Source organism: Sorex fumeus, unplaced genomic scaffold, assembly GCF_029834395.1.
Source record: "Sorex fumeus unplaced genomic scaffold, SorFum_2.1 ptg000007l, whole genome shotgun sequence".
Lineage (NCBI taxonomy): Eukaryota > Metazoa > Chordata > Mammalia > Eulipotyphla > Soricidae > Sorex > Sorex fumeus.
The window spans coordinates 22,436,830-22,681,590 of NW_026606064.1; the positions used below are offsets into that span (position 1 = coordinate 22,436,830).

Genomic DNA, 244,761 nt, shown 5'->3' on the forward strand with positions numbered 1-244,761 from the left:
CTATTGCTCTTGCTCCTATTTTAAACAAACTTTAGTTAGGCATTTGTTATCTGCAGATGGAAATGTTTACCTGACATACTTCCACACTATTAAAACATTATCCTATTTTTACATAATAACACGTGTCCAGAGTACAAAATATTGAATGGCTGCCATTTAACGCTATCAACTTCTTCATGTTCCCCTCAAAAATTTGCTTAAAATGGCTGAGAAACTTCTGTGGATTGAATAGAATTATACGTGAATGGTCTCCAAAATAAACATGTACATACCACCAAAATGTACTTCATGTTCATATTCAAATGTACTTTACAAAAACATTCATTTTTTTAGATGTCACTAAAGTGAGAAAGACATTTTGTTCCCAGTCCTGCTAAACATATGATCAGATCTTTTTGTCCTCAGAACTCTGACTTTAGAAAATAAGACTGCTTTAAGAAGCGAAATCTTGTTTATCCTCCTAAAGTCATTCATTTGATTTAGAGAATACATTTACTGTCTAAAATGTTTTGTTTTTATTTGTTTATAAAACTCTTTGCGAATATCCCATGGACATTCTTATTGCCAAAGGTATTTCGATAGAGAAATACACAGAGAAAAACATACAAATCACTCTTCATCTGTCTTCAGATTCCTCTCTCTTCTCCAGAAGATAAAAAACCTCTCTCAATAGCTAATTTGGTGTGAATTTTGTGTATGAATCTATTTATATAGACCCATAAAATATTTTTTCTTTTTTAATAATTTTCTTTTCAGGTCTTCCAGATTTTTGTTGTTGTTTTGTTTTGTTTTTGGTGGGGAAGGGGTTGGGCTATACCCAGCTATGCTGGGCTATTCCTAGTTGTGGGCTCAGGAGTGACCCCTGGCCCTGCTCAGGGAAATGTATGTGGTACTCGAAATTCAAACTGGGGTCAGCAGGATGCAAGACAAGCACTTTAATACCTGTATTATCTCTTTGGTATCTAAGATTTTTGTTGTTGTTGTTGTGAGGGGCCACATCAGGCAGTGCTCTGAGAGTCACTGTGGTACCAGGGATTGAACCTAGGGCTCCATATAAGTCAGATGTGTTCTCTACCACTTAAATCATATTCCCCAACCTCTCTTCATAAGTTCCTTACAGGCTATTACATAAAGGCACAATGGACTAATTTGATATATATATTTTTTTGCTTTTTGGGTCACACCTGGTGATGCTCAGGGGTTACTCCTGGCTTTGCACTCAGGAATCCCTCCCTGACAGTGCTCAGGGGACCATACGGGATGCTGGGAATTGAACCCGGGTCGGCCACATGCAAGGCAAACGCCCTACCTGCTGTGCTATCACCCCAGCCCCATGACGGACTCATTTGAAACTACAGCACACTGTAACAAAGTGCAGAAAACCATTATTTATTTCTCTATCCAGAGACATTGAAATTATTGTGGGTTGGGTTTTTTTGTTGTTGCTATTAATTCAAAATGGTATCAAGAAATAAACATCTCACATCACATCTTTTTACTTTGAGTATTTTTAAGAATATATTCTTAGAAATAGATTTTTCTGATTAAAGTATATATGAATTTTAAGTTTAATAGAAAATTTTTTTATTTTCAAATGTTCTTGTTGGGGCCTAAGATGTGTCTCACGAGACTCCATGTCTTTCAAGACCAAGACCCTGGGTTTTATTCCCAACACCGAACAATTTGATAAATTTTTTTCACTATTGTGCACGCTGGAGCGATAGCACAGCGGGTAGGGCGTTCGCCTTACACGCGGCCAACGTGGCCGACCCGAGTTCGATTCCTCCACCCCTCTCGGAGAGCCCGGCAAGCTACCGAGAGTATTCGATATGCCAGACACAGTAACAACAAAGTCTCCAATGGAGACGTTACTGGGCCTGCTTGAGCAAATCGACGATCAATGGGAGGGCCTTTACTTTACTTACTTTACTGTGCATGCACACCAATAGTTTAAAATAGTTCGGGGCTGGAGTTATAGCACAGCGGGTAGGGCATTTGCCTTGCATGCGGCCGACCCAGGTTCAATTCCCTACATCCCATATGGTCCCCTGAGCACTGCCAGGAGTAATTCTTGAGTGCATGAGCCAGGAGTAACCCCTGTGTATCACCAGGTGTAAACCAAAAACCAAAAAAAAAAAAAATAGTTCAAAGCTGATACTATAAATCATTTTGATTTTTGTCAATTAAATGGATCAAAATACTTTATTTTTGTAATTTACATTCCCTTGATTGTAACTAAGAATAAACTTCTATTAATCAACCTATCTTTATCTCTTTTGAGAGAGTTAACTATATATAGCTACAAAGTCTCTTTTAGGAATTTTATTTTATTTTATTTTTCTATTGATTTATAGTAGCATATTGTGTTTAGTGGATATTAATATTTTTGCTATACACATTCCTTAACTTATTACTAACATCCCATTATCTCAACTATTTTTAAAATTTTATCATGAGTTTTATCACACAAGTGTTTAAATTTTCAGAGTACTCTATTTTAATTTGAGAGACAAATAAATAAAACAATCTCATTGTATGAAGTTTAAAAATATAGAAAAAGTATAATGAGCAAAATAAAAATCATTCTTTTTCTTTTTTTTTTCTGTCCCATCCTGGTGATCAAACCCAAAGCTTCATACATTCAGGGAAGTACACTAGTGCTGAGCCAGATCCCAAGTCTTTTTGTTTTGTTTTATTTTTGCTTTTGGCCCACACATGGCTGTTGGAGTGGGGGCCAGCACTTACAGTGGTCGTCAGGGGACCACATGGTGCCAAAGATAAAAACTGGGACTCCAGCATACAAAGCTTGCTCCAACGCTTTGAGTTACCTACTCAGTTACTAAAAGCATTTTTAACTCAGTTGACTACACACACACACACACACACACACACACACACACACACACAGAACCCAGGGCCTCAAACCTTAAAAGCAAGTACTGTGATCCGTGGCAGTGGGAAATGGGAGCTGGTGGAGGGATGGGTATTTGATCAGTGTATAATTGAAACCCAAGCACAAAAATTTGTAAGTCTACAACTGTACCTCATGGTGTCTCACTAATAAAAATTAAAAAAAAAAACAAGTACTGTACCACTGAGCTTGTCATAGGCTTCTTATTCCTCAACGAGAGGTCTTATCTAAGGATTAATAGCTTGATTTAAGAATACTGATGTCACCTCCAAAGAAACAGTGACCAAAATACAAAGACAGTCTACAGAATGGGAAAGGATATTCACCGAATACACATCTGACAAGGGGTTGATATCAAGGATATACAAAATACTGGTTAAACTCCACAAGAAGAAAACATGCAACCCCATCCAAAAATGGGGCAATGAAATGAACAGAAACTTTCTCAAAGAAGAAATCCGAATGGCAAAAAAGCACATGAGAAAATGCTCTACATCATTAATCATCAGGGAGATGCAGATCAAAACCACAATGAGATACCCATCTCACACCTCAGAGACTGGCCCACATTCAAAAGAGCAAAAGCAACCGATGCTGGCGTGGATGTGGCGAGAAAGGGACACTCCTTCGCTGTTGGTGGGAATGTCGACTGGTTCAGCCCTTCTGGAAAACAGTATGGACGATTCTCAAAAAATTAGAAATTGAGCTCCCATTTGACCCAGCAATACCACTCCTGGGAATATATCCAAGAGAGGGAAAAATGTATAGTCGAAGTGACATCTGCACTTGTTTGTTCATTGCAGCACTCTTTACAATAGCCAGAAACTGGAAGAAACCTGAATGCCCAAGAACAGATGACTGGTTAAAGAAACTTTGGTACATCTACACAATGGAGTACTATGTAGCTGTTAGAAAAGATGAAGTCATGAAATTTACATACAAGTGGTACAATATGGAAAGTATCATGCTAAGTGAAATGAGTCAGAAAGAGAGGGATAGACATAGAAAGACTGCACTCATCTGGGGGATATAAAGTAACAAAGTATGAGATTAATACCCAAGAATAGCTGAGATCAGCACCAGTAGGATTACTCCATAACTTAGAGGCCAGCCGGGTATCCTAGAGGAAAGGGCAGTTCAGATAGAGAAGGGAGCACCAAATAAAGGGTGTTTGGAGGATCCTCCCAGGAGGGGAGATGCATGTCGAAAGTAGACTATGGACTGAACATGTTTGCCACTCAATGCCTCTTTTGCAGACCACAACACCCAAAAGGAAAGAGAGAACACAGGGGATTGCCCTGCCACAGAGGCCGGGGGGATGGGGGGATGGGGGTGGGGGGGATATTATCCATGGTGGTGGAAAATGGGCACTGGTGGAGGGATGGGTATCTGATAATTGTATAATCGAAACCCAAGCACAAAAAATTGTAAATCTACAACTGTACCTCATGGTGTTTCACTAATAAAAAAAAAAAAAAGGAAAAAAAAAAGAATACTGATGTTCGGGGCTGGAGTGATAGCACAGCAGGTAGGGTGTTTGCCTTGCATGGGGTTGACCCGGGTTCAATTCCCAGCATCCCATATGGTACCCTGAACACCGCCAGGAGTAATTCCTGAGTGCAGAGCCAGGAATAACCACTGTGCATCACTGGGTGATCTTGTCTTGCATACAACAAGTTTGATCAGGAGAAATCTCTGAACACAGAGGCAGAGGTAAGCCCTGAGTACCACCAAGTGTGCCCCCCAAGCTCCATCCCTCTCAAAAATTAAAAAATAAAAAAGCGGAAAAGTAAATGAATACCAATGTTAAGCCCTTGATGTACTTCTTTGTTCTATTGAGATTAATAATTGTGGGTCAGAAGGCCAGAGAGTCACTTGCCTTTCCGGAAACCAATCCTGGTTTCAGTCCTGCATCTTATATGATCTCCTAAGGACTGCCATGAGTGATTCCTGAAGTACCGCAGGTGTGGCCCCAAATGCACAGCTATTTGGTAGGGCATTTGCCTTGCACGTGGTCGACCCCGGTTCAATTCTTCTGTCCATCTCAGAGAGCCCGGCAAGCTACCGAGAGTATCCCACCTGCACGAGAGAGCCTGGCAAGCTACTCGTGGCATATTTGATATGCCAAAAACAGTAACAACAAGTCTCACAATGGAGACGTTACTGGTGCCTGCTCAAGCAAATCGATGAACAGCGGGAGGGCAGTGCAATAATAATTGTGGGTCAGACCGCCAGGCTGTTTCATTCAGGGAAACCCAGACGGGGTTGGGTGAGGCCCTTCTCCGCCTCACTGGAGCCAGCCCCAGCAGCTGAAAAGCTCCAGAACTCAACCGCTGCCATGCTCACAGCTGCTCTCCACATGCTCAGAAGAGCTTCACCCATGAATGAACCTATTCCTGGACATCTCATACTTTACACCACCAATATACCAAGAGTAGAACACCACATTTGAAGGGGTTTAAAGTAGAAGGCAACCAATTTGGGGGGAAATATGTTTATACAGATATAGATATAAGCACACAAGTCGCAACCTTTAACAGCATGTTAGTAATCTCTTATAAAAGGACTTACAGGCTCCTGGGTGAAACAGAACAGTCTTCACACTGTTTCCTCTAAGAAACATTTTTTGTCTTATTTTTAGTGTATTATTCATAACAAGCAATGCAAAATAAATTATTTCGGTTCTGCTTTGGGGCCAGGGTTTGGGGATCGGGACAGAAATATGGTGGTGGGAAGGTATAATAGTGGTGGAATTGTTGTTCGAATATTAAACATAATCAAATATGGTGAGCAACTTTATAAAAATAAAATTAAAAATTAAAAAAAAAATAATTGTGGGTCAGAGAGATAATTCAGCCATGACAGACTCCACTTGGATCACAGGTACCACATGGTCCCTCAGGCATTGCAGGGTACATCCCAAATATCCTTGAGCATTTTTGGGTATGACATTGGAGACCCCCAGATACCACCAGGGCAGGACCCAAGCAGCACCTAATTGTGGAGGCCCATGGGCCTTCTGCACACTGCTTAGGAGCCCTCATCTTCCAAATATAATTCTTGTGTTTGTGATTTCACAAGCACATATGTGTACCACCATTACAATAAAATATTGGCCTTACTGCTGGCACAGGGTTTACCATTGATTATGGGCCTAAGTTAATCCTGTTTGAAAGAGAAAAGTTACTCATGCACTTACTTAGGTAAAAAGAATCTAGCTGTTTTGTTGTTTCTTTGGAATTTTGTAAGAATTTTTTTAACCATTTTAAGAAAAAAAATTCATAAACAGTTCTCATAACACTCAGAGTCCAACATGACTATTGCAGTCTGCATTTGACTTTGTCTGCCTTTGGCCTGCACTGAGTACTTCTGGTCTCAATTCCCAGAAGCAGTCAGGGACAGGCAGCCTCCTGCCTCATCGTCTAGCACTGTAGTCAGGCCTGAGCCTGGTTATATTGAAATACATATTTTATTATGAAATATTTCCCCTCATTTTTCTTTCATATTCAATTAGGGCTTCATTGTTTTTTAATGGAGAATGGATTATTGTGCCAATAAATCTTATTTTGAGAAAATAAGGGACATATTATAAAGTAATTGTATTTGTCAAATTTGTATCTGTCAAAAATGAAGGATATCCTCCTCGAACTACTGCCTTCAATGAAAAACTGTCTCCCTAACAACAGCATGTTTGGGAGATTCAAGGCACAAACGAGTGAGCTTCCGTTTTATGGAATCAAGTATGCATTCTCTGTGATGCCATCCTGAATACCTTTAAACTTTAAGTAAATCCCGATGGGGTTTACTGGTCAGGGCTATTCAAAGTGTTTCTTTGAATTTTTCATTTTCCAATCAATGTTTAAAAGTTTTTGTTGTTTTTTTGGACCACATCCAGCAGTGCTTAGGTCTTACTCCTGACTCTGTGCTCAGGGATCACTCCTGATGGGGCTGAGGGAACCATCTGAGGTGTCTGGGATCAAATCCCGGTTGACCAAGTGCAAGGCATGTGCCCTACCTTCTGTCTGTACTATCCCTCCAGCCCCCCAGTATTTGAACTCGTCATTAAATTAAAATGAACTTTCAGGAATCATGAGTCTTCAAGGCTAATATTAAGATAAAGAAAAGAGGAGCTGGAGAGATAATAATACAGTGGATAAAGTACTGGCCTTGAATGTAGCCTACTCAGGCTTGATCCCCAGCACCACATATGGTCTCCCAGGCACTACCCGTGAGCACAGAGACAGAGTAATCCCTGAGCATAGTGAGGTGGGACACAAACATCTCCCTACCCCAAACCAAATAGAAAATAGACAGTGCAAAGAAAGATGGAGATGTTGAGCTTTCCAAAAACTAGGCAGAAGAATGAGAATGCTTCTTTTACTGGTGAATTGGGGAACGCCACATCCAGTGGTCTCTCCGGGTGGTACTCAGGGGATCATATGTTGATGCCGGGGTCAACTACATGCAAGACAAGGCCTTTTCCCCTGAACTTTTCTCTGATTCCAAGAATATGTCAGTATTATTGAGGCTTGTATATACCAGAGCTTTACCCTGAATATTAAATGTCAGGTTATCTAGTTTTTACAGCATCCATATAAAACAGGTACTGTTATAGTTATTATTATTACTTGCTTAGGAATACCTGAGGAGTGTAAGTAATACTCTCTATGATATTAGGTGCTATTAAGTACTAGAGAAGCAGGTCTAGCTGACACCATAACTCACAATGTACTTTACTTTGGGGACACATTCTTAAACAGAGAATAAGAACATTACCCAGAAATTGGGAAATGCAGTAAAAGAAGAAAGAGAAATTGAAAGAGTACTAAACTGGTATTTAGGACATCCAAATTTCAGGTTTGTTTCTGCCCTTGACTTGACTTTGAACTAGAGAGGCAATAGCACATTATGATTTAATAATGTGCTCTGGAGAGCAGACATTCAGGGCTCAGAGCCCAGCTCTGTCACTCACTATTAGTCACTGTCACTGTCCTCCTGTTGTTCATCGATTTGCTCGAGCGGGCCCAGTAACATTGTGAGACTTGTTTTAACTGTGTTTGGCATATTGAATACATCACGGGTAGCTTGCCAGGCTTTGCTGTGTGGTTGTAGCTTGCCGTGCTCTCCGAGAGGGGTAGAGGAATCGAACTCGAGTTGGCCATGTTGGCTGCGTGCAAGGCAAATGCCCTACCAGCTGTGCTATTGCTCCAGCACACTCACTATTGGTAGTTTAGTAAAGTTACTAACCATTTTGAGCCTTAGTGTCCTCTTTTATGCATACCAAGCATAAGTTTTCAGTGAGTTCAAAGTTCAGAGTTAATTACAGTTGGCTAACTTTTTACAATAGCAGGTCCCATGCCACCAGTTGGCTTTTGGGAATCCAACACTGAGATGGACTTGTGTCTTTTACACTGCAGAGGTTCTCCCAGTATACCCCAAGCTACCTGGACCCCAGAAAGGTAGTGTTATGGAAGAAGTGAGTAGGGAGAGATTAGAAAGAAGACGGAGGGGACCTACCTTTGAGAGATGATATTGCACACCCTAATTTATATATGTGATTCAAGTGGCCAACCTCTCAATCTTCTTTGCATAGCATTGTCCACTATAGCACTGTCCTCCCATTGTTCATCGATTTGCTCAAGCGGGCCCAGTAACATCTCCATTGTGAGACTTGTTGTTACTATTTTTGTCATATCGAATACATCACGGCTTTGCCACGCTGGTGAGATACTCTTGGTATCTTGCCAGGCTCTCCGAGAGGGGTGGAGGAATCGAACCCGGGTCGGCCAAGCCAGCTGCATGCAAGGCAAATGCCCTACCACTGTGCTATCACTCCAGCCCTTCTTTGCATAAGGGCACACTATAGCATCTCACATATACGGCCATGTACAATCTAATTGGCCATCCCATAATCAACCAACATCTTTATTTACATATGTAACTAAATTGGTTGTTCCAATCAGATGAATCATAGGTCATAACTGTTCAGCAGAAACAACTAAAGGTGGGGAACATGTGATGAATAAACTTAGGTCGCTATGTAGAAAAAGACCCTTTTCTGCCACCTTTTCTCCTCTCCTGACCGTGCTGCCTGCCTTGCCTGTAACAATTTGAACTGCTAAATAAAAGAGTTGTAAAAGAGAAACCCTGTGGTGGTTGGTGTGCTAATCTTACATACCATCCACAGGAACCCAAGCAGATAGCTGTATGCTATAGCAAAAACTTTATGGTTTGAGGTCAAGAGATAAGTATATAAGATAAAGTGCTTATCTCATATTCATTCACCACAGTGCCACATATAGTCCCTTGAGCACCTCCAGGCACTACTCTTTAGCACAGAACTAGGAATAGTCCCTGAGCACTGCTGGATGTGATGCAAATTCCACCCCTCAAAAAAAAAAAGTTTTGATGTATAAAGTCACTGTATCTTCACCAACACCAATCTGCCACTGTTTTTCCTCATCCAAATTAAATTATTATGATGAACAATAAAATGGAATGATACGATTTAATGGTAAATGTCCGTGTGACCCAAAACTCTTTATAATAAGGATGGAAAATATGGGGCCAGAGTGATAGTATAGTGTAAAATCTTATTACGCTGAAGGTTGTGTGTTCACGGGCTCTCTGGAGGGCTCTGTCTCACTGCCCGTGTTTGGTGCTCTTGAGCCGCTGTGTGTGGCCTGGATCAGGATGGCTGTTCTCTCTCTCAAGCTTGAGCCCCTCTCGCTCTGACTCTGGATCTCTCAAGCCCGAGCTCTTTCACTTCTGACTCTGCCCTCTTCGAGTTTACATTCTTAGTTTATATAGCAATCACGTAGGGTGGTGACACAAAGGTGGGTTGAACATTAACAAATCAACAGAGAGAGGTAAGACCACTCCTCCAGGAGATTAACTCAAGGATAAAATCTCATCTAAAGAGATTACTCCAGATTACTAGGAGATCCACTCAAGGGTGGGATCCTAACAAGGGTGTGTTCTTTCCTCAGCTAGTAATCTACTTAAATAGTTGTAGTAAATCCACTTCTAATATTTCTAGCAATGTCAATCTGTATGAGCACAGTAAGAGATATAAACATCTCACTATACATTCCACAGTTCCTCAGGCCAGGTTAGTCTTCCTAGCCCCAGCAGGGTCCTAGTCTCGTCGTTGTTACTTATTTTTGGATCATGACAGCATTTGTCCATGATCATGCCCTCAACTTATAGTTTAGTATCATGGCGCTTTGGCCTGGCCCATTTCGATGCCAGGGTAGCTCACAGGTTGCCCTGGGTCCATTCAGTCCCTCATCGGGACCTCTGCTTTTGGGGTGCTAGGAACTAAAGGGTAACTGAGTCAAGAAAGCAGTTGCCCAGGAGTAAATATTATTTGGAGTCAATCAACTCCCAAGTTACAAAGCATAATATTAACCGTTTTCCTGTGTCCATACAGAAAGGACATTGCTTTAAGGTAAACTATTCAAAAGACATAAGGAGAGGAGAAAGGCAATATTAACTTATAAGTTCAGTGTCCTGGGAAGGGTGGGTGTGACCCGATAAACCTAAGCACCTGAGGAAGTATAATCCTACAGTATAGCAGGTAGGGCAATTGCCTGGCCCCCAAACAAAACCAAACCCAAAAAAGGATAGAAAATATTTAGCATAATAGGGGCTAGACTGTAAATATACACAAACTTATTCTTATAATCTTGGAACAGAAATTATTCTCCAGATCAATGGTTGCATCATATATCTTAGGAGATTTAATTTTCTCTAGAAAAAAAATAGCATTTTGTACAGCAAGTGAAGTTGAGTTATTGCTGATTTGCTTTTGTGGTTGTTCTAGTGTCATCCTCAGGATCCAACTGACTTTGGGTTTTTGTTTTTGTTGTTGCTATTTTTGGTTTTGGATCACAACCAGCAGTGCACACGGGCTACTACTGCCTCTGTTCTCAGGGTTCACTCCCAGTAGTGCTCAAAGACAATGTGGTGCCAGGAGGAGAGAGAGAGAGAGAGAGAGAGACAGAGAGACAGAGAGACAGAGAGACAGAGAGAGAGAAAGGGGGAGGGGAGGGAGAAGGAAAAGGAGGAGACAGAGAGAGAGAGAGAGAGAGAGAGAGAGAGAGAGATGTTCAAGAGAGAACACCAGCTTTTCCGGAGAGAAAAAAAATCCCAGAAGTATCAGTTCTTGCAATATGAGAAGAAAGGGAAACAAAGAACCAGAGACAGTATAGGGGTTAAGGCCCTTGCATTGCATGTGGTTGATCTCTAGCATCCCATAGAGTCCCCTTAGCACAGCCACTAGTAATTCCTAAGTACAGAGCCAGTAGTCACCTCTGAGCATCACCAGGTGAGGCCTAAAACAACAAAATTAAATAAAAGTAAATAAAAGGGAAATCTATTGGGGAAAAAAGAAACAAAACCATCTTTGTTAAAAGACATGATACTCTGTGTTAAATATCCCAAAGAATTAACAACAACAAAAAGTACTGGAAGCAAATATAAAAAGGTCACAAGAATAATACACAAAGGTTCATTGCTTTTCTATATACAAGCAATGAACAATGGGTATTTGAAATTTGGGAAACAACATTGTATTACTGGGGGTTGTAGCTCATCAGTAGAGCATTTGCCTTGCATGTGTGAGACCCTGGAACCGCAAATTTAGAAAATAAGAAACCATATTGTTTTACTAGCACTCAACATGTAAATAGTTGAGCAGAAATCTAATAAAATATGTTCAGAATTTATGTGGGATAAAAGCACAAGGCTTAGATAAAAGATGTGGGGAAAGGATCATAGACTAGGAATGGAGCTCAGTGGTAGTGTTCTTGTGTATGTGAGGCCCTGGGTTCAATTCCCAGCACTGCACGAAGGAAGGAAGGAAGGAAGGAAGGAAGGAAGGAAGGAAGGAAGGAAGGAAGGGAGGGAGGGAGGGAGGGAGGGAGGGAGGGAGGGGAGAAAATTCTGGAGGAACAATTCTGTGTTCTGGTTCGAAACATAATAATTATTCCTAACTTGTTGTAGGATTATAATCAAAACCCCAGCAATCTTATTTGCATACATTGACAAAATGATTCTAAAGTTTGTATGTATTGGCAAAGTATCTAAAATACCCAAGACAAAACTGGAAGAACAGAAAAAAAATTGAAGGCCTGCAGATAACTCAAAACCTAGAGTCTATGCTTTGCACATAGAATCTCTCCTAGGTTCCTCCCCAGCACTGCTTGGTTCCCCTCAGCATCAACAGGAGTGACTCCACAGTGCCATACCAGGAGTGACCCCAAGTATTGCCAGGCATGCTGTCCCATCTCTGAAAAAAAAAGTAAAGAAAAATTAAAGGAAGTTGGAAAGATTATTACAGGAGTTAAGGTGCTTACCTTGCAAATGACTGACCTTAGTTTGATCCCCAGTATTACATATGGTCCCCTGAACACTGCCAGCAGTGATCCCTGAGCACAGAGTCAGATGTAAGTCCTGAGTACCACTGGATGTGATCCCCCATCCTCCAAAATGTAGGTGGGTCCCAGAGAAACTGAAAGAGAGGTTGCCAAGAACTGGGGAAGGAGAGATTGAGAAGGTGTTTAATTGGAAAATGGTTTTCATTTTGCAAGATTAAAAGAGTTCTGGAGATGAATGATGCTGAAGGCTACACAACAGTGCGTATATCCTTCAGACCAAACTGCACACCCAGAAATGGTTATGAGGGTCTGTGCATTTCATCACAATATAAAATGGGAAGAGGAGTTAAGTAGATCTGCTCATGATAGTCAGGGACCCTGATGACTTTCATCTAAGGATCATCATTAAGTAATTTTTTTTCCAAATTTCCAATTTTAATGAAAATATGACTCACATTTCAGTCAGACTGAATAAGGGTACTTGTGGTGGAACCTATTCTGAAAGGTTCTTTCTTTTCTTTTCTTTTTTTGTTTTTAGTGCCACATCTGGCAGTGCTCAGGGCTTACTTCCGGCTCCACACTCAGAAATTACCCCTGGAATTGCTGGGGTGGGGGTGGGGGCACATATGGAACGCCAGGGATCAAACCAGGGTCAGCTGTGTGCAAGGCAAGTGCCCTACCCTCTGTACTATCTCTCTGACCCCCTGAGAAGTTTTCTTAGAGGTTCTAATACTAATGCTACTTCCAGCTCATGAACTATACTTAGAGTAGCAAGATCCTGGGGTACTCCTTTGTCTCAAAGGAGTTGTCACAATCATGCTATGAGTTGTCACAATCATGCCGAATTTCCTACTTTGAGAGAAGAGGGAAAAAGAAGTTAAGAGCAAATTTTTTGGAAGCATCACAGATCACCTCTTTGCTTGTTCCATTGGTTAAGAATGTAGGCCTGTGGCTATACTGAGCTATAAATCTATTTCTGTGGGAGAAAAGGAAGCAGATTTTGGAGGATAGCGAATAGTTTTCCATGAACCTTGCTCTAGGACTCAACTTCTTCATCTATTATATCAGCCCCTTAACCCCTCTGATATCTGGGAGTTCGTAACGCTGAATTTCAGTCATATCAAATTGGATTCTGTTTATTTGTTTCCACTTTGTTATAATTTGATAGGGAAAAAATGGTTGTGACTCAGGATTTAAAAATTTTTACCACTTGCTTCCTTTTAGTAGAGATACATTGTTATTTGAATGATATTTCATAGGTGAAGATGCAAAATTGAAGAAAGCAAGAGAGAGCTCAAGTGCTCTGCAGGAGAACAAAAGACACATTTAGGAGTTTGGGGGCGGGGGGAATTCTTATCAGTTGCCAGGGACTTAAAACTGATGGCAGCCATATCTGACAAGGCTGCATGAATAAAAGTTTAGTAGGGAAAAGAGGCATGTGGTGTCTGGGGATGAATTTAGCCAAGAACTGGTTAATGGAAGATTTTTTATTAAATTTTACTCTGTGTTATATGACATAATCCTCCCATCAATCGTCTCTACAAAATCTTCCCTCTGGTGCCATGTAGATTTTCTTTTTGGTTACAAGACAAACTACTGAATTGTACCCTGAGGGTAGTGCAAGACAGAAATAATAACTGTCACTAGGTTATATAATATAGTAGACACTGATGTATCTTCAATACTTGTTTTACTTTTTCCCCTTTCTTTCTTTCATTTGTTTTTGTTTTGGGGGCCACATCTGGCTCTGCTCAGGACCTGCTCAGAAGTCACTCCTGGCAGTGTTCAGGGACTCACATTCAGTGCCTGGGGTAGAACTCAGGTGGGCAGTTAGCAAGAAATAGAACTCTCTCTCCACTCCCCGAGCCCACCTTTTTTTAACTTCTTTCTTTTGGGTAACACTCAGAGGTTACTCAAGGGGCTGTTCAACACTCAGGGGTTCCCAGCAGTGTTGGAGGGATCATGTGACACTTGGGGGAGCCAGATAGTTCTGGGGATAAAATGCAGGCCTCCTGCTACTCAGCCCTTGGAGCTATCTCTCCAACCTATCTTTAATATTTTTTAATTCTCCTCCCTTCCTTCCTCTTAGTTATTGTTGATATGTTATTACTGTAACAGAACTTGCACACACCTGGATTTGGTTCTTGCACATTTTATCTGTGGTTCTTCCCAGGGCTCACACATGCTCCCTTAGCTTTGCACTCCTTTAATTATTTGCACACGTGTTCGTCGCTGGTCACACTCTTATGGTTGTGGTGCTTGCCAGGGATCACAATTCCTTAGAAGTTGTGGGGAGTGCACATCTTCTAAGCTGTGGTACTCACAGGGGTTGCCACCATTTTCGTGGTGTTCACACACACCTGGTTACAAGGTAAGAGGAAATGGCTTGTGGCATCAGCCTAGCTGTCACGTTGCAACAATGCAGTTGCTCGGTCACACCCAGTGTGTGCGACAGTAGAGATTTGAACTCATGACCTTACTCTTGCAAGGCAAGAACTCTTATAGTCAGTGCACTATTTCTTTAGGCACCACTATTTTGAAAATTGAAAAGAGGGGCTTGAAAAAATAGACCAGAGTTAAGATCGTGCCATGACTGGAGTGATAGCACAGTGGTAGGGTGTTTGCCTTGCACATAGCCAGCCTGGCCGAGCCGGGTTCGATTCCTCCACCCCTCTCAGAGAGCCTGGCCAGCTACTGAGAGTATTCAGTATGCCAAACACAATAACAAGAAGTCTCACAATGGGATGTTACTGGGCCCACTCGAGCAAATCGATGAACAACTGGAGGACAGTCTTACTCAGGTCTTGCCATGCATGCGGCCGATCCTGGTTTAATCCCCAGGCACTGCATGTAGTTAATTCCCTGTGCACTACCAGGAGTGATCCCTGAGTACAGATCCAGTAGTAAGCCCTGAGCATCACCTGACATAGCCCCTAAACTAAAAAAAGTAATAAAAATAAAATTTAAATATATATAGAAATGCTAGAGAAGTAGAATAAGGGTAAAGGCACTTTCTTTGCATGTATCTGACCCCAGTTTGTCCTGGGCACAGCATATAGTCCACTGAGCACTGACAGGAGTGCCCCCTGAGCATAGTACTAAGAGTCAGCCCTGAGCACTGCTTGACTGCTTTGTGTGGCCCAAACAAGCAAACAAAAAAATGTAACAATAGTAAAATAACAAAGAAGGTCATGGAAGTGGCTCAAAGAGCATACGCTTTTCACACAGTAACCCCAGGTTCCATCACTGGTACCTCATGCTCCACTGCCAGGACTTACCCCTGAGTGACCAATCTGGAAGCAGGCACCACCAGGTTTCACGCTCAAAACAAAAATAAATCAATAAAATAAAAAAGAAGAGCTAGGAATGTAGCTCAGTGTTAAAACATTTGCTTTGCACATGAGGCCCTGGGTTTCATCCCCAACACTGCCTTTTAAAAAGGCGAGGACTGGGGGTGTGGTGAGGGAGTTAGTTCAAAGGACTGAAGCACATTCTTGGCATGTGAGAAGACTGGGTTTGATCCCTGGCACCACATGGTCCCTCAAGTCCCACCAGATGTGTCTCCAAAACCAAAGAGGAAAGAAAGAAAATCCGACTCAAAACCATATGTTAAAATAGAATTTAAGTAAAAACAAGTCAGTCAGCCATAACTGATCAGTTTGGGTATACTGAGAAGGCAGAAATGCAGTGAAGAATTGAGACAACATAATTTAGTCCAAACAAAACAAAATAAAATCCAGAAGTAAGACATGAGGAGGATTAAAGATAAAGTCCTTTTCTTGGCTGGAAAATATACATATGATTGCATCAATTCTTCACTCTGTGCCTTAAGCTATAATTTTGCTTTTGAAAAACAGTAACAGAGAAGACTATTAAGACAAGATTGTTAAGTGTAAAGATCAGGTAATATGAACATATATAGTACAAAGTGTAAAAGGTATAAGTAACTAAATAAAAATGTCAATTCCACTGTAAATACATTAGCTTAATTAAACAAAATATTAAGGGAGTTCAATAATGAGATGTCTCCTTGATATCCTTCACTCTTTGCCCACCTTCCCCTTAGAGGCAACGAGGCACCTGCCCCTTGGGTATTCCTGAAAAGAGTATTCTCTGATAGGTACATTAGAGAATGCCATAAAGAGACCATTACGAATGTCATACTGAAACCTATGTCTTAGTTTCAGTTGCAACCTCGAAAGTTGGAAGCAAATGGTAGAAGAAAAATCTCACATTCCAAAGTGAGTGGCAACCTTATAAACAAGATTCACAAAGACATTGACTTTGTGAACTAGAGTCAATTAGGATATGAAAGGCTTGAAGCTCAGGTGCCCAGAAGTGGATAATTTCTTGTTTTTTTTTTTTCATCATCATTTCATTTCATCATCATTTCATTTCATCATCCTGTTATTCGTCGATTGCCTCGAGCAGGCCCCAGTAACGTCTCTTTCATCCTAGCCCTGAGATTATATTCAAGGCTATTTAGGAGAATGAGACCCATCATTGTTACTGGTATTTGGCATATTTGGTATGCCACGGGGAGTTTGCCAGACTCTGCCCTGTGGGCAGGCTACATTCGATAGCCTGCAAGTTTGTCCAAAGTAGGAATGAGACAATAAGATGTCTTTTTTTTTAAATAAGATTTTTTTTTAAAGTTTATTAAAGAACTGTGATTTACAAAGTTATTGGTGCTTGCCCAAGAGTGGCTGAGATTAGTACCAGGAACTTTGCTCCATGACTTGGAGGCCAGCCACACATGCTAGGGGAAAAGGGAGCTCAGATAGAGAAGGGAGCATCAAATAAAGGGTGTTGGGAAGATCCTCCCAGGATGAGAGAAGCATGCTGAAAGTAGACTATAGACCAAACATGATTGCCACTCAATGCCTCTTTTGTAAACCACAACACCCAAAAGGAGAGAGAGAACAAAAGGGAATGCCTTGCCACAGAGGCAGGGTGGGATGGGGGGATGGGGGGGAGGGATACTGGGACCCGTGGTGGTGGAAAGTGGGCACTGGTGGAGGGATGAGTACTTGATCATTGTATAACTGAAACCCAAGCATAAAAGTTTGTAAGTCTACAACTCTACCTCATGGTGTTTCACTATTAAAAAAAAAAAACCCTCAGGTCTGGCACAAATGGAGACGTTACTGGTGCCCGCTCAAGAAAATCGATGAACAATGGGATGACAGTGATACAGTGATTAATGTACAAGAGAATACATAAGTGTATTTATATACATAATGTTATAAAGACAATTATGTTTTTGTTGTTGTTGTTGTTTATTTGCTTTTGGATTACACACAATAAATTACCTGGACCAGAATAAAAAACAGTTATTGGTGCTTGAGTTTTAGATAGACAATACTCTATTACCAATCCCTCCACCAGTGTTAACTTCCTTCCACCAGTGTTCCAGGTTCCTTTCCACCACTACACCCAAAACACACACATGTGCACCCACTACCTCGACAGGCACATTTTCTTTCTTTCTTTTTTTCTTTTGCTTTTTGGGTCACACCCAGCAATGCTCAGAGGTTACTCCTGGCTCTGCACCCAGGAATCACTCCTGAAGGTGCTTGGGGGACCATATGAAATGCTGGGAATCAAACCCGAGTCGGCCATGTGCAAGGCAAAAGCCCTACCCGCTGTGCTATCGCGCCAGCCCCTCAACAGGCACATTTTTAAGTTTGTTTGTTTTGGTTTGAGTCTTGTGTTTTTGGTGTTGTTGGCTCTGTGGTTCGGATATATAGCTTTATCTCTCCGCTACACCATGGATATTCCCGAGGCCCTTGATTCCTTCTGGTTGAGAAGCAGAAAGCTACTTTGCAAGGGACTGTGTTATTTCTGTGTGTTTCTCTATGCTTATGTGAATCAGAAAGATGGCATTTTCCCTAACCTTAAACCCAAAAGAAGTCTGCTTGTATTAGGCTGAATTTCAACACTAGCATTTGGAGACACGGTGGAATGACTTATTATACACTCTTAAGAAATGTAGGTTGACAATCTGAAAATGGCCGAAATTAAGGCCAACTTTCCTTTGGTGCTTTATTTGCATAAGGGTCACATAAATTCATGGGAGAAACTGATTGATTTTGGCTTAAAAAACATTGTCCTGCACAGAGAGAGATTGCTCAATGGATGGAGTGGATAATTTTCATGCAAAAGTGTGGATCTCATCTACAGCAGCACCCATTTCTCTGAGCAGTGCTTTGAGTGTCAGGATTAGCTCCTGAGCACTGCCAGGAGTGACCCCCACCTCCAAAAGAAAAAAACCCAAGAATCATTGCCAGCCTATTGGAGTAGAGTAGCACAGTGCCTTGTACTACCTATCTGGAAAGTTCGTGGTTACAAGTTCAAATCCTGGGTGTCTCACATGTGCCAAGCGTGTTCCAGACAATTTTGCTCTGTTCGATCCCTGGTGTCTCAAATGATTTCCAGTCACACTACCACCAGATGTGTGGAAGCACCATGAAAAGGATGGCGCTGCAAATGAAAAGTTATGTGCGTGCCACATCCGGGAAGTGAGACCTCTGTCTAGCACATGTCTGAGCATTGCAAGGACCCCCACAGAGTCACAGCCCTCACTTATGAGCCTCAGTGGAGCAAGCTCATGTGCAAGTACCACAGTGTAAGGAGAGCCAACATCAATGAGCACATGGTCAAGCATACAAGCACCAACCTGGTGACCAACCCCTGGCAAGCATCACAGTTAAAGGTGTGTGAGCACCACAGCCAGATGAATGTGCCAGCTCTGCTTATGACAACGACATCAGCAACCATAATGAAGGGAAGTGGGAAAAGGAATTCTAAAGAATATGAGTTGGGCCAGAAAAATGGCTAAAGGAGCTGGAGCACATGCTTTGAGTGCAGGAGCCCTGGGTTTGATCCCCAGCACTGCATGGTTCCCTCAGTACTACCATGAGTAGATCCCCTTAGTACCATAGAAGTAGTAACTTTCAATACTACCAGGTATGACCCTCCGACCGCAAAATGTCAGGAGTTGGAGCGATAGTATAGCACATAGGGTGTGTGTTCGGTAAAATGTAGGCTCTTACCAGTGACACGCGTTAGATGGCCATGAACCACTTCCCCAACTGGGCTTAAGCCACCGCAACAAACGCATGAAGGAAGAAATAGGGCTGTGAAACTGATTGGTGATCAGTTGTCATTTATTTCAATCTCTGTCCTGCAGTTTACTCCATTCTCTCCACACTCCTATTCCAATTTCACTGAGCACCTCATTCCAGTCTCACATTGTCCCTCATTCCTGTCTCCTACTTTCCCCATGCTAGTCTCCTCGTGCCTTAGTCAAAAGCCCAACCTCCAAGGTTGAGGGTAGCAACTACACCCAGGTCAGATAGCACAGTCAGCATATGTAAAGCCCTTCCCTTGGGGAAACTCTTCTAAGACAAAGATCTCATCCTACTAGGAGATCTGTTTAAGGGTGGAATTTCATCTAAGGGTGTATTTCTCCTTTCCTTAGTCCGTAACCATTTAAACAGTCACCTTAAATTTGCTTCTTAATAATCTTTCTAGTCAATTTGTATGGACACAGTAAGAGATATGTTAAGCTTAAGTGGTGGCTCTCCTGGGAACATCTTGCCATAGATCCCAGACTACAGTCCTCAGGCCAGAATAGTCCTTCTTAACCCTAGCAGGGTCCTTGTCCAGTCACTTCTCTTTGGGTCATGACAGAATTTGTCCATGACTATGCTCTAAACTTATAAGTTTTATGGCGCTTAGCCTGTTCCGTTTCAATGCCAGGGTAGCTTACACCTTGCCCTGGGTCCATCCAGTCCCTTTGTGGGGACTCTGCTTTTGGGGTGCAAGGAACTAAGGGCAACTGAGGCTTAAATTGAATAAAGATGACAGATGCCCAGGAGTAAATATTATTCGGAATCATTTACTCCCAAGTTATGAAAGCATAGCATTAACTTTCTTCTGGTGTCTATACAAAAAAGAGCATTGCTCTAAGTTAAATTGCAAAGGATATAAAGGAAAGAGAAAAGCAGTATTTCACTTACAAAAACAAATCCAGAGATCTCGGAAGAATTTGACTTTATAAGTCACAGGTTCTGGTTAGGGGAAATGAATGATGAACAGATAGGGAAATCACAAAGGAGAAGTTAAAGATGAATATCGAGGAAATGGGAGTGTTTGGGGAACATTGTGATGGGTGTTATTCAGTGTAGGATAACATTGTTTTGTCCTTCCTGCATAGCCTCAGGTAGTTTAGGTTTATTGGGTTGCTCCCATCCCAGTGCTCCCATTCTTCTGTCTTTCTTTGTCTCTGTTGACTTGTAAAATATTGTTTTTCTCTTCTCCTTCAGTCCTTTGCATAGTTAGTTCAAAGCAATGTCCTTTTGTATGGACACAAGAAGACAGTAAATGCTATGCTTTTATAACTTGGAAGTTAATTGACTCCGAATAATATTGACTCCTGGGCATCTGTCATATTTATTCATCTTAAGCCTCAGTTGCCCTTAGTTCCTAGCACCCCAAAAGCAGAGTCCCAACAAAGGGACTGGATGTACCCAGGGCAAGGTGTAAGCTTGTAAACTATGGGAGTTTATTGGCTCTCAGTGATATTTTCCTCCTGGGCATCTGTTCTCTCAACCTAAGCCTCAGCTGCCCTTACTTCCTAGCACTTCCCAAAACAGGATCCCAACAAAGTACTGGATGGAACCAGGGTAAGCAGTAAGCTATGTGCTACTCTGTCATTGAAATGGGCCTGGCCAAAGTGCCATAATGCTTAACTAACCATAAGTTAAGAGTTTGGTCATCAACACATGCTGTCATGATCCAACAAGGAATAACTAGATTCGGACCCTGCTAGGGTTAGGAAGGATTAATCTGGCCTGAGCTCTGTAGTCTGACTCTGTGGCAAGATGTTCCCAGGAGAGCTGTCCTACAAGCCTCAGTGTGTCTCTTACTGTGTCCAGACAGAAATAACTAGAATTAAGATGTTGATAGAGCTGTTGGACTGAGGAAAGGAGAAAAACACCTTAGAGGTATTTTGCCTGCAGATAGTAAGGAAAGGCTTTAGTGTTTCAGCCCAGGCCGCGTTTTCCCCCTTGAGCCTGGCAGTCAGGAAGGGCTTCCTTATGTTGTTTTGACACTGGGTGCAGTGTCGGCCTAGAGGCAGAATCCAGAGAGCTGGGACCCAGGAATGAGGGGCTAGGAAGGAAGAGTGTGAGTGAGAGAGAGATGAGAGAGTTAGAGGAGAGAACAGAGCAGCAAGATGGAGTGTGGAGAGACTAGCTAGGGGGACAAAGGGAGAAAAATGTAGAATACAGGAGCAGGCAGGTGGAGAGAGAGAGCCCAGGCTGTGAGATGTAGTGCAGAGAGATGAGCCAAAGAGACAAGAGGAGACAGGAATGAGGGGCAGCGTGAAACTAGAATGGGAGGTTCAGAGAGACTGGAACAGGCGTGTGGGGAGGATGGAATAAATAGCATTTGATCATCCGGCTTGACCCTCGCTTCCTCCACCGGTTGACCCATGGCCCGGGCCGTCCTGGCTGGGGTAGCGGCCCAGGCCCACCCAAATGCAGGCGGCTAAGGGAAGAGCCATCGGGGTCTCCCCCTGGCCACCCCCAGAGATATTATACAATTCAGTAAACCTAAGTTCCTTGCAGCAGAGGAGAAAGGGTAGAGGAGAAAGGATGAGCCAATGTTACCCTACACCTTGTACCAGGCAAAGCAGGTTCAATTCCTGGCACCCCATATGGTCCGATAAGCCTTGTCAGGACTGATACCAGCCAGGAGGAAGCACTGAGCAGAGCTGGGTGTGGCCCCAAAACAAACAAACATTTTTGAAAAAAAATTAACTAAGTTTTCAAAAATCAAATAAGTTTTCAAGTTTTCAACCACTCCAACAAAGTGGCTGTACGTGTATGCATATGTGTGTGTACTACTCACCAACCAGACACCCAAGACTGAGATGGAGGCAGGAGTGGCTTGCCAGGAAAAAGTATCAACCCCATTACTGAGATTTCTTTGGAGGTGCCCAGTTTGGGAATCTCTGAGAAAACCAAAGAAGAATCAGACACAGGACAGAGAGATCGTACAATGGACTAGTGCAAAGAAAAGGCATGCAGGAGGCCTGGCTTTGATTCCCAGCATCGCATGCATGGTACCTAAGCATCACTGGGAGTAGCACCTGAGCTAAGTCTAGCCCAGAAACAAAGAAAAAAAATTAAAATCAGAGAGACTGGGACTGTGGCTGAGTGGTAGAGCATCTGCCACTCAGGTGAGTGAGGCCTCAGGTTTGATCTCTAAGATCACCAGGAGTGACACCCTTCCTCCCCACCAGCACCAGGCTGAGAACAGCATCCCAAGCACAAATGGTTGTGGTCCAAAAAGTAAAACTGAAACAAAACCAAAAATGAATTAGAACCAGAACCTGCCACTCCTAGAAACCTCCAACTCAGGTTACTTAGTTTGCCAGTCAAGAGTGGCCTCCCGTCTTTTTCTTTTTCCCTCTTCTTATAACCCTGAAGGAGCCAGAGTTGCTTAGAGAAGCAGGACAGAGGCAGAAGACTAAAACTGAGAAATGGAGCAGTCAGCCAGCCTGTCCCTTCCCTCGCATTGAAAATGGAGCTGAGCTGGGGGAAGGTTAAGCTCTAAATTAGATCGAGGTTTAGAGTTTCAGTTATTTCAGCAGACTGGCCACTTTAATTACAGAAATGAAACTGTTATTGGAAACAAAAGTGCTCAGGGGACTTTTCATTTTCTACCAGTGATAAAAAAATTATGATCTTGCACCAGATTGCCTCCAAGGTTTAAAGGACTGTGAAGGGAAAAAATAAAGTTGGTTTTAACTTTTTTCTTATTTTGAGCACGGCCCTTGTAACAGGTTTGTTTAAAAGCATCCATCTGTGTGCATGCCAGACATACTGTTCTACACTTTCCTTATTTTAAAATCATGCTAATGCTGGGCAACAATTACATGTTAGTAGATATAAATTTGCCACATTCTTTTAAACAGCTGCATAGCAGACCATGGTAAGGATGCACAGTGATTCATTTTAATCATTCTCTTTTAGGGTGTTGTCTACATATTGGTCTTAATCTGTAAAAACAAGATGCAGGAACCTCTAAAACACTTTGGTGCTTCTACTGTACTTAAACATATACTTCCCTGGTATCACTTTATTTTATGTGAAATATATTTCTATTTTACCTTTGGTTTTATTTTGGTGGAGGAGGGTTTTCCTATATTGAGGGCCATGCAGTGCTGGGGATTGAATTCAGGACTCTCACATGCAAAGCACTCATTCTGACCTTTAGAATCATCTCCCTGAATTAAGATATTTCTAGTTTATTGGTTTATTTCTTTGGGACCACTCCCAGCAGTACTCATGGACTACTACTGACTCTGTGCTCAAGTTATCACTCATGGCAGTGCTCTGGGGATTATATGTGGTGCTGATAATCAAAACTGGGTCAACCATGTCCAAGATAAATACCTTAACTCTTGTAAAATATCTCCTGCCTGATATTTCTGGTTAGAGAAACTTTGTGAAAGTTCCTCTAGGGTACTGGAGCTATTAATGAATAGCACAGCGGGTAGGGTGTTTGCCTTGCATGTGGCCTACCCAGGTTCGATTCCCAGCATCCCATCTGGTCCCCCGAGCACCGCCAGGAGTGATTCCTGAGTGCATGAACCAGGAATAACTCCTGTGCATTGCTGGGTGTGACCCAAGAAAAGCAAAAATAAATAAATAATAAAAGTTCCTCTGCGCCAAAGAGATAGTACAGTGGGTTGGGGGAATGCCTTGTCCACAGCTGATTGAGTTCGATTGCTGGCACCCACATGGTTCTCTGAGTCCTGCCAGGAGTGAACCTTGAGCACAGAGTTAGGAGAAAGCCTTAAGCATCTCTGCGTGTGCACCCACACATACACACAAATACCTCATTGCTAAGCTTGATAGTGGGAGTAACAGGATAGAGTGTAGAATGCTTGCCTTGCACCCAGCAGACCTGGGTTCCACCCCATAGCGTCCCCTGAGCACACCCAGGAGTAATCTCTAAGTACAGAGCCAGGAGTAAGTCCTAAGTACTGCTAGGTATGATCAAAGAAGCAAAAAAACAAACAAGAAAAAAAAAACCAAAAAAATCCAGTGTAATCCATATCATATTTAACTATCTATGGGATGATTGGCATTAGTGATTGTTTGCTGAAACTGAAGCAGTCAATTTTAAGCAAGGTGATTATAATTTAATTCATTCTGAAACTTGGCTAAGCTGCATAAAAATATTTTCTGTCTATTCCAAATTATATCCTAATACTACTTAGGAGAGTAGAGGAAAATCACTTAATTTGAAAAATCACTGTTTTAATTGGGCCTGGAGCGATAGCACAGCGGTAGGGCGTTTGCCTTGCACGTGGCTGGCCCAGCCGATCCGGGTTCAATTCCTCTGCCCCTCTCGGAGAGCCTGGCAAGCTACAGAAAGTATTTCGCCTGCATGGCAAAGTCTGGGAAGCTACCTGTGGCGTATTTGATATGCCAAAAACAGTAACAAGTCTCATGATAGAGACGTTACTGGGCCCTCTCAAGCATATCGATGAACAATGGGAGGACAGTGCTACAGTGCTACTTTTTTAATCATTTTGACACTTGCATGTTTATGTGTTGGACACTGTTCTCAATTCATTACAGCTGCTAAGTCACTTAATCCTATCTTATTTGATCCATGACAACTATACTAAGTATTGTTATTGTCCCCAGTTTATAGATAAAGAAACTGAGACCAAGAGAAGCTAATTAATTGGCCAAGGTCACAGAATGTTAAAGTGATAAAACATGACCTGAGTTTGGCTCAGAGACTATAAAACCCAGCTCCCGGAAGAGAACAGTGCAGTCTCCTGCCCCCGTGCCTGGCTGTCCTCGCCAGGGCCCCTTGGAGGGGAGCGGGTTGAGTTTCCCTCCCCACCCCGACCAGGGCTCCAGCAGCCAAAGACCTCCAGAACCAGCCACCACCATACTGAGACCACTTTCCACACGCATGAAGGTACCAGCAGAGGAACAAAGGCATGCGGGTCCCAGGACTGAGATCTCCAAGCCTACTCAGATCGGGGCTGAGCATCCTCCACTCAGATCCTCCATATTCCAGTAGGCAGGGGTCACACCCACCAACTGACTCCCTGGCGCCATGGAATCCCATTAACGGCCAAGACCCAGAGACTATAAAACTCAGCTCCTGGAAGCACAAGGCCGCAAATGCGGTCGCGCGACATCTTATTATCTCATTCTTACTTTGGAAAAAATGGCAGGCTACCGAATGTAACCTGCCCACACGGCAGAGTCTGGCAAACTCCCCATGGTGTACCCAATATGCCAAATACCAGTAACAATGATGAGTCTCATTCTCCTAACCCTGAAAGAGCCTTTAATATGGCACTTTTTAAAAAATCTCAGGGCTAGGACGAAGGAGACGTTACTGGGGCCTGCTCGAGGCAACTGACGAACAACAGGATGGTCATGATCGTGATTGTGCTCGTGAGGTTGGCTTCAGGCTCCCTATTGTAGTCTCTACAGGCATCACATTCTTTTTTCCCTTTCCTTGTTTTTGTTTTTGTATTTAGGTCACACTCAGCCATAGTCAGGAGCTACTTTCTCCTCTATGTTTGGATGTCACATCTGGCAGTGCTGGGAAACCACGCAGAGCTGGTGATCAAATCAGAGCTTCCCACATGCAATGCATGTGGTCCAGCCCTCTGAGCTCCCTCTCTAGGACCAGAGCGCTTTCTCCAAGCAGAATTAGTCACTGTGCCATAATCTTCAACACCATGCGGTTAAGGACAATGAATGAATGAATCCTCACTGCACAAAGAATATCACTTTCTTGTTTGGGTTTTGTTTATTTTTGCGATGCTGGGAATCAAATCCACAGCTTCACACAGGCAAAGATGAGTCCTCCGCTGCTGAATTCCACTGGAAGAGGAAATCCTTCTGGTCCTGTGGGTAAAAGAGACAGAATAGGGCCCCAGTTCTTGAAGAGATTTAAGGTTTTAACCTAATTTCCCAAAGGGTCAAAGGAACTTGCCAGAGGCAGCATTCTATGGAGTTACCAGGTCAATTCCCAGGGGGGGAAAGAATCTGAAGCCTGCTAATTAAATCCAAATGAGGGCTGTAAGTCAAGATACAAATTCAATCTGCTTGGAACTAGAAGAGAGTAAAAATGGGAGGTGGTTCAAAATAGAGAGACCTTGAATACTTGAATACAGGAGGGTAAAGGTGGGGCCCAGTTTGTTACTATAGTCCCTCAGTGTGTGCAGTGAGAAAGAACAAAATAAAAGAATTAGGGCCCAGGGAGATGGTTCAGGGTTCAGGAACACATGCCAGCCCTCCAGAAAGTCTCCTGATCAGGCATGGCCCCTGGTGGCCCTAGCATTACTAGATACTCAGCATCAAATCACTCGACCCTAACATTGAACCATTGACTAAGCAGCTCCTAATCTGTTACTGCCTGCAAGGAGTCTTCCCATAGAAGTTAAAGTTAACTTAAAGAGGAGAAGTTCTTGATTACATGTGGAAAATCCAGACTCTGACATATTACTTCGAATTTCTGGACTCTTCTCACAGCAATACATGATCAATGTATCGGCATGATGGGCTGATCTGTTCAAACGTTCAGCTGAGAAAGACCCACTGCAGAAAGAAGAAACACTGACTGGAACAGCCAAAATAGACAGGCCACCAGAGGGTGGCGAGCCAATAAAGAGTGTGGCTTCCTCCTGACACCACACTCAACAGCCCCTGACACCATTTGATGCTATTGTTTTACCAGGTCATGCTAATCATTGTGTTTGGAGTAAGCAGCCATTCTAGGCAAAGCAGGGCAAGCTGAAAAGACAAATCATTTATAAAGAAACACACTTTTTTTTTTTCCTACTGCGGATCTTATGGGAGTGGCAGGCCCTTGGGGTGATGGGTTGGCAAAGGATTTGTATATAACAGAGGCAGAGATAGCTGAGCATTTTCATCCCTGTGCTTTGTTCCCTTGGTATGTCAATAGACTTTAGACTTATTTTCAGAGTCAGAGGAATTGAGGAAGCTGAAGAAAGTGGGTCAGACCACAGCTAGCTAGAGGTGGGTGGGGTGGGCAGGGGGAGAGACTGCAGGAAGTAAGAGCAGTGGGGTGGAAGGGAGGGGGGAGGAGAGGAATGCTGACCGTATCCCTCCAGAGCCCGCTGAACAAACCAAGAGACTGAGAGAGGAGGCCGACACCGGGAATGGAGCCGGCACTTCTTTCTGTTTGTTGCTTGTTTTTGTCTTTTCATTTTTATTTGTTTCTTTCTTGGGGCAAGAGATGGAACCCATGGCCTCACACTTGCAAGGCATATACAACACTACCATTGCTGAGCTACAAAAAGGATCTCTGCTCTGTTTAATTTTGCTTTTTAGATTGGGCACTTCCTAACTGCCTTGCTCATGGGGTCCTGGGATAGGGCCCAATGATAATATTTTTAAAGGAACCAAACTGGAGAAACTATGACATTCTGCCTCATTACAAAAAAAATTTTTTTAATAATAATTACAATAATATGGCTAATGTAAATGTTCCAGTTATTTGGTTTGGTTTGCCCAATCTCGTTTTCTAAAGATGCCCACCCTTTTGAAATGAGCATTTGAAATGAAATTGTATTCCACTTTTCTTTGGGAGTACAATAGTAGCAAAGTAAGATGATGTACTGGAATACCTCGACTGTTATTTTATCTATTTAAGAGGTAGTTTGTCCTAAATTGATTTTCTTCCTCTACTTCATACCTAACATTTTTTTCCTTTCATCTTTGCAGGACAAAAATAAGCTTCTAAAAATAAAGTAGTGAAAAATCTTAGGGAGGAAAGAAAGAAGGTGGTAAAATTTGTGAGCTTCAAAGAAGAGGTCTGGAAACCAATCTTCTAAAAAGTTTGGATCAGAGAATTTAGTTTAGTGGTGGAGAACATGCTTTATATGTTTAAGGCTTTGACTCTGATTCCTGGCTTGCTTGCACACACTCATACACACACACACACACACACACACACACACACACACACACACATTTAGCCCTTGGAGCCAGAGAATAATACAGCAGGTGGAGCACTTGCCTTGCATGCATCTGACCAGGGTTCAGTTCCCAGGACTCTATATGGTCCCCAAGGCCCCACCATGGGTGATCCCTGAGTGCAGAGATAGGAGTAAATAAAACCTGAATACAGCCAGATATAGTGACCCCCCCAAAAAAAATAAAAAATAAAGCAAAATGGTTTTAAACCTTTGCATTCAACATTTTATTTTTATTTCATACGTTTTAGTTTCAAAGATTCTACACACGAGGGTTCAAAGTGATAGTACAATGCGTAAGGAACTTGCCTTGCATGCAACCAATCTGGGTTTGATCCCCAGCCTCCCATATGGTCCCCTGAGCCTGTCAGGAGTGATTCCTGAGTGCAGAGCCAGGAGTTACCCATGAGTACTGCTGAATATGGTACCCCTCTCCCCAAAATTCTACACATTGGGGGCCAGAGAGATAGTATAGCCAGTAGGGTGCTTGCCTTGCACACAGTCAACTTGGGTTCAATCCCTGACAACACATATGGTCCCCCAGGCAGCACCAGAGATGATCCTTGAGCCCAGAGTCATTTTGGCCTCCAAACAGAAAAGACAAAAATTCTACATATTGATCCAAAAAATAGCTAAAAGGGGTGGGGTGCATGCTTTGCATGAAGGAGCCCTAATTTTGATCCTGATATCACATGATCCCCAAGCAACTCGGGGTATGGCCCTGGTGGCCCCCAGCACAGCAGATATAGCAGGACTCTACTTCCACTGCACGCCAGAGCACCTGGTAGAGCTGCAAGTGTCGGGCTGAGTTTCTTCAGGAGTAGTCCCTTCCCGGGCACTGATGAGGAAGCCTCCATTAAAATAAGAATAAGAAAGAAGGAAAGGAAGAAAGAAAGAAAGAAAGAAAGAAAGAAAGAAAGAAAGAAAGAAAGAAAGAAAGAGGAAGAAAGACATTTTAAGTCTGGAGACACTGTACAGGGCCCACGAGTTTGCCATGGTTATGTTAGATACCAGGCATCCTGTATAGTCCATGTCCTCCCTTGAGCACATACCTCGCTTTCTTGTCTCTTGCTTCTTTTCTTGCTTTTACCTCTTGGGAGAAGCCTGTGTTCTCTCTTGAACACCTATTTCCCCTCTTTTTCTCCTCTCATATCTTTTTAAAAACTGTTTTGGGTCCCTTGCCACAAATGTGGAGGTGACATCACTGACAGGAGTGGTCCCTGAGCACAGAGTCAGGAGTAAGCCCTGAGCTCAGCTGGGTGTGCCCCCACCCCTATTCTATACATTTATTTTGTATAGAATTATTTTGTTTCTTACCCCAGAGTTATTTTGCTTTATACTTCCAAATTTTGAAATATCGTTTCTTTTCAGAGGCAGTTCAGAAAGAGCTTCAGGCAGTCAATGATGTCAGAAACATAGTTCTTTATTTTGGAAATATGTTAACTAAATCTATCATGGCTCTGGCAAATTCCAATGACTGATATCTACTGTAGCAAAGCATTCTAGTAGGAAGGAAGATATTTTCTTGTTCCACCAATGACACAAATACATCAGGCATCCACATAGGAGTTAATTGCTTATAAGGAGATTTGCTACTAAATCCTCTGCCTCCAAATTATCTAGAACAAATTATCCAAATGCTTTGATAGGTCATTCAAGCACAGTATGGTTTAATAGGTAACACTCATTTTCTTTGCTTTGAATTTTTGGGTCATACCAGGCAATACTCAGGGATCATCCTTGTGGGGCTTAGGGAACCATGTGGGATCAAACCATTGTCTGTGTGAGCAAGATAAATACATAGTACTATCTCTCAGTCCCAGTTTTCTTTCTTTCTTCTTTTTTTTAAAGTAAATATACTTTAATATATTATGCTTTTCAAGCCCATGTCCTCCCTTGAGCACATGCCTCGCTTTCTTGTCTCTTGCTTCTTTGCTTGCTTTTACCTCTTGGGAGAAGCCTGTGTTCTCTCTTGAACACCTATTTCCCCCTCTTTCTCTTCTCTCATATCTTTTTAAAAACTGTTTTGGGCTCTTGCCACAAATGTGGAGGTGACAAAGGGCAACTAAGATAGAGAAGGGACCAGTATGACAGTTATAGTTAGAAATGATCACTCTGGACGGGAGATGAGTGTTGAGAATAGGTAAAGGGATATAACATGCTAATCTTCTGCATCTTTATTGCAAGGGGGGAGGAAGAGAGAGAAAGACTGAGAGAGAGAGAGGGAGAGGGGAGAGAGAGAGAGAGAGAGAGAGAGAGAGAGAGAGAGAGAGAGAGAGAAAGGAAACGTGCTGCCATAGAGGTAGGGGAGGAAAACTGGAGATACTGGTATTGGTGGTGGGAAATTTACACTGATGAAGGGACAGGTGTTGGAATATTATTTGACTAAAACCCAGTTACAAACAACTTTGTAACTATATCTCACTGTGATTCAATTACAAAATAAAATAAAATAAAATGTTTGGGGCCACATGTGCTAAAGGGCTACTTATGGCTCTGCACTCAGAAGTTACTTCTAGCAGTGCTCAGGGGACTATACGGGATGTCAGGGATTGAACCCAGGTCAGCTGTGTGCAAGGCAAGCTCCTTACCTACTGTACTATTGCTCTGGCCCCTCTCATATTTTTTGAAGAAATTTTTGTTCAGTGAAAACTGTGTTGCTTTACTAATATATATATGTGCATGTGTGTATACATATTAATGTGCTGTAAATTATTCAATAAGCATGAAACTATTTTTTAAAAATGTTTCTGTTGAAAGGATTCAAATACTATTTGTTATCAAAAGCCTTTCTGACTATAACTAAAATTAACAGTGGGTCAGGAACATAAATTCCAAGAACTGGAGTGAATCATACTTGCAAAGGTGGGGTTTGATCCCCCCAGCACCTCAAGGTCCCCAGAGCACTACTAGGAATAATGTCCCCCCTTGCCACTCCCCCAAGCACTGAGCTAGGAGTAGTTCCTGAGCACCACTGGGTGTGGGTTTACAATAATTTTTTTTAAGTTTTATTTTTGGACCACACTCAGTAATTCTTGGGGCTTACTTCTGGCTCTGTGCTCAGGATCACTCCTGGGGACCATATGCAGAGCCAAGGTTCAGAATGGGGTTGGCTGCATGCAAGACAAGCACTGTAATCCCTGTACTATCTCTGGCCCCATTATAACTTAAAAACAAAACAAAACAAAACAAAAAACTGGGGATACTGAATAGATAACTCAGGGGGTTAAATCACTTGCCTTGCACTTGGCCACCCTGGGTTTAATTCCCCGGCACCTTATAGGGTTCCTTGAACGCTGCCAGGTCTCATCCTGGTCAGGAGTGAGCAGAGTGCCAGGTGTAGGCCCAAAGCACTGTCGGATGTAGTCCACCCCCAGGAAGCAAGAAATCTATAATGAATAAAATAAAACTTTAAAAGATACTATTGAAGGGGCTGGAGCGATAGCACAGCAGGTAGGGCATTTGCCTTGCACGCAGCCAACATGGCCGACACAGGTTCAATTCCCAGCATCCCATATGGTCCCCCAGCACCGCCAGGAGCGATTCCTGAGTGCACGAGCCAGGAGTAACCCCTGAGCATCGCCGGGTGTGACCCAAAAAAAGCAAAAAAAAAAAAAAAAAAAAAAAGATGCTATTGAAGTAATTCCCTCTTGAAAATAAACATAAACAATAGTAGTTTGACAAAATACGATTTCTTACAAATTAATGATGCTCAGCATAATCAATGAACTTAATTTTAATACAAGTTTGTTGGATTAAGATGTAGATATTTAAAAACCTTTGCTTCTCCTTGATACATTTACTCTCTCGGAGCAAAAGATTCCAGAATGCGACAAGTGGGTGGTGCTAAAAACCTTAAGACCTCCTAACAAAGCAAACTTAGGAACAGATTTTAAAAAATAGATTAGATGTTTTCTAAGCTACTGCTTGCCTACACTAGCCAGCTGAAGGCTTTAAATAATCTAATCCCTGCAACAACTGCCCGCTCCAGCTGGAAGCCCTAGACAAGGACGGGCTTACAGGGACAAACAGGTGCGGACCAATAGTGCGCCTCTAAATCTACACTGTCTATGTTTGTGCGTGTGTGGGACACGGTATTCTTAAATTCAACAAGACACTAATTAAATCAACCCAAATGCCTCTTGTTCTGTCCCATCTTCCGCTATCATATTACCTAAGACATTTCTCGATTTTTTTTTTCTCCAGAGAAATGCTTAGCACAACGTGGGATTTACAAGCTTGTTTTCAATGTTCATTTTCTAAGCACGATGTAGTCCTTACTGTTATTATGGAAAGCAAATGGGTAAACAAATTGTTTGCTTGCTTGCTCTTGTGTCGAAAAACAGATTTGGGGAACAGAAGAGGTGAGAGTATGTCTCACAAAGTAAATGGAGAGAGAAACCATGCACCCCAAGTTGGGATGTGGGCAATCCCAGGATTGGGTGTGTGCAGATGGCTTTTTTTTTTTTGTCTCAGAATTGTTCTTTCTATCCAGCTGGCTCTGTTGAAGTCAGAGAATGATCACGGGGCACTGGCAGGTGTGCCCTCCCCTCAAAACAAAACAAAGTCAAATCTCAAAAAAAGCCTTACATGTGAAAAGACCCTAACTTTACTAATCATATCACTAACACTATCACTATCACCCCGTTGTTCATCGATTTGCTCGAGCGGGCACCTGTAACGTCTCCATTCGTCCCTGTCACATGCAAGTGTAGCCCGATGACATATTGGGGGCTCTTTCAGGGTCAGGAGAATGAGGACCGTCATTGTTACTGTTTTTGGCATATTGAGTATGCCACAGGTAGTTTGCCAGGCTCTGCCGTGTGAGCAGGACATACTCAGTAGCTTGCTGGGCTCTCATAGAGGCATGCAAATCAAAACTGTATCTTGAGCCCTGGGGTTGTCATCTTGGGATGTGGCTTGTTGGTAAATCACTTGCCTTATATGTGTGAGGCACCACAAAGTGATCCCCAGCACCACCCCACATCTCCTGTTGTAACCCAACCAAACAACAAAGAGACGGGAAGAAAAACACACACGGGTGTGATCACATTAGGTGATCATTATTTAAAGAGCAAAAAAGAAAATGTTGGTGAAGATGCAGAGAAATTAGAACCCTTGTGTACAATTAGTGGGAATATAAAAAGGCATTAAAAATAAAATAAATAGCCATTATAAAAGACAAAGAACAATGGAAAAGCCACAAAAACTTGAAAAGAATGACCAGGGACAGAGAGAAAGACAATGGACTGAGCGTTTGCTTTGCAAGCATGAGATGTAGGTTGGATCTCTGGTATCACCTGACCACCAGAGCTCCACTATCAGTGACTTTTTTTTTGGGGGGGCGTCACACCCAGCAATAGACAGGGGTTACTCCTGGCTCATGAAGTCCTGGAGGAATTACTCCTGGAGGTGTTTGGGGTAGCATATGGGATGCTGAGAATCGAACCTGGGTTGTCCACGTGCAAGGCAATTGCCCAACCTGCTGTGCTATTGCTCCAGCCCACGAGTGACTCTTGATCATAGCTCTGGAAATAAGCCCTGACCTCTGAGCACTGCTGGCTGTGAAAGAAAGAGAAAGAGAGAAAGAAAGAAAGAAATCTTTCTATTTTATGCTGTTACATGTATGAACCTCAAAGACATTAGGCTCACTGAAATAAGTGTAATGTTTGTCACAAAACACAAATATGGAATGATTCCACTAAGAGGAGAGATCTAAGCATTCAAAGTCACAGAAACAGAGAGTAGAAAGGTGGTTGTTGAGGGGAGAGGGGAGAGAAAAGATTAGGGGGAACTCAAGTGGTTTCTAAGCGTAAAAATGGGTAAGATGGCATATATGACTCAATGGACTGGAATGCTCACTGGTTTGACCTCCTTGATTTGACCTCCTGGTTTGACGTCCAGCCCTGAATGTCCTGCATCCCACAGGACAAAGCCTATAAAGGAGACCCTCAGCACTTCCATGTATGGCCCAAAATAAAAATATAAGATGACTAAATTAATATGCCTTTTAAAAATATTTGAAATTCTTTCTCTCTCCTTTTAAAATTTTTAAAAATTTTTCAGCCACATCTAATGGTTTTCAGGATTTACTCCTGGTCTACACTCAGAGATCACTCCTGGTGGGGCTCAGGCGACATTATGTGGAGCCAGAAATCAAACCTGGGTCAGCCATGTGTAAGGAGAGATGGTTAGAAAAATCAACTTGACAAAAATGTGTGCTGAAGACCAGCTGGGTAATACAGTAAAGAATATCAAGGACTTGGGATTTGATATCAAGAGTTAACTGTTCCCCATAGTGAGAGATTTTCCCATGAATTTACTCAGTAGGAATCTTGCTAAAACTGGACTAAATACTGTAAGGTCATAGTCCAAAATCAGGGTCATAATCAGTAAAATGACAAAAGAGTCTAACTCATGTCTCATTTTCATCAAAGGAAATGGTGGTTTTGTCTTTGGGGTAAAATTAATGTTGATTCAAAATGTGATAATATTATAAGTAAAGTAAAGTAAAGGCCCTCCCGTTGATCGTCGATTTGCTCGAGCGGGCCCAGTAACGTCTCCATTGGAGACTTTTGTTGTTACTGTGTCTGGCATATCGAATACTCTCGGTAGCTTGCCGGGCTCTCCGAGAGGGGCGGAGGAATCGAACTCGGGTCGGCCATGTTGGCCGCGTGTAAGGCGAACGCCCTACCCGCTGTGCTATCGCTCCAGCCCTGATAATATTACTGACTGAATATGCTATACTGTTCATGTTCAAATGCCCACGATTATACCAATACTATCTTTGTAGCTGTTGTATTTTATTTTGTCATCATTAGGAACATGTTTCCTGTTAATTGCACTTGTTTTATTTTGAGTTTCACTTTTTATTGAACATAGTACAGAAGAGAATTAGTCCAAGGAATCAGAATTGATTTCATCACCGGACTCCCAAAATTCCTTTCTTGGCTTCTACTTTTTTTTTTCTGGGAGGGGCAGGTAGCCACACAGGCAGGTGTTTACTTGGGATCTCTCTTCTCTCTCTCTCTCTCTCTCTCTCTCTCTCTCTCTCTGGGGGGTTGTACCATGGGGGGCTGTTTGGCCTATACCCAATGGATCTCAGGGGCTTACTCCTGGCTCTTCTCTCAGGGATCACTCCTGACAGAGCTCAAAGAACCATATGGGATGGAACCCTGGCATCCCCAGTCGGCTGTATGCAAGTCATCATCTCTCCAGCCCAAATGCCTATTTTTATGTGCTCTGGGCTTTGAACAGAGTCAGATTGCTTTGGTACTGGGAGTACTCTGCACATTGGGTGGTTAAGATCAGTCCCATGATACTAATGCCCATGGGATTGGTCCCTAGATTCTGAGTCTTGGGGCAGCTTTTTTCTTTACACATGTAAACATTATGTGTAAAGTTTCGCACCACTTTTTTTTTTTTTGGCTTTTTAGGTCACACCTGGTGATGCACAGGGGTTACTCCTGGCTCATGCACTCAGGAATTACTCCTGGCGGTGCTTGGGGGACAATATAGGATGCTGGAATCGAACCTGGATTGGCCATGTGGAAGGCAAATGCCCTACCCACTGTGCTATTGCTTCAGCCCCAGTTTGGCTCACTTTACATGTAATTTCCAACATAGTTACAAGGAGAAATTGTGTGTGTGTGTGTGTGTGTTATGGGTGAGGGGAAGGGTGTTATGGGCCACACTGGTGGTACTCAGTGACTACTCCCAGTTCTGTGCTTTGGGGCTTGTTCCCAGTAATACTGGGGGAACAGAGATCCCCAGGAACGAACCAAGAATCCAGGTCTCCTACATGCAAAGCATGTGCTCTCTTCACTGATGCCTCTCACATTCCTGAGGCTCCACAGCACATGGACTGTGGAAACTTTCCTTCTGGCTTCTCCTTACTCCTTTTCACTTGGTTGAAGTAAATTAATATCATCTTGGTATACTAAAATGTGAGTATAACAACTTTGGGGATTGTGTGAGTTCTTTTGGTGAATTGCTGAATGTGAAGTCCTAATGTTGGTTTGCTTCCTCCTGGTGTTCACTTTGTTCATTTTTGCTAAGTTGTTCCTGAATGTCCCTAACATAAATATATCTTTTCCCTTTACAATCACACTGTGGAATGTAAAAATGTCTATATAAGGCTGGGGAGACAGCTCAAGGGACTTGAACGCATGTTTCGCATACCAGAGTATTCAATCCCTGAGAGGACCTCGTCTCCCTGAGCACCCATAGGTAAGGACCCCAAACAACAAAGTAGGGTCATTTCTGTATCACATTTCCCAATCTTTATTCATGTTAGTATTTTCAGTGTCTGTTGATGGTTCTTGTATGTATGACACCATTATTGCTATGGGTGCTAGAAAATTTTATTCTATATTGTGAACTCAGCAATTTATTTTTTGTGAAGCAATGAATTATAATTCACTCCTACTCTTATGTATTTTGATGTTTAAGGCCACAACATTTGGCAAGCAGAACCACTTCTAAGCAGAACCACTTCTAAGTAGCTTCCCTATTCCTCTTTGGGCCACACTGGGTGGTGTTCAGGGCTTACTCCTGGCCCTGTGCCCAGAGATCATGTCTGGTGGGCTTGGAGAACTATATAGGGCGCTGGGGGTTGAACCTGGGTTAACTGTGTGCAAGGCAAGTGTCCTACACACTGTACTATCACTCTAACCCATTCTCCTCAACCTTTGGAATTTTTTTTTATTTTCTTTTCTTTTCTTTTTCTTTTTTTGCTGGGTGTTGCCTCCCAACTCTCAAGCAGTGCTCAGGAGTCTGCAGGTTTCACTGACAGTTCTCAGCCACCCGGGCAGTCTGTTCAGTGCAAATCCCCAGCATGCAGTGCTGCTTGGGTCCATTGAGCCAGGGCCACACCAGCGGTGCTGGGGATCTTCAGATGCATTTCCAACAGGACTGCATGGTTTCAGAAATCAACCCAGACCAGGCACTTAGTAGGTATGCGCCCTAATCCCTCCTGTCTCACAGCCCCTACTTCCTGACTTTTTGATATTAAATGATCCAAACCCAGCTGTAACCTTGGACTCTGCTGTAACCATTTCACCCAGAACCCTTATTCCTTTTGCTTTTTTTTCCCAACATCGAGCCTAGCATGAGTCATCTATAACTTCCAGAATAATCAAAAACTCAAATTTATTAGGAGGCAAGGAGAAAAATTCCAATCTATTTACAGTCCTAACAGCGCCTGGTTGTAAATGAATCTCTGGCTGTTTGTTCAAGAAAACCTCAAGTATGCATAGTTTCGCCTTCTCTCATTGGAAAAGTAAATGTATTACATGTTGCTGCAGTCCCCTTTGGGTCCTGTGACCTAATACTCTGAGCAAATGGTCTAACACTGTAACCAGGATATTTTGGTCAAGATCCAAAAACGTCAAAATGTATTTTTTCTAAGAATTCCAAATCTTCTGACCTTCCAACTGTTTCTAAATCCAGTCAGAGCCAACTGCCAGGTCACGCCACCCTCATATCCGCCCCAAATGTTTCAGCATTTGGACTGAGAACCTATTTCTCTCCCTCCTGTGTAGAGTGGGGAGGCTTAGTTCTGAATTGGGTGAGAAGTGATCAGAGGCTTTTGAGCAACAGAGTGACATGATCTGATGATAGTTCATTATTTTTTCTAAGATTTTGCTTATTTATTTTTATGTTTCAGGGGCCTCAACCGGGGTCACCCCAACAATGCGGGGATCAAAACAGAGTCAGCTGTATACAAGGCAGATGATTTGGCTGGACTGTCTTTGGGCTGTGATCTGACTACACTGCAGCATAGCTGCTCTAAAAACTGTACAGAAAAATAGACTAAAGGGACGATGGCTCTGCTGGATGCTTAGTGTCCCTCTGCAGGAAACAACACTGAGGACCTAGTTGTGGCATTTGGGGCCAAGCTTTCCACAAGGTGCTGTCAACCAATGATTGAGCACCGCAAAAATACTGAGGCAGGATGCCTTTGACAATTAATTTTGACTCCCCTCCCTGACCACATCCCACCCTGTCCCTTCCCTTTGTTGTTGTTGTGATATTGATGGTAGTGGTGCTCACACATACTTGGTTGTGTGTGTCAGGGATTCCAGAAAGCATTGCCACCAGGATGACATTGAACAGGTGTGGAAGTGTAGGGGTTTGAATTCATGGCCTTATGCCTAGAAGTCAGGTGCTTAGTACTGAACCTTCCCCTGCCCTCAAAAACTTTTCTTTTGGGGGCTGGAGCAATAGCACAGAGGGTAGGGCATTTGCCTTGCATGCAGCCGAACCAAGTTCAATTCCCAGCATCATCCCATATGGTCCCCTGAGCACCGCCAGGAGTAATTCCTGAGTGCAGAGCCAGGAGTAACCCCTGTGCATTACCAGGTGTGACCCAAAAAGCAAAGCAAAACAAACAAACAAAAACCCAACAAAAAACATTTCTTTTGGGGGTGAATTTGGAGGGAACACACCCAGCAGTGCTCCGGCGGTTTCTCCTGGCTCTGAGCCCAGAGGTTACTCCTGGCATGGCTCAGGGGACCATATGGGGTATAAGGGATCGAAATCAGGTCAGCCTTATGCAAGGCAAGCACCCTCTCTACTCTGGCCTTCTCAAGAACTTTTCTTTCCTGCGCAACACCCTAGACTATACTTCCCAACCTTCCTGTTCTCCTTTTGAGGTCAATCTTGGGTTACTGATGGCTCTCCAAGAATTTTCTAATTCCCTTCTCCTTTTTTTCCATAGGGGTTCCCATAATACATTTCTTGTACACTTCGCCCTCAGTTGGCATCTCTTTTATTGGAACTTGAACTAACATGGGCAGCAAGGCAGAAGCAGGGAGACCAGTGTGAAGATAATCACAGGAATGCAGATGAGAAAGCACTGTCGCTGGAAACAGGATGGTAGAAGTAGGGGTGGAGAGAAGTGAATCGATTTTAGTTTTGTTTTTCCAAGACAGCATGTACTCAGGATCATCCTGAAGGGTTCCAGAGTTGCTCCCAGCAAGTAGGGCCAGGATGAGAGTGCTGTGCCCTCTGGCGCCTTCAGGGCTGCATCCAGCAGTGTCTGGAAGTCTCCAGGGCCCCACTAGTGATGCTCTGAGAACTATGTAGTATTGAGGGTTGAGCAGGGGTCGGTGTCATGCAAGGCCATCTCCTCAACACCTGTACCATCTCTCTGGTGCCTTTTGCTTTTGCTTTTGTTCTAGAGCTATTCGCAGTGGAGCTTAGGAGCTATGCTAGTTCTGTGTCCGAAGATGCTCAGGGGACTGTCTCATAACAGGAAGCGAAGCCAGGCTTTCCGCATGCAAAGCCTGTGCTGAGCCCATTGAGATTTCTTCCAGATTGACTATACAACCTCACTCTTCATTTGATTTCTGATCTTTCTGCCATTTTTTTTTTAGGTATGACCCTTCATAGAAATGGATGTATTTTTGATTTTGTTGTTTTTTTTTGGGGGGGGACCACATCCAACAGAGCCCAGGGCTTCTTCTGTGCTCAGGGCTTCCTCCTGGCTCTGTGCACAAGGATTACTCCTGGAGAGGCCTCAGGAGGAGCTGTAGGCCCCACTTACCACATTCTGGAGCACTCAGGAGCCAGGCGTTTCTCTCAGCTCATCACAACGGGGTCACTTCCGGTGGTGGTCAGGAAATCATGTGGTGCTGGGACTCAAACCCAGGATTCGTGTATGCAAAGCATGTGCTCCAGCCCAGTGAGGTAATGTTGGTTTACAACATTGTATGTGTTTTAGCAATACAGGGTCACACTTTCTTAAATGTATGTTATTGGGCCAGAGAGGTAATACAGGGGTTAAGGCACTTGCCTCGCGTGAAGCTGACCCAGGCTTGATCCCCACTACTGCATAGGGGCCCCTGAGCATTATTAAAAGTAAGCCCTGAGCATAGAGCTAGGAATAATCCTTGAGCACTGTTGGGTCAGGTCCCCAAAACAAAAAAATCAAAATAAACAAATATATGCTATCACACACCCTCCAAAAGTGTTAATGGTGCTTTTGTAATACCAGAGTAATATAATTAATATACACAATTATATGATATTAATATATAATTTATTGTAGTATATTTTATATGATCAATATATAATACAATACCAGTTCTTTTTGGGGGGTGGGGTCTTTGGGCCACACTGGACGGTACTTAGGGGCTACTCCTTTCTCTGCACTCATGAATTATTCCTGGTGGTACTCAGGGGATCATACAGGATGCCAGGAATGGAACAAAGGTAGGCCACATGCAAGGCAAATGCCCTATCTGCTGTACTATCACTCAGGCCTCCATATATGTGAGGTCTTAAGTTTGATTCCCAAAACCACTGGGTGTGATCCCGAGGCCCTCAGCACTGTTGGGAGTACTCTATCTTAAACATGAGAACAAAATACCATGGTGCTAAAGATATAGCTGGAACACTTACCTTGCATGTGTGATAGGCCTTGGGATCCATCCCCAGCACCATCTTGCCCCCAGAGCACTTCCAGTATTAGTCCTATTTTTATTTAAATTTAGTTTCTTTTAAAAAAAATTATTTATTTATTCTTTATTGAAGCACCATGAGATACAGTTACAAAGCTGTTCATAATTGGATTTCAGTCATACAATGATCCAACACCCATCCCTCCACAAGTGTCCATTTCCCACGACCAATGACCTTAGTTTCCCTCCTGCCATCCTCGCCTCCTCCAGCCTGGCTCTCTGGCAGTCACTTTCCTTCTTTCCCTCCTTTTGGGCATTATAGTTTGCATTACAGATATTGAGAGGTCCTCATGTTTGTTCCTTTACCTACTTTCAGCACTCAATTCTTATCCAGTTATCATTTCCAACCATCTTTGTCATAATGGTCCCTTCTCTATCCCAATTGCCTTCTCCCTCAGCACTTGAGGCAAGCTTCCAACCATGGGCTAATCCCCTTGTTTCTACTGTCCTTGGGTTAAATTTAGTTTCTTATCAAATAATGCTTTACATAACTGTAGTTCAAAGGTAGATGTAAGGATGTGTCACATCCTTTCTGGTATACAGAGGGCACCAAATTCTAATAGCTGTTGACCATGGAAGCCCAAGAGGTTAAGAAACTCATTGTTTTTTTTTCTCTACTATTGTTTGATTTGAGGGGCCAGTACTATAGAGGGAATTGAACTTTGCCATGCATGTGGCTGACAGGTTTGATTCCTGGCAGTCCATATGGTCCTCTGAGCTCACCAGGAGTAATTACTGAGTGCAGAGTCAGGAGCAAGCCCTGAGCACTGCTGAGCGTTGCCCAAAACCAAAAAACAACCAAAAAAATTTTTAAAAAATACATAGTTCTATTTGGTGTGCTTCAAATGCATGATTTGATATTTTTTTTAAAAAATCTTATTGAGGAGGTTCTGTTATTTACAATACTGTTAATGATAATTCCTCATGTATATAATTCCAACACCACACCCATCACCAGAGTACTCACCTCCCTCCCGCAAAGACCCTGTCATCTATGCCCCTTCCTTTCAACCTCTCCCCACCAGTTCGTGTGTGTGGATCAGTTTTCTCTTTCGTGTTGCCTTTGATCCTTTGCTGCTACCTTGCTGTGTATCTTTTAGTCCTACAGATGAGAGAGATCACTCTGTTACCTATCCCTTTCTCACTTACTATACTCATGATGTCCTCTAGTTGCAGCAAAGTCACTGTAAATTGCATGATTTTGATCTTTCTTAGAGCTGTATAGTTTTCCATTGTATAGATCTACCATAATTTCTTGATCCATTCATCTGTATTTGGTCATTTGGGTTGTTTCTATATCTTGACTTTTGTACTAAGTGTTGATAATAAGGTGTGCACATATATTTCTAATTAATATTTTTGTATTTTGGGGATAGAGGCTAATTTAATTTCTTATCAAATAACTTTGGCAATCACATAGCTGTAGTTCAAAGGTAGACGTAAGGGATGTGTTATATCCTTTCTGATTTACAGAGGGTACCAAATTCTTCTACTAATAGTCTCTGACCAAGAAAACACAAGAGGTCTACAACTGTACCTCATGGTGTTTCACTAATAAAAATTTTTTTAAAAAATCTTGAAATAGAAAAAAAAAGAAAAGCCAAGAGGTAAAGAAGGACATTGTTTTTTTTTTCTGAAAAAATATAACTGAAAAATATCTCTGGGTCATCTGGAAGTTTTATTTCTAATTTTGACAGATCTCCATATTCAAATGCATAATTTTGATGTGAAACTAGTATTACAATTGTAGATGGCTAAAAACCTTTCAGTTCCTTCACATTAATAGTATGGTTATCTGTACATTTATTGACACAGTGAAACACATTTGGGAAATACTATAGTCATTAAGGTGGATTGATTAACTGCTCATTCATGATCACTTAAGCATTGTTTGTGTATTTATACTCAGTGTTTCTCTGTATGATTACTAACAAGCATCTAAATTAAAATAGCTTTAATACACAGTCAACTGAACAAGTTTGAAAATTGTTTTGCCAATTACAGTGGTATATTTGCACAGAATATTTTGTTCTTTTTCACCCTTTTGGAGGAAAAAGAGACATCAGTCAAACTGTTGACTGGGCCTGGGGGGGGGGGGGATGAATACTATAATTAAGGAGCTAGCAAAGATAAAATGAGCCACATTGAGATCAAAACTATGATCTCATAGACCAACTAACCTGCAAAGAAATATAAATACATAATTCCTGTATCTTTGCTTTCTATATTTTCCACAAGTGTTTTCTCCATAGTCACTGAAATATGAAGACATTTTATTCTCTTCCATTTCTAGCGGAACTCTTAGTACCAAAGATAGCACATTCCATGCTTCTCTGTACTATTACTAGTAAACTATTAAATGACCATTATAAAATCTAAGTATCTGCTGCCTCGAAAGGAATTTTGCAGTCCTTGGAGGAAAATCACCACAGAGTATAGTGGTAGTATTGTACTATTATACCAGAATATTATTATGCCAAAAATTATGAAGCATACATACTTTACTGGGAGTCTTTTGTGAATCAAATTCATGTCCCCAAAACAGAGGTGGCATTTTAAATAATGCAAATTTATGGAAATTGTAAGTTTTCCTTTCCTAGAAAATGAATACATCTTTTATTTAATTTGCAGTACAAAGGATTATAAAGAAACTGTGGAAGCAAAGTTCTAAAATATTCATTAATTTTACACAACATCAAATTGTTTTCAGAGTTGGTGACATCTGTTTTAAGAAGTCATTTGTAGAGCTCGGAACAATGGTACAGTGCACAGGGTGCTTGCCTTGCACATGGCTGCCCTGGGTTTGGTCCCATATGGTATCCCATATGGTCCCAAGCCCCACCAAGAGTGATCTCTGAGCACAGAGTCAGGAGTAAGCACTGAGCACAGCCAAATGTGGCTCAAAAACAAACCAAAAAATCATTTCTATTTCAAATGAATCACTCCATGAGCAAACTCACTTAAAAAAAGAGGAGTCACAGGCTAAGGATGCAGTTCAGTGGTGGAGCGCATGCTATGTATGTGGGAGCTCCTAGGTCCATCCCTCCCGTGGCATGGCCCCAGCCCTGCAGAGATGAACCCCTAATCAAAGACCTTGGAGGGAACATAAAGTCTATGTCATATCACTCAGAATAGGCCTCACACTTTTTAGTTTTGTTTTGTTTTGAGGCCATGTCTGGTGTGGCTCAGGGGCTAAATCTGACCGTGCTCAGGGGACCATATGTGGTACAGGGACTGGAGTGGGGTCATGGCTATGGTACATGCAAGGCAGTACCTTAACCTCTCTATCTCTCCAGACTTGAATAGGTCCCATATTTGAACAAAACAAAATGTTCAACAAAAATGACAAGGATAGGCCCACATTAAAATAAAAATAGCAAAAAGCATAAAGCAAAATTATATCTACCCAATGTTTACTACAGTGGAAAAAATTAGATGCCTATGACTGAAAACAAAATATGGAATTTTTCTCTATTTCTCCACACACCTGGCAATGCTCAGGAGTTACTCTAACTCTGCACTCAGGAATCTGTCTTGATGGTACTCAGGGAAACAAATGGGATGCTAGGAATTGAACCTGGCTTGGTCACATGCAAGACAAACTCCCTACCCACTGTACTATCTCCCTGCTCCAAAATATTTTTAATTAAAATGCTTCTCCAGGTGGTGAGGTAGTGCTATTCTAGTCCTTTGGCTAAGTTAAGCGTTGATCTAGTCCTTTCACTAATTTAAGAAAGCTATTAAGAGGCGCCTGAGAAATAGTACAGCATGTAGGTTGCTTGCCTTGCACGTGGCTGACCTGGGTTTGATCCCTGGCATCCCTTGAGCCCTGCAAGGAATGATTTCTGAGTGCATATACAAGAGTAACCTCTGAGCACAGCTGGTATGGCCTAAATAAACAAAACCAACACACACACACACACACACACACACACACACACACACACACGCTTACCTTTGGGCCAGAGTGTTAGTACAGTGGGTAGGGCACTTGCTTTGCACGTGGCCAACCAGGGTTTGATCACCACCATTCCATATGGTCCCCTGAGCCTGACCAGGAGTGATTCCTAAGTACAAAGCCAGGAATAACCACTGAATATTGCTGGATGTGGCCCCGAAACAAAAATAAAAACAAACAAATAAAGCTATAAGAATAGTTGAAACAATTAATGTAATTTAGAATGTTGAATCATTTTTTTTTAATTGATCGTCTCTGGGATTTGTTTTTTTAAATAATTTAAATTCAATCTGGAGAATCAAACTAGGAAGATCAGTCAATTTAGGAACTATGCAAAATGTATTTAATTACCATTCTAATTCAAGCTGTTGCTGTCTAAAGTCATTCTAGTCAGTTTTCTCTTATGGAGAAGTCATTACCTAGAATGGTTATTTATACTTAAAAACAATAAAATCTCCATCTATCCATGTCCTCACACAGTTTTTATGTTTATATTTACCTTTTACTTCCAGTGCCAACAATGGAACCCAGGATCTCACATGCAAGACAGGTGCTTTACTGCTATGCTACAACCCCAGCTCAAGCCTTTAAAATATGTTCCCATTCGTGGGGCTGGAGAGATAATACAGCAGGTAAGGCATTCACCTTGCACGCAGCTGACCTGGGTTCTATCTTTGTCACCCCATATGGTCTTCAGGTTATCCATGATTACTAGGAATGATTCCTGAGTCTGCCTTGAGCACTGACAGGTCTGGTCCCCCAGTTTCTAAAAAATAAATATTTTCCCATTCCTCTACATAGCTGAAGTAACATACCCAAATAAGTTTTTTTTTTTTAGCGATATAGATCAGAATACAAAAAGCAGTCTGAAGTACTAGAAAAATATACTTGTGCGATTGGAAATGAGGTGCAGGTATATCTTTATGGGAATGTTACAATATACACTCAGCATCTATGGATGTTTGTTTTGTTTGGAGTCACATCCAGTGATGCTCAGGGGTTACTATGGTTGGGTGCTTGGAGCTTCTCTGGCAGTGTTAGGGTACTATGCAGTGCCAGGATAGAACCTGACCGTCCTGCCATGGAATCCATGCACTCAATCCACTGGGGTTTCTTTCTGCTTTTAAACCCCCCTAACCCCCACCCCAACATCTGATGAACATTTTTTTTGCAGCATCAGAAATCAGAGTCTCCCAGTGGATGGTTCCACAACAAAATTGATCACATCATATTCAATCAACGCTTTTGCCTGATTGATGTCACTGTTGTCCCAAAATTCCAAATGGGATCGGACCACCATCTCCTTCGTGCAAAATTCTACTTCACAGAGCAGGGAGAAAGGGCTAAAAACTTTAAGAAGAGAACTCCCAGAACGACCACCAACTGGGAGCTCTTTGGCACTATTGCGGCAACATGGGAAGATGCCATTGTTGACAACATTGACGAGGAATATGATCGACTGGTTCAGCACCTCCATGATAGTGCGAGGAACGCCAAGAGAGAGACAGCCACACACACACACACACACACACACACACACACACAAAAAACACCTGTCTTCGAAAACTCTTGAGCTTATTTGCCAACATGTCTTGGCGCAAGCCTCAGGCAACCGCAAGTGAGTGTCTGAGCTTGCAAAGCAGTGCAGAGAAGCAATAAAGGAAGACCTCAAAGAGAGAAGAGCAGCAGTGCTGGCAAATGCGGCAGAAGCCGGGAAAAGCATTGCAATGCCTACCTGTCCTTTGCCAACTACAAGACCAAGATGACTGCCCTCCAACATCCTGATGGATCTATCACTTCTTCCAGAAGGGCAATGGAGAAGGTTATCCATGACTTCTACTTGGATCTCTTCTATAGCCACGTCCACCTTCCCTCATACCAAATTCCGCAGCATGGACATGTTGTTCCCAACGTTCTCCCTTCTGAAATCCGACACACCATTTCGTCGGTAAAGAAGTGAACAGCACCTGGCCCAGACAAGGTAAGGCCCGAACACTTGAAGAATCTGCCGTCGGTACTCATCAATACACTGGCTCGGCTCTTCACACATTACCTGTCTCAATGCAAGGTTCCGTCCCAGTGGAAAACCAGCAGGACTGTACTACTGTACAAGAAGGGAGACATCCACGACATTAGCAACTATCGCCTCATCTGCCTATTGTCTGTCATCTACAAGCTGTTCACTTGAGTTATACTGAATAGGATTGGCAGAACACTAGATGAAGGACAACCATGCAAGCAAGCCGGGTTCCGCAAAGGATTCAGCACCATCGACCATATCCACACGATAACCAAACTCATTGAGGTTTCTCGGGAGTTCAAGATGCTGCTCTAATGTTCATTGATTTAAAGAAGGCCTGTGATTCTGTTGAGATGGAAGCGGTCTTTGAAGCCCTACCCAATCAAGGCATTCAAACTCAATACATCAGGATCCTCCGTGAGCTGTATTACGGATTCACTACTTGGATCTCACCATTCTACAAAGAAGTGATCATCGATGTCAAGAGAGGGGTTCGGCAGGGTGATACCATTTCACTGAAACTCTTCAGTGCCACCCTTGAGAATGTCATGTGACTACTGGAATGGGAAGGAATGGGAGTGAAGAGAGACGGTTGGCAACTTTACCACCTTTGCTTTGCTGATGACATCGTTCTAATAACACCAAATATTAGCCAAGCGGCACAAATGCTGGCCAACTTCGACCGTGAGTGTGGAAAGGTTGGACTACAGCTGAATCTCATGAAGACAATGTTTATGAGAAACAGTCTTGTTCCTGACGTTCCATTTGCTCTCAACAGAATGGACATCTCTGAATGGAACAGTTATGTGTACCTAGGTTGAAAAGTCAACATGACAAATGACTTGGCACCTGAGTTGCACGGGAGGAAGAGAGTGGCTTGGAACGCCTTCAAGAGCGGCAAAGAAACAGCTAAGAGGACGAAGAACCTCCAGCTCTGGCACATCTCTTCGATTCCACTGTTCTTCCTGCATTAACATACGCCTCAGAGACCTGGGCCCTACGAAAACAGGATGAGAACTGTATTTGGGTCTCCCAAAGAGAAATCGAAAGAGCTATGCTTGGAGTATCAGGCTTCACTCAAATGAGGGAAAGAATCTGGAGTTCTGACCTCCATCATGGTCAAGAATCAGGGACGCTGTCTCGTTTGCCAAGGCATCGAAAATCAGATGGGTTGGACTCGTAATGTGATTTGGAGATGACCATTGGACTAGAGCCGTTACCGACTGGATTCCACGGGATGTCAAAAGACTGCATGGCTGCCCACCTACGAGATGGTCAGACTTCTTCGTCAGGACCCTGAACGATCGGTTTGAGGCTCTTCGTGTTCCTAGAACGAGAAGACACCATTGGGCTACACTAGCACGCAGCAGGGGCAAATGGAGACGTTACTGGTACCTGTTCAAGCAAATTGATGAGTAATGGGATGTCAAGTGATCAGAAATCAAACCCAGGTCTTCACCCATGCATGTGCTCTGTCACTGAACCTCTATCACCATTTTTTTGGTGCCCCACCCAGTGGTGCTTAGGGGCTACTCCCAGCATGGTGCTTGGGGTTCACTCCTGGTATTGAACACATGGTACCAGGGATCAAACATGGGCCTCCTGTATGCAAAGCATGTGCTCCAGTCTCTTGAGAGCTGTCTTTCTGGTCCTCTTATGTGCAATTTTTATTGAAGTTAAATTTTGAAATAACTGGGAATCTTAAAAACAATATTTTAATACAACTAGTTGATTAATAGAGACTTAGATTTACCATCAGTAAGATTTAATTTATTTTGCATATTCCAAAGAACGACCAACAGATACATTTCCAAGTGTTCGGTATAATAAAGTAAATGGAATGTATGATAGCATTTATTAGAGTGTCTAATGAGTATCTACATTTGCAAAGCAATTTATAATTACCGTGTGTGTTGTGAATAAGTTACTGATATGTTATGTATTTTCTTAACAGATGGTAAATATCCTTAAGCTGCATTTTAGAATTTTGGTTAATATTTCGAATTCATTTGCTTTAAGGCACTGGTGCTTTTACCGTCAGGTTGAAAGTGTATTTGTCTGCCACCTGGGGGATTTATGTAAGTATTGCAAGTGGAAAATTCAGAAGAATTTGTCTCATAAATGAGATAAGCGTAAGCGTATCTTCATCTACATATTTACATAATAATTTTAACAATGGTTTCATGAAAAAAAAAACCAGGAAACCTTCCAAAAGAAGTGAAACACAAGCCTCTTATTTGAGACTCTGGGTTTAATTCTTATTTGAGACTCTGGGTTTAATTCCTGACACCGGAAAAAAAAAGTGGAGTGGGGAAATAAAGTAATAAACTTTATTATACACTTCTGATAATTGATCAAATAAGATGAAGAGAATTGAAGACTGGCCGCTGTATTTAGCAACTGGGAGACCAGGACAGGAGCAGGATATTGCCTGCTTCTCAGTTTTGTTTTTGAGGTACAAGACCCTGCTGTGCTGGGGATTGAACCGACTTCCTGCATACGAAGCATGTTCAATCCTTTGAGCTCTCTGTGGCAATCTTCCTTAAACCTGTTATGTCGGAGTTGGGAGAGCAGGAGTAGCTCAGTGGCTGCAGTTCCTTATAATGAGGTCCCTAGTTCAATCCACAGTGTTGCCACATGCACCCAGGTGACCCTGACAGCTTTGTTATTTGTGCCTGGAGGTTCTGCTGCCTGTGTTCCCTGGTGCCACCTCAAGCAACTTCCAGCCACACTGAAGCCAGGTGTGCGTGCTTCACACTACAATTAGAGGGCGTGGCCCCCAGTGAGCACACAACAAGGTGTGTCTGTGTCATGCCAGGTCATCAAAACAATCATCTAAACAGAGGGAAGGGAAGGGGGAAATTTGCACTTGATTTGGGCTTGCTCTATGCTTCAAAATTACTGTGGTCAGGGGCCTGGAGAGATAGTATAGTAGGTAGGCTTTTACTTGCATGCAACCAACCCAGGTACCATCACCGGCATCACTTAACGTTCCTAGAGTACCACCAGGAGTGACCCATGAGTTCAGAGGCAGGGGTAATCCCTGAGTATTGCTAGTAATACCTAAAAACAAAACCCAGAACAAAATACTTGGAACCACATAAGGTCCTCTGTATAATACTCTGGGGTGGCCAGGGGGAGGCCCCGACGGCTCTTCCCCTAGTTGCCCGGGTTCTGGGTGACCCCAGGCTGCTCGTCCAACTGGGGCGTCCCGGGTCATGGGGGCAACGGTGGACAAAACGAGGGCTAAGCTGGTTGATTGATCAGATGCCGTTTATTCCATTCTCCCCGTGAGCCTGCCCCAGTCTCTCTGAGCCCCCATTCTACTCAGTCTCACACAGTCCCTCATTCCCACCTCCTCCCGTCTCTTCCGCTCATCTCTTCGTGCTCCGTGTCACAGCCTGGGCTCTCCCTCTCCACGTGCCTGCTCCTGTATTCTTCTTTTACATTCCTCTCCCTCTGTCCCTCTTGCTAATCTCTCCACACTCCAACTTGCTGCCCTGCTCTTTCTCCCTCATCTCTCTCCAGCTCCTGTCTCTCTCCCACTCCTCTTCTCTCTAACTCCCCCACACTCTGCGCCAGAGTGCAGACTGGGCACCCAGTCTGGTAGCAAAATCAACATAAGAAAGCCCTTCCTGACTGCCAGGCTCAGGGGCAAAAACACCACCTGGGGTATTCCAAAGTCCTTCCTGACTGCCCGCAGGCAAAATACCTCTTAAGGTGTTTTTCTCCTTTCCTCAGTCCAATAACTCAATCAACATCTTAATACTAATTATTTCTGTATGGACACAGTAAGAGATACATTGAGGCTTGTAGGGCAGCTCTCCTGGGCACATCTTGCCACAGACTCAGACTATAGCACTCAGGCCAGATTAATTTTTTCTAATCCTAGCAGGGTCTGAATCTAGTTATTACTTTTTGGATCATGTCAGCATTTGTCCATGACCAAGCTCTTAACTTATAGTTAAGCATTATGGCTCTTTGGCCAGGCCCATTTCGATGCCACGGTAGCACATAGCTTACTGCTTGCCCTGGTTCCATCCAGTCCGTTGTCAAGACCCTGCTTTTGGGGGTGCTAGGAAGTAAGGGCAGCTGAGGCTTAGGTTGAGAGAACAGATGCCCAGGAGAAAAATATCACTGAGAGCCAATAAACTCTCACAATACAAAAACATAGCATTTAGTGTCTTCTTGTGTCCATACAAAAGGACATTGCTTTAAACTAACTATGCAAAGGACTGAAGAAGAGAAAAACAATGTTTACAAGTCAACAGAGCACAAAAAAAGAAGTTACAAATAAACAGAGGAATGGGAGCACTGTGATGGGAGCAGCCCAATAAACCTAAACTACCTGAGGCTATGTAGGTAGGACAGATCAATGTTATCCTATAGTCCTCCAGCTCCACAGGCAGTGATCCCAGAGCAGAGCCAGGAGTCAGCCTTGAGCACTCTTAAGTTTGGACCAAACCTTCCACCCTCACCCCCCAAAAAAACAAAGAAAACACCCCCCACACACACTAGCTGCAAAACAAAACACCTTTCTCTTTTTCTCTGTGTTGCTAGAGATTGAACCTAGGTGTCACACAGATGAGGCATGCCCTCTCACATCCCCCAGTGCAGAAGTACACTTTTATCAAAGAAGCCTATCTGCATGGCATGCAAAACTTATTTTCGTTCATTTATTTGAAGATATTTTAGAAATTTGGGACCTTAAAGTGGGTAAGGCTATTCTTCTGCTTGCAGCTGACCTAAGTTTGATCCCCAGAATCCCATATAGTCCCCTGATCATTACCAGGAGTAAAATTCCTGAGTCCAGCAGGGTATGATCCAAAAACAAACAAAAAGAGTTTAGAAATTCAATTATTATGGTTTAGGTCACAAGGTTACAAAGTGTTGAAGGTGCAAGAAGTGGGTCCCACCAAAAGAAGTAGGTCTTCTGGGTGGCTGGGGAAATTTTGTTCTAATTCTTCATTTGGGCTGATTCGCCAATTATGTTGCAGGTCACCCTACTGTTGGCTACCCCACCAAGTATTACAGGTGACTTACATGAAGCAGGGAGTGAGGGAGCTGGCCGGAGAAAGTGCTATCCCCTCCCTGACTGACCAGTCTCAGTCACCCAGAGGTGACTCTCCTAAATGGGAGAGTTAGGATTGGTAAAGTCATCCAGACCTGCACTGTTGGACACCAGCCCCACTGGGGAGTCAGTAGTACACTTTTATCAAAGAAGCTTATCTGCATGCAAAACTTATTTTTGTTTATTTAAAAATTTTAAAAATTTGGGACCTTACAGTGGGTAAGGCTATTCTTTTTTTCTTTTTTGCTTTTTGGGTCACACCCAGCGATGCGCAGGGGTTATTCCTCGCTCTAGCACTCAGGAATTATTCCTGGTGGTGCTTGGGGGACCACATGGGATGCCAGGGGTCAAATGCAAACGCCCTTCCCGATGTGCTATCGCTCCAGCCCTGGGTAAGGCTATTCTTAAGCCTTACCCACTGCCCTAAGTCTACCTTGTCTACATGGTGTGGGAACTGGTCCCCACTGATACAGTGGGAGTGAAAGGGTGGAATGATGGATAAATTAATTAACCTAAGGTTAATCTAATTGGTCATTTTAATCTTACCCAGCCTGAAAAGGTATCCAATCAAGAATATAATGGGGTAAGTTGTGGTGGGAAATAACAGAAGATAAAAGAGAGAGAGAGGGAGAGGAGGAGGAGGAGGAGGAGGAGGAAGAGGAGGAGGAGGCAGAGGAAAGGGTTCCTCCTCTCCTTTCTTCCTCCCTCCCTTTCTTTATGTCTCTTTCTTGGTCTCTGTCTATGGGTCTCTCTCCAGGGCTCTTCACCCAGACAGAAGAACAGCATGTGACTCTGGTTGGATACTAATGAAAGATGAAAGTCAGGTCAAAAAGCAGGAGAATCACTTATTTGCAGGAGAATCACTTATTTGCTTTGCAAAGGTGCTTTAATATTAGGGCTTTTCTCAAACTGCTCCACCTGGGACTTTGCTGCTAGGGTGTGACCAAGGGGAAGAGCTTTGTACTGTCCTTCCTTATCATAACCTTTTGTTCTTGAAGCTAGTGCTCCAGAGGGACACACCCTTCTCTGGGTGGTTCCCTTCATCCCCTGAAGCTACTTTAGGGCTGAGGACTTAGCAACTTCTTTAAATCACACCTCTACCTCCCCTGGAAATTGCCTAAGCCAGGGGCTGTAGACCATAGAGACCAGCCTCAAACAGCAGAACTACCAGGCACTGCTACATGTGCATCACTGGAGACCTGAATTCATACCGAGGGTGCAAGGCAGGGTCTATGCCTGACCACCATTCCTCTAGGTCCTGAATGTTTTTTTTTTTTTTTGACCATACCTGGCAGTGCTCAGGGAATCTATGCAGTGCCAAGGTAACCAACATGGACCTGTAATGTGCAAAGCAAGCACAGTAGCTCTTGGAGTTATTTCCCTGGCTCCTAAGTATAATTATTCTTTTTTTAAAGGTTAAAGTGGAGAAGGAACAAAGATATCTGTAATTAGGCTGTGATTAATTGTATAAACACCACTGTACTCAGACCAGCACTGAGTATTCTTAAAAACTGTTGTCATTGTAGATAAAATGAAAAACAAACAAAATAGTTAAGAGAAAATGTGATTCACAATCTAATAAAACTACCTTTGGGTGTGCGTGAGAGTGTGTGTGCCCGCGCCGCGCTCAGGGCGTCTGTCTCTGTCTCTGCAGGGATCACTCCTGGCGGGGCTCTAACTTACGTCAGCCATAAGGCAAAATTCCTACCGGCCCTATTATCTCTCCAGCCCCTAAAGTAAATTACTTTTAGGGGCTGGAGAGATAGTATAAGGGGTAAGGCACTGTGACCAACCCGGGTTCTATTCCCGGAGCCCAGCCAGGAGTGATCTCTGAGCACAGAGCCAGGAATAAGCTCTGATCAGTCTGGCTCCAGAACCTGCGTGCTGTGCTGTAATCAACACGTTGCAGATGAAAAACCTTAATGAACGGTGAGCTTGAATTCCAACTCACTGATTTCAGTAGTAGATGGCACGAATATAAATTAATAAGCGCTTGCTCTGCCTCTCATGCCCACAATAAGCGTTGAAAGGCATTAGGTTATGACGAAGGAGATAGCACAGAGCTAAGTGGCATACGCGTGGGAGACCTGGCAGGGCATGATCCCCCAAGTACCGCCAGGGAACCATCCCTCAGCACATAGCTAGGAGTAGCCCTTAAACGCCACCACGTATGATCCTTAAACCCAATCTCCCCCTCCCTCTGTCCCAAAGGTATATAATCTGAGACTATTAAAAAAAAAAACCTTCGATTTATTTCTCATCTAAATACACGCTATTTGACACTTAGCATTGCTTGAGCAGAAATGATTGGCAGTCAGGCCTCAATGGAGAAGAACTGACGTCCGTAGGCTGAGAATTGAATTCCAAAAGGCGCGAGACTACCGGCAAAACAGCTTCCCGCCTCCAGGAAGTCTGCTGTAGACAATCAACAGTTTCTCCAGCCCAGAGCCGTGACGTCGACGCTGGCCGAGGTGCCTCTCCCGGAGAGCGCTCTGCGTCTGCGCAAGCGCAGTAACAACCATTATTCGCGTGGCTCCGCCCACTACCCCGGAAGTTAATGCAGAAGCCACACCTCCGTCCTCGTCCGGCAGGGGCGCAGCCATTTTAATTCATATCTGAGTGGGCGGTGGCGAGTCTTGTCGGCGGTCTGGCTCCGCTGGGCCGGGGGTGGCCTGACTTGGTGTGCGAGTGCTTTTTAGTTTAATTTTTCTTTTTCCAGCTTCTCCTCGCGGCCCATTTTCCCACCTTGTAACCCGCGGAGGCCATGTCAGGAGACGGAGCCGCTGAGCAGGTGAGGAAGGAGGGTGATGGGGCCTCGTGGCTACCTCTCTCCGCGTCTGTTGTCGGGGAACTCGGGCCATGTTTGCTGAGGGAAACCCCTTGGTGTGTGTCTGGGGTCGGGGGGGGGGGGTGTCTACTGAAATCGGACGCCAGGTTTTAGAGGAGTGGGGGAAGCAAGATCTTGACTGATACTTCAAAATTGTGGGATTTTCTTTTTTTTGCTCACTGACGTTCATGAGAACAAATAAACCAGGTTCGGATAATCGTGGCGGAAGCGGCTTTGACCCTGTTGAGGTGCTTGGGGCTGTTTTCTGAGGAAATGTCTTTGAAAGATGATGCTCGGGGGAGCCGATCGTTTCATCGTGCGCTCGCTGTTTTCGAATACCTCGAAAACGTTCCGGTCGCCCCCGTCTCCGAATTACCCTCTCCCTCAGTAATAGGTTCCTAGCCTTAGAAATACTTTGAGGTGTAATAGATGCTTGCCAGAGCGAGTGTGACGAAACCAGCTTCTCGAGACCGAGATTTCGCGGCTTTCCCTGCTGCTTTATTCCATCTACATGTCTATCTATATTTCATACATTTCATTTCCCCACCCCCCCCCCCGCCCCTCCTCCGGCGACACATGTATCGCAGAATTGGGAAACGAGAAGTTGTTTTTGGTCACAGTAAATAAAAGCCATCCTTTGGTATGTTTTGTTTTGTTTCTTTGTGTTTGTTTTTTTTGTTTTTGTTTTTAAATGTGACTCTTACGTTAAACTTCAGCTCGTTAGGTCATTCCGGCTTTTGTAAGATCGTAGTTTTATCTTTCAGTTGGAAAGAGGGATGATAATTGCGTTCGCTTTTCAGTCTTAATTCCTGTTCCGTGTTCAGGTGAATAAAATCGTTTCAGAAATGGAGGCTGCCTAGCATGCGGTCCCCGTTTTCCTGGAATTTCCCATTTCCATGGCAACGAGATACGCAGAGGTTTTCGTTTTCTTTTTCCTTTTCTTTTTTTTTTTAAATCCAAGTCTCGGGTTTTAAACGAGAAAGCTGTTGCTGGAGTCTGGCAGAGAACAGGGATAATCGAAGCGTTGCTGTTGAGCCCGGGTTTTCGTTAGGTCGGGAAAGTGCGTGGCCTTGCATTTCATATTCGCCCGTCGTCTGATTTAAGGGGCCTTAGGGTGCCCCAAAATGCGAAATACTGCGTGCAATGACACCAAAACTGCATATGTGTGCCTGCCCTTTTCCGGACTGGCTCTCGGAACAAGTAAAGAGTCAGGTTCTGAGGTTTCACTGAAAGCTTTTGAAATGCTGCTTATCTAAAATTGTAAGGACTCTGAAACGTTGTCGTGGCCTTGATGTCTCCTAACTGGTATTTTATTTCTTTGTTGTGTGTGTTGATGGTGAAAATTGACGTAATTTTGTCCCAGGAGTTGAGTTGTTCAAAACTGAGAACATTTAGAGGAAGTTGAAATTGGGACTAGGGCACAGTACTGCGGGTAGGGCATTTGCCTTTCACGTGCCCACCTTGGTTCAGTGACCAGCACTCCATCTGGGTCCCCGAAACCCCACCAGGAGTGATCCCTGAGCACCAATGCTGTGGTTCAGAAATGGGGGTGGGGGTGGTGCTGAAGCAGAAGAGAATTATCGACTAAAATCAAGCCATTGTTTGCTCCAGCTGTTTGTCAATACATATTTATTTGAAAGCCAGTCTGATCTCCCTCCCAGAGATTATTGCTATCTTTTTAGGCTTTTTTAAAAAGAGGATTTATTTATTTTGTGTAGTGCAGTAGATGGGATGTAGATCCTCAAACAAGAAAAGCAAGGACTAACCTGTGAGAGCACATCCTCCATCCCTTCCTTAATTTTTTTAATTCCTCAAATTTGAGTATCTTGACATGGAACACGATCTCCTTAGCCAGTTCTTTCTTTGGATCTGGCTGTGAAACAAAACATCTTTTCAGACCTCTATATTGCATCATACCTTTTAAGATATTTAATGTTGTTAGATGACCATTACGACCATTTTTCACCTGTGAAAATTGATATTGGGCATGTATCTTTTTTTTTTTTTTTAAGCTACAGGGATGAACATTCAGGGCCTCAAAATACTGTGATCTTGGGCCTGAGAGATAGCATAGCGGGTAGGGCGTTTGCCTTGCACGCAGCCGACCTGGGTTTGATCCCCGGCATCCTATATGGTCCCCCAAGCACCACTAGGAGTAATTCCTGAGCACATAAGCCAGGAGTGATCCCTGAGCATCGCTGGGTGTGACCCAAAAAGCAAAAAAAATACTGTGATCTGCTCTCTCTACCACTGAGCTTCACCTTGTCTCCCTTTACCTTATTTCCAAAATCCAGTCCATATTGAGATTTTTTAATCTCAAAAAATGATTCCTAGGTTTATTTTACATCAGAATCTTTTCTAGGTTCTCCTGTGAAGTTGGGGTTATGTTTCTTGTGTGGTCTCCTAATTTTTTTCTCCCCTAATTTTAAGGAGTCCTCACCTTTGTTGTCTTGCAAAATTTAATGTTTTCTGGGGTTGGAGAGATAGTACATTTACTAGGGCATTTGCCTTGCAACTGGTGGACCCAGGTTTGGTCCTTGGCACCCCTTATGGTCTCCCAAATCCTGCCAAGGGTGAAGGGTGTGATCCAAAGACAAAAAAAAAAAAAACCCAAAACTACCAATGCTTTCTGTATTTAGTGGATTTTTGTATGGTGCAGGGCTGGAGCGATAGCACAGCGGTAGGGCGTTCGCCTTACAAGCGGCCAACATAGCCCACCCGAGTTCGATTCCTCCGCCCCTCTCGGAGAGCCTGGCAAGCTACCGAGAGTATTCGATATGCCAGACACAGTAACAACAAAGTCTCCAATGGAGACGTTATTGGGCCCGCTCGAGCAAATCGACGATCAACGGGAGGACCTTTACCTTTACCTTTGTATGGTGCATTTAACTTGTTCTTTCATCACCTGTATATCCTGAAAACTTGTATGATCACTTCTAAACTCAGAGCTTTGATAATGCCTTAAAACTGTTTTAGACTGCTTATAAGCATTATTTCCCCCTTTTTGGTTTGATTTTTGGGCCACACCTGGTAGTGCTCAGGGCTTTCTTCTGGCTGTGCTCAGGAATCGCCTGGTGGGGCTTGGGGGATCTAACCCAGATCAGTCTGGTGCAAGGTAAGCACCCTACTGGTTATACTATACTCCACTCCTGTGCTTGTAGCGTTTCATCAAAAAACACTTAATACTATTTTGTTCAGTTATCAGTGATAAGTGATTGTTTAGGCTAGCGTGATGACTACTAAATCTTTTTATTGTAAAACAGGTTCATAGTGTTCTTCAACTTTTTACCTAATTAATCACTTGAATAAATCTGTCATTCTAGACTCTTATTTACTGGTTGACACTTTTCTATGGAGAATACATTTCTTCTTGTTTGAAAGTTAACACTGTGGAAACACGAAACACTCGTTTTCTGTTTAGTTTAACATCAGCTATAGCCTTTTTTTTTATAGCCATTTTCTTTAAAAAAAATTTTTTTTTTTTTTTGCTTTTTGGGTCACACCTGACAATCAATGCTCAGGGATTACTCCCAGCTCAAGCACTCAGGAATTACCCCTGGTGGTGCTTGGGGGACCATATGGTATGCTGAGGATCGAACTCCGAACTCGGTCAACCACATGCAAGGCAAAGCCCTACCCGCTGTGCTATCGCTCCAGCCCCTTGCTTTGTATTTTTGGACTGCACAGTGGTGCTCAGTTCTTACTGCTGGTTCTGTGCTTAGGGATCAAACCCAGGTGGGCCATGTGCAAGACAACCACACTACCCACTGTACTATCACTCTGATCCCTCATTTTCATTTGGTTTGGTTTTGTGACTCTGGTGGGGGACCATGCAGGTGGGGATCTAACTGGGCCTTCTGAATGCAAAAACCTGTCTCTTATCAGCCCACTGAGTTCTCTGTCCCAGAAATCTCTCTCCTCTCCATCTCCATCTCCTTCTCCTCCATCTCCATCTCCATCTCTCTCTTTCCCTCCCTACATCAAACCCACATAGGGTCTCGAAGGCAAGGTGTCTAATCTTCTGTGGAGCCCCATCACTGGCCTCTAAGTTTATTGTTTGTTTTTGGATCACCTCCAACAAAGCTCAGGGGCTATTCCTGACTCTTAAACTCAAGCAGTCACTTTATGCCTGCTTTGGAAACCATATGTGGTGCTCAGGATATTGAAGCTGAGTTTGTTTCTTACCTTTCACACACCTTTCTTATACTCGCTCCTCTAGCTTTTTGGTTGGTTGGTTGGTTGTGGGAGAGAGGGGTGGTAGTTGGGTCACACCAGTCAGTGCTAAAGGACTGCTAACTCTGCTCAGAGGGCCATATGTGGCACTAGGTATCGACCTGGATTGGCTTTGTGCAAGGCAGGTGCCCTACTCACCTAGTCTCTGGTTGGTTTATTTAATTCTTGTAAGGAAGAAGTTTCATTTTGGAGTTAGGGAACTATTTAAATCACCTTCCAGTGTTCATAATTTTTTTTTCTGTTACTCCATTTACTGTTTTTGCCAGTTTAATGGTGACAAAACTGGGGCTGGAGTGATAGCACAGCAGGTAGGGCATTTGCCTTGCACGCAGTTGACCTGGGTTCGATTCCCAGCATCCCATATGGTCCCCTGAGCACTGCCAGGAGTAATTCCTGAATGCAAAGCCAGGAGTAACCCCTGTGCATTGCTGGGTGTGACCCAAAAGGCCAAAAAAAAAAATGGTGACAAAACTGTGTATAGGGTCATAGGGTCAGTGACTGCCCCCCTCCTAGGCGGGGTCCCTCACATGCACTCGGGAATTATCCTGACGATGTTTGAGGGGCTATCTGGGGTGTCAAGGATTGAACCCAGGTTGGCCATGTTCCAAAGCAAGTGCCTTTCCTGCTGTACTATCACTAAGCCTCCCCTCTCCCCCTTTTTTAATAACTGGTTTAGCTTTTTTTGAGGAGGGTAGTTACACTCAGTGGTACTAAGGGCTTCTTGCTCTGCATGGAGGGATCACTCCTGGTGATGTTGGCGGGGGTACTGTATGATGTGCCAGGGATAGAGCCGAGTCTACCAGCGTAAGGCAAGTGCTCTACCCACTATACTGTCTCGCCAACCCCCTCTAGGTTCAACTTTTGATTTCAATCTTAGCTCCATTTCACCTTATACAATATCAGTAGGTATTGGAGGTGTGTTTGTGTGTGTGTGTGTGTGTGTGTGTGTGTGGTGGTGGTGGTGGTGGAGGTGGTGGTGCTGGGGCCAGAATCCAGGAATCATCCCCGGACATGCCACCATGTTACTGAGCCACATCTATGGCCAATAGGCTGTTTTGACTTTTTACTGGGTTTGAACTTGAGTTGAACGGGCTGCCTTATTCATAACAATACCTTCTTTAAAAACTAGGTATTAGGAGCTAGAAAGATAGCTCAAAGGGCTCGAGAGGAGGTTTTATATATGGGGTCCCTGGGCTTGATCCCTGGTGCTGCATGGTCTAGGTATAACTAGAGTGACTTCTGAGCACCAGACTGTAATGATTTGAGCACTGGCTGGTGTACTACTTCAGGCAAAACAAAAAAGAACCTGAAAACCTAGGTGTTCTGAAACTAAGGACTTCAGTACAAGACTATATTTAGTACACTTAAAATTCTCAAATAATTTAAATTTTTCCAGGTTTTTTTTTTGGGGGGGGGTGGGGCTGAGGGAGAAGAGGTTTGATGCTACCCCTATTGAAAATTGAGCAATTCATGGCTCTGCTCTGGAATGGCTCCTAGTGATGCTCAGGACCATATGTAGTACCAGGTCTTTCAGTTAGGTTGCAGCCAAAGCCTGGCAAGTGCCTTACTTTCAGTACTGTCTCTGGCCCAAAGAATTGAACTTTTTTAGGAAGATAGGTGTATTAAAAATAATATAAAGTAAAATGTTTTGACCATGAGTAAATAGTTTTTAAAGTTTTGTTGAACAAGAGGAGGAGAAATGTGTTCAGCCTAGTTAACTCACACGAGCCTTTAAACTTCTAAAATTTGCTTTCATCTATACTTTCTTTTAAAAATACTTCACTTAGGGGGCTGGAGCAATAGCACAGTGGGTAGGGTGTTTGCCTTGCACTCGGCCAATCTGGGTTCGATTCCCAGCATCCCATATGGTCCCCTGAGTACTGCCTGAGTAATTCCTGAGTGCAGAGCCAGGAGTAACCCCTGTGCATTGCCAGGTGTGACCTAAAAAGAAAAGAAAAAAAAACTTATAAAATAAGCCACATGCCCTAGAAATGGAACTTAAAAATAAAAAATAAAACGGTGGTCACTTTGGGAAGCTTGCTTGATGTTAGCTGAATGAATTAATTGCCAGTAGTTTTGAACAAAAAGGGTTTTTCTGTGAAAAATGTTTGGGAAGTTGTAAGAAAATACAAAAAAGTATGTTCTGTTATATACTTAATAATTAAAAAAAATACCCACATTGTTGAAAGCTGCTTTGTTTTGTTGGGTGACCATTAGTGTCTACTCCCTATTAAGAGAAAACAGTATCAATTTAAGATTGACTTTTGTTTGGGACCATAACCAGTAAAGCTCAAACTGCTCCCTGCCTTTAAGCACTAAACTTTCTTCAGTCTGGACAATATTAAGCAAGGGAGGAAAGGTATTAAGTATATATTCTTTGACCCAATTGTTTTTAATTTTTAACAAAATTTTGCTCCAGATCTGGAGGCCATGGAAGTTCATGGCCTCACATGGTCATGTGATCCATGGCCTCACATGGTCCTGAACCTTTCTGGATGTGGCCCAAAACCAAAACAGTCACCACAACAAAATCTTTAATAATCATTTGCATGCAGCGATAGCACAGCAGGTAGGGCATTTGCCTTGCATGCAACCAACCCGGGTTCGATTCCTCCGCCCCTCTTGGAGAGCCCAGCAAGCTACCGAGAGTATCCTGCCTGCACGGCAAAGCCTGGCAAGCTACCTGTGACGCATTCGATATGCCAAACACAGTAAGAACAGATCTCTCAATGGAGACATCACTGGTGCCCGCTCAAGCAAATCGATGAACAGCGGGAGGATAGTGCTGCAGTGCTACAACAATCGCTTACTCTCCCATATTCTAATCCTTATTTTAACAGTTTTGGACAAATTAGTTTGGGTCTCTGTTGTAAATTTTCTTGAGAAAATTAGTGTAGAATTTGGCAGTTGTTCCTCAGAGACTTTGGTCTGTGTTTACAGACTAAGACTATTGTTATTTTGGAGGTAGAGCAGAAAGATGCTGTATTGGGAGAACTTGTGTTTCTTTAGCATTAGGAGTAAAGGAATCTCAGGAAATACTGAACTTCATGTTTAATGTAGACTATTTGGCATGGCAAGAGGTATTTACATGTTTGTTTTTACTGTGCAGGTGACTGCCCAGCACAGTGGGGTTGGGGATTGAGGGCTGGAGTGGGCCACATCCAATAGTGTTCCTGGGCTGTTGTGGCTCTGTATTTAGGAATGATTGCTGTGCTCAGAACCACATAAAAACAGGTGCTTTGCTTCCTGTACTGTATCTCAGCCCCCTCAACACAATTTTTTAAATTTATTTAGTTTTGAGGGCTGGAGTGATAGCACAGCTGGTAGGGCATTTGCCTTGCATGCCGCCTGCCCAGGTTCCATGCCTCCACCCCTCTCGGAGAGCCCAGCAAGCTACCGAGAGTATCTTGCCCGCACGGCAAGCATGGCAAGCTACCTGTGACGTATTTGATCTACCAAAAGCACAATTTGTTGTGAGACGTTACTGGTGCCGCTCGAGCAAATCTATGAACAATGGGAGGACAGTGCTACAGTGCTATTTATTTTTGTGTGTGGGGAGGTGAGCCACACACAGCGAGCTTAGGGGCAATTTAGTTCAGTGTTCGGGCTTTATTCCTGGCAGTGGTCAGGGATCCTGCAGCGCCAGATATAGAGCTGAAACCTCCTGGCATGCAAAACATGTGCTCATACCTTTGACGTAATTCTCTGGTCTTAACAATTCATAGATTAAAGATTATTTGCCATTGTCTAGCAATTTTAATTTGTTTTCAGGTGCATAGGACTGTAAAACATACCTAGATACTTTATTTATGGGAGCCCTAAAGGTTCAGCACTATAGGGAATCTCTGGGGAATGATCCCTTCTCTTCTCCCCGCCTCTCCTCCCCCTCAGCCTGAACATCATCAGTGTGACCCAAAAACAAAAAATTATTTTCTTTGGACAAACCCTACCTATAAATTTTCATCCTTTTTTTTTAATTTTTAAATCTTTTTTTGCTGTACAGTTGGTAGTGGTGAGAGTTGGTTTAAATAAAAATAAGTTTAGTTGGACAAATGTGTACATTTTGATACTGAACAGCTTTTTTGCTCTCTTGGGTTTTGGGTCACTCTGGGTGCTGCCTGGGGGCTACTCCCAGGGTTTTCCTTCAGGGTTGCTTCCAGCAGTGCTTTGGGGGCACATGTGATTCTGTAGATTGCGCTAAGGATGTAAAGGATGCAAGACTTTGAGCTATCTCCCAGACCAGTTTGAATGGTTTCTGATTTTCAGGTTTGGTTGGGCTTTTGAAAGGGAAATTCCTGGTGCCTATTCCAAGTTTGCTCAGGATCATGCAGTGCCAGAGATCAAACCTGGGCTTCTTTTATGCATGCATTCAGTTGAACTCTGAACAGTTTATGATAGGCAGTGAATATTATAGTATAATTATATATTATAATATAATATAGGCGGTAAAGTCAGAAGGGTAAAACTGTCTTACTGATTAATCAGTATAAAGAAGCCCCCACTTTTACTTGGAACTGGAGAGATGGGGGTCAGTCTTAGAGCGTATGTCCTGCATGTGTGAGACCCTAAATTTACTCCTCAGCATGTCTTTACCTCCTTCCAGCACTCTAGAGTGTGGCCTGCCTACCCCCGCCCCCCCCACCCCATCTTTTCCAACAGTACTACTGTAGCGTCAAGCCAGAATCCTTTCCAGCAGCCCCCCTGTGTGATTCTTATTTTTAAAATGGCCCCAGTTTTTCATGTTTTATGTTTATTTATTTACTGCTTTTGGATCACACTTGGCGATCCAAAGGGGTTACTCTTGGCTCTGCACTCAGGAATTATTCCTGGTGGGTCTTGAGGGAACTGTGGATGCTGGGGATTGAACCCAGGTGCAAGACAGGCACTCTACCCCACTGTACTATTGCTCTAACCCTATTTTTCACGTTTTAATTTAGAAAGGAAAAATTAGTTTTGTGTCACACCTGGCTGTGGTCAGGGCTTATTCCTGGCTTTACTCCCAGTGTGCTCTGGAGATATTTCCAGGGGATGCCACAGATTGAAACTGAATAAGCCATGCTTGATATCCCTCTGGCTCCACATTTTAAACATTTATTTTGCCATGGGTTGTTGCTCTTTGTTTCGTAGGTGGTCACTATCACTGTCCTCTCATTGTTCATGATTTGCTCGAGCGGGCCCAGTAATGTCTCCATTGTGACACTTGTTACTGTGTCATGTTTGACATATTTGTGATATCAAATATGTCGTAGGTAGTTTGCCAGGCTTTGCCTTGTGGGCGAGATAATCTCGGTAGCTTGCCGGGCTCTCCAAGAGGGGCGGAGGAATTGAACCTGGGTTGGCCAAGTCGGTTGCTTGCAAGGCAAACTCCCTACCCACTGTGCTATTGCTCCAGCCCCTCCTAGGTGATAAAGCAATTTAATAAGCAAATGAAAGTGTTTGGATTAGTAATATTAAGCCTATTTTTACTTAGATTTTTTGGGAGGGGAGGCCAAACTGGGAGTGTTTAAGGCTTTTGGTTCTGCAATCAAAGATCACTCCTGACATGTAAGATAAGCACCCTACTTACAGTATTATCTCTCCGACCCCTTATAACTTTTTTAGTTGTTCGAAGTTTTGGTGGGTTTCTAGTGTTGGGAAAGGTTGATGGGATTATTGCATGTACAGGTTTTGCATGAAACTTTCACCAAAGACCTTGTCAAGTTCTGTTGTACTGGTAAAAATACACAAAAGTGGGCCAAGGAGATAGTTCCAAGTGCTGGAGTGTATGCTTTGTATACTGGAATCTTGAGCTTGATCCCTGGCATACATGGTCCTTGAGAAACTGGAAGTAACCCTAAGTCAGTCCCCTCCTAACCCATAAAAGGAATACAGCTAAACTGACATCTGATTCTAATACCTGTCACATTATAAGTAGGTTATTCTCTTGGTTTTTTGTTGTTGTTGTTGTTGTTGTTTTGAGGCCACATCCGCAGTACATGGGGTTACTTCTTACAGTGCTCAGGGGACCATATAAGATCCTGGGGATCGAACCTGGGTCCAGTGTGGACATGTGCAAGGCAAATGCTCTATCTGCTGTACTATCTCTCTAGCTCCTAAGTCTGTTATTTTCCAGGTATATAAACTAGCTCAGTTTCTACTACCACATAGTAAATGCTTTTAATTTTGTAAATTGCAAAAATAATGGAAAGACTTGGATCTGAAATTATGTGGGAGATAAACACTGCTCAGTGGTTGCTCCCATTTGTGCTCCGGGGACCATAGACTGCTGGGGGATTTAATCCAGTTTCCTCTGCCCTTTGTCTGTCTCCCCAACTCCTGAAGCTCCTTTAAAGGTGACCGAACATTTGGGAAATATTTATTTACAGCATAGATAAACTAGGTCATGGTTCTCAAAATGGAGCTCATTGCCTTATACTCACTTGGGTATTTTTAAGAGATAGTAGACAGACTATCAGATTTTTCTTGTTGTTGTTGTTGTTGTTTTGGTCACAATCAGCCATGCTCAGAGGTTACTCCTGGCACTACACTCAGGAATTACTCCAGGTGGTGCTCAGGCCCATATGGGTTGCTGGGGATTGGACCAGATTATCTGTGTGCAGGGCAACCTTCTTATCTGCCACTAGACTATACTATCTCTATCCCAGATCTGATCTGATCTTCCCTTCCCTTCCCTTCCCCTCCCCTCCCCTCCCCTCCCCTCCCCCCTCCCTCCCCCTCCCTCCCCCTCCCTTCCCCCTCACCTCCCCCATCTCCTCCCTTCCCTCTTCCCCCTCCCCTCTTCCCCCTCCCCTCCCCCTTCTCCCTCCTCCCTTCCCTCTTCCCCCTTCCCTTCCCTTGTCACACCTAGCAATGCACAGGGATTACTCCTGCCTCTGCACTCCGGAATTACCCCTGGCAGTGCTCAGGACCATATGGGATGCTGGGAATCGAACCCGGGTCTGCCGCATGCAAGACAAACGCCCTACCTGTTGTGCTATCGCTCCTGCCCCTCTATTCCACATCTTCAAATAAATTCTTTAAACAGTTTATTCATCCATGGTCTTCTTTTTCTGGAACAAAAAAACTTTGTTAAGTCATTAGTATAGTTATAGACATTCAGTATTCCAACACCATTTCCACCACCATTGTACCTTCCTACCACCATTATTTCCAATTTTCCCAATTACCCCTTGAGCTTGCCTCCACAGCAGGCCCTTGAGCACCGCCAGAAGTAATTTCTGAGCATCACTGGGTATGAGTTAAAGAAAAAAAAAGATTTTAAAATGTTTTAGGTACCTTGGTTTACTTTATTATTATTGGTAGGGTCTCTTGCATAAATCATTCAAACTGAGTTCTGAGTTGGCTATATGTAAAATATTCTACTTGCTATGTAATCATTATGGGCTCTTAAATTTTACTTATTTATTCATTTATACCCGGCAGTGCTCAGAGTTTACTCCTGGTTCTTCACTCAGGAATTACTCCTGGCAGTGCTCAGGGTACCGTATGGGATGTTGGGGATCAAACCTGGGTTGATCATGTGCAAGGTATACGCCCTACCCATATTACTATGCTGCAGCCCCTGGCCTCTTAGAATTTTTAAAAATTTGTTTGGAATTTTAGTGGACTTTAAAGTTCACCAATTTTTTGTTTCCCTCCATCATTTCCCCAGTGTTTTCCTCACCCCACCCCATCAAATTCTTTGCATGTGTATTTTTTGTTTTTGTTTTGGGGTTACACCTATCAGTGCTCAAGAGTTACTCTTGGTGGTGCTCAGGGTACTGGGGTGCAGAGAATGGAACCTGGGTCAAACGAGTGCAAGGCATGTGCCTTGATTGTTCTGACTCTACAGCTCTCCCATCAGGTTCTTTAAGGGTGTGTTGTGTTGGTTCAGTGCCAGGAATCAGTCCTGGTCTCCTGCCTGCAATCATCCCCACATAACGATTTTTATATCGGCATGCAAAGTACTGAGTTAGAGGTTGAAGATATGTGGATCTTAAGTTCTTAAATAATTTAACTCATTTCTGTGTGACATATAACAATACCTTCTGAATTTATGACAAAATTTTTTTCCAATTTTATTTCCCTTTGGAAATGGGACTAAGAAATTAGATTTTATTCTTTCAGTGATTAATATTGATAGTTTGTCACTTTTCCACTCCTTCACTAGTTAATTCCCTATTTAGAAACAGTTTAAGTTTGGTAAGTATAAATTAATTTTCAGACAGTCCTCAGTTAAATGAAGATTTGCTCCTCTGCTCCCAGCTGCATACCTTTGAGGCCTCATCTGTTCATCCAAAATACATTGCAGTAGACTGAGGAATGAACCTGAGTGCTCGAGAGAGCTCACTGAGCTGACCCTGACGTGTTTATGGTCCCTTGAGTGGTGTGATCGATGCTGTGAGCAGTCACCACCTAATACAGATGTGACAGTATTTCCCCAGAGACCCCCTCCTCCCGCCCACAACACAGTGGCCCCAAAATATAATAGCCAACATTCAAAGTAAAATATTTATTTTATTGTTTTGTTTTTATTTTGGAAAACATTTTGATTAGGGGTAGAGGGAGAACTTGGAAGCCATACCTGTTGGGGCTCGGGGACAATACTACTGACTCTGCTTGGGGGAACCACATATGGTGGCAAGGATGGAATCAGAGTTGGCTGATTGTAGGACAAACTCCTTAATCTGCGTGTGCCTAGGGATTACTCTCGGCTCTGTGCTCAGGGATCATACTTGGCAGGTTTAGGGGACCTAATAGATTAACTTTGTAAGGCAAAGAGCCTTATCTGCTGGACCATATCTGGCTCTGGAAAATAATTTTAAAGGGATTTTATTTCATTTGTTTTAGGTTTTTGGGACACATCTCATAATGCTTAGGGTTTACACTTGACTATGAGTTCAGCGATCAGTCCTGGTGGGGCTTAGGTGACTAACCATTTGGGGTGCTTTGGGACTAAACCTAGGTCAGTCATGAGCAAGGCAAGCTTCTTCTTGCTGTATTGCTACTCTAGGCCCCTAAAGGAGTTAATCTTTTTAAGAATTTTAAAATGAGCTAGGGAATGTGACTTAATGGTAGAGGATACGTGAGGTGCTGGGTTCTGTTCCCAGCAGTGTCCTCTGAGAGCCAGGTCAGGAATGTCCCCCACTAACACCACCAGGGCAGCTGGGTGTGGCCTAGAAACAAATACTAGGTTAGTAGGTACTGAAATCTTTTTTTTTTCCTTTTTGGGTCACACCCAGCGATTCACAGGGGTTTCTTCTGGGTCTGCACTCAGGAGTTACTCCTGGTCGTGCTTGGGAGGACCATCTGGGATGGTGGAAATAGAGCCCGGGTCAGCTGCACTCAGGAATTACTCCTCACATTGCTGGAGGGTGTATACAGGATGCCAGGGATCGAACCCAGGTCTGTCACGTGCAAGGCAAAATGCCCTATTCACTGTACTAGCTCTCCTTGATACTGAAATATTACTAATTTTGATTGCTGATAACAATATTCATAGGTACATTTTATTTATTTGGTTTTGGGGACATAACTGGTGGTGCTCAGGGGTTACTCCTGGCTTTGCATCATTCCTTGTGGAGCTCAGAGAACCACATAGAATGCTGGGGATCAAACTTGGGTTGGTTGCATGCAAAGTTTTAAGAATTTTAATTGATCTATGAAAAGTTTGAGATTTTTGTTTTGTGCGGGGGGATCACAGTTTGTGATGCTGAGGGCTTACTCTCGACTCTGCGCTCAGAAATTACTCCTGTCGGTGCTTGGGGGAACCATATGGGATACTGGGGGTTGAACTCGGGTCGGTCGAGTGCAAGGCAAACACCCTACCCACTCCACTATCACTCTGGCCTAAGTTTGAGAATTTAAGGAACTTAGGTCATGTTCTGTTTCTCTCCTAAGGTCCCTTATCTGATGAGAGTTTGTACCTATAATACTTAAGGGCTCTTGCAATTTAGTAATTGGAACCAAGTTAAAATGGGCAAAGAAATTGTGCAAACATTACTTCAAATGTATCTACATAGCCAAAATAAATAACATCAACGGGAATAAAAATTATCAACTTCATTAGCTTTCAGGGAAATGTAGATCGATCTATAGTGAGAGATCCTGCTTCTCACTCACCCATTATAATTTTCAAAAAGACATATGTCCATGGTAACTCAGTGGTAGACTGCTTACTTCACATCCATACATGTGGCCTTGGGTCAGTCCTCACCATCACAAAAAAATAAGAATATTGTTGTTAAAAAGATAGATAATAATGTTACTGAGGTTGTGGAGAGATTTGAATCCTCAACAACACAGGTAGCAACATGTATTGTTGCAAGTTGGAAAGCTAGCAGCTGACTTGCCTAGGTGTAGTAGTACATCACTTGCCCTACCTGCATGAGACTCTGGATCCAGTCCCTGCCATGACCACCCAAAATCGTTCAGCTGTTAAGATATAACCTAGTAGCTTCACTTACAGATATAAGCCAAAGAAAAAAACACAAGAGGAACTCTAAAATGGGAGTAGTCCAAATATATGTCAAGTACTGATTTAATCTGAGGTGGAATATTTATACAATAGAGTATTATTTAGCAATAGGAAAGAAAAGTATGGCAATGATAAAACATGAACTTTGAGAGTATGCAAAGTAGTAAAAGCTTGAAAGAAAAGAATTAAGTCAATTAATACTCAGCAGTATACTATCCCTTGGGAAAAAATTTTATAGAACAGATTTTAGCTTTGTGTTTCTTCAGTGACATTTTTCTGTTTAAAAAAAGTATATTGTCTAGTTCATGATTTTTAGATTTTTTTAAAAAATGCATACCACTTAAGTATATAATATCTTAAAAATATATACCACTTGAAGTAGTATATATTTATATCTCTAGTTACTCCATCCAGTCGCGTTGTTTTTCTGATGTGGTGTTCTTTGTTTGCTCTTTGGTTTTCGGATCATCTGGCAGTGCTCGGGGTTTACTCCTGGCTTTGCTCTCAGGGCTTATTCGTGGTGAGCTCCAGGGACAATGTGGGGTGTTGGTGGTAGAGCCTATGTTGCCGAAGGCCAGTGCCCTACCCACTGTACTGTTTTTTTTCTGGCCCTTATCTATTCTTTTTTATACATTATGCAGTGCCTGGAAAACTAGTCCAACTTTGGCTGGCTTACTTCATTTGTGGAGAAACCTGCTCTTCTTTAACATTCCCAGAAAGAAAAATGGTTATATTCTAATAGCAGAATCTGAAATCTGATAGTTTCTTACAACAAGAACTTAAAATAATAACTGATTGGCACATGTCTGGATAGGACAGTTATTTTGGTTGATATAAATGAAATTGATCTCAGTCCTTTACAAATGGGTGATAAAAACTTGGCAAAATTGTCTATTCAGACAAGAGATTTAAGAACTATTAATAAAGCCCCATTTCTTAAAATGCTCACATCTCTTTAGGGGTAGTAGAAAACTGTACTTTCTTTGACCACCCTACCTTTTCTTTATAGCATATGGAAACCAAGCAAGGAAACAAAAATGAGAGTGTTTTCTACCATAGCTGTGTTGGATAAATGCCTTTTGTGTGAATCACAACTACCAAAAAATTTGTGGCCATTTGGGTTAGCTTTCATTGTTAATTACCACACTGATTGAAGTGTGTGTGGGTAGTGAATTAGACACATACATATACATATACCCCTTCTTCCTCTCTGACCCCCTCCCACATATTCATATTTAGAGAGAGAATTTCATGGATATTGAGTGGTGTGCTGAGTGGGCCTCATTCAGCAGTGCTGTGTGTGGAGGGATAATTTCTTGTGGTGCTGTGGATCAAACTTGGAATTTTTGCATAGAATGCCTATAAAGCAGCCCTTTGAGCTATAAGATGTGAGCCATTATTCTGCCAGAATGTAACTACTTTGGGAAGATGATATAACTTAATTCTTGTGAAATAACAACTTAAACTCTATCAATCCCTCTGGATTCTTCTGTGGGCTTGGCAGTTTGATTTTTGGGCCAGATCAGGTGCTGCTCAAGGGTCAGTCACTTCGGATTACTGCTTGGGGAACCGTGCTGTGCCAGAGATCGGCCTCAGGCACTGTGCATGCCAGGCATGTGTTCCAGCTCTTTGAGCCCCATCCTTGGCCTGCATTTACATCTGATAGTTAACATTCTTGCAAAGATTCTTAGATACATGGAACCATTTCCCCCAAATGTCCAGATAGAAAGATAGAATGTAGGGCTTATAGGGCTTGCCTCCCTTTTAAACAATTAAACTTTTTTTTTTCTTAACCTTCGATTGTACCTGTTGCCGGGCCCAGGAGCTACTACTATGAGTTTAGTGTTCGGGAATTGCTTCTGATGGTGGGTGATGGAATCTGGGCCTCTTTTAGGTAGAATATATACCCTTTGTGCTATCTCTTTGACTCTGCCCATTTATTATTTTCTTTCTGATTTTTGGGCCACACTTCTCTTTGCGCAGGATTCACTCCTTGTGGTGCTTGGGTGCCAAGGATCGAACTTGGTCGGCCTTGTATAAGACAAACATCCTAATCCACGGTGCTGTTTCTCTGGCTCCTCTCAATTTTTAGTGATTGGAAAAAATGGGGCCTGGAGCGATAGCACAGCGGGTAGGGGATTTGCCTTGCATGCGACCGACCCGGGTTCAATTCCCAGCATCCCATATGGTACCCTGAGCACCACCAGGAGTAATTCCTGAGTGCAGAGCCAGGAGTAATTCCTGTGCAGAGCTAGGTGTGACCCAAAAAGAAAAAAAAAGTGTCAGTGGTTTATGCCCATTCCTAGAAGAATTCTGATTTATTTTTATTTTAAATTTATTTAACTTTTATGTTTTTTGACTACACCTGGCATTGCTCAGGGATCATTCCTGGTGAGCTCAGGGTACTATATGGCGTGCTAGGAATCAAACCTGGGTAGACTATGTAGATCGAGCACCTTGCTCCCAGTATTATTGCTCCAGTCCCCCGAAGGATTCTGATTTAATTGGTCTGGATTGGCACTTGATCATCTTTTAATTCCCCAGTTCCCAGTGATTCAAATATGTTGTTACCACATTGGCAAATCATGTAAAGAGGTGTTTTGTTTAGTAAAGAGACAGTTCTACTTGGTTATAATCATACTTAGTTATATTTTAGGTGCTATTTTCTGAATTTCTCTGTTTTATAAATCATGGCATATATTATTACCTAATTTGTCAGGTTAATTTTCAGCAGGTGGATATTGAATGATTCGTCCTTTTATTCAGGCTGCTTTGAAGACACTGTTAGCATTGGTTAAATAAGACAGTTGATAATTGATAATTGCTTTTAGTTCTGGTTTAAAGTTTCTGTGTTTACAGTGATAGAAATTATTTATTCTATCTTATTCTATCATTCAAGTTTTGGAATTTGTTTTGGGTGCATAGTCTGCGGAGCTAGAGAATAGCTTCCAGTGGTGCTGGGGTCCAAACCTGGAGAGCAGCGTATGCCAGGAATGCACTCCAGCCCCATGAACTAACTCCTGACCCTTACTATTAACATTCTATAGTTAATACCTTAATACCAAAGTTCCTAATTTAAAGGTTTTTGTTTGTGTTTGTTTGGGGGCCACACCTGGAAGTGCTCAGGGGACCAGGTAGTGCTCCAGCATTTTCAGCTATTTCTCTGACCTCAAAGATTTGCTTGAGGTGAGTAGGTGGGTGGGCAGGCAGATTTTGGGGAACTCTGTACAGTGCTCTAGGGCTACTCCTAACTCTGGTGTCTCTTGATGCTCAGGGGATGGTGCGATGCCAAGGATCAGCTGCAATTCAGTACCTAATCCCCTGATTTTGGGGAACTCTGTACAGTGCTCTAGGGCTACTCCTAACTCTGGTGTCTCTCTTTGCTCAGGGGATGGTGCAATGCTAGGGATCAGCTGCAATTCAGTACCTAATTCCCTGTATTATCTTCCCAATCTTCCAATGATTGTTTCATGAAGTAATTATCTTTTATTTTGTTGTATCCCAAGTGGTATCTCAGCAATGTTGGCTACACACTAGCCACTGGGCAGTTATTTCTCAGTTGAATAGTGAAAATCCAGACCAGAGGAATATACAATATAAACTTAAAATATGTATCTTGTGTGTGTGTCTAGCCAAACCTCTCCCCCATTTTAAAACCTACTCTGAAAATTGTTTCCATTTAGAGACCTGCCTTGCCTTTTTCTTTTTGGTAACTGAAAATTATGATTATTTAAATTAAATCTGTTCTGCAATTACAAATGGCTTAACAGCTGAATATTCTTCATAGCTTTTTTTTATTTATTTCACTTTTCATTTCTAGAACATTAAGTTGCTCTTAGTGGAATTAAGGATTAGATTTTCATGATAATTTTTTTTTGTTTTTTTTTGTACCTCACCCAGCTGTGTTCAGGGATTGCTCTTAGCTCTCGAACACAGGACTTACTCTTTTTTTTTTCCTTTTTGCTTGTTTTTGTTTTGGGGCCATACCCATCTGTGCTCAGGGATCATTCCAAGCTCTGGAGGACCATATGTGATGCCATGGATTGGACGTGGGTTAGCTGTGTGCAAGGCACACACCTTACTACTCATTGTATTGTCTCTCCAGTCTCCATATTAAATTTGGGTTGCTATCACTGCTTTTCCCTCTCAGTAATATACAAATGTCTTCTGCATACCTTGCTACTGGGCTGGAGCGATAGCACAGCGGGTAGGGCGTCTGCCTTGCACGCAGCCAACATGGCCGACCCGAGTTCGATTCCTCCGCCCCTCTCGGAGAGCCCGGCAAGCTACCGAGAGTATTCGATATGCCAGACACAGTAACAACAAAGTCTCCAATGGAGACGTTACTGGGCCCGCTCGAGCAAATCGATGATCAATGGGAGGGCCTTTACTTACTTACTTACTTACCTTGCTACTGCTTTGTTAATTTTGATCCGTCCCTTTTTTAGATTTTTGGGCCACACCTGGTGATGATGCTCAGGGGTTATTTCTGACTCTGCATTCAGTAGTTACTCCTGGTGGTGCTCATGGGGACATTATGGGAATGGGGACTATATAGGATTAATTCTGGGGATCATATGGGATGCTGGCCATCGAACCTCAGTCGGCAACATGCAAGGCAAGTGCCCTACCAGTTGTAGTGTCCCTCAGCACCTCATTTTTAAGGCTTATATTTATTTCATTTTTGTAGTTAATTTTAATTTTTCTAGGAATCGTTTATATAAACTAATTTTCCCTTGAATTTTTTACTGACTGGACCTTATGCTGATAAACATTTTCTTGAAATTGTTCATATACTTTGCTCATTTTCTTATTTTGAATTGGTTTCTTTCATTGCTAGATCCACATGCTAAATAAGTTTAACACTTTGTTATGGTTTTGGGGGTGTTTTTTTAAAAATTTTTTAAATTTTTATTAGTGAGACACCATGAGGTACAGTTGTAGACTTACTTGTGCTTGGGTTTCAATTATACAGTGATCAAATACCCATACCTCCACCAGTGCCCATTTCCCACCACTACGGATCCCAGTATCCCTCCCACCCCCCATCCCCCCCCTACCCCACCCCACCTCTGTGGCAGGGCATTCCCTTTTGTTCTCTCTCTCCTTTAGGGTGTTGCGGTTTGCAAAAGAGGCATTGAGTGGCAATCATGTTTCCTCTATAGTCTACTTTCAGCATGCTTCTCCCATCGGGGGTGTTTTAAAGTTTGACTTTGATTATTCTTTTCTTATGAGTAAACTTGGGCTGGAGCGATAGCACAGCGGGTAGGGCGTTTGCCTTACAAGCGGCCAACATGGCCGACCCGAGTTCGATTCCTCCGCCCCTCTCGGAGAGCCCGGCAAGCTACTGAGAGTATTCGATATGCCAGACACAGTAACAACAAGGTCTCCAATGGAGACGTTACTGGGCCCGCTCGAGCAAATCGACGATCAACGGGAGGGCCTTTTTTTTTAAACTTAATCTTTTTGTAATTAAGTTTACTCTTTCATGGTTGGTAGGGTTTAGGCATCCTGTGGTTTTCAGGCTGCTTTATATACAGTTCTCAGTGGACAAGATGATGCTAGGGATCAAGCATTTCACCATGCCAGGTGTGAAACCTAGGCATCCCCCATATAAAATCCATTCACTGTAATTTAGATATTAAAATCCTTTATCTCATCCAGAGAGGTAGTATAGTGGCTAAGGCACTTGCTTTGCATGCAGCTGACCTAGGTGTGATTCCCCAATACCACACACAGTCCTCTGAGCATAGAGCCCAGAGTAAGCCCTGGGTACTACTGGGTATGACCCAGAAGCCACCCCCACCCCACCCCGTAAATTAATTACCACTCCCCCTACCCCCAGTTTAGCTGAAAGTTACTCTCACAGAAAGGTAAATAGGAATTTAGTTTTATTTTTGAGAAAGTTACCTATAGTTATTGACATAGCTAAAAGTCTACTGCCGTTTATTGACTAATCTGCCAGTCTGATTTGAAATGCCATATCCTTGCTAATTTTCAACTTTCTTTTGTTTGTAAACCCTTCTAATCCAGTAATTGGTTTGTCAGTTATATTTAGTTCCTGCACTGTAGCACTGTCCTCCTGTTGTTCATCGATTTGCTGGAGCGGGCCCAGTAACGTCTCCATTGTGAGACTTATTGTTACTGTGTTTGGCATATTGACCATGTTATGGATAGCTTGCCAGGCTTTGCCATGTGGGCTAAATACTCTTGGTAGCTTGCCGGGCTCTCTGAGAGGGGCAGAGGAATCGAACACCAGTTGCCTCTGTGCGAGGCAAACGCCCTACCCGCTGTGCTTTTGCTCCAGCCCATTTAATTCCTAGTTCTTTAAAAATACATAGATGACTCTAGCCTTTACTATAGGCTTCTTAAGGTCTTTTTTTTGTGTGTGTGTGTGAAAGCTAATTTTTAAAATTTATTGTTTGTTTGGGGGCCATACCCGGGGATGCTCAGGGGTTACTCTTGAATGATTCCTGACGGTGCTTTATGGGATGCTGGGCATTGAACCCTGGTCAGCTGAGTGGAAGGCAAACACTGTTCTATCTCTCAGGCCTGATTTTTATTGTTTTGGTCTGTGTGTATGTGAAAGTTATTCTAAAAGTTCTTTTGTAATTTAAAATTACAGTAGCTAGCAATAACAGTAGGCCAGCAAAAGGGCTGGAGTGCATGCTTCCATGCCTGTGCACCATGGTTCTACCCTGGTACCACGTTTTTCCCGGATTACTCCTGGATTTAGCTCCAAAACAAAAAATTAAAAAAATAAAACTTCCTCCTTAGGTTCTTGGAAAAGGTTGGTACAGGGTAGAGCACATGCCTTGCATGTGTAGGCCTGTGGTTCTATTCCTAGCACCACAATTTTGATTTTCTCCTAAATGTATTCTCACAGTGATGTGAACTAATTTAGTCCAAAGAAGGGTACGTTTCTCTCGAGTTATAAATAGAGAACTCGAAAATAATTTCTCTAATTGCATTTGGGGCAGAATTATTTTATGAGATTTTATTAGATGTGACTGCGGGGGATAAATAGAATGATTTCAGGGGCAGTGCTTTCATCTGTTCCTTTTAAACTATATTACTGTATTGGCAGATTTATATTTCAACAAGTCTTATAAAATGTAAGAGAAAAAACTGAATAAATTAAGTTTGTGTCTATACATGGTAGTATTAGGAACCTAACTGAAGTAGTAGTTATTTTTTGCTTACTAGTTAATGGTTGAGGGTATTGTCTTAAATATTTTATTTATATAATAGTAATGACAACCTTTTTAAAGGAGAGTATTGAAAACATTCTCTTGTATTGACATTAAGATTCAGCAAGTTCTACCAAAAAACGCTAGACTTTGAATAATTCTATATGACCAAACATTGTATTCTGCGATATTTCGTTTCTTGTTTTTATTGGGAGTGCTTTGGGGCTACTTCTGGCTCCTTGCCTCTTGCTCCTGGGTTGCTCCCTAGGTGCTCTGGGAACCACATGGTGCTGGTAATATATCTTGCAGCTCCACGCCTTTGGCTTTAGGCTGTACCTGCCTGTGCTCAGGGCGTACTTCTGGTTTTGGGTTCATTGGGCGGAACCAATGGGGAACCATAGGGGGAACCTCGGGGAACCATGTGGGGTGCTGGGGATAGAACCCAGGTTAGTTGTGTACAATGTACTGCCCTCCTTGCTATACTATGACTTTGGCCCACAAAGTAGTATTCTGATCACAACGTAGAGGATTATGTATATTTATGCCTTACCTGCTAGTTAAATATTTTAGGGTTCTAGCTCATAAAATAAGACTACCATTTGAAGTATTTAGAAAATACCAGAAGACAATTTTTTTGTATGAGAATATATTTTGCAGGGCTGGAGAAGATAGTAAAGTGGGTAGGGCGCTTGCCTTGCACACGACTGACCCTGGTTTGATCTTTGTCATCCCATATGGTCCCCCAAGCACCACCAGGAGTAGCCCCTGAACATCTGCTGGGTATGGCCCCAAAATCTAACATACAGGGTCTGGAGCGATAGCACAGCGGGTAGGGTGTTTGCCTTGCAACGCAGCCAACATGGCCAACACAGGTTCAATTCCCAGCACCCCATATGGTCCCCTGAGCATCACCGGGTGTGACCCAAAAAGCAAAAAAAAAAAAATCTAACATACATACACACGCAGACACGTTTTTGGTCAACCCCCTGAACATCTGCCGGATATGGCCCTAAAGTCAATCAGTCAATCAATATCTCTCCCCCTCTCTCCCCCTCTCTCCTACTCTCCTTTCTTCCCTCCCTCCCTCTCTCTCTCCCTCTTTGTCCCTCTCACATTTTTGGACAAACCCAGCTTTGTGATCAGAGCTGGAGTGGCAGTACATTGTGTAAGGCACTTGATGTGCCCAGAGCTGACCTAGGTTGGACGTCTCACACCATATATGGTCCCAGAACTGTGTCAGGAGTGATACTTGAGTACAGAGAGAGGAATAAGTATGACTTGAGCATTACTGGGTGTGGCCCCAAAATCAAAGAACCAGCCAAAGCATGCTCTCTAGACAGTTTAGCTGTCTCTCTAGCCTCTATTATTTTTCTACTTTGTGTATACAGCTTGTGAGTTTTAAAACTCCTTACATAAAACTTTTTGTGTTGGTCATGTCATGATTTGATTCTGTGGCAGTTTCTTCCCAGGACTGGGGGATTTGTGCCTTTTTCACTCAATTTCTGAGTGTATAGTGGAATTGTGAAATGATGTGATAATGCCACAGATTGAGTGCTGAAAGTCCAGATGCATTTAAGTCAGTCCTTTATTAAATTTGCAAATCTGTGAAATTATATTCTAACTGAATTTTAAGTGGTTTTTCATAAAAGTAGCATGCAAGTGCTTGTAAGTGAACAGATGTTTTGTATATTTATACATTTTAATTTATAAATTATAAACATTGAAATTATATAGGCAGATATTCTTAAGTATGCTCAATTGTCAAGTGGGGGGATAGATGCTGGGGAGTAAACCTTGGCCCTCATGCATGCAAGGTAAAGGCGTGCACTCTACAGTTGAACCACATTTCTGAACCTGCACTCATTTTGTTGGACTGGGAATCAGGAAGGGTCAGCAGCATGCATGGCAAGCATTCTGGCCTTGTGTATACAATTTTCAGAGCTTTAAAGGGAAGTATCTTTTGGCGGGGGGGGGGGGGGGGGGGTATCACACCCAGCAATGCACAGGGATTACTCCTGGCTCATGCACTGAGGAATTTCTCCTGGCAGTGCTCAGTGACCATGTGAGATGCTGGGAATCGAACCCAGTTCTGCCGCATGCAAGGCAAATGCCCTACTGTTCCCCGATCTCTCTCTCTCTCTCTCTCTCTCTCTCTGTGTGTGTGTGTGTGTGTGTGTGTGTGTGTGTGTGTGTGTCTGTCTGTCTTTCTTTCTGTCTCTCTTGCTCTCGCTTTTTGGGTCACATCTGGCAGTACTTAGGAATTTCTCCTGGTGGTACTCGGGGTACTCGGGGATCATATGCCATGCTGAGAATAGAACATGGATCGGCTGTGTGCAGGACGAATGCCTTACATCTTTCCAGGATGTCTTGTATAAGAAAACGTTTTTATTCATTGTATGGTATATCTGAGGGCAATTGTGTGATGTATTTGTTTTAAATTAGGCACTAAATTTTTAAAATATTAACTTCATTATTTTTCCCCCCACCAGGCAGCTGAGTATGTCCCAGAGAAAGTGAAGAAAGCTGAAAAGAAATTAGAAGAAAATCCATATGACCTTGACGCTTGGAGCATTCTCATTCGAGAGGCACAGGTTTAGTGATAATAGGATTACATTTCCTTCTCTATGGGTCCAATCACACTACTTGGTTCTACAGTAAATAATATTTTCATGATCCTAACATTGTAAATGCTGTTTATTGGTTTTCAATTTTAGAATCAACCTATAGACAAAGCACGGAAGACTTATGAACGCCTTGTTTCCCAGTTCCCCAGTTCTGGCAGATTCTGGAAACTATACATTGAAGCTGAGGTTAATATTTTATTTTATTTTTTCTTATATAGCATCTTATGGGAATTGCAGCTTATACATTATAGTGATAGTAAATCAGTTAGGAACGTAGATAGCATACCTAGGACAAGGAGGATTTAAATGTCTCTTGCCTTTATTTTGTAAAATAGGTATGAAGTAGTAATTAAAATGCATTTTTGAAATTTGGGTCTTGATAAATTGATGATTGTTGCATTTTGCAGTTGCAACAACATTAAAACAGTTTCAATGGTATTGGAGTGCTTTAGCCTTTTATTTACTTGTCGTGTCAATTTATTGCCTCCTGTGTCATTTATTTAGATCTCATTTTTCTTTTTATTCCTACTTACAAATGAATATGAATGGTATGAGAAAATACAGAAATGTTTTAGTTTTGTAGAGTATTTTGAGTGTCTGTTGTAAAGTGAAACATCTAGGCAAAAATTATTTCAGATTTAATGTGAAATTGCATGGTTTTATCAATACATGTGTGCACTTCAGTAGTTTAAAGAAAAGTTTTGTAGGATAAAGTTACATTATACAGAATACGCTAATGTGACTCAAACCTATGTAATCATGCTTCACCCAGTGATACTTAATTGATTTTATCTTGAAATTTGAAGCCAGGCATTCTGTTTTAAGATTAAGGTCCCTATTAATTTTTATTAGAAGGAAAATGTTCATTTTTGCAAACTAGAGTTAGCAATCAACATGAAAATAAAGTGTTAACGTGTTGATAACAGTGGCACCATGTAATCATGTTTCAGGTTCTAGTTAATGGGATGAGGTGGGCATAATAGCCACATTAAGCTGAAAATGATACTCATTTTTATAACTGATGACATTTTCTTATCTTGGAGTATTTTATAAAACAAATTAGGTAGTCAAGTACACTGCAGCCTCCTCATAGCATTTTTCACTGTAGCTGAAATTTGATATGTCGGTCATTTTGGACCTTTCCAAAGGGCTTCAGTATCAGCAGTGTTGAACATTTTTCTATGCAACACAATGTTATAACAGACCCGACTAACAGCAGATTGAAATTGAGGCTACAGTGTACTCATTTTATTTGTGCTGTAGTTTTGTTGTATTTGTTGGGAGGGAGGGTACGAAGTAACTGACAAGACCAGGAACATTGTGTGTGTTCATTCTTTGTGTGTTGTGGTAGTGTGTGGTTTGTGTACTTGTATGTGTGAGAGAGGTTGTGTCTTATGTGGCGTCTGGTTGTGGTTTTGGCCCAGGACCATCTGTCTCCTTAAGATTTCATCACTTATTCTTTGGAATCATTTCTTTCCTTAATATATTTGGAATCTTAAAAAGTATACTAGCACAGAATTCACTGAGTGAGTGAGTTGGCATGCTTGAAGTGTGCTAAAGGCAGTGCTGCTTTATATTTTTCATTAATGCAACGATCCTGGGTCACCACACTTGGTCTGCATTCAGTCTATAAACACATTGCATATGTGCTAATTCATCATAAATTAACATGCTTGGTACGTGATACTTTTTGCATAATGTTGTAGTACTTTCTCAGTTAGAAATTTGTTTCTCAAATATTCAGAGAGCATTTTATTACAGCATAAGTTAAACTGAAATTGGCGCTTAAATGCTCCATTTTTTAAGTGTAAACACAATTAGTCTGTCCCATTCCCTAGCTAAGTATATAATCTTTTTAAAACAACAACAATAACAATCAGTCATATGACAGACTACATGAGGGCTGGGGATATGACTCCAGTGTATAGAGCTTGCCTCAAATGTGGGAGTCCCGGGTTGTGATTCATATTACTACCGAAAGGAGGGAGTGGCAGGTGTTATTCCAAAGGCTTTGAAATTTGTCCAGATGATAAGCACATCTCATATATTTGCTTTTTTGGGGGGTGCGGGGGCCACTCCCTGAGTGACCTGGTTCAGTGGCTGTTTCTGGTTCAGTGCTGGGGTGGGGGAGGAGGATTGGGGATTAAACCCAACTTCTAACATGCAAAGCATGTGCTCAACTTTTTAAGCTGTCTCTTCAGCCCATGTCATATATTTTAGAGCTGCTAAGAGCTATTTATCAGTAGGTAATGTTTACAGTTACTTCACATACAGATACATATGTATGAAACATCTGTTGGAAAATGGTAAAGAGGAATTTTGTAAACTTTCTATTTCCAGTTTAGGAATTAAGGTGTTAGTTTTATGCCCATTTCAGAACTGTGGTTTTCTTTCTGATTTACTTACATTTTCAAATACGTATTTGTTTAGATGTGACAGACTAAAGTTTTCTTTGGTCCTCGGACCCAGTGTGACCTCTGATATATCTGGATAAGACCCACCATCTATTTATAATATATTAAATCCGAAATGATAATAAGAATGTAATTACATTAAAGGTGATATTAAAGTATTCACGTAACATCCTGTATGCACTCTCAAGAAAATAAAGTTTTGTTACTACATTTGTTGTAATCAGTACTTTGTGGTGGGATGATTGCAGTGTTTCATTTCTTTCACCTTCAGCTAAATCAACATGTGTGCGTCCAAAGACATTTTGCTCTTATCTAATAGAAAATACATCTTTAATAAAAATATAATTTTCTTCTTCAAATATCTTAAATCTTTCTTAACAGTGTGGCAAAAGAGGGTTATTTTTCATTTTAAACTTGAAAAATTAATTTCCAACCAAATGAGCATAATGTAATTTTTTCTTAGAGGATTTAATTCTTGTCAAAATGTCTGCTTTTTTTATGAGTGAGCATTTAATGGTACCTTGCTACTTGTGTGAAATTTGAGCTTTAAAATGTCATAGTTAATCATTCACTTTACTTTTTTTGCATAGGAATTTTTTTAAGTTAAACTATTGAATTGACATTTAATACCTATTTATAGTCAGTATAGTTACATAATCTCAAGATTGAGCTAAATTACTTAAGTTTTTATATATTTTTATACATTACATAGGAGATATGTCTCAAGTGTTAGATATATTTGTTCTTGAATTTCAAAACTGCTGCCTTATTTTCTTTTTCCTTTTTTCTTTTTGAGACTACACCCTCAGTTCTCAGGGGCCACTGTTGGCTCTGTTCTTGAGTTTCACAGTTCCTGGCAGTACTCAGGGGATTATGCAGTAGCCTGCAATTGAACCCAGCCCTCCAGTATGCACTGTATGTGCTTGAACCTCTTAAACTCTCTGCAGGTCAAAACAGCTATGTTAGTATTGAAGTAATAAACAGTTAAATGATGATGCTTAGTTACAGTAAAGTATCTAAATCAGAAACTTCTGCTTAATTATAAAAGGAAGTGCTTTACTCTATCTTCCATTTAGTCAGTTATTTGGACACTTATCATGTTGCAGTGTATTTTTGAGTTTTGGAAACCGGAGATTTTAGCGGCTAGAGAGATAATCTGTGGGTTAGAATGCTTACCTTGCACTGACCTGGGTTTAATTCCTGGCACTGCAATCCCCTCCAGGAGTGATCTCTGAGAACAAGCTAGGAGTGGACCTTGAGCACTGCCATATGTGGCTCCTAAGCAAAGTGAAGTACCAAACCAGAGTCTCCGTGCTCTTAGTTTTGCCTAATTGTTTTAGCTTATTGGCCCCTCCACCTTTTGGTTTCTGTAACCTTTTATGTAGCAATACACTCAATGTAAGCTATATTTTATTGCTACAGATAACTTTTGAATTGGCCATGTTCCTAAGAAATTTCCCTAAGATCAGGTGATTTTTACCAGCTGAAGGAGAAATGAAAGCAATGCTGTTGGTAATAGAAACAATGTATCTTGCTATCTGTGAAAATTGTATTTCTAATAAAATATATAGAGAATTGATTGCTTTTTATTTTAAAAGTGTAAAAAAGTGAATCTTATACATAATGGGTTATGAAGTAAATCATTTTTAAAAAGCCTTTCTGCTTCGGAAACATGACTTTAAATAATTTTCTTCTTGGAATATGGAACTGAACTCAGGATGGAACATGAGTGACCTAAATTGAAATGAACTTCTCCACTGTCAATGGTTTCATGCCTCCAAATAGCAGTACTGTATTGCAGTATTTTGTGTATTTTAAGTAATGTGATTTTTAAATACAGATAAAATTATTGAATTAACATAGTTTATAATTTCTTTTCTTAAGCTTAAAACCTTTTTGAAAAGTCTGTACTCTTTTCTTATAAATCTGCTCTTTTCCTGTTTGTAATAAATGTTGGTCCATGTCTGTGTGATTATTCAAATGTTACTCTAAAATACAATATACCTTTTAATCTTCAATTTAAATGCATATATAATGTAGACTAGGTATAAAAACATGAAGAATTATTTGAAGACACAAAACTGATCAAAAGTATTTTGATTGCATACTATTTTAAAACAGGAAATAGTTGATTTGTTATTGTTACAAATAGTCAGGTTCTATTTTTAGTTTTTGAAATATCGCATCTTTATCTTTTAAAAATCTTTGTGTCTTACTCTTTTATGACAATAGAGCCATTTTCACTCATTACTGTTGTTTGGGTTTTTTGGGAGTTGACCTTTTTGTTTGTTTTGGGCCATACCCTGTGGTGCTCAGGTTCTGCTGGGGGATATGGCTATGCAGTGCGTTGGTCTCCACTAAATAAAACGTGATCAGCCCATTGAGCTATCTTTCCAATCTCCAGAATATATTCTTTAAAGCAAAACCTTGTGTTAACCTAATGCTTTTTTTTGTTTATATTTCCAAATTTATAAAGCAAAGATAACATTTTGTTACTGATGAACATAAAAATATGTAATCTCCTCCCCCCCCCCCCCCCCCCCCACACACACACACACACACACACGGTTCCAGGTATAAACCCAGGGCATCACTCAAGCAAGGCAAGTGCTTGAGCTACACTTGAGCTGCATCCCTGGTCCTCTTCTACAAAGTTTCATAACATATTTAAACCCAGCTTTTTTATGTTCGATTTTTGTGTTTTCAAAATAAGATTTCGTGGTATAATATGAAAATGTGGAAAAGCATCTTCAACCAGATTTATGACAAGAATATTTGTTCTTTTTTTAAAATGCCCTTAGATCATGCAACTTGAAATTTCCCTGTGGTTAGTGTTTCTGTTGAATTTCTTTAATTTATGAATTAAAACATTTATGGAAAAATGCACAATTCTAATAGTTTTTTTTGTAAATTATTGGCATAGTCAGTAAGATCATAGGAAATTATTTTGGTATATCCTTCCTTTCTCAAGAGGTGTTAATTAAAGATAGACTCCAAAATGGCTTTTATGAATAAGCACAAACACATTTTTAAGCTTTTTATACAGAATTGGAAATCTCATTATTTGGAGAGGGAGCTAATCCAGTCTGGTTCCTTATGTTCAAAGAACCAAGGATGCAGAGTACTCTTAGAGAACCAGATCAAAATGGACCTTTTCTCTAGAAAACATCTTAAAGTCAAATATTCAGATGATTTCTAATGAGTTCATTATTTTTGTTCTGTATGTTCTTTTCAACTTGCAAAGAACTATTTCTGATTGAATCTGATTCAGATCACTTCTTAGAAATGAAGATGTCTCAAGTACATAGTGATATCTGTAAATATGTGTGCTTCTAAATGTGGATAAGAATGCACCTATTTGCTTAGAGAAAATTTTTTTAAGTTTTATTTTTTGGTGCCCAAGAGACTGTATGTGGTGCTTGTAATTCAAAACAGAATCATTCCTGTGCAAAGCAAACAGGCACCATACCCCTGTTGACCCATTTGGCAGTTTAGGAACAGAAAACTGCGTGTCAGAGTACCACTATACCACTGTCCTGTTGTTCACCGGTTTGCTCGAGCGGGCACCAGTGAAGTCTCCATTGTGAGACTTGTTACTGTGTTTGGCATATCAAATATGTAATGGGGAACTTGCCAGGCTCTGCCATGCAGGCGGCTACTCAGTAGCTCGCCGGGCTCTCTCTGAGAGGGACGAAGGAATCTAACCAGGGTCGGCCACATGCAAGGCAAACGCCCCACCTGCTGTGCTATCGCTCCAGTTCAAAGTATCAAGCTCAAATAAATATACTCTTCGTGTAGTGTTTTGGGACCACACCTCAAGGTGCTCCAGATTTACTCCTTGCTCTGTGCTCAGTAATCTCTCCTGGCAGACTTGGGGGACCATTATGGGATGCCAGGGATCCAACTTGGGTCAGCTGCACGTTACCTTCCCAGTGCTGTATTACCTCTTGGCCCCTCTCTGCATATTTAAAGTCCACTTCACTTTTGTTTTGTTTTGGGCTCCATCTGACTGTACTTGGGGTATTGTTCCCTGCAGTGATCACAGGGCTATATCTTGCCTCAGCCCTTTTTGAGTTTTATCTCCAGCCTCCACAGTCAATTTATTTGTATATCTTTTTGTTTGGGGGCCACCTATACCAGTGCTCAGGGATTACTCCTGGCTCTGTGCTCAGGGATCATTATAATAGTCTGTAGGGGGACCATTTGCTACCGTAGCACTAGCTCAGTTGTGGAGCACTTGCCTTGTATGTGTGAGGCTCTGACTTGAGTCCTTGGCACCCTCCCCTCAATTGTTGGAATTGATGTATGATAATTGAAATTAGGGATAATACTTGGAATAAGATCTGATGATAACTAAGTTATAAGTTAGATTTTTAAAAATGAGCACAATTTTAACCCAAGTATAGGTGATATGTAAGCCTGAAAATTGCCATATGGTATGGTACTTTTTTCTTTCTAATGGCATAATTTTAAAATTTACAGCAAAAGATAATTGTATTTTTCAGATTATTATGGTACACTACTTAACACCTCTGACTTCCATAATAATTGATTTTGGGGGTGGCATTTTCTGGAAGAAAAAACGGAAGGAAAATGTATTGTCTGAGCCAGGGAGGTTGCTCAGAGGGCTGAAGTGCATGCTTTGCATTGGAGAGTTCTGAATTCTGTATCTTCCACTCTTCCCCCCGCCCCCCGACCCCATGCCAGAGCACAACTGGGCATGATTCCCACATGCAAAGAATATGCTGTATAGCTGAGCTACACCTCCAGCCTCAGTGATTGTTTTCTTAAAATTATTTTTACTCAACTGAATATTAAAACTATTAGCGTTTTTGGTTTGGGGCTACACCTGTCAGTGCTTCAGGCTTACTCCGAACTTTGTACTCAGTCATCAGCTCCTGGCAAGGATCAGGGCACTATATGTATTTGGGTGCCAGGGATTGACCCTGGATAAGCCTTGTGCAAGGCAGAAAGACTAGGTGTTTAAAAGTTTAGAATTGGAAGATGAATTGATTTTTTTAACATTCATTTTGGCTTCATGATTTTACAGTATGTAATTTTCAGGCAGATAGTGTTCATGTACCATGCTTTCCATTGCAGAGTCACGATTGCTCCTGACTCTTGGACCCTTCTTCATTTGTTTATTTGTACGCCTTCAGCTCATTTGGTCTCTAGTTTATTTGTTTTTGGGTTTTGGGCCACACCTAGCAGTGCACAGGGCTTACATCTGCCTCTGCACTCTGATTACTCCTGCCAGTGCTCAGAGACCATATGGGGTGTTGGTGATTGAAGCTGGGTCGGCCACATGCAAGACAAATATCCTACCTGCTGTACTACTCAGTTCCGATCCTTGTTATCTCTTAATAGTTTACATACTTGACTGCTTTGGAGTTGATCACCTTGGAAACTTTAAACCTTCATATTATCAAATTGCTACTGTTGACTCAATTTCCAAAGGGTAGACATGAAATATTTTGGGGTGAGTCTGATGGTCATTTTTGGGAATTGAAACCTGAAGGCAGTAGTTAAGTCTTAATGATGTGTGTATATTTCATACTATACAGAATACTGCCTATACCCATGTGGACAATAAAGTGATTATTCTCTTGGCTTGTTCATTTTACTATATTGTGTTTATCAGTCAGTATTAAGCATTAATCTTTGAGCATTTACTGAGTTTCCTAGTATTCTTGACAGTGTGCTGACTGTTACATTTGTAATCATGATTAGAGTTGTATTTATGGACTTTGACAATGTTCTTGATCTTTTGATATCAAAACTTTGTTTTGGGCTCCAAAAACTTTTTTTTTTTTACTTTTAGGTCAAACACTTATGTTCAGGGTACATTTCTGGCTGGGCTCGGGGACCATTTGGAAATCTGGGGATCAAACCCAGGTCAGCTTTGTGCTTGGCAAATTCCTACCCACTATACTGTCTCCTCCAGAAACATTTTTTAATGAATGCATAATAATTGCAGTACCAGGTTCTTTGGGAATTAGACTACAAAGGAAGTTCTCAAAGTATTAAGGTAGCCACACAGGCTAGATAGCATAGCTGAAAAAAGTTTCTATGTCATTTTCGTAATGTTTGAGTACCACAGCTTTTCAGATTATTAGCTACCATCCATTCATTTAGTTACTGCTTCAGTCTTTATATGTAAACTAATCATGGGTGGAGGGAGGTTTGTTGAATTTCTTACAAAGAACTAGTCTTTTCTAGCTACTAGTGAGATGATGCACACCACACTGTGCTGGGGGATCATGCAGTGACAGGAATTGAACCACGGTCAAAGAATGTACTTTAATCCTTTGGGCCATCTCCCCTGGACTTTGTTTCTGAATTCTCCAAAAATCAAGTCAACTCTTTCCAATCATTTTTATATTAATGTACCTCCCTCAATTTATTCCCCCTTTTGTCTTTATAGTTTCAGAATTAAGTAGATTTTTTTTTTAAGTTCAGTTAATATTAAGAGATTGGGCTCTTTTCAATTACACGTGATAATTTTATCACCCATAACTATTTCAGTAATACCAGAGTTTTGTAAAACAAATGCCAAGAATGGTACTACCTTATAGAGTATAGAATGTAGGCTATATGAATATTCCAACAAACAACTTTTTATGTACACATTACCTCAATCACCACTTCCTTGATAAACAATTTTGACTTGTGTAATTGAATTTTTAAGTTTGTGGTTCTCAGGATTTGTTACGTGAGGTAATGCCAAGAAAGTTGTTAGATTATTGTTTAGAGATGAAAATTCAAGTTATATGCCAGTCATTGGGAATCCATGATGTAATTTGTTGGATATTAAACAGCAGGTTAATATTTTTAATACTTACAAAGCTGACATTTTAATAAAGCAGTTTTTATCATGTATCTTGTTGTTTTGAATCTGGACAAAAACATTGCTGGAACAATGCATGGAATTCCAAAATACATACACCTTTCTCATAGTTTAACATTGTACATATTCTTATCTGTGTGTGTGTTTTTTTCTGTGAACCATAGGGTATTAGATTTCATTCACTGTGATCTTAATACTAAGGCTGTATTTCTCAATAAAAATAGTTTCATGAATAAATTCTTTTGAAAACAGAGGATATTTTACATTAACAATGTTAACCTAATTCTATGTTCTTCTAATATTTTCCTGTATATACCAATTTTCTTCTAAATCATCTGTTCCATGATCATTGTATACATAATGATAGGGTTGTAGATTTTTAGAAACTGCACCTGCAGGTTACCTAATAATGTTCTGTGTTGTCTTGAATTTTTTTCCACAGCAATGTTAGCATGTAAGAATGAATGAAATGAAATTATTTAAGGGTCTGCTATAGTTGTCATTACTTCTTAGTCTAATGTTGAACATTTCCTCTGCTTAAATTTTCCCTTTTTTTTTTTTAGGAGTGGGGGGATCGGTTTTGGACTACATCCAGAGGTGCTCAGGGGCTATTCCTGTTTAAACTCGGGGTCTCCTGGCTATTTCTTCACAGATACAGATTTTAGTTTTACATTATTTTATATTTTAACTGAAAAACTACAAATGATGTTCTGTGATCAGAGACAGCATACTGATATTTATTCACTACATAATATTTATGATGTCATTGTTGACCATTTGCTTTGTTGATACTATTTTTTTCTTTTGTGATTAATAAAAAGGAGATCTTTGATTCTCTAAATATCCTATTTTTTTTCCAACTGCTCCATTTGATTCTTGCCTGGATTAATGGGTAGCTTTTATATACTTTTTGACATATGTTTTTATTGTTCGTTGAGTATGATTGCTATTAATGACTGAAATTTTATTTTAAATTAGCTTAGAATAAACTAATTTATATTAGAAAATATTAGCTGCTTCTTATGCCATCACTTTTCTCCCTTTAAAGAACTTGCCTAATGAGTGGTTAGAAAAGGTAATGTACAGGATTTTGATTGGTTTATAATGTTTTCAAAATATAAAATTAGGTTCTGTCAGTAATGTCTTTAAATACTATCATGCTGTCTGGAGAAGATAAAAATTTTCTCCAAGGTTGGAGCGATAATACAGCAGGTAGGATGCTTGTCTTGCATGTAACTGACCTCAGTTTTGGTTTTCAGCATCTCATATTCCCCCTGAGTAGCTCCAGGAGGAATTCCTGAGTGCAGAGCCAAGAGGAGACCCTGAACACTGCTAGGTGTGGCCCTAATCCCCTCTTTTTTTTCTCCTTCTCATTAGAAACCTAATGTGTTACACATGTAATTACCCTCATGGATGCAATTGACTAAATAATATCCTTATTTTTTACTAAATAATTTCCTTATTTTGGGTTTTGGTTTTTGCTTTATTTTTGGGCCATACAGAATGCCAAAGATTGAACCCTCGTTAGGCATGTGCAAGGCAAGTGCACTACATACTACTGCTCCAGTTGATTTTATTTCAAATACAGATTACATAGTGTGGCTACCACCAGCTTGGAGGTCACTCCTGGTGGTGCCTGGTGGATCATGCATTGCTGGGGATCAAACTCAGTCCTCCTACCTGCATAGCCTGAGGTCCAGCTCACTAAGCTCACTAAGCTATCTCTTACGGCTCAAGAGTTCAACTTTTGATTTAACTTCATGTTGTGTGTGGGTTGTTGTTGGTTTTTTGGATTTTTTTTTCCCCACACCAAAATTTCTTACTCCTGATTCTGCTCAGAGATCACTGCTGGCATGGTGGGGGAGACCATTTGGGATACTGGGATTTGAACCTGGGTTAGCAACGCAAGGTAGTTAGAAAAAAATGCAAATCATCAAATCCTGTCAATCATTTTTCTAACTACGTTCTGTATTATATCTGGCCACATATATTTTATTTGGTTTTGGGTCATAGCCAGCAATGCTCAGGGGTTATTCCTGGCTCTGCACTCAGGAATTACTCCTGGCAGTGCTTGGGGGACCATATGGATGCTGGGTACAAAAGCCAGGTCAGACACATGCAAAGCCTTACCTGCCTATTGCCTCAGTCCCCATACACATACACATACACACACACACACACACACACACGTGTTTTTTTAATAGTCATATTAGAAAGTTCAAGTGAATATGGAAGGGGTTAAGTGCATGCCTAATAGGGAGTCAACCCCCGTTTGATCTGTGGTACTGCATGGACACCATAGTACAAGTAGGCATAGCCCAGACTTCACCTACTTCCCCCCAAAGTTCAAGTTATTATATATTAATGTGTTTACAAATACCATACTTTAGGTTACTTATTTAAATAGCTTTTCAGTCTTATTGGTTTGTTTTTGTGTTACTCTGGCACATTCTGATGATATACCATTTTTGATGCTTATGTTTTATCCAGAGTTATTTTATATTTGTATTTTATGCAAGGCAAGCATGTTAACCATTTATTGTCTCTGACCCAATTTCTTAACTTTTGAAACACAAATTAGGAAGTTAGAAATGTAAAGGATTAAAAAGATTTAGGCATTAGAGAAATAGTACAGTGGGTGCTTTATTTGCACAGCAGTTGACCCAGGTTTGATCCCCAAAACTCTATATGGTCCCTTGAACAACACCAGAAGTGATCCAGAGTAAGCATGGAGCAGTCAGGTGTGCCTCCCCACCCAAAACGAAACAATGGGGAGGGGGATTAAAATGATAAAGCATAGAAATACTGTTTCCTGTGATGTCCACTATATTTCAATTTGAACAAAAGTAAAAAACCATTTTTGTATAGTTAAGTAGGATGGATGGACTGGAGTGGTAGCACAGCGGATTGGGTATTTGCCTTGCATGCAGCTGGCCTGGGTTTGATTCCTCCGTCCCTCTAGGAGAGCCCGACAAGCTACCAAGAGTATCCCACCCGCATGGCAGAGCCTGGCAAGCTCCCCTTGGTGTATTCAATATGCCAAAAACAGTAACAACACATCTCACAGTGAAGACGTTACTGGTGCCTGCTCCAGCAAATCGATGAACAATGGGAGGACAATGCTAAGAAGGATGGATATTTCCTTCAGGTTTAGAGTTCTTCCCTACTATCTATACAATACCTTATACAATTCTTCAAGCGTGCTTAAAGAATTGTTTACAGAATTCATGGGATGGTACAAATTACTCCAAAGTGTAGACAGACAATAGGATTTGTCTTTTTTTGGAGTAGATATACTAGAGTAGATAGGCTGGAATGATATGATTTGGGATGATGCACTATGAATTTACACTTTTTTTGTTCTTTTCTCTCCTGAATATTATAAAAATTTAGAAATGTTGAATGGTATAGCAAAAATATATTTTCCCCTTAACTGTTTGCCACCTCTACTTTATATTCGAACATGTACTGAACCACAGTGCAGTATTACCATGCTGAAAAGTAGTATTCTAAGTTGTTTATAAGTAATTCATACTTTCACTTTTTCAGCTGTCCCAGGTTTGTTTTCTAAAGCTCCCTATTTCTTTGATCAGTGCAGTTGCAGTTGGTTTGTGTTTTTTTTTTTTTTTTGTTTTTGTTTTTGCTTTTTGGGTCACACCTGGTGATGCACAGAGGTTACTCCTGGCAGTGCTCAGGGGACCATATGGGATGCTGGGAATCAAACTCAGGTTGGCCGCGTGCAAGGAAAACGCCCTACCCGCTGTGCTATCTCTCCAGCCCCTGCAATTGTATTTAATGTTTTTGTTTGTTTTTTAGCCATACACAGCTGTGCTCAGGGCTTACTCTTAGCTCTGCATTCTTGGGGGACCATAAGGGGTGCTGGGGATTGAACCTGGGTCAGCCATGTGCAAGGCCAAGGGGCCCTACCTACTATACTATATCTGCGGCCCCTATTTTATGTTCCAATGGTTCCTTTTGCTATGATTTTTGTTTAAGTAGCATACATACTTAATACTCTTGCTCTCTTTGGGGACCTCTCCTAGTGATTCTCAACTAGCCAGGCTAGGTGTTCAGTGTGTGGGCCCTGTTGTGCCAGGACCTATCTGGGAAATCCCAACTGTATGACCTCAGGACTATTCCCGGAGATGCTCAAGGAGCCTTGTTGAAGGTCAAGCCAGTGTTGGCCACATGCAAGGCATGCACCTTAACTTCTGTAATATCTCTTCACACCCTTTTATTCTCACTTTCATCTGCATGGAAAAACTAATGTGAATTTCAATGTTAAAATAATTTGCTTATATGTATTTCAGTGATCTGTAAGTAAAAAGTCCTATTTAGTACCGTAAAGGATAATTGACTTTTAGGATTGCCATGATATTCAGTATGGAAGGACTTTATAAATTTTCTGACTCAACTTGTTTTGTTCAGAATTTAAATACATTCGCAATGGGGGATTTTTTTTTCTTTTTGCAGGGGGAGTCATTTATAGATTAAGGGATTGTACTCTAATTTTTCAAAGTAATTAATTTTTATTTACATTTTCTGTGTAGAGCCATAAAACAACATTCTGTAGAAATTGGACATTTATAAGGAAAATGATGTGAGGAAGGCACTTTTGAAAGTGTTTTCTTCTAGAATTTCGTTTATAAAAACAATTTAGGGGCCAAATCCACCTGTAGTCAGGGTTTATGCCTGGCTCTGCACAGGGATCACTTCTCATTCAGGGGACAATATGAGGTGCCAGGGATCAAACCCAAGTTGGCCACATACAAAGCAAACGCTATCAGCTGTATTATTTCCAACTCATTTGGTGTAACCCAGAAACCTACGTAGAATTTCAAAAGTGAAAAAAATATTGTTTCAAAGCCTGTTACTGATTTTCACTTGTATTTAAATAATTTATTCCTCAGTACTACCTCAGTAATAGCTAAAATTTATTAGGCTTTTGTTATATTTTGGGTACCATGTTTTACCTTTTGAGATAGGTACATATATTCCCTACTTTTTCAGATGCTCAGCCTTCCTTACATTTAATCAAAATGCATCTTGATTTTGTCAAAAAATAGAAATATCTTATTGGACAAAAGGAGGTGCTGAACCTTACCAAGCTGTGCTCAGCATTCACTCCCAGCATTATAGGCCAGGTGGTACAGCCAGGTGCTTGCTTCAAGGTAAGGCTACACCTATTTGGGGGTGAAGTAAGGGATGTAATACTGATGATTGAATTTGGGTTTCAATCATATAAGACCAGCACTCTCCACTTTTGAGTTACTGTCTTGGCCCCCTCCTTTTTTAGATTTAAATGATTCAAATAAGATAGCAAAACCGGGGCTGGAGTGAGAGCACAGAGGGTAGGGCATTTGCCTTGCATTTTGGCTGATCCGGGTTTGATTCCCAGCATCCCACATGGTCCCATAAGCACCGCCAGGGTTGATAACTGAATGCAGAGTGAGGAGTAACCCCTATGTGTCGCCGGGTGTGACCCAAAAAGCAAAAAGCAAAAAAAAAAAGGCAATGCCACATTAAGCTGTTGGGAAGTGGAAAAATTTGGGTCATCTATTTTAATGCTTGAGTTACCCTGGTACTAACTTACGGGACCTAAAATACAGAATATAAAATGTAGTATAAATGGCTATTAGTAGGTTCATACCTGACTTTTTATCTTGGTTTATAAGGTGGGGGTGGAATTTGTGCTTTGGAGCTTCAGGGGACACAAATATGTGCCAGGGATCAAACCCAGGCCTCATGCATTGTACCCTTTGGAGTTAATTCTCTGGCCTCCAAGAGCCAATAAGTAAGAGGTTCTGGCTATTCTTTATATTTTTAGCCATTGTACTTTGGTCTGATTTCAAATAATAGAAGTGAATTCTTTCACAGAGGCAACAACTTTAATTCTAGACTTTCATTAGAACATATCCTTTAATAGTTCCAAACATTTATATTCAACATTAATGGGTGAACAACAGATTTTACCTGTTTTTTGAGTTTTATTAGGATATTAAAACCTTTGTAATTTATAACTGGCAATTTGAACTTATAACACTTATGATTTAGGTAACTGTTAGACTTTGAATATATGCTTATTAAACAGTTGTCTTTATTTTCATTGCTGTATAGGAAACAAGCAGAATAAGTTATTTGATTGGATAAAGCAGGGTGGATTTTTTTGGGTGGGGGAGGTGAGGGGTTGGGGAGAAGTGCTTTAAAACGTGAAAGTATGAAGCAACTTAATTTTAAAAAGTGCAAATGAGAATATAAGTCACAGGCACAATCTTTACTTATTGTGGGGAAAATACTGAAACTGGATCATCATTTCTACTTGTAATTTGTGGTCTGTCAGACTTAGAAATTAATGAACTACTGTTAAAACGTCTCAAATCTGTCACGAAAATTGAAATTTCATGAAACTTCTGATACTTCTGATACAGCTCAACTGATACTAAGTGTCATTACAACGGTATGTCAAAATTTGAATTATTTATCTATAAAACAGTTCTTTGATTCTAAGTTCTTCACATAATTTCTTTGACTTGTATATTTGTGAAATAAATTGGTGGTGTAGCATGTATCTATGCTTTTAATTTTTTTTTTATTTTTTGCTTTTTGGGTCGCACTCGGGGATGCACAGGGATTAGTCCTCACTCTGCATTCAGGAATTACTCCTGGCGGTGCTCAGAGGTCCATACGGGGTGCTGGGAATCAAATCCAGGTCGGGCCACGTGCAAGGCAAACGCCCTACCCACAGTGCTATAGCTCCGGCACCCTATGCTTTAAAATTTTTTTATCTTTGCCTGTGATTGGCATTGAACCCTGGATCTTTTTTTTTTCTTTTTGGGTCACACTCAGGGTTGCACAGGGGTTACTCCTGGCTCTGCACTCAGGAATTACTCCTGGCAGTGCTCGGGAAGACCATATGGGATGTTGGGAATTGAACCCAGGTTGGCCTCGTGCTAGGCAAATGCCCTACCCACACTGCTATTGCTCCAGCCCTGAACCCAGGATCTTACACATGTGAGGCATACAGTCTGCCACTAACGTACATTTCTTACACATGTGAGGCATACAGTCTGCCACTAACGTACATTTCTGGACGCTTTTTTTTTTTTTTTAGGTAAAGTTGATTTATTACATGTTTAGGGGTATAGTGTCACACCTTGACATGTATATAATACACAGTGTTTATCACTAGAAGTCTAGTTCTTCTCTCCCATTCAGTCTTTACCCATTTCGTTGTATGTCTTGTGAGCACTGAATTTTTTTTAATTATAGAAACATGGTTAATAGAGCACAGTACTGAATCTCAAATTGCAGTTAAGCTATTGGGAAATAGAGCTGGTGAAAACACAAACAGGTCAGGGATGGGACTCAGCAGTATTGCCTGCCTCATGTGGGAGCATGGGTTTAACCTATTTTTTCTCATCTGTGTGCCCCTGCCCCCCGAGAAAACATACATGTGAAATTTTAAAATAATTAGTGTTTTTACCTGCTCTAGAACAGATGTGTGAAGTCTTTATTCTACCATAAGCCATTTCAGTATTTATAACATCATTCAGGGTCCATCTAATGTGGGCAGATGGGCCAGGGGTAGCTGACAAGAATCATGTCTGTTCCAGGCTAGGACATGGACCAGGCCAGACCACAGGATTTCTTGATCCACAGGCATGATCTTCCCACCCCTTGCTCTAGGAAAACCTTAAGTTGAGAAGCTGAGATACTTCTCAACTTTTTTTTCCTTTTTGGCTCACACCCAGTGATGCTCAGGGGTTACTCCTTGCTCTGCACTTAGGAGTTACTCCTGGTGCTGCTCGGAAGCCATATGGGATGTTGGGGATTTAACCTGTTTCAGCTGCATGCAAGGCGAACACCCTAGCTGCTGTACTACAGTTCTGGCCCGATATGTAATTCTCGATCTTTCGTGTTTTTTTTTTCTCATTTTTTGGCTTTTTGCGTTATACCCAGCAGTGCTCAGGGTTACTCCTTGCTCTGCACTCAGGAATTACTCCTGACAGTGCTGGAGGGGCCATATGCGATGCTGGGGATCAAACCCAGCTTGGCCGTGTGCAAGGCAAATTCCCTACCTGCAGTACTATTGCTACGGTCCCTGATTGTTGTTTTAAATCAAGTGTCTATTACATAATTTAAACATTGACTGAAAGTTTTTCCTCACTTTTCAAAGGAAAAAACGGTTATAAATTATCTTGATTTCATTTTCTGAGTAATAAGATTGTAGAATGAAGCCATGAAATATTTTGTTGCCTTGAATAATATTAACTCTCAGCCTCTCCTGGTTTTGGGTCATACCCAACAGTGCTCAGACCTTACTCCTGTCTCTGAGCTCAGAGAGCACTCCTACAGATCTCAGGTGACCAGTTGGGGCACCAAGGATCAAGCCTGGGTTAGCCTTGTGCAAGGCAAGTGCCTATTTGTTGTACGCTAAAGTCCCAGTATTCACTTTTGGAAGAGAGAAGTTATTTTTCACAAGTAGATAAAGTGAGCATAAATACTTTTTCTTTTAAAAGTGAATATTTTTTAAAAATAAATGTAATAGGGTACTTCATTACCAGTTTCTAATAAAATAATCATTTTGAGCTTGGCTTTTTTGTACAGGAAGAAAGTAACTGGGCCAGGACAGAGCACAAGCAGTAAAGCTTATGCCTTATATCATCCAGGCACTGTGTGCCCCCAACAGCATTAAGTAGAGCACCAAACACAGCACATTAGCCACCCACTACCAAGCTGAGAATTTTCTCTGTCTTCCCTTAGCACCACTAGGGGTGTCCCTATGAAAATTCAACATTTGCTGCATGAATTTTATTAACCAAAAGTTAAGTAAGATTTGTAACTACCCTCTTATTTTAGTTAAATACAACTGTTAAAGTGCAAATGTGTATTAAAAGGATAGTTAAATCTACCAGAGGGAGGGACCAAAAAAATAATGGGGGTGGGGTTTGTTACCATATATTGCTGTCCTCAGGGTATCTGGTATGGTTCCCAGGATTGAACCTGACTTGGCTGCAAACAAGATGAGTGCCTTAATAGCTCTGCTATCTCTCTCTGACCTCAGTAACCACGATTCTTAAGTGTCACTTTTTCCACCTTGCCAGAGATCCCAAGGAGGAACCTGGGACTCAGGATTATCACTGGGGTTTGAACTCAACCCTTATGCCTGCAGTTTAAGATCTTTGATCCACTGAGCCATCTTCAGGTGCCATAATGTTACCTTCATTAATCAAAGATTGAAACAATTTTGAACAAAACCCTGAAGATAAGTTTCTGATGTCCTCTTCATAATTTTGGAATTAAGACTGCCTAATTTATTGAGGAGTGAAAGCAAAAGAACTGGCTTCCAAATGGGTTTGATTAGAAATCTATGTCAGTCTTTATATTCTAATTAAAGTTACATATGTTAATACAAGGAGGAAGTATAAGATTGTATTGATGTGATAACATATAAAACTTTCATGATAATTATCATGTGAAATAAAATGTTCTTAACAGTTGTATGTGGGGATTATGATGAGATTTTCATCTGAAATTTTGTGTTCTCATTCTTGATGTTTGGCTACATCCTGAAATTTTCAAAAACATTACTAGGATCTGTAGCTAGTGGAAATTTTGATATATAGCAACAATATATAATAAACATCTTTTGGGTAGTTAAATTTGAAGTCTAAATATTTAAGAACTCTTCATATAAGAGAATAGACAACTGCCTAATGAGAACAACCCCTTACACTGAGAATAGAACTGAGGTTCCTGTTGGGAACAGGAGAATAGAGTTCGTAGAAGGGAAGGTTATTGGTGGTAAGTGCATAGTATGCAGAGTAGTAATACTGTACTAGAATAAAAACATTAACAGTCTGACCAACTAGTGTTATCTCAGTTCTTGATCAGAAATTCATATAAGTTGGTTAATAAGGCAATTTTTTAGTAGAAAACATAAGTAATAACTATAGACTTTTTAATTGTTTTGACCTTTGAGATCTACACCTGGCTATGCTCAGGGGGTTACTCCTGGCTCTGCATTCAGGAATTATTTCTCATGATGCTCAGGAGACCATATCGGGTGCCGGGGATTGAACCCAGGTTGGCCTCGTGCCAGGCAAGTGCCCTACCTCCTGTATTAAGGCTCCAGCCCTACTTTTTTTTTTTTAATGAAGCAAGATAGTTTTTATTGAACGAAATTTATTTAGACATGAGGGGAGAGAAAGCAATACATATTCAGAAGAAAATAGGGGCTTTTCCAGAGTATAAAAAACTAGAGATCCATGTTCATGGGAAACATGGGCTTGAGAGAGCAAACCTCTATACCAGTTTAGGGATAAAAATGTGTGCTTGATATGGTTTATTGGGGCAGGGGGAAACACAGGACAGTACTTTGTGTGTTACTCTGACCAGTCTTGGTGCTTGAAGTCACTCCATGGCGTTGCTCCAGGGACCCAGGGGTACCAAGGATCAAAACTGGGCCTCCCTAATACAAAGCTTGTGCGCCAACCTTTGGATTTCTTTCCCAGACCCCTGTGTTTGAATGTAATACACATACTATTGAAATATAGCATAGTATGATAATGTACATCTATGCATTTGGCAGGTCTGTATATATATTTGTTGGATCAAAATCACAGTGGGAGATAAAGTTTTTTTCTTACTAATTTGCAGTACGTTTAAAATTTTTTTTTTGTTTTTTTTTTTGTTTTTTTGAGTTACACCCAGAGGTGTAACTTATTCCTGGCTCTATGCTCAGGGATCACTCCTAGTGAGGTCAGGGGAACCATATGTAATGCTGAGGATTGAATTTGTGTTGGCTGTCCACAAGGCAAACATCCTACTCACTGTACTAGTGCTCTGGTCCCTACAATAAATTTAAATTTTGGTTATTTTTGGGGTTTTTTTTTTTTTTTTTGGGGTGTGTGTGTATTTGTTTTTGGTACCTGACTGTAGTCAGGGCTTACTCCTGGCTCTGCTCAGGGATGATTTCTGGATGTGAAATCACATCTTTTTATTTTATTTTAGTTTTTGCTTTTTGGGTCATACCCGGCAATGCCTGGGGGTTACTTCTGGCTTTGCACTCAGGAATCACTCCTGGTGGTACTTGGGGGACCATATGGGATACTGGGAATTGAACCCGGGTGGGCTGTGTGCAAGACAAATGCCCTACCCTCCATACTATATCTCCAACCCCCTGAAATCACTTCTTTATTTGTTGACACGCATTTAAATTGCTGCCATAATTTTTGCTAATGTAAGTAATATAGCAGTAAACACTGGATGAATTTAAATATTTTTGTTAATGTTTATGTATTTAGATAGTCCAAATGGGATTGTTGGTTCATATGGTAGCTGTAGTTCAATCTTTGGCATCTTGAGGAAGCTTCATACTGTTTTCCAAAAATGGCTAATACCATTTTACGTTCCCAACAGTACACTAAACCTGGTGTATTTTTTCTGCATTTACTTTGCACTTTTGATACAGGTGTTTTCACAGATAAGCGATAGTATCTCATTGTATTTCCCTGAGTCAATGATGGTAAGCATACTTTCCTGTATCTGTTGGTCTCGTCTTTTGGATGTCTTCAGATCTTTTGCCTTTTTTCCCACAGACATGCTGTGTTGGGGAATTGAACGTAGGGTTTCATGCATGCAAGGCAAATGCTGCACTACTGAGCTGCATCACCGGCTGTTGTTTGTTTCTAGTCATACACAGCAGTGCTCAGGGCTTACTCCTGGCTCTGTGCTCAATGGTCACTCATCACAAACTCGGGGGTCCATTGCGGGGGGATGTTGGAGATTGAACTTGGGTCAATCATGTGCAAAGCAAGCAGCCTACCCACTCTACTATCTTTCTAACCATCCCCAGACTTACTTTGCTCATGGGGAAGGGGGAGGCTTTTGAAGCCACACCAAGTTCTGCTCAGAGATTACTCCTGCTGGTCCCATAGGACTGTTATGCGGTGCTGGTGATCTAATCCAGATTGGTTCCATGCAGTGCAAGCACCCTCCCACAGTACTGACTCCCGCTTCTGTTCTTTTTCAGTTCAGTTATTTTAATGTGGTTTTGCCAAGAATGAATAGTTAATTAGTCTCAATGCATTACAAACTTATCTGGCATTAGAAAGTTCTTGTTATTTACGTCTTAGCATTGCTGTACCATTGAAATTGTATCCCCAGCTTCTAGAAGCATCTTTTTTGCCCCTCTTTCTGTGTGTGTGTATATATATATATATATATACATATATATATTAAGTATTTTTTAAAAGAGTTTATGTGATCATCAATTACTTGAACATGTTGACACTGGTATGTACCACTGGTGCTTCACACTTGAATGTAGCTTAACACAAATTGTTGTGTTTGGCATCAGTGTGTTAATAAACACCTTGAATCCTCATTGGGGGACCAGAGAGCGACAACTCAATGAATCAGAGCACATGTGTTATATCCAGGAGTTCCAGTTTCAAGCATGGAGATAATTATAGCCCCTGATCACTACCCTATGGCCAGAATCAAAATACTGATAGAGAAGAATAATATTCAACTCTTAAAAAATAGAAGTCTAAGGTGTATTTCTAGAGACATTTGTATCTATAAATATTGTAAATTTAGTTCTCATATACAAATATCCTTTTTCAGTGCTTCACTAATTCCAATATCTAATTGATGATTGGAAATTTATTAAGACATCTAGATACTGTAGAATTTATAAGTTCTTCAGTTTAACTTAAGCCAAAATGTCATACATTTTTATTTTTGAACACATAAGCAGTGTTTTATATCACTGTCTTTAAAAAAAAATTGTGGTTGGTTTTTATCTTTTAAAAAAAAAATTCCCTTCCTTTCCCCCCCAGAAGCCTTTGTTTTCTCTTGAATATGTAAAAGTCACTATGTTTATCTTTAAAAAAGAATTCTGGTTTTGTTTTTGTTTGCTTTTTCGACGGAAGAATCCCATGTTCTCTTGAGTATGTCTCTTTCCTTCACACATCTCTAGGTAATTATTTTTAATAAAATACATTGTGCTTCACTTTAAAAAATTAATTTTGTGTTAAATATTTGTTATTAAGGGTGATTTACAAAGCCACTGATTTATATAGCATTTTAACACTGATCTCACCATCAGCGTTCCCATATTAAATATTATTACTAATTTTACTTTTGTTATTGTGCCAATATTCACTTGTAGACATCACAGACATTCAAGGAAATTTAAATATTTGGATTTTTAAAGATGTTTCAGAGGATTATGAGAATTCTCTGTTAAAAGCCAGGGGAATATATTTGGTAACTTCTATAACTTTTTTTGTCTTTGTGGGGACATTCTGCGATGCCTAGGAGTTACTCCTGGCTTGGCACTCAGGAATTACTCCTGGCGGTGCTCGAGGGATTATATGGGATGCTGGGAATCAAACCCTGGTCAGCCATGTGCAAGGCAAACGCCCTACTCGCTGTGCTCCAGCCCCTGTAACTTTTTATTTTAACTTTTGAAATTTAGTGTTTTAAGACTTTTAGTTGCTTTCCAAGACAGTTTGCATATAATTTTTAAATTTTTTATTAAAACACAATGATTTACAAATTTACTCAGACACCAGTCTCATCAAGTTTCCTTTACCAATGTCCATGCAGTTTTTCTGAAAGCTCAAAGTTAAATATTTTTAAGATTATGGTAATATGCTGAGCTCAGATATCTTCTAATTGAAAACTATTCAGACTACTGGACAAATTTTGAAAACATTGAACTGAGAACATGGAAAATAACAACCATGCCATTATGTATTAGAAAACAAACACATGCACATGTACAAATAAAACTAAAAGATAAGCATAGTTTCTAAACTGTCTTACCCCAAATTGGGAGAACTTGAGCTGCAGTCTTTTTATTATTTGATAAAAATAATAAAATCTCCCAGCTGCTGGGGCATCTCTCTTTAAAGTTATAATTAGGCAGTAGAGTGAGAGTGAGCCAGATAGACTACCATTCTAATATTCGGAGACCAAGAGAGTTATACACTCATGAATAAGCAGGATGGGAAAATAGTGGTTACAATAAGCATCAGTTGAGTAATCAAAAACCTGAATTAGGCTCTTTGATGTTTGCTAGACGTTTTCTGAAGTGATACACCTTTATGCTAAGCCACAAAAGAATCCCCATAAGGAAAGAGTTAAGTTGCTCAAAACTAAACATGCGACGAATCCACATATTCTTCAAAGACTTCAGAAACTAGACGTAAGATTGAATTAGGTTCACAGTACATTAAGAATTGGTTAAATAACTGGAGAACTGAAAAAATCCAAATGAAACAAAGAGAATGAGATGCTAAGTCTGGAGTGAAAAATGTATCTGATTAAAGTTTCAGAAGTAGATGAGGTATTGGGCAGTAGAACAAAATGAAGTACTAAAAGTTTTAGAAATTCTAAAACGTTTCCAGAATGAGGGATCCCATTGATAGTGCAGCAGATGTTTGCCTTGCATTGCTAACCTGGGCTTGATCCTTGGCATCCCATATCGTCCCAAGAGTGATGACTGAGTGAGGAGCCAGGAGTAAGCCTGGACATTGCCATGCGTGGCCCAGAAACAAAAATATGTAAAGAATTTTTATTCTTGCAGGATGATTCAAAAGATCTACAACAGATTTGGGATGTATAATGAATTTGAAGGATTTTTATTTATTTTTTTAAATAAACTTTTGATTACTCGACAGTGCTCAGGGATCACTCCTGGCATGCTTGGGATAATTTGGAGTGCTGGGAGTTGAATCGAGGCCTGCTGCTTGCAAGGCTAATACTCTACCCACTATACTAACTCTCCAGCCCCGGAAGTAGGGTTTTGAAGTGAAAAATTTCCCACTCAGACATTTCTGAATGAGATTGCTGGAGGTAAAGGATCAATTCAACTTCAAAGAAATGACAGATTGACAAAAGTGGGAGCTAGAGACAGTGAAATTGAGTTTAATTTGCTGAAGAAAATAGCTGTCAAATTTTTTTTGAGGATGAAAGATATTTAGACAAAATAATAATCATCAAGTACTGTGCTTTGGGGCATTTCCAATTATAGTATGTAACTTTAAAGCATACTATTTATGTGAACTATTACTCTTTTTTAGTATCCATTAAGTCAATATTAATTTTCTTTGTCAAAGTTAATTCTGTTCTAAAAAAAGTTTTTAAGTGAAAAGATTTAAGCATATAATTGGCATGTTTTAGGTTAAGAAAATGGTTATGACTGTTTGTTTTAAATTTGATAAATTTTACTGGTTTGGAACCAGAAATTTTTATATTGACTTTCATACTTTTCCTATGCATCTATTTTTAATGACCTTAAGTTTTATAAGTTTTGTTACTCTTTAGTTGATACTAGTGAATTAGTTGGTGTTTAGGATTGAGATTGACTAAATGAATTAATTTATGGGAGTGGTCATGAAGGGCACACTCAGCAGTGTTCGGGGCTTACTCCTAGCTCCTCTTGGAGAACACTCCTGCTGATGGGCATGGGCGACCATATAGGGTGCTGGGGATTAGCCATGTGCATAGCAAGTGCCCTACCCTATATACTATCTCTCCAACCCCAAATGAATTCAAATAATGATTTGGATCTATGTACTTTTATTTGTTGTAAGGTGTTTTTTTTAAAACTTTAAAATTGACTGGATAATACAGGAGGTAAGGTGCTTCTCTTGCATGCATTATTTCTAAAAATAGCATTTTATTTTATTTTGGTTTTACAACCACACCTAACAATGCTCAGGGGATCGTTCCTGGCAGTTTTCAAGGCATTGTTTGGGGTCAGCCATGTACAATGCAAGTATCCCTGTATTGTATCTCTAAGGCCTCCAAGAATTTTTTTTTTAAACTATACAAAATTGTTTCCCATGCATAGGTTTAACAGTTTATAACTCCGTTGGTCCCTTAGAGAGCCTATTTGCTCACATCCTAATTCATTATATTTCAATGGAGTTTTATCTCATGAAAGAGGTTGAACATATTTTCATATTTAAAGATTCAAGTTTCTTTTTCTAAAACCCAGTTTTTCTGTGTTTTTTTTCCCCTGTCCCCTTTTTTGCAGGAACATTGTACTTAAGTCAAGGGAAGCTTTTTATTTTTATTTTCTTGTTTTTTGGGTCACACCTGGCGATGCTCAGGGTTTATTCCTGGCTCTGCACTCAGGAATTACTCCTGGCTGTGCTCAGGGGACCATATGGGATGCTGGGATTCGAACCCAGGTCGGCCCACATGCAAGGCAAGTGCCATCGTTCCAGCCCCAAGGGAAACTTTTACCCTTAGCATAATTCGCTTTTAGAAATTCAAGTAACTTAACTAGTATGTTGCCTTAATTATCATACTGTTTTCTCATTGTCAGATTGGAAATAATGATAAATGTGTGCTAAGATGAAAGACCAATAATTTCCTGCTATTTTTGGTGTTCTGTTTATTTTTTAATTGAGTGCACACACCGACAATGTCCAGCAGGTACTCAGTTTAGTGCTCTACCTGTGATTCTGGGAGACTTAAGAGGACATTTTAATTTTGCTTTTAACAGTTTTTATTCCACTTAAACTTAATTGCTTGTCTAAGATCGTAAAGACGTATGGGTGTGGGTGGGCGTGGATGTGGTGGTATTGGTGTGGTGTGGATGTAGTGGTGTGGTGTGGATGTAGTGGTGTGGTGTGGATGTAGTGGTATGGTGTGGATGTAGTGGTGTGGTGTGTTGTATATTTAGGGCCTCACACAAGAAAGATATTTTCTCTCTTGCCTGAGACACGTCCTTAGCATTCTTAAAAACTCATTTGCAGTACAGATTTTCTTTCCTTTTTTTTCTTCAATAAGGTCATTAAAACTCACAGGTATTTTTAAAGAATAATAGATATTTCTTTGACATGTGTCCTGAATATTAAGAACTGTTATTCTTTAAACATTACACATTTTATTTAATTATTTTTTGACTTTTGGGCCACACCCGAAGTGCTCAGGACTTACACCTGTTGCAGCACCTAGGAATTAAACCTGGGTCAGTCACTTGCAAAGCAAGTACCTTACCCACTGTATTTTCTCTCTGGCCCCTCATTAAGCATTTAAAACTAATTTTCCTACTGGTGAGTTCACCAGACACTTCACTATCTGGTTTCTAACAGGTGCATCTTTTTACCCATCACTATATCTCAGGTAGGAGCAATTTGAAACCTGATTCCTTGTTTGTTTTATGCCTTGTCTCTGTATTTATTGGGGAACGGTGGGAGGATGTGGGTAGGGGAACAAAACACTGGTTACCTAAACCTTTAGATAATTACGAAAGACTTTTACGGAACTCAGATTTCTTTAAGAAACTGAGGTAGAAAACAGAAAACTTTTTAAAAAATATTATTTATTTATTTTGGCTTTTTGGGTCACACCTGGCTCATGCACTCAGGAACTCCTCATGGCGGTGCTCAGGGGACCATATGGGATGCTGGGAATCGAACCCGGGTCCACCGTGTGCAAGGCAAATGCCCTGTCCTCTGTGCTATGGCTTCAGCCCTGGTAGAAAACATTTTTTAACAAAATATATGTCATCACGTTTGAAAATTTGACAGCTTCAGTAAGTTGTTGGTTACATAAGACAAAGACAAAAATTGAGCCTTTATTTTAGACACAAGAAATGAGAGGAAATACAATCTTCCTTTGTGATATAATGTTTCAAAATGGATTTTTTGGGTTGAAACTTTTTGAACTAAGTTCTGCTTTTAAATTTTAAATACTTTGGGCTGGAGCGATAGCCCCAGTATGGCTTTTGCCTTGCACGCGGCCAACCCAGGTTCGATTCCCAGCATCCCATATGGTCCCTTGAGCCCTGCAGGAGTAATTCCTAAGTGTAGAGCGAGGAGTAACCCCCGTGCATTGCTGGATGTGACCCAAAAAGCAAAAAAATAATAATTTTAAATACTTATCTCTAGAATGCTGATAAAGTAATTTAGGGCCCAGGAGATGGCCCTAGATAATAAAAAGTATTAGATTGAGTCTCCATCTAGATTATATTTTCAGGCTCAAGTATCATTATCTTGACCCAGATTTTGGTGTTTAGACTTTTTTACTTCAACTTTTCCCTCTCACATTTTTATGATCGTATATTAAGGATCTCTTAATTTTATAGCAAGATTTTAAATTATAATCGTCATTCTTGTTTACTAAAATTTTGATAGCAATTCATAGACTTTGAAGCTAATGTTTTACTTCTGGTAGTGTCATTTTGGAAAATGTCATCACCAACTTATTTTTGATGAGATAAACTATAAAACACAAACCAAATGTTTAAAGCTATGTAAATCAAATTCAAGAAGGACATATTTGGCATGTTTTTAAAAGACTTTTAACTATGGCCTGGTTTAGAGAAAGGCAGTCAGGAACTTAGGAAGCAAGGGGAAACTTTTTTTTAATTTTGTATTAGATTGATTTATTTAAAGTTTTTTGTTTGCTTTTCTGGGGGCCCATACCCAGCAGAGATTGGGAGCTGATGGGGCTGGGTGTGGGGGTTTGGGGGAGATTTTGGGTACTGGCAGGTTTCCTGTGGTTGCTGCTTGGGAAAACCGTGTGGTGCTGTGGATCCTGCTTGCAAGCATGAACTCCAGCCCTGTGAGCCATCTCCTGGGCCCTAGAGTACTTTATCAGCGTTCCAGAGATGATAAGTACTTAAAATTTCAAAGTAGAACTTAGCTCATAAAGCTTGAACCCAAAAAAAACATTTTCAAACATTTTATCGCAAAGGAAGATTATTTTTCTTCTCATTTCTTGATTGTTGTAAAATTTACTGTTTTACCTGTGGTTTCCTCACCCCACTCCCATTGAATGTTCTCAAAGATAATTTGTTTTACTTTTTTAAAACTCCATTCTCAAAATTCAAGTATTCATGGCTTTTGAGTCGTTACTTGGAACATCGTTCAATGGGAGATAAAAAAACATGTTTATCGTCAAGAGAATAAAGTTAATTTGAGTGTTCGTACGAAATTGTCTAAGCCATGTGAAATTCTACTAACCCTAAAACTCTTATTTTTTCTTTGTCTTTGAGCCACACCAGATGGTATTCAGGGTTTACTCCTGGCTCTGCGCTCAGGGATCACCCCTGGTGGGGCTCAGGAGACCATGTGGAGTGCTGGGAATCAAACCCAGGTTGGCTCATACAAGTCAAGTATCCTATCCACTGTACTATCTTTCCAGCCCATCAAAACTCACTAAACTTTTAAGCTGTTCTTAGTTTTTTTGTTTAATCTTAATTAATTGGAAGTAAAATATTTAGTATTTTTTCTAAATCCTGAAGTGAGTTTTAGTTTGTATTTTTAGCAAGTTCTACAGAACTAATATATTTTCCACAATAGCTTATTCATTTGAGGCCAGAGAGATAGATCAGTTGGATCAGTGGGCTGAGTGCATGGTACTCCAAGCACAGTCCAAAGTAGCTCCTAAATATTGCCATGAATAGTCCAGAAAAATATTTTTTAAAAAGTTTTTACATTTTTTGGTTAGCGAACGCTCAATGGGCTGAGCTCATGCTTAAAGTTTAAGAGCCCCATGTTTGATCCCCCTGCTCTGTATGGTACTTCAAGTGCTACCTGGTATGACCAAAAAAAAAACCCAAGCAAACATTTATACGTTTCTATTTTGGGGTGGGGATAATCCATAGCCAGAAAGCACCTTATCTGCTTTACTATCTCTGGCCCCAATTTCTACTTCTATTGACATTTGATACAGTGTCACTGTCACTGTCTTCCTTGTTCATCAGTTTGCTCGAGCGGGCCCAGTAACATCTCTATTGTGAGATTTGTTGTTACTGTGTTTGGCATATCAAATACATCATGGGTAGCTTGCCAGCCTTTGCCGTGCGGGCAAGATACTCTCAGTATGAATTCCAAAAGTTTTGGTTTGTTTGGGGGGCCACACCCGGTGTTGCTCAGGGCTTACTCCTGGCTTTGTGCTCATAGATCACTCCTAGTGGGCTTAGGGGACCTATGGGGTGCCAGGGTTTGAACACAGGACATGTATGTGCAAGGCAAGCACCTTACCACTGTACTATCTGATCCCTCCAGAAGAAAGACTTGCTCCTGGCTCTCTGCTAAGAGATCACTCCTGGAAGTCTTGAGGGACATATGGGATGCCAGGGATCAAGCCAGGTTAGCCACATGCAAGATAAACACTTTAGCTGATGTACTATCCTTCCAGCCCTCCAGAAGAAACTTTGAATGAATATAAGCAGGGATAGATTGGAGGTGGGATATTGACTGAGGATGTAACACAGGGCCTCATACACATGAGGAATAGACTTTACCACTGAACAGCAGCCCCAACCCCTTGTTAAGATTTTTTTTTTTTTAATAGAGACTACCTGGGGTATGGGTTGAGGCATGTGCTGTTGAACTCTGGATCTTGCATATGCCAGGAATGTGCTCTACCTCTTGAACTACCTCTACAGCCTTTTTGTTTGCTTATTTTTTATGTTGGCTTATTTTGAAAGGCAGTGGAATAATACTTGGAGTACTGAAAAAATACATTTATTAGAGTAAACATTAAGCATAAAGGCGTACCAAATTAATAAAAAAGATGGAGGAAGAGAGGAACTTTTCATGATTGTATAACCATCAAACCTGGGAGCGCCCAACCTGCCATACTATTGCTCTTCTCCTTTCTACACATTTGTTATGAGTTTTTAGATCCACCTTTAAAGCTTGTGTTAGTTACTGTCAAAGATTCCTAGCATGATCTTTAAAATTGAGCCGTGTGTGTGTGTGTGTGTGTGTGTGTGTGTATGCTTCAGAATTCAGTAAAAATAGGAGCCAGAGAGTTAGTATGGGGGGGTGGGGGGTTGGCACTTGTTTTGCATGTAGCCACCCAGGTTCAATCCCCAACACCACGTATGGTCCCCTGAGTACCACCACATGTGGCAAAAAAAAAAGCCCTCAATTTTAGTAAAAGACAATAGGTATTGAAAAGTAGAGCAAGCGACTACTAAATAAGTGATTTTGCTTATGAAGAGATTATCTACTAAATTCTTTTTGTTTTTGTACTGTGATATATGCTGTCAGAAATTGAATTTGCAACTCCCGTACGCAAAGCAAGCACTCAAGCTTTTTTGTTTTATAGCTATTTTCTTGGCTTTGTTATGTTTTTATATATACATACATATGTATATATACACAAACATACATATTTATTTTTTGTCATGGTGCTGGGAATTAAACCCAGTGGCTTACATATGAAAGGCCAGTATATTACTGTTGAGCTATATACCTCACCCCTGGTAAAGATTTTTTAAAGAAACATCAAAGTAATTTCAGTAACAACACACATAAACTATGCTTGTTGTATTGAGAAAACTAGAATTGAGTTATAGTATATTTGTATTAGAAATAGTTATTTTTTAAAAAATATCAAGACAGTCGCTCAAATAATAAAAAATTTCTGATCTAAACTGGAGAGATTATACAGCAGGTAAGGCACTTGCCTTGCATGCAGTTGATGCTGTGTTAAACCCTGGAACCATATATGATTCTCCAGAAGTGATCCCTGAGCACAGAGCCAGGAGTAAGCCCAGAATACAGGTGGGTGTGCCCAAAACATCAATTTAGGTGGGGAGTTGGAAGGAGGTCGTTTGGGGCCACACCTGGCTGTGCTCAATGCATACTCTTTGTTTTGCTCTTGGTTACTCCATACAATCTCTCTGTCCTATACCATTGATTTAGAGAGGATGATATGGTAGCCTACCAGTAGTTGTGTCAAAACTAGGCCATATATACAAAATTGTAAAGTTTGAAACAGAACCAAGTTATTTGAAGTGGAGATGTTCATAACTAGAAAAATACAAAGGAATTACAGAGGAGAAACTTTATGGAAACAGTTTTTTCTTTGTCTCTTATGAAACAAGACCTGGACAGGAGAGCATAGGGGTCAAAGTGCTCGGCTTTAACTCCATATGGTCCTAGCACCACCAGGAGTGACACGAGCACAGAGCCACAGTAAGATCTGGGCACTTATGGGTGTACCTCCCCACCCCCAGCCAAAATCAAATAAAACCCCACATTCTTGACTGCCATGATATTGTTAGAGAAATAAAATGCATTGGGACTTACAGGAACCAAATGCATGCTTCACTGGAGCTTGGGTTCCATTCTTGTCCTCGTTTCCTGAACACTATTACATGTAATCAGAAAACAAAAAAAATAAATAATGATAGTGTGTAGTTTAGACAGTGACCGATGTAATAAGTTTTGTATGTATTCTGAGCTTGTATCTCTTGCTCAGAAGATCATGATCACGACCATCCTGTTATTCGTCGATTGCCTCGAGCAGGCCCCAGTAACGTCTCCTTCGTTCTATCCCTGAGATTTTTTTTTAAAAAGTGCCATATTAAAGGCTCTCTCAGGGTTAGGAGAATGAGACCCATCATTGTTACTGGTATTTGGCATATTGGGTACGCCACGGGGAGTTTGCCAGACTCTGCCGTGTGGGCAGGTTAATTTTGGTAGCTTGCCAGTTTGTCCAAAGTAGGAATGAGATAATAAGATGTCACGCGGCCGCGAATCAGAAGATAAGTATATCAATTGTTTCTATTTTTTAATTCTTTAAGTGTGGACCTATTTCCACTCAGTTTTATAAATATACATCCTTGCTTGTAAAATTAAATATGTTTAGACCAATCCGTTGTGTGGACCAAACCAATCAGTATATGTAGTCAAGGCTTTTGTTTATTTAGGCTTCCAAATATATTGTTATGCACTTTAAATGAACATCTTCGTACTATAGCAAAAAAAATTTTTTTTTGTTTGATCTGCTCTAAGTTTCCACTGCTAGGAAGAGAGCCTGTCACATAGATACGCAATCATTTTTTGAATAAAAATAAACTACTTTGTAGACCCTCCTTTCCTGATAGATTTTTCTTAAAATTGGGATTGTGTGGTGGGAGGGAGAATATTCTGTTGCTCTGCTCCAGCAACTGAAAAATCTGTTAGTAAATCTTTAATATTTTCCAGTTCATTAAAACTTACATTCTGTAATCTTCTAAGATAAATTTTTAAAAGCAATAGAAGGAAATGTGTTATACATTAGAAAACATGAAGAGAACAAATTACAAATGTGGATTTGCAGTGCACTCATTTATTTACTCATGACACTTGAAGCAGCTGCCTTGAGTTTGGGCCTTAGTTCTATCTCTGTTGTTAAGTAATGTTTTAAAACACAAATATTGACATCCTTATGTCTATATAAGTCTAAGCAAAATACATCAAACTTCTTTCTCTAGATTTTCAGTAACAGCAAGTCTCACAATGGAGATGTTACTAGGCCCGCTGGAGCAAATCAATGAACAACAGGAGTACAGTGCTACAGAGTTCTATTGTTCGGTTTACTTGTTACATGTTTTTAACCACTTACATTTATTGTATTGTTACTTATATTTGCAATTTATGATAGATTGTGGGGAGAGGTCAGATACTTCCAGCATTTCTTGAGGGTTACTTCCAGCTTGGTGCTTGGGGACCTGTCCTGGCAGTGCTAGGAGACTGTGTGATGCCTGGTATAGGACTCATCTCCTTCATGCTAGACATTTCCCCCAGCCCTTTGAGCTACACCCCTAACTCCTGTAATACAGTCTTGTTCTATGTTTAAATTTCTTATATTCTGACACTTAGACTTTTTCCTCCAAAGTATAGAAAACAAATTGAGGCACTAATGATATGGCTGTTAAAAAATACACATTACCAAGTGAGGCATGTGACAATGGTAGTAGAATGCATACCTTGCTGTGTAAGGCCTGAAATATCTCTAGCACTGCAAAAGAATTTTTTTGAAGTAAAGATTTTAAAATGAGTAGCATGAGAGATAGTATAAAGGATAGTGCACTTGCCTCGCAAATAGCTGACCTGCGTTAGAACCCCGGGACTCCAAGCCCTGCCAGGAGTAAACCCTGAGCACTGCCTGGTTTGACACTCCCCCCTAAAAAAAAAACAGAATTTTTATTTATTTTTTGCATTTTATTTTTAAAAAATTTTTAGTCATACCCGGTGATGCTCAGTAGTTATTTCTGGCTCTGTACTCAGGAATTACTCCTGGCAGTGATCAGGGGACCAAATGGGATGGTGGGGATCAAACCCAGGTCTGGCATGTGCATGCAAACACCATACCAGCTGTAGTATCGCTCCAGCCCCCAAACAACAAAATTTTTTTTTCTTTTTGGTTCATACCCGGCTATACACAGGGGTTACTCCTGGCTTTGCACTCAGGAATTACTCCTGGCGGTGCTCGGGGGACCATATGGGTTACTGGGAATCGAACCTGGGTCAACCGTGTGTGAGGCAAATGCCCTACCTGCTGTACTATCGCTCCAGCCCCACAACAGAATTTTTAAATGGACATTATCAGTTTGTCAAAGGCTGCTTGTCATTTTTTCTTCTAACAAGATGTACATTTTACAAAATAACATCTAAATTTGGTTTTGGTTTTGGGTCACACTTGGTGATGCTCAGGTGTTACTCCTAGCTCTCCACTCAGGAATTACTCCTGACAGTGCTTTTGGGACCATATGGGATGCCAGGGATCAAACCTGGTTGGCCCGTGCAAGGCAAAGTATCTCCAACCCTGATAGTTTTAGATTGTAAAGAGTGTTCAGTTAATACTTGTGGAAGTTACAAAAAAACTGAAACTGGGAATTCTTCAAAAGTATCAGACTTTTTTAATGGCCACACCCAGTGGCTCTCAAGGGCCACTCCCAGCAGTGCTCCGGGTACCTCGAGGTGCCAGGTATGAACCCAGGGCTCCTGTATGAGCTCCAACCCTTTCAGCTTTTGCTGTGAGGAGAAGAGTTTTGCTTATGAATACTTTTACTCTTTACCAATTACTCATTTAAAGTTAAAAGCATATCTTGATAGCTAAGAAACTTCAACTATAGAGCACTAACTGTGCATTTGTGAGATTCTTTTATTAATCCACGGAATCACAAAAAACAATGAAAACAAGTCAGTCTTAGCAGGGAATGTGACTGATAGAGATTATACTGCACAGCAATGAGACTCAGTTTGATTGCAAACAAAAGCAAAAGAAAAAGTAAACCTTGGCAATATTCCAATTATCTTCCCCATTATAAAATAATATTGACAATTCAAAATTTTTTAAAGTATACTTCTAAAAATAATATTTAGATAATTAAAAGTTTGGGGCTGGAGGAATAGTACAGCCAGGAAATTGTTTACCTTGCATGCAGCCAACCCAATTTGATTGCTGGCACTGCATATGAAAATGTTAGCCATGTGAAAAGTATACGCCTTAATCCCGTTACTATCTCAGGTCTCAATTTTCATTGAATTGATGAATAACAGTCATCAGCCACATATTTAAAGCAAAGAGTTTCTATATTAGTAATGTCTTTTTATGTGTGTATTGAACTAATACCAAGGAAATACCACCACTAATACCACCAGGAGTTATCCCTAAGCAAAGAGCCAGAAGTAAACTGAGCTTACTTTTGAATACCACTTGGTATGCCCCCAAAAGAATAACTTTAATTTTGCTTTGGTTTTGGGTCACATGCCCAGCAGGTAGGGCCTTTGCCTTGCACGCAGTCGACCCGGCAGACCCTGGTTCAATTCCTCCGCCTCCTTGGAGAGCCTGGCAAGCTCCCCGTTATGTATTCGAAATGCCAAACACAGTAACAACAGGTCTCACAATGGAGGTGTTACTGGGCCCGCTCGAGCAAATCAATGAACAACGGGAGGACAGTGCTACAGTGCCATGGTATTCAGAGCTTACTCCTAACTCTGCACTCAGGTATTACTCCTGGTAGGCTCAGGGCACCGTATGGAGTGCCAGGGATTAAACCCGGTCTACCACATACAAGACGAGTCATTCTTTCAATTCCTGGTGTCCCGTATGGTCCCTCTAGCACTGCCAGGAGAAATTCCTGAGTGCAGAGCCAAGAGTAACCCCTGAGCATTGCCAAGTGTGAGCCTCCCTCCCCCAAAAAAACACCAACAAAAAGATGAGCCCTTCCACTTTACTGTCTCGCCAGGCCCTAACCTTAATTTTTTAAAGTCCTAACTACACTACAGAAATTTGAAGACTTCTATCATACATAAACATTCATATTTTAATATTTCTAATCTATTCAAAGACTGCATTAGTTTAATGGTAGATCTGAGAGTCACTACAAAAATAGAACAAGATTGAAAGCATTAATCATTTTCTTTAAAAAATTAAAGCTGGCTTTTTCAGGTCTATTTCTGTACAAATGTATATAACTGCAGATTATTTTAAGAATATTCAATCTGGACCTGGAACAATAGTGCAGTGGGTGGGCATTTGCTTTGCATGAGGCCATCCTGGGTTTGATCCCTAGCATCCCATATGGTCCCAGGAGTAATCCCTGAGTGCATGTCCCAGAGTAAAACTTGAGTACAGTTGAGTTTCGCTCAAAAGCCAAAACTAAAAAATTTTTAATTTTAAAACTGTGAGTAACTTATAGGTAAGACTATATATTGACTAGTATCTATTACCTAGGATAATAACCTTATAAAAGGAACTAGTAGTTGGATGAGTAATGAATGTTATGTTTTCATGTGCTAGTTTTAACAGTAATGGAATCTGAATATGTCTTGCAGAATATCTTTGCTTTTCTTTCCTTTGGGACCAGTATAATGATTACTTTTCATGGGTATATAGTTTACAGAGCTCTTTAAGGAAGATAAAATTAAATTTTATATTCACTTGGCTCATAATTATATTAGAGCATATGATATATATTGCATAGAATATTTGAGTGTTTTATTTTCTTCCAATTCTTGGAAGCCCTGTATAGTAGAGGGTATTATTACCATTCCACTTTTATAAATGGGAATGCTCATTATGGGAGAGATTCTTTTCATTTTATCATACTGTCTTCAAAGCTGGTTGGTACATAAGTTTTGTTTGATTTTGGGCCACACCCAGCTGCGCACAGTGCTTTCTCCTGACTCTACCCTCAGGGTTCACTCCTGGCAGACTCAGGAGACCATATGGGGTGCCTGGGATCGAACCTGAGTCAGTCACATACAAGACAAACACCATATCCACTATGCTATCTCTACAGCTATTGGGTGTGTGTGTGTGTGTGTGTGTGTGTGTGTGTGTGTGTGTATACACACATATGTATATTTAAATTAAAAAAAAATTCAGGTGAGGGGTCACACCTGATGTTGCTCAGGCCTTATTCCTTGTTCTTATTCCTTGTTCTGACCTCAAGAATCACTCCAGTTGGTTCTCAGGGGACCATATGGAATGCCAGGAATAGATCCCGGGTTGGCTGCATGCCAGCCAAGCACCCTGCTATACTGTTTCTCCAGCCCCTGAAATACATGTTTTGATGAGTAACAGTTTGAGAAATCAGAGTATATGGACCAGGGTGTGGATCAGTGGTAAAATGTATATTGTGGCATAAATGAGGTCATGTCTTTAATCTCTGGCACCACAAAAATCTAAGTACCACCACCATCATATTTGTCATGATAATGCTAGTGTAGGCTCTATGGGAGGAAATTGGGTAGGGGGGCCTCCCAAACAATGCTCAGGGGACCACCATGGTTGTATCCACCAGTGCTTGGGAAATTTGTTGGCGAATGAATTGGGGTTAGCCATGTGAAAAGTATACGCCTTAATCCCGTTACTATCTCAGGTCTCAATTTTTATTCATGGAATTGATGAATAACATTCATCAGCCATATATTTAAAGCAGAGAGTTTCTATATTAGTAATGTCTTTTTATGTGTGGATTGAACTAATACTAAGGAAATAATTGATGAAAATAAGAAACTATTTAAGAAAAACCTTGCTTTACTTAAATTCAAAGATCATAAAAGACTGAATAAACTCACCTGAGGGCTTGGGTTCTGTGTCACATTGTGGGCCATTCTGTGCCACTTTGCCTCTTGTAATGTCTATCTGAAGGGAGGTGAGGGTTAAGGTTCTTGCCTTTCATGTGGCTCATCCTGGTCAGATTCCCAGCACCACATACATTCTGAGTTTCTTCAGTGGTGGCTTCTGAACACAGAGCAGGAGTAGCCTGTGAGTACTGGCTATGTGCCCACCTCCAAAACAGAAAAACTGACCCAGAGAAATGCTTGGGACTCGAGTGTCTTTTATTGTTGTGGGGCCATATGTGATGGTGCTCAGGGTTTGCTTCTGGTTCTGCACTCAGGGATCACTCCTGGTGGAGCAAGGGGATCATATGGGGGTGCCAGGGATCAAACCTGGGTCAGCCATATGCCAGGTAAACCACTCACTCCTTATGCTATCTTTCTGAATTTTTTTTAATTGAATCACTGTGAGATAGAGCATTACAAAGTTGTTCATGATTGTATTTCAGTCATACAATGTTCCAAGACCCATCTCCCTACCAGTGTAATTTTCCAGCACCTGTGTCCCCAGTTTCCCGCCTACCCTTTCAAGCCACTCCTCCCCAACCCCAGCCTGCCTCTATGGCAGGCACCTCTCTTCTCTCTCTTTCTCTCTCTCATTTTAGGCATTATAGTGTGTGTTACAGATGCTGAAAGGTTATCATCTATATCCCTTTATCTGCTTTTAACACTCATTTCTTATCCAGAGTATTGGAACGGACCCTTCTGTATCTTAATTATCCTCCATCTCCCACACTGTTAACCATTAACCAGTCATCCTGGCCTCTTTTTCCTGGCCTTGGATATTAGTTTCATACTTTTGTATATCTATATGTGTATATATATGTATGTATGTATCTGTACACATATATCACTGTCACTGTCCTCCCATTGTTCATTGATTTGCTCAAGCGGGCCCAGTAACATTGTGAGACTTACTGTGTTTGGCATATCAAATACATCACAGGTAGCTTGCCAGGCTTTGCTGTGCTGTTGAGATATTCTCGATTGCTTGCTGGGCTCTCTGGGAGGGGCAAAGGAATTGAACTTGGGTCGGCCATCGGCCGCATGCAAGGCAAACGCCCTACCCACTGTGCAATCACTCCAGCCCTCTACACAATGACTACTACACAGCTATTGGGGAATTTGCCTATAGATAGACTTGAAGATTATCATACTGAGTGAAATGAATCAGAAGGTGAGGGACTGATAATGATTCATTTCACTCAGCATGATACTCTTCAAGTCTATCTATAGGCAAGTTCCCCAGTAGCTGTGTAGTAGTCATTGTGAAGATGTGCCATAATTTCTTTATCCATATGTCTGTTCTTGGACATTCAAGTTGTTTCCAGATTCTGGCTATTGTGAATAATGCTGCAGTGAACATAGAAATGCAGATGGTGTTTCTGCTGTGTTTTTGTACCCCCAGGTTATATTCCCAGAAGTGCTATTGCTGGGTCAAATGGGAACACAATTTTTAGTTTTTTGAGGAATGTCTACATTATTTTCAAAAAGACTGAACCAGTTGGCATTCTCACCAGCAATGAATGAGGGTCCTTTTCTCCCTGCATCTGTGCCAGCACTGGTTGTTCCATTTGTATGTGTGCCAGTCTCTGTAGTGTGAGATATCTCATTGTTATTTTGATTTGCACCTCCCTGATGATTAGTTATGTAGAGAATTTTTTCATGTGCCTTTTGGCCATTTGAATTTCATTTTTGAGAAAGTTTCTGTTCATTTCTTCTCCCCGTTTTTTGGATGGGGCTGTTCTTTTTTTTTTTTTAAAGTTCTACCAGTTCCTTGTATATCTTTGATATTAACCCCTTATCAGATAGGTATTGGATGAATGGTTTTTCTAATTCCATGGACTATCTCTGTATCTTGGCATTGTGTAGATGTGCCATAATTTCTTTATCCATACGTCTGTTCTTGGACTTTCGAGGTGCAGAAGCTTCTTGGTTTAATGTAGTCCCATTTGTTAATCTTTGCTTCCACTTTGTTTGGTCAGCAGTGTTTCATCTTTGAAGATGCCTTGAGTTCACTGTCATGGTGGATTTTGCTTATTATTTCTTCCATGTACCTTATGGATTCAGGTCTGATGTTTGGGTCTTTAATTTTTTTTTTTCTTTTTGGGTCACGCACCGTGATGCACAGGAGTTACTCCTAACTTTGCACTCAGGAATTACTCCTGGCAGTGCTCGGGGAACCATATGAGATGCTGGGAATCGAACTTGGGTTGGCTGCGTGCAAGGCAAACACCCTATCCTCTGTACTATCACTCCAGCCCCAAAGTCTTTATTTTGATCTGACGTTTGTGCATGGCATAAGGTAGAGGTCAGGGTTTATTTATTTTTGCATGTGGCTGTCCAGTTTTCACAGCATCACTTGTTAAAGAGGCTTTCCTTGCTCTACTTCATATTTCTTGCTCCCTTATCAAAAATTAGTTAATCATATATTTTATGGTCTGTGCCAGGCTATTTAACCTTATTTCATTGGTCTGCAGGTCTTTATTCCAATACCATGCTGTTTTAATTACTACTGCTTTGTAGTAGAGTTTGATGTTAGGGAAGGTGGTGCCTCCTGTCTTTTTCCCAAGAATTGTTTTAGCTATTCTTGGGGGGTTATTGTTCCATATGAATTTCAGGAGTGTTTGATCAATTTCTTGGAAAAGTGTCATGGGTATTATTATAGGAACTGCATTGAAACTCTATAATGCTTTGGGGAGTATTGCCATTTTGACGATGTTAATTCTCCCAGTCCATGAGCAGGGGATATATTTTCATTTCCTCTTATCCTCTTTTATTTCTTGAAGTAACGTTTTGTAGTTTTCTTTGTACAGGTTCTTTACTTCCTTAGTTAAGGTGATTCTGATTTTCTGTGGCACAATTGTGAACAGGGTTTTATATATATCACTTTTTTCCCCCATTATTTGTGGATAGGAAAGCCATGGACTTTTGAGTATTGATTTTGTAACCTGCCACTCTACTTGACAAATCTGTGGTTTCTAAGAGCTTTTTGGTAGAGACTTTAGGGTTCTCTAAGTATAGTATCATGTCATCTGCAAATAGTGAGAGCTTGATTTCTTCCTTTCCTATCTGAATGCCCTTAATATCTTTTTCTTCCCTAACTGGTAAGTATTTCCACCACTATATTGAATAGAAATGGCGAGTTGGACAACCTTGTCTTCTCCCCAATCTTAGAGGGAAGACTTAGAGGGAAGGTTTTCCCTATTGGGAATAATGCTTGCTTTCGGGCTTGTAGTAGATGGCTTTGACTATATTGAGGAAAGCTTCTTCGAATCCCATTTTATTCAGAATTTTTATCATGAATGAGTGCTGAAAGCTTTTTCTGCATCTATTGGTAATATGTGGTTTTTCTTTTGTTGATAAGTTTTATTACGTTGATTGACTTGTGACTGTTAAATCATCCTTGCATCCCTGGGATGAATCCTGTTTGGTCATGGTGTATGATTTTTTTTTTTAACGTCGTTGGATTCTATTTGCTAGTATTTTGTTGAGGATTTTCTGTGTTCATCCGGGATGTCTGAAATTTTCCTTTTTTGTGGAGTTTCTGTCTGTTTTGGGCATGAGGGTGATATTTGCCTCTTTAAAAACTGTTTGGGAGTGTTTCTCTTTCTTCAGTTTCCTGAAAGAGTTTGAAAAGGATTGACAATAGGTCCTGTTTAAATTTGAAAGAATTCAGTAGTGAATTCGTCTGGGCCTGAGCTTTTGTTTTGGGGAAGACTTTTGATTACCATTTCAGTTTCCTTGATGGTGATAGGAAGGACTATTCTCTTTCTGGCTTCTTGAGCACCTTTCTACCCCAGAAGAATATTTAAGTCATGCTAGCCTCTAGGAAACCAAAAATAAAACAACCCCATAAATGAAAAACAGTCTGAGTCCTACTTTTAAACAAAGATTGCTTTCTGGTTCTTAGTAATCAATTTACTATCTACACTTTCTAGTGAAGGGGCCATTGCCAATATTGAATTTCTGCATATAGATTAAAAAACTGCACATCTGAAGATCCAACGGTGAGGAAGGGATACAAAATAAAACTGTTGGACAGTCCCCCAATAAAATTGGAAGAAAGGCAGTAACTTGAACAAAGTAAAATAAACCCAGCAAATGTTATGGTTGTTTTTGTTTGTTTGGTTGGTTTGGTTTTCAGGCCATACCCTGTGCTGCTCAGGGCTTACTCCTGGCTCTATTCTCAGGAATCATTCCTGGTGGACTCCAGTGGTCATAAGGGCTGCTAGGTTTCAGCCATGTGCAAGGCAAACACCTTTCCCACTGTACTACTGCAACTGCACTTGAACTCTTATTTTTTATTTTTACTTTTTGTGGTGCTGGAACCAAATCCAGAGCCTCACACATGCAAAGCAGTGCTCTACTGCTGAGCTATATCCCTAACCTCATGAATCTTTTTTTTTTTTTTTTGGGTCGCACCCGGCAATGCACAGGGGTTACTCCTGGCTCTGCACTCAGTAGTTACTCCTGGCGGTGCTCAGCGGACCATATGGGATGCTGGGAATCGAACTTGGGTTGGCCGCATGCAAGGCAAACGCCCTACCCGCTGTGCTATCTCTCCAGCCCCCATGAATCATTATTTTTTTAAAATTTATTTTTTATTAGTAAAACACCATGAGGTACAGTTATAGACTTACAAATTTTTGTGCTTGGGTTTCAGTTATACAATGATCAAGTACTCATCCCTCCACCAGTGCCCATTTTCCACCACCAGTATCCCTTCCACCTCCTATCCCCCCATCCCACCCTGCCTCTGTGGCAGGGCATTCCCTTTTGTTCTCTCTCTCTCCTTTTGGGTTCTGTGGTCTGCAAGAGAGGCACTGAGTGGCAATCATGTTTGGTCTATAGATGAATTATTATTTTTAACCAGTGACATCAGTATATTAGATGAAGTAAATAGAATGGTAACATGGAGACAAATTTGTGTCCTGAAAAATGTAGTGAAAAATAATTTTAAACTCTGCAAAATTTCAAAGATGGAGTTAAATAAGATTTTGAGGAAAGAATAGTTACCTAATTTGTATGGTAAGAATTGTAGAAAGACAAAAAGTTAACAAAGAGAAAATAATTTTTTAAACAAAAAGTGTATAAAGCTCTAATCAAAATAACCTCAAAGAACATGTGATTGATAGGCAGAATTCACGATGATAATTGCCAAATGCCACACTGCTGGGACTACTAATGGCTTCACATTACTCATTGTGTTTCTCAACACTTAGAAAATAGCTACTCAAATCAGGAAAAGGTTAAGTGAGCCTGTAAATCCAAAGAGGTCTGACTCCAGAGCCATAATAAACTTGCGTCAGTGAGCTAAGACTTATCTGGTTGGCATTTATGAATTCTGAAGTTCAAGGTGAAATCTTAACGAATTGGAGAGAAAATTATCAAGAGATTATCAAAATTCTCATCTGCAGTACTTTCAGTCAAAATAGTGAGAATACAGGTATGCAACTGAGAATAGGATTTCAAGCCAAGATTTCTGCCATCAATCAAATTATTCGTCTGTCAGGCACAAAGAAATTCTTTTTTATATTCTATGATTGAATAGCCCATCTTCCAACTAATGAATAAAGGTTAAATGTAATACTTTGGTATTTGCATATTGTTCTGCTCAGAATTTCTTTATTTACCAGTCTAATACCTCATTTTAAAATTTCTTTACTTATGCCAAGAAATCTTTTGCAAATTCTGGCATGTTCATTCTCTTCCTAATTGGCCCCTAGTCCGCCCCCCCCCCCCCGTCCATTCCCCCCACCCACCCCCACCCTCCCACCCCCCCACCCCCGCCATACTTCTCTGTATCCTTGACACTGAGAATAGGGGCAGATGATTCGTGTCTTGTACTCAGTGGTAGCAGTGCTTAGAATGAGCTAGGTTGATTTATAGTAAAATTAGCCAATTCTTTTTTGCCACTCTATTCAGATTGTCCTAATAATAACCCTATTCAAGTCACGGTCATGGTCACAGTCCTCCCGTTGTTCATCAATTTGCTCGAGCGGGCCCAGTAACGTCTCCATCATGAGACTTGTTGTTACTATGTTTGGCATATCAACTATGTCACGGGTAGCTTGTCAGGCTCTGCCGTGTGGGCGAGATACTCTCAGTAGCTTGCCGGGCTCTCCGAGAGTGGCGGAGGAATCGAACTGGGGTCAGCCATGTTGGCCGCTAGTAAGGCAAACGCCCTACCACTGTGCTATTGCTCCAGCCCACCCTATTCAAGAAAACTTTTATATATTTATATATATACATTTCATCTTAGGACTATCACATACATTTTTGTGTTTATGCTACAACTAAGCATGTTTGGGGGCTCTTCCACCTTGTTATCTGTGGGTTGCCCTTGTGGCACTCAGGGGACCATGTGGTGCTGGAGATCCAAAACCAGCCTGCCTTGTGCAATGCCTTGTTCAGTCCCGTGAGGCATTTCCCAAGGTCTACATAATTTTTAATTTAGAAATTTTCTGTATAAAAAGATTTTAAAATGTTAGCTGTATAGAATCAGGTCACATAAAAATATTTGCAATATTTACTGTTAAGTTCAAAATATTCTCCAAAGGCAAATAATTGGAAAACAGGAGAATTTGCAACAACTGCTAAAAGATAATCTAATAATCTGAAAAGTGATTTTAATCCTTTTTCTTTCTGTTTCTCTTCAGATTAAAGCTAAAAATTATGACAAGGTTGAAAAGGTGAGTTAGCTTAAACAGTATATAAGCAAATATTCTAAGTCATGATTATTTGGAGTTCTTTGTGTTTTTTCAACTTTCACATGCTTCAAAATGCAAAATAATAAAACTCATGGAAAAAATTAAAATTTACTGAAATTAAAAATAGGGGTGGAGGTTTGGGCCACACTTAGCAGTGTTTAGGGTGTATGCACAGGATTTATTTCTAGTGATATTATGGGAACCAAATGAATTGCTGGAATCTAACCAGAATTAGCCGCCTGTAAAGGGAAGAGCCCTACCCTCTGTTCTAGCTTACTGGCCTGAAAGTTAATATTTTTAGATATAGAAAATATAGTCTACTGACCAGAATCTTTAAAATGTTTCTGATGAGCTAAAATGAAAAGAGGAAGTTAATATTTGCCACTTAGGTCTTAAGAAGATAAATTCATTGAAGGAGCTAATTTTTTTTTTTGTTCCATTTCATCCTTTCCCATGGTATGAAATTTATTCAACTGAGGATTTTTATGTTTTCTTTTGTTTTAGTTATTTCAGAGATGCCTTATGAAAGTTTTGCACATTGATTTGTGGAAGTGTTATCTTTCATATGTTCGAGAAACCAAGGGTAAACTACCAAGTTACAAGTAAGTTAAATCAAGGTCATAACACAAGTAATCTCTGGATAAACAGTAAATTCTGTAGAAACTCAGACATGCTCTTTACTCAAGGTGGGGACAGGGAGGACTAAAAGTCAGGATTTGGTAACGCTTGGGAAAAAATATATTTGAATTAAAGAGAGAAAGCCATGGATATTAGAATTGAATCATCCAATTCCCTTTTCTATATCAAAACACTGTAAATTGTAACACCAAATCATTTTGTTCACAGACGTGTCAAATTTAATCAAGTTACGCTTATTACTTGTCATAACACCAGCACATGGCAGGGTATAATGCACTGTGCTACATTAGTATCTAAGGCATCTTTGAGAAATTTTATTGTTTTTGTTTTGTTTTGTTTTGGGGGGTCACACCTAGCAATACTCAGGAGTTACTCCTCGCTCTGCAATCAGGAATCACTTCTGGTGGTGCTTGGGGGACTACATGGAATGCCAGGGATAAAACCTGGGTCAGCTGCATGCAAAGCAAGAGCCCTACCTGCTGTGCTATCTCTCTGGCCCCATAATTTTTTTTTGTAAGTTGGACTCCCTATTATGATTTCAAAACAAAAACTCCAAAATCCTACCTATCCATCTCAGTCCATCTGTATTCTCTATCAGATAGATCAAAAGATAGAAAGGAAGGTTACTCCATGAACAGAAATTTTAGGAAGGTGCGGATGAGTTTTGGGCCACACTCAGTGGTGCCCAGGGCTTACTACTGATTGCACTCAAGGATCACTCCTGGCGGGTTCTGGGAAGTATATGGGATGCCAAGGATCAAACCCAGTTTGATCATGAAAGCAAGTGCCCTACCGGATGTACTGTTGTTCTGGCTCTTTTATAAAAATAATTTTTATTTTAATTTTTGTTTCCTTTTGAGGAGGAAGTCTTTTCTCCCAGATTTTTTATTTGGAACTAGTAGATCATAGGACATAACGTACTTCCTTGGTCAGAACCAGGTGTGACTTCAATATAAAACAATGTAAAACAGGAGATTATGCTATTTAAAGAATAAAAAAATAAAATATAGGCCTTATTTTTTATAAACTCAGTAAACAAAGGAGCTGCTTTGAACTGCTCTATACATTTGCAAAAATTTCCTTGTTAATACAAAGGGTTCTGATATTCTTGTGATATAATAAAAAGTTGTTATGACATATTTATAGGTACGTTTCATAACAATAAAATTTTTCATTCATTTCAGAGAAAAAATGGCTCAAGCATATGACTTTGCACTGGATAAAATTGGAATGGAAATTATGTCTTATCAGGTAGAATTATAATGAACATTTGTTAAAGTATACAATTTAATAAATTTTAATAAAATCATGTACATCTAATAAAATTTATAATATCAGTAACATGTTAATATTTTATTTCTCAGATTTGGGTGGATTACATCAATTTCTTAAAAGGCGTGTAAGTATTTCTATAGGATTTGTTATTTGTGCATGTATTAATAGTATATTTAATTATACTATAGTTGATGGCATTTTTAATCCAACCGCAGGGAAGCTGTTGGATCTTATGCAGAAAATCAGAGAATAACTGCTGTCCGAAGAGTTTATCAACGAGGTTGTGTTAATCCAATGATCAATATCGAACAACTCTGGAGAGACTATAACAAATATGAAGAGGTAAATTAAGCCAGAATATTTTTTCAGCGCTTGATTGGATGGAAGAGCGTTCTCCCAAGCGTTGCTCACTGGGCCTGTGGACCATTTTCTCTGATACTTGTCCAACTGAGTCACCAGGTAGTACTAGAGCCTGTGGATGTGGTGATGCTTGGTCCCTGTGGGGAAGAGGACCATGGCCGTGCTTGGGGCCTCCGGAACTACACAGGCAGTGTTGTGGTGATCTTGTGGTGCTAGGAATTGAACTCTTGAAGCACGCACGTGCACGACTAAACTCTGTGCTATCTCCCCAGCTCCAAAGTTGTTTATTAAAAGCCAAGCCACTTTTATTTTTATGCATCATAGATTTAAGAATTTTAGTTTTTCTGGTTTGAGCTACCTGTGTTTCAGTGCTGCACATATGTATTTTTATATTGTCATGAAAGAGGCACTTTTAGTTTTTTTTATAAGATTTGAGGGTCTTGGATTTGTGGTAAGTTATATTTCGTAGAATACTAAACCATATCCATATCCAAAGCATATCCATTCATGTACATTGTTATTAATCTCATATGCAGCAGTGTCTTTTAGAATTTTTTTTGTAGTAATGATCAGTTGCAGTGTACCTCTCTCTCCTACTTAAAATGACATGATTAGGAGCAAGAGAGATAATACAGTGGTAGGGCGTTTCCCTTATACATGGCAGACCCAGGTTCCATCCTTGGCATCTGATCTGGTCCCCTGAGCATCACTAGTAGTGATCCCTGTGTACAGGGCCAGGAGTAACCCCTGAGCATTGTTGGGTATGGTCCAAAAACCACATATACACAAAAATATGTGATTAATAACTTCCTTTGGGGAGATATCGGATTGCAGTCCAAGACTTCTCTCTCATAGCTTGAACTGGGCTAATTAGTCCATATATGTAAATGTACATGTCAAATAAGTATTATCAGTGTGATCAGATGAACTGTGTGGTACACTGAAAGTGTTTCCTCAAAAACATGAGCAGTGTTTCTCAAACATTTGGTGTTGGGATTTTAAAATTATTGAAGACTGGACCTAGAGACAGTACAGTGGGTTGGGCACTTTCCTTGTGTGTATGCCTGTTCTGGGTTTGATCCCTAGCAACCTATATGATTCCACAAGCCCAACATAAGTGAGCTGTGAGTGCAGAGCCAGGAGTTGACCCTCAGCACAGATGGGTATGACCCCAAAACAAAGAATTATTAAAGACCAAAGAGACATTTTGTTTCTAATGTAGTTTTTTGCATTGTAATTTGAAAAAATTACAAGATATTTATTTTTAAGGTTTATAATAATATACTATTTTTAACATAACTGCACTAAAACAAAGTTTTATAAAGTAAACAAAAATTTAGTTAGATGAATGGTATTGTTTTATATTTTTCCAAATCTAGTGAATATTTTTATCGGGGGAGTTTTGAGATCACACCCCAAAGTGCTGAAGGGGATGTTCCTGTCTCTGCTCAGGAAAGACCCCTCACTATGCTCAGGGGACTGTATGCAGTGCCCAGAATTTAACCAGGTTTGGCAGCATACAAGGCAAGTGTCTAAGCTCCTGTACTACCTGGCTCACAAATCTGTTTTAATATCTAACACAATAGAAGACAGATGATTTTATATGCATTTGTGCCAGCAATTGAGCCCAAGCCCAGGTTCTCCATATACAAGGAGACCCTGGATTTTCTTGTTTCTAGCCACATCTCTGGACCTGAATATTCATGTTTCTAAGTTAAATGTTATATGAATGCCATAACGTTGCTGGAAAACTTAGGGCACTTGCCTTGTACACAGCCCACCCGAGTTCAATCCTTGGCACCCTGTATTGTCCTCCGAGCCCACGAGGGGTGATTCCTGAGTGCAAAGCAAGGATTAACCCCTGAGCACTGCCAGGAATAGCACCCCCCCCCCCCGCCAAAAAAAAAATGGAAACAAAACTTTGCTGTATATTTGTGAGAGACAATATTGTCTTAGCATTATTGTTTTGATCTCAGATCCCCTAAAAGAGTCTTGGGAATTAGGATTCTGCACTACTACTTGAGAATTGCTAGATGTAAAATGGCCTCTTTCCCACTCTGCATTTATTTTTTTAAACTATTTAGACCTTGGGAGCAGAGTAATATGACATTCATCTTGCACACACTTGTCCCTCATTTGATCCCCAACCCCCCTTACAGAGCCAGAAGTAAGCCCTAGTATCACTGGATGTAGCCCAAAATTCCAATAAATTAAAAAAATAAAGTTATAAAAAAAACCTCATTAGAAAACAGACTTTGAGAGCCAGCCATGTCCATTCAGCTATAGGATTCTATACATTACTCTTAGTATGACTTTATGTGAAATAGTTGATCTTTTTTTTTTTTTGGTTAGGAAGTAAAAGGTGCTTACTTTGCATGAAACCAATCCTGATTTGATCCCCTGTACTACATGGTCCTCTGAGTATCACCAGGAATAGCCTCTGAGCATCTCTGGATAAAATAAATGACTAGGCCAGAGTGATAATACATCAGGGAAGGCGTTTGCCTTGCATGTGTCCGACCCAGATTCAATCCCTGGCATTCCATATGGTTCCCCAAGTACTACCAGTAGTAATTCCTGAGTACAGAGCCAGGAATAACCCCTGAGCATCGCTGGGTATTACCCAAAAACAAAAAAAAAGAAAAATATAAGTGACTTTTAAAGTAGTTTAGGAAATGAATTAATGTTAAAATATACTCATCTTTATAAATAATGTTTCCTTTGTGTTTCATAGGGTATCAATATTCATTTAGCTAAAAAAATGATTGAAGATCGGAGTAGAGATTACATGAATGCTAGGCGTGTAGCCAAGGTATGGATTTTCTTTTGGCCTGTTTGTTATGAGGATGCAATATATAGACAAAGTCTTGTTTGTTTGGTTTACCCTTGATATTTTCTGTTATTAGCAATTTTAATGACAATTGGAGACTTTAAACATGTGATATATTTTAAATGAAATCCCTTTAATATGACATATTAAAGTACAACTTGGCAAGGAAAAAACTTCTAATAGAAAACTCGAGTTTATGTATTTACACTTCATTATTTTCTAGGTTCTGCCTATAATTGATGGTGGGGTTGGTCTTATCCTTCCCTCATAATTTCTCATCTGATACTTTACTACTCTAATTTATTAGTGACAAAATTCTCAGGGACTTATTTTGTTTCATTTGCATAATTTTCCATTAGTTGATCTGCTAGAAATTAGAAGAAATGCCCTAGTAATACAAACTATTGAAAATTTAAAAGATCATATTTTCAGAGATGGTAGTCTTGGTACCAGTAGAGATAATTACTTGTGTTGTTCTATCAGCTCTTAATCAACAAGAAAACTCTCCTAATTACCTGCAGAGAAAATTTATAGGTGTTCTGTTCACCCAGTTCGGGAAAGTGTTAACTGGGAAGGTCATCCTCTGTAACCTTTCTCCCTCTTGGAATTAGCAAAGTAGTATTTGGAAAAAACAGGCATTTTGAACAGCATTCTGAGCCGTTCGATTCTGCCTGAGTAGTTCTAGGCTCACCCCAGAATCCTGAATGTTTGTTGTCTAGGAATATGAGACAGTAATGAAAGGTTTGGACCGCAATGCTCCCTCAGTGCCTCCTCAGAATACTCCTCAAGAAGCTCAGCAGGTTGATATGTGGAAGAAATATATCCAGTGGGAAAAGAGCAACCCTCTCCGTACAGAAGATCAGACCCTTATAACTAAGAGAGGTAAGAAAGCTTACCTTCTTGGGAATCCAGTTCATATCTGAACCATTTGATAGTATCCCATGAGTTACAAAGACTGCTTCATTTTTAATGATTGAGAGACTGGGGAGGGGGTTTCAAGTGACCTGGGGGCCACTTCTGATGATACTCGGCCAACTGGATTGTAGTTCAATAATAGGGCAGAGAACGGAGTGCTTCTCAGACCTATGGTGTACTGGGGATCACCAGCCCACACCCAGCACTGCTTGGGGGCCTCTAGGGCTGTAACTGGCAGTTCTGGGCTTCATGTGGTTCTGTGGATTGAACTAGAATTGGGCATATGTAACTTAATCCCTGTATTATCTTCCCATCCCTAAGGCTGCTTTTTACCACCAGTTATTTATTTTTTATTCCGTACCTTCATAATTATTTTCTATAGATCTATGCCTATGTTTCATGCACTCTGCCTTGGTGCTTGTCAGGGATTACACTCTTTAGCTGTGGTGCTTGCAAACATTCTGAGTATAAAGATTTGCTAGAATTTTGCTGCATTGCTCATGTACTTGCTTGCTGGAGGGTAACACTCCTGGTCCCAGTGCTTGCACAACTTTGGAGCAGCAGTATGAACTGGAGTCAGATCCTTTCCTAGCACATTCTTGGCCCTGTCTGACCTGAAATCACTTGCCCTGGTGAGCTGCAGCCAGCTTTGCTGCCAAGCATAGACAGTAAGCTGCCAGAATGATACTTGTGCTTGCAGCGACACTACTCACAGCTTCCTGTTTGGATGGCAGTGGCTTTATTCAAATCAGTGAATCACCACCTTCCAGTACCCCTTTCCCAGGCTAATTTTAAACTCATCCAGTGAATTCTATTTCAAATATTACCCTTTGATATTTGTGATCTATAAGTTTCCATTCTAGACACTTTAATTTTTTATAGTTTTAATTTAGGTTTTATTTTGTTTTTATACTTTTGAATGTTATTTATAACAGTAGTTATAAAGTTAGGGGCTGGAGAGTTTGTACAGCAGGTAAACATGTGCACTAGCCCTTTGAGCTATTTCCTCAGGCCTGTATCACTGACTTCTTAAGTACAGAAAATCTTAATCACTTGTTCATTTATTCATTCAAAGCATTCTCCTTGATTTACTGGTGCTGTCATGTTACTTTCACATTTCCCAGTATACAGCTAGTCTTCATAAATACTAATTTAATGAAAGATGGGTAAGTGTTTTCTATTGAGGAACCTATGCTTAGTAATTTCCTTTTGATACTTTGGCTGATAGTTTTATTTACTGCTGGTTTTAATTTCATGTTTGTGAATGTTTTCCCTTAGTTATGTTTGCTTACGAACAGTGCCTGCTTGTACTGGGCCATCACCCTGATATTTGGTATGAAGCTGCCCAATACCTTGAACAGTCAAGTAAACTACTCGCAGAGAAGGGGGTGAGTATTCCTTTTCCCCCACTTTTGATCTTCTCATGGTTTGGATATGGCTAGAAATAAAACACTAAAAAATTAAACAAAATTGGCAATTGCCTGGGTCAAAGAGATAGGATAGGGGTAAAGGAGCAAATGCTTTGCATGTCGCCAGCCCTTAGCCACTGTATATGGTCCCCTGAGCTCTTCCAGGAGTGATCTCCGAGCACAGAGCCAGGAGTAAGTCCTGAGCACTGCTGAATATGACCCAAAGCCAAAAGAAAAAACAACAAGTGAAGCTGATAATTCAGAATATTTAATTAGACTAGATGAAGTAGATATGGGCTGGAGCCATAGCACAGCGGGTAGGGCGTTTGCCTTGCACGCAGCCAACATGGCCGACCCAAGTTCGATTCCTCCGACCCAAGTTCGATTCCTCCGCCCCTCTCGGAGAGCCCGGCAGGCTACTGAGAGTATCTCGCCCGCACGGCAAAGCCTGGCAAGCTCCCCGTGAAGTATTTGATATGCCAAACACAGTAACAAGTCTCACCATGGAGACGTTACTGGGCCCGCTTAAGAAAATTGATGAACAATGGGAGGACAGTGACAGGTTTTTTTTTTTTTTTTGAGTCATCATGAGATAGAGTTCCAAAGCTTTCATGTTTGAGATTCAGCCATACAATGACCGAACACCCATCCTCCATCAGTCCACATTTTCCACCACCAGTGTCCCAAGTATCCCCCACATCCCCATCCCAGTCCTCACCCTGCCTCTATGGCAAACAATTTTCTTAATACTCTCTCTACTTTTGGGCATTATGTTTCGCTCAGATTTTCCCATCGCCATTCAAGCCTACCTGCCAGGGGCAGACGGTAGATAATTTATTTTCCATTGCTCATTTTGAATATATGAGAGCTCGCAGAGCTGCAAAAGTGGCCACACACTTCTGGGATTCTAGATTGTAAATGCTTGGGTTCCAGAGACATCTCTGTATAGCACTAATCCATTTTGGGTCTTAGTTGGGAGTCTCTGGACCAGGGCTGTTGGTGTGCTAAGATGGCGCCCGGAGGCAGATTGTGGGTATGACAGCTAGGCTGCCGATCAGGTGGGAAGCCGGGGAGGGACAGCCTGACCCCTCTGCTGCTGTGCCGCCTGGAGACTTAGTCCTGGAACCTACATACCTGGGCCTTGTTTCTGGAAGCTCTTCCATCTGGAGTGGGCAGGGAGAGCACACCTGCTCCATCTGTGGTGCCCCTGGTGAAATTGGCTCAGTATGGGCCCAGAGAGATCTTTGGCACTGTGGTGTCTTCCAGGACTCACTGCTGTGTCTCTGGACCAGGGCTGTTGGTATGCTAAGATAAAGTAGATACATTTTCAATCTTTCTGTTTTCTTGGTTTTGAGTCATACCCGGTGGTGCTCCGGGACCATGTAATGCAAAGGGTCAAACCTGGGCTTCCCACAAACCAAGAGTTTGCCTCTGCCCTTTTGTTTTGTTTTGTTTTTAGGCCACACCTAGCAGTTCTCTGCTCTGGTGCAGTATCGGGGAGCAAACCTGGGCTTCTTACACGCATGCATGCGCACTTACGTTTGAGCTATCTTTCCAGTTCTTGTCTTTATATTTTCATGTTTTTTTAAAATTTTCCCATGGTGTATTTCGGTGCTCATTAAATGATTTTGAATATTTTCAGAATCCAGAAGTACATCTGAGTCCATATGTGTATGCATGTGAATGTGTTTTCTTTGTTATATCTCTCAATTTTAATGATTTAATATTTTTATTTGCTTCTTGCTTTGCTTTCGAGATAACTAGGGGTCACACACTTGACTGTGCTCCTTGCGCACTTAGTTGTGGTTCTTGTGCATACTTGATTACCATGTGCTGGAGATAGCACGCTTTGTTGTGACATCAGGCATCACGAACAACAGTGCCTCCAGGATCATGCTTGGTGTGTGAGGTTGTGCCAAGCACTGAGCTTGTGACTTCATGCCTACACCATAGACTCTGTCACTGAGCTATCCCTGGGACACCATTTTAGATATTAAATAGATATTATTATTCATAAATAAGGTACTGGCAGTTGATTTTATTCTCTTCCAGCTATATTAAAAGTATTGACTGGGGGCTGGAGCAATAGCACAGCAGGTAGGGCTTTTGCCTTGCACACGGCCAACCCGGGTTCGATTCCCAGCTTCCCATATGGTCCCCCGAGCACCGCCAGTAGTAATTCTTGAGTGCATGATCCAGGAGTCACCCCCGTGCAATGCCGGGTGTGACCCAAAAAGAAAATTAAATAAATAGATAGGTAGATAGATAAAAGTATTGACTGAATTTTCTGTTTTTCCTTCTAGGATATGAATAATGCCAAATTATTTAGTGATGAAGCTGCTAATATATATGAAAGAGCCATAAGCACTTTATTGAAAAAGAACATGCTTCTGTATTTTGCATATGCAGATTATGAAGAGGTGAGTATAAAAATTTTTTAAGTCTTCATATAATTGGATTTTTTTAGTGCAAGACTGATGTTTTTAATTGAAGCAAGATAATTTTTATGGAATGAACCTTAGAAAGATGTCAGGGGAGAGAAAAAGAGGAAGTATGTATTCAAGAGAGAATACAATTTCCCCAGAGTGGAAAAAAGCAGAGACATAGAGACAAGCAAATATGTTCAAGGGAGAGTATGGGCTTGAAGAGCAATCCAAGACTGAATTTTTCCCCTTCGAATGCTCTTTGCCAGGCATTTTGCTTTTAGTTGACAAGGAATAATATTAATAAATAGTCCTCAAGGGGCTGGAGCACAGTGAGTAGGGCTTTTGCCTTGCACGCAGCAGACCCGGGTTTGATTCCCAGCATCCCATATGATACCCCAAGCACTGCCAGGAGTAACTTCTGAGTGTGTGAGCCAGGAGTAACCCCTGTGCATCACCAGATGTGACCCAAAAAGCAAAAATAATAATAATAATAATAATAATAAAAATGGTCCTCAACTCATTTTATACACAACACACACATATACATATACATACATGTATAAATATTCTTTGTTTTGTTTCGGGAGTCACAATCAGCAATGCTAAAGGGCTACTTCTGGCTCTGCACTCAGGAACTACTCCTGACAATGTGCAGGGGATCATATGGTATACTGGAGATCGAAGCCAACACATGTGAGGCAAGCACCGTACCTGCTATACCTGCCCCAGCTCTCCAGCCCCCTCATTTTATATTTTAATCAAAATAAATACCATTATGGCATGCAGCCTCAGAGCTTAAAACCTGCTTGTTTATGAGTGTTATGTTTAAGCTCATTCTTCTCTACCTCCTTAGAGTCGCATGAAATATGAGAAAGTTCACAGCATATATAACAGACTCCTGTCTATTGAGGATATTGACCCCACCTTGGTGAGTAGCTATACAAATCTCCCATTTGCTGAATGTCTCACACCAATTTTTAAAGTTTCCTGTCATGTACCATTCTCTGAATCTGGCAATGGTATCAAGTCATGGAACCAGCATCACTATAAAGATATAAACATTTTGATACCCCCCTGAAAGCCCCCTCATGTGACCGGTTCATAGTTGTCCTTTTCTCAGTCACCCAACTCCTTGGAATAGCTGATTTACTACCTGTGCCATTGTTTCTTTGAGCTTCATTGAACAAAAGATGTCACTAAAGACACTATGTGAGGACTTACTGAACTAGTTGGTGTTATTTTTGATTTCAGAGATAATTGTTTTTGCTCATTCAACTTAGTGGGCTTCTACTTATTTTCCCCATTGGTTTTCCCGTATTCTCCTGCACCGGGCTAGAGTTGGGGGTGGGGTGAGTCTTTGTAGTCAGACCTCCTGGAAGTCACTGAAGGGTTAGGCTAGAGTTTGCTCTTTACTCTGCCAGTCCGCACCAAGTGACAGGAAGCATAACTGTGAGCAGCAAGTAATTTGTTGAGTAGAGCTGTCCCAGGGCCCTTTCAGACTTACTTGGACGTACTTGAGGAGCTGTAGTGTGGGCCCTCTCTGTGGCACAGGTTGGGTGTGGAGGGACCTAGCCAGAAAGGGAGGGCCTCTGCCTCTCATTCCCAAGTAGGCCCAGTGATGTCAGCTGAAAACTGGCCTCACTGGAATGGTGTAGCAGCAAGCAGAAGGCCTGCTTACACTTTTTAATCAGTTTAAAATTCATTTAATAAATAAAATTCATTCAGTAGATCATTCTATGCCATGTATTGTGCACTGGGTAAAATTCCACCCATCCATCCATCCATCTGCTAAACTGGGCATTATATGTGACATCATCAAAACTGGGAGAATCATGAATCTACTCATAGTCACCCTCCTCATAGGATTATTTGTTCATTGAACAAATAGTACATTTACATTGTACTTAGTACACTCTAGTGACAATTCAGAATGACTCATTAACAGATTATCAATGAATTTCTGTGATAAGATCTTTAGAAAATTAAATGGTAAGCTTTTAAAGCTATAAACAAAGGGCTGTATGAATTTAGTACTGGGAATTTTGCTCCATGGCTTGGAGGCCAGCCACACATGCTAGGGGAAAAGGCAGCTCAGATTGAGAAGGGAGCACCAAATAAAGGGTGAATAAAGGGTATTGGGAGGATCCTCCCAGGATGGGAGAAGCATGCTGAAAGTAGGCTATAGACCAAACATGATTGTCACTCAATGCCTCTTTTGCAAATGACAACACCCAAAAGGAGAGAAAGAACAAAAGGGAATGCCCTACCACAGAGGCAGGGTGGGTTGGGGGGAATGGGGATTGGGAGGGATACTGGGACCCTTGGTGGTGGGAAATGGGCATTGGTGGAGGGATGGGTATTTGATCATTGTATAATTGAAACTCAAGCACAACATTTGTAAGTCTACAACTGTACCTCATGGTGTCTCACTGATAAAAATTTAAAAAAAGGAAAAAAAAGGCTGTAGAGATGGTATAGGTCTCAGGCCACCCATGTGGCCTCCTGGGCCCTGCCAGGAGTGCTCACTTAGCACAAAGATAGAAGAAAGCCCTGAACACAGCTGGGTGTGGCCCAAAACCGTAAAGACAGAACAAACATGAAGCTATAAATAAGCGTACGTGAAAATGAACATTTTTAGAAACAAAAACAATCACTTGTATTACATCAAACCTTGAGTTTGTAGGTATTATTCATTCGTGGGATTTTTTTTCTAGCTCCTCTTATAGTTTTTTTTTTCATAAATTTTTATGTTCTGGAATTAGTGGTGAAGATTACATAACATTGTGAATATACCAAGAATAGTGAATATACCAAGAATACTAAGAGCCATTGAATTGTATACTTTTTAGAGGAAGAAGGTTTTGGCATGTGAATTATATCTCAGTATTTTAAATCAGTGCCTGTAAAGTTTGGCTTTGGGATTAAAAATAACTATATGTATACACATACAAATAATATATAAAATCTTACCAATGTTTTGTGATGGTCTTATATAGGAGACATTTAAGAATAATGTGAGCTGCTACTGAGATCCACATTCAACTTAATCTGTAGGAAATAAGTATTTTTGTCTTTTTTGCATAGGTGTACATCCAGTATATGAAATTTGCAAGAAGAGCAGAAGGTATCAAATCTGGAAGGATGATATTTAAGAAAGCAAGAGAAGATACCAGAACCCGTCACCATGTCTACGTTACTGCAGCACTAATGGAATATTACTGTAGTAAGGTAAGTACTGAAATGTAATAGAAAAGTAAGATTGTTTTCTTCAGCTGAGATACATTAATTAAAATGAGTTCTAGGGACTGGAGCAATAGTCTAGTGGTTAAGGTGCTTGTCTTGCACATGGTCTTCTGGCATCTTATATGGTTCCGAGAACATCGCTGGGTATGACCCCCCCCCAAAAAAAAGTTATAGTTTCTGTCACTGCATTGTAATTGCTTTGTAAAGGAAGCGTAAGTTTTCAAGTTTCACCTGCTATCTGAAAGTAGAGTTTTCCTATGAAATTGTTTTTTGTTTGTTTTATAGTTTGGTTTGGTCTTTTTGGGCATCCCCTAGAGATGCTGGGTCGGGGTGAGGGATTATTTCTGGGTCTGTGCTCAGGAGTCATTCCTGGTGATGCTCAGGCATCAGTATGTGGTGTTGGGATCCAACAAGGGTCAGTTGCATTATAAGACAAGCATCTTACTAAACTATCTCTGTCCTAAACTATCTCTCTGGGCTCTGTGAAATCTTTTCTAAGCCAAAATGGTATGAAGTGAAGGGAAAAAATTTTTAGCTTGAGTCTAGAGCTACACTGCAGCCGGTAGGGTGCTTGCCTTGCATGCAGACAACCCAGGTTCGATCCCCAGCACCCCGTATCCCTTGAACCCTGCCAGAAGTGATCCCGAGTACAGAAGCTAGGAGTAAGCTCTGAACATCAAAACAAACATCGCCTCAAAACAAACAAAAAATTTTTAGTTTTTTCAAATCCCCAAATTATACCAAATAGCACATAAAACCTAAATCAACACTGGCATATAATAAAAGCAAGAATGATTTAAGTACATTATGTATAAAGTAGTCCCCGAGGAAGTAGGTTGGCAGTGCTACTCACACAGTGCCAGACATGAGCTGCATCTATACTGGTTTGCTACAAAACAAATGCCAAGCACTGTTTTTGCTTTTTGCCTTTTGTTGTAAATGCAAAGATCCGTTTTGGGGCAGAGAGATAATACAGGATGTCTGACACTTACTTGGCATGCAGCTGACCCTGTTCAATCCTTGGAAGCATATATGGCCCCTTAGTGTTGCTAGGGGTCACTTACTGAGCAGAGAGCCAGGAATTAGTCATGAGCACCACTAGGTATGGTCCCCCACAGGAAACACTCAAACTCTGCCCCCAAGTCCCACCCCACCCCCCAAAAAAGACTAAAAAAATACTCTTCAAATTTCTTACAAATAGTGGAAACAGATACTACTGTATATCATAAAAACAAGCCCATGTCCCACCACTCTCCCCAAAAAAGACTAAAAATGCTCTTCAAATTTCTTATAGATAGTGGAAACAGATAACTACTGTATATCATAAAAGCAAGATGGTATGTTAGCCTTTAAAAATGGGGAATGCTTGCATCAGTATGAGGTTTATGCAACATAAAATTCCTATTGTTTGCCAGTTTTACCTTATTAAACTCCATATTTCTGAATCTAAACCTCCTCAAATGGTTTTTAGGTTAGCAGTTTAACACTTTGTTTCTATCTTAATTTTTAATGTACCTTTCCATATTTAGGTAGTGCCGTTTTATTATTCTTTGTGCCATTTTGTCTGACGTCTCATGGAAATCAGTATTTTTTTTCCTTTTCGCTTTCAGGACAAGTCTGTTGCCTTTAAGATTTTTGAGCTGGGACTAAAGAAATATGGAGACATCCCAGAATATGTCCTCGCCTATATTGACTATCTTTCTCACCTCAATGGTAAGTAGATTCTAATCAGTAATGACAGTTAATATTAAACCATCAAGGTCATTCTCTTGAGATTATGTTGCTGTCATCACGCTTGCTAGACATTTAGGAAATATTGTGGGGGTTTGCTGGTGTAGCTTTGTGATAGAATACTTGCCTTGCATGTATGAGGCCCAGGTTAATCCCTGGCAATGTAAGAGAAAAATATTTGTTACCTATTAGTGAATAATTTATATTTATTAAGTAATGGTAGATGCCTTTGATTCCTCAGTCTTAAGTAAAGTCCCATCAATAGTAAAGAAAAATCATAAATTCAGAGTTCTTTGTGTGCATCTATGCTGACTCTGTGCTAATTGTCTGTTGTTTTAAGAGGGGCTAAGAAACAGACAAAGTAATTCTACGCATTGAAAAAAATCAGTAGTACAGGAAATGAGGCACTTGCCTCACTTGTGGCTGCAGAGCTATGCAATTGATTCAAATCCCTGGCACCACATGCAGTTTCCTAAGCACTGCCAGGGATCACTCTGGAGCACAGATCTAGGAATAGCCCCTGATCACCACTGGGTGTGGCCCAAAACCCCTATTCCTTCCCCCAAAATAAAAGCTCAATCGGTGCTGGAGTGATAGCACAGAAATAGGGTGCTCACCTTGCATGTGGCCAACCCAGGTTCAATCCCAGGCACCCCATATGGTCCCCTGAGCACCACCAGAAGTAATTCCTGAGTGAAGAGCCAGAAGTAAGCCCCAAACATGGCTGGGTGTGGACCCCTCACCCTACCCCCAACCCCCCCAAAAGAAAAAGATAAAGTTGCTCAAGAAATAAAGTGCTTCGAGGCTCCTGGGGAAGAGATTTCAAAACAAATACTTGAATATTAGCCTCTTTATTTATCTATTCTCTGTTGAGTTCCTGCTTTATACCAGGCACTGAGGGAATTTGTATATTATTTATGCATATGTATTATTCAGTTTAGTTAGTCTAGTTACCCCACAGTCTAGGACATGTAATTTCTTTGTTTTTAGGCCACACCTGGCAGTGCTCAGGGCTTTCTCCTGACTCTGTGCTCAGGAATCACTTCTGGTGGTGCTTTTGAGACCATATGGGGTACCTGGGAACAAACCTGGGTGGGCCACTTGAGAGACAGATGCCTTTCCCAGTGTACTATCTCTCCAGTCCCAGGAAATGTCGTTTCTTAACTAAAATGAACTGATTTTAGAGATGATTCAACAGAAGAATACACAATAATGTATTATGTTAAATAAAATTATGTATCAGGGGTATTAATGATTTTCATGTCTTATAACATAATTCACTTTATATGCCTAAATAATATGAAAGAAAGAAATTATGATTTTGTATTTCAGCTTAGTGAAACTATACTCTGGAAAGACTTAACTCCAAAAAGTGAGATAATGGAATTTTTAATTTATAAAGAAATTTTCTTATGTAAAGTCATTGCTCCTCTCTTTGATATTGATACATTAGAAATTATTGCCAATACATGTGTTTGTTACTCTAAAAATGAAGATGTCTGATGTCACCATTATCATCTCCCTTAATCAGTGTCTTAGTTTGTTCATTTGTTTATCCACTCAATCATCTGTTCATCACCTTTCAGTACCTTTTTATTACTGTGAGAATGCAAAGGGAACAGGGGAATAGGAATTCTGTTCCCTTCCAGACATTCTCCTGGTGGGCTCGGATATGGAAAAACAATTACACCATCATTTGTTTTTTAGCTGTAGCATGGGTTCTGGGCTTAAGAATGTAATCCTGTTTCAGATTTTTCATTTGAAGAATGATTGAGTGCTTTTCATGGAATTGTTGAGAGGATTAAATAAATTTTTGCATGTGTTTGACTTACATGAAGTGTGGTAAGCAAGCATTCTACTAAAGGCTTAACTATTTATGATGATGATGGTAATCATACAGAAATATGCACAGTACTATAATAGATCCCGGAATGAAGTACTTTGGAAGCAGAGAAGAGAGTATTAATTTAGTTCTGAACTATGCTATTTAGTTATGGTGGCCATCAAGGTTAGGTACTGAGCTCTTGAAATGTGGCTAGGTCAAAACGAAGTGTTTGAGATATAAAATACATAAAATTGAAAGTATTTATGAAAATGTGAATTGATTTAATGTTGAAATAATTGTTTAGCTACATTGGATTAAATAAAATTTCACCTTTCTTACTCTTAAATATAGTTAAAAATTAAATTATATATATACATATATAGCTTGCTTTACTACTATAAAGTGTCATAATGAAGGAACTCATAAGATGCTCTGAAGGGTAAGACATTATAATGCAGGTTAAAAAAAAAAAAAAACAAGAAAATAGAGGGGTGGGGTATTTGCCTGCATGTCGCTCACCTGGTTCAATCCCAGGCATCTCCTAAAGTCCTCTGAGCCCCACCAGGAGTAAGTCCCCAGCACCACTAGATGTCACTTCAAGTACAGTTTATAAACCATAAATGTACCCCTTATAAGTATATGATTCGGGGCTGGAGTGATAGCACAGTGGGTAGGGCATTTGCCTTGCACACGGCCACCCCAGGTTCGATTCCCAGCATCCCATATGGTCCCCCGAGCACCGCCAAGAGTAATTCCTGAGTGCATGAGCCAGGAGTAACCCCTGTGCATCACCGGGTGTGACCCAAAAAGCAAAAAAAATAAATAAGTATATGATTGAATGATATTTATTTTCTTGTCAATGACTAAGGCTTACTCCTAGCTCTGCACTTGGGTAACTCCTGTGGGGCTTGGGACCATTTGTGCTGCCTGGATTGAACTCAGGTCAGATGTGGGCAAGGCAAGCACCCTATCTACTGTGCTATAACTCTGGCCTTTGATTTAATGATTATTCATAAATTTATTGTATTTAATTTAGTAGATCCTTAGAGTTCAGCAAGAAGTATCATTTTCTTATTTTCAGCCACAGAGGCCCATATGTTTTAATCTACCTTTGGTGACTATTTCATACTTATCTACCAATCTGGGGCTGGAGCAACAGCACAGCGGGCAGGACTTTTGCCTGGCATGTAGCCGATTGGGGTTAGATTCCTCCGCCCCTCTCAAAGAGCCGGGCAAGCTGCCAAGAGTATCTCACCTGCACGGCAAAGCCTAGCAAGCTGCCCATGAAGTATTCGATATGCCAAACACAGTAACAAGTCTCACAGTGGAGATATTACTTAGCCCGCTCGAGCAAATCAATGAACAACAGGAGAACTACAGTGGACAGTGCTGTCTACCAAACTAAATGATCTGATTATTATGCCTATAACAAGAATTTAAACTAAATAGAGTAACCCAATTGGAGCAAAATAAACTCAATTATGTTGAATCTTGAGCTTGCCACCCTTCACATTCAATATATTTTAAAAATATTAACAGGCAGACACTGGTAATATGAATAGATTTGTAATTTTCATTATTTTTACAAGTCAAATGGAGAACCTGGTCAGATACCACTCTTAAAACTAATGGGTATCTCAGCACAAAAATTTGTAAGTCTACAACTGTACCTCATGGTGTTTCACTAATAAAAAAATTTTTAAAAAAAGTTTGGGGGCTGGAGAGATAGCACAGCGGGTAGGGCGTTTGCCTTGCACGTGGTCAACCCGGGTTCAATTCCCAGCATCCCATATGGTCCCCTGAGCACCGGCAGGAGTAACTCCTGAGTGCAGTATTCAGGAGTAACCCCTGTGGCATCGCCAGGTGTGACCCAAAAAGCAAAAAAAAAAAAAAAAAAAGTTGGGAGAAATACTACTGCAGATGACGGCTGTTTCCTATTTTAAATATTTTTATCTGTTTGAGTTCTTATTGTTCTGTCTGTAAATGCCATAACACTGTCGCTGTGTTCTCTAGTTCTGGCATGCTGCAAAATCCTGTGATAGAGGGGTAACTAATAAATTATCTGACAGGAAATATAAAAAATAAAGATTCAAAAGGGAAAAAAACTAGTGGGTATAAAAAATAGTGTAATGTTTCTAGTTTCCATCTTTTATAAATACCAAATCAGATTACTTATTTACCTAATTTATAAAAATCAGACTGTCAGAAACATAGTTCAATGGTAGAGCATTTGCCTTACAAGTACAAGGTCCCAGGTCCTAGTCCTACCCGGGAAAAGAAATTGATGTGACAGTCACCTTTTTGCTTAGGATTTATGGATTAAATGAGACAATGCATATGCAAATAGATTGTTGAATTGTGAAGCTGCTTTTAAAATATATATATTTAAGATTTTAAAATCTTTTAAAATCCTAGAGGACAATAATACCCGAGTTTTGTTTGAAAGAGTTTTAACATCTGGAAGCCTTCCTCCCGAGAAGTCTGGGTAAGTGTGAAAACTAGTTTTGAATTGTGATCTATGGCAGAAGTGTGTACTTGAGTATAAATAAGTTTCAAGAGAAAATAGCCCTGGGGGCAGAGTGATAGTACGACAGATAAGGGCATTTGCCTTGCATTTGGCCAACCCAGATCCAAACCCTGGTAGCCCATTTGATCCCCTGAACCCACCAGGAGTGACCCCTGAGCATAGACCCAATGGTGTAAGCTCTGATCACTACCAAGTGTGCCCCTCCCTGAGGGGGAGGGGCAGGGAGAAAGAGAGAGATCCTTTCTCTCTTGCGACTTACACATCCCTACCTACATTATTTTCAGTGTTTTGATAATGTCTCAAAATTTTCTAAACATTTTAAGAGATCCTGATAGTTCCCACTTTTCTGGAAATTGGTATAGGTCAATTAGAAAAGAGCTAAGAAATTCTGACCTCCCTTACTGGAGCAAAGACTCTTACCTATTGAAAGTGCCTTTCATTTGTTGTATTTCTGATTTGCTGTTTTCACTCTCACTGAACAGAGGAACATGGTGTAGTGCCACCATGGAAATACGTGTCTAGAGCCGAGTTAGCTGAGCCAACTAACTACACATTGGGGGGATTTCACAGCCTTCCCAGTCCCTGCCCCCTTTCCTTCTTTCCTTGTTTGATGGCATTTGGCTGCAGCGCTCGCTCAGGCTTGCACTCCTTGTAATTGTGCTCACACATGCTCGCTGGGGGTGCGCTCTTCTCTTGTGCTCATGCACTCACAAGTGGGGAGTATCCACTGCCCTCGCTTCTGGCCGTGATGTTCACATACCTCCAGCTGTGTGCAGCCAGAGATCACAGGCAGCAGAGCCGTTAGGATCACGCAGGGCACATGTGGGAGCACTGAGGATTAAGCTCTTGACCTGTACTCGAACTGGGTGTTCTGTGTACACCACTGAGCTATTCTCCCAGGCTCCCCTCTTACACAAACATCCCACCTACCCCAATCTCGCAGTCTTGGGGCATTGGAGCTGGGCCTCATACATGCAAGGCAGCTGATCTTGCACTGAGCCACATCCCTGGTCTTTAGAACTTTACCAAGTCTTATTTTCTTCTTGAGCAAACTCTTCTGCCAGTGGGAAATTTTTTGTGATAACTATTACTCTACTTATTATATCATAGACACTCAAAATATTATTTTAGTGCAGAGATACTTAGTGACATTTAAATTTCACTTTAAATTTCACTTAGTGACATTTAAATTTCACTTTAAATTTAAATCAGAACATTAAATTTAGACTATTTTGTATGATGTGGCATAAATTTGTTCTCCCCCAAAAATATGGGGGTGGAAATGGAACAGACATTGGATTTTAGATTGTATTTATTTATATATTAAGTAAAGAATGTGTTCTGTGTTGTAATTCCTGATACTAAACATAATGTTGAGACCACATTACTCACGAGAAATGGGAACTCTGTCTGGACTCCATTAACACTCTGCCTTGAGTTATTTCACCAGGCTGTCTCTGATTGATCATAAAGGATAATGCTAAATAAGTAAAAATCCAGAAAAGAGTTTAAATACAGAAGTGCTTAGGCTAACTTGTTATGTCTGTAATTTCCTTTCACATTCTTAAGCATAATAATAGAGAAGGAACTTATTAATGCCACATTTAGCTAAAATGTGAGTGCTCTTATGTGATTCCATTTTTATTTAGCTTGGAAATCTTGATTCTGAAAAGACTTTTCTAATTTAAAAAAAAAGTGGGTGTTCAAGAGAACTTAATTTTTTATTAAAATGGCCCCCTTGACCCAAATCCAGAATAATTAAACTTTGATTACATTTACTTTCTTACAGAGAAATCTGGGCCCGATTTCTAGCTTTTGAAAGTAATATCGGTGACCTAGCCAGTATACTGAAAGTGGAGAAAAGACGGTTTACAGCATTTAAAGAAGAGTATGAAGGCAAAGAAACAGCTTTACTGGTAGATAGATACAAATTCATGGATTTATATCCTTGCTCTGCAAGTGAGCTAAAAGCCCTTGGCTATAAGGTATGTACTTAGAATCAAAATGTGTATAGTGTCCTGACTTTTTCAAAGTTTTAAAATAGCTCACGGGTAAACACCACTCTACAGTGTATTGTTGTATCCAGCCCTCTCTCCCTTGGGGTAGAACCCAGGGCCTCATGCATACAAGGCATGTGTGCTACCTCTCAGCCATATCTCTTCTAATATATTTTCAGGAAATAAACATAAAGTGTACAGTTTTAATTGGGTTTATGAAACATTCAGTATTGAAAGACTGATCAAGGTGAGAATTTAGATATGATTTAACCCCCCCCAAAAAAAAAACCAAAAAAACCCTCAAAGACATGTTAAGATTATTTTGTAAATCTTTAGGAAAGACTGCGTCAGTGTTACCAAAATGGAAATGGAAATTGAGTGAAAATAGACATATTGCTATTTCCAAGTAGAGCCAATTGGAACTACAATTTCTGAGTGGAAACTTATTGAATATGGTTTTCCCATCTTGTATTCCTCCTTGGGTGTTTCTACTGGTGCGATGTGCCAGTGAGAGGGGGCAGGGAAAGGAGGAATGTCCAGTGGGCCGCCTCTCTGAGACCGGCTGCAGTCTGCGTTTGATGCCACCAACGGCATGTGAGCAAATGTTGAAAAAGTGAAATGCTCTTGTGTCCCTTGTTGGTAGCAAAAGGAGCTCTTGAGGTTCTAGAGAGGCAGATGGGCACCGGGTTCTCTGCAGTAGAGGAACTTTTCTGAGCCAGGCCCCTATTGATCAGTTCCCTACTCTTGCCCTGTTGTTCCTTCCCTTTGACCTAACGTGAAGAGTTGTTGTCAGCCTTACTGTGGCATCTCAAGGTACTGATCAGGAAGACTGGATGGGTTTGAGGGTGGAGACCTGGGCTCCTAATCCTCTGCCTGTCAGCTGCATGACCTTCTGTTGACTTCCTTAAGCTTCGCGCTTCCTTCTTTCAAATGTCATATTACTGCCTGCCTCATTGGAGAGAAAACATGACTAATATTAGGCTGCTTCAAGTGTACCCTCTCTGGAACAGTGGGAATTTTTCATTTCATTAGCAAAACCTTAAGTAATTAAGTGATTAATCTAGCTTTCATGAGTTAGTGGAAATTTTTATTTTCTTAGCAAAATCTTAACTAGTGTAGGTATTTATTTTAGCTTTTATGAAGCTGAACCTCATTTCATCTTTTTCACTTAGAGGGACTGATAGATGTTTAATTCTAATGAAGGAAATAGAAGAATATGGCAGGTGCTCAGTCTTAAGTATTTGCCAAGAAAATCTTCTTTCTGGTCTATTACTGTCCTCCCTGGTCACAGAGTTTAATAATTTGTAACTGGGTTTGGGGTGTATTTAAAATAGCAAGTCTTCAGAACCTTTTGGCTTTTCCCTGTTGAGTTCTTAATAATTTTTCTTTTAACATCATTAAAGTTCTCAGATATCCCTCCATTTTTTTTCTTTTTCTGTGACTTTTTAACCAGTAATTCAATGTACCATGAAGATTAAAAAATTGCAGTTATATACACAAATCCCATTTTCAGGTTTAGGATTCTTCTGTTCTGCATTTTCAGGATGTCTCCCGTGCTAAGCTAGCAGCTATCATTCCAGACCCAGTTGTAGCTCCTTCTATAGTGCCTGTTCTGAAAGATGAAGTGGATAGAAAACCAGAATACCCTAAACCAGACACTCAGCAGATGATTCCATTTCAGCCACGACATTTAGCACGTAAGCCTTAACTTTGGCTCCAGTACTTAAACATCAGTTTATTGACTAAATTCAGAGGAGCGGGTGGGGAAAGTTATGTGACCTGAGCATTGTAGGTTAATTACTAGACGACTCAGTGTCTCTATGAAAGTGACTTGGCTGTAATTTTTTAACCCAGTTGGGTTAAGAGTGTTGGGAGTAGGGGTGGGGAGGAGACAAAAAAAAAAAATCAACCCTCAGTGACCCAGATTCCAGGGACCCATTTCCGTCGTAATACTTTTCCAAAATCCTGCTCCATGAAGATTCTTAGACGGAAAGCACCTTCAGTGGTCTTACTGATACCTATGACTGGGACTTGGCCCTTCTAAGATCCTGCTACACAGGATTGCTAAACAAATTTTGAGTTTTACAAATGGTTTTCAATCAAAACTGACTTTGCTTCAGCCCCTGTCTTATGAAGTCACTTGTTTGCATTTCTATCTTCCAAGCGTGGAAGTCTTTGGTCAGACAATTTTTAAGAACTAAGAGCTATCAGAATGCCTCCGAACAAAGCAACATGGACATGCAATATCTTTCTGTATGAATGTCCTGTTTGAATCATTGGTTGTTTCTTTCTCTGGCAGCTCCTGGCTTACACCCAGTGCCCGGTGGCGTGTTCCCAGTACCGCCTGCTGCAGTGGTTTTAATGAAGCTTCTCCCTCCTCCTATCTGTTTCCAGGTCTGTTCACCAAACCCCCCCCCCCCCGCCTTTTGTTAAAATCTGATCACTCTTTTCATTATAGATATTGCTTTAACTGTTAATTACTAGTTGTAGTATGGTTTTTCTTTTGATCATGGGAATAGAGTACTGATGTTTTAACTTCTCAGATATTTGGGGACTAAATGTGGGCTGGGAAGGTAACTCGAGGAGTTGAGCAAATGCTTACAGCCCTGAGTTTAGTAGATTTAGCCCTAAATTCTTATTTTGATCCCATGCCAAGGAGTGCTGGGGGAACCATGTGAGACAGAGCAGTTAGGCCTTCTAGATACAAAGGATGACTCAGCCCATTGAGCTATCTCTCTAGACCTCTCTAGAGCATCCCCAGCAATGCAAGTCCCCGAAGCACTGCCCTGTTGAAGACTGGTTGTTTACATACCTTTTGTTTTGTTTTGGGCCACATCCAAAAGCAGTGCTCAGGGGCTGGAGCAATAGCACAGCGGGTAGGGCATTTGCCTTGCACACGACTGACCCGGGTTTGATTCCCAGTATCCCACATGGTCCCTTGAGCACCGCCAGGAGTAACCTCTGTGCATCACCGGGTGTGACCCAAAAAGCAAAAGCAGTGCATAGGGGACTGTTTCTTGCTCTACTCAAGAGTGATCCCTGGTGGGGGGCTGGAGTGATATAACAATGGGTAGGGCATTTGCCTTGCACATGGCCAACCCGGGTTAGATTCCCAGCATCCCATATGGTCCCCCAAGCACTGCCAGGAGTAATTCCGGAGTGAAGAGCCAGGAGTAACCCCTGTGCATAGCTGGGTGTGACCCAGAAAGGAAGGAAGGAAAAAAAAAAGAGTGATCCCTGGGGCCACAGTGATAGCACAGAGGGTAGGGCATTTGCCTTGCACACAGATGATGCTGGTTCAGTCCCTGGCATCCCATATGGTCTCTGGTGTCACCAGGAGTAATTCTTGAGTGCAGAGCCAGCAGTAACCCTGAGCATTCCCAGTGTGACCCCAAAAAGCCAAAAAGAAAAAACCAAAAAAGGGTAACCCCTGATGGTACTTGGGGGATCATATGTGGTGTCGGGGATTTGAACTGGTCATGTGCAAGGCAAGCACTTTTAACTCCTATATTGTCTCTTTTACCCTGGCCCCCTCCTTTAAAAAAATGAATAAACCTACAAAAAGGTAAAATATAAATTTAAAACAATTATATTTGTGTTAAATTAGGGGCCTTTTGTACAAGTGGATGAATTGATGGAAATTTTCCGAAGATGCAAGATACCAAATAGTAAGTGATGAATGCTCCACTTGATAGACTGGAATTCATATCCTCAGCTAAACAGCAGACACGTTTTCTCATTGATATGTCATTGGCTTACAATATTATAATGAGACTGTTCTTTTTCACACTGAAGTTTTTTAAACCAGCTGGCCATCTTCAGAAGTCTGGAGTGAGCCAAATCTGTCACAGAGACTTGTTCACATTCTAATTCCACTAATGTGAAAGGTGATAAGAGCTTATTGTTGATATTCAGATGAACATACGTTATCAGACATGTCTTACAGGAATAATTTTATCTTTAGCGGCATCTTATCTTTTGATTTCTTAGTATTAGCTGTAGCATCTATCCCAGCTTTGCGATGAAAGTTAAGGTCTCCAAAGTGGTATTCACATACTCTTTCATCGTGACATAACTTTCAACATCCTCCAGAGTCCTTTTTGTTTTGTTTCAATAGCTGTGGAGGAAGCTGTGAGGATCATTACTGGTGGAGCCCCAGAACTTGCTGTAGAAGGCAATGGCCCGGTGGAGAGCAACGCGGTACTCACCAAGGCCGTCAAAAGGCCTAATGAGGACTCAGATGACGATGAAGAAAAGGGAGCTGTTGTCCCCCCTGTTCATGACATTTACAGAGCACGGCAGCAGAAGCGGATTCGGTGAAGCAGGTTCAGATCTACCTTGGAAAGAAATCTCTCCTTCAGAGTTTTTCCCTTTTGCCTCTTAAGTCATATGTTTAAATGAGACAATGCTTTGTTACAAGGTCTTTGGAAACAAAGTTGTATTGTCATTGGTGCCTCGATCATATGGTTCTTGAGGGAAAAAAAAAAACAACCTGTGTGAATTTTAGAGTATGGAACAGACCTATGCTGTAAGCAAAATTAAGTTTTCAAAAATGTGAGACTAGTACAAAATGCCAGAACCACATTTTGTTCCCTCTTCAAGGGTGTCTTATATCTGCCACTTGAAGACTTGTGAGTTTTCGACAGTTTTATTTTAAAAACTGGATGGCTTATGATTGTAAAGCTTTTTATCACATTTTCTGAAAACAGTTGTTCTTGGTTTGCTTATGTAGAGTCCTGCCTTATTGTTTGTTTTTATTTATGGCAGAATGTACGGAATCTGTTTTGTAGTTTAACATTTTAAAAACAATCCTTTAAAAAATATATAAGGATCTCAAAAATGTCATGCTTCCTGCTTCTTTTGTTCACATTGTACCTAAAACAAGTATTTACATTCTTCAGTCAGCATTATTTAAAAATAAATATCAAGAGCTAGAGAGAGAGTACAGTGGTTAAGGTGCTTTTTCCTGGAACCAAATACAAACAATGGTAGCATTTCCCCCACGATTCTTTTTTTTTTTTTTTCTTTTTGGGTCACACCCGGCAATGCTCAGGGGTTACTCCTGGCTTTGCACTTAGGAATCACTCCTGGCAGTGCTCAGGGGACCACATGGGAAGCTGGGAATCGAACCTGGGTTGGCTGCATGCAAGGCAAATGCCCTACCTGCTGTGCTATCGCTCTAGCCCCACGATTCTTGAATAGAATAAAATTTTTAAGAACTGTGAGTCCTTCCCAACTGAAGGGATTAGGGTTAATCAAATTGGCCTTTAGATCTACATTTCAAATAATGATGCCACCATACCTAATCAAGTGAAAGTTTTCTTGGCTTGGGGTATTTTTTTTGTTTTGTTTTAGAAACTCACTTGTTAGTGCTCAGGGAACCATGCTATAACCTGAGGCTCTCTGATGTGTTCAGTCCACTGAGCTCTCCAGCCCTAAAAGGTCATAGCTACCTAGCAAATATACAATATTCAAATTCTGGTGCTAGAGAGAGAGCTCAACTGGCTGGAGTTCATGCCAGATTCAATCCCACACATGTTGTTGGTCCCTGAGCACCACTAGGAATCAGCCCTGAGCACTACCTAAGTGCGCGCCCCTCCCCCCAAATAAATCAATTCTACTAAAAAAGAAAAAAATACACTTGTCAGCATACTGACTTTGATCAATAATTACGAATTTATTTGGGATTATATAACCCTCTATAATATGTCAATGTAAGAGTTCATTTATACAATAGTAAAGTATCATAATTATGTTCATAAAATTTGGGTTTTTACATTTTAAATCCCATAGCAAACTTCATTACAGTTGGTAGATTCCATGACTGACATTTAGAAAGACTAGGAAGATAATAAATTTCAAGACAATTGAAAGATAATTCATACCAAGTAACAAACTCAGGTACCATGTTTGTGATAAAAAAGAAAAATCTTGTTCAATGAAATTGTCACTTTACCAAGCTTTGGAAATAAAAGAAAAACTACTCGATAGTTCACCAAATTTTCTTCCCCATACAAGCACTATCCATGTTCTGCTCTTAAATTTAAGAAAACTGAGGGAGGGGCTGGAGAGAGTATGTGGGTTAGGGTACTTGCCTTGCATATGGCCGATCTCAGTTCCATCCCTGGCACCCCATCTGGCTTCCTGAGCACTACCAGGAGTGACCCCGAGTGTAGAATGAGGAGTAAGGCCTGAGCACCACCAGATGTGGCCCAAAAAACCGAGGGACACAGGAGAGAGAGAGAGAGAGAGAGAGAGAGAGAGAGAACGGAAAAATTGAAGAGAAAAGAATAGAGAAGTGTTACTTCAATTTTAAAGTGGCTTTTGAGTCAGAAGTAAAAGTTCCTAATGTTTAGTTCAGAGAAAACACTTCAGATGATAAGTTCTATTGTCTCTAACTCTGAATAATTTGAAATACCTGATCTGAAAACTAAGTGCTGCTCCAACCAACCAGGCTTTTAGAATAGGTTTAATTCTCATTCAGAAAGCAACATATTTAAGTCAGGAATAACAGAAACTCACGCTAGAAGATATTTTAAGTAAAATTCTGCCTTTGGGAGGTTTTAAATTCATTTTCTAGGACTCCAGCTGTGTCATCAGTGAACATTTCTGATAGATTAATAGAATTTATTGAGCTTAACAGTCATCTCCCTGGCCATCGGGGGCTGGAGAGATAATATAGTGGGTAGGGCACTTGCCTTGCATGTGACTGACCCAGGTTCAATTCCCAGCATCCCACATGATCCTATAAGCACCTCCAGGAGAAATTCCTGAGTGCAGAGCCAGGAACAAACCTTGATCACCACCAGATGTGCCCCCAAACAAAAAACAAACAAAAAAAAGAGATTATCCATCAAAAGCCCTTACAAATATACAACTGCAAGCACCATGCAAGCACCACTCTTATTCTTTAGATTATATTTTCAATGTGATAGTGTCTTTATATGACAGGTCGAAAGAGAGCTCAGAGGGCATGCAGTTGGGAGGTCCGGGTTTGATTCCTGGCACAAGACATTCCCCCAGAGCCAAAATAAGTGATATTATAGTCCACCATCCACTGCTATTCATTCATGCACTTAATTCAAACAAGCGAAGTAGGTAGAAATCAGTGGGGTGGGGATGGGTGTTGGGACATGAAAAAGACTGCAGCTCTGATACAGAAAAAAATCATGAAAGGAACAGCCTGGAAAGGAGGAAAAACTTCCCTACAGTCCTATAAAATGTGCTTGACTAAGGCAGCTGGGCACCAACGACCGAGCACTTTGTCGTCTTTTCCACATGTGAAATATTTTTTAATATCCGCTTTAATCCTCACAGGAAGTATGTTAGTAACTAACTTCCCATTTTATAGAAGAAAATACTGAAGCCCATGGGAGATGACTTGACCTTGTTCATACAACCAATAAGGAAGGCCAGGAGAAAGGCTGACACCCAGAACTTCTGTAAACCAGGAACGGCAAACAATCCAACTGTACCCTGTTTGATAAGCGTAACAAACTGATCCCAAGTGTCCCAGTAATATAGAAAGGAGCTAAAAGGCGGGCTTGTGTGTTCATTTTATAGGTGTTGGAAGTGGACTGGTACAAAACGGAAAGGGGAGATGAGCAATTTGACAACTCCCAATCTTTCTAACCTACCACCCCATCACAAAATGAAAAGAGAAATGCTATACCTCTGCATCAGGGCAAGCTGAAATGTCACAGGGATCACACAGCACACACAACAACCGGAAGTCCCTGGAGGGGAGAGGCAGCGGCCCTCTACTCCCAGGATTCTTAAGGTTAAGATCATATTCAAGCTTCTCCATGAAAACAACTCCTGAGGAACGCCTTCCGAGTCCACCAGCATGGGCCTGTTTGTTACGTGCACAGGAAACACCTGTTCTGTCAAACTTAACAACCTTTCTTCACTGCTAAAAAAAGAGCTCTACTGGCTTTTAATCACTTGGGTTCCCAGTATGGTTCTCACCTGGAACACTTTCAGAGATGCATGCAAACAGTCACAATTTACAGTTGGCTTTGAGATTTACGCTTTTTTCCATTTTCAGTTTTTTTTTTTATAGGGTCCACACCCAGCAATGTAAGACATGGGCTAGGCATGTGGTTTATGACTTTAACTGTATCTGTAGCCCTCCCCACCTACCCGTCCACCCAAATAAATGAGATTAAAACACCTACACTGAGCCCAAGTCATCCACCTACTAAACCAAGAACTGACAAAAGTGGCAACTGCTGCTCTGGACATTTATTCACTTGCAAATCTAAAAGGCCTGGTGATAGTGACCCGACTCCGGGGTGCTCAGTTCTGGCATGTGTAGTGATGTTCCACCACCAGATAAAACGTCGAGTTATACCGTAAACCTGTTCAGTCAAGAAATCAAGTCACATCAGTTAATAAGATAAACCTGTTCATTTAGGAAGTCAAATTCAGTGAGGAGGCAATGTATGGAGCTAATTCAAGTTTGAAGAATAACAAATAAATGGGGGGAGGGGATATACCCAATAGTGCTCAGGGAGCATCACAGCTGGTAATACTGGGGGACCTAATTGGGTGCTGGGGATTCAAACCAGGGTTAACCACATGCAAAGCAAGAACCTGCATTTCGTTTCTGTCTCTTTAGCCCTCAAAGTGTTTTTTTCTTCCCTTGGAGGTACACAGAGGGGAGATAAAAGTAGAGAATAAATGCACCCTGTGTTACTAAGTGAACTAGATTTCCTGGCCCATTAGTGATAATGCTGTTATATTCTAAGCATTTCAATTATCTTAGCAGGGAAACAGTGGTTCATGTAAACTTTCTGCTTCTGAGCTCTGCCTCCTTCTCTGTGTTTACCACTTGTTGAACCCCGCTGTGGACACTGAGGCAGGTGGGGCTCCTGTTATTGGGAGACCCCCATTTCTTACTGGGAAGCTCCCTGATACTTAGACATGCACCAAGATTTCAAACTGTCCAAATTTATTCTTGACACATTAGAAACACCAGGTAAAAAAAAATAATAAAAAAAAAATAACACCTGGGGTAGAGTGATAATAGAGCTGGTAGGGTGTTTGCCTGGCATGCAGTCAATCTCAGTTTGATCCCCGGCATCCCATATGGTCCCCCCAACACAGCCTGGAGCAATTCTTGAGCGCAGAGCCAGGAATAACTCCTGAACATCGCTAGGTGTAAACCCATCCTCCCGAAAAAAAAAAAAAAAGCAACAAAACAACAACAACACACACATGTGCATGCACACACACACACACACACACACACACACACACACCTGTAAGAGTTTAGAGCTTTTCTGAGATCAGCACCAGGAGGATTACTCCATAGCTTAGTGGCCAGTCGGGCATTCTAGAGGAAAGGGCAGCCCAGATAGAGAAGGGAACACCAAATAAAGGGTGTTTGGAGGATCCTCCCAGGAGGGGAGATGCATGTCGAAAGTAGACTATGGACTGAACATGTTTGCCACTCAATGCCTCTTTTGCAGACCACAACACCCAAAAGGAGAGAGAGAACACAGGGGATTGCCCTGCCACAGAGGCAGGGGGGATGGGGGATGGGGGGGAATATTATCCATGGTGGTAGAAAATGGGCACTGGTGGAGGAATGGGTATCTGATCATTGTACAATCAAACCCAAGCACAAAAAATTGTAAATCTACAACTGTACCTCATGGTGTTTCACTAATAAAAAAAAAAAAAGAGTTTAGAGGTTTTGAAACCCAAGGACAGCAGAAACATGGGCCAGTGGACTGGTCCATAGGTTGGAAACTGTCTCAGGTATTGGAGAAGATGGCAATTGGGATAGAGAAGGAACTACTGTGGCAATGATAGTTGGAAATGATCACTCTGGATAAGAACTGCGTGCTGAAATAGGTAAAGGAACAAACATGATAACCTCTCAGTATCTGTATAGCAAACCATAATGCCCAATTGGAGTGCAAGGGGTGGGGGTGGGGGTGAGGGAGAGGAGGAGAGAGGGAGGGGAGAGCAAGCGAGTGCCTGCAGAAACTGGGGTCATTGGTGGTGGGAAATGTGCATTGGTGGAGAGATGGGTGTCGGAACATCATTGTATGACTGAAACCCAATCATGAACAGCTTTTTAACTGTATCTCAAGGTGACTCAATTAATTATATATATATATGTATTAATTTGAAAAGAAAAATAGAGAAAAAGAACTGATCTGCCCTGTGTATCTGGGGATAAAAGTTCTCTCCTTCAACCTTGGAGAGAGGGCGCCAAAAACTGGGGATCAGGCAGGGAAAGTGTTAGCTGTGGGTGCTTGGGCTTTCAGCCCCCAAATCAACAAGTGGCCACATAATGACCTTCCCAGAATGATCTCATAGAACACACTGAAAAATACAGAATTTTGGACTATAGTTTCTACTTACTGAATTTCTAATTTCCCTTCCAATGATGTGGGAAGATCTCTTCTTGAGTTCAAACTTAGGTAAGACCTTCTGACCGTTCAGCACAGCAGACCTCTCTGACTGTGAAACATCCTCCAAGCAGAGTTTAGCAGGTACATGGAGAACCTTCCCCCATCCCTCCTCCCACGTCTGGGTTCGCCAGCCAGTTTCCCAGGAGCCATCAACAGACCGCCAGCATCCAGACAGGTGGGCCGCCCCGAGTGCACTGCAGAGCATCATATATATATATATATATATATATATATATATAGTTATTTTTGGCCACAATCAGGGCTCACAGCTGACTCTGCACTGAGGGGTCACTCCTGGCAGGGCTAAATGACCATATGGGGTGCCAGGGATCAACCCCAGGTCAGGCATATGCAAGGCAAGTGCCCTACAAGTTACACTATTGCTCTGGCCCCAGAATACCATAGATATTTAAAACATACGTTTTGATCCCCAGCACCCCATACGATGGTCCCTTGGTCACCAACAGTGACCCCTGAGCACAGAGCCAGATACAAACCCAGAGTACATCCAGGTATCACCCCTACCCCCCGCCCCAATAAATAAAATAAATAAATAAATAGATAATTTAAAAAGAAAACCTTGTATTTTGGTTAGCACCCACTCCCAGCTATGCTCAGGACTTGCTTCTGGCAGGGTCATATGGGGTCTGGGGATCACACCTAGGTTGAACACATATAAGGCAAACACACCCTACCTACTTTACTATGCTCCAGCCTCTGAAAAGGAAAAACTTTTCAAACCCAGTGACTCTGTTTTGGTAGTGCCTAGGATCGAATGCAGCTCTACCACTGAATTACATCCCTGACTCCAATCAAGTAATTTATTAAAAACCAAGTCGCTCTTGTTTGGAAAGGGCCCTGGGGTTCAAGCGAGGTCGAGCAGAGAGACTGCAATCAATAGGGAAGGAAGAAGAGCAGTAAGGCCAGACGCAGCCCTCAGAACACAAAATATCTGAAGGGAGGAGTGGGGCCAGCCAACAGAGGGGCAAGAGCCCTAAACGTATTGCCTGGTTGCCTCCACTCTCGGGTGTCATGGTCTCAGTTTCTGAACGAAAAACCACCCTGATGTCCCAGCCTCGTGGAGGGACAAGGCAGCGCCAATCATGACAGAGTTGGGGCACAAGGAAGCCAATAGCTTCCCAGCAAAGTGCTACCCACAAATCTCCAGATGACAAAAAGCTTCTTTGACTTGTAAACTTGCACTCAGAAATACAAACTCTCCAAACAGAACTCGGTATGGTCTTTCAGCATGTTCCTCTCAACAGTTGATCTGCCACAGTCTTGCCTTCGGAAAACCTGTGCTGCTAAACAGAAATGTACCAAGTAGCCATCTTCCAAGCAACATTAGAGTTGAGAACGGGTGTTCGGAGCTGAGTGAGTAATACTGCAGTGGAGGCGGGAAACGCACTTGTCAGGAGCTGGCCAGGATCTTGTTGAGGATCACGTCATAGTAGGGGCTGAAGACCATCTTGTTGTAGTTGACCAGGCGGACAAACTTAACAGCAACGTCCTCCAGCTCTTTCTGAACCGGACCCAGCCCCCCAGGGACTGTGGGTAATGACTTCTGGTGGCCCGAGGCAAGGTAGGTTTCTAAGAAGGTCAGGATTCGGGAATCTGTGATAGGAAAGAAAGCCCAGTGCTATTTGTTACAACAACTTGACAAACTTCTGATTAAACGTTCATATTCTTTGGGGGGAACTGGAGCCTTCCCAGACCAGATACTCTCAGTCCCCTGCATGTCTGGACATTTACCCTATTGTGATGTTTCCTGACTTCTCGGTGATTAGTCTCATGAGGCTAGGAACCAAGCTTGTCTGTCGTTCTCATTCTGGAATATTGGGCCCAGGAAAGGCACTTTAGGCATAGAAGAATAGGGTATGCATAAATAAAGGAAGGCTAACGGTGCTCACAGGTTCAGATCTCAGAGAACCAAGACAGACTTCTTCAAAAATTAATCATCTGCTGAAATCTCCAGGCTTTCTCAGAGCGGGGATAGGTTACCTCCCCCCACTTCCCTATACTCCCAGAAGCCCCAGAAGTTACCCCCATGAACCAACTTCAGCGCCACCATGTAAGCTCTTCCACCAGCCTTGCTCCAGAAACCCAATAATAAATCTCGAAAGAGATTTTAAAAAAATGCAGTAAATCTCAGACCCATGCAAGGCTGAATAATCAGGGGAACATCAGAAGGGGGTCAGGTTATCCCAGTGCCTGCCCAAACAGAGAACCCATCAACCACCTATTCCCGCAATCCAAAATCACCACCATGCCGTGGGCAGGACTGCATCTCAGGACAGAACTCACAGATATTAATCTGCTAAACATTTGGGTATGTGGATTTTGTGACTGAAACCTCCAGGCTTCCTTAGAGTTGGGATGAGGTACCTCCTCCCACCTCCTGTACTTCTAGAAGCCCTGGCAGTCACATCCACACCCCAAAGCTGCCACCCAGTTAAAAAAAAAATCCACTCCAGCGATAAAGATACTGAGCTCCCTGAACAAACACAAAGACCTCTTAGTACCTGTATTTCAAACCATAAAGGACAGAGAAAGAGAGAGAGAGAGAGAGAGAGAGAGAGAGAGAGAGAGAGAGAGAGAGAGAGAGAAGAGGAGAGAGAGCACACAGAGGCAGCTGGGGGAGGGGGTGATGGAGAGCAGTGACGGGGGATATTGGTGGTGGGAAATGTCCACTGGTGGAGGGATGGGTATTGGAACACTGTATGACTGAAACCCAATCATGAACAGCTTTGTAATGCTATATCTCACGGTGATTCAGTAAACTACAAAAAAAAAATAGTCATCTGTGGTCAGAGAGATAGTACAGCAGGGAGGGCACTTGCTTTTCATGCAGCTGACCAAGGCTCCATCCTTGGCATCCCATATGGTCTTCCAAGACTTTCAGAAGTGATTCCTGAGTACAGAGCCTGGATTAACCCCTGAGCGCTGGCCAGGTAGAACCCAAAAACCAAAATAATAATAAAACACTAGAACATGGGGCTGGAGTAACCCAAAAACCAAAATAATAATAAAACATTAGAAAATGGGGCTGGAGTAATAGTACAGCTGCAGCCGACCTGATATCAAGTTCAGGTACCACATATGGTCTCTTGAGCCCACCTGGAGTGATCCCTAAATGCAGAACCAGGAGTAAGCCCTGAGTACTGCTGTAAGTGACCCCAAATCCTAAATAAATAAATAATACTACAATAAAGGATGATTCTAGTGCTTTCACATCTTTCTTTTTCCAAGTTTATTTTTCTTTAAAACTTTAAAAATTTATTTTGGAAATTTTTTGACTATATCCAACTGTGTACAGGGCTTACTCCTCGTTCTGCTCAGGGTTTACTCCCAGATTCACTCAGGCAGGGATCATTCCTGGTGGGCCTGGGGGATCATTCGGGGTGCCAAGAATTAAATCCAGGTAGGTCACATGCAAGGCAAGAGTCCCACCCACCATACTATTGCTTTAACCCAACTTTTACTTATATCTTTATACATACAAAAGGTCTGTGGAAGCTCTGTGCCACAAATGCAGGACAAGGATACACACACAAACACAAGACACACATACACACAGACTCACACATACACAGACACACACACACTCTATTGCTTCACAGGGCAGGAATAACTGAATCACAGCATGTGATTGCAAAGTCAGAGCTTCAGGGCGTGAAGACAAACTGCCTTGCCCTCACTGGCTGTATCTCAGCCCGTCTCCCTCCTCAACCTCAGGACCCATCAAAACCCTCAGAGAACTCTACAGAGGGCTCTGTCCGACCAGCCCCCCGATGGCACATTCCTGCCTCCTGCCTTTCCCCAAACGTACCCATGATCCTGCGGACTGGGTCATCGGGACTGGCCACTGCTTGGATCTGGCCTTTGAGTGCCGTCTCCTTGTCCAGGGTGAAGGGGCTGAACCCACACAGGGAAAGGCAGCTGCTCACCTCCAGGCAGACTTTCTCACCGACTGTGGTCAGGGCATCCTTCAGATGGAAAGAGCTGGAACAGAGAAGGGGAAGGAGATGTCAGAAGGAGGAAAGGCCTGCAGTGAAGGGCACAAATTGCCCCATTTTCAGTCAGTGGCACAGAAACCAAGTCAGGTACTGAGAAGCCGGAGCAACAGCACAGAGAGGAAGGCTCTTGCCTTGCACGTGGCTGACCTGGGTTCCATCCTCAGCATCCCACATGGCAGGTGCTTGCTATCCCGAGCACCAGAAGTAATTCCTGAGTGAGAGCCTGCAGTGAGCCCTGATCATAGCTGAGACTGGCACAAGAAGCAAAACAATAAATAAACAAAGATAAAGTCAGGGCCTGAGGTGCCCCAAAAAAGATTCTGTGCTTCCCAGCCTGCTCCTGACCATACAACTAGCTCACCCACTTTCTTACCTTACTTTCTCTCTTCTCTCTACCTCTCCCTCTCTGCTAGAAAGGCCGTGGAAAGGAGACAGCTCACAGTACTTCAAGACCAAAAACCCAAAACCCAGCATCTGTGTCATGAAATACTAAAGAATTTACTTCAGAATATTTTTGTCTGCCTTGGAGGGTACTTGCCTTGCACCTAGCCAACCCAGGTTCGATCCCTGGCACCTCATATAATCTCCCAAGCACAGACCCAGGAATAAGTCCTGGGCACCATTGGGTGTGCCCAAAATCCAAATAAATAAGTTAAAATATTAGTAGGGGAGCTGGAGAGATAATACAGTGGGTAGGGTGCTTGCCTTGTACATGGGTTCAATCCCCAGAATGCCCTATGATCCTCTGAGAATCGCCAGGAGTGATTCCTGAGCACAGAGCCACCAGGAGTAAGCCCTGAGCATCACCAGACATTGCCCAAATCCAAAAAAAAAAAAACCCAAAAAAACCCCAGGAGAATAAGGCCTGGGCACTGTCAGCTGTGTAACCCCCCCCCCCCCCAAATAATAATATTGATATGCATTAAGTACAGTCAAGTGCCACTCTGTGAAGGGATCAGCATGACAATAAAATCTGGAGATGATGACACTAGATAAGAACTGAGTGTTAAAAGTAGGTAAAGCAATATTCCTGATAACTTTTCAGTATCTGTATAGCAAACCACAATACCCAAAAGGAGAGAGAGAGAGAGAGAGAGAAGAAATGTACACTGGTGGGGGGATGGATGTTGGAACACTATAACTGAAACCCAAACATGAACAGCTTTGTAAAGGTCTACCTCACAGTGATTGAATAAATAAATATGGATTTATAAGAAATTATGACTGGGCTGGAGCAATAGCACAGCCGCAGGGCGTTTGCCTTGCACATGGCCGGGCCAACCCGGGTTCGATTCCTTCGCCCCTCTCAGAGAGCCCGGCAAGCTACAGAGTATCTCGCCTGCACAGCAAAGCCTGGCAAGCTACCTGTGATGTATTCAATATGCCAAACACCGTTACAAGTCTCATAATGGAGACGTTACTGGGCCCGCTCAAGCAAATCGATGAACAACAGGAGGACAGTGTTACAGTGCTAATAAATTATGACAATTTTATGAACTCTAAAAAATAATCCCACTCTGAAGTTTTTTCTGTTATGTATGTGTAAAAGTGTGTCCTTTCAACCCCTGTGGGAGTGGAGCCAGAGAGCACGGTCGCCTCTGGCTCCTGGGCAGTGGCCAGAGTCTGCCTGCTGCTGAGAGAACCTCTTCCATCTGCACCCACTCTGCCCTCGGCGGCTGCCACCCTCCCCCTGGACGGTTCTCCCCACGGCCCCCATGACGTACGGCAGGTGCATGTCTGTGAGAAGGATCTTCACAATCATCTTGAGCTTCTCGGCGAAGTCGGCCTGGCTGGAGATCCCCGAGCCTGCCGCGTTGAATGTGACCAGCAGCACAGCCCCCATGAGGCTCAGGTGCTCCAGCTGGAGCTGGAACTCTTGAAAACGGGGCTGGTCCATCAGGACGGTCTGAAAGAAGCACAGGGGCCCGTCAGCCGGAGCTGCAGCTCTCGGGACAGCCAGCAGAGGGCGCCGGGGCCTCAGTCAGCATACCTGCCTCCACCTGAACATCCCGGAAGATTTTCCCGCCCTGCCTGAGCTCTAGGGATGGGTATTTGATCTTTGTATAATTGAAACCCAAGCACAAAAATTTGTAAGTCTACAACTATAAAAAATTTAAATAAATAAATAAAAAATAAAGCAGCGTGGGTGCCTCCCCTCGCTCCCCCATTCCGGAGAAAGGAGGCAGCAGAACACTGAGAACACGAGCCTGGCAGTGAATCCAGGTCTGGGGCCGGAGACTGTAGGACAGAAAGCGCCTGGCTCACAGGCAGCCAATCCCGGTTTGACTTATCCCAGGCACCACATAGGGTTCCCCGAGTTCTGCCAGGGGTGATCCATGAGCCCAGGACCAGGAATAAATCCCCCATCACACCCCTACCCCCACCCCCCAGCACCTCCAGGTGTGACCCAGACCCAATTTTTTAAAAAAATTTATTTATTTGGCTTTTTTTTGGTCACACCCAGGAGTTACTCCTGACTCATGCACTCAGGAATCATTCCTGGTGGTGCTCAGGGGACCATATGGGATGCTGGGGCTTGAACCTGGGCCGGCCGAGTGTAAGGCAAAAGTCTTACCAGCTGTACTATCACTCTGGCCCCAAGACCCAAATAATTTACAAATAAATAAATGCAGGGTCTCCTGTCATTTGTTTATAAAAATTTTTGTGTGTGTTTTAGGGCCACCACTGTCAGGAGTTTTTTTTTTTGTTTGTTTGTTTCCTTGTTTCCAATTTGGAGGCCACACTCATCGATGCTCAGTGGCTACTCCTGGCTCTTTGCTCAGAGGTCGGGCCTGGCAGTGCTCAGGGGACCATGTGGGCTGCAGGATGGAATTGGGCCTCCTGCCTGCAAAGCGCAGGCTCGGTCCACTGAGCCAGCTCTCTGGCCCCACAAGTGGGTTTTGAAGAGCAATGTCGGGAAAAGAACTACCCTCCCAGCATTCCACTATCCAGAGCAGAAGCACACACCCTTCCCCACCCCCCAACCTTCCTTCCTCCAATTCACACCCGCTGTGAATTAAAGCCTCTGCCCCTGGCACAAAGGCAAGATGTGAAACCGTCAGTTTATAGCATCTTATAAAGAAAAAATAAGGAACTTGGATGGAAAAAAAATGCTATTTAGAGAAGTAGCAGGATTTGAGGCCAGAGGTTAGGAGTCTGTGTGCCCTACCAAAAGAGGGGAAGTCTGCCCACCAAACCAGTGATGTGCAGACAAACAGGGGACTCCCTCATTAGTCATTATTTTTTTATGGGGGGCAGGGGGAACATACCTGGCTGTGCTCAGGGCTTACTACTGGCTCTGCATTCAGGGATCACTCCTGGTGGGGCCCGGAGACCATATGGGGTTCTGGGGACTGTCCCCAGTTGGTCACAAGAAGGTAAGCATCCTACCTGCTATACTATCACTCTGGTCCCATGAGTCATCTTTTAAAGGATGTCCACAGTTAGGAGCACTTACTGTAGTTCCCAAAACATACACAGAAAAACACGCTGCTCCACAGAGAAAAGGAAGAAGTTTCTTTAGATAAACAAAGGCAGACTCAGTGAAGTAATTTTAATGAAGATGAATATAAGCAGAATAGAAATGAGATATAAGGCCAGAGCGATAGTACAGTGGGTGGAAGTGCTTGCCTTGCCTTGCACGCAGCCAACCTGAGTTCAATCCTTAGCATCTCACATGACCTCCTGCCAAGCCCCATCAGGAGTAAACTCAGAGCACGCTGAGTGTGGCCCTCTTCAACAAAACCAAAGCCAATACCACAATAAAAAGAAATGAGATCTCACCTCACACCAGTGAGACTGGCACACATCACAGAGAACAAAAACAACCAGTGCGGGTATAGGTACGGGGAAAGACACCCTCATTCACTGCTGGTGGGAACGTTGATGGGTTCAACTCTTTGGGCAAACAATATGACACTTCTCATCAAACTAAGAATTGAGCTTCCATATTATCCAGCAATTCCACTTCTTGGAATCTGCTCCAAGAGCCCCCAAACTCTACTTAGGACTTAAGAGACGGTGTAGCAGGTAGGGTGCTTGCCTTCCAACCCAGGTTCAACCCCTGGCACCACATACGGTCCCCCAAGGACTGCCAAGAATGATCCTTGAGTGCAAAGCCAGGAGTCAGCCCCGAGTACCACCAACTGTGCCTCCACCACCGCCCCAAACCACACACAAACACAAAACTCTATTCAAAAATGATTTGCATTCCTATTTTCATTGCAGGACTACTCATGGTAGCCCAAATCTGGAAACAAGTATCCAAGAACCGCTGACTGGATAAAGAAACTAAGATAAATATACTCACAACTCCCCGACAGGCCCCGGCGGCCTGGGCTAGATGGGGCTGGAGAGAGGCGAAGGAGCCCGAGATCTCTGGCCTTTGTACTTTGCCCTTCCCTCCTGCCTCCTGCTCTGCAGCCTCTTCCTCCCTGGACTCCCACTGGGCCAGGCTCCAGGTCTGGCCGTGCTATTTTATTAGCCCCGTGACCTCTGGCAAATGATGAGCACCCCAAAAGTGGTGCTCAGGAGGCCTCCTTCTGTGAGGTGCTGCAGGACAAAGAATGCGTGGATAGTCCTGGAATTGGAGTTGTGGGGCTCTGCGTGTCCAGCTCCTCTAATCTTGGCGTCCCCACTGGACAGACAGACAGAGACTTGGAGTTCCGCTCCTCCTAGAAGTGACTCAGGCCTTGGCCCTCGGGGAGGGCAGACCCTCTGCTGGTGTGAGAGGAGCTGCTGAGCTGAGGGCTGCCCCAGAGCCCGGGATCTTGACCACTCTGCTCTGCTGGACTCCTCAAAATGCGGCTGGACTTTCTCTGCAGACCTGACGCTCCACCTATCATGTCCTTGGGTTGCTTATATCTTCCCTTATACTGCGACTCCAGAGAGAGTTGTTCCCCCCCTCCTCCCGCCCCCGCCAAGGAAATCTCTTGCGGTTTTGCTTCCCGGATGGGGGTGGTGAGCTGGAGTGATAGCACAGGGGGTAGGGAGTTTGCCTTGCACGTGGCCGAACCGAGTTCGATTCCTCCATCCCTCTCGGAGAGCCCAACAAACTACTGAGAGTATCCCGCCAGCACAGCAGAGCCTGGCAAGCTCACCGTGGTGTATTCGATATGCCCAAAACAGTAACAACAAGTCTCACATTGGAGACGTCACTGGTGCCGGCTCGAGCAAATCGATGAACAGTACTACAGTGCTACTCCTCTGTAAGAAAAGACAAAATCCTGCAATTCAAATTGAAATGTGAATGGAAGTGGAGGGGATCATGCTGACTGAAGTCAACTGGGTGAGAGACAGTAACAGGATCTGAGCCCTGCTCTAAGCACTGAGTTTACCAAGGGGCAGGGAGAGGAGGAGTCTGGGGGAGAACTGAGACCCTGGTGGGGGGGGACTGGACACTGCTGGAGGCGGTGGTATGGCAGCTCTGTATCTAAGGAATGTAAGGGTACTGTAAGTCATGGTAACAGGATTATAAATCATAGCACTTGAAATTCAAAAAAAAATGGATAGAAGTTCAGCAGCAATAGGAACCCCCCGGGGTCATGCTGGTAGGGCTGTCACACGAGGCAGTGGCCTTGGGAAACAACTTGCCAGTTCTGCAAAATGTGAAAATGAGGAGTCACCACATGACTCAGCAATTCTAATCCTACCTCCACACATACATGCCCCGGAGAAATGAAAATTTATTAATCGAAACTTATGCTTAAAAATGGTGTACAGGGGTGGCTGGAACGATAGCACAGAGGGTAGGGCATTTGCCTTGCACATGGCCAACCCAGGTTCAATACCCAGCATCCCCCGAGCACCACCAGGGAGAGTGCAAAGCCAGGAGTAACCCCTATGCATCGCTGGGTGTGGCCCAAAAGGAAAAAAAAATGGTGCACAGACATGCACGATTCACAACAGTCACAACCCACACGTTCATCACCTCGTGACTGTCAAGTGGCCTACGGAGGAAAGCAAGTCTAGCACCTGCCCCAGCACCAACTCGGACTATGTCCCGCTGAACAAAAGACGCCAGTCACCAAAGGACAAACAGCATGATTCATCCTCAGGGGCCAAGAACAGTCGGATCCCTGGAGACTGAAGGGAGACTCGAGGTGGACGGGAGGTGGAGGAGGGCGGGGCTGACGGAAAATGAGGAGTTTTCCAGGATGTGAATTAGAACATAACAACATGATTTTTTATTTTTTTGAAAATTCAGAGATCCAGAAAGAAACAGGCCATGGGATGGGCCCAGAAACTTACTTCAGGGAAGGGTCTTTGGCCGTGGTCCCATTTCAGAAGCTTGAGGTACGCATGGTTCTGGACAGTGATGGGACTCAGTGACGGGGCATCCTGGGGGCCGGCAGCCCCTCCTGCGGCGGGCAGGGCATTTTTACCCTTCTGCTTCATGAGGTCATCTGCAGCTTCTTCGAGCCACTGGGTGACAAAGTCCAGTGCGTCTGAAAAACAAGGCTGGCTCCTTATGACGCCACTCCATGGGGATGCACCTCAGAATGACGTGAGGGTCCATCCTCCAGGAGGGTGTGGGAGTCTAGAGAACGGACTCTGGAGTCAAACAGAACTCGGCTCAAATCGAGTCAGGCCCAGGGCGCGAAGTGTGATCTGAGGCATGTGGAGCTCTGCCTCATTGCTGGAGTCTCGGTGTGGAGAAACATACTCACAGGCCTGGGGGGTGGGGGAGCTGTGGCACCAACATTCGGCCAGGGTTTGCACCCCCCTCAAGGTTCACTGGAGCTTTGTTCCCTTTTTCCTCCCCTCCCGTCCCCACTGTGGCCACCCCATGGCGCTGATAAATAAGTCCAGCTCTGTGAGATGACAAACATTTCTGTCAGAGACACTGGCTAGGGCTTCCCAGTGTGACTCAGCCTCCTTGCTGAAGAGGAAGATCTTCCTTGTCTAGATCTTTTTTTTTTATATTTTATTTTTAACTTCTGTTTTGGGGCCACACCCAACAGCTCTCAGGGATTAGTCCTGGCTCTGCACTCAGGGATCACTTCTGGGGGTGTTTGAGGGCACGTGTGGAGTGCCAGGGATCCATCCTAGTCAGCAACGCGAGTGTCCTCCCTGCTGTACTCTGGCTCTGGCCTACTCTGGATTGCTTTCTGTATGTGCGAGCAAGGTTAAGCTGTCAAACATCTAGCATGTAGAAAGCAGCATTTTCTCCTGGCGGGGGACCCCTCAGTTGACTTTCATCCACCATCAGACTCCCCTTACTTCTGTATTCTTCTGGGGATATGGGCTAGAGAGGGGAAGGGAAGTTTTCCCCAAGTAGTGCCCACTCCGGCCACTCAGGAAGTAGCTGCCTACACTTAGGAGACCATGTGGTGTGGGTTGGTCTCCTGCAAAGTGTGTGCTTTGACCTTGACACAAAGTGGCACAGATGAGTAAACTGTGCACACGTCCCCTGCCCTTTCTAATCTGAGTAATGGATCAAGGAGGATACATTATTGAAGGATGCAAGAAAAAGGCGTCTATTCACATTTTCTCAACAAAACTGCTTCCCCGAGGCCCTGCATGGTGTTGCAGAGTGGCCAGGAGAGACCCTCTTAAAAGCCTGGGGACAGTCAAAGCCCTGGCTGGAATCCACCTGTCACAATGCAGGAGGGGGCGTGACAACCTGACATCTCTCTGCAGCGCTGAGCTCCTGGTTCTGAGCTCCGCTGTTGCCTTAGCCTTCTGCTGTCAGCCCCACGGTGTGGGAACCTTGAGTTTGTACGTGGATGAGAAATAATGGCCAACCTCTGGCTTGGGCTGCAGGCACACCTCATTCCAGAGGTGCATCCTGTCCTGTGGCTGGCAGCCAGCAACCTGCCTCTCCTACAAGGCGCTTATGAAGCCGCCACTCTGAGAACTCCCAAGGAGCCGAACAACACTGGCTGGGAATAGGACCTGTGTGGCATGTCAAGACAAATGAATGGAGAAAGAGAGAGAGAGGCTGTGGTGTTTCTACATTCTGGAAAACAATACAGCTGTAATCAAAGCTAGATTCCTGCAGTTCCCTGGGACGTGGCTGATGGACCTGGAAGGTGGAGTGGTAAGCTAAATAAGCCAGAGGGGGAAGGATAAATACCCTGGTGAACTCACTCTTCTGTGATATAAAGAGATGCAAAGCAAGGGATTAGATTACTATTGGACAATGACAAGCCTTGGCTTACAAAACTGATCACTGGACAGTAAGGGGAGGGAATGAAGCTGGAATGAAGGTGACACAGGGACAAAGAGTGCTGAGGGTGACAGACAGTTGAGTGGGGGTGGGGGCAGGAACTTTGCATATCAGTCCCATAAACTTTACCACTGGGGTTGGAGTGATAGTACAGTGGGTAGGGCGCTTGCCTTGCATACAGCTGACCTCAGTTTGATCCCCAGCATCCCAGATGGTCCCCCCCCCCCAGCACTAGGAGGAGTAATTCCTGAGCATTGCTTGGTGTGGCCCCAAAACAAACAAGCAAAAATACAAAAAAACAAAAAACAAACAGAGCTGGAGCAATAGCACAGCAGGTAGGGCGTTTGCCTTGCATGCGGCCAACCCGCAGCCAACCCGGGTTTGATTCCCAGCATCCCACATGGTCTCCCGAGCACCGCCAGGAGCCAGGAGTAATTCCTGAGTGCAGAGTCAGGAGTAACCACTGAGCATCGCTGGGTATGACCCAAAAAGAAAACAAACAAACAAACAAAAAATCCCAAAAATAAAACCTTTACCACTAGTGTAACCATATTACCTAAATTATTACAAAAAAAAAAAAAAAGGTGAGTCCTTGCCTCCTGGGCTTCTGGTGCCCTCAGCAAACATTCTTCTGTCTTCTTCCCTTGCTGCTCCTTCTCTGCTCTTTCTTCCAGACCCCAGCACCATCTCACATTCCTCTAGTTAGGGCTGGAAGAACAAGCTCAGGACCCCAGCACTGGGGCATCTGAGTCTCCACCAAGTCTGACGTGGGATTAGCACAGTGTGAGGCTGTATTGCACTCTCAACACTGTCAGACGTGGAGGCTGTGCTTTCCCTGGCATGTCAGAGCCCGTACAGCGGCAAAATGGGGCCCCTAGAAATGCACCGTCACTTTGGATCCTATCGTCATCTGTTTTCTGATGAGTCATCTGAGAGGTAATAAAAATAACACTTTTTCTGCATGTGAAATCATATGTACATAGAATAGAAGCAAACTGATTTTTTAAAAAAATAAATCTACCTCATAGGAAGGAGCAAAGTGAATTAAACAGTTCTAAGAACTTTGTGGTATTTTTAAAAATGAAGACCACGCAGATAATTTGCCTAAAAATTTCTGTCTGGGACTGGAAAGACCATAAAGGAGGTGAGTGGTTTGTTCATGTGCCCCCAAGAGTAGTTTGATCCCTGGCACTGCATATGGTCTCCCCAGCACTGCCAGGAATGACCCCTGGGTACAGAAGTAGGAGTGAGCTCCGAGTGCTATAAGAGCCCCCCCCCAAAAAAAACCAAACATGAGCAACAATATTTTCTGTTCTTACTGCCATTAACATTTTTTCTAATTATCTTTATTTTTGAGGGGCTCGGGGGCAACACCCAGAGATGCTCAGGGGTTACTCCTGGTTCTGCACTTGGGATTTACTTTCCTGGTGGACAGTACCACCAGGAAAGTAAATGAGTACCATATGAGATGTTGGGGAACTTGGGAGACCATATGAGATGTTGGGGATTGAACTCGGGGTGGCCTCATGCAAGGCAAATAACCTCCCCACTGTACTATCTTTCCAGTCCCCTTAATTTTAATTTTTATAGCTTATTTATATTTTTGTTTGTCCATTTTCTTTAGTGCTTTTCTGTTATCAAATTAGGTATATATCACTAAATTTTAATTTTTTCTAGAAAACTCTATCACTATGCAACAAGCCAAAATCAGATCCACAATGATAAAGCACAGTCAGACCCAGAAGGAATTAAACATACTTGGCTGCTTCTCCAAAAGCTCTTGAAACTTCGTCCTTTCATATTCTACTGACTGCTGCATGAGATGTGGCCTAATGCTACTGACAGCAAAGTTCACCATGTCCACTTTCATCAGGTCCAATACAGAAAAAATTGCTCTGAAAGAAAAGAGAGAAAAGAATTTAGAAAAGGGCACTTGTAAACTGTTTTCAAGGAAGAGGTAAACTGACTTCAGATTGTCTTTCAAATTCTGAAAAGGTAGAGAAAACCTATTAGGAAAGTTATCAGTAAGTGAATTAAGGAAAAGCTATTTTAAAAATAATTTTCGAAAGAAAGTAGAGGGGTTCAGAGAGATAGCTCAATGGGCTAGATGTGTGTCTGGCCTGGGTTCAATCCCTGGTTTGCAGTGCTCTCTCTAGTCAACTGTCTGGTGTCTGTAAGTTAACTTTAAAGCAAGCCCACTTGTGCTGGAGTGATTGTACCAAGGGGTAAGACACTTGTCTTTCATAGCCCACCTGGCTTCGATCATCCAGCACTTACAGTGCCCCAACCCTGCCAGGAGTGATTCCTGAGCACAGAGTCAGAAGTAAGGCCTGAGTACCACCAAAACAGCCCTAAAAAACCACAAATAAATAAGTAAAAACAGCAATCCCATTTACATAATCTTTATAATAACCTGATTTCAATATCCTTAAGGTTTTGTAACTAGTCAGCCTCTTGAGTTTGGTGATGAATACCCTGGCAGATATGATAAGACCGTGTAAAAATTATTAACCAACATACATGTAAAATAGGAATCTGCATAAAATAGGGATAGAAACATAAAACAGGACTCTCGGGGGGGGGGTGGAGAGAGAGGCCTGACTTAGACGCAGCTGACCCAGGTTCCAGCCCTGGCACCTCAAATGGTCCCCTGAGCCCTGCCAGAATTGACCCCGAAGTGCAGAACCAGGAGTTAGCCCTGAGCACTGCTGGATGTGGCCTCAAGCAAACAAACAACAACAATGGATATTTCAGTGGATTGTACCATGTCAATACAATGGACTCAGAGATGCTCCAATGGGCAAGAGACTTGGGGTTGATCCCTCAAACTGTACAATCTCCTTGAGCACTGTCAGGTGTGGCCCTAAACTCTTTGCTTTTGGGTCACACCCGGCAATGCACAGGGGTTACTCCTGGCTCATGAACTCAGGAATTACTCCTGGTGGTGCTCGGGGGACCATATGGGATGCTGGGAATCAAACCCAGGTCGGCCAACATGCAAGGCAAACGCCCTACCCACTGTGCTATCACTCCAGCCCCTGGCCCTAAACTTTCAAAAAAAAAAAAAGTCCATATCCAGGCTGTGTTACACTGTGTTTCACAAAATATCAACATTAGGAGGAAATTGGATAAAGTACATTACATTATTTGTGGCATATGATAGTTTGGTTTTGTTGGGCTTGCTGGTCCGGCAGGGAGCGACCTGCCTGAAAGGCCTCATGTCCCAGCATATTTTGTAACAGCTCAATGACTGGCTCCCAGTGTGTCAGCGTGTTCCGTTATGAATGCCACCCCACTGGAGAATGGATAGTCCCCAATTCAATGTTTATAGTTCAGTATAGTTCAGTTGCAGTTCCCTTTAGCTCCGATAAAATTGGCCAGTTTAAGCTCATTTTTCCTGCAGCAAAGCTGCTTACAAGCATTCAATAAAAAAAGGTAAAGGCCCTCCCGTTGATCGTCGATTTGCTCGAGCGGGCCCAGTAACGTCTCCATTGGAGACTTTGTTGTTACTGTGTCTGGCATACTGAATACTCTCGGTAGCTTGCCGGGCTCTCTGAGAGGGGCGGACAAGCATTCAATACCTAATAGATTATCTGTTTACCAAACAAACAAGCAAGCAAACAGAAAAAAAAAACAGAACTAAACACAATCAAAAGTGAAATCGATGCCCTAACAATTTTTATTTTTTTATTTTTAATTTTTTTGCTTTTTGGGCCATATACAGCAATGCTCAGGGGTTACTCCTGGTTCCACACTCAGGAATTATTCCTGGTGGTGCTTGGGGGGCCATATGGGATGCTGGGGATCGAACCCGGGTTATGGGTAGGCCGTTTGCAAATGCCCTACCTGCTGTACTATCTCTCCAGCACCCTGACAATTCTTTTTTGTTCTGTTTTTTTTTTTTTTTTTGCTTTTTGGGTCACACCCAGCGATGCTCAGGGGTTATTCCTGGCTCTGCACTCAGGAATTACTCCTGGCGGTGCTTGGGGGACCATATGGGATGCTGGGGATTGAACCCGGGTCGGCTGCGTGCAAGGCAAACGCCCTACCAGCTGTGCTATCACTCCGGCCCCCTTTTTTGTTCTGTTTTTATTCTGAGCCACACTCAGCTGTGTTCAGGGCTGACGCCTGACAGCTGTGTGCACGGTGGTGCTCTGTCCACTGTATTATCACTCTGGCCCTGAGAGCTATACAGTTTTAAAAACAAATTCAGGGGGCCGGAGTGAAAGCAGAGAGGGTAAGGCATTTGCCTTGTGAGAGGCCAAGCCAGATTCGATTCCCAGCATCCCATATGGTCCCCCAAGCACTGCCAGGAGTAATTCCTGAGTGCAGAGCCAGGAATAACCCCTGAGCATCGCTGGGTGTGAGCCAAGAAGCAAAAAATAAAAAAATAAAAATAAATAAATAAAAATAAATGCAGAGGTAGGAAGGAGATCAGTCATGCATAGCAGTTCTCAAGCAGCAGCCCAGAATCCTGTTTCCCAAGACCTTTTTAGGGGATCTGAGATCAAAACAAATAAGGCTATGCCCTTATTCTTTCTCTCGAGGATAAACAGAGGTTTTTTGTTTCTGTTTTTTGTTTTGTTTTCTTTCAGGGGGTTGCATACCTGGTGGTGCTCAGGGGATAATCCTGGCTCTGCACTTAGGAATCACTCCTGGTGGGTTTTGGGGACTGTATGGGATGCCAGCGATTGAACCTAGGCTAGATGCATTCAAGGCAGACATCCTACACACTGTAGGACATCCTACAAATCTTACGAGCATGGCATCCTAAAATTTTTTTTTTCCATATCAGGACAAAAATTTATATAAATTTGATCATACTAATAGATATATTTAAAAGACTACAGGAACTTAATATGGATTCTGGCAACTGCTTGTTGCATATTTTTAATTTTAGTTATGTAAGAGAATGTTCCCATTCATAGGAGGTATTTGCTAAGATATTTCGGGATGATGCATCACCATGTCTGCCACTAATCCTCAGAAATCTCAGGGGGAAATACATATTCCTATGGATATATATATATATATTCATATGTACATAATCAGATAGAGTAAAAGACAAAGCAAATTGACAAAATTGTTCAAAACTATTAGATTTATGCAAAAGATACTACATATTCATGCCATTTTTTTAACTTTTCTGTAATTTTTTTTTCTTTTTTCTTTTTGAGTCACACCTGGGGATGCACAGGGGTTACTCCTGGCTCTGCACTCAGGAACTACTCCTTGCGGTGCTCAGGGGACCATATGGGATGCTGGGAATCGAACCCGGGTTGGCTGCATGAAAGGCAAATGCCCTAACTGTTGTGCTATCACTCCAGCCCCACTGTAATATTTTTTAAAATGTTGAGAGGGCTGGAGCAATAGTACAATGGGTAGGATGCCTGCCTTGCAGACAGCCAACTGGGGGGGTCAATCTCCAGCTCCCCATATAGCTCTCCAAGTCTCTGTCAGGAGTGATCCTGAGTGCAGAGGCAGCGGTAAGCCCTGAGCACTGATGGATGTGGCCCCCAAATTAAAACTGAATAAAAAATAATAAAGTGTTGAGAAATAAAATGAGCCATGATGTGGCTCAGGCAGTAGAGCCCTGCATGTGTGACATGTATGACATCCTCTGGGTAAGAGCCAAGGCATGCAAGTCCTCTGAGCAGTGCTGGGTGTGGTCCTGCTCATCCCCCAGAACCCCAGGAGTAGCCCCGACAATGCATGCATGCATTCATATAGAAACAGAATCATAGGACTTGTGCCCTGGGGTATAAAATCATGGTCAGTATTTTCCTTCTACATATCAATATATTTTTAAATGCATGAGTACCTAAACTTAAGGAAATTTAAAATTGCAAATAGACTGTGAGGCTGGAGAGGGGGATGGGAGAGAGAGAGAGAGAGAGAGAGAGAGAGAGAGAGAGAGAGAGAGAGAGAGAGAGAGAGAGAAGGAGGGAGAGAGAGAGAGAAACAGAGAGAGAGACCCATGGATGGAGGACATGCTATGCATGCAGGAAATCTGGGTTCAATCCCTCTTGTGGGAACAACCCCCAAACCCTGAGGCAGGAGTGTAGCCCTTGACCACTGCCAAGTGTGACCCACCCTTACCCCCACCCCCAAAACCCCCAAAAATCACTAAGAAAAACTGAAAGGCTCTGTACTGTAGGCACAGCCAAGGTGATTAACATAATCCCCATACCTGAAAAGGGGCACTATTTCCTGAATGTCCTTTAGTTTATTAACTTCCTCATCTCGAACAGGTGCACACAGTGTCCCCATCATGCCAATAATGAATTCTGCCAGCTTGGAAATGTCCAAGGCCCCATTCTCGGCCTCCTGCTTTATCAGATCCAGATCCAAGACTTCTGTTATCTGGTTTCTCAGTCTAGTGTGGCCAGGCAGCAAGAAAGATAAGAGAGTCTGGAAGACAGCACAGCCAGGTTGAATCACAGGGTTTGAGTCAGGCATTCTTTCCTCTTAGAATTTACAACTCTCCAAAGAAAGGCTTGCCCACAGTTACTGTAATGTTTCACGTATTTCATTTAACCTCTTATTGAACAAATCTACGGAAAAGCATGCTTGGGAATCAGACGAGCCACTTCATCTTCCAGTTGTCGCAGGTGGCTTGGTAGCGTGGAGAGCGGGGGACGCATTCTTGAGAAAACGGTTACTTCCGTCTATCTGCTCCGCCCACCTTGGCCACCCAAACACCTGGTGTGGGTCAGGGCTGGTAAAATCCACTCCGAACACCTACTCTGCACAAGCACACACGGCCTCCAGCTCCAGGAGGCAGCCGTCGAGCTGCACCTGAAATTCACTTGTCCTGCACGGGCTGGGGAATGATCCTACCACCTACCACCGGTGTTCCTGAGGGAGTTGTGGGCTCAGGCTCAAATTGCTCTTTGCAGCAAAGGCAAGTCAGTCCTCAGCTTGGCACAGGAGGTCCAGGTCCCTTGCCTGCCCTCACAGAAAAGAATTTCAGGAGGTGGCAGAACAGTGAAGTAGAATAGTTTTATTAAAAGACATTTAGAGTAGATTCATAGAGAAGAGAGGAGAGGCAAAAGGAGGGAGGGACAGAGTGAGGAGGGAGAGAGAGAGAGAGAGAGAGAGAGAGAGAGAGTGTGTGTGTGAGAGAGAGAGAGAGAGAGAGACAAAGAGAGAGGTGTTCAAAAGAGAACTCGGGCTTGGGGGAAAAAAAGCTTGGAATAGTTTTGGGGAGATTATACACAATTCCTCCCAACTGTCAGGCATGGAGATCTCCATATACATAAAAATCAATCTGGCTGCAGTCATGAAAAACCCTTGCACTACTGCTTGTCCTTTCACCTTCTTACCAGGACACTTATTTATTTATTTATCTATCTATTTATTTATTTATTTATTTTTGGGTTTGGGGGCCACACCCAACCATGCTCTGGTGTTACTCCAGGCTCTATGCTCAGAAATTACTCCTTAGTGGTGGTAGAACCTGTTTCAGCTCTCCTACTTCTGGGGCGTGGGGGGCATAGAGGATTTTTAGACTCTCCTGTAGTTTTTCCTTTCCTGAGAGGTCTATCTTGGTGGGGTCTCTGGGTGGAACCTCAGATTTTTACCTTAGGGTGATGCCTCAGTTTATCCAAAGAGCTCAGGATTTGCATTTCAAAGGCATGTGGTCCTCCTGCCTTTGGGCTACTTCAGGGATGCACCATTTTCTTAAATTTTATTATTTCCCAAAAGCTCATTTCCAGGCCCACTAGACCTAAGGGAATGCCATAAAGAAAAAGAAAGGAGTTACACACCCCAAGTTGGGATGTGGGTGATTCCAGAGTGGAATGTGCCAACAAGGAAAAACGTTTAAAAGTGAGAGGGAACTGCTCCAAGGGCATGAAGGAGCTCCAGGCCAAGACAAGGAAACCAGGTTCATTAAGGTGATCCTGGGAGCAGTGATATCTATCACAGTCATTACTTTGATAGAACACTGCAAAAACAGTCCTATCTTAATGCCTCCCCCAAAACTGAACTTTTTTTTTTTGTAATCAAAGGCAATTTTTTTATTCAGTGGTGAATTCAAGTGAAATAGTAAGATTGAAACAAATGATCTTGCTGTCCAATGTAGGACTTTTGGGGGCGCTTGTCTGAAATGCAGACTCCCAGGTCCCATCCAGGTTTAATGAGTCAGAACCTACATTTCAGAAAAAAACCCAGGTGATTTGTATGTGCACATATGTGGAAAAATTCTGAATTTGTCTTTGAATTAAAACCCAGTCTAATTTAGTGTAATCAGTCTCAAGTCCCTTTTTATTTAAGTAGTTTTATTTATTTATATACATTGGCATATTATACTATAAATATACTTTTTTATTTAAATATGAACTAACTTTTTGGCCAAACTGAATGTGTCCAGACCTACGAAAAATTTTATCAATCACCTATATTTTGTGAAATAATTTTTGTTTTATTTAATCATGCTTTTAAAAACATGAACCTGGGCTAGAGAGATTAAGTTGTTTGCCGAGCCCTCCACCCAGCAAAATGTTCTCTGTTCCTTTTCCCTGGAGCTAGGACTGGACCTTCGATGTCTGATGTGACCAAGAGTATAACGGAAAGCCTGCCATATGATCTTCAAAACGAAGTCCTAGAGAGTTTTTGCCTAACTCTGCAGCCTAACTTCCATAAAGCCATTTTGCAGGTCTTCTAAACTGAGCTCCTAAGAGCTCAGAGAGAACCTCTCTAGGCTGTTATGTGTTAAAGAACAAAAACAACAACAACAAAAACCTTTGGGGGGACTGGAGTGATAATACGCTAATACAGCAGGTAGGGCTTTTGGCTTGCATGCGACCAACCCGGTTTAATTCCCAGCATCCCATATGGTGCCCCCTCCCCCCCCAGCACCGCCAGGAGCAATTCCTGAGTGCAGAGCCAGGAGTAACCCCTGAGTATTGCCGGGTGTGACCCGAAAAGCAAACAAAAACAAAAACAAAAACAAATAAACAAACAACCTTTGAGATGTCTCTAAAGCCACAGCAACTTACTTCTTTAGACCCAAAGGCCAGGCTCTGGCAGGGATGCTTCTGAGTTCCTGACAGACACTGAGTTTGAGATTACATTGTCTCTTGCCATAGCGTTTCCATGATTTGCCATATGATAGTAACTAATGCACACGCCTGAGACTCGTCACCTCTGCCATCACTTATGTTAGTGGCTCAAGGTTAAATTATCATTTAAGTTTGGCTCAAATGTGTGCTCAGTCTTTCGTTCCTTGCTGAACCTTAGGCCCATGTGCTGCCTATGCCTGTGTGCTCTTGCCGAGCATGTGTTGCCTGCATCACCCCTCTCATCTCATGTACTTTCACACTTTCACATTTGAACACCGGGATGTGTACAGGGGCTCTTTCCATCTCTGGAAATACCCACATTCTTTTCTTCTTTTTTCTTTTTGGCTTTTGGCGGGGGTGGGGGGCTCCTTGGATGGGGGGGGTCACAACTGGAAATGATGTAAGGCAGGTAGACAGGGAAAGGCCCATGGCAATAAAACTTAGGTCAACAGAACTTCTAGGAGGAAATCCTAAGACTGATCCACCCTGTGGATACAGAAAACAGACTTGATAAGACCTTCAGCAGACCCTGAGGAGATTGGACCCCTCCCCATAAAGTTCCTCAAACTCTCGGACCTCTCCCTTAATCTGATTAAAATTGTGGTCCAGCCCCAAGAAGACTCCAGAACTTCTGGATCAAGACAACCTGGGAAGAGCCTATAAAAGCCACCTTGAACAAAGGAAGGGTGAGCAAGTGCTGCCTGAGGCCGTGTGCTGCTTGCACAAATGTGGCCTAGCACATGCAGCACCTGAGCACATGTGTTACCCGCATCTCCCCTGTTGAGATGTGTATGATTTGCTTTCCTATCTAATGGTGGGGTATGTGTAGGGGCTCTCTTCGCTGTTGGAGGAGTCCACGTTCTCTCTTGAGGGCGTTGCTCTGTCTCTCTTACTCTCCACTCTCTCTCACTTTCCCTTTCCTCCTTCCTTTCAAAGACCCTCTAAATAAAATCTGTTTACTTCAAGTCTGCTTGTCTACTCCTGAAATTCTTTTCTGTGAGCAAGACAAGAACCCAGTAATCCTGGGTACCGGGTGGCAGAGGCAGATCGGGAGAAAGTGTCTTTCTCCTCCTGAGCCACCTGGGGGGGTCCACCGATATCAGAAATGCTCAGGGGTTACTCCTGGCTCTGTGCTCAAGAATTACTTCTGGTGGCGCTTGGGGGAACATATGGGATGCTGGGGATCGAACCCGGGTCAGCTGTGCACAAGGCAAACTCCTTCCTCCCCACTGGACTATCGCTCCAGCCCCTACATTGTTTCTTCAGCACACTACTCTCTCTCTTTCTCTCCCCCCATCCCCTCAAAATTTCTAAATAAAACCCCCATTTTTTTCCTTCAAAAAACAAAAACTACTGGAACCTTAAAACCAGATCATGATAGAGTCATCATGCAGACTAGATGTATGGAGCTTCTAATTTATTCACAGACTTTATTATACACATTTGTAATGAAAACCTTTCTCTCCTTGATCAGAGTCTTTTTGAGCTTTCCCTGAGACCGACAACTTGACACAGGAGTGGTCAACTGCATTTTCTAAGGGCCGCGGTGCTCCTTCTCTCTCACCGCCCATGTTCGGTGGTCTCCGCTTCCCCCACCCCGGGAGAAAGGACAAACCGATGTTATCCTACAGTCAACCCAGCATAGTCTCAAGGTTAAATCTAATCAGATCTTCAATTTCTTTAGTCTCCTGGCACAGTAACAAAGGAGGATTGAGAACTGCTTCCAGGGGCCAGGGAGGTAAGCAGGGCAGGCAAGGTGCTGGCCCTGCACGTGGCCCACTGGGCTGGACTCCTGGTACACCATTTAGCATGGCCCCCTGGGCCCGGCAGGAATGTACTTGGCACAGAGCCAGGGCAACCCTAAGCGCTGCCAGGTGTGGCCCCCAAACATAGAGACCCACTTGTAGCACAACAGAGAAGCCCTCCCTTTGCCCTCCTCCTCACCTCTTTGATCTCTCCAACGAGTTTGATGGCGTGGTCATAGGTTGGGGGGTCTTCACTTAACTGGTGACTCAAGCAATCCCAAAATGCCTTATGGACAATATCCTTTACTCTCTTCTTTAAGCTGGAGGTAAAGGGGGAAAAAAGGGAAAATAGTTGAACAACAAATCACTTTCAAAAGCACAAATTCTTTGTATTTAGGGTGAGAAAGTTTTCAAATAAGTTGGGTGAAAAAATGATTTTTCAGAAATAGTTAAAGCAATTACATACCTTATTTTTAGTGACAAACTTATCTCGGCAAGCACACCACTGGAAATAATAACTTTTAACTAATCCGACATGAGAAGACATAAATGCAATTAACAGCAAATATATAAAACTATCATGATAAAGAACATTATATAGTTATTTACTTATTTAGTATCATTCCCTGCCACTGGCAAACTTCCTAAGGTATTTGTTATAAAAACATTCTATTTTCCAACTGTAGAGATAACTTAAAGGTCTGGAGCACATGCGTCCATGCAGGAGGCTGAGGTCTGACCTCCGGTCACTATCAGGAGGGACCCCCAAGCACTGAGCTAGGAGTAGCCCCAGAGCATTGCCAGCTGCACCTTCCATGCCATTAGATATCCTACTTTTATATGATATATGGGACAATTGATTAGTTATCTAACAACTTAAAACAGCTCATTAAAACTAATTTTGATTCATGAAAGCAAAACAAGCAATTCTCCATGATTAACATGAAAATATATCCTTTCCAGAACATCTAAGTAATATCCATAATCGTATTTTGAAAATTCATGCCAGAACATTCTAGCTTGCCAACACAGCAGTCATTCCTTCTTTGTAATAGACGCCCAGTGTTTCCCATGTCATTTCTTAGAGTTTCATCTGGCAGTGGGGGTTGGGATATGGTGCTGGGGACTGAACTGAGGGCCTTGTCCGTGCTTGGCAGGAGCCTTTTCGCTTGAACTATCTCCCCAGCCCATGATTTTTTTCAAGATATTTTTCCAGTTACAATAGGCAACAATTACATCTTTCTTAAGACAATATGTTTTAACAGGCACACCTTACAGACATTTTTATTTTTTTTCTCTCGTCTCTTTTAATAAATGGTTCTAGATTCAACATGTATACCAGGTGGTAAGGACACAGAGAAAAACCCATAGTACTGTCTTTATAGAGTTTACAATCCTATAAAGAAAACACAACTCAACAACTTCCCTTGTTCATAATACAAGGAATGAATGAAATAAAAACACTAGACGAAGCAGCTAATTCCTACAGAGCAGGAAGAAGCTGACATACAAGATTCCCACAGGTAGGCCAGGAAGTGAGTATAGTGGGGAGGGTGTTTGCCTTGCATGGGGCTGACCCATTTCAGAGCCTGGGACCCCATTTGGCACCCTGAGCACTGCCGGGAGTGATCTCTGAACACAGAGCCAGAAGTAAGTCCTGAACACTGCAGGGTATGGCCCCAAAATGGATTAAACTTTTAACATTTTTCTCTTTGAATTAACATTTAGTGAAGCAAGCTAGCTGTTACTGAATGAAATTTAGAGAAATGCAAGGGCTGAAGAAGAGAGAGAGAGGTATTTGTTCAAACTTCTCCATGGGGAAAAGTCAAAATTTTAAAAAAATTTTAAAAATGATTTTCAGGGGCTGGAGAGATAACACAGCCGGTAGGGTACTTGCCTTGCATGTGGCCGACTTGGGTTTGATCCCCTCACTCGGTCAATTGTGCATGACCAGGAGTAATTCCTGAGTGCAGAGTCATGAGTAAACCTTGAGTATCACCAGGATCACCAGGTGTGGCCCCCAAACAAAACAACCTCCAACCACCGCAAAAAAAAAAAAAGATTATACAGGACATCTCAAGACATTGTATTAAAGTTTCTGAGATACTTTTAATATATATTTTAAATATGTTAATATTATTAAATTAAATAAATACTGAAAAGTAATATTAAGTAGTAAAAGTTTAACTGAAATTTAATGTTTAACTATTTTAAATATTTAATATCTAATTGTAATTTAAGTTTAATATTAAATCATTTAATTAAATAATGATAAACATTGGCAAATAAATATTAAAATAAATTATTTTAATATTAAATTATTTGATTGTATTAAAATTATATTTTATATATGTGTATATATACATATATATATGCTTTGGGGGCCACACCTTGCTGTGCTCAGAGCTTATTTCTGGCTTTCCACTCGAGACCACTCTCTTGGCAGGCTCAAGGAACCATTATGGGGTGCCAGGGATCAAACCCAGGTCAGTCACGTACAAGGCAAGGTGCTTCCTGCTGCACCATCTCTCCAGCCTGAGATACATTTTAAAACTCTACTAATTCCTGAGGTAGGGATAGTTTCTAGCAGCAACATTCAAAAAGAAAAAGAAAATTGAACATTTTGACATCAAGTAAAGGAAACATTTCCAGAACTGGCAGTGTTTGGCCAGATAAGCTAAACACCTTACCTGTTTTCCGGTAAATCAACAGGTTTAATCTGAAAATCTCCATTTACTACAATTTCATGAGCGAGAGCCATGTTAGTCATTCCTTTCACTGTCTCTAGAAGTTCTTCTACGGTCACAAATCGGGCAGGACTGGCTGTAACAAGAACCCAGGGTAAGAGACTTGCTTTTGGGCAAGAGATAGTACAGCAGATAGGGCACTGGCTTCGCACATGGCAGACCAATGTTCAATCACACTGTGCCCTGAGCACTGCCTGGATTAAGCCTTAAGCACCATCCAATAACAATGATGGGTCTCATTCTCCTGACCCTGAAAGAGCGTCGAATGTGGCACTTTTTAAGATCTCAGGGCTAGGACGAAGGAGACGTTACTGGGGCCTGCTCGAGACAATCGATGAACAACAGGGTGACAGTGATACAGTGATACCACCCAATGTGGCCCCAAAACAAAAGAGATAGGAGAGAGAGAGAGAGAGAGAGAGAGAGAGAGAGAAAGACAGAGAGAGAGACAGAGACAGAGAGAGACAGAGACAGAGAGACAGAGAGAGCTGTGGGGGGAGGACCGTGAGGGGGAGGGAGAGCAAAAGAGAAACAGAGTTGCTTCATTTACAACAAAATTCCTATTAGAGTTGGGGCATTGATTCTGGTATCAGCTCATCATTTAGCTTGTAACTTTATTTATGACAATATTGTGACAATTTTAACAGAATTTCATCTATTTCAACACTCACTTTTTTTCAGCACAGAATCCTAAAAACAGAACTCATTTATAATAACTACAAGATCTCTGTTTGCACTACGACCAGTGAAAAATGATGACAATAAACTTCTTTTAAACATTTCTTCCTGGGGCTGGAGTGACAGTACAGTGGGTAGGGCGCTTGCCTTGTACACAGCCAACCCAGTTTTGATCCTTGCATCCTGTATGATCCCCTGAACACTGCCAGGAGTGATACCTTAGTGCAGAACCAGGAGGAACCATTGAGGACCACCAGATGTGGCCCTCCCTGCTCCCCCAACCTTCCAAAAAATTTCCCTCACTTAATTTTGTTGTTGTTAAGACTGGAGGTTCACAAACCTGGTGGCATTACATCAGGTCTTGCACACCTCTGTTATGGTGCCAATTAACTCCATACGGGGGTTAGAGAGATAGTACAGAGGATAAGGTGCTTGTCTTGCATCAGTTGACCTGAGTTCAATGACCAGCAATCCCTATGATCTCCTGAGTTTGCCAGGAATAAGCCCAGGCACAGAACCAGGAGTAAGCTCCAAGCATTGCCAGATATGGTCCCAAAACAAACAAAAATTCCAAATGAACTCGCCTGGCTCACACTCGCTTGAGAAGCTCCTGATCTCCAGCAAGCAAAGTGTGGGCACTCTACTGGAGCAGATTTTAGTCACAGACCCAATAAGCAGTCCAATAAACCGAGGATATCTTATCACAGTCCCAATAAACGGAGGGTTTCTTCTCCAATCTCTTTGCCTGACATCCTCAATTTAGAAAAGCAAAACAAAAAGATGCTAGATTTAAGATTCCCTCTTTTGCTTCCACCACAGTTCATAAGTCACACAACTGCTAACCTGGGATCAATAATGAATCTTTCAAAATGAATCTCCCCAAATTAAAACAGCATTTAGGTGTTTCAATTTGGCATTTAGGATGCAGCTATCATTTGCACATTTTGGAGGCAGCAAGAGGGCAATACCCATGAGTGCTCAGGGCTTACTCCTGGCTTTGTGCTCGGGGTTCACTCCGGCGGTGCTTAGGGGACCATGTGTGGCATCAAGGATTGAACCCCAGCCTGGGACTGGAGCAATAGCACAGTGGGTAGGATATTTGCCTTGCATGCAGCCAACCTGGGTTTGATTTCCAGCATCCCATATGGTCTCCCAAGCACTACCAGGAGTAATTGCTGAGTGCAGAGCCAGGAGTAAGCCCTGTGTATCGCCAGGTATGACCCAAAAAGAAAAAAAAAAAGGATTGAACCCAGCCCGACACATGCAAGGTAAGTGCCTTACCCCTATTATTGCTCTCTGGCCCTACTTATACATTTTAAAAGATAAGTGGTTAGGGCATTTGCCTTACATGCAGCCGACCCGGGTTCGATTCCTCCGTCCCTCTCAGAGAGCCCGGCAAGCTACCAAGAGTATCCCGCCCGCACGGCAGAACCTGGCAAGCTCCCTGTGGCATATTCGATATTCCAAAAACAGTAACAACAAGTCTCACAATGGAGACATTACTGGTGCCCACTCGAGCAAATCGATGAACAATGGGAGGACAGTGCTACAGTGCTTTATAATTTATCTGTTTCTAACTATAGATTTATAACTGCTTGACATCCAATTTCTTTTTTCCTCTTCCCCTCCCTTTGTTGTTGCAACGTCCAGGAGGCCCATAACTGGAGGCAGTGCTCACCGCACACTCTTGACTGAAGTGCTCGCAGGGGATGGCACAGTGGACACACTCAGTGAGGTGAGGCAGTGCTGAGGACCACATCCACAATCTCTTGTCTGCAAGGCAGGCACTCTACCTCTGAGCACATCCCTGGGCCCCAGCTGCTGTTTACATCCTAGCTGCTTAAACTGTGGGTCCCAGTGGATCAGGTGACAGTAAAGGGTTTCTGAAGATATAACATCAACTCTGAATCCAAAATCAATAGTGTAATAGGGGGGTCAGAGGGTCAGTACAGCGGGTAGGGTGCTTGCTTTGCATATGGCCTATCTGGATTTGATCCCTAACATCTTATATGGTCCTCCCAGCCCTACCAGGGTGATTCCTGAGTTTAGAGCCAGGAGTAAGCCCTAAGCATCACCAGGCATGGTCCCCAAACAAAAATAAAAACAAAAGAAGCAACAAATGTGTAGGGAAGCCAAGGTGTTTTTAACAAGATGAGCACGTGTTGCATTTCTGGGTTGAGAAGGGACTGTAAGTGGGGGATTTTAGAAACTCTGATTTACACCGCCACAAGACAGACTGTGAGAGTCCTGTACTGACCACTGAACAAGTCAAAACATTTTGGCGAATGAGTCATCTGTGATTTCACCCTTCCTATTGTCCCCCTATTCAAGTTTCATGGATTTCACTTCTCTATAAACTACAAGAACCTCGAAACTGATCCCTGTACTTCTCTTTCTCTTGATAAAACTGGAAATTTATCTTTTGGAAAGAAAAAAAAAGTCTCATACACATCACCCCAGGTGTTCCGAACTAAGGAACAAAGAAAATTTTTTTGGGGGGTCACACCCGGCAATGCACAGGGGTTACTCCTGGCTCTGCGCTCAGGAATTACCCCTGGCAGAGCTCAGGGGACCATATGGGACCAACCTGGGAATCGAACCCAGGTTGGCCGCGTGCAAGGCAAACGCCCTACCTGCTGTGCTATTGCTCCAGCCCCAGGAACAAAGAAAATTCTTGGGCTTAAAGTCTATCAGTAAAGAAGACCCACTTTTGATTATCAATTATACCTCAAAATATACATTTTAAAAATTGTTTTTGTCTGTTTCTGGCTTTGTGCTCTGGGATCACTGCTGGTGGGGCACCAGGGATTGAGCTTAGATTGGCCACATGCAGGGCAAGCATCATACCTGATGTACTATCACCCTCGTCCCTCAAAATATACACTTCTTGGGGCTAGAGCGATAGCACAGTGGACAGGGCATTTGTCTTGTACGCGGCTGACCTGGGTTCAATCCCTGGCATCCCATACAGTTCAACTATGCACCAGCAGGAGTAGTTTCTGAATGTAGAGCCAGGAATAATCCTTGAGCATTGCTCGGTGTGACTCAAAAAGCCAAAAAATAAATGCACTTCTTAAAAAAAAATTGTTCATGATAGGGGCTTGAGAAATAGCTCCCAGGGCAGAGAGCATATTCTGCTTGTGGAACACCCGAGTTGACTGTCAGGAATGCCTCCTCAGCACCAAGCAGGGAGTAGCCCGTGAGCATTGCTATGGGTAGCCCCCAAACAAACCAAAGTCTTAGCATTTGTGAACTTCTATCAGGATTAGAGAGAGGGCATGTGTAAACAGGCTGGTGTATACCCCTCTCAAAGTTACTGACTTAACAGTAGGAAAATCTGTACTTCTCACAAGTCTTCTGGGATGATCAGTACTAGCTGATGGTCCCAGAAACCATACATCCATATACTGAAAAGTACTAGCCTTGGGCTGGAGAGATAGTACAGTTGGTAAGGTGTTTGTAAGCAGCCGAAACACAGTTTTATCCATAGTGCCCCACATGGTCCCCAGAAAACCACCAAGAGAGATCTCTGAATACAGATCCAGAAGTAAGCCTTTAGCACTGCCAGGCACAACCCAAAACACCTCCCCCCACACTCCACAAAAATAGCAGTCTACAATTTTATGTCCTGATGTTAATTTTCTGTGATGGTGAACTCAAAATGAGCTAAATAATATCACTGAGTTGCCCACAGTTTAATAGGCATAAAGACTTTCTTAGGTTAGTGAAGTTATTTCCCTTCTTTGACATTTTCTTCTGCTCATAAAAAAAAAAAGGAACCAAATCTAAGAGCTGGTTATATTCTGTCTGGTAAGCATCTTTACTTGCTCACATAAGGGGAAGTTTGGAAAATACAAAACTCTCAGCATTTCCAAAGAATAATAAAGTTGCTTAGTGAATATTGGCAAAATATAATACCCAAAAAACAAATCCTTAATATATTTTCTTTATTCTCAATACAATTAAAGATGTGAACTTCCTCCAAATGATCTTATTGACAAACATAATCCCAACCAGAAACTCTGCAAAAAGGTCCAGTGGTTGAATATTTGTCTTGCAAATGCCTAACCTGGTTTTGATTCTGGCATCCCATATGGCCCCCTGAGCACTGCCAGGAATAACTCCTCAGTGCAGAGCCAGGAGTAAGCCCTGAGCATCACCAGGTGTGGCTCAAAACCCCCACCCAAAAGTTCTGTAAATGTTAATATTACCAAACAAATTCTAGAATGTATGAAAATGAATAGACTCCCAAAAGAACAAAACGATTTTCTAAAAAGAGAGAGAAAAAACAATGGAGATTTTACATGCTTTCAAGATCTAATAGAAAGCTACAATTTAAATTAAAAAAGTGTTTTTTTGGTTAGACAGATAAATAGATCAACTGAACAAAGCTAGTTCAAAGATCCAAAAATAGACCAATAAACAGACACCTCTATCTGCATGTGAACAATAAGACAAGATTAATTTTCATAACCTTAACTCACATAATAAGTAAAAATTAACTAAAAATGGACTGCAGACCTAAATATAAAAACTGAAACTATATAGCACTAGGCAAAATTCTTTTTTTTTCTGTCTGGTAAGCATCTTTACTTGCTCTCATAAGGGGAAGTTTAAAATTTAGATTAAAATTTCAGTGATAGCGTAGCGGTAGGGCGTTTGCCTTGCGCGCAGCTGAGCCGAGTTTGATTCCTGTGCCCCTCTCAGAGAGCCTGGCAAGCTACCAAGAGTATCTTACCCACATGGCCAGGCAGGCAAAGCCTGGCAATCTATCCGTGACGTATTCAATATGCCAAACACAATAACAACAAGTCTCAAAATGGAGACGTTATTGGGCCTGCTTGAGCAAATCGATGAACAACGAGGACAGTGACAGTGACAGGATGGAGAAAGCTCAAAATATGAGAAATTTTTGATAAATTGGATCTTACCAAATTAATAGTTTTTGCGCTGTGAAGGAGAATAAAAAGTCACACTACAGATAGAAAATAAAAATATCTGTAAACCATTTTTCTGACAAGGGACTTGTATGATGCTGTGGTTTATAATGAGAAAATAAAGAAAACAAAACAATTTTTAAAAATATTTAAAAAAACAAAAAACCAACATTGCTTTCAGCCCTGGAACTCTTAAAACCCTAGGGATGATCTGAGTGTTGAGAGCAAAGGTAACTCAGATCATGTGAATAGGTGACTTTTGGACCTCATCTAAAGAGAGGGGCTGGTTGCCAGGGAAACCAACCACACAATGGAGGTGTGGACCTTTCGGGCATCATTCTGGCCTTACCCACCCACCCACACCACTGTGGCAGGAAGGAGGCCCAGAGGTTGCATCAACTGTTAAAGGTCAATGATCTAATCAAACAGAACTATGCATGGCCTATGTAAATAAACCCCCATAAAAACACAATAGGACAGGGACAGAGACACAGCACAGGGGTCAGAGTGCTAGCCTAGCAAGCCCAAACTCTAGTTCTATCCCTGGTACCGTATATGATCCCCAGAGCACCCGTAGGTGTGGCCCATCCCATGCACTCCCCAAATAGAGTTGAAAGAACTTTCTAGTTAGTGAAGATGTGGAAGTGCAGAGGAGGGGATAGAGAGCGTTTCACTGGAGAGGGACTGGAGGACTCTGTCCTCCAAACCTTGCCTACAGATGTCTTCTGTTTCAGCACTGTTCCAGTTGTCACATCCATCAATCCAGTGTTCTTTGGCTTTTCACACCTGTACACCAGTACCTGTCCTGTATAACAGTCCATGGACCAGCAGCTATAATTGAGGCAGCAGATCAGTGATTTTCATCCTTACTATCCTGCGGACCCGAACATGTTCCTACACCAGTGGCTGGAGATCACTGCCTTCATAAAGTGTTTCTATGAGATTGTAAACTGCTCTAGCCAGCTTACAGCAGGAACTAAAGGAGCAGATGTTGAGACCTACTAAGTACAGTTGGTATACTACAGACCTACTAAGGCAGTTGGTGTGAAGCATGGTATAAGTTAGACTTTTACTACTGGTGCCTGAAGAGAGCAGGAAGGTTTTATGGGACTAAGCCCTTGGCAGTAGAATCCGACACTACTCAGGGTATCAGACTGAGTTCCTGTGTTAGCCACCCGGCTGACATCACAGAGAATTGCTCGGTGTGGGGGAAACCTCCCCACATGTCAGAAGTTATATGTACAGAACACACAGAGAAGAAAAGCACTGCAGGATGGAGACTGGATTTTCCCTGGACAGCTTGTGTCTAGAACAGGTAAAGAACTCTTACAATTCTTGAACTGTAAGATAACCAATTTAAACAAACAAAAAAAAAAAACCCAGGAGCTCTGAACAGGGATTTCTTCAAAGCAAATATACAAAGAGCCAATGAGTATATGAAAAGATGCTCAGCATCATCAGCCACCAGAAATTCAGTTTAAAACCAAAATGATGGCCATAAGAAAAGATAACGTCCTGGGGCTGGAGCAATAGCACAGCGGGCAGGGCCTTGCATGCGACTGACCTGGGTTCGATCCCCAGCATCCCATATGGTCCCCAGGCACCGCCAGGAATAATTCCTTCCTGAGTGCAAAGCCAGGAATAACCCCTGAGCATCGCTGAATGTGACTCAAAAAGTAAAAAGAAAACATAAGGTCCTGAAATGTGGTGCTACATGCAGGGACCAGGGACCTGGAGAGTATCATGCTGAGTGATGTTAGTCAGAGAGAGAGAGAGAGAGAGAGAGAGAGAGAGAGAGAGAGAGAGACTGACACAGAACGATCGCTCTCATATGTGAGATATCAAGAAACTTAATTGTGGAATGACTACCCAAGGCAATGGAAAGAAAGAGCATGAGAACTGATATTTAATAGGAAACATGCCACTTAAGAGGGCTGGGGTGGATAGGACAGGGAGGGGGCATCGTCTAAAGTAAAGGGAACATTCAACCAAGAGAAGGAGGTGGTACAGAAAGGTGGTAAAGTGTTATGTATCAGCAAAAGTCTATCAGCAACAGCACCATAAACCACAGTGCAAAAACTTAAGCCTCTCATAGAAGCAGACTGGTGGGAGGGAGGCAAGTGGTGGAGGGGGGAGACTATTGGTGGAGGGATGTGGGTACTGATGAAGGGATATATATATATATATATATATATATATATATATATATATGTATATATATATCTGAAATCCAATCATGAATAACTTTGTAACTTCATGACGACAAAAATAATAAATTTATAAAAAAATTAAAATAGGGCCACGGGTCAGGCACTTGCCTGAGGTGAGAATGACCTGTGTTTGAACCTTGGAATCCCGTATGGTCCCCCAAGGACCACCAGGAATAATTCAGAACCAGGAGCAGCCCCTGAGCATTGCTGGGTATGGCCCCCCCAAACAAAAATAAATAAATAAATAAATAAATAAAACCAGAGTGAGATACAACTACACAAATGATCAAAAACTAAAGATTTCTACTGCTCTGAGTTCTGGTACACATATGGAGCACCTAGAACTTCCTTTTGGACCTAAGTGCTGGGAATACAAAATAGCAGAGTCACTTCAGAAAACAGTGTCTTGGTTTCTTAAAAAGAAAAGTATAAACTTACCACATGACTCAATAGCCCTATTCCTAGCTCTTTCCCTGGGAATGAAAAAGCACAGTCATGTGAAGACTTGTACTCATGGTTAATATCAGCTTTGCTCATCAGAGGCAAAACCTGGAAAGAACGCAAATGCCTAACAACTGCAGAATGGATACACAAATTATAGCATAAACACACAATGCAGCACTGCTCAGCAATAAAAAAGAAACAGAATTGTAATATATGCAAAAATATGAATGAATTTAAAAAAGGTCATTATCCCAAGAGTCAGTCACAGAAGACTAACATGATTCCATTCATATGAAATTAAACAAGGCTGAACTAAAGTGACAGAAAGATCAGTGGTTGTCAAAAGGCAGGAACAGATTCACTGCCAAGGGGCATAAGAGAATTTTGTAAGGTGACAGAGTGTTCTAGTAGCTCATGATTCTGCTGGTAGTGACACACCTGGAAATCTGTTTGTTGAAACTCATCAAATTGCATGCTTAAAAACTGTTGAATTTTATGACATACAAATTATACATTAATAAAACTGATTAAATTATACATTAAATTATACATTAATAAAACTGATTAAAGCACTATGATGAAAGCACCTTCTGATTAAAACATTTTCCTAAGGTACTCTATAGAAAACAGGTGATACTCAATTTCTTTAAGCTAGTATTTTCTGTTACCATTTATCAGACAATAAAGCTGTAATTTATTTATATTAAGTATCAAGACTTCTTACACTTTACTGAGTTCTTATCTTCTAAAGATAAATTTTAAAGGGCCAGCACAGGGCTTGGGACACATGTAAGTCTTGATCCTTGCACCACAGTCCCCTAAGCCTCTCTGGAGGTCTCCCCTAGAAGGCCCCCAAGCATCATTGGATGTGGCACTGGCAGCCCCCTAGCTCCACCAGGGTGACCCTAGTGGTAACCCTGCAGGGTGTGAGCAGCACCACATCCTAGGACCCTAGCAGTAAACTGCCCCCCTACTGGCTGAGTGACACCAGGAGTGGCACCCAAGCCTCTAAGCATAGGAGACAGGAGCGCTCCAGAGCTCCAAGACCGTGACTCCAAAACAACAATAACAAATCTTCCAACCTGGGTTCACTCCCCAGCACCCTACACGGTCCCCCCAGAAATGGTAACCTAAACACAGAGCCAGGAATGGAGGGATGTGGACACTGAGCACTGCCAAGTGTGATCCCTAAGTCAAAGAACAGCCCTGCACCCCAAAAGCCCAAAAAGCCAAAAAAAAAAAAAAAACTAAGTAGGAAGCATTTCTCATTCTGGGGGTTGCTCACATCCTAACCTGAGGTGCACAATTTTTTTCTTTAGGATTTAAAGTAATTCCTTGGCACCCTTCTCTTTAGAGAAACCCATTTGTGAAACTCTCTCTCTCCCCGGGGTATGGTGCCGCCAGCAGGTCAACCTGTACCTGCAGGGTGAGTGTATCAGCAGCCTGATGGTTCCTTCAGGCTTCCTGATATCCCAAAATTGCCACTGTGCCTATGGCCAGACCCCAAGTTTACCAAGAAATTAAATGGCCAGAAGTTAGGTATGTGGGAGTCACACCCACAAACCACCTCCGGCTCAGCTATACAAGCTCATTTATTGGTCTTATTTCAGAGACCCATTTATTTCAGATTTATTTCAGACAAATCTTGAAAAGCCACAGTTAATCTTGGACCTGCACATGGCTGAACAGATCAGGGTAAATCAGAGGGGGGGGCAGGTTGGCCTGGTGGCCCACCCAAGCAGAGCCCACAGCAGCTGCTTGCTTCCACAGTCCAAAATCGCCGTCATACCCTGAGCCTGACTCTACTGTTTCAGGATGGACCTCACCAAGATATAATACGCTGAAAATTCTGGTATGCAGGTTTTGTGACTGAAATCTCCAGGATTTCTCAGAGTTGGAGTGGGATACCTCCCCCCCGCCCCCACTTCTCAATACACATGGAAGCACTGGCAGTCACCCCCATAAACCAACTCCAGTGCCACCCTGTAAACTCTACTGCCGGCCTTGCTTCAGAGACCCCTATATAAATCTTGGAAGAGATCAAAAGATGCAGAAAAGCTTGGACCTGTGCATAGCTGAACAGACCAGGATACACTGGAGGGGGGCGGTTTGGCCTGTGCCCTCCCAAGCAGATCCCCCAGCAGACACTTGCTCCCACAATCCAAAATCACCATCACACCCCCACCCTGATTCCACCGTCTCAGGATGGAACTCACCAAGATATAATCTGCTGAAAATTTTGTAATGTGTATCTTAGCGCACCAACAGACCTCACCCAGAGACACAGCAGCAAATCCCAGAAGACACCACAGCACTGGAGATCTCTCTGGGCCCCATACCGAGCCAATTTCACTGGGGCACCCCAGATGAAGTAGGTGCTCCCTAACTACTCCAGATGGAATCCCGGTGACCAAGAGCTTCCACAAGCAAGGCCCAGGTATGCGGGTTCCAGGACTGAATCTCTAGGCCACATGGTGGCAGGGGACCCAGGCTGCCCCTCCCTGTCTCCCCGCCCACCCAGTAGATGCCCACAATTTGCCTCCGGGTGCCATCTTAGCGCACCAATAACCCTGGCCCAGAGATTCCCAACTGAATCCCAAAATGGATTAGTGCCATACAGAGATGTCTCTGGAACCCAACCATTTACAATCTAGAAATTCACATTTACAATCGAGGCCACGCGAACTCTCATTATATTCAAAATGAGCAATGGAAAATAAATTATCTATCATCTGCCCCTGGCAGGCAGGCTTGAATGCTGGTGGGAAATTTCGAGCAAAAAATAATGCCCAAAATTAGAGAGAGAGAGAGTATTGGGGAAATTGTCTGCCATAGAGACAGGGTGAGGACTATGATGTGGGTGTTGGAAGATGTGCACTGGTGGAGGGATGGGTGTTTCATCACTGTATGGCTGAATCTCAAACATAAAAGCTTTGTAATTCTATCTCACGGTGATAAAATTAGAAAGAAAAAAAGTAATGTGGAGCTCATGCCCAATTCAATCAGCTTAATCAATGGCTGAACAAATAGCAGTACTCCTACATCATTAAAAAAAAGTCTCCGCCCGCTCCTCTCTGGAAAGATGGCGGCCGCACGGGAGCCTTGTGGAAAGCGGGTTTGAGCCGGGCTCGGGGGAGCGGCGGGGACCTCATGGGAAGGGGGGCTTTGTGGGCCGTCCCCCACGCCCCACCGAGGTCACCGGCTGCCCCCCACGAGCGGCTCTCCGGCACGGCCACGGCCCCGGAGGCACAAGGACTTAGCACAGAGAACCAGCCGCTTGGAGCAGAAAAGCAAATGGCTTGTGTTGATCCGCGCCACCAAGCCTGCCCGGAGGGGGAAGGGCGTTGACCAGCCCGCCCGCTCCTCTCTGGAAAGAAAGATGGCGGCCGCACGGGAGCCTTGTGGAAAGCAGGCTTGAGCCGGGCTCGGGGGAGCGGCGGGGACCTCATGGGAAGGGGGGCTTTGTGGGCCGTCCCCCACGCCCCACCGAGGTCGCCAGCTGCCCCCCACGAGCGGCTCTCCGGCATGGCCACGGCCCCGGAGGCACAAGGACTTAGCACAGAGAACCAGCCGCTTGGAGCAGAAAAGCAAATGGACTTGTGTTGATCCGCGCCACCAAGCCTGCCCGGAGGGGGAAGGGCGTTGACCAGCCCGCCCGCTCCTCTCTGGAAAGAAAGATGGCGGCCGCACGGGAGCCTTGTGGAAAGCGGGTTTGAGCCGGGCTCGGGGGAGCGGCGGGGACCTCATGGGAAGGGGGGCTTTGTGGGCCGTCCCCCACGCCCCACCGAGGTCGCCAGCTGCCCCCCACGAGCGGCTCTCCGGCACGGCCACGACTCCAGGGCACAGAAACCAATCTCTTAACTAGCTAACTTTTAATAGAAATTCTTCCAGGGTCAATAAGTAAAATAGCAGAAATTCAAAACCGCGCGGCCGCTATTGCGGCCGCGCGACATCATTTTATTCTTAAACCAAGTTGTAGAAAGCGAATCATTCCACAACGCTGTTTCAGCATGTCTGATTGGGGGGGGGGTCATAAACTCTAAACAATAATTGTGCATCTTCTATCGAAATAATCTATCTAGTCAAAGTAGATAGAGTATTAACTAGAACTCATCTGCCTCACAAAGAATTGGGAGGGGTGGGAGGTGGGGGTCTATTGGGGTTCGGGGTTAAAAATGAGTATTGGTAAAGGGAAATGTGTTTGGTATCTACATGACTGAGACCTAAACCCGAAAGCTCTGTAACTTTTCCCACAGTGATTCAATAAATAAATAAATTATAAAAAAAAAAAAAAGTCTCTCTCTCTCTCTCTTTCTCTCTCCCCCTCCCCTCTTCCCCCACTCCTCCTCATATTTTCCTACATGAAACTATTTTACTTCAATATTCATCTCCTCTAGAAATTCTTTTCTTGCCAGGGATGATGACAAAACTTGGAAACCATAGACAGAGGTTAAAACTGAGTTTACTGCCCAACATCATGTCTCCAAAAGAACACGATGTTGTAGAGTCATCCAGGTAGACTGGTCCAACCTGAGAACTTTGGGCTTTCTCAGATAAGGACAGGCCTTCTGCTTGAAGGTCCAGAAGCTCACAGCCATACCCAACAATCTCCATGACTTGAAAAAAAAAAAAAAAGCCCAGCTATGCAACTGAACCTCATAAAACTGGCAAGCCACTGAATTGTTCCAGATCTATACCTCCTGGATGAATACCTCAAATTTCATAGTACTATCAGTCTATTAGGACCACAGCAAATCTGATGGAAAGTTGCATAGAAGCCCACCAAGCTCGATGAGCCTAAACCATACCACAGGAGGCTCAGCCAGCACCAACCAGCCCAGGAGAGCCTCAGACAGTGACTTTAGTCACACCATTGTGAGATACAACAATGATCACAAATTGGCTCTTAATGATTTAAGTTTTGATAATTCCATTTGCCTTTACATTTCATCGAACAATATAAATCAAATTTGATTGTGCTGGCAAGGGGGCAGGCTGAGTGGTGGGTGGGGAATTGTGGACACTGGTAGAGGGAAGAACACACTGGTGGTGGGATTGGTGTTGGAACAACTTGGTATCACAATGTTATAAAAAATTTTTTTTAAGTCTGAATTTCCTTTTTTCTGCAAAGAGCCGACCTTTTTTTTTTTTTTTTCCTGGCCGACTTCGACCATGAGTATGGAAAGGTCGGACTACAGCTGAATCTCACGAAGACAATGTTTATGAGAAACAGTCTCTTTCCTGACGTTCCATTCGCTCTCAACGGAACGACCATCTCCAAATGCAACAGTTATGTGTACCTAGGTTGAGAACACAACGTGATTAATGACCTGGCACCTGAGTTGAGCAGGAGGAAGAAAGTGGCTTGGAACACCTTCAAGAGCGTCAAAGAAATAGCTAAGAGGACCAAGAACCTCCGGCTCCGGGCACATCTCTTTGATTCCACTGTTCTTCCTGCATTAACATATGCCTCAGAGACCTGGCTCTATGAAAACAGGATGAGAATGCTATTCGGGTCTCCCAAAGAGGAATCGAAAGAGCTATGCTTGGAGTATCATATTTCACTCAAATGAGAGAAAGAATCCGGAGTTCCGACCTCTGTCAACACTCAAGAATCAGGGACACTGTCTTGTTTGCCAAGGCATCGAAAATCAGATGGGCTGGACACGTAATGAGATTTGGAGACAACCGCTGGACGAGAGCCGTTACCGACTGGATTCCACGGGACATCAAAAGACCGCATGGCCACCCACCTACAAGATGGTCAGACTTCTTCATCCAGACCCTAAGCAATCGGTTTGAAGCTCTTTCTGTTCCTAGAATGAACAGACGCCATTGGGCTACACTAGCACGTGACAGGGATGAATGGAGACATTACTGGCACCCACTCGAGCAAATCGATGATTAACGGGAAGTCAAGTGATCAAGTGAATTTCCTTTTTTCTGCAAAGAGCAATTCCTTGCTCTAGTCTGAGTTCTCAGCTTACCAAAATCTTGGGTGTGGGGACGCAGTTCCCACCCTTAGGGAGATCAAGTGGACATCAGGTTCAGCTTAATGGCTGCCCTGTGGGGCTGGGAGGACATGAGGGGCCATGTTGGGGCGGGACTGGTGGCAGGCAGACTTTACCAATCCTAACCTGCCCAGACTGTACCAACCCTAGCCTCACCGAGAGCACCTCACAGAGCTGAATAACATGATGTTTACTAGTTAATTACTGGTAATAAAAGGATGTAACTTGGTACTAGCCTGTTGAAGAGATGCACAGGCCAAGTGTAGGGAAAGGTGTGGAGCTTCCCGGGTCTCTCTGAGCATTTCTAGGTTCAGCAACTAGGACTTTGGGACTCTTAGTTTTACCATTGGAGCTCACAGTTCTGTATACTATAAAGAAACCTGCAGGCACAGTGCAGGGCATGGAGTCTGACTCTCACTTTTAGTATCAATCTCTATGAGAATTTAATGAAAGTTTCCATGATCTTTCTCTTAGAAAAATAGGTACATAAACAAATATTGGGGGGGGGGGGCTGGGGAGATGGTACAGCAGATAGAGCACTTGCCTGGCATGTGGCCCACCTGGGTTTGATGTTCGGCACCTATTATGGTTCCCTGAGCTCAGCCAGGAAACACTCCTAAGCACAGAGCCAGAAGTAATTCACTCTGCACACCACTGGGTGTGGCACAAAAACAAACAAACAAAAAACCAAGTATTGATACACTTTTTTGGGGGGGGAGGACATACCCAGCAGGGCTCAGGGTTTGCCGCTGGCTCTCTGTGCTCAGGGATCCCTTGTGGCACGATCGGGGAATCATATGGGGTTTTAACCCAGGTTGGCAGCATGTAAGGCAAGTGTCCTACTTGGTGTAATATCTCTCCAGCCCTTTTTTTCCCCTCTGTCATTCCTGGATCCTCTAAAAATTGATCATGGGTTTAGGGATAAATACTCTTACCTGAAGGTCACTGACTACATACATTTGAGGATAATGTAAGCTTAGTGTTGACATTTGGAATGCTGACATTAATTTGGAATCCATGTATCATGGTAGGACACCAAAAGCAAAGTCATCAAAAAATAAAAGATCTAAACTAAAGATTGCCCTTTATCAGAAACTGATTAAAAAAAATCCCCTATCATGCTAGTGTGCATATCCATATCATAGCAATTAGCCTGGTATCCTTAATACAAAAACTGGTAACAATACTATTAACAAATTATTGAGCATATGATATGCCAAAAACAGTAACAACAAGCCTCACAATTTTTTTGTGAGACATTACTGGTTCCCACTCGAGCAAATCGCTGAACAATGGGAGGACAGAACTACAGTGCTATTGAGCATTTGTTATGTGCTAAGGACTTCTAAATGTCCTACATGAATTCATTTAATCTCATCTAATCTCTACAACCACACTAAAAGTGTATTTGTTTAAAATGAGGAAACGGGTGGAGAGACAAAACAAGGGTTAGGGCACTTGCCATGCATTCCACCAACCCTAATCTGAATCCCTGGCAGACCATATGGTCTGAAAGCCAGGAGCACTGCCAGGTGCCATCCCTGATCACAGAGCCAGGAATAGCCCCTGAGCTCTGTCAGGTGTGGTCCCCAAACACAATAAAACAAACCAAAATGAGGTAGCAGATGCTTTCTAACTGTCAATACTGGAGACAGTTACTGCTGGCTCTCTGTGCTCAAGGATCCCTTTTGGCAGGCCCAGGGAACCATCTGGGGTATTGGGAATTTAGCCCAGATTGGCTGCATGCAAGGCAAGTGCCCTTCCTGCTATAATAATTCTCCAGTCCTTGACACTTTTTTTTTTTATCATTCCAGGATCATCTAAAACTTGATCATGGGTATAGGGATAAATAGTCTTGCCTCTTGCATGACAGACTAGCACCATTTCCCTGAACATGGTCTGACCTAGTTGTGTACTTAGCAAAATCTATGTGGATAATAAATTGGAAATAAAATAGAACCCAATGATGTCCACTATAAGAATACTATGTTGACCAATAAATTACCTGGGAAGGGTTTTGATCATTTTAGCAGGACCACATCTCAACCCCAAAATGTTTGTACTTCTTCCAAATATAAAGAATCACCAATCAGCTACACTTTACAGAGATAATATCAACTCTGACATTCTTAGACTGTGACTCTCCCACTTATAACTCACTTTTTTGGATTCACTTCAAAAAGCTTAAGTCTTCTTAATAAAAGATATGAGTTGGGACAACTTCTGGGAAGACATACAGAAATCATCACCCTTTCATCTAGGTCTGCTCCCTGCCAGGGATCTGAAATGACTTCACCCCACACACCGAATCCCCTCAACCTCGTGGGAACTCGGCCCCCAGGCAGTGAAGTTAGGGTGTGGTGAACTCACGTTCAAAACCCCTTTTTTTCTAACCTGCACAAGCATAGTCCTGGCTCGAGCCTGCCTCAGATTTTTCAGACACTCTTAATTAAAGCTGCAATTTGCACTCCACCCTAGTATTTCTCAGAGCATTTAAGAAACACTGGATGTCACTGAGGCTGGAGGAAGGTAGGAATAGTCCAGATATTATCCTAAAATTTTAATTTCTCATGCAGCCAAGAACCTTAAATAAGCAGGATGCTAGCTGAGAAACTATTCTATTAGCTATTCTCTACTACTAATTAAATCTGTAGCAGAATGCCTAATAAAAATTTAATCTAAAGGGGGCTGGAGCAATTTTTTTTTTTTTTGCAGTGGGTAGGGCATTTTTCTTGCATGCAGGCATCCCAGGTTTGATCGTTTGATACCTGGCATCCTGTATGGTTTCCCCTTCTCCCCATCCGCCACACCACTAGGAGTAATTCCTGAGTGCAAAGCCAGGAGTAAATCCTGAGCATTGCTGGGTGTGACCCCAAAAGCCAAAAAACATCCCCCAAATTCATCTAAAAACAAAGGTTTGTGGGGCAGGAACAATAATGATAGTACATGTGATAGTACAGTGGGTGGGGCACTTGCCTTACACATGGTTGACCTGGCTTTGATTTCCAGCACCCCATATGTTCAGGCAAGAATGTTCCAGCACAGAGCTGGAAGTAAACCCACAAACACAGTCGGTGTGGTCTAAAACAAATAAATACACAAAATTAAATAATTGTTTTTTTTAAAAAAAAAATGGTTCTACCCAAAGTCAGTTTTGCTTACAGTGAGGTCTTTGCTGTAGTCTTTGGGTGCTGGAAGAGCCTGAATTTTTTGTTTCCTGTAAAGCTTCATCAGAACCTCCCACTGCATCTTCAAGGTCATGCTCAGAATCTTCTGATTTTGATTTTCCTGCTTCATTTATACTGGATTTGTCAAGGTTCTCAGACATTCTCAGTCAAGTTTATTCACTTTCCTAGGAAAGAAAAAAATAAATAAATAAATAAATAAACAAACCAAAAAATGTACCAGTTCTGTCACAACCTAGCAACGTGACTCTTGGTAATCATTTCATCTCCTTGGGTTCCTATTTTCTCATCCGTAAAATAAGTGGACTTGCTAAGATCTTATCTAGCTGTAATATTCTACTTCAATGACTAAACAGATAGTTGGAAAATGATACTTGTAATTTACCAAATTTCAAGATCTGTGCCTCAGATAGAGTAACAAATCTGAATACTCTGTCTCTCTCACCTGAGTTCCATGTCATAAGAACATGGGATCACTGGACTGGAGCGTTAGTACAGAGAAAAGGGTTCTTGTCCAGCACCCCACATTATCCCCTGAATGCTGCTAGAGGTGATCCTAAACACAGAGCCACAAGTAAGCTAAGTACAGCCAGACGTGACCCCAAGTAAAGAAGAAACGAAAGACACATGACTATTAAACAAGTGTTAGATGATAACACAAACACTTTAAACTATCTACTTCTATTTAATCCTTGTTTGGGCGGGGGGAGGGGGCAGGTGTCAGGGTTCAAATCCAGAGCCTCACACATTTAAGTTATGTGCTCTAGCTCTGATCCACATTTCCGGACCTCCAATTCAATCCTCAAATTCTTTATTTTTATTCCTGAGACTTCAGAAAATAATATTTTAAAATCAGGGTTCTACGAGAAACACTCTTCAACTGGGTTGAGGAGCTGGTTTCCTGATCTCATTCCTCGTAAAGAGAGAATAAAGGTAGAATCTTATAAAACAATGAAAAACATATGGATCAAATAGTCTTATTAATCCCTTGCCAGGAGAAGGTGTTGAGTAAAGAAGAAGTTGCAAACAACCATAACGTATGTAGTTGGGTACACTTTTAATTTGGTGTTGGGGGTTGGGTCTTGGGCCACACTCAGAGGTGCTAAGACCCCTGGCAGTGTCTTGGAACTATATGAAGTGCTGAAATTTTGAAGTAGGGTTCAAAAGTCCAGAGTTAACAATCCAAGCACTTAAGTCTCTCTAATCCAGAAGTTTTAAGTTTTTTAGCTTTAATTTAAAAACAGGAATTACAATATTTTTTATTTCTTTAGACCGATTTAAAAAAAAAAAAACAAACTTGGAGGGAGCCAGAGAGATAGTACAGCATGTAGGGCATTTGCCTTGTACATGGCCCACCTGGATTCATTCCCCAGCATCCTGTAAGGTTCCCTGAGCAACACTAAGAGTAATTTCTGAGTGCAGAGCTAGGATTAATCCCTGAGCATCATTGGGTGTGACCCAAAAAAGCAAAACAAAAAAATTGAAGTCTGGGGATATGACTCAATTGGTAGAGCACACGTTTTGCATGTTCAAGGCCCTGAGGTCAACCCCCAAGCACCCCATGGCTCCCTGGGCACCACAAAGTGGTCCTGGTAGTCCTGAAACATCACCATCAGTGACCTCCACAACAGAACCCAACAAAAAGCAAGTCCAGAACAGTTGCCTCTTATTTACTGCAAAAGCATCTGTCAGTTTCCTTCCAAGGTTTTTTGTATGTGATGCCAGTAACTGAACCCAGGTCCTCACACAGGTGAAGCAGGGGCTCTACTACTGAGCTGCATCCCTGGTCCTAGGGTACCCCCCCCCACCCCGTATGTTTATTAAGAGTTCACTCAGTATTCTTCGTAAGATGCCTCTAACTCAGGGAGATGACACAAAGTTTTTGCATAAACAACACCGAAAGTAATTAGCATCTGTACTATTAGCACCTGCAGATCACAAAACATTTTCATAAACATTAATTAGACTTTATTACACACCTGGAAGGTAATCAAGGGATCAAAAGAAATGTTTCCTTTCGGAAGATTTGGCCTGCACATGACTGCAGATGCAGAGGATCAAACTGCTTGATATAATTATCAAAAATTTCAGAAACTTCCAATAAATAAGGTGAAGTTACTGGAATTGGTATTTTCAGGACTGTATTGTTTAATATGAGGGTTGCTTTAATAAACTTTCCCTTCCTACTTTACCTTCCCCTTTGTGTATGTGTGGGGTGGTGTCACATGCAGTGATGCTCAGGGATTATTCCTGGCTGTTCACTCAAGAATTACTCTTGGCAGTGCTCAGGAGACCACATGGGATGCTAGAGATCAAACTTAGTTCGGCCATATGCAAGGCAAAGGCCCTACCCACTGTACTATCACTCTGACCCCCCCCCCCCCCCACACACACACACACAAACCACCTTTCTTTTATTTTTGTTTTTGAGGCTGCTCCTAGTGGAGCTCAGGGGTTACACCTGGTGGTTTGGCACTTGGGGGAACTGAGCCATGCCAGGGATCAAACCCAGGCCTTCTGCATGCACTCAACTCACTGAGACATCCCCCCGCCTCACTTTACCTCTTAACGTACCGCTCCAGGCACCCCTCTTCACTTTCCTTCATCCTATTTACACTCTGGAAATGATCCAAGATCCAAGAGATAACACTGCCAAGATACTCTTTGATAAAGGACAAATAAAAACACTTCTAATTTTATCCTGCTCACATGCTGAGAATGAGCTCAGAAAGGATGAAGTAATGCATTCTGTCCATTGAGGAGAAAGGGGCAGGGTTTTCGGATCTGCGCTAAGTACACTAACCTCATCCTTGGAAAAAAAAAATGGCTCGAGTCCGTCCTCCTCCCCAGGACATTTCCCCAACCTTCTCAATGTTTGCATCTTTTTCTGAACGCCTGTGTGGCCTGGTGTCTAGACATCTGGCATTCATCACTGCCTAATGCAATTCAAAATAAGCGTATTTAAATAGGAACAGAAGGATAGAAGACATAGAAAGATGGTCTGGAGAAAGCAGATATGATTATAAAGAACCATAGTGAACCTTAAGCTTAAATGGCTGTATGAATCACTAAGGGAATATATCAGAGGGAGAAACCAATTCTGCCTATCTATCCCCATAAAGGTGATATCTGAGCTGGTCTGGGGGCGGGGGGAGGGAGTGGGGAAGGAAGAAAAGAAGATTTCACCATAAAATAAAAAGTCTGGAAAGGCAAAGGAAGTAGAAATGGGGGCGTTTCACTCAGGACATAGCTGGCTAGTGAATAGAAATAAAGATGAAGTGATAAGTGATGAAGCCTGAAAGCAGGTCAGAAGGAGACAATTGCTTTACAATGTAGAACCTGAGCCTAGATTTTAATATGGGGGGGGGGCAGTGTCACCATTGAGCTACATCTCCAGTTCTACATTGTAACTTCCTTTGGGGCGGGGGGGGGGGGGGGGGGGGTAAGGGGTTGGTCACACCTGTCAGAGCACCAGGCTTGGTGCTTGGAGGGTGCCGAAGCGAGGGGTATAAATGCAGTGCTGGGGCCGAGTCCCAGGTTCCTTCATGACACTCCGGCCCGGCCCTTCAGGGCCATCTTCCCCGCCCCTAGTCTTGAACTTTTTGGGGGGCCGGGGATGGGGTGTGGAACTGTCCCACATCCAACCGTGCTCGCGGTTTTCTCCTGGCTCTGTGCTCAGGGATCACTGTGCAGGGCTCGGATGGAACCCAGGTGTGCTGCAACCTCTGGACCTCCAGCCCCTAGACTTAAATTTCAGAAGGGCCAGCGCCGTGCAAGGATGCCAGCAGCCTCTGGGAGGGGGTGGGGTGTGCACATCCCCGCCCCAAGCAGGTGGATATAGCTGTGTCACGTCTGGCTGCCCGGGACCGTGGGGCGTTAGTCTCAGACATCCGGGAGAGGCAAGTCTGTTTCTTTCCGAGCCTTGGAACTTGCGTTTTCCCGGGGCCCAGCCCACCTCTTCCGCTCGGCTGGGATGAGTCGAGAGTTCGCCGGGCCGACTAGCCACCACCCTGGTCGCTTGCGGGCGCGGCGCCACGCGGCAGCGCGAACCCTGCCACGAGTCCCCGAGCGCCCATTCATTCCATCCCGCCGCCACTGACGCGGGCTCGGCGGGGGAAGCAGCGATGCAGGGGAGCGTCCCGGGACAGAGCGTCCACCCGAGCCGCTGACCAGCTGAACCGCCCTCCCCCCCGCTCCCCACCATCCCCCCCCCCCCCCCCGCCCCAAGCCCCAGCCAAGGTCTTGCAGGGAAAGAATGAGGATCTGTCCACGGACTCTGGGTAGGGGAGGCGGTCACTCGGTGCCACTCGCTGCCAGCATCCACATCCCGCAGTAAACAAGTGCTCAGTCGGCGAGGGAGTGGCCCAGCGGCAGCCCGGGAGGGCAGCGGAGAGGGGCGTGGGACCCAGGCCTCCCGATCCTTCTTCCCGCCCGCCGTCCCGGCCTCTGCCTCGCTTCCACCCGACATCCCTGGCTCGACCCGAAGGAAAGCACCAGGTTCCGACCCGACCCGGCCGCAGTCTCTCACCTGCAGCTGACCTGGCGTTCTCCCTCCTATCGGTCCAGTCTAGGAGCAGCGGGCCGGCGCGGAGGCGCTGGTGGTGCTGGTGGTAGCGGGGATAGCGGTGCGCGCCAGCAGGTGCGGCTCAGCCTCGGTCCCGCCGGGGCTGCATCCCTCGCTGCGGACTGTCCTCCCTGACCCGCTCGGCCGAGAGCAGCCAGCGATCCCGCACCTCGGCGTCGGCCAGCGGGGGGAGGCAACTCCTAGCGGCTAGACGCCCGCCCCATACAGGGCGGCGCCATGTTTCCGTACGGAAAAGCGGGAGGGGCGTTCGGCGACTAGCGGGAGGAGAGGGCCGGCGGAATCTGTTCCTCGGACCCGGGAGTGCAACGTTTCTGAACGCGGCGGCGAGAAGGCTAGGCTTCGCACTAGCATGGGGGTCCACTCAAAAGAGCGGAGGTTCGGAGCTTGCAAGGTGGTCGCCCCCATACTGGGAGGCGCCATGTTTTTGTACGGAAATAAAACCGCGTGGGGGCGGGGCCGGAGCGCGCCTGGGGGAACAACCCAGGTTAGAGTAGAGTGTAGCTTGTCCACCAACACTGTCCAGGAAAATAACGGACAGACTTTTAAGCCTATGAATTTTGTTTGTTCCGGGGCTGGAGCAATAGCACAGCGGGTAGGGCGTTTGCCTTGCACGCGGCCAACCCGGGTTCGTATTCCCAGCATCCCATATGGTCCCCTAAGCACCGCCAGGAGTAACTCCTGCGTGCCAGGAGTAACCCCTGTGCATCGCCAGGTGTGACCCAAAAAGAAAAAAAAATATTTTCACTGGAGGCCAGAGAGATAATACAGGGTTGCATGCTGCTCACCCAGGTTCGAGCCTAACACTAAATATTGTAAACAAGAATCATCAGAAATGATTCCTAAGCATCAATGGGTATCACACACACACACACACACACACACACACACACACACACACATTTTCCCCTAATAATACAGACTTAGTACTTTTGTAATAAATACAGCATATTAAATCATTCTCATCTGCATAAAACTTATATCAATTACATCCCCATTAGATATATACAGTAAACAAAATATCCCTTTGTTTTGGGGCCACACCTGATAGTGCTCAGAACTTATTCCTGGTCCTGTATGCAGGGATCACTCTTGCTGACACTTGGGGGACCATTTGGGGTCCCGGGGATTGAACCTGGTTTGATCTCATGCAAGGCAAGCATATTACCACTGTATTATCTCGCAGGCTCCTAAAATATCCTGAAACCTGAAGATGGTTAAGTTAAAAATAGGTTTTAAGGGGCTAGCTAGAATAGAAGGTAGGCTCTGGGTATACTAGTCCACCCTGGTTTGAATCCATGGCACCACATACAATCCCCTGATGCTTCGAGGAGTGACAGGAGTGATCCCTCAGCAGCAGGAATAAGCTCCAAGCCCAGCTGGGTGTGGCAAAACGACAAAAATAATAGAACTGGATAAAATGCTAATTTTTTAATGGGATATATAATAAAATCTCCAAAGCCCTTTTTAAAAAATTATTTTTGCCTTTTGGGTCACACCCAGCGGTGCACAGGGGTTATTGCTGGCTTTGCACTGAGGAATTACTCCTGGCACTGCTCGGGGAACTCGATGGGATGCTGGGAATCGAACCCAGGCCTGCCGTGTGTAAAGCAAATGCCCTACACACTGTACTATCGCTCCTAGCCCTCCAAAGCCCTTTTCTAGCATGTGTTCTGTTAAACTGTGTTCTGTATTCAGATGTCTTGTCACTGGAAATGCTTCCTGTAATGTTGGCAGGAGTTGGAGACCTGTCTTGCTTACTATATGTTATTTTTATGTAGTTGGGGACAGAGGAGATACTTCAAGGAGTAGAACACAGTAAGGCGCTTCACACAGATGATCAAACTTTGTTTGAACTTTTCACATCGCCAATGTGGATTCAATCCCTGGCATCCCATATGGTCCCCCAAGCATCACCAAGAGTGATCCCTGAGCCAGGAGTAACCCCTGAGCTCCATCAAGTATGGCCCCAAAAACAAGAACAAAGATTTTTTAAATTTTCTTTTTATTTACTATTTTAAGTAGCTCAGTTTCTGTATGTTTACTCCCTCTAAAAATGTGATAGATCAGCCCTGAAGGTTTTGTTTTTTTTTTTTTTTTTTTTTTTTTTTGCTTTTTGGGCCATACCCGGCAATGCACAGGGGTTACTCCTGGCTCATGATGCACTCAGGAATTACTCCCGGCTGTGCTTGGGGGACCATATGGGATGCTGGGAATCAAACCCGGGTTGGCCACATGCAAGGCAAATGCCCTACCCGCTGTGCTATGGCTCCAGCCCCCCTTAAGTATTTTTAAGATGATAATTAGTGAACATATTCCTTATAACATAAAAAAGCTGAAATTCTTCAGCTTTCACCATCAATTTATAATACAAAGCAGAGCACATTATATCTGATATTATGAAACTTTGGATTTGTGTCTTTTAAAAAACATATCTTCATATGTATGCTAAAATTTTATAGATGAAGGGGTAAGATATCTAAAATACATTGAAGTTGGAGAAAGAAATAAGTGGGGAGACTGGGTAAAACAAGGTCAGGTACACGTTGACAACTGCTGAAACTGGATGATGAGTTCATAGGTGTAATTTTATTCTACACTTTTTGATTTTTGGGCCACCCAGTGGTGCTCAGAGAGTCACTTCTGGTGGTGTTTTGGGGACTACATGGCACAAAGATTAAGTGCAGGCCTCATGCACACAAAGACTGTGCTCAGGGGCTAGAGAGACAGTACAGCAGGTAAGGCACCAGCCTTGCATGCAGCCAACCTGGGTTTGATCCCCAGAAACCCATATGGTCCCTTAAACATGGCCAAGAGTGATCCCTGTGCATAGCTTGTAAAGAAAGTCTGTGCTCAGCCCTTTGGGCTATCTCTCTGGCCTCCTATCCTCTCCAATTTTTATTTGTTTGAAGTTTTTCCATAATAATCTTTGAACAATCTTAAAGTTTTCTAAACCCATTATGGTAAGTTCAATTTCTGACTTGTCTACAGTTTATGTAATTAGCAGCTTCACTTTATCAAAGCCTAAAGTTCTATCTTGTAGTTAAGGAGAACCTTTCAAAGGTACAAACCACACTCCTATTAACATTTAATTACAGACTTCCCTATGTTTAATACTTTCTTATGTAAACACTGCTATGCCATATCATTTAAATTCCTATGCTGTTCTATCAAGTACTGTGCACAACTGTGAATCAACTCACCTAAAAGAGGTCAATACTTAGCAGCAATACACCAACTAATACTCAATTTCAGGCACACACGGTTATAAAAAAAATGTTTTATTGCAAAGTTTCACATTTAGAAGAACTTCCAAACTTACAAATATGATTGGATCTTTAGAACACATAATTTTTAAAATATACAAATCATATACAGACATTAGTAATCAGTCTCCAAAGTATTCAATAAAGATATCTGGGTGACACTTATAGAACTGCCTCAGCATTTTTTTCTTCTCTTTGGCAGACAGTTTTGAATTCTCATCAATAGTTTTTAGTAAATTCAACAGTTCATCTTTGGTTGTCTTCTGTGTATGGTCAGAATAGTCACCTTGATCAATTCTCTGGCAATAAATATATCCTTAAAGTTTTCAAAGTAAAAAGTTAAAAATCATCATTTTTACACTTTTTATTTTTCTTCCCCATTTTGTAAAACTCACTGACAATACTAAGCTCTGCTAACTCACTGGTTAAACCCTGGTCAAGTTGCATTTGACATGGAAACTCTCTACCAAGTCTGGGTAAATGAGAACGCTACTTTAATTTCAGCTGTATGCTTAACAACTATGGCAACTCTTTTCAAATAAACACTAGGCATTTATCTTTGGGAGATTGTGGTAACATCATGTCTGAGATTACCTGTGTCTCTATTTGGCTCTTTTCCCCTCTGAATGGCCATCAGCTTAACACTGACAATTTTATGTAGAGTCCCAGGAATCTTAAGGAAAAAAAAAAGATGGTGGGAAATTATTCAAACACATTTCAACCTAGTGACCTATGACATAAGAACAACTTAACAACTGCCAAGAGTTTTACCTTAAAGACATCTTTTTGATGATCCATTAAAAAGAGTACCAGCAGATCAGTTTTGCCTTTGGATAAATTTTTATTGTCCACAATCGCTTTTGAGAATATTCTTTTCACAACCATTCGGTTGTCACTCTACAAAAATATAACAAAATGGATCTCAGACTAGAAAAATACTCATAAAATTATAGATGTAATATCAAGTATTCATAGCCATTGCCCATTTCAGCACAGTTGATGCTAAAGATTGAATCATCTGGCTCCAAGAAGTACTAAGGGTCCAGAGCCAGGGAGAGAGCTCAAAGGGTTGGAGCACATGCTTTCATGTGATGAACCCCCAGGCTCCATCCCTGGCACCACAGGACCACTGAGAACCACCAGGATCAAGTCACTAGCAGTGAGCCACAAAACAGGCTCTAAGCACTACCAGGTGTGGCCCCCCCCAACCAGATACTAAATACATAACAACAAAAAACTTACTTCTTTCTGCAGTTTAAATTCTGAAGGATGCGCTGCAACAGCCATGAAATATAGTAGTCTTCTAAATTCTTCTCTATTTTGGGAATCCAAAAGCTTCAGAAAGAGCTGAGTAGCTTCTAATGCTATTTCAGTCTTCCCATTCACTTCAGCCAAAAGGGGGGAAAATGCTTTTAATTTTAAATAAACATGACTTTAAACAGAAAAAAATTCAAATTATTCTAAATAGTAAACTTATTCAAAACTGTCCCCCAAAGCAAAACAAAACAACACTAGGAATTACATGAATGACCATACAAAAAAAGCAGCCTATTATAAAACTGGCAAATACTATCTAAGTTCCTTGTCACATACTAATCCTAGGATGTTAAATCTAACTCTTGGCTTTGTAAATTCTCAGCCTGTGTTCTTCACTAATACCTTTCAGGGATATATCATGTGATACATCTCAACTTGAGAAAAATAGGATTTTCTGGAACCCCAATTTATTTTCAACAAATCAAGTTGAACACTCTGGCTCACAGGAAGTTGGTCAAAGCAGAATGTCTATTCTTCTTTATAAAGGCCACTGGAAGGATGAATGAGGCGGTAATGGTAATGCTGTCTAAGGAGTATAATTAATGCTCTGCTTATTAAAATTCCAGTAAATGAGAGCATCATTCCCCTGTGGCAGTCAGATTCCTGCAAAGCTTTACATCAAGCCTCTTTCCAAATAAACCCTAGAATCTTTGGAATAAACCTCCTTTATATGGATTTATCCAGATCAGCTTGAAGCAGTATCGCGCTGGTAAATTTTTAGAACAATTAACTTTTCCCTACTGCCTCCGAAGGATAAATTCTAGAACCCAGGAAAATCTTATTTACCTAAGAGTTCTGCAATTCCATTATGCACATCAGATAAGTGATTTAACAGAGGTTCCCTGCTGCTGTAATATTTGCCAATGGCATCAAACAGAAGTTCTTTCACTAGGTCTATTCTATCTGGTTGCTCAGGAAAATTTCTGCTTATGTCCACCACCACCTGGTCTGGAAGGTATTCCAAGCAGTCAATTGCTGCAGAGAGCCACTCATCTTCCCTATGGGGGAAAAAAGTTGTTTTAAAAAGTAAAGAAAAACAAATTACACACAGTGCCGAACTTACTAGCTATCTAGCTCTTTCAGGTTTGTTAGCAGAGAAAATTTCTACGCACTTAGAAAAGATAAGTTAAAGATAAGTACAATTATTTGTTTTTTCAGGCCACACCTGGCAGTGTTCAAGATTTATTCCTGGCTACATGCTCAGGGATCAATCCTGGTGGTACTTGAGGGACCACGTGAGATGCCAGGGATTGAACCTGAATCTGCTGTGTACAAGCAAGTGCTTTATCTGCTGTATTCTACCACCAGCCCCAACAAGTATAATTATTGTTATATATCGAGGTTGTGAATCCCAAGGAAACAACTTGAACTGTCATATTTTCCCCTTAACAAATAAGTTATCAACAGTATGAACTTACATCAAAATTCAAACTTTACTTTTAAAAAAATCTCTATGGGGCTAGAGATATAGTACAGTGGGTAAGGTCGTTGCCTTGTATATGGCTGACCAGGTTCAATCTCTGGCACCACCGATGATCCCCCAAACTCTACCAGGAATGATCCCTGAGTGCAGAGCCAGGAGTGAGCCCTGAGCACTGCTGGGTGAGACTCAAAAACAAAAAATAAAAAACTCAAAATTAACAAGCCCAGAAACTCTAAATTTTCTTGCTCAGAGTTCTAAGGCAAGATAAAACAAGATCTCAGAACTGAAGTTTAAACCAGCATTTCCCCTCTCCCACCCTCTTTAAAATATATATAACATTTCACAAATTTGTATATTATCCTAGGACAGGACCATGCTAATCTTCTCTGTCAGTCGGATTTCTGTATAAGTGCTGCTGAAGTGTCTTCACCATTATTTTTCTACTATAATGTAGCTTACTTCAGAGTTCTGTGTATGATCTATCCTTCCTTGCCCTGGCTAGAGGAGAAGAAGGTAAAGTTTCAAAACAATTAAATATTAACTACCACTTCCAGTAAAATGCCAGCTGAGCAATTTCAAAAACATGCTACACTTCAAGAAATAAAACAACATTCATTTGGCTGATATATATATATACACAGAATTTGTTTTTCTTATTTTCTTTTGTTTTAAAAACCGTCTTTCGGTGCTGGAGTGACAGTATAGTGGATAGGGCATTTGCCTTGCATGCAGCCAGTCCATGTCTATCTTTGACATCCCATATGGTTCCCGAACACCACCTGGAGTGATTCCTGAGTGCAGAGCTAGGAGTAAGTCCTGAGCATCGTCTGGTGTGGCCCAATCCCTGTCCCCAACTACACACACACACACACACACACACACACACACAAATTAACCTATCTCTCTTCTGCAATGAACTCAGAACAACTTTTTTTTTGACGTGGGGGGCGGAGATCAGGAGGTTGGGGTGGGTGGGGGCATATTCTTAGGTGCTCAGGAGCTATTCTTGGCACTGTGCTCAGGAGTGGTAATTGGGAGAGTGCTGGGGAGTCAACCAGGGTCAGCCTCATGAAAGGTCAGTTATCTATTTCAAATTTAATAATTATAAAGGGTTTTCACATAGTACTTCAGATTGTATACATGCAACTTAAATTAGCAGAATACTGTTCCTGTTTACAGAAGCAGCATTCAACAACTAATGTGTTAAAGTTAACTTTCACATAAGAGTTCTTTTTGTTTGGGAGCCATATCCAGCTGTGCACAGGGTTTATAACTGGCTCTGTACTCAGAGATTACTCCTGGCAGTGCTTAGGGGACAATTGTGGTGCCAGGGAATGAACCTGGGTCACCTGCATGCAAAAAAGTGCCTTGTATGCTATACTATTGCTCCGGCCCTCACATAAGGTTTTAAGCTGCCTTTCAGAGCCAAGATATACCTTAGTGGTTGAGAACTTTGCTCAATGCTTGTGTTTGAATCCTGGCTTTGAAAAAGAAAAGAAAAAAAAAAGAGTCCTACCATTCTTTTTATTTTAATGTTGGAGTATTGCTATTTATTCAGCCATTGATTAGGCTCACTGAATTGGGCATGAACTCCATTAGTCTTTTTTTTTTTTTTTGCTTTTTTTGGGGTCCCACCTGGCAATGCTCAGAGGTTACTCCCGGCTCATGCACTCAGGAATTACTCCTGGCAGTGCTTGGGGGACCATATAGAATGCTGGGAATCGAACCCGGGTTGGTCGCGTGCAAGGCAAACGCCCTACCCGCTGTGCTATCTCTCCAGCCCCAATATACTGTATTTCTTTAAGAAAAGATTTGTGAACTAAAAAGTATATATTCAATAAGTGTTATAGGAGTGTAAGAGTACATGCAGTCAAAGAAGTTTAAGAATCTGCCAAATCTGGGAGCCAGAAATGCTGTCCTGTCCTCCCATTGTTCATCGATTTGCTCGAGCGTGCCCAGTAACATCTCCATTTTGAGAATTATTGTTACTGTGTTTGGCATATCGAATATGTCACAGGGAGCTTGCCAGGCTTTGCTGTGCGGCGAGATACTCTCAGTAGCTTGCCGGGCTCTCCAAGAGGGGAGGAGGAATCAAACCCGGGTCAGCCGAGTGTAAGGCAAACACCCTACCCGCTGTGCTATTGCACCAGCCACTCATTTATAGCTTAATATAGTTTTGGGTCACTGTTACTGTCACTGTCCTCCCATTGTTCATCAATTTGTTCGAGCGGGTCCAGTAACATTGTGAGAATTGTTACTGTGTTTGGCATATCGAATACGTCATGGGTAGCTTGCCAGGCTTTGCCATGTGGGCGAGATACTCTTGGTAGCTTGCTGGGCTCTCTGAGAGGGGTGGAGGAATCAAACATGGCTCGGCCAGTCCAGCTGCGCGCAAGGCGAACGCCCTACCACTGTGCTATCACTCCAGCCCAGAAAGATGGCTTGAAAGGCTGGAGAAAGTTGCTGGAGCCATAGTACAGTGGGTAGGGCATTTGCTTTGTACGCGGCCAACCTGGGTTTGATTCCCAGCATCCCATATGGGCCCCCAAGCCCATATAATTCCTGAGTGCAAAGCCAGGAGTAACCCCTGTGCATCGCCAGGTGTAACCCAAAAAGCTAAAATAAATAAATAAATGCTGGAGAAAGAGTACAGCAGATATGGTGCTTGCCTTGCATACGGCTGACCTGGATGTGTTCCCTAGCACCCCATATAGTCCTGATGCCCTGCTTGGTCTGGCTGAAAAAAAAATATATATGGGGGGACCCGAGGCAGGTACTTCGGCATGCCTGCCTGGAGCCCCAGGTTACATCCCCAGGTTAGATCCCAAACACAGGGCAGGGGCCATAGAGCTGAGAATGGCCCCCAAACAAAAACTAAACAAAAACAGAAGAATTTGGTCTGGAGAGATAGTAGAGGGGTAAGAAACCTGCCTTGTATGGCTGACCCCGAACTGACCCCTGGCACAGCATGGCCCCCCTGCGTACTGTCACAAGTGATCCCTGAACTTCCCTGAGTGTGGCATTCCCTGCTTTCTCCTCCAAAAAGAGAATTTGTCAAATCTGTCAATTTTGTCTTGGATTTCTTAGAAGAACAGACAATGAGACATATTTACCAGGATGGGACATTACCATTTTCTTCACCTTATAATCATTTTACTCAAAGAGTTCCTCACAAGTTCATGTACAAGCACTTGACATGGAAGTAAATTATGTAAAATGAGTGCGAAAAAAACATTTTCTATCATTTAAAAGATAATTTTGTTCTTCACCTTCCCAAACACCAATACCAATGAACACATTAACTGATCCTAGAAGAATTCAAAAGATTATCAAGCCATTATCTAGAATCTTCATACAAACACATCAAATTAGCACCACATATTTCTACATACTGAGAGTCACCGTAAGCCTTGAGAATCCCTCGATCCAAATAATTACTGTTGACCAAGTCAGGCTGCCTCTTAGGTAGAGGAATTTTGGGTACAAGCACTTGCTGTTTGAGTAAGGAGTCAAGAAGTGGAAGATCTATAAGTTGAAGTAAACGCCCAATTGTTTCTTCTTGCCATACTTCATTAATAACTAATAGGAAAATGACAAGGTGAAAAGTATCAGTTAATAGCTGGTAAATGGCTCATCACCACAATATCTGTCAAAGCAGGTCTAAGCTAACAAACTTATGGCAAGAAGAAAAGAAAAACTTGTAGAGTGAATTTTTATAACAATGTTAAACAATTCAAGATTTATTTTTTAAGATCTAGGAGAACAGACTTTGAACACAGGAATTCTTCTCATTCTTTGTACTATAAAAAGCAGAATGTTAGCGATAAGAGATCAAGTCATAAAACATGTTAATAAGGACTTTGGAAGAAAGAATGACTCATTGAAGCTGAAAACTGGCTTAAAACCATTGGCTGCAGATTATTCCACTCAAGGTTTCCACAACTGGAAAGGGGGACAGAAGGGAGAAATCAGTCATTAAGCTACATTCCACTGCCACAGACAAGGAAAAACACAAAAAAGCCTATGCTAATTTTTTAAATGTAATTTTCTATTTTTATTTAACCTAAATACAATATTAGGGAAAGAAATATGTGAAAGCACAATTCAAATAAAAATCTGCATGCCAAACATTTCAGACTTGAATCTCTGCCAGCTGATAGGACAAAAGTCAGTGTTCAAGAATTGCAACACTGATTTATTTGTTAAAGATAATAGACCTCTGTTAAAACTTAATTTAAACGGCTTTAATACAGTGTGCCCTTTGTGGTTGAATATTTAAATTCTAATAAAGGTTAAGACTGAAAAATGTTAAATAACTGTCATGAACTCAGGTTTCAAATGATCATATCATCTTTCACTTACCTTGTGGAGACAAGGTTGCGGAGATATTTATGCGAGGAGAGTTAGCTGGCTTTAAACTCAGATTTTCCCACAGGTCCTCTAAACTTGCCGATTTGATATCAGATGACTCACATAATGTATCTGCATACCTAAAGTGAGTTTATTTCATCGTCAATGTTTATAAACAAGCTCACGTAAGTATTTTAGCACTTCCGAACTTAGAGGGTTTCTGGAAAGTTTATTGGTAAAACCACAACAAATGCATTTATAAGAGTAGAAATATAGAAACATTTCATCATTCTTTTGAGGCTTAAAAGTACACACCTCAGAGCCTGAGTGACAGGACAGCAGTTATGATGTTTGCCTTGAAAAATGCGGCTGATCTGTGTTCGGGCCCTGGCACCCCATCTGGCCCCAGAGCCCAGGCGGGAGTAATCTCTTGACACTGGTGTGATGGGGTTGAGGTTGGGAAAATTATACACATGGAATTTGACCATGACTGGTTGTAAAGTTGGGTGCTATGAATAACTTTGTAAATTACTGTACCTCAATAAAAAAAATTTTTTTTTTAAAAAGTGCACACCTCAATAAGCTTTTCTTGGAATATTTATAGGTAATAAAATCAAGGTGTCAAAGAGACAGTACAGTGGTGGTTAAGGTGCTTGTCCTGTATGCAGCCAACCCCAGCACCACATGTGAGTGACCCCTGAGTACAGAGCCAGGAGTATCCCCTAAGCACTGGGGAATGTGCCCCCTAAATTAGAAAAAAACAAAAACAATCAATGACAAAAATTTTAGACTCTAATTTTAAAACAACATCCAAGTTTACATTATGCTATTTTTTATCAATTATCTCTATTATGGAGGCTTTACTTAAGGGCGGTACCTATCACTTTCCAAATATAGATTTACAATCCTTTTTTTGTTTTGGGGCCATGTCCAGAGGTGCTCAGAGGATTGAACCTAAGACTTCTGCCTTTGAAGCATGTGCTCCAGCCTGGTGAGAGTCTCTCTGCCCAGAGCTACAGTCCTTCAGTCCTTTCTCCACAACTCCGAAAGCCTAGCACTCTGAAAAATCAACTTTATCCAGAGCTATCAGGAGACAAAATCTATCCTTCATCTCTCCTAGCCTTTAATTAACTCATCTTCTTTTATTGAGTTAATGCTACATGTTGTTGCAGTACCTTCAAAGGGTGTCCTATAACAAATATATACAAATTTACTTTCTAAAATTCCACCATTCCAAAATTCAGGGGGTCAAGAGCTTGAGAGATAGTAGAGCAGGCAGGGTGTTTGCTTCACACCCAGGTTCAATCCCTGGCACCCCTTATGGTCCTCTGGGCCCACCAGGAGTGATCCCTGAGTGCAGAGCCAGGAACAAGTTCTCAGCACAGTCAGATGAGCTCCTCCCAGTAAACCAGAACAGAATTCACGGGGCCAAAGAGACAGTTCTAGCCATGCATGTGGCCAACCCTAGTTCAAACTCCAGCACCACCAGCAATGGTCAGGGGTCAGTTTTGACCAGACCCTTGAGCACTTCTTTTTTGGGGGGAGAGGGACCCACACCCAGGAATACTCAGGAGTTACTCCTGGCTCTGCACTCAGAAATTATTTTTGCCAGTGCCCAGGAGACCATATCGGGTACCAGGGATTGAACCTGAGTTGGCTGCGTGCAAGGCAAGCACCCTACTCACGAAGCTATTGCTCTAGCCCCACTGAGCACTTCTGAATATGGTCCCAACCTGTAGGATAACACTGTTTTATCCTTCCTCAGGTAGCTTAGGTTTATCGGGTCACACCCATCTAAGGACAATGAACTTGTATTGTAAGCAATGTCCTTTCTGTATGGACACAGGAAGACAGTTAATATTATGCTTTGTAACTTGGGAGTTGATTGACTCAGAATAATATTTACTCCTGGGCATCTGATTTCTTGACTCAGTTGCCCTTAGTTCCTAGCACCCCTAAAGCAGGGTGCTAGGACGAGGGACTGAATGGACCCAGGGCAAGCTGTGAGCTACCCTGGCATCGAAATGGGCCAGGCCAAAGTGCCACAATACTCAACTATAAGTTGAGGGCATGATCATGGACAAATGCTGTCATGATCCAAAAGTAAGTACCGACGAGACTAGGACCCTGCTGGAGCTAGGAAGATTAACCTGGCCTGAGGACTGTGGAATGTACAGTGAGATGTTCTCAGGAAGAACCAAACTAAGTTTATATCTCTTACTGTGCTCATACAGAATGACATTGCTAGAAATATTAGAAGTAGATTTATTACAACTATTTAAGTAAATTACTAACTGAGGGCCTTGAATATAATCTCAGGGCTAGGATGAAAGAGATGTTACTGGGGCCTGCTCGAGGCAATCGACGAATAACAGGATGATGAAATGAAAAAAAAAAAAAAAACTAACTGAGGGAAGAACACACCCTTGTTGGGATCCCACCCTTGGGCGGATCTCCTAGTAATCTGGAGTAATCTCTTTAGATGAGATTTTATCCTTGAGTTAATCTCCTGGAGGAGTGGTCTTACCTCTCTTTGTTGATTTGTCAATATTCAACCCACCTTTATGTCACCGCCTTAGGTGACTGCTATCTAAACTAAGACTGTAAACTTGGGGAATGGAGAGTCAGAGCAAGAGGGGCTCAAGCTTGAGAGAAAGAACAGTCATCCTGATCCAGGCCACACACAGGACTCAAGAGCACCAAATGCAGGCGGTGAGAAAGAGCCACCCAGTGAACCCATGAACACACAACCTTCCGGCGTGATAAGATTTTACACCAACCCACCTTCTCTCCCCATAAAAGTCCAAAATTCTAAACACATTTGGCCTGCAGGGTTTCAAAGAAAGCATGCAGACCTGCCAGTGCATTATGTTCACTGTGCCCTACCACGTTTTTACATTCCTTATATAGAAATAATGTTCTCCTATTGTGTAAAGTGTAAAAATATTTGACAGTCAGGTCAGGGAGATGGCTCAACGTACTTTGCATGCTGCAGCCCCCAAATTCATCCCTGACACCGCATGATCCCCGAAGCACCACTGGGGGGGGTGTGGTATCCCTCCACCTCCCCAGCCCTACCCACCCCTGCAAAAAACAAAGCAAAACAAAACAACAAAACCTGAAAGTAAATACACAAAAACTGACTTTGGGTCTAACCTCAACTTTCAGAGCACTACGGCACTTGTACATAGCTGATGGGAATAAAGGGCCAAGATCTGTGTTATGAAAAATAACTAAAGTCACTATGGGTTTATCACCTGAAGCACTTTCAAGTCACTGGGTGCTACAGTTCTGTTCCCAGCTTCTCTCCATACTTTTTCTCTTTGCTATTCGTTACTGCTGCTCATTGAGGTGCTCATCTGCAGACCTGGGGCAAACACCCACAGCCGTCTCCACCAGGCTCTCTCGAGCTGCTGGGACAGTCTTTCAAAAACACAATCTTTTTGGGTTTTACAATCCCTTCAGGGCCTCCTCAACACCTGACTGGTGAAGTGTAAACTCCTGAGTATGTCACATGCAACCCTCTGAATTCTGGCTCTCATGTGCCTTTCAGAGTTCACATTACCACTTGGATTCTCGTGACATGAGAACATACCTTCATTCACCTTGGTTCTCATACTGCTTTGTGTCTCAACTCTAACCCTGGTCCATTCTGAAATCAGAACTTGGAAGCAGAGAAGTAAAAAATAAATGGTGGTTTCTGTTAAGTGCACAATGTGAGCACACAAGAACTCTAGCAGATAACAGTCATCGAATTTATCCACAGACCCAGATTAGCCTAATTAACTAGTTCAAAGTAACTTAAAACCAGTGAGCATCTCATTAACAGCAGACAAAATCTTGCTGATAGATCCTGAAGGTCTACCAATACATACTAACCGAGAAGGTGAATACAACTTGTTTTCTTTGCCTAATTGGCTGTCTTGGTGGGGTATCGTCGTGAATCTATAAAGGCTGCTACTACTATCTTCAAAGGTGGGTTTCTTATCTTTTCTGAAGACTCTGGTTGGAACTGCTTCAAATACTTTATAGTCCATCAGTGCTTGGCACACTCTCACCACTTTGGCTCGAGGAATATCGATATCACCAAAATATTTGTTCTGAATTAGATGAGAAAAAATGACATCCACAGCTTCAGAACCAACAAAACAGTCATTGTGTCTTCTTAAGTGATGTCTTCGTTTTTTTACTTCGACTTGTGTCTGAAGAGTGTTTATAATGCTGCTCCATACATACGTAGCTCCAAATGGCTTCTGGGCCACACTGAAACCTGGAACAGGAAAAATAATGATAAAGTAATCTTGTTTATTTATAATAAGGGCCCTTTCTAAGCAACTTGGAAGCAAAGAGTGTCAACTTCTAAAGTTGCTAGTAAGGAACAATTATGAGGGTGGCTTGTTACAAAAACAGTGAATTGTTAATAATAAAATTTATTTGAAAAATTAGTGCCTTCCATACATTAAACAGTGTTCTTGCTAAAACACAATAGTGATCACAGTTAACTTTCTATTCCCTTTTTTGGGCTGGGAGACACATCTGGGAGTCCTCAGGGCTTACTCATAGCTCTCACTCAGGGCTCACTCCTGGCAAGGCTCAAGGGACTGACTATATGTGGTGCCGGGGAACAAACCTGGGTTGGCCACATGACAGGTCCTACCCACTGTACTATATCGCTCAGGCCCAACGTCCCTATTCTTCTGGATTTACATCTCGAGGGATGATATAGACAACGCAAATGTTAGGTCAGTAATAGGAGGAAAAATAAAAGTACAAAAGAAAGAAGATTCTACATTCATAAGGATGCCAGCAAAGACCTCTCTGACAAGGTGATACCTGAGAGGAAACCTGAGAAACCCAGGATGCACTCTCCAGATATCCAGGGAAAAGCGAGTACTAGAAAGAACACGGGCCCCGATGACAGAATGTGTTCTGCTAGTACAGGAAAGAGGGCGGGATGGCCTGAGTGAGCGACCAGGGCAGAGAACAACAGGAAGTGAGATGAGAGAAGAGATGAGATGGGGTTTGGGTGGGGGAGATCAAGGAGGACTTGTGGCAGTTATCAATTATTTGCTAAGAACACTATGAAGAGCCTTACATGTAATTATCTGCCCATCTGAGGCACCCAAGGAGATGGCCTTGCTGCCCCAGAGGTAAAGTATGACTTTTAGACACAATGGAAGGGGTGGGCCTAGGGTCTGACAGATGGACTTTGACTTCACTTATTTTTCAGATAGGTAGATAGGTACGGTTATAGATTTCAACAGTAGTTGTTGAAATCAATTAATGTTCTTAAGCTTTCCTGGATTTTGTTTTGGTGTTTTTTTTTGGGGGGGGGGGTACGAGTTGGTTATTGTTTCTGAGCCACACTTGGCTGTGCTAGGGGATCACTCCTGGCGAGGGTCTGGGAATCTTATGGAGTGCTGGGATCAAGCTCGGGTCAGTTGCAAGCAAGGTACTGTTGCTTTGGCTCCATGGTTGATGATTTAAATATTTTGTAAGCAGAGTAAACAAACACTTTGGTTTCTGCCCAGGAGGAGCTTACACGCTACTGGGAAGATAGAAAAAGCCAGAAACAAAGCAAGACTTTAACCTAGACAGGAAGAAAACACGCTTTCAAAGAGATCACATTTTCCTATCATTGTAATAAGTTGGTATTTAGTAAACTACAAAGGAGAAACAATGAAAGGAAAATGGATCATAGGTTTTAGAAAACTGGTGGAACAGAATCTAGCTAATCAGCTTGGTGGCTTTCTGGATGGTGAGATTTTTCTTTATATATAAACAACAGAATATCCTTTAAGATGTTACCTCGCTTTTCAGTAGTCCTCTGGCTATTCAGTGATTCTTATTTTTTTCCAAGCCCCCATTTCAGTCAAGTGTATTCATTTATTTTTAGGATATCCTGACAGAGAAGTTGCAAATATTACCATCTTAGTCTTAAAAGGGAAGCAACCCACATCATTCCAGAGAGGTATCTCTCCACTGACTCTGGGGGTGTTTTGGAATGACGGGGGTGGGGTAGAGTGGTAAGAGCCTCAGGTGCTATTAAAAATATTTTGTTCAAATAAAGAAGATAGGTTGGAGGTGGGGTGCAGACTGATTATTTATTTCGAAAAGAGGGTGGAAGGCCAAACTAAGTTTCTCTTAGTAAGAAATAGAGAGGGAGTTGTAATGATAGTACAGTGTGAGGGCACTTGCTTTTTTGCATATAGCCAGTGGGGGCTCAATATCAAGCACCTCATCTGGTCCTCTGAGAAACGCCAGGAGTAATTCGTAACACAGAGTGAGGAGTAACACCACAGTATCGCTGAATGAGGGCCCCCTCTACCAAAAATAAAAAAATAAGAACATTGTTATTAAATAACTTAAAATCAACACTCTGTAGGGTGTGGGAAAGAGGTCAAAGGGCAAGAGGTAATGCTTCCCATGCTGCGGGTCTAGGTATTATCCCTAGCACTCCATACCCATCCCGCACAATCCCAACCATTCCAGAGCAGCCCCAGTGCATGGTGTGCAGCTGGGCTAGGCCTCCAAAAAACAGAAAGAAAGGGGGGAAAAGGTGTAAGGTGAAAGCAAGGATGACTTCATGAAGGACTTTAGAATTCCACTAAGGGCTGGGGAGCTAGTAGAAAGGTCAAGGCCCTTGTTAGCACCCTGGCACCACCTATGGCTTCTCCCCGGCACCTCCAAGAGTGGTCCCTAAGCGCAAGAGTCAGGTGTGGCCCAAAAACAAATGAAAAACCTTCCACTTAATGAGCCAGTCATAATACTGGGATTTTTAAATTACTGACAATCCTGTTTTGAGAAAATTGGGCCTCAATGAATAAAATAAATCTGGAGCAATAGTACAGCAGGTATGGCACTTGCTTTGCACACAGCCGACAAAGGTTCCATCTCCAGCATCCCATATGGTTCCCTGAGCCCCTCCAGGAGTGATCCCTGAGCACAGAGCCAGGAGTAAATCCTAAGCATCGCTGGATTTAACCCCAAAAGAAAAAAATCTGCCCCCATTAATATACCTAATAAAAACTATTTTTTCTAGTATTTAAGCATATTAAAAGTCTGCCACCAGATAAGTTTTGATTAACCTTTTCATTGGAGACTTGAATTAAATGAAAGAGCTTTCAGCAAGTTAATAAGATTACAAAAACAAACAAAAACTTTAAGGTCTGCGAACCCGTAGTCAATATTTCAAGCTTAGTAGTCACTGCTCCTAAAATCAGGTAGGGCATTTGGCAAACCCAAGTTGGATCCTCAGCACCCCATAAGTTCCCCTGAGCACCATCAGGAGTGATCCCTGAGTAGAGAGCCATGTATAAGCCCTAAGCACCACTCAAAAAAAAATCAGGTAGTTTATTAGAAATTCTGTAACATATACAACCCAATGTACTGTAGCACTGTCCTCCCGTTCGTTGTTCATCGATTTGCTTGAGCGGGCACCAGTAATGTCTCCATTGTGAGACTTGTTGTTACTGTTTTTGGCATATCGAATATGTCACGGGGAGCTTGCCAGGCACTGCCATGGGGGCAGGATACTCTTCAGTAGCTTGCTGGGCTCTCCAAGAGGGACAAAGGAATCGAACCTGGGTCAGCCGCATGCAAGGCAAACACCCTACCTGCTGTGCTATTGCTCCAACCCACAACCCAGTGAACATAAGGGTGAAACAGTGAAGGAAAATCACTGTCACTGTCACTGTCCTCCCGGTGTTCATCGATTTGCTCGGGCAGGCCCAGTAACGTCTCCATCGTGAGACTTGTTGTTACTGTGTTTGGCATATTGAACACGTCACAGGTAGCTTGCCAGGCTTTGCCGTGCAGATTAGACTGCCTTTATGTATCAGTGAAATACATGTCAGGGTTAGTGATAACATTAAAGATTCGAAGCATAAGTGTTGTAGGGCCAGAGTGATAGTACAGTGGGGAGGGCATTTGCCTTGCATGTGGCTGACTTGGCTTTGATCCCCAGAATCCCATTTGGTCTCCCGAGTACCACCAGGAGTAATTCCTGAGTGGAGAGCCAAGCGTAACCCCTCGGCACTCCCAGGTATGATCCAAAATAAATAAATAAATAAAACCTTTTTAAAAAGGGAGGGGTACTGGAGCAATAGTACAGCGAGTAGAGCATTTGCCTTGCACGCAGCCAACCTAGGTTCGAATCCCAGCATCCCATATGGTACTCCCAACCATCGCCAGGAGTAATTCCTGAGTGCAAAGTCAGGAGTAACCCCTGTGCATTGCCGGGTGTGACCCAAAAAGCCAAAATAAATAAATAAAGACATTAAATAGAAGCATAAGTCGCAATGGTTGAGCTACAAGTAGGTTAGCATACAAATAAAAGATAAGGCTGAGTCACTTGGTAAGGAGGTGAAAGGGAGGGGACAGACAACCTGTGACGTTGAAAAGGCTAATCTTCCCAGGGGGATTAAGAAATACAGAATAAATTTCCCCATATTAACTTGCTTCGTAAAGATGGGAAATCCGGAAGTTTTACAGGTTGGATAACAAGGTACAGCAGATTACAGAACAGGTTAGAGCACGACAGTGGGCACCTGTGTGCTGCACAGTGTTCCCAGAGTTCTCCAGGCATGAGACAATCCAGCCCTTTCAGGTCCCCTCTGTGCTCACTGACCATTCATTCCCAAGCACTGCACCCTGGGATATTTTCCTTCAAGCACCACCACCCACAGACCTAAAGTAACTCGTGTTCATACAGATACTTTAATACATAACATACCCTGAATCTGACAAGTAAATGTGCCAAAACCCACACCTGGGTAACCTGTTTTTTTCCAAAATGCTGACTTCACCTGATGAACACAGATTCCCCCACAAGCTGGTTTGAAACTTATTTATCATCTATAAACTGAAAAAAAAAAATACTGCCTTGCAGACACAGCCCAGCATGAACAAATTATTGTGATTTCTAAACAGGATTCAAGAGACATCTACAATGAATGCCTTGTAAGTCTGACAATCAGAATTTAATCTTCAGCTTGGTCACAAATCTCACTTTCATGGAAGCTGAAGAATTCTTTAGAAGTGACCGCTATTTACATCTTGATGCATTCTTGTTTATATTTCCTTAAGTGTATACCAAAAATATTACGATCAAAGGATCATAATATTTAGAAATCAACTTAAATAACCTTGATAAGACAACCTCTGTAGGGGCTGGTGAGATAGTTCAGCAGGGAAGGCACTTGCCATGCACGTGGCTGATTCGGTTTCAACCTCCAGCACCTCAGATGGATAAATCTCCAACACCCCAAGCTCCACCAGAAGTGATCCCTGAGCAGAGACTCTGAACTTGAGCAGGACTTGAGGTCTAAAATGCCCATCACAGCACGTCAGAGACTCAAGGTTTACCTACTTTCTTTTACATAAGAGCAATGAATATCAAATAAAATACGGTAAGAAATAAAGCATTTGACCCTATTTAAATTGAAAAGTTTTCTAGAAGATGTCCTACCATGTGGCTCAGAAATTGTTCTAAGGGACCAGAGTGATAGCACAGTGGGTAAGGTGCTTGCCTTGCATGTGGCTGACCTGAGTTCAATCCCTGGCATCCCATATGGTTCCCCAAGCCTACTAAGAGTGATTCCTGAGTACAGAGCCAGGAGTAATATAACCCCTGAGCACTGCCAGGTGTGTGGCCTCAAGATAAACAAAAAAATGTTTTAAACAAGTTCTCTAGCGGCCTGAGCGACAGTACAGTGGGTAGGGCATTTGCCTTGCACCCTTACCTCGGTTTAATCCCCAGCCTACCTTATGGTCCCCAGAGCACTGCCAGGACTTAAGTCCTGTGGGCATAACCAGGAGTAAACCTTGAGATCACTGTGTGTGACCCCACTCCAAAAAAAAAAAAAAAATAAAAAAAAAACAAAAAACAAGTTCTCTATATCTCTAATACACTCTTAAGAAGTACTTTGTTCAGGCAAGATTTGTTTTCAAAACATTTTATCTTTATTTGAATAAAAGAAAGAGTTATTTTTCTTTTTTTTTTTTTTGGTGGGGGTGAGGGGTGGGGGTTGTATATCATACCTTAGGAGTTACTCCTGGCTAGATGCTTGGGGAATAAAAACACATGGAGCCAGAGCTCAAAGTCAGGGTCTCACATTCTCTGCCACTGAGCCATACCCCCAGCCCAAAAGTAGCAATTTCTCAAAAGCAAAAACTTGCTCTTTGCATGTATTTAAAATCTAACTGCCCCACCCCCATTGTGTGTCTGTGTATGTGAAGAAAGATAGGTTTTATTGAATGAAACTTGATTAGAAAGATGTGAGGAAAAATGATAACCTCTCAGTGTCAGTATTGCAAACCAGAATGCCCAAAAGTAGAGAGAGAGTATGGGGAATATTGTCTGCCATTGAGGCAGAGGGAGGGTGGGAAATGGGGGGGGGTCTGGGGGGCATACAGGGGATACTGGTGGTCGGGAATGTGCACTGGTGGAGGGACGGGTGTTTGATCATTGTGTGACTGTAACTCAAACATGAAAGCTTATAAGTATCTCACAGTGATTCAGTACAATTAAAAAAAAGCAAAAAGAAAGATGAGAGGAGGGAAATGTGTTCAAGAAGAGACAGAGATACATGTTCAAGGGAGAACATGGGTTCAAAAAGCAAGCCTATGTCCAGCCCCCAAATTTAGCAATCAAATTTAAACCTCTATATATCATAAATATAATTCCAATGTAAGGTAAATGTACAGAATTACTAGAACATGCTATTTCCAAAAGAACATATAATAATTCTATTTCCATTCTAGTGCACTAAACTGGTCTTCCAATAAATAAATAAATAAGTAAAAAGTATGCCTGAAACAACTGTATTATGTACAGATTTGTAAATCAGAATGGCTTTATTTTTTTCTTTTTGGGTCACACCCGGTGGTGCACAGGAGTTACTCCTCCTCTGCACTCAGGAATTACTCCTGGCGGTGCTCGGGGGGACCATATGGGATGCTGGGAATCGAACCTGGGTCGGCCACGTGCAAGGCCCTACCCACTGTGCTCCATCCACAAATCACAATATTTTAAACCACAATATTTTAATAAATTTTGTGATTTAAATATTTTCAACACACATGAAGGCAGAGGAACAAAGGCATGCGGGTCCCGGGGCTGAGATCTCCAAGCCTGCTTGGATCGGGGCTGAGCATCCTCCACCCGGATCCTCCATCTTCCAGTAGGCAGGGGTCACACCCACCAACTGCCCCCGGCACCAGGTAATCCCATCAATGGCCAAGACTGTAAAACTCATCCAGAGACTATAAAACTCAGCTCCTGGAAGCATATGCAGCTGCGCAACATCTTATTATCTCATTCTTACTTTGGACAACCTGGCAGGCTACTGAATGCAACCTACCCACACGGCAGAGTCTGGCAAACTCCCCATGGTGTACCCGATATGCCAAATACCAGTAACAATGATGGGTCTCATTCTCCTAACCCTGAAAGAGCCTTGAATATGGCACTTTTTAAAATCTCAGGGCTAGGACAGAGGAGACGTTACTGGTGCCTGCTGGAGGCAATCGACAAACAACAGGATGATTGTGATCGTGATTTTACGCCTTTAATAAAAACTAATAAAATAAAATTACCTTCACAAACAAAAAATGTATTTAATTCCACAAAGCTTTTAGAAACACTAATAGCTTTGTGGAATTGTGCACTATTTCTTTCAAATTTTCTTAAGAGTTTGGAGGGTTGAAATTCTTATTTATTTACTTATTTTTACTTTTCGGGTCACACCAGCAATGCTCAGGGGTTATTCCTGGCTCAGCTCTCAGGAATCAACTGGCAGCGCTTGGAGGACCATACGGGATGTCAGGGATCAAACAGGGATCAAACCCAGATCAAACACATGCAAGGCAAACACCCTATTCACTGTACTATCGCTCCAGCCCAAGGTTCAAATTCTTTAATGGTTTTATAAATTGTCCTCAACCAACATTTATTCAATATCTGTTAGCTGTAGATTATCTCCAACTACTAAAACATTTTTAAAGAAGAGTAACACTAAGAGTTCTCTGTGGGTGATTTTACTCTCCGCTGGAGATCTGGCAATGTCTGGTAGATTTGGTGACAAACTGAGGAAGGACAAGTGATACCCAATGGGCAGAAAGGGGCCAGGAATGCTGCTCAACATCCCACAACACACAAGCAGCCACAACAAACAAAACGTCAGTAGTACCAAAGTTCAGAAAACTTGGGGTTACTGAATAATGCTTAGAACTGTGCCAGTGGAGCAAGGACAGAACTAGTCTCTGTGAGTACAAGGGTTAGAGTCCTAGAGACATGGTTTCCTTTCTTGTTTCCATCCTAGACTTATCAGGCAATCTGGCGAATTGCCAACCTTTTCTGTTGCTAAGGCATAGGCAATTCCACTTCTCTCAGTTATTATAAAGACAATACGAGACAAATATGCAAAGTAGCTACCAGACTTGCCAGCAATGAACAGATGGATGACTTGGATAACTAGAAGGGGGAAACCATCATAATCTAGAAGTGACAGATCTAGTCAATGTTTTAAACAGACCAGCAGACACTGATTTGATCCCTGGTATCTCATATGGTCCCCTGAGCACCACCAAGAGTAATTCCTAAGCACAAAGCCAGGAGTAACCCCTAGCACTGCCAGGGGCATCCCCTCCCCCCTCCAAAAAATAAAAGATGGGAACCTAGGGGCAAGGAAGGGGCGCAAGTAGGCAAAAACTAATGAAATGTGAACAATGTAAGGGCTTTAGTTAATTGTATCAATAGTTCTGAGAAATAAGATAAGGGAACTGAGTGACAGACAGACAGGAACTCCCTGTATTAACGGAATGATTATTTTTATTAAAGTATAAATATAAATCGACTGACAAAGTTTTAGAAGCAAAGAGAATCTCCTCTTCCTACCACTGAGCCAAGAGAACAGTCCCAAGCTCAAGGAGTTTGCCCTTTGCTTGTTCACACTTGCTACATCTTGTCAAGTCTGAACAGTATTCAAACCAAATAAAGACTACACACAGGAAAGATAAGACATTACAAATACCGAGGACTTAACACACTTCATTAGAAATTAACAAATATGGGCTAGACCGATAGTACAGCTTGCCTTGCACACAGTCGACCCAGGTTCAATCCTCCACACCCCATGTGGTACCCTGAGCTCACCAGGAGTGATCCCTGAATACAAAGCCAGAAGCCGTGAGCACTGCCAGGTGTGGTCCCAAAACAAAACAACAACAAAAGAAACAAATGAATATGAAAATCCTAAATTATTTAGTACCAATTTTATTTAATAAGTTTTAAGGGAGGCTTTAATACACTATAAGAGAATTGTCAAGATAAAGGAACAGAACCTTAAAGTGTAACCAAAACGTCATAAAAACAGAAAAATTGTAGAGAAATTGTAGAGAAAAATTGTAGAGAAATGTGTTGAAGGTCTTAAAAATAGACAACTATGACCATGTGGGAAAACTTCCTAACACCAATACAAACATTGCAAAACTTTTATGGCAAATTGCTTTTGGTGGCTCAGTTTATTTTCCTCTTTGTGGCTGGCTGTCGAGCTGTCATGCTGAAAACAGACTATCTGAGGACAAAAAAAAGGCAGATAAAGCATGTAAAATAAATCCTACTAATGAAAACAATTTAAAATTTGTTGAGAGATCGATCTATACTGATCTATCGGTACCTATCAAGGGTAGGCACTGGCTCCGGCTTTAATTCAGAGAGACTAATGAAATGGCATATGGGAAGAATGTTGAGCTCTCTGGACAAGTGATACCATGTGAATTCAAGGGATTGAGTTACAGTATACAAAGGCTAACCTGGGTAACATGCCACATTTCTGTCTGTGTTAAAAGAAGTGGCTTCAAAGTACCTGCGGAAGGTTAGCATGTAAACGGCCATTCCTTCATCATTAATTAGGTTGTGACAGTGCGTTTAAAGTGGTGGAAGTTACTACTAGGTGGGGAAACAAGCGCAGAGCTGCTTGCTAGAGCACACTGAGAATGAACAGGAAGCAAGCACCAGGGGCTCCCGTTACTGTTACTGAGCTCCCTGGAGCTGTGAGCACCTAAGGGTGGAAGGAAGATTAACAAATGCTAACAGGTAAGATTCCAAGTGCAGCTAGTAAAGCAAATGAGAAAGGCAGAGGGTAACGCTCCTCACTGCACCTGGTATACAGAGGAGGATGGTTTCATGCCCAGCAATTCCCGCTGGGAGTCAGCTACTCAATGTTGAATACAGGTTCCCTTGCACCATCTGACAAGCTGCTCCCAGATGCAGAAAGCCCGAGGTATGTGACAGGTGTTTCTGGGGGCTGGAGATAGTACAGTGGGTGCTGTGCTTGCCTTGCTCGTAACCAACCCCAGCTTGATCCCCAACAACCTATACTATCCCCTGAGCACCTCCAGGAGTAATCCTTGAGCACAGAACGAAAAGTCCTGAGCACTCCAGGTGTGGCCTAAAAACCTAAATAAATGTGAAGTTTTCTTTAACTCAGAAAGTCTCGCATCTCTCCAGACTGTTTCCCCTATGATGGAATTTTTAGAGTCAGACAAGGAGAGAACCTGATGGAGTTGTCAGGTACTCCTCTGCAGAAGAAAGTCATTTTGTGAGAGTTCTTAGGAACATGCAAATGAAAAAGTGCTTCTTTCTTCCCAATCTGTCATTGCCTCTAAGGATTAAAGAGACCTTTCAGGGCCAGGGAGGAACCTCAAAGGGTTAGAGGCTGGCACCACAACATCCCTGAGGGCTGCCCAGAGGGACCCCAGGGCCTTCAAACACTTGATAGCCCTTGACCATGGCCCCGATGTGGTCTCCTCAAAATAAATGAAAGGACAGTTTACTACCAAGTCTAACACAAGACTGGGGACACTGAAATCGCACGCATTTGGATTATGTGTTTTCACTGACCACTGTGACCGGGAAGAAGGCATCCGTCTCACTAGTTGGCACTGTGCAAAAGGCAGGCTTTTTGTCAGCCAGAGAACCAATTCCTCTAACTTGCCACTCGGCAGTGCAGAAGGGGAGAAGGGCTGAAACTCATCTGAAAACTGGGGAAACTCCAAGTGTTACGGGCGGCGCTTAATTCGGTCTCACTGAGCAAGGGGCTGAGCTAGAATCACAATTTTGGAACCCACCAATCGATTCCGCGCAATCCGGACACTGGAAGGAAACAGAAAACTAAGCAAACTGCCTCCACAGATCATGGCAGAGTTCACCAACGTCTCTCCCAATGTCATGACACTAGCCTGGAGAAATCGTTGTTGAAAAAAAAAAATTCTACTCGCAGCCATACTGCTTATCTAGATAGTGTAACAAATAAAAATCAACATCTTTTTAACGCCAGATTTCTGCGGGGGGGTGGGGGACGAGCCAACAGAAAGCCCCTCATCTTTCCCAGCGTTTGGAGAACTAGGTGGGCAGGAGGACTCTCCGAACTTGCTCGTGCCCCTAAAACTTGCCCAGGCTTCTGCGCTTCCGAGCTCCAAAGCCCGGACAGACCCGCCGCCGTCCAGGTGCTGATGTGGAACTTTGCCGGAGCCGCACGGCCACGCGGCGGGCGGACGCACCGGAGCGGCGCGGGGAAGCTGCTGCTCCGGGGACATCGAGCGCAAAGCCGGAGTGCGGGCTAGGTGCGGGGGACGCCGCTGGACGCTGCCCAGGCAGCCGCAGCGGAGCCGGGTCCGCCCATACGGCGAGCGCGCCGGCCACTGGAAGAAGGGCTCCCCCACACCCCGCGCGGTCCCCGCAGCCGCCGACACCTCGCGGCACCTTACCGGGAGGCCGCCTCTGAGCCGGGCTGTGCAGAGGCGACAGGTTGAGCGCCGCCGCCTTCTCCCGCACTGTGGCCATGGCCGCAGCTCCGCAAGCCAGCGACGCAGGTCCGCGTTCCGCCGGTTAACCGGTCCGGGGAAGGGCGTGGCTTTCGCTGCGAAGGGCGTGGCTTCCGCGATGTGGGGCGGGGATTAACCAGGCCCCGCCCCGTCTGCGAGTCACGTGCGCTAGGCGACCCGGGTGGGCGCGCCCCCTCTCCTCCCCTCCCCTCGCCCCCGTCCGCGTTTCAGGAAACCGTGACCCCGCAGTAGCTGGGTGGAGGGTGGGACGGAAGGAGGATCTGGTAGGCTCAGATTGATTGGGTTTTGGATCTCCATCCTCCATCGGGGGCTCCTCCGTGTCTTCTTTTGGGACGTGGCGGGTAGAATTAAGAACAGTGTTCTTAATGAAAAAAAAATTTTTTTTAATTACATTTTTTGTTTGTTTGTTTCTGGGCTGAAGAAATAACACAGCAGGGAAGGTGCTTGCCTTGCATGCGTCTGAGCCAGGTTCGATCCCCAGCACCCGCAGATGGGCCGCTGAGCATCACCAGAAGTGATCCTTGAGCGACACCAGGTGTGGCCCAAGAGCAAAACTGACAATATTTGTGGTTGTTAATCAAGCAGGATTCGGGGATCATTCTTGGAGGTGTTTGGAGGACTTCTTACTGCCCAGGATCGCCTTCCACTCTCCCACACGCGTCCTTATTATCCGAGGAAGTTTAATGAATGAGAGGAAGTCATTCAGGTTCACTATCTACTAAGAGGTTAACCATCGGGAAATTGGTGACACCTCTAAAGAAACTCGGGTGAGAACAGAATTCTCTCCGAACGGGAGTAATGGCCAAGGGCTCCTACTTCACGGGAAGTTGAGTCCAGGGGTTCCAGCTTTGGGCATTCTTCTGAAGGGATGAATGGTCTAAGAAGCCAAGGTAATTACCTTGGCCCTTTTTAATGTCGAATTTAGTAATTTTGTAATTATATTAAACCTTTGGTACATATGTAAACGTCATCTTGGAAGGAGGATGCCAATATGGTCAGATTGTACATTAGAACGGTGCTAAGTAAGAGTTCAATACTTAACTTATTGGAAGGAGCTGCTACGCGTTGTTTCAGAGAATCTTTACTAAGAATCAGGAGGTAAGAACCAGAGTTCAATGGGTGAGGCCCGTTGTTCTCAAAGGGGCAACTAGGATTTAGAAAAAGTTGCAAACCAGCAGGTCCTTTTTAAAATGTGATTTCTCCCCCTGGTGGTGGTAAAACCCAGACTCATTTGTGTTCTAGGAATTGCCTTTGTAATTTCTCGGTTGGTTACTGCTCACAAAAGTACAAAATGGAACGAGTTTCTGGCTCCCGGTGACTTGTATTTTGTTTAGGTGCTAATCTGTTGGTTCTCAGAGGCTATTCCTGCTCTATGGGGTCTCTCCCAGAGATGCTGGGGGCATTCAACTCAGGCCTCCAGCATGCAAAACAGCTCAGTTTGTAACTCGACCTACAGACCTGTTAACTTTGTCCTATGGTGCATAACTGAATGAACGAAGGCTGTCCCAACTATTGAGCTGAGAAAATTTGAGCTGAGAAAATTTATAAAAAGTTAATCGCATTTTTTTCCTCCTCCCTCTTCCTCCCTATCCCTCTCTCCCTCTGTTCAGGAATTAACTCAGCGGCTCTGCACTCAAGAATCATTCCTGGCAGTGTTTGGGGACTTATTGGATGTTGAAGATAGAACCTGGGTTGGCCAGTGCAAGGCAAGTGCCTTATCCACAATACTATCTTTCTGGCCCCAGTTAAAACAAATCTGGGTAAATTACAGTTTTGTTTCTTTTGAAAAAGGCAGTGACCTCAGTTATCAGTTGGACACTTTTATAACAGTTTATTTTTTTCCTTTTTAAAAAAAATTGAATTACCATGAGATACATTACAAGCTTTCATGTTTTTAAGGCAATTTAAAGAGAGTTTCACGACCTCCTCATGCTGTATTTGTCAACCTAACCTTAGTACAGTTGCGTCTTCTCTCCCAGTTCACCTTCAGTGCATCCTTGGAAGTCTAACAAACCTTACCTTCACTGAGCAGATTTTTCCACGTTGCCCCAATGAAGTCTTTGACTACTGATGTCACTTATCTAGTGCCATATTTTATTGATACTGCCTATTAATCCTGCTTAACTATTTCAACCTACACATCTTGACTAACAAAATTAAAAGAATATACTGGGAAGGGAGCATATCTTATACTGCCTAGATTTTTTTTCTCTCACACTATTGGGCATATCTTGATTTTTCTCATCAAAATTTTAAAAAATTTTAAAATTGCTATCAGGCGGGAGAGATAAATGAATGGGCCAGAGAGCTTGTTTTCCATGGTGGAGGCCCAATATTCTTTTTAATTTTTTTTTATTGAATCTCTGTGAGATAGACCCTTATAAAACTATTTATGATTAGGTTTCAGTCATACAGTGTTTCAGCATCCATCTCTCCACCAGTGTACATTTCCCAGCACCAATATCACCAGTTTCATCCCACATCCCCCTGCCACCTGCCTCTATGGCAGGCACTACTTTCTCTCTTTATTTTCTCTCTCTCTCTCTCCGCTCCCTCTCTCTCTCTCTTCCACTTCCTCCTTTTGAGCATTGTGGTTTGCAGTACAGCTACTGAAAGGTTACCAGTATATCCCTTTACCTACTTTCAACACTCAGTTCTTGTCCAGAGAGATCATTTCCAACTATTATTATCATACTGATCCCTTCTCTATCTTACCTGGAGGCCCAATTTTGACCCTAGGCGCCTCTGGTCCCCAGAGCACCACCATGAGTGAACCGTGTGCCCAGAGATCAGAGTGGAGCCCAAGAACAATCACCAGTTATGGCTCCTTCCTGAAATAATTAGCATCATATTTTTTATTTCAATTTTTTTTTTTTTGTACCACACCAGTGGTGCTCAGGGCTTACTTCTGGCTTTGCACTTTGGGATCACTCTTGGCAGGGCTCAGAGGAACTTATGGAGTGCCGGGGATTGAACCGGAGTTGGCCATGGACAAGGTAGAACTTAATCTCTGGCTCCAGACTTATGTTTTAAAGCTTTGTTTTATAACAAACAAAAATTGTTGTAGTAGGGGGCTGGAGCAATAGCACAGCGGGTAGGGTATTTGCCTTGCACACAGCCAACCCAGGTTCGATTCCCAGCATCCCATATGGTCCTCTGAGCATCACTGGGGGTAATTCCTGAGTGCAGACCCAGGAGTAACCCCTGTGCATCGCCAGATGTGACCCCCCCAAAAAAAGCAACAACAACAAAAATTGTTGTAGTAGACTATTTGTATTTAGGAAATTTATCCCTTTCTTCTTCACTATCATTTTTGCAGCCAAAGGGTAGAGGAAATAATGAGAAAGCTGAAAATAGAAGGGAATTGAAGTCTATTTTCTGGAAAGGCTCTGGTATATAATTTATTATTTTAATTTTTTTTTTTTACTGAATCACAGTGAGATATAGAGTTACGGGTTGTTCATGATTGGGTTTCAGTTATATAATGTTCCAACACTCATCCTTCACCAGTGTACATTTCCCACCACCAATGTCCCCAGTTTCTCTCCCTCCCCTTTCCACCTCACCTGCCTCTGTGGTAGGCACTTTTTTCTCTCTCTCTCTCTCTCTCTCTCTCTCTCTCTCTCACTCGATCGCTCTGATACATAATTTATAAGTAAATTTGTTATAAAAGGAAGTTAGTAAATTACTTTTCCCATGGTTCTTTCCATTGTAATAGAGTACATGATTGCCCACCCCCCTGACCCCCAGCATTACAGAGATGCTAAGCAAAAGTGCATTTTTCTGGGCATATTTAAGGGAAAGAAGGAAAATTTGATATTAAGTAAGCTTGAGGCTAAGTTCTTAAAATGACTGCATGTTATAAGGAATTAAAGGTGCATGTTATAAGGAATTAAAGGTTGAAGATTTCAGTTACCTTTTTTTTTTAGGCTACTACAGCATCTTAACAGTTTAAAAATTAAATATACCATGTTGAGAACCAGAGTGATACTACAGGAGGTAGGATGCTTGTGGCCATCCTTGGTTTGATTCCCAGCACCCTATATGGTCCCCCAGCCCACTAGGAGTTATCCTTGAGCACAGAGCTAGGAATAAGCCATGAACACTTCTGGTTGTGGTCCTAAAACCAAAAAGTCTCTATAAAGAAATTCACCAAACGTACAACCTTCTGTTTTCATAGTATTATTACTATAACTGTATATCCTAAGTTTATTTTTAAGAAGCATAACATCTTGAATGTTGACTTCTGTATAAAGTTACTTTGTTATATGAATCAGAGAAGATTGAGATAGAAATGTTTACCATAAGTATTTTGTAGAAATATTCCAATTATTCACATTCCACCCCCTTGTCCTTTATATAAACCATAAATCAACAATGAGCCCTCTCATGTAGTAGTGAAGTGCATTATGCAGCTGTTTCCCCCTTGTTCTGTACAAGTTTTAATGAATTAAAAACTAATGTAAATACATATTACAACCAATATTTAGAACATAATAATGCCTATAGTAAAGTCATGTGGCTATTTTTGGCTGGTATACTAGTAAGTAGAAATAAATTATGAAGATTCTTGTCCTAATTTTATTAAGGTCTTCACAATTTCGCTTTGATCAGCTGTTTTTTCTTCTATAAAGGGACCTTCTATCTTCCTCCACAAAATGAATATAGCTTTTTCTTCTGAATATGTGAAGTCCAAAAATACCACTGAATATTTAAAGATACAAACATGTTCAGATTCAGAAGTACTTAACTATTCTAATTTTTTAAAAAAAATTCAGGGGCCAGAGATATAGTAGAACAGGTAGCTCACTTTTCCTGTACCCATCCAACCCAGGTTCAATCCTCAGCATCCCATATAATCTGCCAAGCTCCCCCCAGGAATAATACCTGAGTACTGAGCCAGGAATAAACCCTAAACACCCCTGGGTGTAGCCCCCAAATAAAAGCAAACAGAGAAAAATTTTGTTACTTTTTTTTTTCTTTTCAAAGATCTCTTTCACCTCTTCTGTTGAAGCTGTTGTGATGACTAGGGATTGCACACATGCTTGGATGTGGTGCTTACCAGCGTCACACACTAGGTTGTGATGCTTACCCTTGGCTAGGGTGCTCCAAGGTTTGCTCTCCTGTAGCAACAGCACAGTGGTAGGGCATTTGCCTTGCACGCAGCCAGCCTGACAGAGCCGGGTTCGATTCCTTCGCCCCTCTCGGAGAGCCTGGCAAGCTCCCCGTGACGTATTCAATATGCCAAACACAGTAACAAGAAGTCTCACAATGGAGATGTTACTGGGCCCACTTGAACAAATCGATGAATAACGGTAGGACATGTTGTTGACAGCTGTGTCTGCTTGCACACATGCTCACCAGGGCTGGCACTTTAGTTGAGATGCACATGTGGTTATGATTCTCACACATACTTCTAGTTGCAGTGTTTGCAAGGTGTTTCGCACATTTCGGGGTGCCCACCTAGCTGTGGTATGGTGGGAAATGCCTGGATTCCCAGGGATCACAGACAGCAGAGCTAGCAGCTCCAATAGCAGAGCAAACAGGATTATTCTTGGCACATGTGGACACAAGAGATTTGAACTTGTGACCACACATTTATAAGGCCGATGCTCTACACCACAGCACCACTCTTCCATCCCCATACTACTCTTTATTTGTTACCTGAGAGTCAACATCTGGTCAAGAACAGCCTTTGCTGTTAGCCCCAAATTACAAAACTGAACACTAGGCTTGACATGACATATTTTCCTGATCAGTGGTTGTTACTCCTCAGGCATCTCTCCTCCCAGTTTAGTGAATTGCAAGTGCCTTTGGGCAATCCTCTGAGCTTCTCTCTGATTTGGCTCATCCAGACTCTTGTATACAAATTATTTTAGTACTTCCAAAATTATCTCTAAACGTTTTTTTAAAGCATCAGCTTCATTTGTCCTGCTGCCCATTCTATATCCCTACTTGGAAGTCCAGTAGGCACCCCAAACTTTGTGTCCAAACCAAAACTCCCAATCTCCTTCCTTTATGTTCCACAAATAATTCTCCTACTTACCAGCAATTCTAATTTTCTAACAGTTTAGGAAAAGACTCTCGTAGTCATCGCCTGATTCCTTTTTCCCCCCTCACACTCTGTGCAGAATTCATGTGGAAATTTATTGGTTGTACTTCCAAAAAATAAAGCCAGAATCTTCTCCTTTTGTCAAACTAGCCATTCTTCTGACCCTGACCTGATCATTGTCCCCTTTTTCCTAGACGCTGCAATGACTTTCTAATTGGTCTTGATTTTCTATTTGTCCCAAGCCCAGGTTATTTTAATGAATCAGCTAGTGGTTTGTTTTTTAAGTCAGGATTGGACAGACAGCTCATCAAGTTGAACACACAGTTTGTATGCAGGGGGTCCAGGTTTAAGACCTGGCATCTCATGATTCCCCAAGCACAGAGTATCCCCTGAGCACAACCAGGTGTGGTCCAAAAGTCAAAGTATGAAAAGACAGGGGCTGAAGAAATGGCTCCATGGGCTGGAACACTGGCTTTGTACAGGGGAACCCCAGGTTTGATACTCAGAACTTTGTAGTACCTTCAGCACAATAAGAGAGACCCCTGAATACCTCTGGGTGTAGACACAAAGCAATAATAAAAAAAAAAGTTATGCCAGTGGTTGGCATACCTCTGCAAAATCTACCTATCATTCTATCTTGCCTTATCTTTCTATCATTCCATTCAAGCCTCCTTTCATTCCATTCCACATTAGCCTCCTTTCTGTTGTAACAGTTCCAGGGTATTTTCTGTTTGGGGGCTTAGGGCCTTGGTGCAGCTATTTACCATGCAATGCTATATCTCATTGCGCCAGAGACATAATACAATGGGTAGGGTGTTTGCTTTGCATGCAACTGACTGGGGTTAAATCTGGCACCACATATGGTCCCCCAAGCCCAGCCAGGAATGATCCCAAATAAGCCACAAATAAGTCCCAAATACCAGTTGGGTGTGGCCCAAATACAAACACAAAACAACAAAACCTCCAAACAAATTTCTTACCCCTTATATATCTCAGGTATACCTGTGGCTAACTCATATACTCAAAGCATTATTTCAAATGTCATCTCAATGCATATTTACTTAACCAGTTTACTTAAATACTACATTCATGACCTCATCTCCCACAGCTATGCTTCCATGCTATGATAAGCTTCCTTATCCTAGTCTGCCTGTGGCCACACCTGGCAGTGCTAAAGGGCTACACCTTGGCTAGATGCTCATGGCTTATTTCTCACAGCGCTTGGAGGACTACTGAACCTGGGGCTCCTACATACAAAGTATGCTCTGTTTTTTAAGTCAGGGTTGGACAGACAGGTCATCAAATTGAGCACACAGTTTATATGCAGGGGGCCCAGCATACAAAAGCATGCTCCATCCTGTTGAGTTACTCCCCAAATCCTTTATCCTAGCCTTTTTCTTTTCCAAATGCCTTCTTTCCTCTCTCCTCCCCCCTCCCTTCTTCCCTTTCTCTCTTTTGGTTTTTGGGCCATATCTGGCAATGCTCAGAGGTTACTCCTGGCTCTAAACTCAGGAATTATTCCTGGTAGTGCTCAGGGGACCATATTAAAAGCCAGGGACCAAATCTGGATCAGCCGCATGCAAGGCAAGCACTCGACCTGCTGTACTATCACTCCGGCCCCTTTTCCAAATGTTTTACCCCTCGCGCCAGAGACATAATGCAATGGGTAGGGTGTTTGCTTTGCATGCAACTGACTGGGGTTAAATCTGGCACCACATATGGTCCCCCAAGCCCAGTCAGGAATGATCCCAAATAAGCCACAAATAAGTCCCAAATACCAGTTGGGTGTGGCCCAAATACAAACACAAAACAACAAAACCTCCAAACAAATTTCTTTCTAATGTATATGTTGACATAAAGTTGTGTTATTTAAAAAAAATCTATTGCAGGCTAGAGTGATAGTACAGTAGGTAGGACATTTGCTTTGTACATACCAACCCAGGTTTGATCCTGGGCATCCCATATAGTTCCCAAGGCTGCCAGGAGTGATCCAACAGAGCTGGGAGTAAGCCCTAAGCACTGCTAGGTGTGGCCCCCAAACCCAAACCAAACATATGTATATATATATATATATATATATATATATATATATACACACACATATATCTGTATATGTACATATAGATGTGTATCTGTGTATATCTCTATATAAACACACACACACACACACACACACACACACACACACTGAGTCTAACCAGCAGAATTGAAAAAAAAAATTGCAGAGAGCAAACCTCCCAGTATCTCTACATTCCAAATGCTGCACTGCTCCCCAGTCCTTAACAGGAAAAGCTCATTGGTCTAGATCAGAGATTCCCAAAACTTACTTAGTTGCTGCCTCCTTTTCAGAAAAACAATCTCTCAGTGCCCTCCCTGGAAATCTCCTTTCCTGGAAGGAGCAAATAAAGTATTCCCCAATTGCATCTGAAGCTACTCCAACCTGCTGGATGGATCCAGCATCTCTACAGGGGTGGGGGTGGGGAGCAGGGGAGGGAAAGAGGGGTATGGGAAGTGAGTTCGTATCACCTACTTTCAGGAAAGACTGGTTTAGATCAGATCTAGAATTTTTTATTTGGTGAAATCTCTGGAACTAGAGTCAGCTTTATGACTAGTGTAGGGTGTTTTACTTTGACAACCTGGGTTCAGTTTCTGGCACCCTGAATGGTCTTCCCAATCCCTACCAGGAGTGATCCCTGAGCACAGAACCAGGAATAAGCGCTGAACACCACTGGGCATGGCCCCCCAAAAGACAAATTTTTTTTGCTTTATAAAATTTAAAGAATATGACTATAAAACTCTCATCTGTAAGAATGAACCTCTGAAGATCCAACAGCAGAAGAGAAGGGTGAATATAAACTGTTCTTTTTTCTAGATAGTGCCAGCATGTTCTTCCTTCTAGATAGTGTGAGAGCTTGTATGCATGTGTGTGTGTGTGTGTGTGTGTGTGTGTGTGTGTGTGTGTATCAAATCCAGAGCCTCCCACACACAAGGCAACTGCTCAACCATTGCAAATATTCCCAGTATTTCCAATTCCAAAATCATGGAGAAACTTTTCAGAGATAATTTTTTTTTTCTTTTTGGTTCTTTTTGGGTCACACCTGGCGATGTACAAGGGTTACTTCTGGCTCTGCACTAAAGAATTACTCCTGGCGGTGCTTAGGGGACCATTTGGGATGCTGGGAATTGAACCCAGGTTGGACGCGTGCAAGGCAAACGCCCTACCCACTGTGCTATGGCTCCAGCCCCTCAGAGATAATTTTAAGGTAAACAGCTACTTAATTGCCAGGCTTGGCTTTCAAATATTTTATGTCAATGAGTAAAAATATTATTAGGTAGCATATTACTGGTTGTGACATGTAGGACTGAACGCTTTTGTCCCATAAATCTGTCTGTTGAAGGCCTCTCATGTGGCAGTGAAGACTTTATAAGGTTATTAAAGTTAAATTAGGTCATGAGTGATACAACCAACAAACGTGGCCCAAAATATTTTTTTTAAATCAAGTTTTGCTTTATAGAATGGTGCTTTAATATATATCCTTCTCTCATTTGGGGACCACACCCAGCAGTGCTCAGGGAATCATTCTTGGTGGGCTTGGGAGACCATATGGGGGTGCCAAGGATTGAAGCCAGGTAGAACAGCTGCAAACAAGGCAAGCACATAACCAGCTATACTATCACTTCAACCCTATTATCTTTTTGATAGTGAATTGTTCACAAGCTCCCGTTAATGCTAATGCATTTGCACCAGCTTCAATTGTGGAAAAACTCTAGTTTCCTGAATTCTGTTTAAGACAAATAACATTATCTTACAATAAACACTGATAATATTTTAAGTCATTGACTAACAGGTTTTTTTTTTTTTTTGCTTTCTGGGTCACACTCGGCGATGCACAGGGGTTACTCCTGACTCTGCACTCAGGAATTACTCCTGGCGGTGCTCAGGGGACCATATGGGATGCTGGGGATCGAACCCAGGTCGGCCGTGTGCAAGGCAAACGCCCTATCCGCTGTGCTATCGCTCCAGCCCCATTGACTAACAGTTTTAATTCATTGATTTATATCTATGTAGACAAGGCTAATTAAAAATATTCATTCTGAAGCCAGATTGTCAGACTGTTGTCAGTGTTTTGGATTTTCTTGCTTCACTGCTTCAATGTACTTGCTCTCTATAGCTCGTTCACTTCCCGAGGTTAAATGGAAATTAAACATGAGAATTAGGAGGGTGATCTCTGCCCTGCTGACAAGCACCGTGAGAACTAAGAGCAATATTCAAAGAATGGGCATTGTGAGAAGTTCTCTTTTTATAAAGAGAAGAAAGCGAGGCTGTCCCACTGACATTCGGGCATTTTCAACTATTTGGGACAATTTGAAAAAAACTTTAAGCTGATTTCAGACCAGCTCTCATAAGTATACTCATCTATCTTCCCAAACATACCTAACATACCAAACATACCCTGTGAAGACAATGCTGATGGTGATATGAAGGCCGTGGATAAGATGTTGAGTACTTCATGGTTGGTGTCATCAGACATTTCTCATTCATCTTAATGTCACAAACTATGTATGACAGTGCGTGTATAAAATACTTGCTTAATGATTTTGATTGTTTTACAAATCAGTAAAAGATACTAATACTGTCATAAGGTCATACTTAATAGTACTTTTTTGGTGCTGCCAAGCCAAACCACTTTGCCTTTCAATATTTCAGTTTCTCTAGAATAAAATAATAATAATAATAATAATAATGGCTTAGGAAAACTTTCTTACCTCAATTCCAGAATGAGAAAAAAGATCCTAGTTAGGCCTCATATAACCTACCTGAGGCCAGTTAGTTAAGTAGCAGAGCTGAAGCAGAAACCATTCTCCTGAATAAAAACCGAGTTTTAGACGTTCTTCCTTGCCCAGTTGTTTTTTTATTTTTTTGTCTGGCTGTTTAAAAGTCCTCCAACCTCTGAGGCTTGGTTTAATCATTACAGCTTCTATAATACTTTGCCTGCGGCTGGCGCATAGTCCAGCATGTAAGGCATCTTGCCTTACTAATTCCTGAGTGCAGAGCCAGGAGTAAGCTCTGAGCATTGCTGGGTGTGACCTCAAACAACAACAAAAAGCTTTCCCTGACCTTCCTCTAAGTAAATGAAACATCCTCCCAGGATCTTTTTGCTCTTAGTGAGTGCAGTAAATAGCAGTACTCACTTTTCTTTTAGCAAGATTTTCTCCCATAATTATTCTATTTGTAGCCCAGAGTAAAACAAAATATAACAAAAAACGAACACTGTTATGGTTTCTGAGTTGTCTTTGCATAAAGACAAAACAGAATGATGACCAAGGCATTTCTCTTTTGGGGGGTAGGGGATATACTGGTGGTGCTCTGGGCATACTCCTAGCCATGCTCAGGGTGGCATATAACTCCTGGCTGTGCTGGGAATTGGAGTGGGCTATGTGCGACACAAGTGCCTTAGCCCCTGTGCTCTTTGGCCCTGCATATCCCTTTTTTTTTCATAGTTATTATTAGCATTTTTCTTTTGGCCTTTGGACCACACCTAGTAGTGTTCCAGGCTTACTCCTGGCTCTGTACTCATGTTCACTCCTGGTGACGCTCAGGGTGCCAGGGATCAAACCATGGTCAGCCAGATGCCATCCAAGTGCCCTACTCATTGTACTATGGTTCTGGCCCCTATCAGTGTTTCTTGTGTCATTCACTTGGTGTTTTCATTTTTCTTTTGATATTTAAATTATCATAGTTCACTAAGGTCTTTACTGGAAAATCTAACAACTTTCTTATTTACTGTAACTTTTACATACCTTTATTCATCAAATACTTAATGAGATTATACTGTTTCAGATACTGTTCTAGAAATGACTGTGAGGGAAACAAAACATTTCTTTGGGAGGTCATAGTATCAATCAAAAGAGAGGCCAGCTATTAAGTAATCACAACTAAGTGTAAATGTTACTTCAGAGACATTTCAACCACAATATACAAATGCCACTTTAAAGGCTATCTAATGTGGTCCAGGAGGTGAAAACCTAATTGGGTGCAATACAAAAGATGTTAAAGTGAAATCTGAAGACTGAAGAACAGTACAGTAAAGGGAAGGGAAAATAAAGCATCTGAGGCAAGGAATATCATGCACATTTGAGAATTTTTGTTTTGCATGTTTGTTTTGCACTACATCCAGCTGTAGGATAAGGTTGGTTTGGCCTTCCTCCCTGGCCTCTGGGAACTTGTGTTTGTTGATTGCCCCTCAACCTGTCAACTACCTCTCTCTCCTGATCAGACTCTGACTCGTAAATATTGTCTTTCTTTTCTCCTTATTGTCCTTTGCATGGTTAGTTATTTCAGAGCAACTGCTTTTTGTATGGATACAGGAAGACAGTTAAAAAAGACAAGTCTGTTGCTTGGGAGTTGATTGACTCCAGATCATATTTCCTCCCGGATATCTGCTCTCTCAAATTAAGCCTCAGTTGCCCTTACTTCCTATATCCCCAAAAGCAGAGTCCCTATGAGGGACTGCAGGCGGTGAGCTAGTTACCCAGGCATCAAAATGGGCCTGGCCAAAGTCCCAGACCGTTACAGTGGGGGAGAAAAAAGTAGATTGGAGGAGTTAGACAGAAGGTAGAGAAGGAGAGAATTCGAGACAGAGTGGCTGGGGAGATTGGAGAGGAGTCACAGAGTGTATAGAGCGAGTTAGAGAGGGTTGGAGACCTGGGAGTGACTAGAGGCTTGAATAAACGGCAACTAATCAGCAACCAGCTTGGCCCTCCTTCTTCATCTGTCCACGGGTGAGGAAGTGGCTCAAGAGCACCGAACAAGGGCGGTGAGAGAGCTGCCTGGAGAGCCTGTGAACATCCTTTAATTGTAATCCCCAAGAGAAGGGGTTTACACAGCTCTGTGGATAGTTTTCATATCCAGTGGTACCGGGGGCTGACTACTGGTCCTGTACTCAGAGATCATTCCTGGTGGGCTTGGGGGACCATATGGGTTGCGAGGGATAGGACCTGGGTTGGCTGTGAGCAAGGCAAATTCCATACCCACTGTACTATCACTTCGGCCCCCGAAATTAAAAAAAAAATTCCTTAAGATTTGGTCAAATGGGAGAAAGGTAGGGGATTAAGGTGTAACTTCCATAAAGAACTTGGGTTTGGGTTAAAGGCAGTTAACCCAATAAAGTTGTAGAAAAGTTGTGAAGGGAATGATGGAGAAAGTTAACTCTAGCTGCAATCTAAGATAAACAGTTCCAACAGGTCCATTATTTATTTCTTGCTTAGTACTAGAAGTTCTTGAAGGAGCTAGTTAAAAGCAAAGCTAGGGGCCAGAAAGATAACAAAGGGGATAAGTAAGGTGCTTGCCTTGCAGGCAGTCAACCCTGCAGCAGACAGGAACCCTGAGAACCATGGTCTGGCCTTAGTGAACCAACTGAACCGCCAGGACACCAACTGGTGTTCCTTGGCACCGCAGAGCCTGAATAGATCCTCACACAATCTTCTGGTCTTCTGAACTGAGCCAGTATTGCCAGGGATGGCCCTGAGTACTGCTTGGGAGGCAACCCCTCCCTCCCAATTTATTTGTCCCTCGATGGAAATTCGCCATAGGCAAATTATATAAAAAAGGAATGTTGTTTTTGCAATCAATCAATTTATTGACTCCTGGTTATCATCACAATATAGATAAGGTTTAACATGACTAACAGGTAATTGTATCCCCCTTTTATCTGAAACCTGTTAGCTCTAAATTATTAATGCTAACCTAAGAACAGGTAGACCTAATTCTTAAGAAGATATATACGTAGCCCAAAGCAATAAATAATCCAAATAAATCCTTTCACTTTAGAATATGCTTTTTAGTTTTAGCGTTTTTTTTTAACTTGAGTACTTCTGAAATCTTGGAACTTAGTCACACCACAGAAGAGATCAATCAGTAATGTTTAATCTTCTGTCCTCCAATGTTGAAAACTGGAAGTATTTTAGGCTGTTGTCCAAAGTAATGAGAGGATGCCCTGAGTGAACAGTACAGTGATTTAGAGGCCCCGCTTAGCAAGTTTGTAGTCTTGAGTGCAAATCCCTCAACGTATTGAGTATACGTTGTGTGCAGTCCCGGCAGCTTTGCTATGGCAAAGCATGGCAATTCTACTGTCTGTGGTCCTGGTGCTACAAGCAAATGTTAGATGCATCAGAGAGGTGTGCGTAAACACTATAAAGGGGCACGACTCCTGGCAAACACCATAGCCATAATCTGTGAGTCTCAACTAACAGTGTTACCCAGAGAAGGACGTGCCGGAAGCCCTATAAAGGAGTGTGAACCTCAGTGAGCACCAATTCAGGCCAGGTGTACAGGTACTGACTGAAAGCTGATGTTCAAGCCCCAAGAATACCACAGCTAAAAAATTTAAAAGTGTGAGCATCACAGTCAGGTATGTGTACAATGAAAGGAAGGGGGAGAGGATGGGGAAACAAAACAAATTCAACTTTACAGAGAGGTCAGGGAAATAGGTCAAGTATTAAAGAAGATTCTCAGCAGTTTGAGGTTCTGAGTTTGATTCCCTGGTACTACCTAAGGTGCACTTCCACCCCCAAGTACTACTGGAATGGCCCTTGTGGCCCTCAAGCACCAAATGCCAGGCCACTACACTAGGACAGGCCTAGGTCTCTTCTCCATAAAACTTGGGGGGGTATGGCCCCTATAATAACAATAATAGTCATAAAAGTCAATATATTTTTAACTATGTGGAGAACTGTTTATAACCTTTTAAAAACACTTTTCATATGCTTTTGACTTTCAAAAACAAGCATAAGTAACATTATTTTTCTGAAAAAAAAAAGTCTTACTCGTACATTAAAAAAAGAGACAGCATCTTTGAGGTGCAAAATACATTAAAAATTTTTATAATATATAACCAACAATGTGTCAACAAAGTTATGTACTGTAAGCGCTACCACTGAGGCTTGTATATAGTTGAATAATGTTAAATACTTTATAAAAAATACTAAACAGTAAATTTAGAAACTAATAGAGAAGTTAATTCAAAATGGATCAAAGCACTTTGAAATTAAACCATAAACACTGAAGAAAATATATGCAGAATTCTCGAGGATATGAACCTGTGGTGTTTTCTCTTAGATTTGACTTTTAACAAAAACCAAATATAAACAAATGGAACTAAATCAAACCAAAGTTTTTCCCTAGTCAAAGAAACTCATCTAAAATAAAACCAACTTACTGAAGGGAAGAAAATGTTTACACACAATACATCAGATAAAGGGCTCATGTAATATCCAAGATATATAAACCTCAACAACACAACTAAAGTTTTAAAAACACAGAAAGGAATGGATGGAGAGAGATTCAATCCCTGGCATCCCATATGTTCCCCACATTTTCCAGGAGTGATTCCTGAGAGCAGCAGAGCCAAGAGTAACCCCTAAACACTGCTGGATGTCATCCTAAAACAAAGCAACAAAACAAAAAATTGGGAAAAGGAATTGAAGACACACTTCTCCAAAGAGGATGGATAGTGGCACATGAAAAGTGTTGTCTCATGTTATCTGGGCAATGAAAATCAAAATGACAAGATACCATCACACACCAGTGAGATTGGTATATATAAAAATGACTGGAAACAAAACAATAATGGCAGGAATGTGGTGCAAAAAGGCATACTCTTTCGTTGTTGGTGTAAATGTTGTATAGCTATTTCTATGGAAAATAGTACATAGACTTCTGCCTTACACGCGACCAATCTGGGTTCAATTCCCAGCATCCCATAGGTCCCCTGAGCACCACCAGGAGTAATTCCTGAGTGCAGAGCCTGAGCATTGCTGGGTGTAACCCAAAAAGGAAAAAAAATGGATAGGGGCTGGAAGGATAATATAGCAGGCAGGGCACTTGCCTTGAGTGCAGCTGACCTGGGTTCGATATTTAGCACCATATAAGGTAACCCCAGAGTCTCTCAGAAGTAATTCTGAGTGCAGAGCCAAAAGTAAGACCTGAGCATCACTGTGTGTGGTCCAAAACAAAACAAAGTCAACCTGAGAATATATCTTTCAAAGGATCCAGTAATCCC

The 244,761-nt window shown here is 42.2% G+C and overlaps 3 protein-coding genes and 1 non-coding gene across 4 annotated transcripts; 1 reads left to right on the forward strand and 3 right to left on the reverse strand.

Moving 5' to 3' along the window:
* Nucleotides 1-54,427: 54,427 nt before the first annotated feature.
* On the forward strand, nucleotides 54,428-149,067 carry CSTF3 (cleavage stimulation factor subunit 3). The gene is made up of 21 exons (XM_056133132.1): nucleotides 54,428-54,649; nucleotides 79,054-79,155; nucleotides 79,279-79,374; nucleotides 122,999-123,031; nucleotides 123,554-123,651; nucleotides 124,873-124,939; nucleotides 125,053-125,087; nucleotides 125,179-125,305; nucleotides 128,058-128,135; nucleotides 128,873-129,035; nucleotides 130,347-130,456; nucleotides 132,781-132,897; nucleotides 133,757-133,831; nucleotides 135,988-136,131; nucleotides 137,757-137,859; nucleotides 142,118-142,187; nucleotides 144,019-144,214; nucleotides 145,770-145,923; nucleotides 146,526-146,620; nucleotides 147,834-147,894; nucleotides 148,344-149,067. The coding sequence occupies exons 1-21, from the start codon at nucleotides 54,623-54,625 to the stop codon at nucleotides 148,544-148,546; spliced, it is 2,154 nt and encodes a 717-aa protein (XP_055989107.1). The 5' UTR covers nucleotides 54,428-54,622; the 3' UTR covers nucleotides 148,547-149,067.
* A 6,529-nt stretch (nucleotides 149,068-155,596) lies between these two features.
* Nucleotides 155,597-202,539, reverse strand: TCP11L1 (t-complex 11 like 1). Its single transcript, XM_056135738.1, has 10 exons — nucleotides 202,390-202,539; nucleotides 197,839-198,028; nucleotides 180,340-180,472; nucleotides 177,849-177,969; nucleotides 173,030-173,250; nucleotides 168,598-168,734; nucleotides 164,919-165,115; nucleotides 160,394-160,575; nucleotides 158,483-158,655; nucleotides 155,597-156,267 (listed from the first exon to the last, which is right to left on the reverse strand). Exons 2-10 carry the CDS (start codon nucleotides 198,002-198,004, stop codon nucleotides 156,065-156,067), a joined length of 1,533 nt encoding a protein of 510 aa, XP_055991713.1. The 5' UTR covers nucleotides 198,005-198,028; nucleotides 202,390-202,539; the 3' UTR covers nucleotides 155,597-156,064.
* Nucleotides 202,540-205,721: 3,182 nt separating this feature from the next.
* DEPDC7 (DEP domain containing 7) lies at nucleotides 205,722-228,680 on the reverse strand. The gene is made up of 9 exons (XM_056136528.1): nucleotides 228,571-228,680; nucleotides 216,679-217,069; nucleotides 212,812-212,939; nucleotides 211,842-212,028; nucleotides 207,813-208,024; nucleotides 206,952-207,094; nucleotides 206,481-206,606; nucleotides 206,304-206,382; nucleotides 205,722-206,025 (listed from the first exon to the last, which is right to left on the reverse strand). Exons 1-9 carry the CDS (start codon nucleotides 228,644-228,646, stop codon nucleotides 205,832-205,834), a joined length of 1,536 nt encoding a protein of 511 aa, XP_055992503.1. The 5' UTR covers nucleotides 228,647-228,680; the 3' UTR covers nucleotides 205,722-205,831.
* Nucleotides 208,774-208,879, reverse strand: LOC130017161 (U6 spliceosomal RNA). Its single transcript, XR_008791341.1, has one exon. It is a non-coding gene; the product is annotated as a U6 spliceosomal RNA (small nuclear RNA).
* Nucleotides 228,681-244,761: the final 16,081 nt, after the last annotated feature.

What these genes read in the sequence shown, in the direction of transcription:
- CSTF3 (XM_056133132.1), top strand. Translation starts at nt 54,623, where the DNA reads ATGTCAGGAGACGGAGCCGCTGAGCAG. An exon ending in GGTAAACTACCAAGTTACAA is followed by an intron (nt 123,652 to 124,872) that starts GTAAGTTAAATC and finishes CATTCATTTCAG; the next exon opens with AGAAAAAATGGCTCAAGCAT. An exon ending in TGGAAATTATGTCTTATCAG is followed by an intron (nt 124,940 to 125,052) that starts GTAGAATTATAA and finishes TTTATTTCTCAG; the next exon opens with ATTTGGGTGGATTACATCAA.
- TCP11L1 (XM_056135738.1), bottom strand. Translation starts at nt 198,004, where the DNA reads ATGTCTGAGAACCTTGACAAATCCAGTATAAATGAAGCAGGAAAATCA. An exon ending in GCTTTTGGAGAAGCAGCCAA is followed by an intron (nt 165,116 to 168,597) that starts GTATGTTTAATT and finishes CTTGTTTTTCAG; the next exon opens with ACGCACTGGACTTTGTCACC. An exon ending in GCCAAAGACCCTTCCCTGAA is followed by an intron (nt 160,576 to 164,918) that starts GTAAGTTTCTGG and finishes TGCTTCTTTCAG; the next exon opens with ACCGTCCTGATGGACCAGCC.
- DEPDC7 (XM_056136528.1), bottom strand. Translation starts at nt 228,646, where the DNA reads ATGGCCACAGTGCGGGAGAAGGCGGCGGCGCTCAACCTGTCGCCTCTG. An exon ending in GGCTCAGAGGCGGCCTCCCG is followed by an intron (nt 217,070 to 228,570) that starts GTAAGGTGCCGC and finishes TTCCTGTTCCAG; the next exon opens with GTTTCAGTGTGGCCCAGAAG. An exon ending in TGGAATTGCAGAACTCTTAG is followed by an intron (nt 207,095 to 207,812) that starts GTAAATAAGATT and finishes TTTTGGCTGAAG; the next exon opens with TGAATGGGAAGACTGAAATA.